Source organism: Heptranchias perlo, chromosome 34 (genome assembly GCF_035084215.1).
Source record: "Heptranchias perlo isolate sHepPer1 chromosome 34, sHepPer1.hap1, whole genome shotgun sequence".
Classification (NCBI taxonomy): Eukaryota; Metazoa; Chordata; class Chondrichthyes; order Hexanchiformes; family Hexanchidae; genus Heptranchias; species Heptranchias perlo.
The window spans coordinates 27,220,772-27,509,129 of NC_090358.1; the positions used below are offsets into that span (position 1 = coordinate 27,220,772).

The 288,358-nt window shown below is 44.7% G+C and overlaps 5 protein-coding genes and 1 long non-coding RNA gene across 13 annotated transcripts; 3 read left to right on the top strand and 3 right to left on the bottom strand.

Moving 5' to 3' along the window:
- Nucleotides 1-8,356: 8,356 nt before the first annotated feature.
- fah (fumarylacetoacetate hydrolase (fumarylacetoacetase)) lies at nucleotides 8,357-68,516 on the bottom strand. Its single transcript, XM_067971182.1, has 14 exons — nucleotides 68,397-68,516; nucleotides 61,827-61,937; nucleotides 57,612-57,733; nucleotides 55,064-55,113; nucleotides 49,255-49,345; nucleotides 43,468-43,565; nucleotides 38,905-38,957; nucleotides 35,346-35,445; nucleotides 31,881-32,011; nucleotides 25,478-25,553; nucleotides 23,768-23,814; nucleotides 22,206-22,307; nucleotides 11,720-11,837; nucleotides 8,357-8,751 (listed from the first exon to the last, which is right to left on the bottom strand). The coding sequence occupies exons 1-14, from the start codon at nucleotides 68,475-68,477 to the stop codon at nucleotides 8,675-8,677; spliced, it is 1,257 nt and encodes a 418-aa protein (XP_067827283.1). The 5' UTR covers nucleotides 68,478-68,516; the 3' UTR covers nucleotides 8,357-8,674.
- A 6,445-nt stretch (nucleotides 68,517-74,961) lies between these two features.
- zfand6 (zinc finger, AN1-type domain 6) lies at nucleotides 74,962-136,729 on the bottom strand. Of its 7 annotated transcripts, none has more exons than XM_067971636.1 (8): nucleotides 136,562-136,729; nucleotides 110,866-111,028; nucleotides 105,634-105,745; nucleotides 96,083-96,178; nucleotides 83,663-83,772; nucleotides 82,031-82,270; nucleotides 81,760-81,876; nucleotides 74,962-78,438 (listed from the first exon to the last, which is right to left on the bottom strand). In XM_067971636.1, exons 2-8 carry the CDS (start codon nucleotides 111,011-111,013, stop codon nucleotides 78,290-78,292), a joined length of 972 nt encoding a protein of 323 aa, XP_067827737.1. In that variant the 5' UTR covers nucleotides 111,014-111,028; nucleotides 136,562-136,729; the 3' UTR covers nucleotides 74,962-78,289. The 7 variants fall into 7 exon arrangements, with proteins under 7 accessions (XP_067827737.1, XP_067827733.1, XP_067827732.1 ...); XM_067971632.1 differs by having other exon boundaries at nucleotides 105,634-105,694; nucleotides 136,562-136,643; XM_067971631.1 differs by lacking the exon at nucleotides 136,562-136,729 and adding an exon at nucleotides 135,111-135,283.
- Nucleotides 136,318-175,170, top strand: LOC137301912 (uncharacterized). The gene is made up of 2 exons (XR_010958391.1): nucleotides 136,318-136,404; nucleotides 172,836-175,170. It is a non-coding gene; the product is annotated as an uncharacterized lncRNA (long non-coding RNA).
- A 4,309-nt stretch (nucleotides 175,171-179,479) lies between these two features.
- On the top strand, nucleotides 179,480-181,644 carry LOC137301643 (bcl-2-related protein A1-like). The gene is made up of 2 exons (XM_067971183.1): nucleotides 179,480-180,091; nucleotides 181,309-181,644. Exons 1-2 carry the CDS (start codon nucleotides 179,669-179,671, stop codon nucleotides 181,420-181,422), a joined length of 537 nt encoding a protein of 178 aa, XP_067827284.1. The 5' UTR covers nucleotides 179,480-179,668; the 3' UTR covers nucleotides 181,423-181,644.
- Nucleotides 181,645-188,678: 7,034 nt separating this feature from the next.
- Nucleotides 188,679-248,628, top strand: mthfs (5,10-methenyltetrahydrofolate synthetase (5-formyltetrahydrofolate cyclo-ligase)). Of its 2 annotated transcripts, XM_067971638.1 has the most exons (4): nucleotides 188,679-188,881; nucleotides 192,965-193,226; nucleotides 246,607-246,693; nucleotides 248,044-248,628. In XM_067971638.1, the coding sequence occupies exons 1-4, from the start codon at nucleotides 188,729-188,731 to the stop codon at nucleotides 248,265-248,267; spliced, it is 726 nt and encodes a 241-aa protein (XP_067827739.1). In that variant the 5' UTR covers nucleotides 188,679-188,728; the 3' UTR covers nucleotides 248,268-248,628. The 2 variants fall into 2 exon arrangements, with proteins under 2 accessions (XP_067827739.1, XP_067827740.1); XM_067971639.1 differs by lacking the exon at nucleotides 246,607-246,693 and having other exon boundaries at nucleotides 188,685-188,881.
- LOC137301914 (complement C1q tumor necrosis factor-related protein 3-like) lies at nucleotides 213,664-226,727 on the bottom strand. Its single transcript, XM_067971640.1, has 4 exons — nucleotides 226,537-226,727; nucleotides 226,370-226,447; nucleotides 219,026-219,119; nucleotides 213,664-215,628 (listed from the first exon to the last, which is right to left on the bottom strand). The coding sequence occupies exons 1-4, from the start codon at nucleotides 226,654-226,656 to the stop codon at nucleotides 215,237-215,239; spliced, it is 684 nt and encodes a 227-aa protein (XP_067827741.1). The 5' UTR covers nucleotides 226,657-226,727; the 3' UTR covers nucleotides 213,664-215,236.
- Nucleotides 248,629-288,358: the final 39,730 nt, after the last annotated feature.

Consider the following 288,358-nt stretch of genomic DNA (forward strand, 5'->3'; position numbering starts at 1 on the left):
CCAGAACTGGACACAATACTCCAGTTGTGGCCGAACCAGTATTTTATAAAGGTTCATCATGACTTCCGGGCTTTTGTACTGTATGGGCTCGATGTTACCAGGGCTGCGGGTTTGCGGCGGGGGGGGCTAGTGGGTAACGCGCCCGGCGAAATCAGTCTGCCCCGTGCGCGATCGCAGCCTAATTGGATTCACTTACCTGGTCTTCCGGGTTCCCCACTGCTGATCTGCGCGTCGGGCGGGCTGCGCATGCGCAGTAAGGTCTGTCAGCTGGAGGAGCTCTATTTAAAGGGGCAGTCCTCCACTGACTGATGCTGCAACAAATAGCAAAAATTACAGCATGGAGCAGCCCAGGGGGAAGGCTGCTCCCAGTTTAATGATGCCTCACTCCAGGTATCATTAGATGGGGTGAGGAGGAGGGGGAGGACAGAGATCTTTCCCCCGGCGGGCGGGAGGAAGTGGCCTGCCTCTGCCACCAGGAAGGCCTGGCTCGAGGTGGCAGAGGAGGTCACCTGCACCACCAACATATCGCCCACCTGCATACAGTGCAGGAGGCGCTGCAATGACCTAAGTAGGTCAGCCGAAGTGAGTACACTTACTCATTCCCCTACACTCCGTCTGCCACATCACCGCCCCCACCCCACATCTCCTTCAGCACTGCCAACACTACTCTGTCACATCACCCCTCATACCTCATCCTCATCTTACCTGCACCTACTCACCTCGCCAGTACTCATCCCGCCACTACCACTCAACCCAATCCTCATACAATCTCATGGCTCTATCTCATACTCACCCACTCGTGCATCTCTTTCATGGCCAGCCTCACTCAACCTGCCACCACCTGTGCTGCAGCCACAGGGCATGCATCACATATGTGCAGTAGGCAGCGTAAGGCAAACGTGTCGTGAGCATGAAGGGGATGCACAAGGGTGTTTGAGGGTTTGTCATGGTTTTTACTTATATTGAATTTCTGACCAACTCACATTACATATTATATTGGCACCACTACTGCCACGTCTTTGCGAATCTTGTCTGGTTTGTGCAATAATGCCCTTTCCTGAGGATCACAATGAAGACCCACAACTGATGCCACCCATTGTGTCACTGCAGAGTGGGTGTAGGTGTATTTGCAGGGCTCTTTTGTGCAGACGGCTGAGAGACGTCGGCGATGTCCCCGGTGGCGCCCTGGAAGGATGCGGAGGAGAAGTTGTTGAGGGCAGTGGTGACTTTGACAGTGACAGCGACAGGTAAGAAGATGGTGCTCGGGCCAGCCGGGAGCAGCTCGGCATGAAAGAGGCTGCAGATGTCCACGACTACATGTCGAGTGACTCTGAGCCTCCGTGCGCACTGCTGCTGAGAGAGGTCCAGGAAGCTGAACCTCGGTCTGTGGACCCTGTGGCGAGGGTAGTGCCCTCTGCGACGCATCTCTCTCTGCGGTTGCCCTCCCTCCTGCTGTGCAGGATGTTTCACAGCACTCTGTTGTGGAGCTCCACGTGTCAGAGGTGGACGGCGTGGCCGGCGAGGCTGGTGAGGCTGGTGATGCTGTTCGCCCTCCGAGGAGGTCATGACTGCAGCTACAGCGGCCCCCATCCAGAAGATGTATATCTGAGGGTGTCCGCAAGGTAGGTTCATGTCTCTGGACCCCGGGGTAAGTGTGCAAGTTGGTGAATTTTCTTGTCAGGAGGAGGGTGGTGGAGGTCAAACTTTGTCCCAAGTGACAGAGTGGCCTCCTGCAATGAGTGAGGGTCTCCCCCCAACCTGTCAAATGGACCTTTGCAGCTGCCACAGGCTGACAGCTGCAACACGTCCATTACAACTGGGAGTGTTTCCCCCAGTGTGGGAAACAGTCCCAGTTGTCTCTAAAATCCCACCCCTCCTCACATATTCCCTTAATCAGGTCTGTTAACGACCTGAAATACCTAAGTAAATATTGTCAAGTGGCACCCGCCGGCTTTAATTGCCTGCGGGAGTCCCACATGTGGGGGCTGCTCATGCACATCGGTGCGTCTGTGGGGAACCCGGAAGTGGGCGGGTTGGAGCCGGGCTCCCGACCCGCTCCGGGATTCCCCGATTTTCGGAGCCCCCCCGCCAGGAACGCACCCTTTTACGGATGCTAAAATGAAGCCCACTGTCTCTATTTATAAAGCCCAGGACCCCGTATGCTTTTTTAACCGCTTTTCCACCCTGCCACCTTCAATGATTTGTGCACATAAACCCCCAGGTCTCTCTGTTCCTCCACCCGTTTTAAAATTGTGCCCTTTAGTTTATATTGCCTCTCCTCATTTTTCGTGCCGAAATGTATCACTTTGCATTTTTCCGTGTTAAACTTCATCTGCCACGTGTCGGCCCATGCCACCAGCCTGTCTATATCCTCTTGAAGTCTATCACTATCCTCCTCACTGTTCACTACACTTTCAAGTTTTGTGTCATCTGCAAATTTGGAAATTGTGCCCTGTACGCCCAAGTCCAAGTCATTGAAATATTTCAAGGAAAGAAGTGGTCCCAGCACCGACCCCTGGGGAACACCACTGTACACCTCCCTCCAGTCTGAAAAACAACCTCTCACCACTACTCTCTGTTTCCTGTCACTTAGCTAATTCTGTATCCATGTTACTATTGTCCCCTTTATTCCATGGGCTGCAATCTTAATAGCAAGGCTACCATGTGGCATTTTATCAAACAATTTTTGAAAATCCATATACACCACATCAACTGCATTGCCCTCTGTTACCTCATCAAAAAACTCTATCAAGTTGGTTAAACACGATTTGCCTTTAACAAATCCATGCTGGCTTTCCCTAATCAATCCACACTCATCCAAGTGACTGTTAATTCTGTCCCAGATTATCGTTTCCAAAAGTTTCCCCACCACTGAGGTTATACTGTATAGTTGCTGGGTTTATCCTTACATCCTTTTTTGAACAAGGGTGTAACATTTGCAATTCTCCAGTCCTCTGGCACCACCCCCGTGTCTACGGATGTTTGGAAGATTATGGCCAGTACCTCCGCTATTTCCATCCTTACTTCCCTCAGCAACCTCGGATGTATTCCATCTGGACCGGGTGACTTATCTACTTTAAGTACAGCCAGCCTTTCTAGTACCTCTTCTTTATCAATTTTTAGCCCATCCAGTACCTTAACTATATCTTCCTTTATCGAAACTCTGGCAGCATCTTCTTCCTTGGTAAAGACAGATGCAAAGTATTTATTTAGTACCTCGGCCATCCCCTCTGCCTCCATGAGTAGATCTCCTTTATGGTCCTTAATCGGCCCCACACCTCCTCTTACTACTCGTTTACTGTTAGCATGTCTGTAGAAGACTTTTGGATTCCCTTTTATGTTGGCCGCCAGTCTATTCTCATACATACTCTCTCTTTGCCCCTCTTATTTCCTTTGTCACTTCCCCTCTGAACTTTCTATATTCTGCCTGGTTCTTACTTGTGTTATCAACCTGATATCTGTCATACGCCCCTTTTTTCTGTTTCGTCTTACTCTCTATCTCCTTTGTCATCCAAGGAGCTCTGGCTTTAGTTGCCCTACCTTTCTCCCACGTTGGAATGTATCTTGTCTGTACCTGAACCATCTCTTTTTTAAAGGCTGTCCACTGTTCAGTTACAGTTTTACCTGCCAATCTTTGAGTCCAATTTACCCGGGTCAGATCGGTTTTCATCCCACTGAAATTGGCCCTCCTCCAATTGAGCATTTTTACTTTAGAGTGGACAGAGTCCTTTTCCATAGCTATTCTAAACCTTATGATACAATGATCGTTGCTCCCGAAATGCTCTCCCACTGACACTTGCTCCACTTGGCCCGCCTCATTCCCTAGAACCAAGTCCAGCAATGCCTCCTTCTTCGTTGGGCCAGAAACGTACTGGTTAAGAAAGTTATCCTGAACACGTTTCAAAAATTCCTCCCCCTCTTTGCCCCTTCTGTTATTATTATCCCAGTCTATATTAGGATAGTTGAAATCCTCCGTTATCACTACTCTATGGCTTTTGCACCTCTCTGTAATTTTCTTGCCAATTTGCTCCTCTATATCCTTCCCACTTGGTGGCCTATAGAATACACCCAGTAGTGTAATGGCACCTCTATTGATCCTTAACTCTAACCAAATAGATTCTGTCCTTGACCCCTCCAAGACATCCTCTCTCTCCAGTACTGTAATATTCTCCTTAATCAATACTGCCACCCCCCCCCCCCCCTCCTTTCTTTCCTTCCCTATCTTTCCCGAACACTTTGTATCCAGGAATATTTAGTACCCAATCCTGCCCTTTTTTGAGCCAGGTCTCCGTTATCGCCACAACATCATATTCCCATGTGGCTATTTGCGTCTGCAGCTCACCAACCTTGTTTACCACACTTCGTGCGTTTATACACATGCACTGTAAACCAGTCTTAGACCTTCTTGTACTCTCTCTTGGTCTCACCCCATCTAATACCTTACTATTTTTTACTCTAGGGCTATCCTTCTCTCCTGATCCTTTGTGCCCCTTGTTTCCCCTTTCCAATGCTACATCCTGGTGGCCATCCCCCTACTAAATTAGTTTATACCCCCCACCCCCCCAACAGCATTAGTGAACCTCCTCACGAGGACATTGGTCCCAGCTCTGTTGAGGTGCAACCTGTCTGGCCTGCACAGGTTCCACCTCCCCCAGAACGGGTCCCAATGCCCCAGGAATCGGAAGCCCTCCCTCCTGCACCATCTCTCCAGCCACGCATTCATCTGCTCTATCCTCCTATTTCTATACTTGCTGGCACGTGGCACTGGGAGTAATCCGGAGATTACTACCTTTGAGGTCCTGCTTGTTAAACTCTTTCCTAACTCCTTAAACTCTGCCTGCAGGACCTCATCCCTCTTTCCACCTATGTAGGGGCTGGAAACCTGCAATCCTTGCGATGCACTCTGGGGAGTGTGCGGTGGAAGGACTCCAGGCTTGGTGGGGCCTCTGGGGCCAGAGTCTTTTCCCAATCCAAACAAGACCAGCAGTGTTGGTGGGAGGGGGGAGGCATGGGTGGGGACCCCAGGACTGGGGGACCTCGCACTCCAGCCTGGGATGGGCCAGGCAGCATTGGGGCAAAAATAATACATATAGTCCCAATTATCGAAGCAATCTTCTATCTTTTCTGTGCAGTAACCATCATTAATAACCAAACAACAATCCATTGTTACATAAAAAATGGGGCAGAATCTGTATTGACCATTTTTGAAAAAGTTTCTAAAAGGTGAGAATGAGATGAGTCACCTCCCCTTGGTGTGAGCACGGCCTAGAACTTTCTTCACCAACGTTTCTTTCAGCTTATCTAAAACGTTATCTAATTCTGTCCCCACTTTAGCCCACAGCGTATTCCCCGGAATGTAGGATAGAGTGGCATGGACATTGCTACGGCTGTTGCAGTCATTTCTTGGTTGCCTGATCCAAAGTCATAACGGAACATGCAAGAAGCCAGCTCCGGCCAGCAACTTTTCTTCAGACATATTGTGACCGCAGGGCCATGACAGTTTGGTTAAGATAGAAAGGACAAACTTTCAATAACAAAACACCTCAGCTGTCTTTAGGGTGGCCCAAAGCCTTGCACAGCCATTGAAGTAGAGTCACTGTTTGTATGTCCAGCAAACAAAACAGGTGGAGTGAACCTTTGGCTTAGTGGTAGCATTCTTAGCTCTGAGCTAGCAGGTGTAGGGTTCAAACCTCACTCCAGACAGTCCTGGTGAGTGGAGACTAGAGCTCCGGCTCCAAATTCTGGGTTGACATCCAGTTGACTTTCTCCTGATGGGTGTGAGTGGCCTCCCCTTATTGACAGGTTATGGGATTCCTAAAGCCCTCCTGCTACTAGGGCTAATCATCCAATTGGTCAGTATAATTTGGTTGCAAAGCTGGTAACAGTTATATAAACTCTAATCAGGATATACCCCCCCAAAAAACAAAACAGCCAATTTGCTCACAGGAAGATCCCACAAACAGTGAATGAATAACCAGATTTTAGTGGTGTTGGTTGAGGGAGACATGCTAATCAAGACACCTCCTCACTCTTCTTCAAACACTATCGCCTCTGACAGGGCAGCACTCCCTTGGCACTGCGCTGAAACATTAGGTTAGATTATGGGCTGAAGTCCAGCAGTGGGACTTTGAACCCACAACATCCCCCCTCAGCAGTGAGTGCACTTCCTACCGAGCCAAGCTGACACTCTTAGGCTCGGGATGTTTTAGCAGCCTTGTTTTCGAAAGGTTGCCGTGTTACAGATTCCTTTATGTGAAAGAAACATCCCGATAAATCATTTAAAAAGCACATGAAAATCAGCTGTGATGGGGCTGAGAGCTGAACCCTGCTAATTTCTCTGTGGCTAAATAAGCAATGTGGTTCTGGGTGTAGATCCCATGATCAATGAATCTCAGCAAAATTTGACTTATTTCCTTTTCAAACTTTGAATTTTGGTAACTTTCTTATTTCTCAAACCACAAAAACAGATTAAAAACTGTACAACAATGCAGCAACTCCAATTCTGGCCTTGAATTCAGACGCAGGGTCTCTAGCTGAAACATTAACCTGTCTCATTCCTTTGCAGATCCCGATGGGCCTGTTGTACATTAACAGCTTTTTCTAGTTTTATTATGTCATTTCTGGTCTACCTCAGGAAGTGTTTCAAAAAAAAATTCCCAGGCAGACTTAAAAAAAAAGTCTCAAGGAGTTGGGAGGCTCCAGTATTTACACAAACCCAAAGAGAAACCTGCAATGGGAAAAATCAAACAAAAATAACACAGCATTCGGTCAATATTCCAACTGGCGAAGTTCACGTCCGAAACTTGGTCAAAATCTAGACTGATTCTCCCAGTGCAGTACAGAGGGAGTGTTGCACTGTCAGTGGTGCCGTCTTTTGGATGAGATGATAAACTTAGGTAATGTCTGCTCTCTCGGGTGGACGTAAAAGATTCCATGGCACTATTGAAAGAAGAGCAGGGGAGTTCTCCCGGTGTCCTGGCCAATATTTATCCCTCAACTAACATGGGATCCAAGGGAAAGTGGCTAGTTGGATCCAAAATTAGCTCAGTGGCAGGAAGCAAAGGGTAATGGTTGACGGGTGTTTTTGCGACTGCAAGGCTGTTTCCAGTGGGGTCCCGCAAGGCTGAGTACTAGGTCCCTTGCTTTTTGTGGTATATATTACTGATTTGGACTTGAATGTGGAGGGCTTCATCAAGAAGTTTGCAGATAATACAAAAATTGGCTGTGTGGTTGATAGTGAGGAGGAAAGCTGTAGTCTGCAGGAAGATATCAATGGACTGGTCAGGTGGGCAGGAAAGTGGCAAATGAAATTCAATCCAGAGAAGCGTGAGGTAATGCATTTGGGGAGGGCAAACAAGGCAAGGGAGTACACAATAAATGGGAGGATACTGAGAGGCGTAGAGGAACAAAGGGACCTCGGAGTGCATGTCCACAGATCCCTGAAGGTAGCAGGACAGGTAGATAAGGTGTTTAAAAAGGCATATGGAATACTTTCCTTTATTAGCCGAGGCATAGAAAATAAGAGCAGGGAGGTTATGCTAGAACTATATAAAACATTGGTTAGGCCACAGCTTGAGTACTGCGTATAGACCTGGTCACCACATTAAAGGAAAGATATGATTGCATTAGAGAGGGTACAGAGGAGATTTACGAGGATGTTGCCAGGACTGGAGAATTTTAGCTATGACAATAGATTGGATAGGCTGGGGATGTTTTCTATGGAACAAAGGAGGCTGAGGGGAGATTTAATTGAGGTATATAAAATTATGACGGGACTAGATAGAGTGGATAGGGAGGACCTATTTCCCTTAGCAGAGGGGTCAGTGACCAGGGAGCATAGATTTAAAGTAATTGGTAGGATTAGAGGGGAGCTGAGGAGAATTTTTTTCACCCAGAGGGTGGTGGGGGTCTGGAACTCACTGCCTGAAAGGGTGGTAGAGGCAGAAACCCTCAACTCATTTAAAAAGTACTGGATGAACACTTGAAGTGTCGTAACCCACAGGGCTACGGACCAAGTGCTGGAAAGTGGGATTAAGCTGGATAGCTCTTTTCCGGCCGGCATAGACACGATGGGCCGAATGGCCTCCTTCTATGCCATAACTTTCTATGACTCTATGATCACTAAAACAGGTTATCTGGTCATTTATTTCATTGCTGATTGTGGGACCTTGCTGTGCGCAAATTGACTGTCGTGTTTCACTACATTACAACAATGACTACACTTCGAAAGTGCTTAATTGGCCGTAAAGCGCTTTGTGACATCCCGAGGTTGTGAAAGGCGCCATATAAATGCAAGTCCTTTCTTTTCTCTTTATTATTTGCTCCCGGCCTGAGCTGCCGGCACATGAGCAGGTCATTGACTTTTTAATGACAACTTTTATTGAAATGTTATGTTTTCACAGCAGTTAATTCTGAAATATTTGTTGAATGTTTCGCTCAGAGTCCAGCAGCAAGTGCCTTACCCACAATACAATTATTAAGGCGTAGTTACGTTTTAAAAGGCAATAAAAGTTCCCACGCTGATTTATGAGATGAACTGTGCTATTGCAGCCTGATTGCTAATTGGACACTCGGGACCGAGGGAACATTCAGTTAAGGTCAGTTACACTGGGTGGTTACTGCTAGAGAAACTTGGTCACATTCCTCATTCCCCATTCAGAGCGTGCTTGGTGCATTACATCTGAATTGCTGGGAGCACTTTTCCAGCACATTCGCCAAAGCCTATTCGATAGCCGTTGCCCTGGCAATAACCTAGAAATTAAAATAAAATTAAATTAACATTGTTTTTTAAATGAGTTAAGTGCAGTTAAAAATCGAGACCTCCTGCAGATTGTAGTTACAGTTAAGCCCACTTATACGCAAGGAGACTTTGCTGAGCAGATGACGCATGCTTCATTCACCATTCTATCTGTTCCCCACCCCGCCCAGCCTACCCTCTCTGGCTCTGCTCTTCTCCCTTGGACACCCAGTGCTGATGCCAGCTGTGAAATTTAGTGTCATTTCTTCCCTCACTCTCCAGTAAGTAGAAGTGGAGCTAACCCATCTGTAGCACGGGTGGAAAAAAGAACCTCTAAAGATGCTGAAAGCACCATAGTTTCAACAGGCTGCTTCGCTCCTGCTCTGCATGATGGGGGTGCCTCACCTGCTTCCTCGTCCTGTATCTCAGCATCAGAAACGGACACTGGCAGCCCGTCAAGCCATAGGAACAGAGCACAGTCACAAGGGAGCCAATCAGCTACTTGTAAATGACTCAGATACAGATGAGCAGCATTGTCTCGTAGTTATAATTGGTTTGGGAATTGCTGATACTCCAATGAGGGAGTGCTCCACCGTCCGAAGTGCCGTCTTTCGGATGAGACGTTAAACCGAGGTCCCATCTCCCCTCTCAGGTGGACGCAAAAGATCCCATGGTACTATTTCGAAAAAGAGAAGGGGAGTTCTCCCCGGTGTCCTGGACAATATTTATCCCTCAACCAACATCACTAAAAACAGATTATCTGGTCATTATCACATTGCTGTTTGTGGGATCTTGCTGTGCTCAAATTGACTGCCTCGTTTCCTACATTACAACAGTGACTACACTTTTAAAAAGTACTTCATTGACTGTAAAGCACTTGGGACGTCCTGAGATTGTAAAAGGCGCTATATAAATGCACAATCTTTCTTTACCAGAGAATTGAAGAGATATGGGATTCACTGCTTCCTCAAATCATGGCAAAATATTACAAACTTAGCATTTTCACCATTTCTAGAAGGCGATAGTGGCCTTTGTACACTATCTGAATCGATAGTGAAGAAATACTTTTGCTCAATTCAAGTGCTAGGTATTTGTTTGCAGATTTGTGGAGTCCAGAAAGGCATTGGGCAGTTCCTAGCAACTGAACGTTGCAGGCACCTGGAATAGGACAAAGGAAATGGTGAGTGCAGATAATGACTAGACTTTGCTCAAGTGTCCCATGACAAAAAAGTCCCCCGAACATTGAGTGTAAGTGTAGCTTGTGAAAACCGCTACTCATCCAAGTGTGTAAGCAAAGCTGAACAAAAAGCAAAATGCTGGAAATCTGAAACAAAAAGAGGAAAAGCTGGGAATGCTCAGCGGGTCGGGCAGTGTCTGAGGAGAGGGTGGACAAGACGTTTCAGGTATGGACCATTGATCACAACTGGAAGATCATAAAGATAAACAGCTTTAAAAAGGAACAGGACAAGGGGAAGGAGAAAAGAAGAGGAAGAAAGACAGAAATTGCATTTATTTAGTGATTTTCACAACCTCAGAACATCCCAAAGCACTTCACAAACAATTAAGTATTTTTGAAGTGTAGTCATTGTTGTAACGCAGGGAAACACAGCAGTCAATTTGCACACAGCAAGATCCCACAATAAGTAATGAGATAAATGATTCTTCCGGACTCAACATTGATTTCAATAACTTCAGACCATAACCACTGCTCCCATTTTTTCGGTCAACTAGTGCTGGTAATGGTTCTGCTGTTGCCATTTTCAGCTCCTCTAAACCCATCTTTTGTTTCTTTACCTGTCCCATTCCCACCCTCCTTGCCTTGCACCATCATCCCTTTCGTCATTTAATCACTCCTGCCCTCCACCCTATCAGAGACCCTCCCTTTTGTTCTTTCCTCCCCATCTCTCCTCCCCCCCCCCCCTTTCCCTGGCTCTGTATTTCTTTAAAAACTGTTTGATCTTCAACATCTTCCGGTTCTGATGAAGGGGCATCGATCTGAAACGTTAACTCTGTTTCTTTCTCCACAGATGCTGCCTGACTTGCTGAGTATTTCCAGCATTTTCGGTTTTTATTATAAATGATATGATCATCTGTTTTAGTGAGGTTGGTTGAGGGATAAATGAACTCCCCTGCTCTTCTTCAAATAGTGCCCTGGGATCTTTTACATCCACCGGGGCATCAGTTCAACATCTCATCCACTCCCTAACCGCTGCACTAAAGTGTCAGCTCAAGTGTGCTCAAGTTTCTGGAGTGGGGTTTGAACCTCACACCTTCTGGTTGAGTGGTGAGAGTGCTTCCACTGAGTCAAGGCTGACCCAGGAAGAACATATTACTACTGCCATTTAACCACCTCCTGTTTTCCACTCAAGCACTCATTCTATTTATTTTCCTGTGTGTGTAATTGTCTTGTTTTTTCCCCTTCCCTGTACTCTGTTCTTTTTAAAATGCTGTTCAACTGTAAGTTCTGATGAAGGATCTACACCCAAAATGTCACCTCCTCCGTCCTCGCCACAGAAGCTGCCTGACCCACTCAGTGTTTCCAGTGTTTTATGTCAGGAAAAACTAGCCAGGATCCTCAAGTTTCTTCCCCCTATTCCAAAGCTTGAATTTTTAATTGAAGAACTTGCTGACTCATATATGGGTGGGAGTTGGGTTCTGGTCTCTTCTCCAGCACTATTTTGGTTGGAATGTGAGACTGGGAGTTAAGATTTGGACCGATGAGAGATGATTGTAATGAATTTGAGTTCCTGTACAGAGACTCACACACTAGGAGGGTGTATCAGGAATTCAGGCACAGAATCCAGCAAGTCTGTAACACACTGACTTACAGCTTGGTAGGAAATGGGCTCGCTCTCTGCACCTGAGACACACCTGCACTGGGTGCACAGCCCCACAGAGGTTGCCCCTGTAGGGACTGCTTACTCAGTTAAAACGTACAAGAACCAATGTCATGTTATCTGATTTGGTTAGAAGTGGCCTCACCAGTCAAGATGACCTCATCACCATCTTGAAGGAATTTGCGTGTCTGTCCATTGCCGAGGTCAATGACTTTCGTTCCCTTCCATGACAGCTCCAGCAGTGAGCCAAAACTCTCTGGGGTCTGTAAAGAATGATCACATATTACACACTCCTTTCAAACTTCAAACCTACACATGAAATGAACTCTCAGCCAAAAACCAGTAATATGATCAAAGGTTAGAAAATATCAATGTTAAAAACTGTGCCCATCACACTTTGACTACGCAGTTGCTTTCATAATCGATAACTGAATTGGATTACTCCCTGTAGGAGTTTTAGGAACATTGGCAAAATTATGTCAATTCTCTATTATTGCTAATGCACCAAACTACTACACATCAGCGCTCCCTCAGCCTGTACCCTAGTTCCGACCTGGTGCTCTATTCTCTTTTAGGCAGGGCGGTTGTTGCTGAAAGCATTGGCTTAAACCCCCAGTTTTGGGGGACACACCATCTCCAGCAGCACTTAGTACAACGTGTTTGCAATTATCAGAATGATAACAGGGCTAAAAGGGTTAAATTATGAGGACAGGTTGCAGAGACGAGGCTTGTACATTGACGACACCCAACTCTACCTCTCTCGACTCCTCCACTGCCTCTGATTTGTCACACTGTTTGTCTGCCATCCTATATTGGATGAGCAGAAATTTCCTCCAACTAAATATTGGGAAGACCAAAGCCATTGTCCTCGGTCCCTGGCACAATCTCCGTTCCCGAGCCACCGACTCCATCCCTCTCCCCGGCCACTGTCTGAGGCTGAACCAGTCCGTTCACAATCTTGCCGTCCTATTTGACCCTGAGATGAGCTTCCGACCACATATCCTCTCCATCACCAAGACCGCCTACTTCCACCTCCGTAACATCATCCGTCTCCATCCCTGCCTCAGCTCATTTGCTGATGAAACCCTCATCCATGCCTTTGTTACTTCTAGACTCGACCATTCCAATGTTCTCCTGGTCGGCCTCCCATCTTGCACCCTCCATAAACTTGAGCTCATCCAAAACTCTGCTGCCTGTATCCTAACTCGCACCAAGTCCCATTCACCAATCACCGCTGTGCTCGCTGACCAACTTTGGCTCCCGATACATAGAGAGAAGCTATTTTCTCTGGTGGGGAGTCCAGAACAAGGGGGCATAACCTTAAAATTAGAGCTAGGCCGTTCAGGATGTCAGGAAGCACTTCTTCACACAAGGGAAATGAAAATCTGGAGCTCTCTCCCCCAAAAACTGTTGAGGCTGGGGGTCAATTGAAAATTTCAAAACTAAGATTGATAGATTTTTGTTAGGCAAGAGTTAGGGATTATGGAACCAAGGTGGGTAGATGGAGTTAAGATACAAATCAGCCAGGATCTAATTGAATGGTGGAACAGGCTCGAGGGGCTGAATGGCCTACTCCTGTTCCTCTGTTCCTTGTTTGCATTGCATGTAGCAAAGTGGGAAAATAGTTGGACTTAAGGTAGTAGGTAAACTCCCAGTGTTTGTTTTAAACCACCACGAGTGTCAGTCACTGTTAAACTGGCGGATTAGCAAATGTGCTGATTTCCATCAGTATTACGGTCAGTCTCTGCTGCAAACTCCGGGAGAAAGTGGGACATCTCCTCAATCCTCTTCCAATAATCAAGATGTGGATTTCCTACAGAAATCCTGCGGAGATCGCGTGCCTGGTCTCCTTCAGGTAAATCGCATCCCACCAGAAACTGCAGTCAGACATAGCTTGTTAAAACTACTGAGACTACAAGGAATCAGCTTGGATTCATTTGAGTCAAAGAATTTTGCAACAAGCGAAATCATGGGAATGGTGGATAAGTTAAACTGTATGAAATGACCATCCAGGACTCAGCTAATGGGATACCACCACTCCCAACAGGAAGTAATGGGTTTTCTATTCTCAAGATAGATTGCTGTGAACTGGAGACCAAAGCACAGAAAAATACTTTCTTTGATATATATATTAATTCTTTGGCAGTGGGCATCGCTGGCAAGGCCGGCATTTATTGCCCGTCCTTAGTTGCCCCTTGAGAAGGTGGTGCTGGGCCTTCTTCTTGAACCACTGCTGTTAGGATTTTGACCCAGCGACGATGAAGGAAGGGAGATATATTTCCAAGTCGGTATGGAGGGGAACTTGGTGATCCCATGCATCTGCTGTCCTTGTCCTTCTAGGTGGAGGAAGTCACAGGTTTGGGAGGTGCTGTCAAAGAAAAATACCCCCAATCTACCATTGAGAGGCACAACTCTACATCTCATTGTATGGGTGCTGGGGCAGGAGGGGAAATGGGGGGAGGGAGTAGACCTCTTTAGAGCAGCATTTACTGGGTGTGCTAGTTACATTTTCTTTCTGTTTTCCAGCTCTGTCATCCAAGCACAAAGAAATACCAAACTCTGAATTCACCTTAGTGAATCTTTCTTTGATCCTCATTGCAGCAGGCTGGGGAGATCACTGATTGACCCAGAGGGACTTTCATGAGGGGGATAGATCTTCCTCCAAGGGTTGGAATGACAATGAGGTGTTTCTGGATCCCTGTTGGTCCTTTCTGAAGGTCTCTGATGGGTAAGCTTTCAGGGCAGTAGGAAGAACCTCAAGATGTGATTGTCCCGGACAGTGAGTAGTTGGGTTGGGGGCATGACAAGTAGCACGTGGAATAGATAGAGGAGACGAGAAGGATTTTCCTAACCCAGGAGTGATATGGATAGATTGCTCCAACTAGTTAGCTTAGTGCAAATGCTGGTTGGATGGAGGAGAATTCCTTTTGTACAGGGTGGTGAGCCTCAGTCTGGCATGCACATCCAGATATCTAAAATGTTTTTGTTCAAAGGGGTAGGACTCCTGGATGTGTGAGGATGGCAGGTGTGAGCATCATGCCCTCTGTTTGGAATAGTTGAGCTCGAATCCAGAGAATCTCCCAAATTCTCTGAGGTTTGAAAGAAGCTCGTTATGTAGAGTCTTTCCATCTTGTACTCTGTGAATGCCTGATGGAGGTCACCAGGGCTCTATGGGCAAGGTGAAGAGGAGGGGAGATAAGACGTCTCCCTGCTTGGTTCTCTAATAGAAGGAGACTGTGAGGCAGTGGAGGCCATTTGTGTGTACAGTGATTGTAGTCTGTGATCTTAATCCATCGCTTAAGTGTGTCACCAAAGCCCATTCTCTTGAGGTAAGGTAGAATTTGCACTACACCTAGTCGAGTGCCATATCTTCACCTATAGAGAGTAGCAGAGCCGATGAGTTGGTGGGTTTCAGTGCTACACCAGATTAAACAGTGGCCTGATGTCACCCCTCACCATGCAGGCCTGCTTAACCTGCACGGACCACCAGGGGAGTAACTCTATCCAGAGGCCAGGATCTTGGCCTAAATCTTAGAGTCAGTATGAAGCGGATATGCCTTCTTCATGCATTAATATAATTGTGGCTGAATCTGGTGCAATGCGAAGCTCCCAGGAGGACTCAGAGCCTGGCACGAGAATGGGGTCATTAGACCAGGCTGGCTCCTTCACAAGGCCTAGATCATGCTCTGTTGGCCGACAAATTTCACTTCTCAACACAACCAGTGTCTCTACCTCTAGTTGAGGCACTACCTCAGCAGCCAACAGCCAATCCCACCCCTGGAGTTTTTCCTCCAATCCCCAACAGATTCCCGCAGACCACAGATTCCCGCAGACCACAGATTCCCGCAGACCACAGATTCCCGCAGACCACAGATTCCCGCAGACCACAGATTCCCACAGACCACAGATTCCCGCAGATTCCCACAGACCACAGATTCCCGCAGACCACAGATTCCCGCAGACCACAGATTCCCACCTTTGCATCACATTCACCTCAACAATAATAAAAAAATAAAGAAAATCTGAAGAAGAGCTGGGAATGTCCTGTTAATTGTTTGATTTATATAAATTAGTGTTAATTGTATCCAGATGGTGGGTATCAATTGGGGACTCTCCTGCATCTTTTTAAAGGAGAGGTTAGCTAGGGTGTGGTGTGTGTGTGTGTAAGGGGAATCTCTGTGAATAAAGTTTGGAAGCAGCTAAAGACCAGGCTCTAGTATTCTGTCCTTCACCACGTGGCTATCTAATTTTAACATGTCCAAGGTCGTTGGTTATTGGAAGAGGTACGATGAGAGGTAAAAAGATGCACATTCAGCATCACTTGCGGCAAAATGTGCAGTGGGACAACTCAAGATCATACACTGCATATCTCCAGCTCCGCAGGTTCCGCCCTCTATACTGCATCACTGTTGTAGGGGCTGCAGCCAGATACACACTCTCCTACACATCTTCTGGTCACCTTGACACAGTCAGAACTCTGACTGCTATCTGGGAGACCAGAAGGACCATGACCAGAAGAAGATCAAGAATAAACTGTCCCAACCCCCAAATCCAAATTGGTTGCAGTGCAAATACAGCCATGCCCAAAACCTTAACGTATCAATTGACCTCTTCAATAAGAATGAAAATCTATTTTGGCTTCACAAAATGTATATAGTGATACACAGGCCTCGAAGTTGGTTTAGGCCAGTTTTCGGGCACCAAGCAGGTGCATTGAACGATCCCTGAAGCAAAAGACAAAGGCACTAGGATTGTGAGAAATTGGTCTTTGGCCCTCAGTGTAATAGTCGCGGTGAGCTGCCAGTGCATGTCGCGCCTCCCAAGGCAGCTCACTGGTGTGGCAGTCTCCAATTTGGGCCACCTGCGATGCCCTACTAAGTCCTGCGGGGGAAGAACATGAGGGGAGTTATTGTGGGCCAACAGCGGCCTGCAGTAATGCTCTGGAGCCGGGGGGGGAGCACTCCTGCTCCTCCCAACTCCACATGAAGGTAAGTATAGAAGTAAATACTTATATTTTTGTTGGGGCCTCAGGTAGATGAATTTCCGGCAGGGGTCCTCAAACACCTGGAATGCCGCCTTCATCAATATGGCAGCAGACGTACCACAGGCGCGGATCCGGCATTGGACACTGCAACCAACATTGGTCCTTTATGGCCCAGTTTTCTGCTGGAAAATGGGTGCAACAAGGACCAATTTCTGCCCCAATAAATCTTAATTAGTCAGATAGGTTTAGAAAACTGGGTCTATTTGAGATGTGTAGACTCCGGGGCGATTTCATAGAATCATAGAATGGTTAAGGCACAGAAGGAGGCCACTCGGCCCATCGAGCCTGCGCTGGTTCTTTGCAAGAGCAATCCAGCTAGTCCCAATCCCCTGCTCTTTCCCCATAGCTCTGCAAATTTTTCTCCTTCAGGTACCTAACCAATTCCTTTTTGAAGGCCACAGTTGACCCTGCTTTCACCACCCCCTCGGGCAGTGCATTCCAGATTATAACCACTCGCTGCGTAAAAAAGATTTTGCTCATGTCGCCTTTGGTTCTTTTGCCAATCACCTTAAACCTGTGTCCTCCGGTTCGCGACCCTTCCACGAGTGGGAACAGTTATTCACTCTGTCTGAACACTTCATGATTTTGAATACCTCTATCAAATCTCCTCTCAAATCTGCTCTAAGGAGAACAATCCCAACTTCTCCAGTCTATCCACATAACTGTGGTCCCTCATCCCTGGAACCATTCCAGTAACGTTTTTCTGCACCCTCTCTAAGGCCTTCACATCCTTCCTGGACTGCAGTGCCCAGAATTGGACACAATACTTCAGTTATGGCCGAACCAGTGTTTTATAAAGGTTCAAAATAACATCCTCATTTTTGTACTGTAAGCCTCCATTTATAAAGCCCCGGATCCCGTATTCTTTCTCAACCTGTCCTCCCACCTTCAATGACCTGTATGCATATACTCCCAGGTCTCTCTGTTTCTGCACCCCCTGTGGAGTTGCACCCTTTAGTTTATATTGCCTCCCCTCGTTCTTCCTACCAAAATGTATCACCTCACACTTCTCTGCGTTAAATTTAATCTGCCAAGAGCCCGCCCATTCCACCAGCCTGTCTGTGACCTCTTGAAGTCTATCACTATCCTCCTCACTGTTCACTACACTTCCGAGTTTTGTGTCATCTGCAAATTTTGAAATTGTGCCCTGTACACCCAAGTCCAAGTCATTAATATATATCAAGGAAAGCAGTGTCCCACCCCTGGGAAACACCACTATATACCTTCCTCCAGTCCGAAAAACAGCTGTTCACCACTACTCTCTGTTTCCTGTCACTTTTTATCCATGCTGCCACTGCCCCTTTTATTCTGTGGGCTTCAATTTTATTGACAAGCCTATAATGTGGCACTTTATCAAACGCCTTTTGGAAGTCCATATAGACCACATCAACTACATTGACCTCATCAACCCTCTCTGTTACCTCATCAAAAAACTCAATCAAGTTAGTCAAACACGACTTGCCTTTAACAAATCCATACTGGCTTTCCTTTATTAATCCACATTTGTCCAAGTGACTATTAATTTTGTCCAGGATTATTGTTTCTAAAAGCTTCCCCACCACCGAGGTTAAACTGACTGGCCTGTAGTTGCTGGGTTTATCCTTAAACCCTTTTTTGAACAAGGGTGTAATATTTGCAATTCTCCAGTCCTCTGGCACCACTCCTGTGTCTAAGGAGGATTGCTGCAATTTCCACCCTTACTTCCCTCAGCACCATGGAAAGGGTTCTGAAAAAATTATTGGAACTAAAAGCTGACAAGTCCCCAGGTCCTGACGGACTTCATCCTAGGGTCTTAAAAGAAGTGGCTGCAGAGATAGTAGATGCATTGGTATTAAGTTTCCAAAATTCCCTAGATTCTGGAAGGGTCCCATCAGATTGGAAAATAACGAATGTAGCTCCTCTATTCAAGAAAAGGAGGGAGACAGAAAGCAGGAAACTACAGGCCAGTTAGCTTAACATCTGTCATAGGGAAAATGCTAGAATCTATTATTAAGGAGGTTATAGCAGGGCACTTAGAAAATCTCAATGCAATCAGGCAGAGTCAACACGGCTTTGTGAAAAGGAAATCGTGTTTGACTAATTTGTTAGAGTTCTTTGAGGAAGTAACAAGCAATGTGGATAAAGGGGATCCTGTGGATGTGGTGGACTTGGATTTCCAGAAGGCTTTTGACAAGGTGCCACATCAAAGGCTACTACACAAAATAAGAGCTCATGGTGTAGGGGGTAACATATTAGCATGGATAAAGGATTGGTTAGCCAATGGGAAACAGAGTAGGAATTAATGGGTCATTTTCAGGTTGGCAAGATGTAATTAGTGGAGTGCCACAGGGATCAGTGCTTGGGCCTCAACTATTTACAATTTATATCAATGACTTGGATGAAGGGACTGAATGTATGGTTGCTAAATTTGCTGATGACACAAAGGTAGGTAGGAAAGTAAGTTGTGAAGAGAACATAAGGAGTCTGTAAAGGGATATAGATAGGTTAAGTGAGTGGGCAAAAATTTGGCAGATGGAGTATAATGTGGGAAAATGTGATCTTGTCCACTTTGGCAGGAGGAATAGAAAAACAGTAGATTATTTAAATGGAGAGAGATTGCAGAACTCTGAGGTACAGAGGGATCTGGGTGTGCTAGTACATGAATCACAAAAAGTTAGTATGCAGGTACAGCAAGTGATTAGGAAGGCAAATGGAATGTTGTCATTTATTGCAAGGGGAATGGAATATAAAAGTAGAGATGTTTTGCTACAGTTGTACAGGGCATTGGTGAGACCACACCTAGAATACTGTGTGCAGTTTTGGTCTCCTTATTTAAGAAAGGACATAATTGCTTTGGAGGCGGTTCAGGGAAGGTTCACTCGACTGATTCCTGGGATGAGGGGATTATGTTATGAGGAGAGGTTGGACAAGTTGGGCCTGTATACAATGGAGTTTAGAAGAATGAGAGGTGATCTTAATGAAACATATAAGATCCTGAGAGGACTAGAAGGGGTAGATGCTGAGGGATGTTTCCCCTTGTGGGAGAGACTAGAACTAGGGGCCACAGTTTAAAAATAAGGGGTCTCCCATTTCAGACAGAGATGAGGAGAATTTTTTTCACTCAGAGGGTCGTGAGTCTGTGGAACTCCCTTCCCCAGAGAGCAGTGGAGGCAGGGTCATTGAATATTTTTAAGGCTGAGTTAGATAGATTCCTGATTAACAAGGGAGTCAAAGGTAGACGGGAAAGTAGGGTTGAGGTCACAATCGGATCAGCCATGACCTTATCAAATGGCAGAGCAGGCTCGAGGGGTCGAATGGCCTCTTAATTCGTATGTTCGTAAGCAACCTAGGATGCATCCCATCCGGACCTGGTGATTTATCTGTTTTAAGTACAGCCAGCCTTTCTAGTACCTCCTCTTTATCAATTTTTAGCCCATCCAGTATCTCAACTACCTCCTCTGTTACTGTGGCTTTGGCCGTTTCTTCTTCCTTGGTACAGACAGATGCAAAGTACTCATTTAGTACCTCAACCATGCCCTCTGCCTCCATGGGTAGATCCCCTTTTTGGTCCCTAATCGGCACCACCCCTCCTCTTACTACCCCTTTACTATTTATATGCCTATAGAAGACTTTTGGATTCCCCTTTATGTTGGCTGCCAGTCTATTCTCATACTCTCTCTCTGGCCCTCTTATTTCTTTTTTCACTTCCCCTCTGTACTTTCGATATTCAGCCTGGTTCTCACTTGTATTATCAACCTGACATTGGTCATACTTCCCTTTTTCTACTTCATCTTATTCACTATCTCTTTCGTCATCCAGGGGCTCTGGCTTTAGTTGCCCTACCTTTCCCCCTCGTGGGAATGTACCTAGGCTGTACCCGAACCATCACTTCTTTAAAGGCCGCCCACTGTTCGATTACAGTTTTGCCTGACAATCTTTGATTCCAATTTACCCGGGCCAGATCTGTTCTCATCCCATTGAAATTGGCTCTCCTCCAATTAAGTATTTTTACTCTAGATTGCTCTGTGTCCTTTTCCATAGCTAATTTAAACCTTATGATACTATGATCACTATTCTCTAAATGTTCCCCCACTGACACTGATTTGATAGAGGTTTATAAAATAGTTAAAGCACTAGATTTTGTTCCTATAATATTTCAATTTGATAGATTGGGGAAGACCAGGAGTCATTGTGTATATAAAAGGGTAGGGCTCGTTTAGATGTTAGGAGGCTCTTTTTACCCCCAGAGGAGAGTAGGCCCATGGAATAAGTTGCCAGCTCATGCGCTGACTCTCTGCAAACCTTCAAAAGAGAACTGGACCAGTTCCTGGCTGGGGTGGAGATCACTTCTGATGAAAGGTAGGTGAAAAAACAGATAATATAACTATGGTCAACGTGATCTCCTGGACTTGTTTTAATTGCCTAAGGAGGTTAGAGAGGAATTTTCTAGATTCTTTCCCCCTAATTTATCTTGGGTTTTTATCAGGATTGTTGTCTCTCCCAGGAGATGACATGGGTGCTGATGGGTAAGGCAGGTCTAATCATGATGGTTCAGGCATCATGACAGTGGGACAGGCTTGATGGACCAGATGGTCTTTTCTTGTCCAGATGTTATATTTACACATCTGTACCAACATGTCCGCCACGTTCTAGGGAAAGGGTTGCTGCAGCACCACCCAGTGGCCAAAATTAGAAACTGCACTAAGGTTTCACAGAAGGGGCTTAAGGTAAGTTGATTGACAGGCACATAACGAACGAGTTACATCGAGTCTACAGCACAGAAACAGGCCATTCGGCCCAAATGGTTTTTGCCAGCATTTATGCTCCAGATGAGCCTCCTCATACCCTCGTCATCTACCCCTATCAGAATACCCTTCTATTCCTTTCTCCCTCATGTGTTTATCTAGCTTCCCCTTAAATTCATCTATGCTATTTGACTCAACTACTCCATGTGGTAGTGCCTTCCAACTTCTAACCACTCTTTGGGTAAAGACGTTTCTCCTGAATTCCCTATTGGATTTATTAGTGACTATCTTATATTTATGATCTCTAGTTTTGGACGCCCCCACTTGTGGGGGCGTCCAAAACTAGAGATCATAAATATAAGATAGTCACTTTACGTCCACCCTATCAAATGCTTTTGTTATCTTAAAGGCATCTATCTTCTAGAGAAAAGAGCCGCAGCCTGTTCAGCCTTTCCTGATAACGAAATCCTCTCAGTTCTGGTGTCATCCTTGTGAATCTTTTTTGTACCTTCTCTAATGCCTCTACATCCTTTTTATAATATGGAGACTAGAACTGTGCACACAGTTCTCCAACATAACATTAGGTCGTGAAGTTAATGAGTCACATAATTTTAGTCTAACAGTGCCACATACAGGACAATACTGTTAGTGATCACGTGCCATTTAAAAAATATAATAGTTATGTATTAAACAGACATATTTAAATGTAAACTCAATTTTAAATACATAGAAATAAATATAATCATAAAAAAAGTTATATAATTATTATTCAAAAGGTGCCAAGTTTGGTCCACAAAGATCCTATTTTCTGTATATTTCACTTCCATCAGGTAATGAAAAGGCAAAATCCAGCTGATACTCACAGGGCCACTGATAGTTCCAGAGGCCAGCAAGTCTCCAGGTCTTACATTGCACCCGTTAACAGTGTGATGAGCCAGCTGTTGCTTCACGGTCCAGTACATGTGCTGAAGAGGGAAGAAAAAGCACAGTGAATGAGAACATAAGAACATAAGAAATAGGAGCAGGAGTAGGCCAATCGGCCCCTCAACGCCTCAATTTTAAAATTCTCATCCTTGTTTTCAAATCCCTCAATGGCCTCGCCTCTCCCTATCTCTGTAACCTCCTCCAGCCCTACAACCCTCCAAGATCTCTGCACTCCATTAATTCTGGTCTCTTGTGCATCCCCGATTTTCTTCGCTCCACCATTGGCGGCCGTGCCCTCAGCTGCCTCGGCCCTAAGCTCTGGAATGAGGGTTTGTTTGTTGAAGAATACATTCATCAACAAATTGTTGGAATTACCATGGAACACTGGGAAACCCCCTGTGCAATATCGGGCCATGAGCTCTGAGGGTTCAGAGTATGGAATGGTTTTGGGTCAGCACTCTCAGTGCAGTGCTTCAAGTAACAGGAGCACAGATAAGGACTTCAGGGGCAGAGAGCAATGCACCTGATACACGGCCTGGTGACTTTCCATTGGATGATAGAACAGAAAATCACGTGGCTGCGAATCGAGCACGCTGAGTCGCTGATACTGCCCGTATCCTATCTCACACCAAGTCCCGTTCACCCATCGCCCCTGTGCTCGTTGACCTACATTGGCTCCCGGTCCAACAATGCCTCAATTTTAAAATTCTCATCCTTGCTTTCAAATCCCTCAATGGCCTCGCCCCTCCCTATCTCTGTAACCTCCTCCAGCCCTACAACCCTCCAAGATCTCTGCACTCCATTAATTCTGGTCTCTTGTGCATCCCCGATTTTATTCGCTCCACCATTGGTGGCCGTGCCCTCAGCTGCCTCGGCCCTAAGCTCTGGAATTCCCTCCCTAAACCTCTCTACCTCTCTCTCCTCCTTTAAGAAGCTCCTTGAAAACTGCCTCTTTGACCAAGTTTTTGGTCACCTGTCCTAATATCTTATGTGGCTCGGTGAAATTTTGTTTGGTAACGCCTTGGGGATGTTTTACTATGTTAAAGGTGCTTTATAAATGCAAGTTGTTGTTGTTCTCCTAGAGCAGAGAAGGTTATGGGAAAATTTAATAGAGGTGTTCAAAATTATGAGGGAATTTGATTTCCACTGGCAGGAGGTCGATAAGCAGAGGACATAAGTTTAAGATAATTGGGAAAAGAACCAGACAGTGGGTTGAGGAGATTATTTTTACGCAGCGAGTTGTTATGATCTGGAATGTACTGCCTGATAGGGTGGAAATGGAAGCAGATTCAATAATAACTTTCAAAAGGGAATTGGATAAATATTTGAAAAGGAAACATGTGCAGGGCCATGAGGAAAGAGATGGGGAGTGGGACTAATTGGACAGCTCTTTCAAAGATGTGGCACAGGCACGATGGGCTGAATGGCCTCCTTCTGTGTTGTAAGATTTAATGATTCTAACAGATATTAGAAAAGGAAAATGATAGGGCACCGATCTCACCTTGAAGTTGGACCGACAGATTGTTGCCTTTTCAGTCATCGCTTCACCTGCCATCAAACACATGGGATGTCAGAGATCAACATTTTAAACAGTCGTGAAATGGCAATAAAAGATACAATGAATCTTGTTCACATTTATTTTTATCTAATTTTTAAACAGAATCTATTACGCCAATGGGCTGGACCCAAAACCCTACTGTATTGACTGCCAGTCCATGAAATATACCCTCCTAAACAATCATCAGTCTCAGTATTATTAGAAGAGAGATAGATTGTTCCATTAAAATGTTTAGTGCTGATTCCCAGAGGCACTGAACATGGAGTCCAGGTTTTACCTGGACCTCCCCTTCCCATCTCAGCAAGAACATCCAATGAAACAAAAGTCTATTTGCTGGTGTGTGAATGCTAAAATATAAATGGCTTCTCAAGAATCATAGAAATTGCAGCACAGAAGGAGGCCATTCAGCCCATCGAGCCCATGCCTGGGATAGCTCTTTAACTGGAACTGTCTACCTTAAACCCATTTCCCTGCCCTTCCCCGTATCCCCTTATATTCCTTCTTTTCAAATATTTATCCGATACCCCTTTAAATGATGTTATAATTCCTGTGGTAAAACATTCCACGTTCATAGAACCCTCTGTGTATGAAAACATTTATTCCAACATCTCCCTCAATTATTCCAGTGATAATCCTGAGACTTTGCTACAATCCCAGCAAAGTTTCGGCAGGATCTAAGGGCTGATTTTACAAATAGTGGAAAGCCCCACTTCATAGAATCATAGAAAGTTACAGCACAGAAGGAGGCCATTCAGCCCATCGTGTCCGTGCCGGCCGAAAAAGTGCGATCCAGCTTAATCCCACTTTCCAGCCCTGTAGGTTATGGAACTTCAGGTGCACATCCAAGTACTTTTTAAATGAGTTGAGGGTTTCTGCCTCTCCCACCCTTTCAGGCAGTGAGTTCCAGACCCCCACCACCCTCTGGGTGAAAAAAATTTTCCTCAGTTCCTGTCTAATCCTTCTACCAATTACTTTAAATCTATGCCCCCTGGTCACTGAGCCCCTTGCTAAGGGAAATAGGTCCTCCCTATCCACTCTATCTAGGCCCCTCATGATTTTATACTCCTCAATTAAATCTCCCCTCAGCCTCCTTTGTTCCAAAGAAAACAACCCCAGCCTATCCAATCTATTCTCATAGCTAAAATTCTCCAGTCCTGGCAACATCCTCGTAAATCTCCTCTGTACCCTCTCTAGTGCAATCACATCTTTCCTGCAATGTGGTGACCAGAACTGTATGCAGTACTCAAGCTGTGGCCTAACTAGTGTTTTATACAGTTCTAGCATAACCTCCCTGCTCTTACATTCTATGCCTCGGCTAATAAAGGGAAGTATTCCATATGCCGCCTTAACCATCTTATCTACCTGTCCTGCTACCTTCAGGGATCTGTGGACTGGTGTGTACCAGAAAACCATGGGCAGTGCACTTGTAATTTCCCGCCAGTAACTCTCATTCATAAAATCAGCCCCCTTGTGTGAAAAGCTAGGGTAGGTTTTCCTTCTGCACTGATCCCCAAATAGCCCCTGAGAAATGGGGTGTAATTACAGAAGGAAAATGGGAGTCAACCATCTTTAAAAAAATACCTTTGTAAATTTTTGCTCTTGAATTAAAGAAGTGTCACACACACACGCTGAAAGTTGCCGTTTGTAACTCACCTTTAATGGAAACAAAGAGGTTGATGTCAAAGGTGTACGGATCATCGCTGCACAGGTACGGCAAGGGCTTGGGATCCTACACAACCGAAAGATCACAGAACGAAGGTTAACCAAAGGCATTCCTGCAATCCAGGCGGCATCAAATGCTTAAAGCTCAATGTTCACTCTTCTAGAATCATTGATATTCACCACAAACCGACCAGACACATTATACACAACTTCAATTTCTGAAATTAGGAAACTAAGCCAGCAGACTTTTCTACTCTGAAATAAAAACAACCCAACCCAGCCGAGAGGCTGTTTCCTCCCCCTTCCTGTGCCTCCCTCATTTCAGCACAACCCCTTAACAGAGCCTGAATTTAAAAATATTTTAATATAGAAAACAGGCCAGCGTCTGTTTTAGATAAGTGACATTAAAATGAAATTCAGTTCGACTTTGAGAAAACAATTAAAATGTCTTAAGCAGATTGAAATATAATGAAACACACGGAACGTTGGACAGTTGAGGTCTCCGTCTGTCCCTGATCGTCATCAGTTAGCCTTCGATTAAAATTCACGTCACAGTACCTATAGCCCCGATTTTAACTCGGGCCATGAATCGGGCGGGCAAGAGGAGTGGGCCAAGCGGGAAATCCCAGGATGTGGCGAGAGTGAGGCCTGGGAAATGTTAACTCCCGGGCCTCGTTTCAATAAGATTAACGGGCTGCCCTGCCGATCATACCGGGAATCACGCCCACTTTAAGCCCACAATTTCCAGCATCATTCCCGAGGACTATTTAAATAGGGGATGCACCTCTTAAAGCAAGGTCGCACTTCCTGAAGACAGAATGGCTTTCCTGACTGCGCACACATTTCTTGTGGGACTAACGAGTCGTAAAGCTGTCCCCAGCTTTTCTGACGCGTCTTTCTGGAGGAGGTCAGGGAAAGGAGGGAGGTACCATTTCCCAACAGGAGTATCCCCAAGGCCATTATTCAGAAGCCTGGACAGAGGTGGCTGTGTGGCAGTCCACCCTGTAGCCGAGCCCTCACAGCTGGAGTCCATGTTAATATGATTTGCAGCTTTGATGGAAGCTCAGGCGGCTGCCATGAGGACTCTGGACTCAAACCTGCTTTGAAGAGACAGACACCCACCTTGGACAGGTTGGTGGATCGATGGATAGGGGCTTCATGGGAGTCGCTCATCTGCTGCAGTCTGCTCATTGCTGGAAGTGCTGAGCCCCAGCCCCACGGGAGTGTCAATGACGCAATGGGAGCAGTACGTGTCGCCTTCTCTTAGGATGTCAGCACATCTGCTCCCTCGCCCCCCACCACCCCCCCTCCCCCCCCCAACCAATACCGCCAACTATGACACCAAGCCGACTGAGCCAGACTGTCCCGGCAACAACCGAGGAGCTGCAATCTACAGCCGGGCCCTCACCGGCTCCCAGAAATCACCAGCCATTAGCACCTCAAAGGTCCCAACGTGCTTCCTCATCATCCCCTTGCTCTTCCATCATCTCCCTCATCTGCTGCACTGCTGCTGTTATTGTGCCACCTCCAAATGCAGGGCCCAGACCTGTTGAGATACCTGAACCTCTGCCTTAGCATCTCACTGTGTTTTTTTTTCATTCGTTCATGGGATGTGGGCGTCGCTGGCGAGGCCGGCATTTATTGCCCATCCCTAATTGCCCTTGAGAAGGTGGTGGTGAGCCGCCTTCTTGAACCGCTGCAGTCCGTGTGGTGAAGGTTCTCCCACAGTGTTATTAGGAAGGGAGTTCCAGGATTTTGACCCAGCGATGATGAAGGAACGGCAATATATTTCCAAGTCGGGATGGTGCGTGACTTGGAGGGGAACGTGCAGGTGGTGTTGTTCCCATGTACCTGCTGCCCTTGTCCTTCTAGGTGGTAGAGGTCGTGGGTTTGGGAGGTGCTGTCAAAGAAGCCTTGGCGAGTTGCTGCAGTGCATCCTGTGGATGGTACACACTGCAGCCACTGTGCGCCGGTGGTGAAGGGAGTGAATGTTTAGAGTGGAGGATGGGGTGCCAATAATAATCCTGGTGGTCCCTTGGCATTTATTGTACCTGTGTTTTATTACACCATTGGGGGCAGTGCCTTCAGCTGCCTGGGCCCTAAGCTCTGGAATTCCCTCCCTAAGCCCCCTCGTCTCTCCACATCTCTCCTCCTTTAAGACCTCTCTTAAAACCTACCTCTTTGACCAAGCCTGTCCTAATATCTCCTTATGTGACTCGGTATAATGCTCTTGTGAGTGCCTTAGGACATTTTACTACGTTAAAGATGCTATGTAAATGCAAGTTAGTGTTGTTGTATTGCTCGGGCGTGGTGAGGCTGCGTAGGGGAGTCATGACCCAGGTCTGTAGGGGGTTTCCCTTGTCCCCCAGGATCCATCCTGCCACGGAGGGTTGAGTATTGGGAGGATGGGAGACTGGGACAGGATGAATGCATCACAACAGCTGCCTGGGTACTTTGCAGAAACTTGCATGGTCCTGTTTCTGTGATCGGACACTAGCTGGACGTCAATGGGGTGGTAGTCTTTTCTATTGATGAGTGCGGCTGTCTGGTGTCCTGATAACAACGTATGCAGTCAATGATACCCTGGACATGAGGGAAGCCAGTCCCTGCTGCAGATCCCCGAGCTCTCTCCTGTTGATTGTTGAGGTCAATGGGGCTGGTGATGAACTGGTTAGCCCTGGGGAGCAGGGCGTCGGTGACCTGCTTAATGCAGACTGGGAAATACAGGAGATGTCCCCCGGAGCAGACTGGAATGAGACAGTGGCGAGGAAGTTAAGAGCTGTGGTAACTTTGAGGGTCACTGGCAGAGCGTAGCCCCCCGGTCCAGCAATCAGGAGGTCCTGTTACAGGAGGCTGCAGAGGCCTGAGACAGCCTGTCTGGAGAAACGCAGCCTCCTGATGCACTGCTCTACAGATAAATCCAAGAGAGTGACACTCGGTCTGTAGACCCTGTGTGCTGGGCATGGCCTCCTACGAGCAGCCTCCCCTCATCCGCAGTCTTCGGATAGGTCCAACTACTGCTTCTCTTCCTCCCGCTGTTCCTCCATTCAAATGAAACTGGCAATAATAGGACCCGTGAGAAGAAAGTGAAGCTTAATGCGGGCGATAAGGCAGAAAAGGTGAGAAAGAAGCGATCTGGAAGCTGGAAACTCTCCTGGCAATCCAAATAGTACAAAGATCGCCTGGTCCAATTACCTGCAGGTGATTTAAATACTGCTTCAGTGGCTGGAAGAGACCAATCCTGAGAGGCTTTACTGGCGGGTTGGGCATTGGGTGGGGATTTCACGTTAAAATGGCGTCAGGATCCTACTTGCGTTAAAGGAACCCGGTTTAAATAGATTCAGGAGGCCCCACCCACCCACCCACCTGTGACAGGCACCTCGACCGTCTCCGGAAAGCGTGCGGTTAAAATGGCGGCGGGCGGCAGCACGTTGGGAAAGCAGCAGTAAGTATTCTACCACCATTTTAACCGCCCCGCCCATCCCATTCCCGTCGGACAGACAGGGTTAAAATCAGGCCTTATGCCTGTGATCTATCACTAACATTGTGTGAATTATAGGGTAAAGTCGGGGCAGAATCCTCGTCGACTGGAAGTTCACACTGAACAGCAACACCAGATTCACAGCGCTCACCGATAGGAAAATCGGGAGCGCTGAGCCCCACGCCAGATTCTCCGGTTCACGTTCCGGTTCACCGAGAGTCTGTGCCCAGAGCCCAGCCTCGAACACCTCTCGCTGTATCCCAGTGTGCCTCTTAGTAGTGTGTTTGGTCAGGAACGGTATACGTGTGCAGAATGCAGAGTCTGATTCTACGTGCTTTGTGCTCTCCTCTCATTTGTTCTGCCTTCAGCAGTGAGTTAATAAAGTCAAGCCCTAATCAGCGTGCTGCAATACAACATGACACTTGTGATGGAACAGATGAAGCTGGGATGAAGGAATACAGAGCTGAGTTAAAAATACAATCACAGTTCTAACTACCACAGATGGTGGCAAAATAAGGGAAAATCTATGTTAAGCCATCTTGATCAGGAAGACACTGATGCGCTATGGAGGCAGCTTGTTGAATCTGATCCCCAGCTCCAATTAAATGAGAACTTTAAATATTTAAATGACAGAGACCATTGCATCTTTTAGGGGAAAAGTGGATAAATATTTAAAGCAGAAGAAGATACAGTGCTATGGGGAGAGAGTGGGGCAGTGGGATTAGTTTGGGGATTGATACAGGGCTATGGGAAGAGAGTGGGGCAGTGGGATTAGTTTGGGGATTGATACAGGGCTATGGGGAGAGAGCGGGGCAGTGGGATTAGTTTGGGATTGATACAGTGCTATGGGGAGAGAGTGGGGCAGTGGGATTAGTTTGGGGATTGATACAGGGCTATGGGGAGAGAGTGGGGCAGTGGGATTAGTTTGGGGATTGATACAGGGCTATGGGGAGAGAGCGGGGCAGTGGGATTAGTTTGGGATTGATACAGGGCTATGGGGAGAGAGTGGGGCAGTGGGATTAGTTTGGGATTGATACAGGGCTATGGGGAGAGCGGGGCAGTGGGATTAGTTTTGGATTGTTCTAACACAGATACGATGGGCCGAAAGGCCTCCTTCAACTGATATGAGGTTATATGGCTCTATGAGTTTGTGTTCCCTCCATCAGCACATTGTCATGTCCTTTCATGGCTCATGGTAAGGACAGTGATTCATTATTTCTCAGATTCCACCAGTATCATGGCCTCTGGGACTTTATACGTAAAACTGCAATACTTAAGCAATCAATGACTTGATGGGACCCAATTTAGGGATTTGTGGGATTTGTCCCATTCATGGGTCTGGATTTTGGATAGAAAATGGCTGGGCCGATAACAGCCAACTGGTGTGACCGTCATATCTGTGCTCCTGTTCACAAATACTAGTGAATAGAACAGTAGGAATGAGTATAAGAGTGACACATGTTGCCAATCCATTTAAACGTGTGGAGATGGGGTTTTAAGCTGAGCTTACATCAAAATAGGCAGCACTTTTAAACCTAAACTGCTTGAAACTACAATAGTGCTCCACAAACAGATCACTTGACAGTTTTCGTTCTAATTTCAAGTCCAGAACCTTGTAATTAAAGCACAGCTTCCTGTTCCAGTACCAGTGGTTCTGATATTATAATAGATGGAAGGTTAAGTGTGTCGTGCCCACGATACACTCACCGTCAGCAGTGCATATTGAGAAATCATGGGTGCATTACCCCCATTGACTGACTCAGTGGGGCAATACAGCAAGTGAAGGGAACCTGCTCTCCACAGACATGAGACTGTCTGCCAGCATTCGTTCTTTGTGACATTTTCAGACCAAGCTGGGGAAGCAATTTAACAGGTCAATTGTCCGACTGTGACCGTCATATCAGTGCTCCCGTTCACAAACACTAGTGAGTAACAGGTGACTGCTCTACACTAAGTGAAGTGCTTTGAGTAATGCCACCTCACTCATACTGGCAGAGCAATAATTATCCGATTAGCGGCATGTTAGCTTCCTACGGGGCTCGAGTCCCACTCTGTCCGTGCATTACACACATGTACAGTGGTCCTCCCAGTTCCTCAGGGAATCTGAATGCGAGGATGTGAATCACCTGGGTTTTGACTCCAGCTCTGATTGGCAGATAAGATGAAAATCTCACTGTCGGATGTGTGAAATAAGTTCAGATTTACTTCACAAAACCAGCTATAGTTTGGAGTCAAATTCTTGGCAGTCTCAGCAACAGATGCTGCAAGGTTGGCTAGTGTGGGCAGTGGAGCCCTGATTCTCCAACTTGTGCTGGCATCAAAGCTTCATTATGTTAACTTGATCTTGTGTCAGCTGTGGCTCAGTTGGTCGCACTCTTGCCCCTAAGTCAGAAGGCTGTGGGTTCAAGTCCCAATCCATGGACATGAGCCCATAGTCCTGGCTGACACTCCCAGTGCAGTACTGAGGGAGTGCTGCACTGTTGGAAGTGCTGTCTTTCAGATGAGATGTTAAACTAAGGCCCCATCTACCCTGTCAAGTGAGTGTAAAAGATCCTGTGGCACTATTCACAGAAAAGCAGGGGAATTCTCCCTGGTGTCCTAGCCAATATTTGACCCTCAATCAACATCAATAAATAGATTATCTGGTCATTTATCTCATTGCTGCATGTGGGATCTTGCTGTGTAGCAATTGGCTGCCATATTTCCTATACAGCAACAGAGACCACACTTCAAAAGTACTTCATTGGCTGTGAGGTGCTTTGGGACATCCTGAGGTTGTGAAAGGTGCTATATAAATGCAAGTCTTTCATTCTAATCAACTAATGACAGCAGATGCTACAGTGTTAATTATTTCACTTTTAAGTTTACATTCACACAAAACATGTCAAGTAACTTTGCCACCTCCCAATTTACCTGTACAGGATTGGCCACTACAAATGGCAGTAGAGCTTCCATTGGTACAACCCATGGTGAAATGGTGGTTCCAAAACTCTTCCCTAGAAACGGTCCCAAGGGAACATATTCCCATTTCTGAATATCTCGAGCTGCAAAAGACCAAAATGATGTAAGGCAGGAGCCTGACATACAGTGCTTGCCAATAATACTGTGCAACCAGTTAATATAGAGTTACTCACAAACACAACTCTATCCTGCATCATGCTTCTTTTGATTGGATAAGTTAAGCTTTAACACTGAAACTTTCACACAGGACATGTACCATCTTAGCAGTGAAGCTGGAGCTTTGCTCATAGCGGAGGTTCCATCATCAGTTGGGACAGGAGTATGATGGGTAAAATGGGCAAAAATCGGGCCGGGTGTGTAATGGGCAATATCGCCCGTATATTTCAGGCTATATCAAGTGTGCCGGAGGACCAGAAAGTGGCCAATGTTGTACCCATTTTTAAGAAGGGGAACAGAGCTAATCCAGGTAATTACAGGCCAGTTACCTTAACATCTGTGGCAGGAAACGTTTTAGAGTCTGTAATGGAGGATGAAATTCCCACGTATCTCAATCAAGAGAAAATAGTTAGGATTAGTTAGGGTTAGCCAGCATGGCTTTCAAAAGAGATGATCTCGCTTGACAAATTGCAGAGAATTCTTTGAGAAGGTAACAGAAATAGTAGATAGGGGAAATGTAGTTTACATGGATTTTGACAAGGTACCACATGGGAGATTACTAGAGATGATTAAGGGGTGTGGAATTAGATGGAGGAGAGAAGACTGGATGAAAATTGGTTCGAAGGGAGAAAACAGAGGATAGGAATTAAGGGCAGTTTTTCAGAGTAGTTGGAAGTGGGTAGCGGTGTCCCACAGAGCTCAGTTCAGGGGCCACTTCTGTTCATTGTGTATATCAATGATTTGGATATAGGCCCAGAGGGAGTGGTTTTCAGATGATACCAAAATAGGAGGAATAATACATTTTTTTTTGTAAGACCAAAGGAAACTGCAGAGGGATATTTGATAAGATGGGGAATGAGCTAAAAATTGCAGATTGAATTCAAAGTCAGTAAGTGTGAGATGATGTATTTTGGTAAAAAAATAACAGCAGTAATGATACTGTGAATGGGAGCAGGCTCGGTCTGTGGAAGAGCAGAGGGATTTGGGGACACAGGTTCACAGGGCATTAGAGGCAGCACCTCATGTTGATAAAGCCATAAAAAAATGAATAGAATTCCAGGTTTTATCACAAGGGGTATAGAATATAAAAGCCAAGAGGTAACGAAGAGCCTACATAAAATCTTATTAAGACCTCAGTTAGAGCACTGTGTGCAGTATTGGGCTCCACACTGTAGGGAGGATATTAAGGTTTTAGAGAGGGTACATCGCAGATTCACTGGGATGCTGCCTGTTACGAGGAAATACAAATACGAAGGAAGACTTGAAAAATTGGACCATTTTGCATTAGAATAACTCAGATTATGGGGCGATGTGATAGAAGTGTTTAAAATGATGAAAGGATGGAATGGGGTAGATAGAAACAGACCGTTTCCAGTAGTTGAGGGTCCAGAGTGAGGGGCCATCGATACACGATTAAATATAAAAGATTTCAAACAGAGAGAACAGGAGAAACTTCATCACACCGAGAGTCGTGAGTCGGTGGAATTCACTTCCCGGGTTAGTGGTTGAGGCAGAAACTATGTCACTATTCAAGGTTAGATTGGATTGGTGGATGAAGGAATGAGTGATGATGGGATATGGGGATGGGTAAATGTGATTATGACTATTTGCTCATGTGGAGGATAAAGGCCGACACGGACTGGTGGGGCCGAATGGCCTGTTTCCGTGTTATAAATTCTGTATATTTCTAGGCAGAACAGGAAGAAGAAAACGATGACCTGTCCTTTCTCTTTCCAGATGTTGACTGACCTGCTGCGTATTTCCAGCATCTTCTGGTTTTATTTTAAGTAGAAGGAACACTCCTCCCTGGTACAGCAACATGAGCAGAGTGAGACAGGAAACTACGCTGGTGGTCGCAATTAGCCGCCAAAATGTTTGCTTTTCAGCAAAGCTCTTTGTTTCACATGGGCAGTGACATTTCCTACGCTAAACTTGACCAGTGAGGTAATGATTAGAAATACATAGAGGGGAGTTTTAAACCCCCCTCCCCCACACGACAGGTGGGAGGGGTCGGGGGGCAGTTAAATCGGCAAATATACGAAACCCGACCCCAACCTATTTCTGGTTTAACCGTGGCGGGTTTGGGGACGGCCGAGTAACCTGCTCTGGAGAGGCAGGTCAGTGATTATAATATGTTAATGAGGCTCTATTGCTGAGATTTTGGCGGCCATTTAAATTTAACGGCTCCGGTCCGTGTTTTCCACACCTCAGGAATCCCGACAACTGAAGGGAGGAGAGAACGGCCGGATCCTGCAGACAAGTGCTTTTGCAGCACTGCTTGTTGGCCAGGAGGAGCAGGAGAGCTTCCCCCCTGGACCCCCAAACAAACCTTCGGCTGGAAGACTCCCCTCCCACCACCAACCCCGCGATGTCTCCCGGTCCCCCCCCCCTCCCGATTGCCGGTCTGAAACCCCCCCCCCCGCCACAGCCTGCAATGTTTCCCAGTTACCGCAGACTGTCCCCAAGGCTCCCCGGCTGCGGCCTCCTGACGCTGGCTTTCCTGCCCAGCAGTCAGCCGGTCAATGTGGTCAGCAGGCTGGCTGAGAAATGGCCTTCCCTGCATTTCCAGGTTTCTCCACCGCTAATACACGCTATTACAGGCTAATACACACAGGCTAATACACGCTATTACAGGCTAATACACACAGGCTAATACACGCTAGTACAGGCTAATACACACAGGCTAATACATGCTATTACAGGCTAATACACACAGGCTAATACACGCTAGTACAGGCTAATACACACTAATACGTGCTAATACAGGCTAATATACGCTAATACAGGCTAATACACGCTAATACAGGCTAATATACGCTAATACAGGCTAATACACGCTAATACAGGCTAATATACGCTAGTACAGGCTAATACACACTAATACGCGCTAATACAGGCTAATATACGCTAATACAGGCTAATACACGCTAATACACAGGCTAATACACACTAATACGCGCTAATACAGGCTAATACACACTAATACGCGCTAATACAGGCTAATATACGCTAATACAGGCTAATACACGCTAGTACAGGCTAATACACGCTAGTACAGGCTAATACACACTAATACGCGCTAATACAGGCTAATATACGCTAATACAGGCTAATACACGCTAATACACAGGCTAATACACACTAATACAAGCTAATAGAGGCTTATACACGCTAATACAAGGTAATACATGCTAATACAGGGTAATACACGCTAATATACGCTAATACACGACCCCGCTCCCTCCCTGTGAATAGTCTTACCGCTCCAGTCATTCATAAGAACCATGCCAAAGATATGCTCATGGGCTCGGGACACTTTGATAGGCTCTCCTAATTTGTTGCCTGGTCCGATGAAGAAGGCCTAGTTTAGGAAGAAAGGTGCAGAAAAAGTTGGCGTATATTTTCTTTCAGATAATTACCAGCCAGAGTTCAACTGAGCTGTATTGATGGCACCGCGCCTATAGATACTGAATGAGAGCGGCAGTTTGTGCTGGCTGGAGCACAGTAAGATTCACTTACCCTCTGACCGTTGAAATCTTTGTTTTAGAAATAAATTCTTAAAATGATTGTCCAGGACACCGGGAGAACGCGAATGGATTTACAAAAGAACTTCCCCGCTCTACTTTGAATAGTTCCTTGGGATCTTTCACGTCACCTGAACAGGTAGACGGGGCCTCGGTTTAACGTCTCATTCGAAAGACGGCACGTCCGGCAGTGCAGCACTCCCTCAGTACTGTGCTGAAGTGTCAGCCTGGATTATGTTCTCAAGTCCCTGGAGTGGGACTTGAACCCACAACCTTCGGACTCTGAGTTCTGCCATCTGAGCCAAGCTGGCACTTTGTGCAAAGCTTACCTGAGTTTGAAGGAGGATAGATAAATCATACGGATCGCAAATATTGTTATAGAATCATAGAATCTTACAGCACAGCAGGAGGTCGGCGGTCCATCGTGCCTGTGCTGGCTCTTTGAAAGACCTATCCAATTAGCCCCACTCCCCTGCTCTTTCCCCATAGTCCTGCAACTTTCTCCCCTTCAAGTGTTTATCCAAATCCCTTTTCAGGCAGTGCATTCTGGATCATAATAACTCGCTGCGTAAAATAAATTCTCCTCATCTCACCTCTGGCTCTTTTGCCAATTACCTTAAATCAGTGTCCTCTGGTCACTGACCCTTCTGTCAGTGGAAATAGTTTCTCCTTATTTACTCTATCAAAACCTTCATGTTTTTGAACACCTCTATTAAATCTCCCCTTAAACTTCTCTGTTCTAATGAGAACAATCCCAGCTTCTCCAGTTTCTCCACATAACTGAAGTCCCTCATCCCTGGCACCATTCTAGTAAATCTCCTTTGCACTCTCTCTGAAGCCTTGACATCTTTCCAAAGTGTGGTGCCCAGAATTGAACACAATATTCCAGCTGGGGCCTAACCAGTGTTTTATAAAGGTTTAGCATAACTTCCTTGCTTTTGTACTCTGTGCCTCTATTAATAAAGCTCAGAATCCCATATGCTTTTTTAACAGCCTTATCAATTTTTCCTGCAACCTTCAAAGATTTGTGATGTGTGCACCCCCAGGTCTCTCTGTTCCTGCACCCCCTTTAAAATTGTCCCATTTAGTTTATATTGCCTCTCCTCATTCTTCCTTCCAAAATGTATCACTTCACACTTCTCTGCATTAAATTTTATCTGCCATGTGTCTGCCCATTTCACCAGTCTGTCTCTGTCCTCCTGAACTCTGTTACTATTCTTCTCATTGTTTACTACTTTTCTGAATTTCGTGTCATCTGCAAACTTTGAAATTCTGCCTCTATACCCAGGTCCAGGCCATTAATTTATATCAAAAAGAGCAGTGGTCCTAATACCGACCCCTGGGGAACACCACTGTATACTTCCCTCTACTACTACTCTCTGCTTGTCCCTTAGCCAATTTCATATCTATGCAGCCACTTTCCCTTTAATCCCATGGGCTTCAATTTAGCTAACAAGTCTTATTATGTGATACTTTATCAAACGCCTTTTGAAAGTCCATATACACAACATCAACCGCACTACCCTCATCAATCCTCTCCGTTACTTCATCAAAGAATTCAATCACAATTTTCCTTTAGCAAATCCTTTCTGGCTTTCATTTATTGGCCCATATTTTTCCAAGTGCCAATTAATTTTGTCCTGGATCATTGTCTCTAAAAGTTTCCCCAGCACCGACGTTAAGCTGACTGGCCTGTAGTTGCCTGGTTTATCCCTCTCTCCTTTTTTGAACAGGGGTGTAACATTTACAATCCTCCAGTCCTCTGGCACCACTCCCATATCTAGGGAGGATTGGAAGATTGTGGCCAGGGCCTCTGCAATTTCCACCCTTTATTCCCTCAGTAACCGAGGATGCATCCCATCCGGACCGGGTGACTTTTCTACTTTGAGCTCTGCCAATCTTTTTAGTACCTGCTCTTTATTTTTATCCTATCCAATTTCTGTATTACCTCCTCCTTTATTGTGAATTGGCAGCGTCCTCTTTATTTAAAGACCGATGCGAAGTATTCATTCAGTACCTCAGCCGTGCCCTCTGCCTCCACAAGAATGATCTCCTTTTTGGTCCCTAATCGGCCCCACCCTTCCTTTGACTACCCTTTTATTATTTTTATATGTTTATAAAAGACTTTAGTGTTCCCTTGTATGTTACCCACTAATCTATTCTCATACATTCTCTTTGCCCGTCTATTTCCTTTTCAATTCCCCCTTCGCTTTATCTCGAATTCTGTCAAATTAGTAAAATGCTGTATCAGCTTTTGAAATATTATATTGTGCACAAGTTTGAAAAGTTGTGTTTTTGTGCGACTTCTCTCCAATAGGGGCCGAGCCAGCGGGGGTCAGGAGGCCACGACTCCCTCGAACGTTTTGAGGTTGGCCAATTGTGTGTGTCAGGACTCGGCCAAAACTGACTGCAAATAATTTACTCGATGAACTTTTGGATTCCCGATCACGGTCGAGTTGCCGTTTTGAGTTTGAGGCGAATGGTTACGTGGCACTGGAGTCCTCACCGTGCTGTGCCAAGGGGAGAACTGAAAAAAGGAAATAAGAGGGGCAAGTCTCCAAACTGAATTGGAACAGCTGCCTGCTCGCAGAAAGCTCGCCGGACCGGGGGGATGGGCGAAAATCTTGAGCGAAGGGCAGAGCACCTGCTCCTCATGGCCCCACAAAAATATTCCAGACAGGTTTGTGAGCGGCCCCCGCCGATCCCTTTAAGAACCGTTGTTCGGGAACTCACCGCATGGTAGGAAAAGTCAGAGTTTCGTGGCGCACTCAGTGCATAGCTCCCCCCTTCCCGTTTCAGGCGGGAATGCCGGGCACCCGTTTACAGGCCTGCTTGACAATCGCATCCGGTGGGCCTTGCGCATCCGAGGAGCAGCCGCTGCTTCCGAACCATTTGCGACTGCTGGATGCCTCGCAAAAGGGGCAGGCAGAGGTTCAAAATCGCTCTCATCGTGGACATGAATTCCTGCTGAATCAGCTCGACCACCATCAGACTCTTAAATACTGAACACTTTGCAACATGCAGCAGGCACATGGGAACACCATCACCTGCACGTTCCCCTCCAAGTCACACACCATCCCGTCTTGGAAATATATCGGCCGTTCCTTCATCGTCGCTGGGTCAAAATCCTGGACCTCCCTCCCTAACAGCACTGTGGGAGAACCTTCGCTACACGGACTGCAGCGGTTCAAGAAGGCGGCTCACCACCACCTTCTCAAGGGCAAATAGGGATGGGCAATAAATGCCAGCCTTGCCAGCGACACCCACATCTCAAAAATGAATTTTTAAAAACGTACCATTTCCAACTCAATGTCCAGAAGTTTGCAAGCTCCAAATACAGGCGGCTTTGCTGTAATAAAAAAGGTTTGCAGCAAACGGTTAAATATTTCCACGGCAACCATTATGCAATGTATTCTTCTTAATTTTAGTTAGAATTTCTAACATCAAACAGCGTAATAATTATTCAGCCATGTTGAGCAAGCTTCTAATAATAAAATTACTAATACTAAAGTACAAACATTATACATTAAATATTTTACTGGGCTCCAATTCAGCCGGGACATGACAGGGCCTCTACAATCATCAGGAGCTGCCTGTGGTCTAATTTTCATGATTAAGCCATTTCAGCGTAAAGTTATGCCTGACGGGAGTGTACACGGGAGGTTGGTGTACAGTCTGATTCCTAGCCCCCTCGATTTTCCATCCATTGGTAGTTGGGTTGGTAGTAGCTGGAGGCATTCCTGGAGGTTTGATCACATGACATTCTGACAATGTGATGCCTGATCATGTGACATCTGATCACATGACTTCTACAAATGTTATTGCATTTACCTTATAAAGGTTGGGCCCCCTATAGTTGAGTATTTTTGCTTGTGATTTCGGGCCAGCAGCTGTTGTGTGAGAGGTTCCAAGAAACAGGAGGCCGCTCGTGAGCAGGTGAAGAGGGGGAAACCGAGGGTGGGGAAGAGGGGAAACCGAGGGTGGGGAAGAGGGGAAACCGAGGGTGGGGAAGAGGGGAAACCGAGGGTGGGGAAGAGGGGAAACCGAGGGTGGGGAAGAGGGGAAACCTGAGGGTGGGGAAGAGGGGAAACCGAGGGTGGGGAAGAGGGGAAACCGAGGGTGGGAAAGAGGGGAAACCGAGGGTGGGGAAGAGGGGAAACCGAGGGTGGGGAAGAGGGGAAACCGAGGGTGGGGAAGAGGGGAAACCGAGGGTGGGGAAGAGGGGAAACCGAGGGTGGGGAAGAGGGGAAACCGAGGAACCCCCCCATTTCAGATCCGCCCATTTAAGAGCCCCTCCACCAATTTTCGACTCCCCAATTCCCGACTCTTCAGCCCCCTCCCGACCACACTCCACGCGGTCCTGGCTCCCTGCGGGTGACCGAGCTGGAGACTTCTCTAACAGCAGCCGGGGGGGGGGGGGGGGGGGGGGGGGGGGGAGAGGAGGAGGAGGGGGGGGGGGGGGGAGAGGAGGAGGAGGAGGGGGGGAGGAGGAGGAGGGGGGAGGAGGAGGAGGGGGGGAGGAGGAGGAGGGGGGGAGGAGGAGGAGGAGGGAGGAGGAGGGGGGAGGGGGGGGGAGGGGGAGGGGGGGAGGGGGAGGGGAGGGGGGGGAGGGGGAGGGGGGGGAGGGGGAGGAGGAGGAGGAGGGGGAGGGGGAGGAGGAGGGGGAGGGAGGAGAGGGAGGGGGAGGAGGAGGGGGAGGAGGAGGGGGAGGGGAGGAGAGGGAGGGGGGGAGGGAGAGGGGGAGGGGAGGAGAGGAGGAGGAGGAGGGGGAGGAGGGGAGGGAGGGAGGGGGAGGAGGGGAGGGAGGGAGGGGGAGGGAGGGAGGGGGGGGAGGGAGGGGGGGGGGGAGGGAGGGGGGGGGGGAGGGAGGGGGGGGGGAGGGAGGTGGGGGGGGAGGGAGGTGGGGGGGGAGGGAGGGGGGGGGGGGGAGGGGAGGGGAGGGTGGAGGAGGGGGGGGGGGGATGGGGGGGGGGGGGAGGGGAGGGTGGAGGAGGGGGAGGGGGGGGGGGGAGGGTGGAGGAGGGGGGGAGGGGTGGAGGAGGGGAGGGGGGGGGGGGAGGGGAGGGTGGAGGAGGGTGGGGGAGGGGGGGCGCACTGCGGCAGGAAATTTAAATGGCTGATCTCCCAGGCTGTTGGAGGCTGTGCTCAGGAGAGGTGTCCTCGATTCTGGAAAACTCCGGGTCATTCCGGGAGGGTAGGGAACCCTATTGGTAGCGGATGATGTGGATAGAAAACTGAGCAGGCCAAACTCCGCTGCATCGGCCTCGACATTGAAACACACTCCTGTCACAGAGAGCAGAGAGCCGGGTATCGGCAGCACCAACTCCTTAAATAACTTGCGTGAAATCAGATTGTGCAGTCTTAATCTCCCTCTGGGTGGTGTGATTTATGGAGAAAACCTCCTCACAAATTGAGAGCCTCGCTCTACGAGGCACAAGAATAATCGGAGTGGGACTGAAAACTGACTGGTTGGATTGAGGTTAAGGCTCATTATTGGAGTTCGAGAGAAGCAGTGGGACTCTGCGTGTAGAAACGTGCTCCATTAACCAAAACCGACAGCCCTCACTTTAATGAGGTGAAAAGACACATGGGCTGGAAGGGGAGGGATTAACGGGTAGATCGGGACTTTGTGCGACAGTGTAAGCCGGTGATAGTGAGTCAGCCGTCCATTTTTACATCTCTCCCCATTTATATTCCCGTTGAAGTCAATGGGAATAAAAATCGAGAGAGAGATGAAACCAGCGGCCGACTCGCCAACACCCTTAACACTGTCGCACAAAGTCCTGATCTATGTGTCCAAACTCTCTGAATTTCAATAAACTCATGCACCATTTCAAAATCCCGGACATCTTAGTAAATATTATCCATGGTAAATGAACAAGCTGGTGAAATTCCTCCTTGTGGGAGATCTTGCACAAACACTAAATGTGATTTAACATCATAGTTTGGTGCGTTACCATTAACAGAGTGTTTTTGCCCTGGTTCTTAAAATTCTTCCTGAGAATAGTCTGTTTTAAGGCACTTTGCCATCAGAGACAGCGTGAAGAACTTTTTAACTCATTAAGGGCTTGGTAAGCACCAATTAACAGAGAATGTGCACATTTCCTAAAGATTGCCATTCAGTGCCTATCATGATGAAGGTGCCTGCTGTAGAGGTGATGTTAAATAGTGAAGAGAGTCAATGGGGCACCAGAGGCTGGAAGGACCAACCCCACCGTGCCAGTTAACACAGCGGAGTAGATATATCAGCAGGTCTCAATACACGGGACAGATTGGATGATGAGGAGGCAGAGTTTCAGTGAGTGCAGCTGCGATGGCTGGCTCCATATATGGCCTGCTCCGTATAAGGCTGGCACTGTTTATGACCGGCTCTGATTATGGCCTGCTCCGTATATGGCCTGCTCTGTATACGGCCTGCTCTGTATACGGCCTGCTCTGTATACGGCCTGCTCTGAATATGGCCTGCCCTGTATTTGGCCTGCTCTGTATACGGCCTGCTCCGTATACGGCCAACTATGTTTTTCACATTTCTCATCTTAATTTTTTTTCTTCAAATCAGACAGCTTCTTCTGGATATCCTCTTGTTTCTCTGGGAGTGTGACCCTGTGGTCTTGATGGACCCTGCCCTGCCCTCTGTTTATCAGTGCACTGCCCATCTGTTCTCCTTACCCTCACACAGACAACCTGCAGATCTTTGTCTATTAAGAATGGTTTCTGCTATTTGTTCTGCAATTCCATTTCAGCCAGAAATGGAGCCCCCCCATAATTTCAGTGACCTACAAAGCACTATCTGTACCAGAGAGGTAGCTGTGTGGCTTGTTAAGCAGCATTGCTGGAGGTACTTTTGATTGGCTGCTCATGGCGTGTTAATTATATACCCACTTTCCAGAAAAGGCACTGAGTAAAGTTATACATCCTGTGTACACAAATAAAGTTATACATCCTGTGTACACACCGAGTAAAGTTATACATCCTGTGTACACACCGAGTAAAGTTATACATCCTGTGTACACACCGAGTAAAGTTATACATCCTGTGTACACACCGAGTAAAGTTATACATCCTGTGTACACGAATAAAGTTATACATCCTGTGTACACACCGAGTAAAGTTATACATCCTGTGTACACACCGAGTAAAGTTATACATCCTGTGTACACACCGAGTAAAGTTATACATCCTGTGTACACACCGAGTAAAGTTATACATCCTGTGTACACGAATAAAGTTATACATCCTGTGTACACACCGAGTAAAGTTATACATCCTGTGTACACACCGAGTAAAGTTATACATCCTGTGTACACACCGAGTAAAGTTATACATCCTGTGTACACACCGAGTAAAGTTATACATCCTGTGTACACGAATAAAGTTATACATCCTGTGTACACACCGAGTAAAGTTATACATCCTGTGTACACACCGAGTAAAGTTATACATCCTGTGTACACACCGAGTAAAGTTATACATCCTGTGTACACACCGAGTAAAGTTATACATCCTGTGTACACGAATAAAGTTATACATCCTGTGTACACACCGAGTAAAGTTATACGTCCTGTGTACACACCGAGTAAAGTTATACATCCTGTGTACACACCGAGTAAAGTTATACATCCTGAGTACACGAATAAAGTTATACGTCCTGTGTACACACCGAGTAAAGTTATACATCCTGTGTACACACCGAGTAAAGTTATACATCCTGAGTACACACCGAGTAAAGTAATACATCCTGAGTACACACCGAGTAAAGTTATACATCCTGTGTACACACCGAGTAAAGTTATACATCCTGTGTACACACCGAGTAAAGTTATACATCCTGTGTACATACCGTGTGCCCTCATACTTACTCTCGTCTGGTCTCATCTGTCCCATGGGTCTTGTGATGGGGGTCCCAGACACAATGACAGACGACGCACGACCATTGTAAGCAACAGGTAAATGCAACCTGGAAGTGTCACACAGAGCAGTCATGGTTCAAACTCTGGCTATCTGCATCGGAAAACTTAATTCTGTGGTCATACATAACAAGAGGAATGGTTCTTGTTCTATTAAGCTGAACTTACCTCAGACGTGTACATGTCCCAAGTAAGATTCACAAGTTAAATATGCATGAGAGAGGCCACTCGGCCCATGTTAGCTCATCTATCCAGAAAGACCCTACAGTCCCCATCAAAGCAACTGTTTCACCTTCACTACGAGGAGCCTGTTCCATGTGTCGATCACTCTCTGTGTGAAGAACTTCCTGATATCAGTCCTGTCTTTTACTTGTTTAAACCTGTGTCCCCATTTCCAATTGTCATGGTTGAGTTTAAGCTACTTTTCCAGATTTACCGTCGCCATAATGTAACCATTTTATAAACCTCCATCGGGACATCTCTCAGTCGCCTCCTTTCAAGGCTGAAAATCCCAAGTTTCCTCAATCTTTTCTTCTACACTAGTGATTACTCCTCTTACACCAGTGATTACTTTTCTTACACTAGTGATCACTCCTCTTACACTAGTGATCACCCCTCCTACTCTAGTGAACACTCCTCTTGCTCTAGAGATCACTTCTCCAATACTAGTGACCACTCTTATATTAGAAATCACTCCGCTACACTAGTGATCACTCCTCATCCTAGAGACCACTCCTCTTACACTGGTGATCACTCTTCCTACACTAGTGATCACTCTTCCTACACTAGTGATCACTCTTCCTACACTAGTGATCACTCTTCCTACACTAGTGATCACTCTGCTACACTAGTGATCACTCCTCATCCTAGAGACCACTCCTCTTACACTGGTGATCACTCTTCCTACACTAGTGATCACTCTGCTACACTAGTGATCTCTCCTCTACACTAGAGATCACACCTCTTATACTAGTGATCACTTCTAATAAAACTATAATAAAAAGGGGAAGGAGCTGATTGGCTGATAGCTGGTGAGCGTTTCTTATTCTGTTGAGTGTTTTTTTTAAGACTTAATTTATTTTTGTTAAGTTTAGTAAACAATCCAATAAATCGAGGTACAGCAGGGCAGCTCACACCCATCAAATGCACAGCCTGTACCATGTGGGAACTCCAGGATGCTTCCCGTATCCTGGACAACCACAGGTGCAGGAAGTGTCGTCAGCTGGAGGAGCTCGAGCTCCGGATTTCAGAGTTTGAGCAGCAGCTGGTGTCACTGCAGTGTATCCGCGAGGCTGAGAGCTACGGGGATAGCATAGGAAAAAATGTTAAAAAGGCAAAATTAAAGGCACTTTATCTGAATGCACACAGCATTCGCAACAAGGTAGATGAATTGAGGGCACAAGTAGAAGTAAATAGGTATGATCTAATTGCTAGTACAGAGACGTGGCTGCAGGGTGACCAAGACTGGGAACTGAATATTCAAGAATATTCGACATTTAGGAAGGACAAGCAAAAAGGAGAAGGAGGTGGGGTAGCACAGTTAATAAGGAATGAGATCAGTACAATTGTGAGAAAGGATCTTGGCTCAGAAGCTCAAGATGTAGAATCAGTTTGGGTGGAGCTAAGAAACAGCAAGGGGCAGAAAACACTGGTGGGAGTTGTTTATAGGCCACCAAACAGTAGTGGTAATGTAGGGCACGGTATAAAGCAGGAAATTAGAAGTGCATGTAACAAGGGTAATACAGTAATCATGGGGGACTTCAATCTGCATATAGATTGGGCAAACCAAATTAGCATTAATACTGTGGAGGACGAATTCCGGGGCTGTATACAAGATGGTTTTCTAGATCAGTATGTTGAGGAACCAACTAGGGAACAGGCTATTTTAGATCTAGTATTGTGCAATGAGAAAGGGTTAATTAATAATCTTGTTGTAAAGGAGCCCTTAGGGAAGAGTGACCATAATAGGATAGAATTCTTCGTTAAGTTTGAAAGTGATGTAGTTCAATCCGAAACTAGGGTCTTAAATCTAAACAAAGGAAACTACGAAGGTATGAGGTGCAAGTTGGCTGTGGTTGATTGGGGAACTACATTAAAAGGTCTGACGTAGATAGGCAATGGCTAGCATTTAAAGAATTAATACATAATTTGCAACAAATATGTATTCCTTTAAGGCACAAAAACCCAACAGGAAAAGTGATCCAATTGTGGCTAACAAGAGAAATTAAAGATAATATTAAGTCAAAGGAAGAGGCATATAAAGTTGCCAGAAAAAGTAGTAAGCCTGGGGATTGGGAGCATTTTAGAATTCAGCAAAGGAGGACCAAGAAATTGATAAAGAGGGAAAATAGAACATGAGAGTAAACCAGCGAGAAACATAAAAACAGACTGTAGAAGCTTCTGTCGGTATGTAAAAAGGAAAAGACTGGCGAAGGCAAATGTGGGTCCCTTACAGGCAGAGACAGGAGAATTTATAATGGGGAATAAGGAAATGGCAGAGAAATTAAACAAATACTTTGTGTCTGTTTTCATGGAAGAAAACACAAAAAACCTCCCAGAAATACTAGAGAACCAAGGGTCTGGCGAGAATGAGGAACTGAAAGAAATTAGTATTAGTAAAAAAAGAGTACGAGAGAAATTAATGGGACTGAAAGTTAATAAATCCCAAGGACCTGATGATCTACATCCCAGGGTTTTGAAAGAGGTGGCTATAGAGATAGTGGATGCATTGGTTATGATCTTCCAAAATTCTATAGATTCTGGAATGGTTCCTGCAGATTGGAGGGTAACAAATGTAACCCCACTATTTAAGAAAGGAGGGAGAGAGAAAACAGGGAACTACAGACCTGTTAGCCTGACATCAGTAGTAGGGAAAATGCTAGAATCTATTATAAAGGATGTGATAACAGGACACTTAGAAAATAATAATAGGATTTGGCAGAGTCAACATGGATTTATGAAAGGGAAATCATGTTTGACAAACCTATTGGAGTTCTTTGAGGATGTAACCAGTAGAATAGATAAGGGGGAACCAGTGGATGTGATGTACTTGGATTTTCAGAAAGCTTTCCATAAGGTCCCACACAGGAGGTTGATGAACAAAGTTAGAGCACATGGAATTGGGGGTAATATACTGGCAGGGATTGAGAATTGGTTAACAGAGAGTAGGAATAAACAGGTCTTTTTCAGGTTGGCAGACTGTGACTAGTGGGGTACTGCAGGGGTCGGTGCATGGGCCCCAGCTATTCACAATCTATATCAATGATTTGGATGAGGGAACCAAATGTAATATTTCCCAAGTTTGCTGATGACACAAAACTAGTTGGGAATGTGAGTTGTGAGGAGGATGCAAAGAGGCTTCAAGGGGATATAGACAGGCTAATTGAGTGGGCAAGAACATGGCAGATGGAATATAATGTGGAAAAATGTGAAGTTATCCACTGGTAGGAAAAACAGAAATGCAGAGTATTTTTTAAATGGTAAGAGATTGGAAAATGTTGCTGTTCAAAGGGACCTTGTACCTGAGTCACTGAAAGCTAACATGCAGGTGCAGCAAGCAATTAGGAAGGCAAATGGTATGTTGGCATTTATTACAAGAGGATTTGAGTACAGGAGTAAAGGTGTCTTACTGCAATTATATAGGCATGATGTGGAGATGCCGGTGATGGACTGGGGTGGACAAATGTAAGGAGTCTTACAACACCAGCTTATAGTCCAACAGCTTTATTTGGAATCACAAGCTTTCGGAGCTTTCCTCCTTCATCAGGTGACGAAGGAGGAAGGAGGAAAGCTCCGAAAGCTTGTGATTCCAAATAAAGCTGTTGGGCTATAACCTGGTGTTGTAAGACTCCTTGCAATTATATAGGGCCTTGGTGAGACCGCACCTGGAGTATTGTGTACAATTTTAGTCTCCTTACCTAAGAAAGGATATACTTGCCATAGAGGGAGTGCAATGAAGGTTCACCAGACTGAATCCTGGGATGCGGGATTGTCGTATGAGGAGAGATTGAGTAGACTAGGCCTGTATAGTTTAGAAGAATGAGAGGTGATCTCATTGAAACATACAAAATTCTTACAGGGCTCGACAGGGTAGATGCAGGGAGGATGTTTCCCCTGGCTGGGGAGTCTAGAACCAGGGGTCACAGTCTCAGAATAAAGGCTAGGCCATTTAGGACTGAGAAGAGGAGAAATTTCTTCACTCAGAGGGTGGTGAATCTTTGGAATTCTCTACCCCAGAGGGCTGTGGAGGCTCAGTCATTGACTAGATTCAAAACAGAGATTGATAGATTTCTAGATATTAAAGGCATCAAGGGATGTGGGGATAGTGCAGGAAAATGGCGTTGAGGTAGACGATCAGCCATGATCTTGTTGAATGGCGGAGCAGGCTCGAGGGGCTGGATGGCCTACTCCTGCTCCTATTTCTTATATTCTTATGTTCTCCTCACCCCTCCTACACTAGTGATCACACCTCTGATACTCATGATCAGCCTTGTGGCTCTTCTCTGAATTGTCTCCAGCGTTTAACCATCAATGACCAGAACTGGACACGCTCAGGGTATGGCCTTGACCACAGCTCTGAACGATTCTCTCACTTGCTCTGACCATGTAGCTCATTCATAAAAACATAATAACTGAGCCACATTATATTCTATCTGATAAACAAGGACACTTTCCCCCTCCCCCACTCCGACTCCCCCTCCCCCACTCCGACTCCGACTCCCCCACTCCGACTCCGACTCCCCCCTCCGACTCCCCCCTCCCCCACTCCCCCCTCCCACTCCCCCCTCCCCCACTCCCCCCTCCCCCACTCCCCCCTCCCCCTCCCCCACTCCGACTCCCCCCTCCCCTGCGCATAAACAGGGTTTCTGCTGTACTTCTGCCAAAGTTGCACTGGCGGAGCAGCTCTGAGGAAGTTCCTGGCCACAGTCATGTGGAGGGGTGGTGGAGGGCGGGGGAGCTAATTTTACATTCTGCTAGAAGAGGAATTTTGGGGCTAGTATCAGCTGGCAGCACGATGGGCTGTTAAATCAACGATGTTTATGGTCAATTCTGTGGGGTTTGTGGTCAATTCTGTGAGATTCACACTGAAAAAAATTGCAAGTCTCATCGACCATGGGGGGCATCACTGGCATAAAGTTAAATTATGAGGTCAGGTCGCATAAACTTGGCTTGTATTCCCTCAAGTACAGAAGATTGAGGGGTGATCTGATCATGGTGTTTAAAATGTTGAAAGGAATCGATAGGGTAGATACGGAGAAACTATTTCCTCTGGTGGGGGAATCAAGAACAAGGGGACATAATCTTAAAATTAGAGCGACGCCATTTAGGAGTGAAATCAGGAAACACTTTTCACACAAACGGTAGAAGAAATCTGGAACTCTGTCCCCCAAAAGGCTGTGGATGCTAGGGAACAATTGGAGCTTTCAAGACTGAGATCGATAGATTTTTGTTGGGTAAGGGTATCGAGATATGGAACAAAGGCAGGTAAATGGAGTTGAGATACAGATCAGCCATGATCGAATTGAATGGCGGAACAGGCCCGAGGGGCTGAATGGCCTCCTGTTCCTACGCAGCGCAAAGTGGAGATTGAGGAGCGCACTGCCCATGATCGTCTGCCTGCCACAGCGGGATAATTAGCCGCGGTGAGCACTCGAAGGTCTGACTTCCGCTGCAGGCACCTCAAACCCGTGGAATCGCAAATTTAGCGTCTAAGCTGAAGATTACAGAGTCGGCACTAACCAGTTGGGCATGAGAGCATTGTCCTTTCCTCGAAACATTACTCCAAAATTCGTGGCATGCTGACGGGACGAATAGAAGTCCGTATAATCCCCTAGATATAAAAAAAAACATAATGCAGAATAACTGGTGATCCTATTGAAATTTAAAACCATTCCTAGTCTCAGGTACTCTTTTATAATAAGCCTTACACAGAGAAAGTGCCTTTATGAACTTGTATCTCTCTGACAGTACAAGCTGCCATGTTAGGAGCAGAAAGTCCAGGAATACCTTTCATACCAAAACGTGTCCCACAGTCTTGGCCCAGAATTTGTTGGGAAATTAACGGTGAGTTTAATGGCGCTCGTCGTTATTAGTGTGTGAATAACCCAGCAATTTGTGGCAAGGAAGAGATGCCCCGTGAGTTGCAAATCGCCACAAATTGCTGGACGATTTGCGCTGCTCCTCCATTAACCTCGCGGAAATCGGCAGCTCGCCCTCAACCTCCCGTGAGTTTCCTGAAGTTGCTGCGTTTGGGCGTTAATTGCCGATTAAACTCGCCGCAGAAAGTTAGGGCCAGCACTTAACAGTGTAATTACCCTTTTAATGAGGAGAGTTATGTGCCTGCAATGCCACTCAAACTCTCCAGCCCAGAAAGAGAACAACTGAAACTGTTGCAGATTTTAAAAATTTAACATTTACAATTTACATTTTTTTTTTCTTATTTTTCCTTTCTGTCCCTTTACTTTCTCTCTCTTAATCTAATCTTTCTTTCCCTCTCTTTATTTCTCTTTCTAGACCTGATTTGATTCTAATTCACCCTATTTCCTTCTCCGTCCTTCTCTATCCTCACATCTCATTGTTTATGGAGTTAGACTGTTGGTCCCGTCATTCACTGAGGTCCCAGATGATCCCCCTTGTCCTCGCCGTTATCAGCTCGCACTTCCGGCAATTTACGCCGCGAGAAATGTTCGAGCTGAAAGATGAGGGAAGAAGTCGAACTCCCGGGGTGTGCTGCGAGGTGTCCCATTCCAGCAAATTCTGGGCCATTGGTTTACTGATGGTTGAGCTAAGATTCCTGGGCAGAGTGAGCACTCCCTCTGCTCGCTGCTCTCTGCTGCCCCCTTGCGTACAACAACTGAAGCAACTTCCAATTGCACGCTCGCTCCCAGGAAAATTGGAGAAAGGGAGAGGCAGCTTACTGGCAATAACTGGGACAAAAGCTACAAAGTACAGCAAGGTTCGACAAGATTAGTCGGGGAAAATATTTGACGTGTTGAGTTTGTAAAGCTAGAGGTATCAACGTGAGGCGGACAAAACCTCACAGATTGACAAGGAGCGCCTTGTGGGTGAGAGCTCTAACTGTCCATCTCGCTGCTGAATGGTCTAACCTTGAAATTCCTCTTCTCGTCTTCAGGAGGTGGATTTCGGGGGGAGGTGAATCTCGGCCCGTCCCGTGGACCTGCCCCTGTCCTAAATCCCAGGCCTGGGGCATGTGCGTACCATGGGTGGGGGCCTGTGCTCTGGGGGACAGGGGTGGAGAGTAGGGACCAAAATGGTGCTCAGTTGGGAGGTGGGGAGGGGGGGGAACAGGAAAACAACCTCAGCGTTGAGGGGCATCTGAGTGGGGGAGGGGCAGTGGCGAGGGACAGGAAAGTGGAGTTGAGGTCGAAGATCAGCCATGATCTGATTGAATGGTGGAGCAGGCCCGAGGGGCCGTATGGCCTACTCCTGCTCCTATTTCTTATATTCTTATTTAATTTTCAGTGTGGGGGGGGGCGAAGCTAAGCCTTCCCTCATATCTCAGAGGGAGGGGCAGAACAAACTGCCCCTTCCACCCACTCAGGACACTACTGGGGGGAGTGCAAGGGGATCCCCAATTCTCCCTAGGGAACGTGGTCTTAGTAGGAGAAGGGGGCATGGGGAGGGATTACAAGCCTCGCAAATGGGACGGTCGGGGTGGGGGGCTTATAAAGAACTCTTTCTGTGCGGTAACCCTTCCAGCTGTGGAGTGGGGCCATTTCCTAGTTGGGGGAGGGGGCGGTTTCATGGAAGGGAAGGGCAAAGGATATGGGGATGGAGAGGAGGAGGGGAGAAGAGAGGAGGAGGGGAGAAGAGAGGAGGAGGGGAGAAGAGAGGAGGAGGGGAGAAGAGAGGGGAGGGGAAGAGGAGCAGGAGGTCAGGGGAATTGGAAAGGAGAGGAGCAAACTGTTGCTCGATGTGGTGTAGCGGGGGAATGGCAGCCAGTGGGAGGGTTGTGGTGCTCAGATTTGGGGAGGGCGATGAGGCAGAAATTTTCAGCATGGGGCAGCAGGGGCCGATACGTGGCTGTGTGGAGTGGGGGGAGACATTATGCTAGGTGTCCAGATAAAGGTTGAGAGTGACTGAGCTGCTTCCCTGTCCATTGATCGAGGATCCACACTGAGAATTCAGGATCACTGAATCCACAGGTCTTGGAACTATCTGGGATTAGATTCTTTGTTATAACGTTGAAGATAGAGTTTTCATGCCAAAAAAAAGCCACCTCAGTTATTGTGGCCGACTCTAGCTGTTAAGGTCAATAGTAATTACGCCGTTACCAGGCAACCATGAGGATGCCGTTCTCTGCTTTTTTACACTTTGTTTTGCCTCTGACATTGGGAGGGATTTTAACCCAACTGCACAGCGGAAACCGGGAGAGGGGGCAGTTAAAATGGAGCAGTGGAATTTACCTTCTCTGCTCCCAGCCCGATCAGCCTGTCATTTAAAATTTCAGGCAGCTAGGACACCCGCCCCAACCAGCGGGGTCCTCTTTAAATAGGCAGGAGGGGCTCAATGATGGCACCGGGGCCTAATCTGCTATTTTAACCTAAGCCAGGGAAGCAGTAATGGCCAAAGCTGCCGAGACCCAGAAGGGGCTCAGTAAGGAGTAACATTTTTTTGAAGTTTTCTTTGCAGGGCAGGAGTGCACCTCTGGGACCCAGAAAGAAACCTTGGCCTCCCCTTCCCCGGGATTCCCCCATTCCCCTCCCTGGGATTCCCCCACTCCCCTCCCCCGGGTTCCCCCCACTCCCCTCCCCCGGGATTCCCCCCACTCCCCTGCCCCGGGTTTCCCCCCACTCCCCTGCCCCGGGTTTCCCCCCACTCCCCTGCCCCGGGATTCCCCCCACTCCCCTGCCCCGGGTTTCCCCCCACTCCCCTCCCCCTGGGTTTCCCCCACTCCCCTGCCCTGGGAATCCCCCCACTCCCCTCCCCCTGGGTTTCCCCCACCTGGAGCAATTACCTTGTGTCAGGGACCGTTTCCATGGGTCCCTGGCTGAGGCCTCCTGCCACCAATCGGGCAGTGGGTTCAGCCAGAAGGCTATGTGTAAATGAGGCCGAGCCTCATATCAATGCCCATGGTCAGTCTGTCGCCCGACACCACCTCCCACCCTCCCACACCACCTCCCACCCTCCCCCACCATGACCCACCCTCTTCCACCCTCCCCCACAACCCCCAACCCTCCCCTACTATCCTCCACCATGACCCACCCTCCTCTGCTGTCCCCCACAACCCCCAACCCTCCCCTACCATTCCCCACCATGACCCACCCTCCTCCGCTCTCCCCCACAACCCCCAACCCTCCCCTACCATTTCCCACCATGACCCACCCTCCTCCGCTCTCCCCCACAACCCCCAACCCTCCCCTACCATCCCCCACCGACGCCGTCCTGTCCCGAGTTAAACCAACCCCGTTAAGGCATTGACTGGAATGAAAGACATTATATTAACCGCTGACCTGGGAATAAAGTGCTGCACTATTTTTTACAACAAGCACAACTTATTAATATTAACGGGTTGACTGTCAGTTGAGCTAATCCCTGCACCCAAATTCCCGGTATACCCTCCCGTTTCACAAAGCTCCGCGCTACATTGTAAAGTCTACTCCATTGTGTCATACCGAACACTTCAACAACTCTTTGGCCTGTAATTAGGCAGAGGGGGGACCAGTGTTCGGAATCTTAGCATATTTGTCTAAAAATTGTCTCTCCATTATTTTAGTGGAGACCAATTTATTTTAAACAGGACACTAACTGCTAAAGTGGAGAGAGATATTTCAGATGAACACATTAATACGTGTTTCTACTCTTTAATCCACAGTGAAATTATGGGCTATCAACTCTTTACAAAGCCCAAACCCATCCAAGGCTCCCATAAGTTCTCCTTGCGTTCCTGCCAATTTTCTGCACTTCCCTCCTCCTCTCTTGGAGACGTTGATCCTCCTTTGTTATCTTGGTCAAGTGGCTATAACTCGTGTGTGAGCCGGGATAGTGATCCTGTCCCCAGCCCGCATGTTTCCAGCGGGGGTCAGTGGATAGCGACCATGAGCAAGAATCCTGGCCAATTCTCCCCTCCCTAACCGAAGCCCAATTGCCGTGTCCCCCAGTTCTGGTCCCACTGGGATCAGTTAACTCTGCATAAAAAGGAGAATTCAACTTCCCAACTTCTCAGTCTATGAGTCAGCTGCTCACTACCCTAATCAGGTGAACTATCGAGGTGCCCCCAACCTCTCTCATATTCCCAGTACAATTTTGTCATCCCACAACTCTACCTTTCAAACTCTGTCTCTGTAACAGAATTTCTTTCTATTTTATCGATACTCCTAAGTATCGATACTCCTCAGTGCTGCTCTGAACTTTCCTCTCCTGTTTCTCTGTAAATACTATGTCCTGAGTTAAGCTACTCTGGAAGGCCAGTCAGAAATGATTAAGGTGAGTTTCGGGTGTAGTTTCTGAGTGTTTGAGTCCCTATCATGCACAGACGTTGTTTGGAGATCCTTGATGTGGGATCCTGGATCAGATCCAAAGGTTGTCCACGATGGGACTGGTGAGATCTGAGGGCCTGGAGGGGTTCTGAGGTTCATCCCTGCCTGTGGGCCTGGACACTAGTAACTCCTCCATTTCAGCCTGGTTGACACTCCCCTTGCCCCTTCCTTTGTTTCTCGTCCTGATGAAATGATCTGGTTTTAGATCTCTGCCTGTTGCTGGAGTGTTGGTGGGTTGACTGTAAGCTTGTTCCTGCTCTTGTTCATTATTTCATGGTTACTGCCAATCAAAGACTCCTGTGGCTTGAGCTGGACTTAGGGGTTTGTCTTGATCCAAGGGCCAGGTTTAACCCCCATTTGGACTCTGGATATCTCTCCCACAGCACTTTTCACTTTATATAATTTACTGCTTCCACTACTCCAGTCTCTGGGATTGTTTGTCCTGTATTTGTCATACGGTTTCCTTTATTACAGTCCTTCTGTTTCTGTATTTTCTGTTGTGTTTGTTACACTCATGAAATCGCTTATAAATAGATTTAAGTGGAGGGAAACATGAGGTGGATAGCTCGTGCAGTGAACATTGATTCACTGTAAACCTTCTAGAGAGAGCTGGACCTGTTTCTGGCTGGGGTGCAGGTCACCTTTTACAAGAGATGGTGACCTGTAATATAACGCAGGGACAATATGATTTCCTGGACTAGTTTCGCTTGCCCAAAGAAATTATCCAGATTTTTTTTAATGCATAATTGGCCTGGGTTTTTACCTGGTTTTTCACCTCTCCCAGGAGATCACATGGTGGGTGGGGAGTGTTTGTATCATGATGCATTAGGCATCACGACTCTATGGGACAGGCTAGATGGACCAGTGGGTCCTTTCCTGCCCAACATTTCCGTACGTTCGAACGTACGTAAATTCAGTCATTACGTAGAATCTACAGCAAAGAAACAGGCCATTTGGCCCATCAGGTCTATGCTGGTGTTTAAACCCCACACGAGCCTCCTCCTAGTCGACTGAATTGAAATGTTATTGTACTGATGGATCCAACCTACCGATTTCAGCAGGGAGATGCATGGTGGCTGAAGACTGTGGGACAAATGCTCTGCAAATAAAGAAAGCAAAACTTGCATTTAATGAAGCAATGAAGAGAGAGTTTGTGGAAACATACAATTGTCCTCAGTGTCATTGCTCTAGGAGTCTGAATCTTTGTGCATTTGTTTCACAAATACCGCCCTATATTCAATTTAAAAGCAATGTTTATAAATAAGAATAATTGGTTGGTGATTGGAGCAACCACCTGCTTTCGAAGGCTGGACCAGTATTTTTCTGGGGCCCATCAGTTCCTTTGGGAACGGTTTCCGAGAAATCCAGGCCTGGATCCCCAAATGGACTTCACTTCCACCAGCCAGGAGGCCGGTTTGCCTCCTTTCACCGAGCTCACCGGCCACTCAGAGGATCCCAGGCCAGGGGCTGAGAAACTCTGGGCCTGGGTGTTCCCTTCCCCCTAGCTACGCCTCCCCCGATGCACGGCCCTGTATTTGGGACGTTCCACCCCAAACAGGCTCTCGAAGAGACTCTCAGCGGAGTCTGGGACCTGCCGTAATCGGCGGGCCTTCCACCGGACTCTCGCCCGACTGACAGCAGGAGTGCTCCCGGAGGATGGTGAATTAATCGGATCCATCCGGGGTCACCTTGAAAGGAAGACTTGACACGAGAGGCTCTGTTTGACATGAAGGCGCCACCATTGCAGATCTTCAAATCAGTGCTCAAGGTCAGCGTTCAGCATTAACCCCATATCAGTTTCTGTATTTGATGTTAGCGACAGTCTGCTTTCCCTCTGCTTTGCCCCCAGGGTTGGCCGATTTCATGGGGCAAAGCAGAGAGAGAAATGACTGAGCCTTTTCTGAGTAACACTGGGTTTCCGCCCCTTTCCTCTTTACATCCATTTCTGGGGGTTTCCCGGGAGGGGGGGTGCCTTTAGTCAGGAACAGGCAACATTGTTGGAATGGAATGGGAATGAGGTGGGAGTGATGCCTCCCGACCTATTTTCCTGTGTCTGCACTTGGCTGTGGTGCCCATAGGAAGTGGACCTTTGTTCTTGTGTCCAGTGCCCAGAGAATGCGGGAGGTGAACAGAAAACTCCTGGCGGCTCCAAATGGTAAGTTCCGTTCTTTTCTGGGCCAAACCTCTTCGAAGGAACGTTCATGCACCATGGTGACATCAGCACCTTTATACTGACCTAAACCTACAAATATGGACGGGTGCAGGTCCTGTCGAGTGGGGCACAGTTTGAAAGCGTCCCATTTATCTTGCACTCAATGGGGAGAGGAGTATCAGCCCCTCAGGCGCTATGTGGTGGGTGAAATCATGGCTTCACCCGTGTACAAACATTACATTCAGGGAGTCGATGAAAGATTGTTTTCTCCAAAACTCTTGCAGATCATGGGGCATGGTGTTAGCCTTCCCAAACCTCCAAGATCCCCTCTGTCTCTGTGCTTCCAATTTCCTGGAATTCCCTCCCTGCCTTCTGAAGTCTCCTAAAGACCCTATTCTTTGACTGTACATTTGCTCCCACCTAACCAGTCTTTCCTGTCTCCCTCCCTGCCCAGATTCCATTTTGTTGTCCACTGCCATGCAAAATGGTCTACAATATCCCTCCGTACATAAGGAGCCATACAAAATCAGAAGTTGTTGTTTCTGTGAACAAACGTTGGGGAAAAAGCCTGAGTTTTAATGGGATCTCATCTCCCAGCACCCTGTTTCTCATCTTCTTTGGACAAGATCCACCTCATCTTGAGATAAAACTTTTTATTTTTGGGCTGTATTTATACACCAATGTACCCAAGAAGATTATTCTTCCATCCTCCGTAAACTTGAGCTTATCCAAAGCTCTGCTGCCCGTATCCTAACTCGCACCAAGTCCTGTTCTCCCATCACCCCTCTGCTCGCTGACCTACATTGGCTCCTGGTCCGGCAACGCCTCAACCTTAAAATTCTCATCCTTGTTTTCAAATCCCTCCATGACCTCCCCCCTCCCTATCTCTGTAACCTCCTCCAGTCCTACAACCCTCCGAGATCTCTGCGCTCCTCCAATTCTGGCCTCTTGCGCATCCCCAATTTTCATCGCTCCACCATTGGCGGCCGTGCCTGCAGCTGCCTCGGCCCTAAGCTCTGGAATTCGCTCCCTAAACCTCTCCGCCTCTCTACCTTGCTCTCCTCCTTTAAGACGCTCCTTAAAACCTATCTCTTTGACCGAGCTTTTGGTCACCTGTCCTAATATCTCCTTACATGGCTCGGAGTCAAATTTTGTCTGATTACGCTCCAGTGAAGGGCCTTGGTATTACTACGTTAAAAGCACTATATAAATGCAAGTTGTTGTTGTTATCGGGATTTATTCTGGGAATGCTCTTTTTTTTTTACTCTACTTGCTGGAGAATAAGATTCAGACCAATCAGTAGAAGTTCCAGTAATGTGCATTTTTTGTCAACAGATACTGTCCAAGCTCCAGGGGCTAGAGGTGACTCGACATTAAATTCAAATATTAGTTTTAACAGCATTAAAACAAAACTATCGTGGTCAGGTCCTTTACCACATTCTTACTTTTTCCTCAGTTCTTTGTTATCCCGCAGCGTCGATTCCTCAGCTGACAGGAGTTGTTGTAGAAAGGCTCGAGCTTCCTTCCAGGCCTCACAGCCCAGGGCCATGTAGGAGTTGAGAGTCGGCTGGAAGACAAACCCGGGCAAATTTTAAAAACCGTCAGTCTCATGACATTGCTGGAACTCGTGCCGCAAATCACGTTATCTTTGCAAGTAACTAATTCAATGGCATTTTCAAAGGCTGACCCAGCGTACAGAAGGCTGGGAGAGGATATTCGATAAAGTCCCTCAGAAGAGACTGTTAGCTAAAGTTGAAGCAAGTATTTCGATTTTCAGAAGGCCTTTGATAAAGTCCCACATAAGAGGTTGGTGTGCAAAATTAAAGCACATGGGATTGGGGATAATATACTGGCATGGATTGAAAATTGGTTAACAGACAGGAAACAGAGAGTAGGAATAAATGGATCTTTTTCCGGGTGGCAGGCAGTGACTAGTGGGGTACCGCAGGGATCGGTGCTTGGGCCCCAGCTATTCACAATATATATCAATGATTTGGATGAGGGAACCAAATGTAATATTTCCAAGTTTGCTGACAACACGAAACTAGGTGAGATCGTGAGTTGTGAGGAGGATGCAAAGAGGCTTCTAGGCGATTTAGACAAGTTGAGTGAGTGGGCAAATACATGGCAGATGCAGTATAATGTGGTTAAATGTGAAGTTATCCACTTCAGAAGGAAAAACAGAAAGGCAGAGTATTATTTAAATGGTGGTAGATTGGGAAATGTTGATGTACAAAGGGACCTGGGTATCCTTGCACACCAGTCACTGAAAGCAAACATGCAGGTGCAGCAAGCAGTTAGGAAGGCAAATGGTATGTTGGCCTTCATTGCAAGAGGATTTGAGTACAGGAGCAGGGATGTCTTACTGCAGTTATACAGGGCACTGGTGAGACCACACCTGGAGTATTGTGTGCAGTTCTGGTCTCCTTACCTAAGAAAGGATATATTTGCCATAGAGGGAGTGCAGCGAAGGTTCACCAGACTGATTCCTGGGATGGCAGGGCTGTCGTATGAGGAGAGATTGGGTCGACTCGGCCTGTATTCACTCGAGTTCAGAAGAATGAGAGGGGATCTCATTGAAACGTATAAAATTCTGACAGGGCTAGACAGACTGGATGCAGGGAGGATGTTTCCCCTGACTGGGGGGTCCAGAACGAGGGGTCACAGTCTCAGGATACGGGGTAGGACATTTAGGACTGAGATGAGGAGAAATTTCTTCACTCGGGGAGGTGAACCTATGGAATTCTCTACCACAGAAGGCTGAGGAGGCCAAGTCACTGAATATATTTAAGAAGGAGCTAGATAGATTTCTAGACACAAAAGGCATCAAGGGGTATGGGGAGAGAGCGGGAATATGGTATTGAGATAGAGAATCAGCCATGATCATATTGAATGGCGGAGCAGGCTCAAAGGGCCGAATGGCCTACTCCTGCTCCTATTTTCTATGTTTGTACGTTTCATGTAATTAAGGGCAAATTATTGACCTGGTTAGGAAATTGGCTGAGCGCCAGGAGACAGAGAGTAGGTATAATGGTCAGGTACTCAATTTGGCAGGATGTGACTGGTGGTATTTTTTTTATTCGTTCTTGGCATGTGGGCGTCGCTGGGCGAGGCCAGCATTTATTGCCCATCCCTAATTGCCCTTGAGAAGGTGGTGGTGAGCCGCCTTCTTGAAGCTCTGCATCCGTGTGGTGAAGGTTCTCCCACAGTGTTGTTAGGAAGGGAGTTCCAGGATTTTGACCCAGCGACGATGAAGGAACGGCGATATATTTCCAAGTCGGGATGGTTTGTGCAGGTGGTGTTGCTCCCATGTGCCTGCTGCTCTTGTCCTTCTAGGTGGTAGAGGTCGTGGGTTTGGGAGATGCTGTTGAAGAAGCCTTGGCGAGTTGCTGCAGTGCATCCTGTGGATGGTACACACTGCAGCCACTGTGCACCGGTGGTGAAAGGAGTGAATGTTTAGGGTGGTGGATAGGGTGCCAATCAAGTAGGCTGCTTTGTCCTGGATGGTGTCGAGCTTCTTGAGTGTTGTTGGAGCTGCACTCATCCAGGCAAGTGGAGAGTATTCCATCACACTCCTGACTTGTGCCTTGTAGATGGTGGAAAGGCTTTGGGGAGTCAGGAGGTGAGATAATTTAGGAGTGAGAGAAAAATAATCTGAGTGTGTTGATTGAATTATTTAACGGACACCTCGGAAAAAATATCACCTACAAAAGACACAAACGCAAGAGTACAAGGCAGATCATAAAATTAAGGTCAGTATATCCCTGTGTCAACCCAAGCCTTACAACTCAGAACACAGCAACTTACTCAATTGTACAAAATGAAAACTTGTGACTCTTTCTTTGTGGGGGATCATCCAGTCATTGAGGTTAATCGATGAAACAATTGAGGACATCTTCCCCAGGCTAAACGTTGAGATCGCCAAGACAGTTTGAAGAGGAATAGGATTGCACATGGCATCAGCCCCAGTACCATGAAGTGAAAAGGTTCTGATGTAATATTAAATAGAACCCCGGGTGTACGCAGAGCTGAGCAAACCACAGAGCTTCGGGGAAGTTTTCAGGAAGATCCAAGGGTGCAGCCAATGAGAGCCAGGCCAAAGCCGAGGACTCAGAAGTCGAACGAGCAGGTTCCCGAGTACGTGCGGTCTGGGTCAACACGAACAACGCTCCAATCACAGCCAGGCTTGGGGGTTGGGGGGGGGGGGTGGGGAGATGGTGTAACAGAGGTCTTTAAAATGATGACAGGGTTTGATAGGGTAGATGTGGAGAAGATGTTTCCACTTGTGGGGGAGTCCAAAATTAGGGGCCTTAAATATAAGATAGTCACTAATAAATTCAATAAAGAATTCAGGAGAAACTTTTTTACTCAGAGAGTGATGAGAATGTGGAACTTGCTACCATAAGGAGTAGTTGAGGCGAATAGCATAGGTGCATTTAGGGGGAAGCCAGATAGGTACATGAGGGAGAAAGGAATAGAAGACTATGTAGATAGGTTGAGATGAAGTAGGGTAGGGAGGATGCTTGTGTGGAGCATAGGCCAGTTGGGCCGAATGGCCTGTTTCTGTGTTGTAAATTCTATGTAATTCTATGTAAATTGGCAAAGAAATATCACATTACAAAGGTGTGCTTCATTGTATAAGTGGGACAGCAAATAATACTTCTAAAGGCTTCTTTGTAGATATAAAATAGAAGGCTGACTGCACTAAAGAGAGGCCTACACCAGAGGGGAAAACAATATTAACTAAAGACAAGATTCATCACTGGAGAAATCAAACAATTAAATCGACAAAGAATACACCAAACTCTGAGCTTTGAATTCCAGTCGGCCTAAACAGACTCAAAGTCACCCCCATCACATTGAAGTTCACAGCTGTTTACTTGTTTTTCTCAATTCTCATTAACTTTTGAAAATTTAAATAAATTATAATTTTCCTAATAAGAATTCCCTATTTGTTAGTCTGTACTGGTCCATACGGGCCGAATGGCCTCCTTCTGTGCTGTAACCACTCTATGATTCTGTGATACTAGGTGATGCTCTAAATAAATGCATGCCAAAGGATTTCACACCTTCTCAGCTGCCGGCCGTGGCTCAATTGGTAAAACTCTCACCTCTGAGTCAGAAAGTCGTTAGTTCGAGACCCACCCCAGAGACCTGAGCACAAAATCTAAGCTGACACTCCAGTGCAGTACTGAGGGAGTGCTGCACTGTCGGAGGTGCCGTCTTTCAGATGAGATGTTAAACTGAGGCCCCGTCTGCCCTCTCATGTGGACGTAAAAGATTCCATGGCACTACTTCGAAGAAGAGCAGGGGAGTTTTCCCCGGAATCCTGGTTATTATTTATCCCTCAACCAACATCACTAAAAAACAGATTAGCACTTTATTGTCAGGTTGCCTTCGTGGGATTTGGCTGCTGTGTTTCCTACATTTCAACAGTGACTACACTTCTAAAGATTGGCTGTAAAGCACTTTGGGACGTCCTGTGGTTGTGAAAGGCACTATATAAATGCAAATCTTTCTTTCAGTGAGGAGCAGCTCGATAATTATCAAGGTTTTAAATGGGCTCAAAGGAACTAGAAATTACTTCACAGCAAGAAAACAGAAAGAGCAGTACTGTTCAGTCCCAGATGGAACTAATTACAGTAACCGGTGCGTGTTACCTGGGCGAATACATGTTGATGTTTGGAAAGAACCGAGCCAGTAAAGAGATGCTTAACAACGTTGAGGTCTAAGATCTGGTCTCCAATGGCAACACCGATTCTGTGGGTAGGCTGGAGAGAGAAAAAGAGAGCACAGGTTAATCAAAATAGAACTAGATAAGTATTTGAAAAGGAAGTATATAAAAATACAGGGAAAGGGCAGAGGAATGGGATTAGAGTAGACAGCTCCAGTTGAAGAGTTAGCACTGGGACAGGCACAATGGGCCGAATGGCCTCTTCCTATATTGTAATTTCTAATATTATACAAATTTCTGCTGTTGAGCATTTCACACATTAGTTTGGAGGCCCCTCAGCCATTCAGTATAAGGGAGCAAAGGGACTTGGATGTTCTTGTACACAAGTCATTTAAAGCTAGTGGAAAGGTACAAAAAGAATTCAAAAAGGCTAATGGAATGTTGGCCTTTATCTCAATGGGGCTGGAATACAAAGGGGAGGAATTGATGCTTCAGTTGTAGAGCTTTGGTCAGACCCCATCTGGAGATACTATGCTCAGTTTTTGGCACAACACCTCAGGAAGGATATATTGGCCTCGGAGGGGGTGCAGCCCAGATTCACCAAAACGATACCGGGGCTAAAAGAGTTAAATTATGAGGACAGGTTGCAGAGACTTGGATTTTATTCCCTCGAGTTTACAAGATAGAGGGTGATCTACTCGAGGAGTTTAAAATGATAAAAGAATTCGATAGGATAGATAAAGAGAAACTATTTCCTTTGATTGGGGGAATGAAGAACGAGGGGACATAATCTTAAAATTCGAGCCAGGCCGTTTAGGAAGAAATCAGGAAGCACTTCTTCACACAAAGAGTAGTGAAAATCTGGAACTCTCTCCCAAAAGGCTGTTGATGCTGGGGGTTAATTGGAGCTTTCAAGCCTGAGATTGATAGATTTTTGTTGGACGAGGGTATCAAGGGATATGGAGTTAAGGTGGTAAATGGAGTTGAGGTAAAAATTAGCCATGAACTAACTGAATGGCGGAACAGGCTCGAGGGGCTGAATGGCCCACTCCTGTTCCTGATGTTCCTAAGGTGATTGATCCCATCCACGGTGTGTGCTGAGTTACTTAATAGCAGCCAGGATGGTCGTGTGGTCCACAATTGAATTAGGAAGGACAGAGGGTGGGAGCCAGAGTTCCTGATCACAATCCAATGAACCCTGTTGCAAAGTGCACATTTGAAGGCCAGATGAGAACAGGATGGCACTGGGCTGGGCTGGGCTGGGCTGCAGTATATCACAGATACGCTGCTATATTCATTAACCAGGTTCACACACAAAATCTGACGAGGTAACAGAGTGACACAGCCAACTGCGGAATTGTGGCCACATCAATGAGCACTTTAGGGGAGTCTTACTAAACAAAAAAACAGGTGGGAGGAGAGGAAGCACTTTAGCAGCTGTCTGAAGTCTCCTAAAAAAAAACAGAAATGACTCAATTCTACCCGACTGTACTCTGTGATTTATATGTTGTGCAATTTTCTGTAGTGCCAAGTAGAGTTGATGAAATGTGGCACACTTTAAAACTGTGCATATGCAAATCACCTTTATGTACAGCTACAATTCGATTAGTTAGTTATGAGCCGTGAAATGCATGATGTAGATTTTCTGCTCAAGTTACGCCAGCTCCCTGGGGAGAATGTGACAGAAATATCTTCGGAGAGCGCTCTGCTGACCCCATGCCCTGCACCGCCAATTCCAGAATGTTCCACCAGAGGTGATGCGGGAAGGCCTGACATACCATGTTGTTATGGCAGTGGGGGAATTAAAAAATGAAAGGGTTGTCTTTCAGTGTGTAATTAATTAATTAATTTGCTCTTGGGATGTGGATGGCACTGGCAAGGCAAGGCAGTGCCAACCCTAGCAGGTCTGACTCAATACCCTCAAATCAACTCATGGACGGCCAATGAACAGTGTTGCTCAAGGACCAAGTTACCAAGAACCAATAAGTAAAGCCTGGTAGGGTCTGACTGTAGGTGTGGGGAGCACGGGTCCTAACTGATAAAAGGCAAATGTAGGACCAATGTCAGGAAGTTGTTTTTTTATACAAACTTGGAATTATACTTCGACATATAAAACCCTGGAACCATTAGAATCTTTCCAGATGGATGAGCCAGGAGAGACCAAATGGCCTTTCTCACCTGTATTGATCTATTTGGATGAGACGTTAAACAGAGGCCCCATCTGCCCTCTCAGGTGGACGTAAAAGATCCCATGGCACTATTCGAAGAAGAGCAGGGAAGTTCTCCCCGGTGTCCTGGCCAAAATTTACCCCTCAACCAACATCACTAAAATACAGATTATCTTGTCATTATCACATTGCTGTTTGTGGGACCTTGCTGTGCTCAAATTGGCTGCCACATTTCCTACATTACAACAGCGACTACACTTCGAAAGTACGTCATCGGCTGTAAAGGGCTTTGGGACGTCCTGAGGTCATGAGAGGCACTGTATAAATGCAAGACTTCCTTTCTATTGATCTGATATTGTGCAGTGTTCTGAGTGGGCGCTTTACAAAGGTTTACAATTGTACCATCATTATTGAGGAAATAATCTATGTATGAAGTGGTACATACTAATCAATGAATAAATTAAGGAAACCAGGACCCGGGGATCGAAGGGCATCATATGATTGAATTACAAAAGTTGTATGAACTCCGACACAGTGTGTCAACACACCACAAGGTATTCCTCTGCATATGAAACAGGAATGAAGCAGACTTTTAAAAAGGCCCTGGACACAGAAGTGATATAAAAGAAACCATTTTATTCTAATAAACCCATAAAATTTTGGATAAACAAAAAACTTCTGTGTTTAGATATTTTGAAAAATGAAGTACTGCATAGCTAACTTCACCACACTATTCTCTGCAAAGAAATGAATAGAGAAAACAATTATAAGCACATACTTCTCTAAGGTTCCTTTATAAGTACGGATGAATCTCTTGTGGTATTGTTCAGAGTGAGTCAGAGCATATGCAGCTTTGTAACAGGAGCCTGTACCATGTAACACACAATAGATTATTATAAACTAGCTGATCTTCTCTGGGGTTGTAATGGTTAGTCTGGTGTCATCTAATCATATTCCTCCTTGATTTACTTCACCTCTCTTTTCAGCCTGTACTGGACAAAAAAAAAGAGATTCTTCACAGAGCCATTTCTGTCACTTGCGCAGATGTGGGACGGTGGGCATTGGTGAGTGGGCATCGAGCACCTTTCATGTAGCCTGATCTGCCTGGCATCCCTCTCCTTCGAAACAGCTCAGATAACGGATTCCTCCCCTTAGCACCATGCCCATCTTGAATGAGACCATGCCAAACATTACAATCTCACTCAGAACCCAGACTGACCATGAGCAACGCCAGAGATCACTCTCTGTGTCATCACCTATTAAAAAAATTAAACAAAAATAAACATTTTCTAGGATTAGAAATTTAGGAGTGCTGCTTCCTTCACCCAAGAGATTGAACAGTTTAGCAGTTAGATTCTATGACTGTGTTAGGTATATTTGGGATGAGTAGCTGTAAATCATTAACATAATTTCTGCAGTCCTCTTTATTTTCAACAATTTGAGACACCCTGTTGACTTTTCTAACAATGATTGCTGATGATGTGGACCTCCTGATAACAATCCAAGGGGATCAATCATAGAACAGTTACAGCACAGAAGGAGGCCATTCGGCCCATCGAGTCCACGCCGGCTCTATGCAAAGCAATCCAGCTAATCCCACTCTCCCGCCTTTTCCCCGTAGCTCTGCAAATTTTTTCCTTTCAAGTACTTATCCAGTTCCCTTTTGAAGGCCATGATTGAATCTGCCTCCACCACCCCCTCGGGCAGTGCATTCCAGATCTTAACCACTCGCTGCGTAAAAAAGTTTTTCCTCATGTCACCTTTGGTTCTTTTGCCAATCACCTTAAATCTATGTCCTCTGGTTCTTGACCCTTCCGCCAATGGCAACAGTTTCTCTCTATCTACTCTGTCTGGACCCTTCATGATTTTGAATACCTCTACCAAATCTCTTCGCAACCGTCTCTGTTCCGAGGAGAACAACCCCAGCTTCTCCAGTCTATCCACGTAACTAATGTCCCTCATCCCTGGAATCATTCTAGTAAATCTCTTCTGCACCCTCTCTAAGGTCTTCACATCTTTCCTAAAGTGCAGTGCCTAGAACTGGACACAATATTCCAGTTGTGGCCGAACCAGTGTTTTATAAAGGTTCATCATGACTTCCTTGCTTTTGTACTCTATGCCTCTATTTATAAAGCCCAGAATCCTGTATGCTTTTTTAACCGCTTTCTCAACCTGCTCTGCCACCTTCAACGATTTGTGCACATATACCCCCAGATCTCTCTGTTCCTGTACCCCTTTTAGAGTTGTGCCCTCTAGTTTATATTGCCTCTCCTCGTTCTTCCTACCGAAGTGTATCACTTCGCATTTTTCTGCATTAAATTTCATCTGCCACGTGTCCGCCCATTCCACCAGCCTGTCTATATCCTTTTGAAGTCTATCACTATCCTCCTCACTGTTCACTACCCTTCCACGTTTTGTGTCATCTGCAAATTTGGAAATTGTGCCCTGTACACCCAGGTCCAAGTCATTAATATATATCAAGAAAAGCAGTGGTCCCAGCACTGACCCCTGGGGAACACCACTGTACACCTCCCTCCAGTCCGAAAAACAACCGTTCACAACTACTCTCTGTTTCCTGTCCCTTGTGTATTCATGTTGCTACTGCCCCCTTTATTCCATGGGCCGCAATCTTGATAAGCCTATCACTTGGAACTTTATCAAATGCCTTTTGAAAGTCCATATCAACCGCATTGCCCTCATCTACCCTCTCTGTTACCTCAACAAAAAACTCTATCAAGTTAGTTAAACACGATTTGCGTTTAACAAATCCGAGCTGGCTTTCCCTAATCAATCCACGCTCGTCCAAGTGATTGTTAATTCTGTCCCGGATTATCGTTTCTAAAAGTTTACCCACCACTGAGGTTAAACTGACTGGCCTATAGTTGCTGGGTTTATCCTTACACCCTTTTTTGAACAAGGGTGTAACATTTGCAATTCTCCAGTCCTCTGGCACCACCCCCGTATCTACAGATGTTTGGAAGATTATGGACAGTACCTCCGCAATTTCCACCCTTACTTCCCTCAGCAACTTATGAGTGGTGACCAGTATCAGTAGTGTCAAAATCCTACTTCACAGCAGCAGGATTGTGAAACTACTGATACTGGTCTCAGACCGATGGCTGTGCAGCGCAATGCAGGGCTGGCAGACACAAGTTAGCCCTGTGTATAGCATGCAAGTGGATTCACTTGATCCATACAATGGGATCTTCCTTTAAATTGCTTTAAATTAAATTTACATTTCTTTAAATAACAAGGGGGATTAAATTACTCCCTCTTGATCACATTGCTATAAGTTTCTGTCTTATAAGCTTCTAGTACGGATTGTGGGTATGAAAAGGGCAGCCTCGCAAAATCCCTGGCCAACTGATAATGTTGCTATTGCACCTTGAGAAGTCAATATCCTGCAACTAGATTTACTTCTCGAAAATAATCACTACAGTCACCCGAGGTGTCTCTTCACATCATATAAGTTATTATACAATGGTAATCAGCAGATATGTATCTTTGTACCTGAGTGCATGCCCTCCCTCTCCACCCCACCAGCCTTACCCTGGCTCAGATCTCTGTGCCACTTCCAGACGTGGCCAATTGGACGACGGTGGCACTGGTAGGGAATCTGCAGAACAGAAGTTCAGGGCTAGATTGGCTCAGCGGTAGCACCCCCGCCTAGGCTAACACTCCAGTGCAGTAATGAGGGAGTGCTGCACTGTCAGAGGTGCCTTCTTTCGGATGAGACATTAAACCGAGGCCCCGTCTGCCCTCTCAGGTGGATACAAAAGATCCCACTGCACTATTTCGAAGAGGAGCAGTGGAGTGCTCCCGTTGTCCTGGCCAACATTTATCCCTCAATCAATGTCACTTAAAAAAATAGATTATCATTTATCTCATTGCTGTTTCTGGGATCTTGCAGTGCACTTCAGAAATATTTCACTGGCTGAAATATCTCACTTTGGGAGGTCCTGAGAATGTGAAAGGCGCTATATAAATGCTCAATAGCTGACGGACACCATGCGCATTGTACATCAGGGAAGTCACTTTTTAAAACATATTTCCAAACAAAAACAAAGCAAACTGATCAGAAAAAAAACCCATCCACTAGGAGCGCACGGGCCCAAGGGGGTTTCTTCCGCCATCTCAGGGTTTTGATGTTTCAATTTTACGGACGAGAGTTTATAAGAACAATCGTTTTATCTCCAGTCCTGCACTGGGTGTTAAAGTTAAAATTGCCCCCGAGCCATTCACAGCCCAGGCGCTAAAGTTTGTCAATTTCAGCCACTTTGCCGCGCTGATTGAAACTGACAGCTCTCCTCGTCACATCTGCTGCTCGTATGAACGATTCTGAAATCCATTCTCGCCCCTTTGCAAGAAATACATTTCGATTCACTTACGTCGTTTGCGGTGGAAAATACACCGAAAGGCAGGTTCTGGATCGGGAAATCCGAGTGTTCTGCTACTTTCACGAAGGACATGGTTAGAGTTGAGAAACGGACCGAATGACCACGGTTCACTTCCTTGTTAAAGTTTAACAGTCACCCGAACCAATGCAAGCATCTGTGCAGCTGCAACGCCCAGTGTGAGGAGATGCTCAGGTTCTCTCCTTGCTCAATCTGTGTGATCTGTGCCGCGTTTAATATTAGTTAGGTTGAAAAGATAAAGAGCGCGACCCAGATCAAATGGTTAAATGGCATTGGAACTCTCCACCGGACTCTAAAGCGTGGAGTTATATTTTTTCTTAATTTTACACTTCTGACATAACGATAGGGTATAAATATTTTAGAGGTGATTTTCTTTTCCATCAGTCCCGCCTGTGGCATTTTTAAAAATATTCATTCTTGGGATATGGGCATCGTTGGCAAGGTCAGCATTTAATGCTCATCCCTAGTTGCCCTGGAGAAGGTGGTGGAGAGCTGCCTTCCTGAACCGTTGGAGTCCATGTGGTGAAGGTGCTGTTGGGTAGGAAGTTCCAGGATTTTGACCCAGCCTCCATGAAGGAGCAGCCATATATTTCCAAGTCAGGATGATGCGTGACTGGGAAGGGAACTTGGAGATGATGGTGTTCCCAAGCGAACTGCTTTGTCCTGGATGGTGTCGAGTTTCTTGAGTGTTGTTGGAGCTGCACTCATCCAGACAAGTGGAGAGTATTCCATCACACTCCTGACTTGTGCCTTGTTGGTGGTGAAGAGGCTTTGGAGAGTCAGGAGGTGAGCCACTCGCCTCTGAATATGCAGCCTCTGACCTGCTGAAGAAGCCATGGCATTTATGTGGCTGGTCCAGTTGAGTTTCTAGTCAATGGTGACCCCCAAGATGTTGATGGTGGGGGATTTGGCGATGGTAATGCCATTGAATGTCTTGTGAAGGTGATTAGATTCTCTCTTGTTGGAGATGGTCATTGCCTGGCACTTGTCTGGTGCAAATGTTACTTGCCACTTATCAGCCCAAGCCTGGATGTTGTCCAGATCTTGCTGCATGCGGGCTCGGACTGCTTCAATATCTGAGGAATTGCTGAACACTGTAATCATCAGCGATGGTTGAAGATGTTTGTGAACTATTGAGCCTTGTCTTTTGCACTCACGTGCTGGGTTCCACCGTCATTGAGGATGGGGATGTTCATGGAGCCTCCTCCTCCCGTTAATTGTCCACCATCATTTGCAACTGGATATGGTAGGACTGCAGAGCTTTGATCTGATTCGTTCATTGTGGGATCGCTTAGCTCTGTCTATAGAACGCTGCTTCCGCTGTTTAGCATGCATATAGTCCTGTGTTGCAACTTCACCAGGTTGGCACCACATTATTAGATACGCCTGGTGCTGCTCCTGGCTTGCTTTTCTATACTCTTCATTGAACCAGGGTTGATCATCTGTCTTGATGGTGATGGAGGAGTGAAGGATATGCCGGGCCACGAGGTTACAGATTGTGGTGGAATACAATTCTGCTGCTGCTGATGGCCCACTGCACCTCATGGAAACCAGTTTTGAGCTGCTATTTCTGTTCTTAATATATCCCACTTAGCACAGTGTTAGTATCACACCAATGGAGGGTATCCTCAGTGTGAAGATGGGAATTGGTCTTCGCAAGGACTGTGCAGTGGTCACTTCTACCAATACTGTCATGGACAGATGCATTTGCGACAGGTATTTTTTTTTTATTCGTTCATGGGATGTGGGTGTCGCTGCAAGGACAGAATTTATTGCCCTTGAGAAAGTGGTGGTGAGCCGCCTTCTTGAACCGCTGCAGTCCGTGCAGTGAAGGTTCTCCCACAGTGCTGTTCGGAAGGGAGTTCCAGGATTTTGACCCAGCGACGATGAAGGAACGGCGATATATTTCCAAGTCGGGATGGTTGTGACTTGGAGGGGAACGTGCAGGTGGTGTTGTTCCCATGTGCCTGCTGCTGTTGTCCTTCTAGGTGGTAGAGGTCGTGGGTTTTCTGGCGCAAATGTTACTTGCCACTTATGAGCCCAAGCCTGGATGTTGTCCAGGTCTTGCTGCATGCGGGCTCGGACTGCTTCATTATCTGAGGGGTTGCGAATGGAATTGAACACTGTGCCAGGCAATGACCATCTCCAACAAGAGAGAATCTAACCACCTTCCCTTGACATTCAACGGCATTACCATCACCGAATCCCCCACCATCAACATCCTGGGGGTCACCATTGACCAGAAACTTAACTGGATCAGCCATATAAATACTGTGGCTACAAGAGCAGGTCAGAGGCTGGGTATTCTGCAGCGAGTGACTCACCTCCTGACTCCCCAAAGCCTTTCCACCATCTACAAGGCACAAGTCAAGAGTGTGATGGAATACTCTCCACTTGCCTGGATGAGTGCAGCCCTCAAGAAACAGCCCACTTGATTGGCACCCCATCCACCACCTTAACCATTCACTCCCTTTACCACATTATATGTTTGCAGTGTCCAACAGCAATGTAGAAGTAAAAGTATTTAGCCTGGTCATAGCCTGTCCATTAGACCCTGCATCCGTGCTCAGAAATTGAATCATTTTCTTCCTTGTAGCCTGTCCGTTGTTTCTCCCAGCTTAAGCACAGATGCAAAGTGCAGGACAACCCATGGAAACCTTCCTTTTGTGTAGTAAAAGGTGCTGACCACAAAAAGCTTTCGGAATTAGTAATCAATTTTTCTGAACTTCACTCGTGCCAGTGGAAGAAAACAGGCACAAGAACAGCGATAGTTTGGTTATATTTAAAAGAGGCACCAACTGACAAAAAAAATGTAGATGGGATTGCACCAAAATAAATAGTAATCAAAAAGAACTTGCATTAAAATAGTCCCTTTCACAACCACAGGAGGTCCCAAAGCACTTTACAACCATTGAAGTAATTTTGGTAGTTACTGTTTTAATGTAGGGAAATACAGCAGCCAAATTGTGCACAGCAAGGTTCCACAAACAGCAATTAAATCTGTTTGCAAACCGATTATCTACACTAGATGTTTTTTATTTTAAAAAATGTTGGTTGAGGGATAAACGTTCGGCAGGACACAAGTAGAAGTTCCCTGTTCTTCGAAATCTCTAAATTTATGTGGCACTGTGGAGATGATCGGGTAATCCTATATACTGCAGACAGGAGAAGGTAATTGTGACACAATGGAAGGGAGATAATCATACTGTGTGGAGAGGAAGGAGGAAGAGATCATAATTCAGTACAACATAGAAAGGATGAAGCATGGAGGGAATGGTCACACTGGGTTGTGGTAAACATCGCGAACCATGTTCCAGATCCCAGCCTATCCACGAGCAATGCCATGAAAGCGCCACTAGCATACACAAAATATTGTAGGGTTAAGATAAATTATTTCATTTGATGGCCATCTTTAATATTCTCACTCAAGATAGCAGCTTCCCTGAAAATATCTTGCTAGATATTAATCACTCAACAGGTAGCAGCATACAAAGTTGTTTTAAAAGACACCCAAATAAATAGCCTATTGGACAGTTGATTTTGTATTAGGTAGACATTTCATTTACTATTTTCCCCATAGCATTCACATTTAGAGAAAGTTCAAAGCACAAGAACATTGCATTAGAAAAGGAGAAAAGGTGGGAAAGAGGAAAGAGAAAAAAAGGGAAGAAAGCAAACAAAAGGGATGAAATGCAAAGAAAAAGATGGCCCTAAATTCTGATCTCAACACACAATTTGCACTGCTTTTTGCTGCCCTGCAACCAAACTATAATGGAATAGAATTCCTCCATTTGATGGAATGCAGAGTGTATCAAGACTATGGCAAATGTCCTTTTATGTCAATCAATGCAGTGTCATGTATAAGGTTGGGAAATTCCAGCTTAAAGGTTTGGCTGCAAATCCTACCTGCCTTAAGTCCTGCCCCACCACCAACTCATTGGCTGACACAGTAGTATCGATAGATACGCCAAAGTTTAAGAGCAACAAATCAAGAATTGGACCTGAACACTCAAAAGGTACACAATCAATGGAAGGTGGTTATAGGAGTAGGGGTCTAGAATATTTAGCTAAAATCATAGGGCTACCCTTGAGGAGTTGTTTCCCATTTTGGTTTCTGCAGATGAAGGATAGAGGGGCTGGAGGAGGTGACCAGAACAATACCTAGCCCAAGAGCTAGGCTCCATGAGTTAGGGCTATTTACAGAAGCAAAGGCTTGGATGTAGTAGTGATTAGAGCTTGGAGAGTTTATTCAAGATGGATAGGGAGGATTTGACTAGAGAACATGAATACAAGATATGTAAGGCAGCACATTAAGATGGCTGGAAGTATTCCTTTTTGCAGACTCAACATCCTCTCGAATAAATCACCTGAACATAGATACTCTAATCTCCTGGTAAAGGCAAAAAACCATCGTTTTCATTTGGGGGGGGGGGGGGAGGGGGGAGGAGGAGGAGAGAGATGTTGCACCACAGCTTGGTCAGGGCGGAACCCATGGTCTTTTCCTACCTGTGTCGTATGCATTCTCCAAAGCCCCTCCTTCGTCATCCAGATGGATGGGACCGCATTCGCCTGGTTCTATTCTTATCTATCCAGTCGTAGCCAGAGAATCCCCTACAATGGCTTCTCTTCCCGCCCCATTACCTCTGGAGTCCAAAGATCTATTCTTGGCCCTCTCCCATTTCACATCTACATGCTGCCCCTCAGCGACATCATCCGAAAACACGTCAGGTTCTACATGTACGCTGACGACACCCAGCTCTACCTCACCACCACTTCCCTCGATCCCTCCACTGTCTTTGATTTGTCACACTGCTTGTCCAACATCCAATACTGGATGAGCAAAAATTTCCTCCAACTAAATATTGGGAAGACTGAAGCCATCGTCTTCGGTCCCTGCCACAAACTCTGTTCACTAGCCACTGACTCCATCCGTCTCCCTGGCCAGTGTCTGAAGCTGAACCAGACCATTTGCAACCTTGCCGTCCTATTTGATCCAGAGATGAGCTTCCGACCACATATCTGCTCCATCACCAAGACCGCCTATTTTCACCTCTAACATCGCCCACCTCCGCCCTGCCTTAGCTGCTCTGCATCTGAAATCCTCATCTATGCCTTTGTTACCTTTAGACTGGACTATTCCAATGCTCTCCTGGCTGGCCTCCCATCTTCCACCCTCCATAAACTTAAGCCCATCCATAATTCTGCTGCCCATATCCTAACTCGCACCAAGTCCCGTTCACCCATCACTCCTGAGCTTGCTGACCTACATTGGCTCCCGGTCCGAGAATACGTTGATTTTAAAATCATCATCCTTGTTTTCAAATAGCTCCATGGCCTCACCCGTCCCTCTCTGTAACCTTCTCCAGCCCTATGACGTTCCGAGATCTCTGCAGTCCTCCAATTCTTGCCTCTAGCGCATCCCCCATTTTAATCGCTCCATCATTGGTGGCCATGCCTTCAGCTGCCTAGGCCCCAAGCACTGGAATTCCCTCCCTTAACCTCTCCACCTTTCTTGCCTCCTTTAAGACGCTCCTTAAAACCTACCTCTTTTTGGTCACCTGTCCTAATATCTCCTGAAGTGGCTTGGTGTCAAATTTTGTTTGATAACACTCCTGTAAAGCCCCTTGGGACATTTTACGACATTAATGGCACTATATAAATGCAAGTTGTTGTTGCATCAAACCAGCTGTACACTTACCCAATTAGCAGCATATATCTGGTATAAGAATACATTACAAGATCCAACTGTAGAATTCCTAACTCCCTGCATCACACAAATAAGGTCAGGCTAATTGTGGGATACAAATCATATGGTAAATAATGATTGTTTAAACTGGCTGCTGAGACGATAACCAGAGGGCACAAATTTAGATGAGCACAAAATTAATTAAAGAGGTTACAAAAACTTTTACAGTGCATGGTTATACCAAATTATCTGCAACAAACCATTCTTGAAGCAGACTCCATAAATTCTCAAAAATAATTTAATAGTTGCTTTAAAAAGAGGATTATATTAAAGGGTATGGAGCAAGCAGGAGCGTGGGATTGGATTAGGTTGCTAAGTTTGCAGAAAGCACTGGGGTAGATTTATGGGGCTGAATGGCCTGGTTTTGTGCTGTAGCATTCTAGAACCTTTGGACCTCAATATGTACTTTGGTTCTATGAAAGATCATACATAAAATCACTCAAGCATGTGCCAATCATATGAGTTCTGTCACATTTGGGAAGAGCATACAGCCATCACTATGATGGCCTAAATATTTAATGGCTTCCTTACTAAAAATCTGATGAGCTCATCACTTCAAAATATACTTTAGTGTTACTGGGCCATCTCCTAACAGTTTTGTTCATAGTAAACAGGTGATTTTCCACAAGGCTATGAAGCAAAAGCTGCGCTCCTATACATGCCAGAAGTGGAATGACATGCCACAGAACTGGCAATTACTCCCTGTCGATGGTATGGTGCACAAGACCATGTGGGATATCATGTATTACTGTCTATTGTAAAAGGCAGTAAATCCACAATGCCAGGCCAATAGCAAGGCTAAAACTAAGAATCAAATTTATTTACAAGTATTATACAGAAGCAGAAAGACACAGCAAGAAACTAGTACAATACTTGACTTACACAATACATAAATGTTTGTAAAGCCCAAAGTCCTTTTAGTTCTTTTCAGTAGCTTTCAACGGAGTATCTGATAGACATTACATGGAACATTGACAATCACACAAAGCCTATTAGTCGCCTCTTGTGCTTGAGGCAATGTCTGACTTGACTGATGTTAAAGCAGGTCCATTTGATAATCAAATTCTTCTTTATGGTCAACTGATATTAACCATTTCTAACTTCTAACTAAATAAGAAGTGAATAGTAGACCCTAGCCATCAGATGGTCCAATTTCCTCTTGATACTCTTAATTTTCTTTGAATAAAGTTCCTTTAATGGCACAGCCATTTAGAGAACAGAGTCTGTAAATTCACACATTTGCCAGCAATTAAAACTACTCCTCTGATTAAAATGTCAACTCCAATTATTGGCAGATACCCATTGTCCTTTAAAAGGGCCAATAATTTGATTAGCTGCTAAAACCAAGCTTCTGTATTCTGTAAGCAGCTGGACTCTGGTTTCCAATTTGAAATCTTATAGGAAGACTGTGACCTTAATAGTAATTTCTAAAATACATTTACCCTGGCTATCTACAGTCATATAAAAATATAATACAGAAATCGTAGAGTCAGATAGTCTCACTTTTGGAAACTGAAAGATTACAAAATACATAATCACACATGCTCACCTTCTAGTTGAAATTGACTGCAGAATAATGATACATTCAGTAATTATGGAAAATGGCTATTTAGGCAATGAGAATTTTTCAAAACTCCAATATAAGATCCATATTCAAATCTAATAATTCCAACTGAAACAAACAATGGTAATTTCCATGAAATGTAATTATCCTTATTTGTGAAAGCACCATCTGATATGTTAGAAAATAAAACTTTAAAAAAATCAAATTAGAATTTAGGAAATTGTTCATTGTTTAAGGGCACTATAAAATAGTTTCAGCTTCACGACACAACAGCGAGTTTAATTTGAGCCTGACCTGGTGTTTCCGTGTCATATCAAGCAGTGTTTAAGATGTGCTCAGGGATGGGAGTCCCGTCAGATCTCAACACTATAAACCAAAATAGAATGGATTTAAAGAAAGTTTTGAGAACGTGAGCGCTTTCAGTGCATTTAAATTTTACCGACTGGGAGTGGAGCTTTGCTCATGAATGCAAGCATGCACACACATAGCTCTCTTCTAGCCATCAAAGCTGGATTTGTAACCAAGCAGTAGAAACAAACGGCTGGAGGCTACAAGTCACCATGGTGGTTTACTGATGAGACCTAATTCCCTGTGGTAGAATTGAAGTGTTAGAATGGCCCAATATTGGATACATTTTCCAGAATATAACAAAATGTACTAGGTCACAAGTACAATGTCCTATAGGTTACCATGATACAAAACACCTATACTTTCACAAACAAATATTTTGGTTCAAAAGGTTTTGCTTTGCTTTAGGGTGGCATGGATTCAATTGTTATTTGTCCCCATCTCATTAGAGTTTATCTGTGGGGATGCTACAATTGGCCTGAGTGTCTGGAGCTTGGGGAGGCTCCTGCTCATTACACTCCAGCTGCAAGTGCACATGTGGATGCAGCATGACAACAGGCTTTGCTGTGATGGCCTCTACACTCAAATAGCTCACCATATCTACTGCTCCAGGATCACTAGGCAACAGGCATAGATACCAGCCAGCCATTGCTGATTATGGGACCATGCTTAAACATGAGTCGGCGTCGCCAGAACCAGGGCAAGAGCAGGGAAAAAACGCGCTTGCTGCTTTCATCATGTTCTCCAAGTTTGTTACTTTGTATACTTCTACTTTGCAATCATTTGAATCACTACCGCAGATCCAAGTCAACACTACCACCTGAAAAAATTACTTAATTGCCATTACTTCCTTACGACATTGCAGGTGTTTGGCTCATAGTTATATTCAGTTCTCTGAAAACAAATGTTATGCAGCCAACTGATCCAGTGCTCGGTCAAGATTTCTATGAATAACACCCAAGAATAAAGGCTACACTTTTGCAATTGCAGTTTTTGCCCCTAATTGTTTGAAGAATCATTAGCACAAACCAGTCACAAAAAAACATACTGTAAAGAGTTAGTGAGGAAAACTGTAGTGCTTAAAGCTGAATCCCTCTATAAGCACAACACAATGAAGAACATTTGGCAAAGGATATCGTTTCTAAGAAACTAACATTACCACTTTAAAATACAATCCTCTTTAAATATTTGTATCAACATGAAATGCATCTCACACGGTTATGCCTAGACGATTCTGGACCGCATTTGCAAAATTTAGTGTCACGAGATGAAAAACTGTATTATATAGTTCCTAGCATATACAAGCTGCAAACCTTACTACCTAGTGAAGTGTACTTGCAAGTAAAAGCAATTAGAAATACTTCAGCTAAATGGATATGGGGAGGGGTTGAGAAGAGAACCTTTTGACCAGAGTCCCATATTTATTTCAAGGCACAGGTAGGAGTTCTCTACTATAGATCTTTTAAAAACAATCAGTAGTTTTCCTTTATAACTTTATTTAATCAAAGTTAAGACAGTGAATAAACTAACATAAATACAGCACAATTACCATCCTGTGTTTCATGTACGCTCAGAGTTAAGCATTACTGTATTTTCTGATTAAAGTTGTAGTCAGCATTGAAGTGCATATAGGCTTTTTCCATTCAGGATACATACTATAAAATCATAAACCGCTTACACTTGTTTAAGTACATAAATAATCAATGAGATGGAGCAGCAAACAAGCTATGGTGCCAACACATGGGGCCTTCTCATGAATGAAATGAAGCAGTGATTAGCATACATTCAGTTACTGATGGGCCCATTTGTGACACTGCCATGTTAGAAAATCGTGCTGCAGAGAAAGGCCACATACACAAAGGAAGAAATGCAAATTTGAAACATGCATGTAACATTGGAAAAGCACAGCCCTCCAATACTTGTTTTTTTTAAAAAAAAGCCCGACACTTAACTAAGATTAAAATGCCTGTAAAATGGACTTGCTCCTAAATATGCAGTAATTTTCCAACCACAGAATATTCAAAGAAAAGTGAAAGAACTTTTCAGTCAGTTCTCAAATTCTATTGTTCGTGGCATGCATGATTTAAAGATCTATGCAAGTGCAATGCTCCAAATTCCCAGAATGAACTACAAAGCTCAGCTTATCCTCTCCGCTGTTTAATTAGGTTCACGTGGTTTAAAAGAAAATTTTTTAATGTAAGTAGCAGTTCAAATCTTCTGGATCTTCTCTCCAACTACAACAGGATTTTCTTTCCTTATTTTCTCAGCAGCGTCAGCTTTGTAATCATAAGGACAACTGTGCTTATCAGAATAACGATGTAATCCACAGAACAGGTTTCCACATCTGCAATCAAATCCTGGAAACAAAAACAGAGTTAGAACATGCATCCACAACTCCAGACTTGAGATGGAAGGGCAAACACTCACATCTAACTCACTGTAACCTGCTTTCAAAATGTTGGTTACTTTGTGTCGGTAATCTTTCTCTCTCCCTCCCCAACTGTGTTCTTCCCCAAGTTTCTTACCAAATATTTAAGAATGACTGAACCTGTATTTATACAGTTGCGCTTGTGTCCTGGGGCACCTCAAATGGTCCACAAGCAGTGAATGACTTCTGAAAGGCAGTCACTTATGTAGGCAAATGCGACAATCAATTTGGGCATAGTAAGATCCCACAAACAAACAAGAAGGTTGACCAAGTGATCTGTTTTCTTGTGGGGTTAGCTGATGGAGGCTTGTTGGCCTGGGCACTGAGTGGACTGTCTGCTCCTTGAATAGTGCCATGGGATCTTTTGCACCCACCTAAACAGGCAGCCAAGGACTTGGTTTTAACACCTCGTCTGAAACATAGCACTGCAATGTAGCAATCCCTCAGTACCGCATCAAATTTTACTGGTCTTTGAGACTATGTCTCCAATTGGCTGACTTACAGCCCTGGGGTTGCAGCAGAAGCCATGCTCATGTGGAGAATATCTCCAAACACTGATTAAAGTAACACTGGAGAGAAACATCACAATGCCAAGAATGCTGCATTGCTTAAAAAGTGGATTGTACACTGGGGTTGTACTCTTAATTGTTGCAGAGCTATCCCCAGCTGTATCTGGCAAAAAGCACACTGAATTCCACCTATTGTACTAGTTTAAAAAAACATAAAAACTGCAACTTTCATATAACAAACAGTTCCAAAGTACTTGGGAAGCAGACTACTGAACAGGATGTGAGAGAATGTTACAGAAAGTGGCCAAAAATGCCATCAAGAGAGGCAGGTTTTGATGTTTTTGAAAGTGGGGATAGAGGTAGAGGGGCTTAGGAAGAGAGCTCCAGAGTGCAGGGAAATGGTGCCCGAAAGTTCTGCCATCGATGACGGGGCAGGGGGGTTGGAAAGAAATTTAGGGCAGTGAACAAAAGATAGAGCAGAGTTGGAAGTCTGGAGGGTAGAAGCTAGAATGTAGGGCCGGAGAGGATTGCAGACATAGGTTGGTATGAAATCATGGAGGGATTTGAAAATGAAAATGTGGACTTTAACTTTGATGCATTAGGGGATGGGAAACCAGAGATCAGCATGGACAGGGTGATACTTGTGCAGGTCAGAATTCTGTCCCTTGTCTACTGAATTAGAGTTTATGTAGGATGGAACTGTGGTGGTTAGCAAGGAAAAAATTGGAGAAATCAAGTATTGGGGTGATGAAGGTTTCCATGACAGTGAGGGCAAAGTAGAAATCTAAGTGGCAATATTACCAGCATGAAAGTAGGTAGCCATGTGGCTGTGGGAATTAATGCTCAGCTCAGGGTGAAACAGAACACCAAGGGCGTGAGTTCAGCCTAAGCAAGCAGCCCGAATGGATGGAATCAGTGCCTGAGGTACAAAGTTATTGGCAGGAGCTGAACCGGATCTTGACATTGAGCTGGAAGGTGGTTCTGGCCAATCAAGTATTTGACGCCAGACAGGCAGCCAGCCAAGGCTGGGGAAGAAAGATTAAATTTAGAGTTAAAGGCATACCTATGGAAACTGATCCCATATTTACAGATGATACTTTTTTAAAAATTCGTTCATGGGATGTGGGCGTCGCTTTTATTGCCCATCCCTAATTGCCCTTCAGAAGGTGGTGGTGAGCCGCCTTCTTGAACCGCTGCAGTCCGTGTGGTGAAGGTTCTCCCACTGCCTCAGGTCTGCATGTAGATAAGAATGTGGCCTTGGGGCACACCAGAGACAACTTTGCAGGAGTAAGGGAAACAGCTGATGATGTACTGTGTTGGGATCAGCAAGAGCTAACAGTGAACCACAGAGGTAGTGAAGGAAGATGAAATGATCAACCACAAAGTCCATGAAAGGAAACGGGGCGACAGTGCATGGTTGCAGTCACAAAGCATATAGTTTAATCAGGGCTCTCAGTTTTGTGGGCCAGAGATGGCTGGGGTGGGGTGGGGAAGAGGGGAACAATCAGCACAAGAGTGGGCTTTATGATATCAGAAGCACTGGGTTGGGGAGAGATAATTGAATGGTAAGAAGGTGTTTGAGGGAGCAGGTGGTGAGTCTCTTGGATGAGAAGTTTGATAAGGGCAGGGGTGCGACAGAGGATGGAGAATGCAGGCAGGGACAGCCATATGGACAGCCTCAATTTTGGAAATGAAATTGATGAACGCTTCTCAATTGATGCTGGAGGCAAGAATGGAAGGGCAAAGCAGGAGGTTAAAGGAGCAATTGGTGGTGAAGAGGAGTTAGGGGTTGTCTTTGTTTTTCTTGATGATGCTGGAGTAGTTAGACAGCCAAAGAGGGAGAGTGAGAGTTAAATAGTTTCATATACTTCAGCACTATTTTTATGCAAGCTTGCAGTATACAAATTCAAACACATTGCTGGTTATCAAATTGTTCTGTAATCTAAATGTTATAATGTGCCAGGCACAGTTATTACACCAATGAAATAAAAACAGAAAATGCTGGAGAAGCTCAGTAAGTGAGGCAGCATCTGTGGAGAAAGAAACAGAGTTAATGTTTCAGGTCGAAGATCTTTTGTCAGAACTGGAAGATGTTAAGAGTTAAAATTTTTGAGCAAGTACAGAGCCAAGGGAAATGGGGGGAGGGAGGGGAGGAACGAACAAAAGGGAAGATCTGTGATCGGTGTACTTGTGTCCTTTACCTATGAACTGGGCCATGGAATGAAAATCAAATGAATCATTGTGAATCCCAAGTTTTTAAATCTCAGGGAAGGCTCAGACCAGTGCCAGAATATCTCTGACCCACCCACTCAGAGAAAGAGGGGTGGAAAAATGTTTGGGGCAGGTGGGGCACACCAGGCTGCTCTAGTACACTGCCGAATGCCAATCACCTCCTTGCCCCACCATCCAAGGAATGGTACATGTCACCGGTAGATCAAAAAAAAATAAGCACATGTCTGAAATGAAAAATTCAAATTAAAATACTAGCAAAGGGTTTGTGTCTTGATCCTAACTCAAGCAGACATAACAGTAAATTAATAGGAAGGTGAATAAAACACAAAAAATGCCAAGTCGTAGAGCGATTATCACCTCTGACCAAATAAATTGCCAGGGCTCACTTGATTATTTAGAGATAACCACTGTATTCCAGGCACTAAGACACACTCAGGCAGTCTCTTGGGGTGCCCGCCTCATACGTACATGCCCTACACCTGAATTCCTTCCCTGCAGACTGTACTGACCTGTAAGTCCCACTTTCTTTCGGCAGGTAAAACAACGATTCTTCTTCTGCTTGGGTTTTTCAGGGGACTTGTCCTGTCTATCAGAAGAAGTCTGTGCAATTTCTTCAGATGTGGAAGCTTGAACAGATAATTGTGAACTCAATTAAACATCAAAAACATGCAAGAGTCAGATGTAGTTTTTCTAAGGGGAAGGGTGGGGGAGAGGAGAGGAAAGGAAGAACCGCCACAGTATTATTTGCACACAGCATATATCCCAAAAAGAAAGTTTTACCTAGATCTGTGTATGCCTCCTCTATTTTTCTCTTAGTCCTCCGTGAAACCTCCTCCAGCGGTATGCAGTCATCTGCCTCACTCTCTGTGCTAGCATCATAGCTGTACCCTGTGTCTGTGTTCTTTGACGAGCTGGAGTAATCTGAACTATCCATGGAACAGTCTTCGCCATTATTCCCCATTAATGATCTGTCACAACGGTCCAGCGTTGCTTTCTCTAACTGTTGATTCCCACCCAAATCTGCCACAAGAATCAGACCATTTGAAATTTCAGGCACTTTTTTGTTTCCAATTCCACTGTACCATTTTAATCTGGCTGGAATTTTTAACTAATGGGCTTTTGCTTTGATTTGCAGGTAGGCGCTAAAATTTTATGTATTGTGGGCAAATTTACAGTAGAAAGTTTAATTTTCAGAAGTTAACCTAAAATTTGTAAACAATTTTTGTTTTATTTAATTCTCCCCTCCTGAAGGTGCCATTTCTTTCTTGGCTACAGTTTCACCGCTGTCCGTGACATTTCCTATTCTTCATGTGTGAGCCTAGGCAATGAGTATCAGCAGGCTATTTAACCACAGATGGCCAAACCTGACTGATCCAGCCTTCCCTTGGTATGCAGATAGGGGACACATTCCCGCAAGGGCAAGTTGATGTTATACAGGAGCAGGAACCCTGGATGATTTTCCTCTCTGTAACTCAGGGGTGGCAAGGCCAATGGTGGTAGCCCAGCTGCTGCAATAAGCTAACACAAGAGCGGGTATCATACCTCAGACCTTCAGGTCTGATTGCTTAGCACTACACCATGCGATGCAGAGTTTTACTTTTAATGTGTTATTAGCTATTAAGTCCTGAATTATGCCACTTTGTTCAACACTGGAGCAGGGGCAAAATCCAATTCACTTCCCAAAATCTAACGATCCGAGGAGCAGTTCCTGAAAAACCCGAGAGGTGATCTGCAGACAGGGAACGGGAAATGGATAGCACTGTCGGCTGGGGTGGGGGCAGGGCAGAAAGAGAAAGAGAGCGGGTTTAAAGGAATTCAAAAATACATTCCTACAGCGTAGTAGAACTGCCCCAAGCTATTTTATTTCAAAATAAAATTGCTCTCAAATTAGATTTAGGGTATTTTATTTGGGCTAAATATAAGAGCACGAGATCTCCAGCACGGTTTCAATTCCTGTCAGATGAGGAGAGAGAGAAAGAGCACGAAGAGTGACGAAAGCGTCGCGAAGGGCAAAGAGTGAAAAAGACAGCGAGCAGAGAGCGAGAGAAAAAAAAAGAAAAAGATTTTAAAAAGGGAGATGGATCGATCTTTAATGAAGCTGAGTAGCACAGAATAGATTTGGACTTGGAGGTGATTAATCGAGATTCTGCCGGATTAAAATTGATTACATGTGCCCCATACACTCGATGTAACTGAGGAACTGGTCGGAAAGGTTAGGCATCCTACACTACAGTATTTACTCCCCATTTACAAGCACCTTCAATCATCCCTCTTTTTACAATGATCAATCATAACATGGCTCCCTCTAACAAGTACCTAATGGACTTGTTGTTATTGTGTGTTCAAACAGATCTCAAGGTGTGCCTTTTGTTTTCAGATGGTCTTTAAAATGATATCTGGAAGGAGAATTACCCTGTAACTCTTTTTTAGGCATTTCTTGGTTATCTTCTGTATGGTCCCCATCACTTTGGGGATTTGTTACTGATTCTTGGGATAGTAGCAGCAACTGGTTGGACACAGATCTGAAAAAGCAAGAAAATGTTAAAAAAAAAAAAAAATTCAGCGGGTGTTAAAGCAGAACTATATAGTTTAGTCTATAATTTGCAAGTACAAGAACACCCTATGAATGCCTCAAATACCAAAGTTTAGCTGTTTAAATCCTCAGTATGACACAGAATTTTCTAGGAGCAGGAAACTATTCAGCTCTCTTTGCCTGCAATGAATTTAATCCCCTCAGGGGCTGATTTTACATAGTCTCATTTTCTGCTTTCTCTTCTACTGTTTTATATTATATTCTGCCATACCCTTTAATATTATCCAATACATTTTTGAAAGCTGTAATCAATTTAGCACTAATCACTTGTGGCAAAGCATTCCACATTCCAGTAGCTTTGTTTGAAAACAGGGTAAATTTTCCCCATTATTGTGCATGAGCAATGCTGAGTTCTCAAGCACAGCTTAGAGGAAAAAGGCAGAGAGACCAGTTACATCAGGTATCCTTCCCCTCTGCGCCATGCCAGAATTCCTGCAGTAGATGCAGCCCAATGTTACAATTTAATGAGACAGAAGAGGATGTTCTGATAACGTCAGCCTCAAAATCCTGATCGTCTAACCACTGGGTGTCCCAACAGACGTGTGTCTGAAGCAACTAGCCAAATTGGCAAGGAACTTCTGTCCTGACAGGTGCAGATCATCTCAGGTATGCTGTGCCTGTCAGGTGCCCCTGCAGGGAATCTACCCTCATTTCTTCTAATCGCCCCCTTTATTTCACTGTTCATCCTGAGATCACAGCTTGCCATCTATTTACCCACCAATGGAAATCATCAAATAATGCCCAAATCAGAATTGTAAATGATTGATAGATGCTTTAAGATTGTTGACCAAAACTATTTCTATAATGAAAGTGCCCAAGTATTAAATATTTAAAGTTCTATATTTCTAGCATTAGTAAAAGTATCTATTGTCCCTGATGATATCTCTCAGATGAAAACCACACTTGCTATATGAGATTTGATGACCTTTTGAACAAGAAAAATAAGGGAATCAAGGGATATGGGGATAGGGCGGGAAAGTGGAGTTGAGGTAGATGATCAGCCATGATCTGATTGAATGGCACAGCAGGCTCGAGGGGCCGTATGGCCTACTCCTGCTCCTATTATGTTCTTATCTATGTTTACAAGTACCACTTTGATCATGTCTCATGAATCCCCCCCCATAATCATCCTATAGATCTACATTGCTCCATGTTCAGGGTGACTATAGTCTTCCTTTAGCGAGGAGCCCAAAAACTGCAGTCTTCAAGATATGGCTTAACTGTAGTTTTGTAGTCATAGCAAACCCTCAATACAAACTCCAAAATCCCATTTGCTGCACTTTTAAAAACCTAAATACCCACTTAAGGATTTATGTATCTGCACGCCCTGAACCATTTGATTGAGAAAGTTATTAAGAATAATTTCAGTTCTTGTTCCCACACATTTTGTAATATTAAACTACACTTGTCACTTACTAGCCTCTCTCTCACACTCTTATCACCGTCAAAACCAATCATCTTGAGGCTTAATATATTTAACACTATCCTTGCCTGTTTAAGTTTTCCTTTAGTTTCACTGCATTTGGCAGTAGCAGTTTGCTACTCTCCCCAGTTTGGTATCAGCAATAATCACTCCTTCACATCTGGACCAGAAAATAAACATAGCTAACCACCTGGAGCAATCCCTGCCAGTTTGAGAACGATCCACTCACAGCAATCCCTTTGCTGTATTCCTTTCAGCCATCTCTATCTGTGCCATTACCTTCCCTTTTATGCCACAGACTCTAATTCTCTCCAATTTCTTATTTGGCAATTGCTCAAAGTGTTTTCTGGAAGTCCATGTAAACTTAAATCTACTACACCTCCCGTTTATACTTTGTTATTCTATCAGGCTAGTCAAACATGACCTCCCTTTCACAAATCCCCGTTGACTATCTCCAATCAGCTCATGTCCTTCTAAGTATTGATTTATTTGATCTCTAATCACTGGTCTGATCTCTTAGAGAGGGTGCAGAAGAGATTTACTAGAATGATTCCAGAGATGAGGGACTTTAGTTACGTGGATAGACTGGAGAAGCTGGGGTTGTTCTCCTTGTAACAGACACGGTTGCGAGCGATTTGATAGAGGTATTCAAAATCATGAAGGGTCTAGACAGAGTAGATAGAGAGAAACTGTTCCCATTGGCGGAAGGATCAAGAACCAGAGGACATAGATTTAAGGTGATTAGCAAAAGAACCAAAAGGTGACATAAGGAAAAACTTTTTTTTTTAAAAAACACAGCAAGTGGTTATGATCTGGAATGCACTGCCTAAGGGGGTGGTGGAGACAGATTCAATCATGGCTTTCAAAAGGGAACTGGCTAAGTACTTGAAAGGAAAACATTTTGCAGGGCTAAAGGGATAGGGCGGGGGAGTGGGACCAGCTGGATTGCTCTTGCATAGAGCCAGCGCAGACTAGATGGGCCAAATGGCCTCCTTCTGTGCTGTAACCTATGATTCTAATCATGCACTACTGATACAAGGCCAACTGGTCAATAGTTGTTTGGCTTACAATGTTGTGAACAGAGGTGTAACATCTGTCAAACTCCAGTTCATCTAATGAATTCTGAAAAGATCATTCTTAATCCCTCACTAAACTATGCATATCATCTGGGAGAAGGTGGAAAAAGACTTACTAGGATGATACCAGAAATGAGGGGTTATACCTATCAGGAAAGATTGAGCAGCTGGGGCTCTTTTCTCTTGAAAAGAGATGATTGAGATGTGACATGACAGAGGTCTTTAAGATTATGAAAGGGTAGAAGTGGAGCTGATGTTTCCACTTGCTGGGGAGACCAGAACTAGGGGCCATAAATAGAAGATAGTCACTAACAAATCCAGTAGGGAATTCAGGAGAAACTTTTTCACTCAGAGTGGTAAGAATGTGGAACTCGCTATCACAAGGAGTAGTTGATGTGACTAGCATAGATGCATTTAAGAGAAGCTAGATAAACACTAGAAGGGAATAGAAGGATATGTTGATAGGGTTAGATGAAGGGTGGGAGGAGGCTAACATGGAGCATAAACACCGGCATGGACCTTTGGGCCATATGGCCTGTTTCTGTGCTGTACATTCTTTGTAATTCTTCATAATCTGGAACTGGACACATTAATTTTTACTGCCCTCAGCTCTTTAAGAACCATTTCTTTATTAATTCTTTTTAGTTGCCCTTCTACTACCTCCATTCCCCTCTGTAAATACTGAAGTAAAATATTCCCTAAGCCACTATTTCCTTATCTACAAAAATCTCACCATGATCATTTTGTGGTTCCACCCCTCCTTAATGATGTGTTTATAAAAACCTCTGCTCAGCTGGCAGAAATGCAGCAGGGTAGGACTTCTGCCCACCTTCACCCTGATCCTGTTCCAAATCCCAGGGACGGGATTATTTGAATATTAGGGGCAGGCATCAACATCATTAACAGCACTAATAAGGACACGTGACCCGGGGAGCCAATAGGATTTTGACGCTGCTCAAGTTTTAAACCTTTCTTCAAAGTTGCTCCCTTGCTGCTCTGCCAATATGCTAAAGGCAGATCGATCGCCATTTGGATACGGCTTTATGGAGCCCTTTTATGACAAATACCATTGGGCATAGAATAGATGCAACTAGGGGAGTTCCGGGAAGCTCAGTAGCCCGCCAGTCCTGCCTCAAAGTGACTTCATGATGCAGGGACTGGGAAGGCAATGCACAACCCCCCCATTAATGGAGCAAGAATGGAGTGGAAACTTTGTATAAAATGGGTTCTGCCCCAAATTGTTTCCCTCCAGCACAGATTATACTAATTCCACATCAAAAACAATTTCTAGGCTCTTGCCGCTGTCTTGTTCAATTCAATTTTTAGATTAAGGCATTTCATGCTTTCAAATTTCTTTTGCTCACTAGCTTAGTCTTATATTTTAAGCCTTTATTTTTAGCCTAATCTGCCTGTTCATCCACTGAAGCACAACCCTAGACACAGCCCCTACCTTTCCTTATTAGTGTGTTCCTAGACTGGGCTGAATCAATTTCACACTTCAAATATTTCCCACTGTTTTACTAGGTTACTCTTCCCTCCCGTTTATCCAGGCTAAATCCTCAGCCATCCATCAGTAGTACGCTCTTCTTCATTCAACTTTGTTTTTGACACTCTCTCCCTCTATTTTAACACTAAAACTATGTGCTGATTATGCATCACACATTTTCCCCCCATACCTACCTTTTGCTGACCTGTTCCTTCAGAACCAAAATCAAGTTTTGCATTTTCCTGGTTATGTACTCATGCAGGAAACAGTCTTGAATGCATTTTATAAATCCCTCCCCATTTACTCCTCTCCCAGACATGTTCTTCAATCTAAGGATATTTAAAGTTCTCCATTGCGGTCCTATTTCTACACACCTCCAGTGTCTGCAAATCCTCGCTTTGATTTCTTTAGAATAAGTTGACAATCTGCAAAAGGCCTCCCAATATTGCAGCAATCACTGAAACTTTTAATTCTTTAACTCACCCCAGGGACTACCTGTACATTACTTTCAATATCTTTGCTTTCTAATGCTGAAACCCCATACAACCAATCCCTTTTTGCATTGTCTATCTCTTCTAAATATTATTACCCGGAATGTTTATTTCCCAGTCATACCCTTGCGGAAGCCAAGTTTCAGTTAAAGCAATGTTTTCCTGTTTTTCCAATTGCAATTGTTTCTCATTCCCCAAGTTTACATGTCTTGCATTAGTCTGCACACGCTTGAGCCCTTTGCACCCATTGCTCCTTCATCGCTATTCTTTTTCTTACTGTTATACTTTGTTTGCTCCTCTTCTATCATCTTTAAGTCTCACTATCTCTCCATCCCAACCCCTTCTAGTTTGTGCCATTTTCCCTCACTTCTACACTTGAAGCCTCCTATTTATATCTTGGTAGCAGCAACATTTTTAGTTTTTGGCTAGCCTTGCCTGTCCCTCCCCCACCAATCGATTAATCCGCTCTGTATTTTTTGAGATATTCTTTAGAATGATGAAGATTGCAAAATTACTACAGCTTCAGATTCTTATTACATAAAGAAAAAAAAAACAGTTGAAGCACCACTGAAGAATGATGCTATAAGGATTGAGGAGCTGTTGTTCGGAGAACAGGTTACTAATTATAAGCGACACCTGTTGGACATGTGGAGCAGTCAATATTTTAAATAAAATTAAAAATTGTCTTAGTAAATTAATCTCTGCTCAAAACTGACTAAAAGAAAAAACACAACTCACTAAGAATTCTACTTAAACGAAGGGTCAAAGGGAACATTTAGATTTGTCCAAAACTTGCTTGATGTTTGAAACATTAATAGTAATAGCTAATAAAGCACTACAACCACCTCCTGCAGCTCCTAATTTATTACCAGATTTAAAATATTGGGAGAACGTTAGTCATCGAAGAACCACAATTGTGGCCAAAGAACAATAAAATAGGCAAATGTAGTTTCTCTGAAAAATGGCAAATTCTGTACCATCAGCTAAGCCAGAAATAATAAAGATTCAATAGTTACGGTAGACTACAATGCTTAAATAAATATTCTCCAAATCTTAGAAAAGTCAAGAAAATTTTTTTAAGCTGAAAAGGCAGACTAAGGAAAAAGGGGAACCAATGGATGCAGTATATTTGGATTTCCAAAAGGCATTCGATAAGGTGCTACATAAAAGATTACTGCACAAGAGCTCATGGTGTTGGGAGTAATATACTGGCATGGATAGAGGATTGGCTAACTAACAGAAAACAAGGGTCAGGATAAAAGGGTCATTTTCAAAATGGCAATCTGTAACTAGTGGGGTGCCGCAGCCTCAACTATTTACAATATATATCAATGACTTGGATGAAGGAACAGAGTGTCTTGTGGCCAAATTTGCTGCTGATACAAAGATAGGTGGAAAAGCAAGTTGCGATGAGGACACAAAGTGTCTGCAAAGAGATATTGACAGGTTAAGCAAATGGGCAAAAATTTGGCAGATGGAATATAATGTGGGAAAATGTGAAATCATCCACTTTGGGAGGAAAAATAAAAAGGCAAAATATTATTTGAATGGAGAAATACTACAAAATGCTGTGGTACAGGAGGATCTGGGTGTCCTTGTATATGAAACACAAAAAGTCAACATACAGGTGCAGCAGGTGATCCGGAAGGCAAACGGAATATTGGCCTTTATTTGTAGGGGGATGGAGTATAAAAGCAGGGAAGTCATGCTACAACTGTACAGGGTGCTAGTGAGACCACACCTGGAGTACTGTGTACAATTCTGGTGCTTTTATTTAAGGAAGGACATACTTGCATTGGAGGCAGTTCAGAAAAAGTTCACTAGGTTGATTCCAGGTATGGAAGGGTTGTCTTATGAGAAAACATTGAACAGGTTGGGTCTATACTCATTGGAGTTTAGAAGAATGAGAGGAGATTGTATTGAAACATACAAGGTTCTGAGGGGACTCGATAGGGTAGATGCTGAGAGGATGTTACCCCTCATGGGGAATCTAAAACTAGGGGGCATAGTCTCAGAATAAGGGATCGCCCGTTTAAGATGGAAATGAGGAGGAATTTCTTCTCCCAGAGGGTCGTGAATCTTTGGAATTCTTTACCCCAAAAAGCTGTGGAGGCTGAGTCATTGAATACATTCAAGGTTGAGTTTGACAAATTTTTGATCAGCAAAGGAGTCAAAGGATATGGGAAAAGGGCGGGAAAGTGGAGTTGAGGTAAAAATCAGATCAGCCATGATCTCATTGAATGGTGGAGCAGGCTCGAGGAACCGAATGGTCTACTCCTGCTCCTATCTCTTATGGAAAATAATTTCAACCTCCCTATATTTTCCTTAAAAGTGATGAGCAATGTTTAATGTTGGAAAGGTTGTGATAGAAACCTATTGTATGGGAACCAAGTCCAACAGAATTCTGAATTTTATTCTAATCCTGTATATCTACACTTCCTTGGCTTGTTTAGTTCCCTAACTACCCCAAAGCTTTTGTGAGATAATACTATGTCTTTGTCGTGTGTGTATATGAAAACATGCGAAGGAAGTGTCGCCAGCTGGAGGAGCTCGAGCGCCGGATTTCGGAGCTCGAGCAGCAGCTGGCATGACTGCAGTGTATCCGTGAGGCTGAGAGTTTCATGGATAGCACGTTTCAGGAGGTGGCCACCCTGCGGCTTAAGAGTGTGCAGGCAGAGAGGGAATGGGTGACTGCCAGACACACAAGGAGGACCAGGCAGGTAGTGCAGGAGTCCCGAGTGCATCTCACTCTCTAAGCGGTACTGGTGAGGGCCAAGTCCACAGCACCATGGTGGCTCAGCTGTACAGGAGGAGAAGGGTCAGGAGAGCAATAGTGATAGAGGATTCAATACTTGGGGAACAGACAGGAGTTTCTGCGGTTGCAGACGAGAGTCCAGGATGGTACATTGCCTCCCTGCTGCCAGGGTCAAGGATGTCAGAGTGGCTGCAGAACATTCTGAAGAGGTAGGGTGAACAACCAGAGGTCATGGTCCATATAATTATAAACGACAAAGGTAGAAAGAGGGATGAGTCCTGCAAGAATTTAGGGAGTTAGGAAAGAGATTACTAAACAGGACCTCAAAAAGGTAGTAATCACTGGATCACACGCTAGCGAGCATGGAAATAGGAGGATAGAGCAGATGAATGCGTGGCTGGAGAGATGGTGCAGGAGGGAGGGCTTTAGATTCCTGAGGCATTGGGACCAGTTCTGGGGGAAGTGGGACCTCTACAGGCCAGATGGGTTGCACCTCAACAGAGCAACATGCTTGCGGGGAGCTTCGCTAGTGTTGTGGGGAGGGCTTAAAACTAATTTGGCAGGGGGATGGGCACCAGGATGTAGCACTGGAAAGGAGAAACAACGTGCACAAAGGATTGGGAGAGACAGATAGCACTAGAGTAAGAAATAGTACGGTATTAGATGGGATCAGACTAAGAATACGAGTAGGTCCAAGATAGGTTTACAGTGCATGTGTGTAAACGCACGAAGCGTAGTAAACAAGGTGGGAGAGCTGCAGGCGCAATTAGCCATGTGGGAATTTGATGATGTGGTGATAACAGAGACCTGGATCAAAAAAGGGTGGGATTGGGTACTAAATATTCCTGGATACAAGGTGTTCAGGAAAGAAAGGGAAGGAAAGAAAGGAGGGGTGTGGTGGCAGTATTGATTAAGGAGAACATTGCAGTGCTGGAGAGAGAGGATGTCCGAGAGGGGTCAAGGACAGAATCTATTTGGTTACAGTTAAGAAACAATAAAGGTGCCATTACGCTACTGGGTGTATTCTATAGGCCACCACTAGTGGGAAGGATAGAGAGGAGAAAATTTGCAAGAAAATTACAGAGATGTGCAAGAACCATAAAGTAGTGATAATGGGGGATTTCAACTATCCTAGTATAGACTGGGATAATAGTGTAAGGGGCAGAGGGGGAGGAATTTTTGAAGTGTGTTCGGGAGAACTTTCTTGACCAGTACATTTCCAGCCCAACAGGGAAGGAGGCATTGCTGGATCAGGTTCTAGGGAATGAGGTGGGCCAAGTATCAGTGGGGGAACAATTTAGGGAACAATGATCATATTATCATAAGATTTAGATTAGCTATGGATAAGGACAAGGACCACTCTAAAATAAAAATACTTAATTGGAGGAGGGCCAATTTCAGTGGGATAAGAACAGATCTGGCCAGGGTAAATTGGAATCAAAGATTGGCAGGCAAAACTGTAATTGAACAGTGGGCGGCCTTTAAGGAGGAGATGGTTTGGGTACAGTATAGTACATTCCCACGAGGGAGAAAGGTAGGGCAATTAAAGCCAGAGCTCCCTGGATGACAAAAGAGAGGAAGATGAAGCAGAAAAAAGGGGAGTATGACAGATGTCAGGTTGATAATACAAGTGAGAACCAGGTTGAATATAGAAAGTTCAGAGGGGAAGTGATAAAGGAAATAAGAGGAGCAAAGAGAGAGTACGAGAATAGACTGACGGCAAACATAAAAGGAAATCCAAAAGTCTTCTATATGTATGTAAACAGTAAACGGGTAATAAGGAGGGGTGGGAGCGATTAGGGACCAAAAAGGAGATCTAGCTTGGAGGCAGAGGGTGTGGCTGAGATACTAAATGAGTACTTTGCATCTGTCTTTACCAAGGAAGAAGATGCTGCCAAAGTCATGGTAAAAAATGGAGGGTACATTGCCTACTGGATGGGCTAAAAATTGATAAGAGGAGGTACTAGAAAGGCTAGCTGTGCTTAAAGTAGATAAGTCACCTGGTTCAGATGGGATGCATCCTAGGTTGCTGAGGGAAGTAAGGATGGAAATTGCGGAGCTATTGGTCATAATCTTCCAATCCTCCTTAGATACGGGGGTGGTGCCAGAGGACTGGAGAATTGCAAAGGTTACACTCTTGTTCAAAAAAGGGTGTAATGATAAACCCAGCAACCACAATCCAGTCAGTTTAACCTCGGTAGTGGGGAAACTTTTAGAAATGATAATCTGGGAAAAAATTAATAGTCACTTGGACAAGTGTGGATTAATTAAGGAAAGCCAGCATGGATTTGTTAAAGGCAAATCGTGTTTAACTAACTCGATTGAATTTTTTGGTGAGGTAACAGAAAGGGTAGATGAGGGCAATGAAGTTGATGTGGTGTATATGGACTTCCAAAAGGTGTTTGATAAAGTGCCTAATAGGCTTGTCATCAAAGTTGAAGCCCATGGAATAAAAGGGGCAGTGGCAGCATGGATACAAAATTGGCTAAGTAACAGTAAACAGAGAGTAGTGGTGAATGGTTGTTTTTTGGGAGCGAGGTATACAGTGGTGTTCCCCGGGGGTCGGTACTAGAACCACTGCTTTTCTTGATATATATTAATGACTTGGGTGTACAGGACACAATTTCAAAATTTGCAGATGACACAGAACTTGGAAGGGTAGCGAACAGTGAAGAGGACAGCGATAGACTTCAAGAGGACCTAGACAGGCTGGTGGAATGGGCGGACACACAGCAGATGAAATTTAATGCAGAGAAGTGTGAAGTGATACATTTTGGTAGGAAGAACGAGGAGAGGCAATATAAACTAAATGGTACAATTCTAAAATGGGTGCAGGAACAGAGATCTGGGGGTATATGTGCACAAATCGTTGAAGGTGGCAGGTCAGGTTGAGAAAGCGGTTAAGAATGCATATGGGATCTTGGGCTTCATAAATAGAGCCATAGAATAAAAGCAAAGAGGTTACGATGAACCTTTATAAAACACTGGTTCGACCACAACTGGAGTATTGTGTCCAGTTCTGGGCACCGCACTTTAGGAAGAATGTGAAGGTCTTAGAGAGGGTGCAGAAGAGATTTACTGGAATGATTCCAGGGATAGGGGACTTCAGTTACGTGGATAAACAGGAGAAGCTGGGTTCGTTCTCCTTAGAGCAGAGATGTTTGAGGGGAGATTTGATAGAGGTATTCAAAATCTGAAGGGTCTAGACAGAGTAGAGAGAGCAAAACTGGGAACCAGAGGACACAGATTTAAAGGTGATTGGCAAAAGAACCAAAGGTGACATGAGGAAAAACTTTTTTACACATTGAGTGGTTATGATCTGGAATGCACTGCCTGAGGGGGTGGTGGAGGCAGATTCAATCGTGGCTTTCAAAAGGAAACTGGATAAGTACTTGAAGGGAAAAAATTTGCAGCACTATGGGGATAGGGCAGGGGAGTGGGACTAGCTGGATTGCTCTTGCAGAGAGCTGGCACAGACTCAATGGGCCGAATGGCCTCCTTCCATGCTGTAACCTATGATTCTATTTAAACCCGAAAATATCTGATGGTCATTTTCAATCCTTGCTATATTTAAGTTTTTTAACATTAGTATTTAAAGTTTGTAACACAAAACTAGATTTTTAAGTGTTTCTTTTTAGGTGACCGTTTAATATTAAAAAGTTCAGCTTATGTTTGTAAAAATGACAATTATTTATACTGTTCATAGATAAATAAATTGCGTATAATAACTTTCCCCCTCCCACGATTCCCCCATTTTCATATGTCACTTCCAGACACAAAATAAAAGACAATACTATATTCAAATCTGACACCCACAAACAGAAACCAAGTGGATCATAGTTCCAATTCATTGATGTAAGGAATCTTACAACACCAGATTATAGTCCAACAGTTTTATTTGAAAATCACAAGCTTTTGGAGCTCCGAAAGCTTGTGATTTTCAAATAAAACTGTTGGACCAAAACCTGGTGTTGTAAGATTCCTTACATTTGTCCACCCCAGTCCATCACCAGCATCTCCACATCATGACCAATTCATTGAGACATTGTTTCCCGTAACTATACCAAAATATTTCCTGAATAAACTTTATTAAAGTAATTGTTTCATCAATTTCTTCTATTGTGCACGCTAATGAGATGTTACAAAAAGCCCTCCTTTTATTATTCAATAATTAACCTAACCAAGCAACCTGGGTAGGCTCATCAATTCCAAAGGATAAACATTTCTCAACTTGCAAATAGATTTCTCTTCAGTTGTTTAACAGCTAGGTCAATGCCCTGATATACTGAATGTACCAAGCGCTTTACTTTTCTTGTACTTTGTCCTCTAAATTATAGTCGCAAGTTACAGAAAAAAATATTTATCTCCATTGCATAAATTTTGAATTCTTGCGCCTGTTTTAAACAGATATACATTTAATTATATGGGCCTGTAACTAGTGAAGATCTGCTGTAAGGAGTTTTCTTTGGGGAAATATTCTTACCGTAGGGTAAGAATGCTATTGAAGGTTCTTTCACACATTAGCTGTTTAATACATACAGAAGACTGTTTTAAAATTGTAAAAAGGTCAAGAATCATCTGTTTAAAGATTACTAAAATTCATTTAATGAAGTCATACATTTCATATGAAGGGTTATTGCAAGGGAAGTAACCAAGACTGCATAAATCCCATTAGAAAAAATAGAAGTTAATTGGAGATCCAAAAATGTGACACTGACAATTATCTTCATAAAAAATTGCTTTAAGATGGGCTTATCACTAGTACAGTTCTACTGTTAAAAGCTCACTAATAATCACTGAGGTTAACTTCTTACTGCGAAGATCAACATACACCTTAATGGAGAAAAGCTGAGCCATTCACAAAGTGTTCTAATGCCATAAATTGGTTTCACTCTACACATAATACTCATTTATACCCCGAATCTTATGTTACAGTTTCTAACTTCCTAACATTTTCCTTAATCCTCATTTAATTTTTTCCCTTTCTATTCCCTTTTCTTTTTCTTACCTCTTCCTTCCCTTTCTTCCCTCTCTTTTAATAGATCTTCCCTTCTTCTCTTTTTGCTTTCTTCCCCTTTTCCCTCTTCCCATTATTGGTTGTGGACTGAAGGTTGAGTAAACATACAACAATTCATACATTCCTTCTCCATTTATTACCATACTATATTAACTATATTTTAAAATCAGATTGACAAGAAAAATGCAACAGCAAAAAATACAAATACCTTACTCCGTATTACAAGTTACAGTAGCTCTTAGTTATAAATAGTTATTTGATAATGAGCTAAAAAAGTGTTCTATAACTGGGATTTTCATAAGAGTAGGATCCCTTTAATTTTCATTATTTGCAATGTACTTTTTTTGGAGACTGCGAGTGGGCAAGAATAACTATCGATTGTAGAATTCCCAACTTTGTAAAAATCCATATTAAAGATTGTATTTTAGTGATTGCTATGAGGTCAGATTGACCTGCAGTGTCATTGGCTGCATTCCATCGTCTCTAGGATACAGCAACCAATATCAGTGGCCCCAAAGCAACATCCGGAGGTACTAACCTATGAACATGTTGGCAGAAAATGCTTTGCTCTGCTGTTTTAGTAGATGTGACAAATCAAACACCTCCAGTAAAATAGAGTAAAGAATTTCAAACAAACGTGTTAAAACATTTGTATCCTAGTACCCCATGGATCGAACTTCAGGGCCTTACCTAAGAAAGGATATACTTGCCATAGAGGGAGTGCAGCAAAGGTTCATCAGACTGATTCCTGGGATGGCAGGACTGTCGTATGAGGAGAGATTGGGTCGACTCGGCCTGTATTCACTCGAGTTTAGAAGAATGAGAGGGGATCTCATTGAAACATATAAAATTCTGACAGGGCTAGACAGACTGGATGCAGGGAGGATGTTTCCCCTGGCTTGGGGGGGGTCCAGAACGAGGGGTCACAGTCTCAGGATACGGGGTAGGACATTTAGGACTGAGATGAGGAGAAAGTTCTTCACTCAGAGGATGGTGAACCTGTGGAATTCTCTACCACAGAAGGCTGTGGAGGCCAAGTCACTGAATATTTTTAAGAAGGAGATAGATAGATTTCTAGACACAAAAGGCATCAAGGGACATGGGAAGAGAGCGGGAATATGGTATTGAGATAGAGGATCAGCCATGATCATACTGAATGGCGGAGCAGGCTCGATGGGCCGAATGGCCTACTCCTGCTCCTATTTTCTCTGTTTAATTTGATGAGAACTACAGATCTAAGGAAACACCAAAAAACCCAAGATATTAACTAATGGAAAACATCTGAAAACAAAATAATTGACTAGCTTAAAGTGGTTTTATAAAGGGGCAAAAACATGTACCTGTTATTGTACCGCTTTAATTGGTTTTTACTTTTGACCGTCCTGCACCCAAAGAAGATGAGGAATGGAAATGTGTGAATATGGAGCAATTGTGATGGAACCGACAGACATGGGAGCATTAACAAGTGGTGGGTGGGGTAGGAGGAGAAGCTGTACTCCCAATCACTTAAAGGTAAAGCTCCAACCCAGCAGCATACTTTTGTAATTGAGAGCCAACAGGCTTCCTTGTTAAAATCCTTATTCAGCTGCAGGATGGAACAAAGCAGGAGGCTCCATGAATTCAAGAACAGAAGCTAGGAATGAAAGCAATTGCTATAGCAGCATTGCTAATTTCAGTCATGTGGTTAACTTCAGACGTTTATGACTGGGTATTACTTATGGCACATTGCTACTTTGTAAAAGGTATTGCCCAAGATTTCCTTTACCATCAGATTTAAAGGTTCCAACCCCTTTACGTATTTGCTATTTCAAGATCACATAGGAATAAGGGACCTGGACTCAAAACTGTGCAAAGCATCCTCTGGACAAAAACATTACTGGTTTCTATTTGCCCAATTCTTTCCCATACCATATGTCTACAACATTTTCATTTATGCTGAACTGAACATTTTTAATATTCCTCTCTCTTGCATTCAAACCTTAGGAGTACTGTACAGCATTACTATGCTTTCTTAACCGTCATTCCCATATTGGCACTGTCTTAGATCCAATGGTACCAAGTCATACTTGGGTACTTCAATTGTTCAACTGACTTTTACCTCAACTTACCTGATCAGCAGTTAAGCTACGTTTTTAAAAAAGAAATTCATTCTTGGGATATGGGAGTCACTGGCAAGGCCAGTATTTATTGCCCATCCCTAGTTTCCTTTGAGAAGATGGTGGTGATCCGCCTTCTTGAACAGCAGCAGTCCGTGTGGTGAAGGTGCTCCCATAGTGCTCTCAGATAGGGAGTTTCAGGATTTTGACCCAGCGACAATGAAGGAACAGCAATATATGTCCAAATCAGGGTGGTGCGAGACTTGGAGGTGATTGTGCTCCCACGCGCCTGATGTCTTTGTCCTTCTCGGGGGTAGGGGTCGCGGGTTTTGGAGGTGCTGTCGAAGAAGCCTTGGTGAGTACCTGCAGTGCATCCTGTAGATACTACACACTGCAGCCACAATCGAGGAGTGGATGTTTGAGGTGGTGGATGGGCTGCGGTTTTGTCCTGGATGGTGCCAAGTATCTTGAGCGTTGTTCCAGCTGCACACATCCAGGCAAGTGGAGTATTCCATCGCGCTGCTTACTTGTGCCTAGTCGGTGGCGGGGAGGCTTTGGGGAGTCAGGTGAGCCACAGAACACCCAGCCTCGGACCTGCTCTAGTAGTCACGGCATTTACGTGGCTGGTCCAGTTCAGTTTCTGGTCAATGGTGACCCCCAGAACGTTGATGGTGGGGGATTCGGCGATGGTATTGCCATCGAATGTCATGGGGAGGTGGTTAGACTCTTTTGTTGCAGATGGTCATTGCCTGGCACTTGTGGTGCAAATGTTACTTGCCTCTTATCAGCTCAAGCTTGGATGTTGTCCAGATCTTGCTGCACGCGGGCAGAGGCTGCTTCATTATCTGAAGAATTGTGAATGGAGCTGAACACTGCAATCATCAGCTCCATTTCTGCTCTTATGATGGAGGGAAGGTCATTGATGAAGCACCTGCAGGTGTTTGGGCCTACGACGCTGCCCTGAGGAACTCCTGCAGTGATGCCATGGGGTTGAGATGATTGGCCTCCAAAAACCAACCATCTTCCTTTGTTCCAGGCACAACTCCAGCCACTGGAGATTTTTCCCCAATTCCCACTGACTTTAGTTTTACAAGAGCTCCTTGGAGCCGCGTTGTGTCAAATGTTGCCTTGAGGTCAAGGGCAGTTACTCTGGCCTCACCTCTGGAATTCAGCTCTTTTGTCCATGTTTGGACAAAGACTGTAATGAGGTCAGGAGCTGAGTGGTCCTGGCGGAACCCAAACTGAGCATCTGTGAGCAGGTTATTGGTGAGTAAGTGCCGCTTGATGCTCCTTCCATTGCTTTGCTGATAGGACAATAATTGGCCGTTGGATTTGTACTGCTTTTTGTGGACAGGACAAAGATATCTCTGGATTACTGCCAGTGCCAGGTACTAGAGAGTATAGGAATAGTAGGATAAGACAGGTTAATGCGTGGCTGGAGAAATGGTCAGGAGGGAGGGCTTCACATTCCTGGGGCATTGTGACCAGTTCTGGGGCAGGAGGAATCTGTTCAAGATGGACGGGTTGCACCTCAACAGAGCTGGGACCAATGTCCTCGGTTAACTAGTGCTATGGGGGAGGATTTAAACAAATTTGGCAGGGGCATGGGCACCAGGATGAAACATTAGAAAGGAGAAACAAGGTGCAGAGAAGATTGAGACACAAATAGCACTGGAGTAAAGAATAGTACAGAAATAGGAGGGATCAAAGAGGGAGCAAATGCTAGGCAGTATAAGATGAGTTTGGAGTGCATGTGCATAAATGCACGCAGCGTGGTGAATAAGGTTGGTGAGCTGCAGGCACAAGTCGCTACATAGGACTGATATAGTGGCAACAGAGATCTGGCTCAAAGAAGGGGAGGATTGGGCAATTTTCCACATTGTCGGGTAGATGCCAGTGTTGTAGCTGTACTGGAACAGCTTGGCTAGAGGCATGGCTGGTTCTGGAGCACAAGTCTTTGGCACAACAGCCCAGATGTTGTCGGGACCCCTAGCCTTTGCTGTGTCCAGTGCACTCAGCAGGTGGAGTGAATTGAATTGGCTGAAGACTGGCTTCCGTGATGGTGTGGATATCAGGAGGAGGCTGGAGAAGGATCATTCACTCGGCACTTCTGGCTGAAAGTGGTTGTGAACGCTTCAGCCTTCTCTTTTACACTCACGTGCTGGGTTCCGCCATCATTAAGGATCGGGATGTTCAAGGAACCTCCTCCTCCTGTTAGTTGCTTAAGTGTCCACCATTATTCACGACTGGATGCGCCAGGACTAAAGCTTTGATCTGACCCGTTGGTTGTGGGATTACTTAGCTCAGTCTATAGCATACTGCTTCCGCTGTTTAGCATCGCATGTAGTCCTGTATTGTAGATTCATTAGTTTGGCACCTCATTTTCAGGTACGCCTGGTGCCGTTCCTGGCATGCTCCTCTATGCTCTGCATGGAACCAGGCTTGATGGTGATGGAGGAGTGAGGGGTATGCAGGGCCATGAGGTTACAGATTGTGGTGGAACACAATTCTGCTGCTGCTGATCGCTCAACGTCTCATGGATGCCCAGTTTTGAGCTGCTAGATCTGTTTTTAAATCAATCCCTTTTATCATGGTGGTAGTGTCACATGACACAATGAAGGGTGGCCTCAGTGTGAAGACAGGACTTTGTCTCCACAAGGACTGTGCGGTGGTCTCTCCTAACAATACTGTCATGGACAGATTCATCTGCAGGTAGATTGGCGAGGACGAGGTCAAGTGTTGGTTCTCTCACTATCTGCCGCAAGACCAGTCTGGCAACTATATCCTTCAGGACTCTGCCAGCTTGGTCAGCGGTGGTATTACCAAGCCACTCTCGACGATTGACATTGAAGTCCCCCACCCAGAATACATTCTGTGCCCTTACAACCCTCAGTGCTTTCTCCAAGTGGCATTCAACATGGAGGAGTGCTGATCCATCAGCTGAGGGAGGGCAGTGGGTGGTAACCGGCAGGACATTTCCTTGCCCATGTTTGACCTGAAGCCATAGGGTCCAGAATCAATGTTGACTACTCACAGGGCCACTCCTACCTGATTGGATACCACTGCGCCCCCACCTCTGGTGGGTCTGTCCTGCTGGTGGGACAGGAGATACCCAGGGACGGTGATGGAGGAGTCTGGGACATTTGCTGATAAATACAGTTTTTTGAGAGTATAACTATGTCAGGCTGTTGCTCCACTAGTCTGTAGGACAGCTCTACCAACTTTGGCACCAGTCCCCAGATGTTAGTGAAGCCAGGGTCGACTGGGCTGGGTGTGCCTTCGCCGTGTCCGAATCCAATGGCTAGTTCAAAGCAGCGGTCCATCCAGTTTTTTTGTTCTTATCCATTTCTTTTTAGTGGTTTGATCAACAGCATAGCTTGCTAGGCCATTTCAGAGGTCATTTAAGAGTCAACCACATTGGTGTGGGACTGGAGTCACATATAAGCAGGTTTCCTTCCCTAAAAAGGACATTTGTGAACCAGTTAGGTTTTTACAACAATCCAACAGCTTCATGGTCACTTTTACTGACATCAGCTTTTTATTCCAGATTTATTTAGTTTTTAAAAAACTGAATTCAAATTCACAAACTTCCGTGGTTGGATTTGAACTCACATTAACAGGTACAGCAAGCAATTAGGAAGGCAAATGGAATGTTGGCCTTTATTGCAAGGGGGTTGGAGTACAAGAGCAAGGAAGTCTTGCTGCAATTGTACAGGGGATTTGGTGAGACCACACCTGGAGTACGGTGTACAGTTTTGATCTCCTTACCTTTGGAAGGATATACTTGCCTTAGAGATGGTACAATGAAGGTTCACCAGATTAATTCCTGGGATGAGAGGTTGTCCTATGAGGAGAGATTGAGTAGAATGGGCCTATACTCTCTGGAGTTTAGAAGAATGAGAGGTGATCTCAATGAAACATAAGATTCTGAGGGGGCTTGACAGGGTAAATGCTGAGAGGCTGTTTCCTGTAGCTGGAGAGTCTAGAACCAGGTGGCAGAGTCTCGGGATAAGGGATCGGCCATTTAGGACCGAAATGAGAAGAAATTTCTTCACTTAGAGGGTTGTGAATCTTTGAAATTCTCTACCCCAGAGGGCTGTGGATGCTCAGTCGTAGTGTATTCAAGACTGAGATCAATAGATTTTGGGACTCTAAGGGAACCAAGGGATATGGGGATCGAACAGGAAAGTGAATTTGAGGTCGAAGATCAGCCATGATCTTACTGAATGGCAGAGCAGGCTCGAGGGGCCGTGTGGCCTACTCCTGCTCCTATTTCTTATGTTCATATCTCTGGATTATTAATCCAGGCGTCTGGATTACTAGTCCAGTAACATAACCAATTGTTCCACTCGAACAGATTTGTAAATGAGAAAGGAAACATCTCAGGATTTATAACTTGAGAACATTTGCCAGAACAATATTTCCTACCAAAGGTTTAGCAGCAAAAGACATGAATCCTTTCTATTCGTAATAAATTTTAGAAGCATAGCCTGTTACGGCAGCGTTGAAGCAGAGGTAAAACCTGGGAAAAGAACATGTACACAGCAGTCTGGCTACTCGATGTCTGCAAGAACATACCGCACGAAAGTCAGAAGAACATCTTCAGTTTGCCTTACTGGACAGCAAAGGCTGAACAAACTTTCCACTTATTAAATCTTCAGAGATTCTCTGTTTACATTTTCTTGCTGCAATTTGCAGCTCCAGGGCCAACTTTTATCATTTAAAAGAATCTGAATTTTGCCCAAGATACCCCAATATCCTTTGAACAGCATGGATACTGGGTTGCTAAAGGTTGCTTTCCATTGAAGGTGGTGGCTGGGGAAAGCAATGCTCTTGTTTTTCTTCGTTATTCTCAGTCAATTCCCCTAGTTGGGCAGGAAGTGCTATATTTTGTTATTTTTACACCCAATTGTTAGTGGGTATTGTATTAAAGTCAAAAACATTTTCACATTAAACTTTAAAACTGAAATTGAAAATAAAGATTGCATCGACAATAGCATAAAACAGAACAGATCTCTCTCCATTCCACTTTTGTTCAAGATAATTTCATATGAGGTTTCAAATAGCAATTTTTCAAAAAAACAATTTGTACAAATTCCAATATTAAGGGCTATTTTTAAAAAAATCTAAAATCCACTAAATGAGTCTGCAGAAGAAATAGCTGTCCCATCATTTGCGACAAATCATTTTTAAACTTAGAGCCATGTTATTTGTGCACTATTGAGGGTTCTAATCTAATTAACAGTCAGTGTTCAAAAACACAATTCAGATGCAAAAATGCTTCAAACTGCACAAGAATTCCAGAGTCTATCACTTATCAGGCTGTATTACCCCAATAACTTAGCACTTGCTTAACCACTTCTGTCATCCAGACTGAGAATAATTTGACTTTATTACTGCATAACATTTTGCAAGAATAATGTGAATAAATATTATTCACAAAGCAGTCATCAAATTGGTAGTTGTGTATATATCTATCTTTAAACAGATGAAATTTACAGTTGCAAACCACTACACAAAAGTTTGCAGGATATGAGAGTCTGGGCAGTGACTCGTCCCAATCTTGTTGTCAGCCATCAATACATGCCAGCACGAGTGAGTAGATTGCAATGGGGCAGAAATTTCCCCCCCTCCTGCTTTCTAGCTTGGGGAGACAGGAGAGCAATAGTACCCTTCCCTGTGTCCTGGTTGAGATCAGCTAATTCTATGCAGAATATGGATCAGAGCCAAGGCCTCACTATCAGACCACCAAGTGCTTTTACTCACTTAGGACATGGAGTTGTTTTTTAAAAAATTACCTTAAGTTAGACAAGAAGGAAATTAACAAAATGTCACAAGAAAATGAACTGATTCAGAGATTCCATAAACTTCATAGAGTGCACACCATTTAAAGCTAAATTCTTCAACAGGCAATACAGTTGCTCAGTTTTATCTACGTGGGTTAATTTTGTTAAAAACCTTAATTTAAGATTTAGTAACTAGGTTATATTTAACTTGTGTATACTGCAATACCCCACTCGACAAAAGCAGAATTCTTTACCTAAAGAGATTTGCACATTAAGTTAAAAAGCTTTCAGGAAGGTTTTTTTTAGGGATGAGGATGGGGCAGAATTAAAGGGTAAAAAGCACAAAACTATTGAATTTAGAGAAGCTACGAAAATAAAAGTAGTCATAATTCTTTGGAAAGAGATAGACTCCTATTCCCAGGGTAAAGGCAACATATGGAAATTAGAACAAAACATTGCTCCTGGAAAAGATTTTCAGGCAAAAGCATGTAGCACCAACATTCCATCAGTAGGGCTGATGCTCTGCCACTGATGAAGGAGCAGAGGGAGGGGAGGCAACAGAGAAGTGAAGGGCACAACCCCCAAGGCTGGAGGTAGTTGTAAAGGTATAGCATAAGGCATTGTAAATAAAGGCAATGATTTGATTTTGCTGCACTGGATGACAGGGTGCCAGAAGTTATGGGAACAGTGGCAATGCGTGAGCAGGACTTGGTGTGGGACAGAATGCAGGCTGTGGAATTTTGGACAAGTTAGGAGGTGGCGGAGAGTGAAGTTCAGGAGGACGGTGAACAGGACACTGGAAAAACTGAGCTTTAAAAAAAGATAACCAAAACACACATTAGGGTTTCAGTGGCAGTGAGGGGGAGGTAGGGCAGAAGCATGCAATGTTAGAGGTGGAAACAAGTGGTCTCGATGAATGGAATGAGGTTTGCCTGAGCAAATGCTGGGGAGCGGAATGGAGTCAGGGGGAAAGTTGTGGAGAGGTCAGGTTGAAGGCCCCATATGTATGTGTGGGATTATCCATGTCCTAGGGTGAATCTGGAGAGGGGGAGATAGAAAACTGCTCAACGTGGTCAAGCTAGATCTGACCATACATAAGTAGCCAGTCATTTTCAGATTGGAGGATGTTGGTGAGAATTATACCCACTCAAAGGGCAGGGAGAGAGAGAGAGAATGGCTTGGAGGGATGAGGGGATTAAAGACAGAACCAAAGGAGCTGTTGAGTAACAGCATTGTGGTGAGCAGAGAATCAGATATAGAAAAACATGGGTCGACTATTCAGCCGTTCTGGATAAGGGGCTGGCATACAGATGTTGCATCCCGTGATCTAATGCAAAAGTATCTAAAATATCTGCCCTACTCAACAGTACAAGAACAGAACAGGACCAATAGAAACCAGTAAGTATACACATCTCCCTTTGTAAGAGTCAGGTAACTAATCACTTACTAACTTTTAGAATAAACTGACTTAATACGATTGTTAACAAGCACACTTGCTAATTATGAAAATTTACTAATATAGTTTACTGCATAAATACATACTTGATTTTCATATTTTTGATTAGGTGAAAAACATAGTTCAGTTCCTGACATTCCTTATTGTGACAAACAGTGCCTAGAGTTTCACATAAATTACCCAGTAGCTAAGTTGCTCAATTACCTTGATTGGCCAGATGTGGAGGAGGAGGAGAATGATGATGGTACTTCTCGGGGGTTCCCTTCTGTGCATTGAACAGGATACACTTCTGTTAAACTGCTCAAATTGGCAGATGCTGTACAAGAACAGATAAATAAATTATACTGTGCAGACCTCTTCACATGCAGTATTGTGAAGGAGGTTAATATAGTGTTGCTATTATAATAGCGTCTACTCTTCATACTCGTGATCCCGGTAATCATGAATAAGGGCAGCCGGATGGTTAAATGGTTAGTGTCAGCCTCGGCTCAGTGGCAGCACTCTTGCCTCCGAGCCACAAGGTCGTGGGTTCAAGTCCCACTCGACACTTGAGCACATAATCTAGGCTGACACTTCAGTGCAGTACTGAGGGAGTGCTGCACTGTCTGAGGTGCTGTCTTTCAGATGAGATGTTAAACCGTGGCTTTGCCTGCCCTCTCAGGTGGATGTAAAAGATCCCGTGGCACTACTCAAAAGATAGCAGGGGAGCTCTCCCTGGTGTCCTGGTCAATATTTATCCCTGAACCAACATCATTATCTCATTGCTGCTTGTGGGATCTTGCTGTGCGCATATTGGCTGCCGTGTTTCCTACATTACAACAGTGACTACACTTCATAAGTATTTAATTGGCTGTAAAGCACTTTAGGACATCCTGAAGTTGTGAAAGGTGCTATATAAATTCAAGTTCTTTTTGTTTAAATATACTGATTCTTACTAGTGAGCAAATATATTTTAGAGTAAAGCTAGTGCTAGCTCAGTTAAAAGTGTGTAAATTTCATTACAGAAACACTAATTTTTTTGAAAGCATGCACTTTAAAGTCAGTTGCTGCAATGAAGAATGAACATTTGATGGGATTGGACAGCACAGATGTAGGTACATACTTTCCAACTTCTATTCGGGGAGTTACCAAACTCAATCATGTAGTCAAGAGAAAATACTGAGCAGATGTCACATATTTCACCACAGGAAGCAAGAGAGGCTGGTGGGGAATGGAAGGACCCAAAGTTGGTGTCTTTACACACATCTTCCAATGGCCAGCGACACTGCCAAAAGGCCCACCTGAGAGTCACTCAGCCTCTGGCAAAAAGGCAGAACAAACAGCAACCAATTCTCAAACTGGATGGATCTTTGTCAATTGGTTTTCTTTCTATAATAATAGATTGCTTCACGTAATTTTCTGATTAAACCACAAAAATGGAGTTGTTGAATCCTTTTATATGCTATTGGCCAACCAATTTATTTTTTTAGTAAAGCTAAGAACTAGGGAGATTTAAAAAAAACAAACAGCAAAAAAGGTTAAAAGCTGGAAGTGGTAGTGAAAGTTATAAAAGGATGTTTAATATTACTGCTGGGGATTTGGAAGGCGGCCTAAGAACGCTGCGCTCCCAAATTTATCTTCCGAGTCACACCATTGGTCTCCCTTGAGAACCTGCAAAGTGTTTTCCAAGGTACCCTTAAACTTGAAGACTGCCAGAGCAAATGCATGTCACTGTTGGTAGTGCAGTTGGGATAATAGTGGATTCAAAAGGAGATAAAAGCTCACAGAATTTGTTAATTCAACTACTTTTGCAACCATTGCATAATTTATGGTCAGTGCGTGGTGTATTTTTTGACTGATAATAAAGACGAGTTCTACAGATGTCTCCAGACATCCATCGCATTGGCACCCCAATGGGACCTGCTTTTCCTATTGGGAGACTTTCATGTTGAAGTAGGAGCTAGCAGATCAGACTTGGCTAAGGCCACTGTAGTCTTTGGCCAAGGACAACGAAATGGCAACGGTGAGCGTCTTGTTGACGTCTGTGCTGCCCACGGTCTCAAGATATGGGGTGCCATCTTTCCCAGAAGACATCCACAGATACACATGGTGCAGCAACAACGGAACTACCTAAACAGGAAATAGATCTCATTATCACAAACACTTGTTGGCATGTAGCTAATAATGTCCGGGTCTTCGTAAGCGTGGCAATTCAGACCACTGTCCTTGTGGCTGATGTAGCTCAAATTGAAGAAAACTTCTGATCTCCCCAGAGGCTCAGCAATCAAACAGTTTGATATCGAGAAGCTCAAGTCACCATCAGTAAAATATAATTTTACCGCTTCCAATTCCTGGCAAAGCCTACAGGTGATGTAGAGACAAATTGGGCCATGTTTAGAGGTCAGCTCAGCAGCACTGCACAAACCGTCCCGGGAGGTAGATACTCTAGGCGATCCAAATGAATCAGTGATGAGATGCCCGACCTGTTTGAGCGTTGTAAAAAGGCAAAATTCAACCAGGTTCCACAGCTCAGGGAGCTAAGACGACAGAAAAAGAGACTAGGAGGCCTACCTAACATGACTAAGAGGCAGAAACAGCAGCACAGCGACAACCAAGTCATATGTTATAGTGAAGAGACTCTGGGGGAAAAAAAAAGACACCCAGCCCTCAAGTGGCCCCATAGCAGCCACCAACAGAGACCAATTGCAATGACCATCTAAAGCCAAGGTGGGAGTACATCCATGAGCTGCTCACATCCACACCCAGAGTACCACTATCAGGAGCTCAACGATAGAGCCAAAAATGCAAGAATTGGCACAATATCGAGAAAGACCCCACACTTAAGATTAAAGAAGCCGTAGCCAAATTGAAGAATGGAAAAGCATCCGGCATGTGGGATCACTCTAGAACGCCTGCAAAACTTTGATGAAGCTGCTATCAATTGCCTGCACTAGCTATTTACACAAGTATGGACTGATGAAACTATTCCCCCATCAGTGGTGTCAAGGATCCTTGTGTATTTTTACAAAGGCAAGGGATCCTAAACAGACTGCAGCAACTACAGTGGTATTACCCGAACAGTAACTAAAGTATTCGCTTTGGTGATACTTGCTCGTATCAAGAACCCTCAGAGACCAATGCCACAAACAGGTTGGCTTCAGACAATAGGTTCACCATTGAACAGATATTTACCACGGAAGGGGACAGCCAAACAAAGCGAATACAATGAGCCGCTACATGTTGCCTACAGTGACTCGAAAAAAGCTTTTGATTCAATGAATGGAGAACGCCTATGGCTCCTGTTACAATCTCTAGGTATCCCTACCAAAATTATATGCGAGCTATATGCCCACACAAGCAGCTGGGTCCATACTAACAGCAGCCTTCTGAGCAACGAATTTAATACCAGAGTGCGACAGGGTTATGCTCTCATCCCAACCTTATTCTTGCCAGGTGCTGCCTACATCATGTAGTCAACAACAGAAGAGAGTGGATGTGGGATCGGCCTGTGCGATGACTACATGGACAGATCTGGACATTGCCAATGACAGTGGCCTTGATTGAAACTGTGGACACTCTCATCGAAGCCCTACAAATGTGCGATCAAGAGGCATCTAACCTTGGTTTTCAGGATAGCTGGAATAAGATGAAAGTGCAATCAATAGGATGCAATATCATTCCAGCTACCTTCATAATAGATGACAATCCATCCAAGAGAGTGGAATCAGTGACACAATTCACTTACTTAGGTGGCTTGATTTCCTCCATTGGGAACATTTTCCCGACTGCTGTCGGCGAATTGCACTTGTGAGCTCCGCAATGAACTCTCTCCACATACGGGATATCGAACATAAGTTGCAATCTCAAAGTACAGCTCTACAATGTATTAGTTCTATCCATATTTAAATATGACTCAAACACGGGTACACATCAAAGTAACGAACAGGCGAACTGATGAATTTGATTCTAGATCACTTAAGCCTCAGGACAAAATCTTAAATAAAGACTGTACACATCTTGACTAACCAACCACCGCAGTCCTGTTTGGATGATCGTTACCAACTCCTCTGGTATGGACACCTCTTGCCACCTAGTCTGACCCTGCCAGAGCATTCACCACCACGGAAGAGGTAACTGGGCATACCCAGAACAATATGGGATGACAATATTAAAATGCTCCTTACGAGCATGGGGCTTACTGCCGATGAGGCACAAGTGAGAGCCCTGAACCGTAACGGTTGGAAAAAGCTGGTAGCTGCAACGTCCTCTTATGGATAAGCCTCTAGACGATGACGATGACACACGGTGATTTGGTACTTTGTAATGATGAACATACAAGCAGCCCTACTTAAGTACTGCAAACCAAAGAGAACAGAGATTTTAAAAAGTGAAATTATTTTTTAATGTTAATATCAAAACACAACCTCCATTATGTAACATTATATAAAGCATGCATTTATGTTTCGATAAGCAGGACACCAAGTACACACATTTCGGACTTCTTGTTTAAAGCAACTCGAAGCAAAAGTATGTAGACTCAAAGATGAGGAGAAAGGGAAAAAAAATTACCCCACCTTTCACTCCCAGAACATTTTTCTCCTTCGTCTTTCTCCCCCTCCCCACACACTCTCCTGAAAGCAGTGACTTATGATGGGGGATGGGGAATTCCATAGTTCACCTGTACCTGTCCAAGTGACCATTTTTTACTTAATAGCCTGGACAGTCAGCCTGTGTCAGCAGGCAATGCAACAAGGCAATCAATGTCGTAAATTTCAACTGGGGAGCTGGAATTAATTTATAAACCATCACCTGAATATAGATTAAACATTTGAAATTACTCTGTTATAGTTCCAATTTCATGAGTAAAGAGGCTGGGGCTATCATTTTCTGCTGGCAATGATATATTATGTTCTACGAGACTACATTGTTGGGAGCGTGTTACAGCCTGTGCCAAATCAGACAGCAACAAATTGTGAAAGCAAAACTTTAAATTATCTGAGCCCATTCACTTTTTAAAATGCATAAAAGGAAACAAATACCAAATTAAATTTGAAAGCATAGAAGGTACACGACTTGAGCATTAACTGAGCAGAAGCAAATCGCTCCCCAAGAGGAGAACTTTCGGAATGATCAAATAAAATCACTCGCTGCCTTGTGACTCAAATTAAAGATTCACACGACCATTTGGTGCCAGGGAACATCACAGCTCTTATATACAGGAAATCAATAGTCAGCACCTCTGGAGGACATTGGATTCTGTGATAAAGTGGGATTAGTTTTCAAACTTGAGACAAAACCTCTCCCTCAGCCCAGTGTAGCTTTAAGCAAGAAGACTGCAGTGATTCTGGTGGAGCTGTACCTCATAAGCAATTAAAAAATGAATTCAGTGCAGATTGCTTGAAAAAAACATTAACTTCAATTACATGCTACATTTTTGTTTAGCAAGATGATATTTACCAGGACTGATTCTGCCATTATTGTTTTGCCTTTGAAGAAAATCCTTATAACAAACAGAACACATGCCATTCGTTCGCGGGTTCCCATAAAATCCACAGCCAGTGGTACACAGCATAGGCACTTGAGTCTGATTGGTTTCTTGAGCCATGTTCCTCCAACAGACCTTGCAAAAGAAAGTTAGAAACCGTTAAGAGTCACGGCCACTAGATATGACAGATACAAAGTCAGAAACTACTGCTGTTGTAGGTTGCACTGACCTCAGTACAGACAGGAAAGTGGAAAGAAAATTAGAAAAAAAAGCAACTCTCAAATCAGTGTTCGCAGAACATACATCAGCGCTATACAATTACAATTTTCTTTTCCTTCCCAAGGCCTTAACTCCTTGCGGGAGTAAAGCACCCTCCAATACCTTACACAAGCAGCCATTAGTGGGCAAGCAAGGTTCAACAGCAAATGCCTGTAGGCCATTCAATTCATGGGGTGGAAGGCATTAAAGCCAAGTCCAGTTCTGTACTTAACTGATACATGCAGGGGTAATTAATGATCAGGAGCAGGAATTCTGATTTTACACACTCCAACCCTGGGGCACTGAAGCAAATTGCAAAATTGGCTGAGAGCAGCTAATTTAGTGTTGTCCAATACATTAGTCACTAGACATGTAGCTAACTGGAAATGCAGTTGTGGCTAATTGCATTTCTGATTAGTAAAAAATAAGTAACAGACACTGTCATGGGCATGTGATCTCAAAACTCATTCGCATGGCGTATGCATGTGTATTTTAGTCTGAGTGTTTGCGGGTAAAAATGGAGACACGGAACGTAGAGTGTGTATGTTTTTTAAAAAATTGTTGAGTGCTTTACTTCCTTGGTAACTGAATGGTGGTAGATGTTTGCTGAGTAAATACACACGTGAAGTACATTGTGTGAGTGTATGTAAAGTATCTAAAATTAGTGCATGTGGCTAAAACGGTGTCCCTACAGCCACACCTGTGGCTAGTCAGCAATTTCTATTGGACAACACTGAGCTAACCCATCACAGAAAGGGAACCAAACTTTTGGCCCTTTCTGCCCCATAAGGCTCAGCTATTCTGAATAGGGCTGTATCATCAGGAACCAGAAATTGAATTCTTGCTTTAAATTCACTATTACTTCTCTAAAACATACATTTAAAAATAAATCCACTTTTCTCATTAAAATAAGCACAATTGAGTCAGTGCAACATAGATGAAAGGGTAAAGAGAATAGTTACATAGCAGCCAAGGCATTTGGCATCACATAAGAGCTTTTGGAGTGGGGGGAATGGAAGAGTAAAGAAAGATAGTTGATCACCAGAAAATAAGCTACATGCTGTCATGGTAAGTTATTAATTTACTAATGAAGCTTCATTTATAAATATCAAAAAGATAGTACAGAACAAAAAGGGAGAATTCAATGACCAAAAACAACATGTTTTTCAGTCACTGGGCATCATTTCCACTGTCAGAGTTTACACTGTTGGGAGGTTTGAGATTTATGGTAGCAAACAGTAGACAAAAGCATTCATTTGTCTCCTACCTATAAAAGTTATAAGTGACTACACCAGTTGTTCAGTCATTCATTCAGTAGCAAATAGTACAACTAGCACATGTGTGTAGACTAGCAACTGAACAAATCAGACATCTTGCCACAGTTTCAATACCAACATAGCTTATTGATGTCAGTTAGCTTGTTCTGCTTTTCTAGATTTTAAAGCTGGAAAATTGCAAATTCTAGCCTCCTACAGAGAGTTTGAAGTTTCTTTTTTGGCTCTTGAAAAACTTCAAATAAGCAACTCTGAGTAATAGACTGTACTACACTTGAATCCTCAGTGCCAACTTAATTTCAAAAAGAAATAATTGTGAAACTAACACATTTGTGACTAGGCCACAAATAATTATGACTATCCAGTTAGCCTAACTCATCACAATGGAAATCTCTCAGGAATTCATACAGCAAGCTTTATTTTTAGTGCACAGGAAATAACACCATTACAAAGATGTTACACATCTTACTGGAAAATGCTGCTTCACAAAGCTCAAATAATCCAAGTTTAGTATCAGATTTTGCCGCAGCGGGGTATTTCCTGGCATGCGCCACTAGTTAGACTTTTTCTGCACTGCTCAGCTTGAAAATTATTTGACTTAAGGTGCTAGAAGTGCGAGCTGATAACGGTGCGGCAAGGACAATGGGGCATCTGGGACCTTAGTGAACGGCAGGAGAGATTTAAGGGTTGAGCAAGAAATAGAGGAATGTCTGAGAAGGAGGGTGAATTAATTAAATCAGGTACAGAAAGTAAAATAAGAGGGAAAGAATGATTGGATTGAGAAAAACAAAGGAAAAGAAAGAACATTTTTTAATTTAAAATTTTTTAAATCTCAAAAAACAATTTACTATATGCAGGAATGAGAATCAACAGTTTAAATAGCTCCCTTTCTGGGCTGGAGAAGTTGACTGGCACTGCATTAACAATTATCACGTCATTAAAAGGGTATTTACTCTTAAGTATGATCTCTAACTTTCTGCGGCAAGCTTAATTCGAGTTTAATGTGCAAATCCAGCAAGTTCTTAAAATAACAGGGAAGTTGAGGGCGAGCTGCCATTTTGCAAGGTGGAGCGGCACAAATCGTCCAGCAACTTGCGGCCGTTCACAATTCACAGGGTATCTCTTCCTCACCTCAAGTTCTTGGACGATTTACAACTTAACGGCAAGTACCATTAAAGTCGCCGTTATTTTGTCAGCAGATTCTGGGCCAATTAATTTCAGACAAGTTGTTGACAGCATTTTTAAAAATAAAAATAAAACCAGAAACAAGCAGTGGGGCATTAAATGCTGACTTATTTTACAATTTTAAGAGAGATCATTTAACTTAAAAGAGCCGAAGTAGTTAGAGGACTACAGACATGATTCCACCTGCTACACACAAGCCATGTAAATATAAGCAGCATCTTTCCCCTTCCTCCATGAGGATGCAATAAAATACATTCCTTTCAAGTATACTAGCAGGTTAGTTGTATACCAAAAAGAACTTGGTTGCTGCTAACATGGAAGTTCAGAGCAGGAATTCAAAAGGAAGGGATGCAACTAAAACAGTTTTAACACAAAATTACTAAAATAAGAAAAAAAATAAAACAAGGGAAAAGATTGTGTAGAAGTGAGATAAGGAATTAAAAAAAAAAAAATCTATATTAACAAAAAGGTAGAGAAAGATTCAATAAAGTTAGGTTGGGATGTGAGTCTCTTAACTCACTGATATAAAAAGATATAGGATGATATTTCAGTTGATTAAAAAAACACCAAAATTAGTCCAATTTCTAAAAAGGTGAAGATTTCCATTACAAAAACTTACAGGAATGTTCAGTCACAAGTCCAGAGAAAACATGTTAAAATAAATCTGAGATTTTACTGGATTGTATTTTAAGAACCTCTGGTTAAATTAATTCATTTCAAAACTGTGCAGAACTAGCTTCCAGGCAGGGACCCAAAATTATATGATTCTCTCAGTTAAATAATAGCCAAGCATGGTTTCAGATATTCTAATCAGTGTAGTTTCACACACAAACAGTGTCCTCAATGGAAAGTGTTATTTAACTAGCTCTTCCCACTGTTGAATCAGCTTCTTTTACAGTCCATCATGGATTTTTATCAATATTCATCTCAAAGCTTGGTAAACTATTTCAGCACATATACATATGCAGCTTGCAAAGTATTTCAGCACACACATACAGCTTCCATGAGTTTTATTTATCCAGGAACTCTAGTTTAAAATGGCTTGTGCCTAATTAACTCCTGCTTTGTCAAGTTAAAACTTGTTTTCTTGAAGTCAGCAGGGAAATACTGGCGAGATACCCAAGTAGCCAGTCAACGAGATTTTAGAAAAAAAGCTACTTGCCATTCAAGTAACTATAAAATGTTGCACATTCACTACAACTGAATGGGGTCTGTAAAAAAAAAATCACATTTACATTCAGGTGTCCTGGTTAACTGTGCTCCCAGGTTCAAGCTTATTCTCCACTTTTAAAAGTAAAAATACTATTGTACTGGCAACAAAACAAAAATACTCCATTCATCGTTCAACTCTTAACCGGTTCAGGGAAATTCAAGTTTTCAGCCAGCTGAGTGCCAGAATACTATAGATTGGCTCAGTCACATTACCTAGTTGGTTCAATCTGACACACTGGCCCAGAATTTGCAGGGGCGGGGCATCTCGCAGTGTGCCCCTGTAGTTAGACTTTTTCCTTCGTCCTTCAATCGAAATTTTTTTGCACTGCAAGTGCGAGCTGGTAACGGCGCAATGAGAGCAATGGGGCATCAGGGAGCTTGGTGAACGATGGGACCAACAGTCTATCTCCTTAACCAACGAGACTTAAGGATTGAGAATGAAACGGAGGAACGATGGAGAAGGAAATAGGGTGAATTAGTGTCAAATCAGGTACAGAAAGAAGTGAAATAAAGATTGGATTGAGAGAAAATAGATAAAGGAAAAGTAAGAATTTCTTTTTTAAAAATTTGAATTTTGAAATATTAAAAACAATTTACTACTTATAGGAATAAGACTCCACAGTTTTAATTGTTCCCTTTCTGGGTCGAGAGATTGAGTGGCATTGCAGGAACATAAATCTAGTCAGTGAAAAGGTACTTACACTGTTTAGTACTAGCCCTAACTTCCTGCAGTGCAAATCGTCCAGCGCCTTATGGGATTTGCAATTCATGTGTATCTCTTCCTTGCCACAAGTTGCTGGACAATTCACACATTAATGATGGCGTGCACATTAAACGCGCCGTTATTTTGGCAGTAAATTCTGGCCCAATAAATCTCTGGGAATGGCTACTGGAAGAGCACTTTTATCCCTGGTGCTGTCAGCCAGATTGTGATCATCCACAGCAACATAAAAAGGTTCTAATTAAAATTTCTAAAACTTTTCAAACACATACATGCAACAGCAATGCCATTTGCAAATCCGAAATTCATATTTTTACTTCAACCTAACCATTTCCTGACCCTACTTCAACAAACAAGTGCATCTTTTCTTAGGAAAATAGTTTTTTTTTTAAATTTGAAAAAAAATATTTTAGCCCATGTAAATAAGAAACCCCGACAGGTTTCCGCTAAGTCCAGTGCAGTAGTAAGTACAAATTTATATAAATACAAACCTGGAAGACTAAGTTATTTGTTCTTTTTTTAAAAAAGAAATAACTCTCTTTTAATTAGAAAAAAAGTTAGGGAAAAAAAGTGCTCTTGGCCTTCCAAACGGGCCAGTCAAAGTCACCATGGCTTGACCGAGTTTCTGTAACTACATGTGAATAAAGAACAGATGCAGTAGACTCGGCCAGTATTAGTCACTACTGGTACCTAACCCAGCAGAATCCAAATGTCACCAAGCTGCAATCTAAGGGTAAACTTAATAATGAGTTGAAAAAAGTACAAGAACAGATTTTTTTTTAAAAAGTGTGATCATTTACAAACAAAACAAAGGTCTATTATACATTTAACATAGAAGCAATCAATTCATATAACATCGTAAAAAAATCCTTTCGGATTCAAAATAATTAAAGCCTTAGTCTGAATGGTTGGAGTTTAGACTAGGCTTTTACACATCTATCAGAAACATCCCAAAGTACTTCACCACAATGAATTGCTTTTGAAGTGTAGTACCTACTGCTAGGTTAAGTTAATACAATTAATACTTTAAAATCGGCCAACGGTTGCCATAACTGAGGAAAGCTGCTTCAAATTAAGCTCAGGCCACCTACTAAATCACCATGAAATAGTACAATGTTAAATATACTCAAAAGAAATAGGAGAAAATAAGTTACTCAGTTTACTGAAGGTTGCAAGTATGCTGGATTAATTCAGAGTAGACTGTAGCAGGATTTCATCCTTGGACTGCAAGCCTGAACATCTTCTGCCAAGCAACTAGTCAATTAAAAAAAAATTCAAAAAACCGATTCCCAGCATATACCTCAATTTCTTGATTTTTGCATTATTTGTACCCCTGACTGGATGCCGCTTTCCCCCTCCCCCGGGTTTAATACTTATTGTTTTGTAAGCACAAGATTAGCTGTCAGTCAATGTGATGTCATTTCAGCAAGCCCCACCCACTGCAACACCTTACCCAATGTGGGTAAAAACTGAGTGAAAGTACCAGAAATGCAGCTGATTAATTAAATAGGCTACACCTGACAATTTTCTGAAGACTGTTTTACTTCACCCAGAGGAAGGGTCACTACAGCCACAAAACTGTTTCAAAAGCCATCTTGCTTATGCACTTTGCCATGGCTGTGGAGGGCAATAATACTGCCTCTCATGTCTACGCAGCTTGGTTTGGAGTTGGCATAAATGCAAAAGTGGCCAAGTAACTCAAGATGCGAGACTCCCTTTAGGGAGGCACCTCACGGGATTTTGAATTCGCAAGTGCAATATAACTCCATTGTAAAACAACAGGGCTGAAGTTTCCACTCTGCCTTCTCTGAACATTGGCCAGAGGCAGAAGGCGAAAGATAAAACAAGATCAATCAGCAGCAACCTTTACCAAAAAGAACTATGGAGCAAAACCGTTAGATATACACAGCCGTCTGCCAGCCCTCCTACTTGCAGCACACATTACCCTGGGAAGCCATGCAGGGAATAAAATACATACAAGTTTATCTTAAAAAAAATTACATGATTGCTATCCTAATGTAACCCCTCCTGAACTCTACCATGTCTAATCACTTCCTTGTATCCTTCACCACACTCATCCCCCTAATTTTTCCAATCACGCTTCCTTCCACTTCTGCCCCAACTCACTTACAATTGCATTTTCAAGCGGCCAACTGCCGAGCCTTTGGTCCTCTATTCATCACTATATTTGTCAATCTGCTCAACTAATCCCTTATCTCCACAGGAAAACCATTACTTTCTCCCAGGCCGGTCATTCCCCCGCTATGGCCTCCATTTCCTCCTGGTATGGCTCCCTCAATTCCAAGGGGCATAGATTTGAGCATATCTTGCGCACAACTGGTTTAGCCATCCATCACCAGATGTGGCTATACCACATCAGGCGCCATCAGGTCTCACTCTCCTCTGCCAAAACCACCCATTACTCCAGGATCACCCTGGAGATTAAAGACAATCCTCGGCTTCTTTTCTGCACTACCGACAGTCTCCTTAAACCCCTTTCCCCGCCCCCTCCAAACCTCACCAACAATGTGCAAGAAGTGCATCGACGGTTTTGTCACTAAGATTGCGGCTATCCGTTCAGCTGCTTCTCTTGTTTCCACCCTTCTTCCTTGCCCAAACAAAACCTCCCCCCAGGTCCCCCCTTGCCCTGAACTCGTGTCTTTCTCTAGTGCCTCCCTCCCCTCATGCCCTCTGAGTTCATCTTGTTCGTGAAACCTACCATCTGCTCTCTATATCGCACATTATTGAAATCGGTTTCTCACTAGAGGGAAGTGTGGTGTTCAAGGGATAGTCATGTAGCCAGTGGACAGCTGCGCAGTTAGGCACTTTGAAATGGAAAGTGTTTGGAATTTTAAAATGGTATTTTTAGCACTTCAGGGTTATAATTGGTTTGTTCATGCAGTAACTAGGCTAATGGAACCAGAATAATGAATAACGAAGTAAAACAGCTTCTGGAGACCAGAAGAGCAAACAGAATACAGATGTTGTACTGTACTAATTGTGTCTTTAGCAGACTACTAGAAGGATAGCACATGTAGCAGTTTCTGACCACACCTAACTGAATCCTCAAGATTTAGTTATTATGCTTGTACATTAAAAATTACATTGTGATTTGATCACATTTATTAAGATTGGAACTTAGAGTCAAAGGGACTGGATTTTAAACGTATTTAAAACTAAATGTTATTAACAAACCTCTGAACTGACCCTTCAAGGCTCACTATCTTGATTTAACAGTAAACGAGGATGATGGGGCTGCCTAACACCACCAATCTGTAACCTAACCTGGGTTCCTAGGCAGTGCTTCCTACAAGGGACAATAGGAGAGGCTCACTACCAATGATGCTGCCAACCCAGACGCTTCAGAATGAAAAAGGATGGCTGGGCAATATTTTACCTCAACCATTTACAAACAGATTTCATTAAAGTCTCACAGCAGTATGAGGAAAAGTTTGTTCGCTCTCATCACAAAAACTATGGGGCAATTTTAACTGACAGGATCGGGTGCAACACTGGTTTCACATGAAGTCAATGGAGAATACTATTGGGCAGGTCGTAAAACCGGCATTCCACCCATCCCGTGGGTTTCCCGCCCGGCGAATTAGGTTAAAATCACCCCCTATATTATAAACCTCAAATTATTAAGGACAAGAACAGTTGAAGCTGCACCACACCAATGTATTATAATTATCAATGTATGTTTGTTTTTGTGCAATTTGCACGTATTTTATAAAAACTTTAACACATTTGGAAACACTGCAAGTTTGTAACTCTTTCTAGGTAATCGGACCGTTATAAATAAAGCAACAGAAAATATTTTGCCTGTATTTAGCTCTTTTTTCCACTGCCTCATTTGTCCATGCAAATTTGTACTAAGTTATTTCATGCACCATCAGTGAACTATTCCAGGCATTTTTCCTCATAGAATATACCAAGTTTTACAACTTCAATCTATTCATCCACAACTTTATTAAACTCAACAAAATGTTTCTACACAAATTTTGTTCATAACAAACTGGATTTAATTCTTTATATTGACACATTGCTTTGATGTGTCACCCTTCGAACTAGTTCTTTTGGCACACTCATTCTAGCACATATTCTTACTGCAATCAAAGGGCACTTTGAATGAAAGAAGAACAAACTTGCACATGTAAACCTTTTAAAACCTTAGGACATCCCAAAGTGCTTTACAGGCAATAAAGTACTTTTGAAGTGTAGTCACTTATGTAGGAAAGGCAGCTGCCAATTTGTAAACAGCAAGGACCCACAAACAGCAATGAGATAATCAAATAATCTGTTTCAGTGATGTTGATTGATGGATTAATATTTACCAGGACTCCCCTGCTCTTCGAATAGTACCTTGGGATCTTTTACGTCCACCTGAGGGGGCAGACGGGGCCTCAGTTTAACATCTCATCCAAAGATGGCACCTCCGACAGTGCAGTGCACTCAGTATTGCGCTCAAATGTCAAGCTTGGTCACAAAAGACGAGTCATGGCAAAAATGATCAGAAGATGAAACTTTTGATGCCTAAACGGGAGCTAGGTAACTCAACGGGTGTAATATAAATGTGTCAGTCTTTCAAAAAACATTATCTATCGCACTTGACCTGCACACTGCTATTAATACTGGTCATGGAAAATTCAACACATGCCATCACTCTCACCCCTCACCAAAAGCAGAAGGAGTGTAACTAGTTTAGAAAGAGAGAAAAAATGTTAAAAAGGTCACAGGCCAACTCTGCAAAATACTGCATCCATGAAACGGGACAAAGTTTTGTTCTTTAGATTGGCACCTACAGGAAAACTTGTATTTGATCAATAAAAGTTAAAACAAATGCAATCGCTGTTTCCAATGTTTCAGTTAGTATTTGATTAGGCTGAGCCTGTTTTCTTTCACACTGCAGCGCAAGTGCCACAAGATTTTTTTTGCATGTGGTTAATTCTCTCTTCATTCTGTAAATGTCGACTCTTCCTGGGGTTATCTGGTCACTAAGGCCCTCCCACCTCAGCCAAGGGGCATTTGTCACATCTGAGCCTTCAGATTGTGTCTTCAGAGAGTATGCTGAACCAGGCAACAGTAAGGTGAAGGAAATACTGTTGGTTATAGGTCTGCCACTTTTGTGGGAGCAATTTCAAGTAAAATGGCACTAAATTAAAGCGTACTGGCTACATTGCCACTTGCCCTAAAGTAGCACCAGTACACCAAATAAGTCTAGTGATAAGACTGAATTGCTACTCCACTTTTGGCACTGAGCACTTCCAACACTGGCACAGCACTGGTTATATGTTCTATTAATGTGCCTCAACACCAATTGCACCAGTATAACAGTTCCACTTTTCAGACCATCCATCCTTATGGTCTGAGGGCATTTACCAATTATGCATAGTTTTTTGCCATGCAATCACACTTATAGGAACTGGGTTGAGATTATGCAGTCATTTCATTTCAGATCTTTATCCCAGTAGTCTGCACTCAATTAATGTTCTAAACCCACTGTGCCATCCATGCTTCAGAGTACTTTTTAATGCTACTCGCTGAAATAATTAAAAAAGGAAGCAACTGTTTTCACCGTGCTGCTATCTGCCTCCGACAAATGATTATTCCCAACAACGAATGCCTGTTCTCAGGCTTCTATTACTGTAGTGTGACCAACCACCGGGAAGTGCAAAAGATTTACTTAGCTTGTGCCTGCGCATAATATCTTACACTTTAAATTAAGATCAAAGCCTAGATGGGATTGGTATCACACTATGGGAAATCCTAATCCATGCCTACCAGTCTGCAGTGCAGTGCATGGATATTCTTTGAAAATACAAACCACAACCATGGAAGTTAGATCGCCTGAAATTTCTATGCCTGAACAACAAGCTTGCAGCTTTTTCTCCCCAACATAAAATGATACAGCACAGAAGGCGGCCATTCGGCCCATGCCAGCACTTTGAAAGAGCTATCCAATTAGTCCCACTCTTTCCCCATAACCCTGGAAATTTTTCCCCTTCATATATTCATGCAATTCCCTTTTGAAAGTTACTCTTGAATCTGCTTCCACCACCCTTTCAAGCAGTGCATTCCAGATCATAACTTGCTGTGTAAAAAAAAATCTCATCTGAGATACATATTTCTAGATTGGCGTAAAAGTTTGCATTAGTTCATGCTCTTCAAACATTTCATATTATTCTGTACTTGTGTCCAACTAATTTATCAAACCTGTAATCACTGAGAATGAATAATGTAATTAAAACTTAAATCAAGGATGCTGTAAAGCAGTGGTTTTTGAACTTCTCAAGGTGCAACGTTAAAGGATTATTATTCGTCAGCTGTACTACTAGTGGGAAATTTAAACAATACTGCTCGTGTTTTTACAAAATTCCACGCATACTCTTCAAGTGCAATTACTCCAAATATCCAGCTTCTAGTACATTTATGTCCATCACACCTCAAAGAACCACACTTGAAAATCAACATCATGCTTGCAACCTAATTGTGTCAAATGTTTTCATAAAATATAAATGAATCATAACATATAGAAAACACCAAACACCACAGGAAAAACAGGTACAAAATCTACTAATAGGGAACTACTGAGGATGTAGGATAACAAATTAGGAACAGTTAGCAAAGATAACCAATAAAAGAGGGGAGAGGCCGAGCCAAAGAAATTGCTCCAAATTTATTAAAAATACTTTCAGCCTCCACCTTGATTTCTCAAGAGAACATAAGAAATAGGAGCAGGAGTAGGCCAATCGGCCCCTCGAGCCTGCTCCGCCATTCAATAAGATCATGGCTGATCTGATCCTAACCTCAAATCTAAATTCATGTCCAATTTCGTGCTCGCTCCCCGTAACCCCTAATTCCCTTTACTTCTGGGAAACTGTCTATTTCTGTTTTAAATTTATTTAATGATGTAGCTTCCTGGGGCAGCAAATTCCACAGACCTACTACCCTCTGAGTGAAGAAGTTTCTCCTCATCTCTGTTTTGAAAGAGCAGCCCCTTATTCTAAGATTATGCCCCCTAGTTCTAGTTTCACCCATCCTTGGGAACATCCTTACCACATCCACCCGATCAAGCCCCTTCACAATCATACGTTTCAATAAGATCGTCTCTCATTCTTCTGAACTCCAATGAGTAGAGTCCCAATCTACTCAACCTCTCCTCATATGTCCGCCCCCTCATCCTCGGGATTAACCGAGTGAACCTTCTTTGTATTGCCTCGAGAGCAAGTATGTCTTTTCTTAAGTATGGAGACCAAAACTGTATGCAGTATTCCAGGTGCGGTCTCACCAATACCTTATATAACTGCAGCAATACCTCCCTGTTTTTATATTCTATCCCCCGAGCAATAAACGCCAACATTCCGTTGGCCTTCTTGATCACTTGCTGCACCTGCATACTAACTTTTTGATTTTCTTGCACTAGGACCCCCAGATCCCTTTGTACTGCAGTACTTTCCAGTCTCTTGCCATCAAGATAATAACTTGCTCTCTGATTTTTCCTGCCAAAGTGCATAACCTCACATTTTCCAATATTGTATTGCATCTGCCAAATCTCTGCCCACTCACTCAGCCTGTCTATAATCCCCTTGTAGGTTTTTTATGTCCTCCTCACTCTCTACTTTCCCTCCCATCTTTGTATCATCTGCAAACTTTGATATGTTACACTCGGTCCCCTCCTCCAAATCGTTAATATAGATTGTAAAAAGTTGGGGACCCAGCACCGATCCCTGCGGAACACCACTGGCTACTGGTTGCCAGTCCGAGAATGAACCATTTATCCCAACTCTCTGCTTCCTGTTAGATAACCAATCCTCCACCCATGCCAGAATATTACCCCCAATCCAGTGATTCTTTATCTTGAGCAATAATCTTTTATGTGGCACTTTGTCGAATGCCTTCTGGAAGTCTAAATACACTACGTCCACTGGTTCCCCTTTATCCACCCTGTACATTATGTCCTCAAAGAACTCAAGCAAATTTGTCAGACATGACTTCCCCTTCGTAAAGCCATGCTGACTTTGTCCTATTAAATTATGTTTATCCAAATGTTCCGCTAATGTCTCCTTAATAATAGACTCCAAAATTTTACGCACCACAGATGTTAGGCTAACTGGTCTATAATTTCCAGCCTTCTGCCTACTACCCTTTTTAAATAGGGGTGTTACATTAGCAGTTTTCCAATCTGCCGGGACCTTTGCAGAGTCCAGAGAATTTTGGAAAATTATTACCAAAGCATCCACAATCCCTACTGCCACTTCCTTCAAGACCCCAGGATGTAAGCCATCAGGTCCAGGGGATTTATCCACCTTGAGTCCCATTAATTTACTAAGTACCAATTCCTTAGTGATTTTAATCGTATTTAGCTCCTCCACTAGAGCCCCCTGTTTGTCCAGTGTTGGGATATTCTTAGTGTCCTCTACCGTAAAGACAAACAAAATATTTGTTCAGCATTTTTGCCATCTCCATGTTTCCCACCATTAATTTCCCGGTCTCATCCTCTAAGGGACCTATGTTTGCCTTAGCCACCCTTTTTCTTTTTATATAACTATAGAAACTATCTGTTTTTATATTTTTTGCTAATTTATTTTCATAATCTATCTTCCCTTTCTTAATCAATCCTTTAGTTACTTTTTGCTGTCTTCTGAAGAATTCCCAATCTTCTATCCTCCCACTAAGTTTGGCTACCATATATGTCCTTGTTTTTAGTCGGATACTATCCTTAATTTCTTTACTTAGCCACGGATGGCTGTCATTTCTTTTACACCCTTTTTTCCTCAGTGGAATATATTTTTTTGAAAGTTGCAAAATAACTCCTTAAATGAACACCACTGCTCATGTACCGTCTTACCCTTTAATCTATTTTCCCAGTCCACTTTAATCAATTCCGCTCTCATACCATCATAGTCTCCTTTATTCAAGCTCAGTATGCTATAAATATGGTTTGCAACATAATAAATGCACAAGACAAAAAAAAAAGTACAAAATTTACATAATACGTTTTCCTTCAGAGGCCCGCGCCTAAGAGAACCCAGAATGTTAAGTTAATGGGATCCCCAGAGCCAATACTCTCAGCAGAAACTCAACAAAGTGGCAAGCTGTAGACCAGCGAGGAGTTGTGCTTACAACACCTAGATTTTTAAAAATAAAAAGTTATTGTGGCAAGCGTGGCCATTCAAAGAGGGTGCCAGAAATTGCCACCTCCTCCTCCACTCTTGTGTATCAATAGGAAATTACAGCAGGTTGCAGGAAAACCATTTTTAGGAGTGGTAAAAATAACCAGAATTAAACATCAAAAACCCATAAACTCCAACTTTTTTTTTGAGGTAACTTTGAAAGCAAAAAAAATTAGGCAATATCTACTAGGCAAATCTAATTTGATTAACAGAAATATAACTGAGCAAAATTATGTGTCACAAAGCCAGCTGGTATAAGAACAACCATTAGACCAAAAGCACCTATCCCCTTCTCAGAACCTCATCTATTCACTTCCTCATCATATACCTCAATCTCTTATTTCTCCAAATATGCATCTCATCTCTCGAACCCATTTATACTGTTAGCTTCACTTCCCTGATATTCCACAGCTCTATTACCTTTTGGAATAGGCTCAGTAAAGTAGGGCACACATCCGATCCAGCTGTCACCTCCTATTCTACAGCATTGCTAACAGATGATCATTTGGGTTTTTATTTTATTAGCTAAACAGTAGATTTAATTGGTGGATATCAACCTTATGAGACATTCTCTTATCCAACAACCAATGCCATGTTCCTGAACGGTTGCTGTTTGAATTTATATATATATTTTTTTAAACTTCAGGTTTTTATTTCCTCTCAGCCCGAGGCAGTGAATGGTTTACCAAAGTCACAACAATCTGTATTTGGCTCCAGTAAAAATAAAATTGTGCAATTTCATTTTGTTAGTAACAGATTAAAAGAGTTACGGTGTCAGCTGTGTCTCAGCGGTAGCACTTTCACCTCTGAGTCAGAAGGTTGTGGGTTCAAGTCCCATTCCGGCGACTTGAGCACAAAATCTAGGCTGACACTCCAGTGCAGTACTGATGGCGTGCTGCACTGTCAGAGGTGCAGTCTTTCAGATGAGATGTTAAACAGAGGCCTGACTGCCCCCTCAGGTGGACATAAAATATCCCATAGCACTATTACAAAGAGCAAGGGAGATCTCCCCAGTGTCTTGGCCAATATTTATCCCTCAACCAACATCATTAAAACAGATCTGGTCATTATCACATTGCTGTTTGTGGGACCTTGCTGAAATTGGCTGCCGCATTTCCTACATTACATCAGTGACTACACTTCAAAAGCACTTCATTGGCTGTAAAGTGCTTTGAGACGTCCTGAGGTCTTGACAGGCGCTATATAAATGCAAGTTCTTTCTTAAGGGTTGGATTTGGAGTTTGTCATTTACCTACTTATTCACTTTTTAAAAAAGCTTTTTTTTTTATAAAAGATTTTATTGGTTAAACAATAAAAAGGTAGCAAATCCCAAAATCGAGTTCCTTCAACTGTTCACAAATACTTAGCACCGGCGCACAGTGGCTGCAGTGTGTACCATCCACAGGATGCACTGCAGCAACTCACCAAGACTTCTTTGACAGCACCTCCCAAACCCGCGACCTCTACCACCTAGAAGGGCAAGGGGAGCAGGCACATGAGAACAACACCACCTGCAAGTTCCCCTCCAAGTCACACACCATCCCAACTTGGAAATATATTGCTGTTCCTTCATCGTCGTTGGGTCAAAATCCTGGAACTCCCTACCTAACAGCACTGTGGGAACACCTTCACCACACGGACTGCAGCGGTTTAAGGCGGCGGCTCACCACCACCTTCTCAAGGGCAATTAGGGATGGGCAATAAACGATGGCCTTGCCAGTGACCCCCACATCCAATGAACGAATAGAAAAAGCTAAGGATGTGTCAGTTTGATCATAGTTGTAATTTTTTTGACTATAATGTTAAAGTGATACCCATCACACAGGCCAAGCCCTCAGCTAACAATAATAAACACGCAGCTCTTGTGCATAGAGCTCAATTCATGTCACATGTGGGCATGGGCAATGGTAACAGTGCCATGGTGTCAACAATTTGTATTTATATAGTACCTTTAACGTAGTAAAAACGTCCCAAGGCACTTCACAGGAGCTTTATCAGACAAAATTTGACACCGAGCCACAGAGATATTAGGACAGGTGACCAAAAGCTTGGTCAAAGAGTTTTTGGGAGCAAGGTTTTAAGGAGCAACTCAAAGGAGGAGAGGTTTAGTGACAGGGTGTTAGAATATCTGGGGGACTTCAGAGTCTTTCTTGCTGAACTAAGGGCCTACCTCACCCACATTACTGAGATGCACCCATTGATCCTCGCATTATCTCGTGATCTTGTCAATATGTGAAAAAATAAATTGTGAGGGACTGAAATATGTGGCAATTTCCAGTAATCAACTGAAAAATACAACACTTCTATATAATACACAATTACGTTATTCCCCACACCCAACTTAAAACATTACAAGCCACGGTTATCATAGAATCATACAGCACAGAAGGCGGCCATTCGGCCCATCGTGCCTGCTCTCTGACAGAGCTACCAATTAGTTCCACTCCCCTGCTCTTTCCGCATAGCCCTGCAAATTTTTCCTTTTTAAAATAGAGATCCAATTCTGATTTGAAAGTTATAGAACCTGCTTCCACCGCCCTTTCGGACAATGTATTCCAGATCATTATAACTCGCTGCGTTGAAAAAAATTCTCATCCTTTTGGCTTTTTTTGCAGATTATTTTAAATCTGTGTCCTCTGATTACTGACCCTCCTGCCAGTGGAAAGTTTCTCCCTATCCACTCCATCAAAACCCTTCATAGTTTTGAACACCTCTATTAAATCTCTCCTTAACCTTCTCTGCTCTAAGGAGAACAATCCCAGCTTCTCTAGTCTCTCCACATAACTGAAGTCCCTCATCCCTGGTAACATCCTAGTAAATCTCTTCTGCACCCTCCCCAAGGCCTTGACATCCTTTCTAAAGCGTGGTGCTCAGAATTGGACACAATACCATAGCTGAGGTCTAACCAGTGATTTATACTTACATAAGTTCCACATTGTGCCCATCTTCCTGGCTAATTTACCAAAGCAAATCTGTTAAAAATATGATATTGGGTAGAAAACCTATTCCACTGGTCCTACGTGAAATGAGTTTGGGCAGTCTTGACCCACAGCAAAAAAACTGCCCTTTAACTGACACTAATCTGGAACTTTCAATCAGACCAAGTTGGGAAATGGAATAATGTCACTGGTGCAGTGAAGCTTGTATCACAGGCTGCTGTTATGGCAATTTGTTGAGGCAGAGTCAAGGAAGTTTCAAATTTTATCAAAATTGTTCACTGACTGTTACTCAGTGATATCATTTAAAAGTTAATCAGGATTAATCAAGGTCCCCATTTCATGGAATAAAAAAAAATGAGCTTTGGAACAAGTTATCAGAGAAGGCTTTTTGGGGATAAAGGATTAAAAAGCATGGTGAGAAGGTGGAGTTGAGATCAACCAAATAGGGACAGGGCTTGTTGGTCCAAATAACCTTTGTGTTCCTAAAATCATGCTCCTATGTGCTATAGCGGACACTCCGAAATGAGAAAGTGTTCCATTTCCCATTTTCACGAGCATAACAAAGTCATTTAAAAGAACGAAAACATGAAGCAGCAACAAAAAACATTCTTGTTATGCAGACTTTTTACCTACATGACAGCAACTGCATTTCAAAGTAATTCATTGTGTGAAGAAACACTGAACATTTCTGAATCATGATACGCTGTACATATGCAAATCATATCTCTCCCTCACCCTAAGGCGGGGCAGGTGGAAGGACTATCAGTGGGAGAGCATTTTGGTGGTAGTGATCACAATTCAGTTAGCTTTAGCATAGTTATGGAAAAGGACAAAGACAGAGCGGGAGTTAAAGTTCTCAATTGGGGAAAGGCCAATTTTATTATGATGTGGAGATGCCGGTAATGGACTGGGGTGGACAAATGTAAGGAGTCATACAACACCAGGTTATAGTCCAACAGTTTTATTTGAAATCACAAGCTTTCGGAGCTCTCCTCCTTCATCAGATGAGTTAGCTTTACTAAGCTAAGAAGTAATTTAGCAAAAGTGGACTGGAAACAGCTACTTGAAGGTAAATCAATATCATTCAAGGGGGAGATTCAAGAGGTACAGAGTAAAGATGTTCCCACAAAGAAAAAGGGTGGAGCTGCCAAATCCAGGGCCCCCTGGATGTCAAGCAGCGTACAGGGTAAGATAGGGCAGAAAAGGAAAGCTTATGTCAGATACCGAGAACTCAATACTACAGAAAGCCTAGAGGAGTATAAAAGGTGCAGGGGTGAAATTAAAAAGGAAATTAGGAAAGCAAAGAGAGGGCATGAAAAAATATTGGCAAATAAAATTAAGGAAAACCCAATAATGTTTTATAAATACATTAAGAGCAAGAGGATAACTAAGGAAGGAGTAGGGCCTATTAGAGATCAAAAAGGTACCCTATGTGTGGAAGCAGAAGATGTTGATATGGTTCTTAATGAATACTTTGCATCCTTCTTCACAAAAGAGAGGGACAATGCAGACATTGTAGTTAAGGAGGAGTGTGAAATATTGGATGGGATAAACTTAGTGAGAAAGTATTAAGGGGATTAGCATCTTTGAAAGTAGATAAATCACCAGGGCCAGATGAAATGTATCCCAGGATGTTAAAAGAAGCAAGGGAGCAAAAAGCAGAGACTCTAACCATCATTTTCCAATCCTCATTGGATACAGGCAGGGTGCCGGGGGATTGGAGGACTGCTAATGTTGTGCCATTGTTTAAAAAGGGAGCAAGGGATAGACCGAGTAATTACAGGCCAGTCAGTCTAACCTCGGTGGTGGGCAAATTATTGGAATTAATTCTGAGGGACAGGATAAACAGTCACTTAGAGAGGCACGGAGTAATCAAGGACAGTCAAACATAGATTTGTTAAGGGAAGGTCGTGTCTGAATAACTTGATTGAATTTTTTGAGGCGGTAACAAGGAGGGTCGATGAGGGTAGTACATTTGATGTCGTCTACGTGGATTTTAGGAAGGCTTTTGATGAGGTCCCACATGGCAGTCTCGTCAAAAAAGTACAAGCCCATGGGACCCAAGGGAGAGTGGCAAGTTGGATCCAAAATTGGCTCAATGGCAGGAAGGAAAAAGTAACGGTTGACAGATGTTTTTGGGACTGAAAGGCTATTTCTAGTGGGGTTCCGCAAGGCTCAGTACTAGGTCTCTTGCTTTTTGTGATATATATTAATGATTTGGACTTAAACGAAAGGGGCACGATTAAGAAGTTTGCAGATGATACAAAAATTGGCCATGTGGTTGATAGTGAGGAGGGATGTTGTAGATTGCAGGAAGGTATCAATGGTCAGGTGGGCAGAAAAGTGGCAAATGGAATTCAATCCGGAGGGAGATGTGTGAGGTAATGCATACGGGGAGGGCAAACAAGGCAAGGGAGTACACAATAAAAGGGAGGATACTGAAAGGTGTAGAGGAAGTGAGGGACCTTGGAGTGCTTGTCCACAGATCCCTGAAGGTAGCAGGACAGGTAGATAAGGTGGTTAAGGCGGCATATGGAATACTTTCCTTTATTAGATGAGGCATAGAATATAAGAGCAGGGAGGTTATGCTGGAACTGTATAAAACACTGGTTAGGCCACAGATCGAGAGCTGCGTACAGATCGAGAGCTGCGTACAGATCGAGAGCTGCGTACAGATCGAGAGCTGCGTACAGATCGAGAGCTGCGTACAGATCGAGAGCTGCGTACAGATCGAGAGCTGCGTACAGTTCTGGTCACCACATTACAAGAAGGATGTAATTGCACTAGAGAGGGTACAGAGGAGATTTAAGAGGATGTTGCCAGGACTGGAGAATTTTAGCTATGAGGAAAGGTTGGATAGGCGGGGGTTGTTTTCTTTGGAAGAGGAGGCTGAGGGGTGATTTAATTGAGATGTACAAAATTATGAGGGGCCTAGATAGAGTGGATAGGAAGGACCTATTTCCCTTAGCAGCGAGGTCAATAACCAGGGGGCATTGATTTAAAGTGATTAGTAGAAGGATTAGAGGGGAGCTGAGGAAAAATGTTTTCACCCAGAGGGTGGCGGTGGTCTGGAACTCACTGCCTGAAAGGGTGATAGAGGCAGAAACCCTCAATTTATTTAAAAAGTATCTGGATGTGCACCTGAAGTGCTGTGACCCTAGAAGGCTACGGACCAAGTGCTGGAAAGTGGGATTAGGCTGGGTGGCTCATTTTCGGCCGACGCAGAAATGGTGGGCTGAATGGCCTCCTTCCGTGCCAGAAATTTTCTATGATTCTCTCTACCTATCTCAGCCCAAACACAACATTCGAGGCCAATTTCAAAACCAATCATCAAACCTTCGAGCAAACAGGATGTTGCATCACTGCTCTTTAACTTTTAAGTTATGGTTTTTCACATCCTGAATCACAACTGGTTACCAATGTTCACCCATGAATGTACAAACCATTGTATGCATATAAACAGATCACATGACCACATCTTATCCACCACCATTCAACTAGATCAATTTAAGCCAAATTATGCAACTGAGCTTCAGTTAAATTCATGAATCATCACTTTTTACAGTTAATTATTTACAGCTACACCACCAGGAAATCTCATAAGGCTATAAATCAAAAGGCAAGGTAAGAACACATCAGCACCACAATACTTCCTTTTCTCCTGAAGGGACTGAGTTCAAGTTTAAGCTGGGGAGGGGGTTGGGAGACTGACCAGGAGAGCATTGGAATAGTCGAGTCTGGAGGTAACAATGACATGGATGGAGGTTTCAGCAGCAGGTGAGCCATGACAGGAGCAGAGATCATAGAATCATAGGATGGTTACAGCACAGAAGGAGGCTATTCGGACTATCAAGCCTGTGCCTGCTCTTTGTAAGGGCAATCCAGTTAGTCCCATTCCCTGTAGCCATGCAAATATTTTCCCTTCAAGTATTTATGCAATTCCTTTTTGAAAGCCACGACTGAATCTGCCTCCACCACCCTTTCAGGCAGCGCATTCCAGATTATAACTACTCACTGTGTAAAAAAGATTTTCCTCATGTCGCCTTTGGTTGTTTTGCCAATCACCTTAAATCTGTGTCCTCTGGTTCACAACCCTTCCACCAATGGGAAGTTTCTCTATTTTCTTTATCTAAACCCTTCATGATTTTGAAGACTTCTATCAAAACTCCTCTTAACAATCTCTGCTTTAAAAGGAGAGCAACCCCAGCTTCTCCAGTCTATCCACATAACTGAAGTCCCTCATCCCTGGAACCATTCTAGTAAATCTTTTCTGCACCCTCTCTAAGGCCTTCACATCCTTCCTAAAGTGCGGTGCCCAGAATTGGACACAATACTCCAGTTGTGGCCGAACCAGTGTTCTATAAAGGTTCTACATAACTTCCTTGCTTTTGTACTCTATGCCTCTATTTATAAAGCCCACGATCCTGTATGCTTTTTTTTTAAAAAAATGCTCTCTCAACCTGTCTTGCCACCTTCAAAGATTTGTGCACATATATCCCCAGGTCTCTCTGTTCCTGCACCCCCTTTAGAATTGTACCATTTAGTTTGTATTGCCTCTCCTCGTTCTTCCTGCCAAAACGTATCACTTCCCGCTTCTCTGCGTTAAACTTCATCTGCCCATTCCACCAGCCTGTCTATGTCCCCTTGAAGTCTATTACTATCCTCCTCACTGTTTACTACACTAAAGTTTTGTGTCATCTGCATTAATATATATCAAGAAAAGCAGTGGTCCTAATTCCGACCCGAGGAACATCATTGCACACCTTCCTCCAATCCAAAATACAATCGATGAGCGAAATTAGAGGTGGAAGTAGGCGGTCTTGGTGATTGAGGATTACGGGGTTGGAAAATCAGCTCAGGGTCAAATAGGTCGCCAAGGTTGCGATCAGAATGGTGCAGCCACAGACAGCGGCCAGGGAGGGGGATGGAGTCTGTGGCTACGGAACGGAGTTTGTGGCGGGGATGGAAGACAATCGCTTCGGTTTTCCCAATATTTAATTGAGGGAAATTTCTGCTCGTCCAATAACAGAGAAGTTGCGTGAGAAATCAGAGGTAGTGGAGGGGTCGAGAGAGGTGGTGGTGAGGTAGTGGTGGATGTCATCAGCACACATGGAATCTGACGTGTTTTTGGATGATGTTGCCGAGGGGCAGCATGTAGCTGAGAAATAGGAGGGCCAAGGATAGATCCTTGGGGGACTTCTTTTTTTATTCGTTCATGGGATGCAGGCGTCGCTGGCAAGGCCAGCATTTATTGCCCATCCCTAACTGCCCTTGAGAAGGTGGTGGTGAGCTGCCTTCTTGAACCGCTGCAGTCAGTCTCCTGAAGGTTCTCCCACAGTGCTGTTAGGTAGGGAGTTCCAGGATTTTGACCCAGCGACGATGAAGGAACGGCGAGATATTTCCAAGTCAGGATGGTGTGTGACTTGGAGGGGAACGTGCGGGTGGTGTTGTTCCCATGTGCCTGCTGCTCGTCCTTCTAGGTGGTAGAGGTCGCGGGGTTTGGGCGGTGCTGTCGAAGAAGTCTTGCTGCAGTACATCCTGTGGATGGTACACACTGCAGCCACAGTGCGCCAGTGGTGAAGGGAGTGAATGTTTAGAGTGGTGGATGGGCTGCCAATCAAGCGGGCTGCTTTGTCCTGGATGGTGTCGAGCTTCTTGAGTGTTGTTGGAGCTGCACTCATCCAGGCAAGTGGAGAGTATTTCATCACTCACCTGACTTGTACCTTGTAGATGGTGGAAAGGCTTTGGGGAGTTAGGAGGTGACTCACTCGCCACAGAATACCCAGCCTCTGACCTGCTCTTGTAGCCACAGCATTTATATGGCTGGTCCACTTAAGTTTCTGGTCAATGGTGACCCCCAGGATGTCAAGGGGAGGTGGTTAGACTCTCTCTTGTTGGAGATGGTCATTGCCTGGCACGAATGTTACTTGCCACTTATCAGCCCAAGCCTGGATGTTGTACAGGTCTTGCTGCATGCGGGCACGGACTGCTTCATTATTTGAGGAGTTGCAAATGGAACTGAACACTGTGCAATCATCAGCGAACATCCCCATTTCTGACCTTACGATGGAGGGAAGGTCATTGATGAAGCAGCTGAAGATGGTTGGGCCGAGGACACTGACCTGAGGAACTCCTGCAGCAACGTCCTGGGGTTGAGATGATTGGCCTCCAACAACCACTGCCGTCTTCCTTTGTGCTAGGTATGACTCCAGCCATTGGAGAGTTTTCCTCCTGATTTCCATTGACTTCAATTTTACTAGGGCTCTTTGGTGCCACACTCGGTCAAATGCTGCTTCGATGTCAAGGGCAGTCACTCTCACTTCACTTCTGGAATTCAGCTCTTTTGTCCATGTTTGGACCAAGGCTGTAATGAGGTCTGGAGCCAAGTGGTGCTGGCAAAGCCCAAACTGAGCATCGGTGAGCAGGTTATTGGTGAGTAAGTGCCGCTTGATAGCACTGTTGACAACACCTTCCATCACTTTGCTGATGATTGAGAGTAGACTGATGGGGCGGTAATTGGCCAGATTGGATTTGTCCTGCTTTTTGTGGACAGGACATACCTGGGCAATTTTCCATATTGTCAGGTAGATGCCAGTGTTGTAGCTGTACTGGAACAGCTTGGCTAGAGTCGCAGCTAGTTCTGGAGCACAAGTCTTCAGCACTACAGCTGGGATGTTGTCGGGGCCCATAGCCTTTGTTTTATCCAATGCACTCAGCAGTTTCTTGATATAACGTGGAGTGAATTGAACTGGCTGAAGACTGGCTTCTGTGACTGTGGGGATATCGGGAGGAGGCCGAGATGGATCATCTACTCGGCACTTCTGGCTGAATATGGTTGCAAACGCTTCAGCCTTGTCTTTTGCACTCACGTGAGTGACTAGAGGTCATGGTGCGGGAGCGGGAAGAAAAGCCATTACAGAAGATCCTCATCTGCCCCCTGGTTCTTTTGAATCAATTCTCTTAAATCTGTCCCCTCTGGTTACCGACCCACCCTACAGCAGCATATCCTTACTTACCCTATCAAAACAGTTCATAATTTTGAACATATCAATTAACCTTCTCTGCTCTAAGAAGAACAACCCCGTAACCACCTTAATCCATGCGGCTCTATGCCAGACTATCCTGTCCATCCTTTTATGCTTTTATTAATTGTAAGTCGCTTTTATGATTTTGGGAGAAATAATGACAATTAAGTAACAAAATATACTTGAAACAGAAGAGAAAGTCAAAACTAATGTATGGAACTAAAATAATTAATGGCAATCTAAAGCTATTTTAGAAAAAGAGCTAAATCAGCTGGCTATTATGGAAAGTTAGATTCTTTAAAAATCTAATACAAATTGTACAGTAGCTAATGTACAAGACGATTCATTTGTGCTGCTCACAGCAAATTTCACACATTCAACACAGCCAAGCCTTACACCTTCAGTATCTGTGATATTAAAGCCACTGTACCTGCTTCCCCCAGAACTACTTTATCCTTTTTGTTTTAAAAACCATCCGGATATCTTTAGTTACAATGAACTAATGGCAAAGCTGTGGGGTTTTTTGGGCGCTTTGCATGACATCATCTCCATAAGCATGTTCCACATTTCATCGGAACCATAAGGTGGAGCGTCGGCAGGGAAAAGGCCCCGCCCCCCCACGCGCGTGCTCGTGAGAACCACGCGGGATCCCCGCCCCCTCCCGGGCGCGCGCTCTGGAGACCAGGCGGAGCCCCGCCCCCTCCCATGCGCGCGCTCTGGAGACCAGGCGGAGCCCCGCCCCCTTCCAGGGCGCGCGCTCTCAGGGACCAGGCGGAGCCCCGCCCCCTTCCCGGGCGCGCGCTCTCAGGGACCAGGCGGAGCCCCGCCCCCTTCCCGGGCGCGCGCTCTCAGGGACCAGGCGGAGCCCCGCCCCCTTCCAGGGCGCGCGCTCTCAGGGACCAGGCGGAGCCCCGCCCCCTTCCAGGGCGCGCGCTCTCAGGGACCAGGCGGAGCCCCGCCCCCTTCCAGGGCGCGCGCTCTCAGGGACCAGGCGGAGCCCCGCCCCCTTCCAGGGCGCGCGCTCTCAGGGACCAGGCGGAGCCCCGCCCCCTTCCAGGGCGCGCGCTCTCAGGGACCAGGCGGAGCCCCGCCCCCACTCAGGTTACCACACCGAGTCCCTCATAGATCAAATCGAGCCCCGCCCTCACAAAAAGGACCGGGTGGATCCCGCCCCCCCCCGAGGCCGAGCCCCGCCCGGCCGCCCACTCTGGATCTTGATCGGAACAGAACGAACCGGAAATTCCGTGAGGTAAACCAGGGGCCCCGCACCACAGGCTGACCGTCAGCGGTCAGGTCTTGGCTTGCCGGACGAGGAAATAAATCACCACCCGGGGCTTTCCTCGCCTACCCTTTACCCCCGCCCGCCCGCCCGCATTGAGCCCGAAGCCCGTGGACACCCTAAGGCCTGTTCCCGAGGACCATTACCCACACAGCCCTCCTCCCGCGCAACCTAACCCGCCAGCAGGAAATCCCGCCCAGCGACGCTCTCATTGGCCATTGCCCGCCCACAGCGCTGTCAATCAAAGCCGTCAACGGGCGAACGTCACGTTCCTAATGGTTCGAGAAGCCGTCAATCAAACGCGCGTCGATCCCACCCTCCCCGTAACCACGCCCCCTCCCCCCCATTGCCGGCACTTCCTCTAGCGAGTTAGGCTGAGTGGAGGGTGCGAGGCCTGGCTGACAGGAACCGAGAATAAAAAATAAAACAACCGCAAACAAAAAAGGTAGGGGAGAAAAAATAAATAAATCAATCCCTTCAGCGACAGGGGCCCCGGAGAGGCGGCAGCCCACGGGGCCCGGTACATCCCCACAAAACACCACTTTATGCAGCCGAGACTGACCGGGAAGAACCCGCCCGAAAGCCGGCGGCGACCTACCTACCTCTGTAAATAAAATAACAGGGAGGGGGAAAGGGGGGGGAAGGGGGAAGAAAAAAAAAACAAAAAGGGAAAAGAGCGAGCGGCCTTGTGTCCGCGCCGGCCCGGCCCGCCCGCTCTCCCGGCCCCTGTTTACACCGACAGAGCCGCCCGCTCCGGCCTGCCCCTGACGTCACACACGCCAGCCGCAGCTCCCATTGGCTGCCGGGGGCGCAGGTGACGCGGTTACCGCCGCACGAGGAGCCTGGGCGCCTGTCAATCAAAGGTGCGGCTGGCCCGGGGAGATCCCTGCACCCTGCACCCAAAAAGAACACAAAATCATCGCCTCCTGCAACCCAGCTGTTTAAAGTCTGCGACGTTTTTTTCTCTCTCTCTCTCTCTCTCTCTCCCGTTGCTGGTCAGAGTCCACTGCATTGTCCATCATCAAATGCCAGTCCCTGGATTAGAATGTACTTTATTTGGATGAACTTGAATTCGACAAGCAAAAAAAAAAGGCAGAAATCTGAAATAAAATGTTGGAAACACTCAGCAGGTCAGGCCGCACCTGATGAGGGAGAAACCGATTTAACGTTGAATTCATCTGTTTTGTTAAGATACCAACTAATTCTGGGCGAGCTAGCATATGAATGCCTTTAGTGACTGATCTCACTGGACAATATGTCATAAATGTCCATCATAACTGTTACCTTGAAAGGGTCAGCTTTCTACTCGATTTTTCACGATTAAAGAAGTGACTTTAAGTGCAGTAACGCATATATTTTCTAAAAAAAAGTGTACATCCAAAAATTCTTTCTCTTATATAGTAGTCAACACTCCAGGATTGTCCTGGAGTCTCCAGCAATGAAAGATTAATCTGCTGGACACCACTGCGAGCAACCTAGGAGAAAAATCATTTTTCTAAAAATTGTTTTTTTCCATTTTCTTTGAACACTTTTGTTTATAGTTAATTATTAGTTAGAAAAGAATTGAAGATGGGAGAAAGGCTGTTTGACTGGGTGGGGCAGTTGGAGGTGAGAGGTCAAGTGATGAAACTTCCAGGAATACGTACAACCAGAGTAAGTAACCCTATGAGGAATCAGTGTTGGATATAATTGGACCGGGGTGTGCAGATTTTTTATTTATTCGTTCATGGGATGTGGGCGTCGCTGGCAAGGTCAGCATTTTTTGTCCATCCCTAATTGCCCTTGAGAAAATGTAATTCAATTCCCATTTAAAAGTCATAAGTTGGGTCCTTATTTTTATATAGTGCTTTGACTTTATTTTGATATAATTTGGGAAGCAAAGTAGAGGTGGTTGGAGTGCATGGGATTCCACTGCCAGGGGGCTGTAATTACAGTGTGATAAGAGTTTCCCGTCAAACTGACGGATGAGTCTGAGTTGTTATGGAAGAAGAGCCCAATCCTGGATGCAGATATATGGCCGCACATATTGCATTGGAAGCCAGATGAGGGGTGTAGATGAGTTACCTTGCGTGTCAGGCGCTTGACAGCCAGATCTTGCAGCCTCAAATTAATTCAACCCAACCTGGCAGATGTGCTGTCATTGTGGTCTGTCGGTGGCTGTGCTTACCCCAATGTTGGGGTTAATACCTCAGGATTTCACGGTGGCCTTTAGTGTGTCTTTATAACTTTTCATCTGCCCACCTTTACTGTGATATCTGGACTGCAGCTCGCCGTAGAAGACGGCTTTGGGAATTCCATGATCAAACGATGTGTTTAGACCAATAGAACTGGTCTCGCTTTTCCAGTGATATTGCAGTGCTCGAAGACATCAGTGTTGGGCCGCCTGTCCTCCCACTTGATGCCAGCGATACGTGGCAGATGGCGGAAATGGCCAAGTCACTTATTGTGACGGCGGTAGCAGATCCACAACTCTGGTGCATATAGTAGGGTGGGGAGGACAACAGCTTGGTATAGAGTGACTTTTGTCGTTAGACTAACCCCTCATTCCTGCCAGAGTCTCCACTCGAGTTTGCCAAAGGCGGAGCTGGCGCTGCCAATCCGGTGAGTGACATCATCGCGAATTATGATATTTTGCGAGGGAATGCTACCGAGAACTTGCGTTGCAGTTCTTAACCACCAGGAAGAGGGACAACAATGAGGGTGATTAAGGACCATAATGCAAAGTGGCTCAGAATAGGCTCTATTTCAAAACCACGCTGCTTTGCATTGTGGGTAGTGTATTCATAAAGATAGAAAGACTTGCATTCATGTAGTGCTTTTTGCAACCTCAGGACATCCCAAAGCGCTTCACAACCAGTGAAGTACTTTTGATGCGTGGTCACAGTTGTAGGAAATGCTGTATGGATTTGGAGTTTGCTGGACCCTGGCCTGATCCCTTCCATTCCCATCGCTTCTTAGGCAGTGCTGTCTGCTGCTTCACATTGTCCAGGCTTTTTCAGTACATTGCCCACTGGTCTTTGGGATGCTACACCATCCTCAACTCATTACTGGCCCTCTTTGTCAGACCCCACCTTGCATGCTCTCATCTTTAAGCTGCTTCATGGGCCTACTTTCTCCTCACCCCACAATCTCTCCAGAAGTTATCAAGACAGAGGTATGAAAAACGGGAGGAGAAAAGAAGCAGAATAGAGAAAGCGAGAGAACAGAATAGAGTCAGCAGGAAAGGGATAGAAAGAGCAGTGGGGATAACAAGAGAGACAGAAGCAGGGAGAGCAGGACAGAGAAAGAGTAGAAGAGAGGGAGGAATAAAAATTAAAGGAGAAACAGTGGAGAGAATCAGAAAAGGACAGGGAAACAAACTAGAAAAAGAGAATGAACTAGAAAAAGAGAGAACAAACTGAAAAGGTGAGAGAAAGTGAGACAGCGAACCAAAAAACAAGAGTTAAAAGGAAGAGAGGATTACTCAAAACAAGAGAAAGAAAGAAGAAAGAGTGAATGGGAGGAAGAAACATAGGAAGAAGCACAGAGAAGGAAAAGGAAGTAGGAAGAGAAAAACAGAAGGGAAGAAAGAGAGTGAAGGGAATAAGAACAAGAAAAATGGAGACGGGGAGAAAAGAAGGAGAAAGTAGGAAAAAGAGAGACCCGGGAAGGATGAGAGCGATACACACAAAGGAAGGAGAGAGATGTAGACTCACAAGGGAAGGTGAGAGATATAGAAAGGAAGGTGAGAGTGACAGATGGGAAGATAGTGAGAGAAAGGAAGGAGATGAAACAGACAGAAAGGAAGGAGGCGTGAGAAGGTTAGAAAGTAAAAAGATAACTAAAGGTATGAGAGAAATAAAAGTGAAGGAGAAAAGCGAGGTAGAAACGAGTTAAGAAAAGATTTTTTCAGCCTTTACGATATTAATATAGTTAGAGGCATGAGAGATCTTTTTGTTGAGTTGGTTGTAAAAAAAAAAGTTTTGGGAATTACTGAATTAGAGTTTTTTGATTATTTTCAAGATTGATGTGTGAGTAAGCCATGAGCAAATGAGGGCGTAAAAATACAAAAACAAATTATAATTTTGCTCCAGAATGTCAAGATTTTGCTCCATTTAAATTAGGTGTGCCCATCCCTGAAAGGTATCACTGTTAGTTGACGTGAGCTACCACTGAGTGTGCACTGTGCACAGTTTCCCAGAACGATAAAGTGGATTCTCTCACTACAATTGGAAAGGTCGATCTTCTGATGTAAAAGAATTTATGAATTTTTTTGAGTTTTCCAAATGATTTGTAAAACAAGCTGTAAGCAACAAAACAACATTTGTTATCAATCCATAAATTTCTAGTTCAGTGGGTGAGAGAAAGATGCTTCTTACTCAGAAAATTAGACCAGTGAGAAAAGGGGCTTTAGCATTACCTGTGCTTTATTTTGCTTGAATTCAAAAAACAATTATTATTTACATACAGATACTTAGAATTTATAAAAGAATTAATGTCAATACATTTTTTTCCAGTTTTTATTCATGTTGTAAAATGATTCCTGAGTTTTTTTTCCAAACAAGAATCAAACTGGTATTTTATTCTGAAAGCTTCAGGTTAAAAAAAATCTTTCACAAAGAGGGGAAGGAATTTTTGAAGTGTGTTCAGGATAACTTTCTTGACCAGTACATTCCCGGCCCAACAAGGAAGGAGGCATTGCTGGACTTGGTTCTAGGGAATGATGTGGGCCAAGTGGAGCAAGTGTCAGTGGGGGAACAATTAGGCAACAGCAATCATATTATCATAAGGTTTAGAATAGCTATGGAAAAGGACTCGGACCACTCTAAAATAAAAATATTCAATTAGAGGAGGGCCAATTTCAGTGGGATGAGAACAGATCTGGCCTGGGTAAATTGGAATCAAAGATTGGCAGGCAAAACTGTAATTGAACAGTGGGCGGCCTTTAAGGAGGAGATGGTTCGTGTATACTCTAGGTACATTCCCACGAGGGAGAAAGGTAGGGCAACTAAAGCCAGAGCTCCCTGGATAACAAAAGAGATAACGAGTAAGATGAAACAGAAAAAAGGGGCGTATGACGGATGTCAGGTTGATAACACAAGTAAGAACCAGGCAGAATATAGAACGTTCAGAGGGGAAGTGACAAAGGAAATAAGAGGGGCAAAGAGAGAGAGTGAGAATAGACTGGCGGCCAACATAAAAGGGAATCCAAAAGTCTTCTACAGGCATGTAAACAGTGAATGGGTAGTAAAAGGAGGGGTGGGGCCGATCAGGGACCAAAAAGGAGATCTGCTCATGGAGGCAGAGGGGATGGCCGAGGTACTAAATGAGTACTTTGCGTCTGTCTTTACCAAGGAAGAAGATGCTGCCAGAGTAAAGGAAGATATAGTTGAGATACTGGATGGGCTAAAAATTGATAAAGAAGAGGTACTAGAAAGGCTAGCTGTACTTAAAGTAGATAAGTCACCCGGTCCGGATGGGATGCATCCTCGGTAGCTGATGGAAGTAAGGGTGGAAATTGCGGAGGTACTGGCCATAATCTTCCAAACATCTGTAGATACGGGGGTGGTGCCAGAGGACTGGAGAATTGCAAATGTTACACCCTTGTTCAAAAAAGGGAGTAAGGATAAACCCAGCAACTATAGGCCAGTCAGTTTAACCTCAGTGGTGGGGAAACTTTTAGAAACGATAATCCGGGTCAGAATTAGCAGTCACTTGGACGAGTGTGGATTGATTAGGGAAAGCCAGTATGGATTTGTTAAAGGCAAATCGTGTTTAATTAACTTGATAAGAGTTTTTTGATGAGGTAACAGAGAGGGTAGATGTGGGCAATGCAGTTGATGTGGTGTATATGGACTTTCAAAAGGCGTTTAAGTGCCGTATGGTAGGCTTGTCATCAAGATTGAAGCCCATGGAATAAAGGGGGCAGTAGCAACATGGATACAGAATTGGCTAAGGGACAGGAAACAGAGAGTAGTGGTGAACGGTTGTTTTTCGGACTGGAGGGAGGTGTACAGTGGTGTTCCCCAGGGGTCAGTGCTGTGACCACTGCTTTTCTTGATATATATTAATGACTTGGACTTGGGTATACAGGGCATAATTTCAAAATTTGCAGATGACAAAAACTTGGAAGGGTAGTGAACAGTGAGGAGGATAGTGATAGACTTCGGGAGGATATAGACAGGCTGGTGGCATGGGTGCACACGTGGCAGATGAAATTTAACACAGAGAAATGCAAAGTGATACATTTCGTTAGGAAGAATGAGGAGAGGCAATATAAACTAGAGGGCACAATTCTAAAAGGGGTACAGGAACATAGATCTGGGGATATATGTGCACAAATCGTTGAAGGTGGCAGGGCAGGTTGAGAAAGTGGTTAAAAAAGCATATGGGATCTTGGGCTTTATAAATAGAGGCATAGAGTACAAAAGTAAGGATGTCATGATGAGCCTTTATAAAACACTGGTTCAGCAGCAACTGGAGTATTGTGTCCAGTTCTGGGCACCGCACTTCAGGAAAGATGTGAAGGCCTTTGAGAGGGTGCAGAGGAGATTTACTAGAATGATTCCAGGGATCAGGGACTTCAGTTACTTGCATAGACTGGAGAAGCTGGGGCTTTTCTCCTTGGAACAGAGAAGTTTGCGAGGAGATTTGATAGAGGTATTTAAAAATCATGAAGGGTCTAGAGAGAGTAGATAGAGAGAAACTGTTCCCATTGGCAGAAGGGTGAAGAACCAGAGGACATAGATTTAAGGTGATTGGCAAAAGAACCAAAGGTGACATGAGTAAAAACCTTTTTACACAGCGAGTGGTTAAGATCTGGAATGCACTGCCTGAGGGGGTGGTGGAGGCAGATTCAATCAAGGCTTTCAAAATAGAATCGGATAAGTACTTGAAAAAATTTGCAGGGCTACGGGGATAGGGCAGGGAAGTGGGACTAGATGGATTGCTCTTGCATAGAGCCGATGCGGACTCGATGGGCCGAATGGCCTCCTTCCGTGCTGTAACCATTCTATGATTCTATGAGATTGCTTTGTGTTGCAAATTTTGAGTCTGCCTTAGATATCCTGTCAAGTTGAACAGTGCTGGTCACTCCCTTAAGTGGTCTGAACATCTTGGGCTGGATTTTGCAGTAATAGTAATGGTGAGGCTACCAGCACTCACCGTTAGTCAAATGCAAATCGGTCAGCAACTTCCAGCAACCGCACCTGTGCAGTTAAACGCAGAAATCTGGAAGTTGCTGTTCGAGATGCGATGCTCCTCCAAAAGCTGTGCGAAAACGGCATCTCGCTGTCTGAACGGCGTGAAGTTCCTGCACTTACCTGATAGATACAGGCTAAACTCGCCGAAAAATGTTGTCAAGTCATTTCAAGCCTATTAATGGCGTGGTAATTCTTAATTAGTGCCAAACAACCTCTCTGGCACTGAAACTAACTTTTACAAGTGTGGAGTCTCATTCCTTCAGTTTCTAATTGTTGTTGGACATTTCTTTTAAAAATGTAAATACTTTTATTTACTTTTTCTTTCTGTCTCTTTTATCTCTGTCTCTTAATTCAGTCTTTCTTACCCTCTCTTTATTTTGCTTTCTGTACCTGATTTGACATTGAATTCACTATTCTAACTTACACTTCCTGGTTCAGACTCGGTGCTGTTATTAATGATGCTTCAATCTGATAGGGTTAAGGAGAGACACGGCTGCTGTTCACACAGGTCCCAGATGCCCTGTAGAGGGCGCCGCGCTGACCAGTTCTCTGATTTACATGAACTTGCCATGGAAAACCCCATAGAAAGTCTATGGGCAAGTACAAGTTCAGTGAACGGTGGGCGCTGTTCGTTCGTCGCTCACTGCAAAATCTGAACCCGTATGTTCAGGAATGTGCCCATACTGCCCAATATCCAGTTATACAGTAGTAACCTGGGCTTCTAACAACTGTACCTTCTTGTGATTGGAACTGGATGGCGTATCTTTTTCATGTTCCCTGAACTGCATTTCTCCAATTTCTCAGTAGGCAACTGAAAACTTTTTGGTGAGATGAGGTCAGACAAAAATCATTAAACTGCTTTATTATACAGACAGCAAGTGAACATAAGGAATGACAGTTATAATCACAACTCACTCACTTCACTTAATATTAACCCTTCCTCATCAATGCCACACTATCCCACATTAATTAGCCATACTAACTTTTCCCAGTCAGGTTTTTGGTCTTGACAGGATCTGAGTTAACGATGAGGTGGTTTTCCCTTGCTAAGCGAGGCCTCCTACCTAGACCTGACTGATATCATATGTGCCCCTTTGTTCTTTATTTTCCTGTGTTCACAGAAAATGGGAGAGCTGTTCCGCCTGACTGTTTCCCTGTTCAGTGATTCACCATTAGGCCTGTCGATCAAACCAGCTAGCTTCCTCCCAGGAGTATATTCTGAACATACCCTGCTGGGTACCCAAGGATACCTTCTCCAGTGGTTGGTCCCAATTGTAATCTGAAGGGAGATAAATTACTTATTGCCTGGACATTGTGGAAAAGAGTCAGGATATTTGGCTCAATAACACATCAATCCCCTCCTTCTCTCACTGGCTGCAGCACACGCCTGTAAGGAGAATTCTAAATCTGTACAAACCTTCATTAATTTAAAACACACCACTTAAACATAACTTATTTTGAAATCTTTTCTGTACTGTTGGAGGCGCCATCTTTCAGATGAGATGTTAAACCGAGGCCCAGCCTGCCCTCGGGTGGATGTAAAAGATCCCATGGCACTATTCAAAGAAGAGCAGGGGAGTTCTCCCCGGTGTCCTGGCCGATAGTTATCCCTCAACCAATATCACTAAAACAGATTATCTGATCATTATCACATTGCTGTTTATGGGACCTGCTGTGTGCAAATTGGCTGCTGCTTTTCCTACATTACAACATTGACTACACTTCAAAAGTACTTCATTGGCTGTAAAGCGCTTTGGGACGTCCTGAGGTCATGAAAGCTGTTATGGAAAAGCAAGTCTTTCTTTTCTTTTTCTAGGAAAATGGTCAAAAAAATCCCAAAACATGACATTTACTTTCTTATTGAGGTCCTATTAATTAATTCAGCTATGTGGGTAAGAGCAAAATAGGGGGAGGAAATTTTGGACCCTTTTTTGAGCAAAATATTTCTGACAAAAATATATCAACTCCCATCGCAATGCTGCCAAACTCCAGAATCCCCACCCCAGATCTGCCGAACTCCAGGATTACCCCCTCCCAATGCTGCCAAATCCTCGCACCCTTTCTCATGCTTCCAAACCCTCTGATCCTTTCCCTCCACCAGTGCAGCTAAGTGGCACAGCCTTGAGATTCTGTAGAGTTCCCCGTTGTAACTTGGGTTAGGCCAGGTCTCCGCTGTTTCCCTGGGGATTTACGGTGGGGGAATCCCCAGAATGTTAGGGCCAAACTATCTATCTTCAGCCTAGTATATCTTACCTACATTCTTGCTGTATTTTCTGGGCTTTAATAAAGGGTAGAAATGAAATGAAACATATATGTAAAGGAACATATAATAATCAAAGCCACTGATTTACGGTATTCGTGGACAGAATCGTGGAATTCAGTACCAAAAATACTGGCAGAAATCCCAGATTTTTACATTAGCCTGACATTAGACCAGCTCATGAATTGCTTATTATTTATAGTCTATGGGGAAACAGAAAACTAGCTGATTAGCATCTTAGTTACCTATGTCTCAGAGCCTTTTTTTTTAAACTTGCATGAATACACAATACATTAAAACACCATATTTAAAGGTAATTCTTATCTTTAAAAAAAACCTTTTGGTGGAAAAATAGTCAAAAGAACACAAATCCTGACCCTTGTATTTGCCTAATTAGACCACAGGAAGTACTTGAGCAGTACTCTTAAATGGACAGGCCATTAACAGCTACACGTGATCCAGAGCCCAAAGTATGGAGCCAGGAGAGGTGGTCCATGTAGGGGTTAGTGACATAAGGAGAAATCATAGAGAGGTGTACAAAAACGTATGTCCGAATCACCTCGAAACTTAACAATAGGGTTTGTAAAGAGATGTTCTGAGGGGTAGGTCTGATTGAGTTTACTCAAAGTATAGAATGTAAATAAATGCTGGACAACTGGTGTTGTAACAATAACAATGTCATTTTCTGAGGGAACAGGTTATTTTCAGAATAAATGGAATGGTTTAGAAAAGTCGAATTGTACCTTAACAAAGCAGGAACGTCGAGACTAAAGAGGAACGTAGAGGCAACCACCGCTAAACATTTAAATTAGATGGTGGGTGGAATGCGGCAGGGCAGGATCCTAAATGAGACTAATATAATGTTGGAGGATAGCCAGCAGATCAGTGGGACTTCTCTGCTCAGGGAAAAGAGGAAGAAAAAAATGCATTTATATAGTGCCATGAATAACCTCAGGACGTCCCAAAGTGCTTCGCAGCCAATGAAGTACTTTTTGAAGTGTAGTCACTGTTGTAATGTAGGGAAAAGCAGCAGCCAATTTGTGCACAGCAAGATCCCACAAACAGCAATGTGATACTGACCAGGTAATTTGTTTTTGGTGCTTGAGGAATAAATGTTGGCCAAGACATCAGGAGAACTCCCCTGCTCTTCACATAATGCGCTGGGATCTTTTATGCCCACCTGAGAGGGCAGATGGGGCCTCGGTTTAACGTCACATCCAAAAGAAGACGCCTCCGTCAGTGTAGCACTCCCTTAGTACTGCACTGGAGTGTCAGCCTGGATTATGAATGCATGGGCCCAATATTAGGAGGGAGGCGGGTTGGCAGCGAGGGGTCGACTGGGCGCGTGGGTAACTTACCTTGGCTTCCGGGTTTCGCGCTGGAAAGCTGCGCAGCGGGCGGACTGCGCACCCGCATCATAGGCTGTCAGCTGGAGGAGCCCTATTTAAAGGGGCAGTCCTCCACTGACTGATGCTGCAGAAAATAGGCAAAATTACAGCATGGAGCAGCTCAGGGGGAAGGCTGCTCCCACCAGGTCTTACTGGATGGGGTGAGGAGGAGGAGGAGGGAGATCTTCCACCCGGCGGATGGGAGGAAGTGGCCTGCCTCTGTCACCACGAAGGCCTGGCTCGAAGTGGCAGACGAGGTCACCTGCACCACCAACATATCATGCACCTGCATACAGTGCAAGAGGCGCTTCATTGACCTAATCAGGTCAGCCGAAGTGAGTACTCTTACTCATTCCCCTACACTCCATTTGCCATTTCACTGCCCCCACCCCACGTCTCCTTCTGCACTGCCAACACTACTTTATCACATCAGTCCTCACACCCACTGAACCCTCATCCTCATCTCACCTGCACTTCCTCACCTCCTCAGTACTCATCCCACCACTACCACTCAACCCAATCCTTATACAATCTCATGGCTCTGTCTCATACCCTCTCATGCATCTCTTTCACCGTCAGCCTCACCCAACCTGCCTATACCTGTGCTATAGCCACAGGGCATGCATCACATATTTGTAGTAGGAAGCGTAAAGCAAACGTGTCGTGAGCATGAAGGGGATGCACAAGGGTGTTTGAGGGTTTGTCATGGTTTTTACTTATATTTGATTTCCGATCAACTCATATTACATATTACATTGTCACTACTACTGCCACATCTTGGCCATTCTTGACTGGCTTGTGCAATAAGGCCCCTTCATGAAGTTCTCCATGAACACCCTTGATGCCACCCATTGTGTCACCCTACAGTGGGTGTATGTATAGTTGCACGACTACTTTGTGCAGGTGCCTGTTGCGCAGCACTGTGTTGTGTAGCTCCACGCGGCGGAGGTGGACGGCATGCCTGGCGAGGCTGGTGATGTTGCTCGTCCTCCAATGGAGTAATGAATGCAGCTATGGAACCCCCCCCCCCCCATCCTGACGGTGTGAGTGTGAGGGGGTCTGCAAAGTAGTTAAATGTGTTTGGACAGCAGAGGTTAGGGTATGGTGTAACAATTTTGAGTGTGAGACAACAGTGTGGAATACAGAATTCTCAGGAAGGATAGAATTGATAGGAAAGGAGGGGTTGTCGATCTCTATGCCAAAGACACCTGGGATGTAAAGGGAGTAGATCCTGTAGGAAGGGGAGAAAATGTCTGGTGGAGGTTTTCAAATGCAAAGACTAAAATAACACTTGGGGTTTTTGATTGACCATCAGCTCCTAATAAATGTAAACAATTTTACAACACCAAGTTATAGTCCAGCAATTTTATTTTAAATTCACAAGCTTTCGGAGGCTTCCTCCTTCCTCAGGTGAACGAAATGAAATCCTCGAAATGAAATCGCATTTATAATTCACAGAACAATGCTTGGTGATTACAGACAGTTTTTTCAACTGCCCGTTGCCAAGGCAATCAGTGTGCAGACAGACAGGTGTTACCTGCAAGGTCTCAGAATATACAAATCACCAAAAAAAAACAACAAACAAAAAAAAACAGAGATAGAGAGGTAGAAACATAGATTACAGACAGTTTTTTCAACTGCCCTTGGCAACGGGCAGTTGAAAAAACTGTCTGTAATCACCAAGCATTGTTCTGTGAATTATAAATGCGATTTCATTTCGAGGATTTCATTTCGTTCACCTGAGGAAGGAGGAAGCCTCCGAAAGCTTGTGAATTTAAAATAAAATTGCTGGACTATAACTTGGTGTTGTAAAATTGTTTACAATTGTCAACCCCAGTCCATCACCGGCATCTCCACATCACAGCTCCTAATAAGAGGGAGGAACTGAATACTTTCTGAAGAGATAAGGAGGATATGTGAAAACAAGAAGGCTATATGAATGGGGGATTTCAGTCAACCAAGTATAAACCAGGAAGTGGTCTAGAATCAGACTTGGAAAATGTAATACATGATATCTTCATGACCCAATGTGTCAGAGAAGCCACAAGAGAAAACTTTCAGCCCAATTTGGTAATGGTAGGTGACCCCGAAAGGTTACCGAAAATGGAAGTTGGGCACTTTTGGTAGAAAGTGACCACCACATGATTGAACAACAACAACTTGCATTTATATAGCGCCTTTAACATAGTAAAGCGTCCCAAGGTGCTTCACAGGAGCGATTTTCAAACAAAATTTGATACCAAGCCACATAAGCAGATATTAGGACAGGTGACCAAAAGCTTGGTCAAAGAGGTAGTTTTTAAGGAGTGTCTTAAAGGAGGAGAGCGAGGTAGACAGACGGAGAGGTTTATGGAGGGAATTCCAGAGCTTAGGGCCTAGGCAACTGAAGGTACAGCCACCAGCGGTGGAGCAATTAAAATTGGGGATGCGCATGAGGCCAGAATTGGATGAGCACAGAGATCTCGGAGGGTTGTAAGGCTGGAGGAGGTTACAGAGATAGGGAGGGGCGAGGCCATGAAGGGATTTGAAAACAAGGATGAGAATTTTAAAATCGAGGCTTTGCCGGACCGGGAGCCAATATAGGTCAGTGAGCACAGGGGTGATGAGAGAACGGGACTTGGTGTATGTTAGGATACAGACTGCAGAGTTTTGGATAAGCTCAAGTTTATGGAGGGTGGAACATAGGAACAGGAGTAGGCCATTCAGCCCCTCGTGCCTGATCTAACTCCATATACCCGCCTTTGGCCCATATCCCTTAATACCTTTGGTTGCCAAAAAGCTATCTGTCTCAGATTTAAATTTAGCAATTGAGCTAGTATCAATTGCTGTTTGCGGAAGAGAGTTCCAAACTTCTACAACCCTTTGTGTGTAGAAATGTTTTCTAATCTCGCTCCTGAAAGGTCTGGCTCTAATTTTTAGACTGTGCCCCCTACTCCTAAAATGTCCAACCAGCGGAAATAGTTTCTCTCTCTCCACCCTATCTGTTCCCCTTAATATCTTATAAACTTCGATCGGATCACCCCATAACCTTCGAAACTCTAGAGAATACAACCCCAATTTGTGTAATCTCTCCTCGTAACTTAACCCTTGAAGTCCGGATATCATTCTAGTAAACCTATGCTGCACTCCCTCCAAGGCCAATATGTCCTTCCGAAGGTGCGGTGCCCAGAACTGCTCACAGTACTCCAGGTGCGGTCTAACCAGGGTTTTGTATAGCTGCAGCATAACTTCTGCCCCCTTGTACTCTAGTCCTCTAGAGATAAAGGCCAACATTCCATTTGCCTTCTTGATTATTTTCTGCACCTGTTCATGACACTTCAATGATCTATGTACCTGAACCCCTAAGTCCCTTTGGACATCCACTGTTTTTAACTTTTTACCATTTAGAAAGTACCCTGTTCTATCCTTTTTTGATCCAAAGTGGATGACCTCACATTTGTCTGCATTGAATTCCATTTGCCACAGTTTTGCCCATTCACCTAATCGATCAATATCGCTTTGTAATTTTATGTTTTCATCTACACTGCTTACAATGCCACTCTTTGCAGGTCTTTGTGTCATCGGCAAACTTAGATATGAGACTTTCTATGCCTTCATCTAAGTCGTTAATAAATATTGTGAATAATTGAGGCCCCAAGACAGATCCCTGCGGGACTCCACTAGTCACATCCTGCCAATGTGAGTACCTTCCCATTATCCCTACTCTCTGTCGCCTTTCGCTCAGCCAACTTCCTAACCAAGTCCGTACTTTTCCCTCGATTCCATGGGCTTCTATCCTTCCATCCTGCAAGATGGGAGGCCAGCCAGGAGAGCATTGGAATAGTCGAGTCTAGTGGTAACAAAGGCATGGATGAGGGTTTCAGCAGCAGATGAGCTGAGGCAGGGCCGGAGATGGGTGATGTTACAGAGGTGGAAGTAGGCGGTCTTGGTGATGGAGTGGATATGTGGTCGGAAGCTCATCTAAGGGTCAATTAGGACGCTACGGTTGCGAATGATCTGGTTCAGCCTCAGACAATGGCCAGGGAGAGGGATAAAATCGGTGCCTAGGGAACGGAGTTTGCAGCGGGGACCAAAGACAATGGCTTCGGAGGAAATTTTTGCTCATCGTCAAACAAGCAGTGTGACAAATGGGAGACAGTGGAGGGATCAAGAGAGGTAATGGTGAGGTAGAGCTGGGTGTCATCAGCGTACATTTGGAATCTGAGGTTGTGTTTTTGGATGATGTCGCCAAGGGGTGTTGTGTAGATGACAAATAGGAGGGGGCCCAGGATAGATCCTTGGGGGACTCCAGCAGTAACAGTACGGGAGCGGGAAGAGAACCATTGCAGGTGATTCTCTGGCTATGACTGGATAGATAAGAATGGAACCGGGCGAGCACGGTCCCACTCAGCTGGACGACGGAAAAGAGGTGTTGGAGGAGGATGGTGTGGTCAACCGTGTCAAAGGCTCCAGACAGGTGGAGAAGGATGAGGAGGGATAGTTTACCACGGTCACAGTCACAGAGGATGTCATTTGTGACTTTGATAAAGGCCGTTTCAGTAATGTGGCCGTTTCAGTACTGTTCTGTTCGATATGATTTGGGATTCAACACTGCCATGGTCCAGCACTCGGATACAATGCTAAGAAGGCAAACTACAAAGTGGAAAGCTTATGTCGGTTGACTGGGGGAATTATTTACTAACAACTCAGTAGAGGACCTTAAATGGCCAATACTGAGAAAAATGCATCACACATATGTAGCTAAAATTAAATTGTAAATTGAAATAGCATGACCTGCATGGCTCATTGAGAAAATCAGAAGTGAAATGAGGAAGAAAAATTAATGCCAAAAAGTTTGCAGGAAGAAGGAGGTGGGGGAGCGGGCTCTGGGTAGATGACAGAGATTTCAGAAGCACGTCAAATGCGTGATTTAAAGGAACTGGAAATGAATAAAGCTGCAGATGTTAAACTTAACAGCAAGAAATTCCTCCAGTACTAGAACAGCAAGAGGGCAGTGGGGGAAAAGTAAGAACCTTAAGTGATGCCAATGGAGCTGAAAATATTTGTAATACTCAATGAAAGCTTTTTTGGAGTAGTCATTACCGAAGACTTCAGCAACTACCTCCCCCCCTCCCCCACCTGTGATGAAAATTAAGGACCTCATCATCAACAAGATGGAGGTTCTAGGCAGGCTTAAAGGGCTCAAAATGAACAAATCCCCTATCCCAAGCGATTAAGGGAGATATTTGTGAAGAGCTAGCAATCATCATGAGACAGTCAGTGAATTGGGGGAGGTCCCATTAATGTAGAAACAAGCTAACATAGTACCCATGGACAAGAAAGGGGACAAATCTCAACCAAGCAACTACAGACCCATCTGTGTAACATCACAATACCTGGTAAAATAATGGAATCGATCATCAGGAGTGAACCTACTTAGGCTCTGCATGAGGATAATTTAATAAATAACAGCCAACATGGCTGGAGAAGGGGAAAATCCTGCCTGACTAAACTTGTCTTTAATGAGGAAGTGGTTAGTGGTAAACCTTATTACATGGTGTGCTCCAAAAATCCTGCTACTGAAACTGACAGATGTGTGAATTTAGAGTAAAACCTGTGGGTGGATAAGGAAGCGGCTGAAGGAAAGAAAGCTTGTTTGGGGAATTATGTTACCGAGTGGAATGCCCCAAGGAACGGTGCTGGAACTTCTACTGTTCCTGATCATCTGTTCCTGATCTACGCTAATGAAACCAATGCAAACTGGTGAAGTTCACAGATGATACTAAGCAAGAAGAGCTGTCGAGATGGATGAAGCACGCAGGGACCTACAATGGGAGTTAGATAAAATCTGCAACTGGGCAAGTCAGTAGCAGATGAAATTCAATCCAGACAAATACAAGGTATTACAAAATGGTGAGAAAAACGTATGTCACGAGTATAGCATGGACGGGGTAGATATAGCTCAAGGTGCAGGAGAAAAGGATCTGGGTTATAGTAATTTTGTCATATAGCATAATAATGTGGGGCAACTATACAAACACAAATAGAATGTTGAATTATAATGCTAGGTCAGTTGAGTCTAAACCAGAAGATGTGCTAAAAAAGGGTAAACCTGCAAAAAAGGGTAAACCTGTGCAGGTGTACCAAGGTACACCTGCACAGAGCTGAGCTGAGCTTCCGACCCCATAACCTTTCCACCACAAAGACAGTCTACTTTCACCTTCATAAGTGTGTTTCCAACCCAAACAAGGAAGGAAACAATGCTGGGTTTAGTTCTGGGCAATGAAGTGGGACAGGTGGAGCATGTTTCAGTGGGGGAGCATTTGGGGAGCAGCGATCATAATATCATTAGGTTTAGAATAGTTATAGAAAAGGACAAGGAACAATCAAATGTGAAAATACTTAACTGGAGGAGAGATAATTTCAGTGAGTTAAAAAGGGATCTTGCCCTGGTGGATTGGAATCAAAAATTGGAAGGAAAAACAGTAATTGAACAACGGGAGGCCTTCAAGAAGGAGATGGTTCGGGAACAGAGTAGACACATTCCTATAAGTGGGAAAGGAAGGGTATCCAAAGCTAGAGCTTCCTGGATGACAAAAGATAGAGAGATGAAAATGAAACAGAGAAAGGAGGCTTATGACGAATGTAAGTTTCATAACACAGTAGAGAGCTAGGCTGAATACAGAAAGTACAGAGGAGATCTAAAAAGGGAATAAGAGGGGCAAACAGAGATTATGAGAATAGATTGGCGGCTAATGTAAAAGGGAACCCAAAAGTCTTTTATAAACATATAAATAGCAAAAGGAAGGGTAGGACTGATTAGGGACAAAAAAGATCTTTTTGTGGAGGCAGAGGGCATGGCTGAGGTACTAAATGAATCCTTCGCATCCGTCTTCACTAGAGAAGAGGATACTGCCAGTGTAGCAGTAAAGGAGAAGGAAGTAGTGATATTGGAGAGGATGAAAATAGATAAAGAGTAGGTACTTAAAAGATTGGCAGTACTCAAAAGAAGAAAAGTCACCCGGTCTGGATGGGATGCATCTTAGGTGACTGAGGGAAGTAAGGGTGGAAATTGCAGTGGCTCTGGCCACAATCTTCCAATCCTCCTTAGATATGGGGACGGTGCCAGAGGACTGGAGGATTGCAAATGTTACACCCCTGTTCAAAAAAGGGAAGAGGGATGAACCCAACAATTAAAGGCCAGTCAGCCTAACATTGGTGATGGGAAAACCTTTAGAGACAATAATCCAGGACAAATTTGGAAAAGTATGGGCTAATAAATGAAAGTCAGCATGGATTTGTTAAAGGAAAATTATGTTTGACTAACTTGATTGAGTTCTTTGATGAATTAACTAAGAGGGTTGATGAGGGAAGAGTGGTTGATATTGCGTGTATGGACTTTCAAAAGGCATTTGATAAAGTACCACATAATAGACTTGTTAGCAAAATTAACACCCATAGGATTAAAGGGACAGTGGCAGTGTTGATACAAAATTGACTAAGGGACAGAAAGCAGAGAATAGTGGTGAATGGTTGTTTTTTAGACTGGAGGCAAGTATACAGTGGTGTTCAGGGGTCAGTATTAGGACCACTGCTCTTTTTGATATATATTAATCTCCTGGACTTGGGTATAGGGGGTATAATTTCAAAGTTTACAGATGACAGTAAACTCGGAAATGTAGTAAACAATGAGGAGGAAAGTATCAGACTTCAGGAGGACATAAACAAACTGGTGAAGTGGGCAGACACATATCAGATGAAATTTAATGCAGAGAAGTGTGAAGTGATGCATCTTGGTAGGAAGAATGAGGAGAAGCAATATAAACTAAATGGTACATTTTAAAAGGGGGTGCAGGAACAGAGACCTGGGGATCCACATACACAAATCTTTGAAGGTGGCAGGACAAGTTGAGAACGCTGTTAAAAGAACATAAGAATTGGGGGCAGGAGTAGGCCATACGGCCCCTCGAGCCTGCTCCGCCATTCAATCAGATCATGGCTGATCCCCAACCTCAACTCCACTTTCCTGCCCGATCCCCATATCCCTTGATTCCCCCAGAGTCCAAAAATTTATCTATCTCAATCTTGAATAAACTTAACGAGTATTCACTATGGTAGGAAGAATAGAAAAACAGAATATTTTTTAAATGGTGAGAAACTTAAATGTTGGTGTCCAGAGAGACTTAGGTGTCCTGGTACAAGAAACACAAAAAGTTAGCATGCAGGTACAGCAAGCAATTAGGAAGGCAAATGGCATGTTGGCCTTTATTGCAAAGGGGTTAGAGTACAAGAGTAAGGAAGTCTTACTACAATTGTACAGGGCTTTGGTGAGACCTCAGCATCGACAACCCTCTGGGGTAGAGAATTTCTAAGATTCAACTCTGAGTGAAGAAATTCCTCCTCATCTCAGTCTTAAATGGCTGACCCCTTATCCTGCGACTATGCCCTCTAGTACTAGATTTTCCAGCCAAGGAAAACAACCTCTCAGCCTCTACCCTGTCAAGCCCCCTCAGAATCTTATATGTTTCAATGAGATTACCTCTCATTCTTCTAAACTCCAGAGAGTATAGGCCCATTCTACTCAATCTTCATAGGACAACTTTCTCATCCCAGGAATTAATCTAGTGAACCTTTATTGCACCGCTTCTAAGGCAAGTATATCCTTCCTTAGATAAGGAGACCAAAACTGTACACAGTACTCCAGGTGAGGTCTCACCAAAGCCCTGTACAACTGTAGTAAGACTTCCTTACTCTTATACTCCAACTCCCTTGCAATAAAGGCAACCATGCCATTTGCCTTCCTAATTGCTTGCTGTACCCGCATGTTAACTTTTTGTGTTTCTTTGTATCAGGTCACCCAAATCTCTCTGGACACCAACATTTAATAGTTTCTCACCATTTAAAAAATATTCTGTTTTTCTATTCTTCCTACTAAAATGAATAACCTCACATTTCCCCACATTATACTCCATCTGCCACCTTCTTGCCCACTCACTTAACCTGTTTATATCCCTTTGCAGACTCTTTGTGTCCTCCTCACTGCTTACATTCCCACCTAGCTTTGTATCGTCAGCAAACTTGGATGCACTACACTCAGTCCCTTCTTCCAAGTCATTAATATAGATTGTAAATAGCTGAGGCCCAAGCACTGATCCTTGCGGCACCCCACTAGTTACAGCCTGCCAATGTGAAAATGACCCGTTTATCCTTAATCTCTGTTTTCTGTCCGTTAACCAATCCTCTATCCATGCTAACCCTAACCGCCAACCCCATGAGCACTTATCTTGCGTAACAACCTTTTATGTGGCACCTTATCGAATGGCTTTTGAAAATCCAAATATACTACATCCACTGGTTCCCCTTTAACTACCCTGCCAGTTACATCCTCAAAAAACTCTAATAAATTTGTCAAACACGATTTCCCTTTCATAAAACCATATTGACTCTGCCTAATCATATTATGATGTTCTAAGTGCCCTGTTACCACTTCCTTAATAATGGATTCCAGCATTTTCCCGACGACTGATGTCAGGCTAACTGGCCTGTCGTTCCCTGTTTTCTCTCTCCCTCCTTTCTTGAATAGCGGGGTTACATTTGCTACCTTCCAATCCACTGGGACCGTTCTAGAATCTAGGGAATTTTGGAAGATCACAACCAATGCATCCACTATCTCTGCAGTCACCTCTTTTAGAACCCTAGGTTGTAGGCCATCAGGTCCAGGGGACTTATCGGCTTTTAGTCCCATTAATTTCTCAAGTAATTTTTCTCTACTGATAATAATTACTTTAAGTTTCTCATTCTCATTAGCCCCTTGGTTCCTCACTATTTCTGGTATGCTTTTTGTGTCTTCTACTGTGAAGACAGATACAAAATATTTTTTATCGCATCTGTCTTTCCCTGATTTCCCATTATAATTTCTCCTGTCTCAGCCTCTAGGGGACCAACATTTACTTTTGCTACTCTCTTCCTTTTTACATACTTGTAGAAGCTCTTACAATCTATTTTTATATTTCTTGCTAGTTTACTTTCATATTCTATTTGCTCTTTTTTTATCAATTTTTTGGTTGTCCTTTGCTGGATTCTAAAACTCTCCCAATTCTCAGGCTTACTACTCTTCTTGGCATCATTATAGGCTTCTTCTGTTAATCTAATACTGTCCTTAACTTCTTTAGTTAGCCACAGGTGGATGACTTTTCCCATGGAGTTTTTATTTCTCAATGGAATGTATATTTGTTGAGAATATTGAAATATTTCTTTAAATGTTTGCCATTGCTTTTCAACCGTCACACCCTTTAATTTAATTTCCCAATCTACCTTAGCCAACTCGCCCCTCATACCTATATAATTGGCTTTATTTAAGTTTAAGACTCTAGTTTTGGACTTAAGTATGCCACTCTCAAACTCAATGTGAAAGTTATCATATTATGATCGCTCTTCCCCAGAGGATCCTTTACTGTGAGATTACTAATTAATCCTGCCTCATTACACAATACAAGTTCTAAAATAGCCTGTTCCCTGGTTGGTTCCATGATGTATTGCTCTAGGAAATCATCTCAAATGCATTCCATGAACTCGTCCTCCAAACTACCTTTGCCCAATCTATATGAAGATTAAAGTCCCCCATGATTATTGCATTACCCTTGTTACAAGCTCCTATTATTTCCTGATTAATACTCTGTCCTATGGTGTAGCTACTACTAAGGGGTCTATAAACTACTCCCACCAGTGTTTTCTGCCCCTTGTTATTTCTTATTTCCACCCATAATGATTCTACTTCCCGATCTTCCGAGCCAAGATCCTTTCTCACCACTGTCCTTTATCATCCTTTATTATTAGGGCTACAACCCCTCCTTTTCCACTCTGCCTGTCTTTTCTAAACGTCATGTAATCTGGAATATTTAGTTCCCAATCTTGGTCACTTTGCAACCATGTCTCTGTAATGGCTATTAGGTCAAACCCATTTATCTCTATTTGTGCAACTAATTCATCTATCTTGATACGAATGCTCCGTGCATTCAGATAAAGAATTTTTAATTTTGACTCTTTAACCATTTTTTCCTGCTTTGACCTTACTTGTTGATGCTCTATTATAGGTAAACTCTCTGTCCCTTCCTGCCACACTCTGCTTATCTTTACCCAAATCACTACGCTGCTCTGTTGCCTTGACTTTTCTCATTAGATTTCTAAATTTCCCCTCACCTGAACCCTCCCGCCCCTTTTTAGTTTAAAGCCCTATCTACAGCCCTAGTTATTCGATTCGCCAGGACACTGGTCCCAGCCCAGTTTAATTGGAGCCCATCCCAACGGAACAGCTCTCTCTTTCCCCAGTACTAGTGCCAGTGCCCCATAAATCGAAACTCCTGTCTCCCACACCACTCTTTGAGCGATGTTTAACTCTCTGATTGGTTTGTCCCTATGCCAATTTGCACGTGGCTCAGGTAGTAATCCAGAGATTATTACCTTTGAGGTTCTGCTTATTAATTTGGACCCCAGCTCCTCAAACTGTCTCAGCAGAACTCCATTCTTAGTTCTACCTATGTCGTTGGTTCCTATGTGGACCACGACAACTGGATGCTCCCCCTCAATGATCCAAGTTCTTTTCCAGCCACGAGGGGATGTCCTTAACTCTGGCATCGGGTAGGCAACACAGCCTTCGGGACTCTCGGTCGCGGCTGCAGAGAACAGTGTTTATCCCCCTGAATATACTATCCCCTACCGCTACCACATTCCTCTTTACCCCCCCCCCCCCCCCACTTGAATGGCCCCCTGTACCACAGTGCTGTGGTCAGTTTGCCCATCCTCCCTGAAGTCTTTGCTCTCATCCATACAGGTAGCAAGTACCTCATATCTATTGGACAAGATCAAGGGCTGAGGCTCCTCCATCACTACATCCTGGGTCCCCATACCTGCCTAACTCGCAGTCACACCCTTCTGTCCCTGAGCACTGAACGAATATAAACTACTGCCTAACCTTAGGGGTGCAACTGCCTCCTGGATCAAAGTGTTCAGGTAACTCTCCTCCACCTGGATGCATCGTAATGTCGGCAGCTCGGACTCCAGCTCAACAACTCTGAGCCGAAGTTCCTCGAGCTGCAGACACTTACTGCAGATGTGGTTGCCGGGGATCACGCTGGTCTCCACCAACTCCCACATGCTGCAGTTACCACACAACACCTGCCCTGCCATCGCTTGTCGAACCAGAATTTATTTACTTTATTAGAGTTTTTAATCTCTCACAATTCTTAGTTTTATTAACTAATTAATTGAAGTAGTTTAAGTTATTAATTTAAGCTCTTAGTTAAACCCCTGCCTTAACTTAGAGAGGAAAAAAAACAGTAATACTCACCAACCAATCACCTACCTGCTGTCCTGAGAAGTCACTCTTTCAATTTCTGCCTGTGGTGAGTTGACTCCAACTGTGTCCCAATCTCACTCTCACTCTACTCTCGGGCTTTATCACCTCTCACTCTCACTCTACTCTGAGGCTTTATCACCTCTCACTCTCACTCTACTCTCGGGCTTTATCACCTCTCACTCTCCCTCTACTCTCGGGCTTTATCACCTCTCACTCTCACTCTACTCTCGGGCTTTATCACCTCCCTCTCTCACTCTACTCTCGGGCTTTATCACCTCTCACTCTCACTCTACTCTCGGGCTTTATCACCTCCCTCTCTCACTCTACTCTCGGGCTTTATCACCTCTCACTCTCACTCTACTCTCGGGCTTTATCACCTCTCACTCTCACTCTACTCTCGGGCTTTATCACCTCCCACTCTCATTCTACTCTCGGGCTTTATCACCTCTCACTCTCACTCGACTCTCGGGCTTTATCACCTCTCACTCTCACTCTACTCTCGGGCTTTATCACCTCTCACTCTCACTCTACTCTCGGGCTTTATCACCTCTCACTCTCACTCTACTCTCGGGCTTTATCACCTCTCACTCTCACTCTACTCTCGGGCTTTATCACCTCTCACTCTCACTCTACTCTCGGGCTTTATCACCTCTCACTCTCGCTCTATTCTCGGGTCTTCTGCCAGCCAATCACCTAACTGTATAAGGATTTATTAATGGAGACATAGAGAACAAAAGCAAGGAAGTTATGCCAAACCTTTATAAAACACTGGTTAGGCCTCAGCTGGAGTATTGTGTTCAATTCTGGACACCACACTTTAGGAAAGATGTCAAAACCTTAGAAAGGATGTAGAAGAGATTTACTAGAATGGTACCAGGGTTGAGGGACTTCAGTTATGTGGAGAGACTGGAGAAGCTGGGGTTGTTCACCATAGAACAGAGACGGTTAAGAGGAGATTTGATAGAGATGTTCAAGATGTTTGATAGAGTAAATAAGGAGAAACTGTTTCCAGTGGCAGAAGGATCAGTAACCAGAGGACACAGATTTAAGGTGATCGGCAAAAGAGCCAGATGCGAGATGAGGAAACACTTTTTTATGCAGCTAGTTGTTATGATCTGGAATGCGCTGCCTGAAAGGGCGGTGGAAGCAGATTCAATAGTAACTTGCAAAAGGGAATTGGATAAAAATTTGAAGGGATAAAATTTACAGGGTCACGGGGAAAGACCAGGGGAGTGGAACAAATTGGATAGCTCTTACAAATGGCCTCCTCCTGTGCTGTACCTACTATGATATTATTATACTATGATAACAACGTCCATTTCTACCCCTGCCTTAGCCCATCCGCTGCTTAAACCTCCAGACTAGACTAGACTATTCCAATGCTCTGCTCCTATCCTCCAGCCTCCATAAACTTCAGCTCATCCAAAACTCTGCTGCCTGTATCCTATCCTGCTCCAAGTTCAGTTCACTCATCACTCCCATCCTTGCCGACCTAGATTGGCACTTCAAATTTAAAATTCTCATCCTTGTGTTTGAATCATGGCGTCGACCCTATCTCTGTGACCTCCTCCAGCCCTACGATGCTCAGAAAACTCTGTGTTGCTCGAACTCTGGCCTTTTGTTTATCACCTATTTCCTTCACCCCAAAATTGGTGGACTACTGTGACAAGGCAAATTGTGATAAACAACAGAGCGGAGGAATTCTTTGAAGTTACATCTGAACTGAATTCTCTCCTCACTAAACTGACAATAGCAGCTCAAGAGACGAGGAGCAGATTTACAAAGGTCTTCATTTTGAAAGTGCTTGCGTTTGGGGGGAAAAGTTGATTAACAGCCAATTGAAAGACCTGCAGTCATGATCTCTTAAAGGGAAAGGGAAAGTCCAGGGCTGAGATGTCCAAACTACAGCCTGTAGGCCACATGTGGCTCAGGAGCCTTGGCAAATTGGCCCATGAAGCCTGGGGATCTCAGTCGGCCAGAATTTGCTGGAGCTGGATTTTTTTTTAATCACCATTCAGCTTGAGAAACATTTGCGCCGCAAATTGCTGGAAATGCGAATTGATAACGGGGCAAATGGGACCTTGGTGAACGACGGGACCAACAATCTATCCCCTTAACCAGTGAAATTTAATGATAGAGAAATAGAGTGAATTAGAGTCAAATTAATTACAGAAAGAGAGAAATAAAGAGAGGGAAAGAAAAATGGGATTAAGAAAAAAAAAATTAAATTAAAAATTTAAAAACCTTTAGGAGCAATTTACTACCTTCAGGAATGAGAATCCACAGTTTCGATTGTTTCCTTTCAGGGCCTCTGAGGTTGAAGTGGCATTGCAGAACCATAAATCTCATCATTAAAAGGGTCCTTTTGTCATTAAATACAAGGCCTAACTTTCTGCAGCAAGTTGAATTCGTATTTACGGTTCAAATCCAGCAATTTCTTGAAACCTCCGGGGAGGTTGAGGGCGAGCTCTGGTTTTTGCGAGGCTAACAGTGGAGTGGTGCAAATCGTCCAGCAATTTGTGGCGATTTTCAACTCACAGCGTATCTCTTCCTCGCCAAAGATTGCTGGGTGTTTTTACACACTAATAACAGTCAGCACGTGAACTCGCCGTTATTTTGGCAGCAAATTCTGGGCCATTGTTATTTTTATTTAAATGTTTTATTTGCTGCTTCGTCCTGTTTGAATTTCATGGGACTGAAAATTTGGAAAGGGCTGTCCTTAGTGCAGTTGTCTCATTAGTGGGTAAATCCCAAACCAGAACGTCAAGATCTATTAGTATCAACACCCTGAGATTTGTGCAAATTAAGGGGAACATTTTATACATGGCCCATTAAACAACAAGCGGTTAAAAAAGCATACGGGATCCTGGGCTTTATAAATAGAGTCATAGAGTACAAAAGTAGAGAAGTCATGATGAACCTTTATAAAACACTGGTTCGGCCACAACTGCAATTGTATCCAGTTCTGGGCACCACACTTTAGGAAAGATGTGAAGGCCTTAGAGAGGGTGTAGAAGTGATTTACTAGAACAATTTCAGGGATGAGAGTCTTCCTCAGGCATATAAATAGTAAACGGGTAGTAAGAGGAGGGGTGGGGCCGATTAGGGACCATAAAGGAGATCTATTCATGGAGGCAGAGGGGATAGTTGAGGTACTAAATGAGTACTTTACATTTGTCTTTACCAAGGAAGAAGATGCTGCCAGAGTCTCAGTAAAGGAAGATATAGTTGAGATACTGGATGGGCTAAAAATTGATAAAGAAGAGCTACTTGAAAGGCTAGCTGTACTTAAAGTAGATAAGCCACCCGGTCCGGATGGGATGCATCCTAGCTTGCTGAGAGAAGGGTGGAAATTGCGGAGGTACTGGCCATAAGTACTTGAAAGGAAAATTCACTAGATTCTGGAAAGGTCCCAGCGGATTGGAAAACCACAAACGTAACACCCGTATTCAAGAAGGGAGTGAGACAGAAAGCAGGTAACTATAGTCCAGTTAGCCTAACATCTATCATTGGGAAAATGCTAGAATCCATTATTAAGGAAGTAGTAGCAGGACATTTGGAGACTCATAATACAATCAAGGAGAGTCAACATGGTTTTATGAAGGGAAAATCGTGTCTGACAAATTTATTAGAGTTCTTTGAGGAAGTAACAGGCAGGGTGGACAAAGGGGAACCAATGGATGCAGTATATTTGGATTTCCAAAAGGCATTTGATAAGGTGCCACATAAAAGATTACTGCACAAGATAAGAGCTCATGGTGTTGGGTGTAATATACTGGCATGGATAGAGGATTGGCTAACAAACAGAAAACAAAGAGTCGGGATAAAAGGGTCATTTTCAAAATGGCAATCTGTAACTAGTGGGATGTTGCAGGGCTCAGTGCTGGGACCTCAACTATTTACAATATATATCAATGACTTGGATGAAGGAACAGAGTGTCTTGTGGCCAGATTTGCTGATGATACAAAGATAGGTGGAAAAGCAAGTTGCGATGAGGACACAAAGGGACTGATTTTAGCAGGCCTGCGGGTTTCCGGCGGGTTGGGTTTCGGGTGCGTGGCCTCCGCGCCCGGTGAAATTAGTGGGTTGCCCGCGCGATCGTAGCAGGCAATCCACTAATTGGAGCCACTTACCTGCTCCTCCGGGGTCCGTGCTGCTGGTCTGCGCATCGGGCAGGCTGCGCATGTGCAGTACGATCTGTCAGCTGGATGCTCTCTAGTTAAAGGGGCAGTCCTCCACTGACAGATGCTGCAACCAATAGAACAAATTACAGCATGGAGCAGCCCAGGGGGAAGGCTGCTCCCAGTTTAATGATGCCTCACCCCAGGTATCATCAGATGGGGTGAGGAGGAGGGGGAGGACAGAGATATTCCACCTGGCGGGCGGGAGGAAGCGGCCTGCCTCTGCCACCAAGAAGGCCTGGCTCGAGGTGGCAGAGGGGGTCACCTGCGCCACCAAAATATCGCCCACCTGCATACAGTGCAGGAGGCGCTCCAATGACCGCAGTAGGTCAGCCACAGTGAGAACACGTAGTCTTTCCCCTACACTCCGTCTGCCACAACACTGCCCCCACCCCACATCTCCTTCGGCACCGCCAACACTACTCTGTCACATCACCCCCTCATACCCACTCAAACCCCATCCTCATCTTACCTGCACCTACTCACCGCCACTAACACGCAATCCAATCCTCATACAATCTCATGGCTCTATCCCATACTCACCCTCTCGTGCATCTCCCTCACGGCCAGCCTCACTCAACCTGCCACCACCTGTGCTGCAGCCACAGGGCATGCATCACATATGTGCAGTAGGCAGCGTAAGGCAAACGTGTCGTGAGCATGAAGGGGATGCACAAGGATGTCTGAGAGTTTGTCATGGGTGTTACCTATATTGAATTTCAGAGCAACAAACATCACACATTATATTGGCATCACCACTGCCATGTCTCCGCGAATCCTGTCTGTTGTGTCCAATAATGCCCGCTCCTGGGTATCACTATGAGGACCCACCACTGATGCCACCCATTGTGTTACTGCAGAGTAGGTGCAGGTGTATTTGCAGGGCTCTTCCGCGCAGACGACTGAGAGACATCGGCGGTGTACCCGGCTGCACCCTGGAAGGATGCGGAGGAGAAGTTGTGGAGGACAGTGGTGACTTTGGCAGCGACAGGTAAGCAGATGGTGCTGGGGCCAGCCAGGAGCAGCTCGGCATGAAAGAGCCTGCAGATCTCCACGACTACATGTCGAGTGAATCTGCGCCTCCGTGTGCACTGCTGCTCGGAGAGGTCCGGGGAGCTGCGCCTCGGTCTGTGGACCCTGTGGCGAGGGTAGTGCCCTCTGCGACGCATCTCTCTCTGCGGTTGCCCTCCCTCCTGCTGTGCAGGTGGGCGTGCAACAGCACCGTGTTGGGGGGCTCCACGTCTCTGCGGCGGACGGCGTGGACTGCGAGGCTGCTGGGGCTGGTCATGCTGTTCGTCCTCCGAGGGTGTCCACGCACCACCCATCTGGCAGGTGTTGGTCTAAGGGGTTGTGCAGGGTAGATGGGTGGTTCCTCGGACTGGGGCTGCGGTTTCGCATCGGTCTGTCCTCTGGCTTGGCGGGGGGTGGTGGGGGGCAGGGGTTGCCCTATGTGACGCGGTGGCCTCCTGCGTGGGTGAGGGCTCTCCCCCCCCCCCCCCGGTGGAGTGCACCTTGGCAGCTGCCACAGGCTGCTGGCTGCAACACGCCTGGTTGGAGGGAGACTGTTTCCCCCAGTGTGTAAAACACTCTGCGTTGAAGGTAAAATCCCACACTTCCTGTTTTGACAGCTGATTCAGCTCATTTAATGACCTCAACAAGCAAGGTAAGTACACTCAAGTGGAACCCTGCTGGCTTTAATTGCCTGCGGGATTCCCACCAGCGGGGGCCGCACACGCAGCCCCCGCTGGTGGGAACCCGGAAGTGGTCGGGATCTTGGCGCGATCCGGTCACGTGATTGGATATCGGGATTTTCGGGGCCCCCCCGCTGGAAACCCATCGGAAACCTGACGGTAAAATCGAGCCCAAAGTGTCTGCAAAGGGATATTGACAGGTTAAGCGAATGGGCAAAAATTTGGCAGATGGAATATAATGTGGGAAAATGTGAAATCATCCACTTTGGGAGGAAAAATAAAAAAGCAAAATATTATTTGAATGGAGAAATACTACAAAATGCTGCGGTACAGAGGGATCTGGGTGTCCTCGTACATGAAACACAAAAAGTCAACATACAGGTGCAGCAGGTAATCTGGAAGGCAAATGGAATATCGGCCTTTATTTCTAGGGGATGGAGTATAAAAGCAGGGAAGTCATGCTCCAACTGTACAGGGTGCTGGTGAGACCACACCTGGAATACTGCATACAGTTCTGGTGCCCTTATTTAAGGAAGGATATACTTGCATTGGAGGCAGTTCAGAGAAGGTTCACTAGGTTGATTCCGGGTATGGAAGGGTTGTCTTATGAGGAAAGATTGAACGGGTTGGGTCCATACTCATTGGAGTTTGGAAGAATGAGAGGAGATCTTATTGAAACCTACAAGATCCTGAGGGGACTCGATAGGGTAGATGCTGAGAGGACGTTACCCCTCATGGGGGAATCTAAAACTCGGGGCATAGTCTCAGAATAAGGGGTCGCCCATTTAAGACAGAAATGAGGAGGAATTTCTTCTCCCAGAGGGTCATGAATCTTTGGACTTCTTTACCCCAAAAAGCTGTGGAGGCTGAGTCATTGAATACATTCAAGACTGAGTTAGACAAATTTTTGATCAGCAAGGGTGTCAAAGGATATGGGGAAAAGGCAGGAAAGTGGAGTTGAAGTAAAAATCAGATCAGCTATGATCTCATTAAATGGCGGAGCAGGCTTGAGAGGCCGAATGGCCTACTCCTGCTCCTATCTCTTATGGTCTTATGAAAAAATTTGCAGAGCTATGGGGATAGGGCGGGGGAGTGGGACTAGTTGGATTACTCTTGCAAAGAGCTGGCATGGACTCGATAGGCTGAATGGCCTCCTTCCCTGCTGTGACCTTTCTATGATTCTAATCTTCCAAACACCCGTAGATATGGGGGTGGTGCCAGAGTTGCCAGTATTACAAATGTTACACCCTTGTTCAAAAAAAGTATAAGGATAAACCCAGCAACTATAGGCCAGTCAGTTTAACCTCGGTGGTGGGGAAACTTTTAGAAACGATAATCCGGGACAGAATTAACAGTCACTTGGACGACCGTGGATTGATTAGGGAAAGCCAGCACGGATTTGTTGAAGGCAAATCGTGTTTAACTAACTTGATAGAGTTTTTTGATGAGGTAACAGAGAGGGTAGATGTGGGCAATGCAGTTGATGTGGTGTATATGGACTTTCAAAAGGCATTTGATGAAGTACTACATGCTAGGCTTGTCATCAAAATTGCAGCCCATGGAATAAAGGGGGCAGTGGCAACATGGATACAGAATTGGCTAAGTGATAGGAAACAGAGAGTAGTGGTGAACGGTTGTTTTTTGGAATGGAGGGAGGTGTACAGTGGTGTTCCCCAGGGGTTGGTGCTGGGACGACTGCTTTTCTTGATTATATATTAATGACTAGACTTGGGTATACAGGGCACAATTCCCAAATTTGCAGATGACACAAACTTGGAAGAGTAGTGAACAGTGAGGGGGATAGTGATAAACTTCAGGAGGATATAGACAGGCTGATGGCATGGGCGGACACGTGGCAGATGAAATTTAACGCAGAAAAATGCGAAGTGATACATTTCGGTAGCAAGAACGAGGAGAGGCAATATAAACTAGAGGGCACAACTCTAAAAGAGAGATCTGGGGGTATATGTGCACAAATCGTTGAAGGTGGCAGGGCAGGTTGAGAAAGCGGTTAAAAAAGCATATGGGATCCTGGGCTTTATAAATAGAGGCATAGAGTACAAAAATAAGGAAGTCATGATGAATCTTTATAAAACACTGGTTGAGCCACAACTGGAGTATTGTATCCAGTTCTGGGCACCGCACTTTAGGAAAGATATGAAGGCCTAAGAGAGGGTGCAGAAGAGATTTACTAGAATGATTCCAGGGATGAGGGACTTTAGTTACTTGGATAGACTGGAGAAGCTGGGGTTGTTCTCCTTGGAACAAAGAAGTTTGCGAGGAGATTTGATAGAGATATTCAAAATCATGGAGGGTCTAGACAGAGTAGATAGAGAGAAACTGTTCCCATTGGCGGAAGGGTCAAGAACCATTGTGCTTAGATTTAAGGTGATTGGCAAAAGAACCAAACGTGACATGGGGAAAAACTTTTTTACGCAGCGAGTGGTTAGGATCTGGAATGCACTGCCCGATGGGGTGGTGGAGGCAGATTCATTCATGGCCTTCAAAGGGGAACTGAATAAGTACTTGAAAGCAAAAATTTGCAGGGCAACCGGGATAAGATGTGTGAGTGGGACTAGCTGGAAAGCACTTGCACTGAGCCGGCAAGGACTCGATGGGCCGAATGGCCTCCTTCCGTGCTGTAACCTTTCTATGATTCTAACTCACGAAGACAAAAAGCCTTTTTATAGCGACCAAAATACCCACCATAAATTTCTTTGATGCTTTAGTAAAAATGTTAATTGTATTGCTAGCCTGGAGACACCATCGAAGTCGGGTCTCCCTTCCTTTTACACTGCTTCGGTGAGACCGCAATAACATCTCACCGTGGCTCCATAGTAAACAGCAGGAACACGGCTTCAAACCAGCGCGACAACCCCGGGAGACTACGCTACAAGCCGATAGATATTTAATAACTGCCACCAGTTAGAAAAGGTGCCTGTGGTTTCTGGCTTTTACCGGACACATACTCGCAGCAAGTCAAGGACCCGACTCCCCTCTTGCATCACTGACCAACGAAATGTCCGATTTCTGGCACCTTGTTAGTCCTGGGCACTGGTCTGCGACCGACCCGAAGGACACAGGTTTCACTCAGCCTCATCTTCTCAAAGCCGCAACGTGCTTGCCCGGATTATGAGGCTGAGTCATTTCACAGGCTCGTTTATTTTAACATTTATTTTGTGACATTTTAATCCTACTTACGGTAAATGGTTCTGTACGGGAATGTAGTGTGAGTGGGCCGGGGAGTCTCATGCTGTGGGAGGTGTTTGGGTTCTGACCTTTTCATCGATCCCATAAATAGTTCAGTACTTAAAACCTGAAAGATGATCATATTCTTGTACCTAAGCACTTTATTTCTTTTTTTCATACAATTAATCTTTTTCTTAAAACATTCTTCACTTATACATGAACCAATTGGGAAAACCAATATGTGATGGATAATGAAAACTGGAAATGGTCATTCTTGCTGATATTTGAAAGAAAAAAAACTTGCGTTTATACAGTGTCTTTGACGTCCTTAGAGCATCCCAAAGTGTTTCACAACCAATGAGCTATTTTAAGAGTAGTCACTGTTGTAATGTAAAGAAATTACATTTCTTAAGTTAAAAGCAGCAAGGGAGGAAATAGCGGAGGCTCTGACCATCATTTTCCGATCCTCCCTGACTACAGGCATGGTGCCTGAGGATTGGAGGACTGCTAACATTGTACCGTTGTTTAAAAAGGGAGAAAAAGGGATAGACCGAGTAATTATAGGCCAGTCAGTCTAACGTCGGTGATGGGCAAATTACTGGAATCAATTCTGAGGGACAGTATAAACCGTCATTTATAAAGGCACGGATTAATCAAGGACAGTCAATCATGGATTTGTTAAGGGAAGGTTGTTTCTGACTAACTTGATTGAATTTTTTGAGGCGGTAACAAGGAGAGTCGATGAGGGTAACGCATTTGATGTAGTCTACATGGATTTTAGCAAGGCTTTTGACAAGGTCCCACATGGCAGACTGGTCAAAAAAGTACAAACCCATGGGATCCAAGGGAAAGTGGTCAATTAGATCCAAAATTGGCTCAGTGGCAGGAAGCAAAGGGTAATGGTCGACGGGTGTTTTTGTGACTGGAAGGTTGTTTCCAGTGGGTTCTGCAGGGCTCAGTACTAGGTCCCTTGCTTTTTGTGGTATATAGCAATGATTTAGACTTAAATATAGGGGGCATGATTAAGAAGTTTGCAGACGATACAAAAATTGTCCGTGTGGTTGATAGTGAGGAGGAAAGCTGTGGACTGCAGGAAGATATCAATGGACTGCTCAGGTGGGCAGAAAAGTGGCAAATGGAATTCAATCTGGAGAAGTGTGAGATAATGCATTTGGGGAGGTCAAACAAGGCAAGGGAGTACACAATAAATGGGAGGATACTGAAAGGTGTAGAGGAAGAGAGGGACCTTAGAATGCATGTCCACAGATCCCTGAAGGTGGCAGGACAGGTAGACAAGGTGGTTAAGAAGGTATAGGGGATACTTTCCTTTATTAGCCAAGGCATAGAATATAAGAGCAGGGAGGTTATGCTAGAACTGTATAAAACACTAGTTAGGCCACAGCTTGAGTACTGTGTACAGTTCTGGTCACTACATTACAGGAAAGATGTGATTGCACTAGAGAGGGTACAGACAAGATTTATGAGGATGTTGCCAGGACTGGAGAATTTTAGCTATGAGGAAAGATTGGATAGGCTGGGGTTGTTTCCTTTGGAACAAAGGAGGCTGAGGGGAGTTTTAATTGAGGTATATAAAATTATGAGGGGCCTAGATAGAGTGGATAGGAAGGACCTATTTCCCTTAGCAGACAGGTCAATAACCAGGGGGCATAGATTTAAAGTAATTGGTAGAAGGATTAGAGGGGAGCTGAGGAAAAGTTTTTTCACTCAGAGGGTTGTGGGGATCTGGAACTCACTGCCTGAAAGGGTGGTAGAGGCAGAAACCCTCATCGCATTTAAAAAGTACTTGGATATACACTTGAACTGCCGTAACCTACAAGTGCTGGAAAGTGGGATTAGGCTGGATAGCTCTATTTCAACCGGCACAGTCACGATGGGCTGAATGGCCTCCTTCTGGGCCATAAATTTTCTATGTTTCTAAATGTGGAAGCCAATTTGTGCACAGCAAAAGTCCTACAAACAGCAATGAGATAAATGACCAGATAATCCGTTTTGGTGGTGTTGGTCGAAGGGTCAATATTAGACAAGACACTGTGAGATTTCCCATGTTCTTCTTCATAAAGTGCCATCCGAACAGACATTTCGTGCGACAAAGCAGCATTTGAGTGCTGGCCTAGATTTTGTGTTCAGGTACCTGCAATGGGGTTTGTAGACATTTCACAGCATAAATAGAATGGACCACCTCTTAGATTTAAATACAACTGTGGCCACCTTTGTTGTTTACAATCATTTACTGTACCACATATCCCACATAAAATAAAACAACACACCCTTGTAGTGAGACCATTTTTTGCTGATTACAAGCGGTGAAAAACAGCGAGAAGCTTGATGATATTTGCTGCCGCTGTGGTCTCATTAAAAAACAAGTCAGTTTGGGTGGTATGGCAACAGCATTGTATTGTTGGTTCAACATGCCATGCCACTGAATGGGAGGGTGCCCAAGCACTAACTCTCAAATATGGCTTCATAATGATGGAACGCAAACCTTCCCACTTGGAGAAAAAATATTGTGGACACATCATACTCCACACCACCGTGAGCTTCCCAACAATAACTCAAGACTGGCATTGGGCAAGGCCTGGTAGAAGGTCATTTGACCACCTCCTTGTTAAGAGAGTAGGGTGGGAAGAGTCCTAAAGAGAAAAGAATAAATCGAAACATGTGGTAAGATATGTTTTATATCTATCGTACATATAGGAAAGGTGACAGCTATGGCTCAGTGGGTAGCACTCTTACCTCTGAGTCAGAAGGTTGTGGGTTCATGTCCCATTCCAGGGGCATGAGCACATAACCCAGGCTGACACTCCAGTGCAGTACTGAGGGAGTTCCGCACTGCCAGAGGTGCTGTCCTTTGGATGAGATGTAAACTGAGGCCCCGTCTGCCCTCTCAGATGTACATAAAGGATCCCATGGCATTATTTGGAAGACGAGCAGTCCTGGTCAACATTTATCCCACAACTAACATGACTAAAACAGATGATCGGTTGGATACAAAATTGGCTTGACGACAGAAGACAGAGGGTGGTTGTAGAGGGTTGTTTTTCAAACTGGATGCCTGTGTCCAGCGGTGTGTCTCAGGGATCGGTGCTGGGTCCGCTGTTATTTGTTATTTATATTAATGATTTGGATGAGAATTTAGGAGGCATGGTTAGTAAGTTTGCAGATGACACCAAGATTGGTGGCATTGTGGACAGTGAAGAAGGTTATCTAGGATTGCAACGGGATCTTGATAAATTGGGCCAGTGGGCCGATGAATGGCAGATGGAGTTTAATTTAGATAAATGTGAGGTGATGCATTTTGGTAGATCGAATCGGGCCAGGACCTACTCCGTTAATGGTAGGGCGTTGGGGAGAGTTATAGAACAAAGAGATCTAGGAGTACAGGTTCATAGCTCCTTGAAAGTGGAGTCACAGGTGGATAGAGTGGTGAAGAAGGCATTCAGCATGCTTGGTTTCATTGGTCAGAACATTGAATGCAGGAGTTGGGATGTCTTGTTGAAGTTGTACAGGGCATTGGTGAGGCCACACTTGGAGTACTGTGTACAGTTCTGGTCACCCTATTATAGAAAGGATATTATTAAACTAGAAAGAGTGCAGAAAAGATTTACTAGGATGCTACCGGGACTTGATGGTTTGACTTACAGGGAGAGGTTAGACAGACTGGGACTTTTTTCCCTGGAGAGTAGGAGGTTAAGGGGTGATCTTATAGAAGTCTATAAAATAATGAGGGGCATAGATAAGGTAGATAGTCAAAATCTTTTCCCAAAGGTATGGGAGTCTATAACGAGGGGGCATAGATTTAAGGTGAGAGGGGAGAGATACAAAAGGGTCCAGAGGGGCAATTTTTTCACTCAAAGGGTGGTGAGTGTCTGGAACGAGCTGCCAGAGGCAGTAGTAGAGGCGGGTACAATTTTGTCTTTTAAAAAGCATTTGGACAGTTACATGAGTAAGATGGGTATAGAGGGATATGGGCCAAGTGCAGGCAATTGGGACTAGCTTAGTGGTATAAACTGGGCGACATGGACATGTTGGGCCGAAGGGCCTGTTTCCATGTTGTAACTTCTATGATTCTATGATTCTATGATTATCACATTGCTGTTTGTGGGATCTTGCTGTCCATAAATTGGTTGCCGTGTGACTGCACTTCAAAAAGTACTTCATTGGCTGTAAAGCACTTTGGGACCTCCTGCGTTCCTGAAAGGTGCTATATAAATGCAAGTCTTTCTATATAAAATATTTATTTTTGAATATATCTTCTGTGAATGCAGAATTTATACTAAATAATATCGAAATCGGGGTGCGGCGGAAATAATCAGAAGCTACATTTTGAACATTTCGGTGGTCAAGTGATCTTTTGTGACAGTGGTTTTCAAAGTACAGGTGGGTGGCAGAACATTAATCACTGGGTCGCTCCCCAACTCCGGTTTGGAGTGACCCATTGATGGTTGACTCCAAATCTCTCCCAGCAGCAAGAGGGAACAAAGAGTGTTTCAAAATAGTTTTGCTTTTCCAGGACTCCAGCAGACGGTATGAAATTAGTCTCCTATAACTTTTCAAATTATGATTTGCATAAACATGTTTTATCAGGAGGGGTTGGTGTGAGCTGTGAGCATGTGTTATTCTGTTCTTTCAGTCCTACCACCACCCCCCACCCCCCCCTCCAGTGTGGTCGTTTGCGAAGTGCCGGTTCGGTAAGATGGCGGAGGTTAAGCAGCACGAGGGCCTGCACTCCCAGCGAGGCCGAGTCCCACGTCAAGCTCACCATGAAGAGCTGCCCCGACATGTCGAGTATCAACCAGGACGCGCTCTTCCTCACCGCCAAAGCCACGGTGAGTGGTGCCAGGCGGGGTTTAGGCCCGGTATCACGGGGAAAGGAGTCGGGGGGGCGGCTTAACCATCAAACTTTAATCCTCAAAAATGGATTGTCTTGTAATAAGAAAAAGAAGTTCGGAAACACAGTTATCAAACCCATCTACATCTGAAAATGAAAAAACACGTGTATGTACATTGTCTGCAACAGAAAGTTCAAGTAATGACGGACTTCTGCCATGTCGACCTCGTCTGAACCACCTACTAAGAAGAAAACCAAATCGTGGACGAGGTACTTGAGGTTTTTCGAAATATGGTTTCATCAATTGTACTAAGGCAAACCAAGATCCAAAGCCCCAGTGTGTTATTTGTAGCGAGGTGCTTGCAAACGAGATTTTAAAACTGTCAAAATTAAAAAGACATTTAGAAACCAAAACATGGGGGACATGTTGATAACCCTTTTGAATATTTTCAAAGGAAGCAACGGGAATTAAAGTTATCAGCGCGAGTTGTTAATCGGTCAGCTACTCTGAATGATAAGGCACAACTGGCGTCATATTTGGTCGCATACCGTGTGGAAAAAGAGAAAACTTATTCTTCAGCATCTCTGGATATGGTGCGCACAATCTTCGACGAGAAGTCTGCTGAAAAATTGAGAAGCATTCCTCTCAGTGATAACACAATGTCTCGGTGAATATGTTCTATTGCAGAGCATTTAGAAGCCAAGCTTATTACTCGGTTACAGTCAGCCGGGGATTTTGCAATCCAACTTGACGAGAGTACTGATATTTCAAATTGTGCAACACTGTTAGTTTATGTGAGATATGTCGGGCAAGATGACGTTATGGAAGGTTTGCTGTGTGGTCTAACTTTACCAACAGATACAACAGGAGCACAGATATTCGAAGCACTGCATGACTGTGTAGTTGGAAAATACAAATTGGACTGTGCTAATTGCAAAGGAGTTACAAGTGATGGTGCAGCAAATATGACAGGTAGAAATAGTGGAGTTGTGAGAAGAATACCTGAGGCAGCTGGGAATGATGTTGTTTGGAATCACCGTTTCATTCATCGCAAAGCTTTGGCGTCCAAGGGTATTTCCCCTGATCTTATGGCCGTACTGAAGGAAGTAGTGAAAATTGTTAATTTCATTAAAGAAAGCTCACTGAACTGCAGGATTTTTGAAGTTTTATGTTCAAAATGGGAGTGGAGCGTACTCATTTACTGTTTCACACTGAATTACGATGGCTGTCATGGGGCAGGATGCTTACAAGGGTGTACAACCTCAGGAAAGAGATGCACATTTTTTGGGTAGAGAAACAGTCTAATTTGGCAAATTTGTTTTACAATGACAGTTGGTTAATTAAATTGTCATATCTGGCTGGCATTTTCTCAATTTTAAACTAACTGAATTTGAAGTTACAAGGAAAAGGCAATGATTTGTTTCAACATTGTGAAGAGATACAAACATTCCAAAAGTCATTAGAACTGTGGCAAGCACGACTGAAAAGTAATCGCCCGAGCCATTCCATGTTCCCAATATTGTTACGACACATTGAGGAGGACAGCATCAATGAAGATAAAGGGAATGAAATGAAATGTGTCACACAGTTCCATCTCGCTGCTCTGTCTGACCATTTTAGTCGCTACTTCCCTGCAGAGGGGTTTGAAAATTTGAAAGAAAAGCGTTGGTTTTGCTTTTGAAAATCCTGAATCAATAATGAAGCTAAACTTGAGCAGGAAAATGAGCTGGTGCGACTCACCTGTAATAGCACACTGGAAACACGCTGCAAGCCATTCGGTTTGTCATCTTTTTGGATCAGCGCTTTCAAAGAATACCCCCTGTTAAGATAGATCAGTGTTCTGTTGTTGCTGCCGTTCACAGCAACCTACATGTGCAAACTTGGATTTTCGACTTTGACAAGGTTAAAAACAAGATAAAGGAACTGACTCAACAGCGCACTTGATTTGCGTGTAGCGCTTTCATCCTGTGATCCAGATTGGAATGAGATCATGAACAACAGACCCACCCATCACATTAAGTAAATGAAACTCAACCTGATATTTTCTTTACTGTATTTATATTGTATTTAAAATGTTTTTCAAGTAACTTCGATGTCTAATTTTACTTGTTACTTGAAGTAAAGAGGTTAAAGCTACCATGTTTTTTTTATTCGTTCATGGGATGTGGGCGTCGCTGGGCGAGGCCAGCATTTATTGCCAATCCCTAATTGCCCTTGAGAAGGTGGTGGTGAGTCGCCCTCTTGAGTCGCTGCAGTCCGCGTGGTGAAGGTTCTCCCACAGTGGTGTTAGGAACGGAGTTCCAGGATTTTGACCCAGCGACGATGAAGGAACGACGATATATTTCCAAGTCGGGATGGTGTGTGACTTGGAGGGGAACGTGCAGGTGGTGTTGTTCCCATGTGCCTGCTGCTCTTGTCCTTCAAGGTGGTAGAGGTCGTGGGTTTGGGGTGCTGTCGAAGAAGCCTTGGCGAGTTGCTGCAGTGCATCCTGTGGTGAAGGGAGTGAATGTTTAGGGTGGTGGATGGGGTGCCAATCAAGCGGGCTGCTTTGTTCTGGATGGTGTCAAGCTTCTTGAGTGTTGTTGGAGCTGCACTCATCCAGGCAAGTGGAGAGTATTCCATCACACTCCTGACTTGTGCCTTGTAGATGGTGGAAAGGCTTTGGGGAGTCAGGAAGTGAGTCACTCTGACCTGCTCTTGTAGTCACAGTATTTATGTGGCTGGTCCAGTTAAGTTTCTGGTCAATGGTGACCCCCAGGATGTTGATGGTGGGGGATTCGGCGATGGTAATGCCGTTGAATGTCAAGGGGAGGTGGTTAGACTCTCTCTTGTTGGAGATGGTCATTGCCTGGCACTTGTCTGGCGCGAATGTTACTTGCCACTTATCAGCCCGAGCCTGGATGTTGTCCAGGTCTTGCTGCATGCAGGCACGGACTGCTTCATTATCTGAGGGGTTGCAAATGGAACTGAACACTGTGCAATCATCAGTTAACATCCCCATTTCTGACCTTCTGATGGAGGTAAGGTCATTGATAAGAACATAAGAAATTGGAGCAGGAGTAGGCCAATCGGCCACTCGAGCCTGCTCCGCCATTCAATAAGATCATGGCTGATCTGATCCCAACCACAAATCTAAAGAACACAAGAAGTCGGAGCAGGACCCGGCCACATAGCCCCTGGGCCCTCTCCGCCACCCACAGGGCATTGACCGATCCGAACTCAGCTTCATGTCCAATTTCCTGCCCGCTCCCCATAACCCCTAATTCCCTTTACTTCTAGGAAACTGTCTATTTCTGTTTTAAATTTATCTAATGATGTAGCTTCCACAGCTTCCTGGGGCAGCAAATTCCACAGACCTACCACCCTCTGAGTGAAGAAGTTTCTCCTCATCTCAGTTTTGAAAGAGCAGCCCCTTATTCTAAGATTATGCCCCCTAGTTCTAGTTTCACCCATCTTTGGGAACATCCTTACTGCATCCACCCGATCAAGACCCTTCACAATCTTATATGTTTCAATAAGATCGCCTCTCATTCTTCTGAACTCCAATGATTAGAGTCCCAATCTACTCAACCTCTCCTCATATGTCCGCCCCCTCATCCCCGGGATTAACCGAGTGAACCTTCTTTGTACTGCCTCGAGAGCAAGTATGTCTTTTCTTAAGTATGGAGACCAAAACTGTATGCAGTATTCCAGGTGCGGTCTCACCAATACCTTATATAACTGCAGCAATACCTCCTTGTTTTTATATTCTATCCCCCTAGCAATAAAAGCCAACATTCCGTTGGCTTTCTTGATCACCTGCTGCACCTGCATACCAACTTTTTGATTTTCTTGCACTAGGACCCCCAGATCCCTTTGTACTGCAGTACTTTCCAGTCTCTCGCCATTAAGAAAATAACTTGCTCTCTGATTTTTCCTGCCAAAGTGCATAACCTCACATTTTCCAATATTATATTGCATCTGCCAAATCTCCGCCCACTCACCCAGCCTGTCTATATCCCCTTGCAGGTTTTTTATGTCCTCCTCACTCTCTACTTTCCCTCCAATCTTTGTATCATCTGCAAATTTTGATATGTTGCACTCGGTCCCCTCCTCCAAATCGTTAATATAGATTGTAAAGAGTTGGGGACCCAGCACCGACCCCTGTGGAACACCACTGGTTACTGGTTGCCAGTCCGAAAATGAACCATTTATCCCAACTCTCTGCTTCCTGTTTGATAACCAATCCTCCACCCATGCCAGAATATTACCCCCAATCCCGTGATTTTTTATCTTAAGTAATAATCTTTTATGTGGCACCTTGTCGAATGCCTTCTGGAAGTCTAAATACACTACGTCCACTGGTTCCCCTTTATCCACCCTATACGTTATATCCTCGAAGAACTCAAGCAAATTTGTCAGACATGACTTCCCCTTCATAAAGCCATGCTGACTTTGTCCTATTAAATTATGCTTATCTAAATGTTCCGTTACTGTCTCCTTAATAATAGACTCCAAAATTTTACCCACCACAGATGTTAAGCTAACTGGCCTATAATTTCCAGCCTTCTGCCTACTACCCTTTTTAAATAACGGTGTTACATTAGCAGTTTTCCAATCTGCCGGGACCTCTCCTGAGTCCAGGGAATTTTGGAAAACTATCACCAAAGCATCCACAATCCCTACTGCCACTTCCCTCAAGACCCTAGGATGGAAGCCATCAGGTCCAGGGGATTTATCCGCCTTGAGTCCCATTATTTTACTGAGTACCATCTCTTGAGTGATTTTAATCGTATTTAGCTCCTCCCCCCCGAGAGTCCCCTGTTTGTCCAGTGTTGGGATATTCTTAGTGTCCTCTACTGTAAAGACTGAAACAAAATATTTGTTCAGCATTTTTGCCATCTCCATGTTTCCCACCATTAATTTCCCGGTCTCATCCTCTAAGGGACCTATGTTTGCCTTAGCCACCCTTTTTCTTTTTATATAACTATAGAAACTCTTGCTATCTGTTTTTATATTTTTTGCTAATTTCTTTTCATAATCTAACTTCCCTTTCTTAATCAATCCTTTAGTTACTTTTTGCTGTCTTTTGAAGAATTCCCAATCTTCTATCCTCCCACTAAGTTTGGCTACCTTATATGTCCTTGTTTTTAGTCGGATACTATCCTTGATTTCTTTACTTAGCCACGGGTGGCTGTCATTTCTTTTACTCCCTTTTTTCCTCAGTGGAATATATTTATTTTGAAAGTTGTAAAATAACTCCCTAAATGAACACCACTGCTCATGTACCGTCTTACCCTTTAATCTATTTTCCCAGTCCACTTTAATCAATTCCGCTCTCATACCATCATAGTCTCCTTTATTCAAGCTCAGTACGCCTGTTTGAGAATCAACCTTCTCACCCTCTAATTGGATATGGAATTCAACCATGTTGTGGTCGCTCGTTCCAAGGGGATCCTTAACTAGGACATTATTAATTAATCCTGACTCATTACACAGGACCAGGTCCAAGGTTGCCTGCCCCCTTGTAGGATCAGTTACATACTGCTCAAGAAATCCATCCCTGATGCACTCAATGAACTCGTCCTCAAGGCTGCTCTGCCCAATTTGATTTGTCCAGTTAATATGATAATTAAAATCCCCCATAATTATGGCTGTTCCCTTATTACATGCCCCGACTATCTCCTGATTAATACTTCTTCCAGCAGAGTTGCAACTATTAGGAGGCCTATATACTACGCCCACTAATGTTTTTTTTCCCTTATTATTCCTTATCTCCACCCAAACTGTTTCATTATCTTGATGCTTTGTCCCAATATAATTTCTCTGTATTACAGTGATTCCTTCCTTTATTAACATAGCCACCCCACCTCCCCTTCCTTCCTGCCTGTCCTTCCTGATTGTTAAATACCCTGGCATATTTAATTCCCAGTCGTTGTCACCCTGCAGCCATGTTTCTGTAATGGCCACAAGATCATACCCATACGTAGTTATTTGTGCCGTTAACTCGTCCATTTTATTACGAATGCTACGTGCATTCAGATAAAGAACTTTCAAATCTGTTTTGTGACGCTTAGTTCCTGCTTTTTCCTTTTTTAACACTTTACCTATTACTCCATACCTTCTGTCCCTTCCTGTTACGCTTTCCTCTCTCTCCCTGCTCAGATGAAGCAGATGAAGATGGTTGGGCCTAGGACACTGCCCTGAGGAACTCCTTTATTATGATTAGTCTTTATTGTGATTTTATGAAAATTCTAGTCAGAAAATATTATTGTTTTGGGTCCCTGGGATAAGTGTTTTTCCTCCAGTGGGTGAGGGGAAAAAAGTTTGAAAAACATTGTTGTACCAGGCCTAGAGAGCGAAAGTTTCCTGCAGAACTATTTCCACTTTCCATTTGAGGTGGTGCAGACTGAGATTTGGGGTATTCCGGAGATACGTCTTCAGTTTCAACAATACGCTTTGCAAAAACAAAGTGGGCGGTCGCACGACATGAACAGGCGTATCATGGTGGAAATTTCCAGTATATTGAAGGCATGCTTCCTCTTTCGGTTTTGGTGAGGTCACTGGGGTTTCTGAAACTCGCGATTATGAATTGTATAAAGTGCGAAGCTTTACACAGATTAAACAAAAAGGTCGCGAAGGACTGGGACGCATCATGGGCCATAAAAATCCAGACTCCGAGGCATTCCTCTACTTCTTAACGAAGGATTATTTAGGGTTTGCACTGGAAGGATCCCAGTCAGGACCAGCAACGGACAGCGTGGCTGAAACTCTGCGCAGGACTGGTTCCTCCTTACAGACACACGAGCAGGAATTCGAGCTATTCATCAACAATCTCAACGTGGGCTCGATAGAGGAGGCGAAGCGAGCGATCCCCATTCTAACCAGGGAGATCTACTCAGATGGGACTGATAACTGGGGCAGACTTGTGACTTTGTACGCGTTTTGTGGCGTGTTAGTCAGACACTTGAGAAGGAAAGGCATTCCAGAGGGAGAACTGATTGAGGACATAGCTCAATGCATGGCCCACCACACATGGACTCACAAAGCTGCGTGGATCAAGGAGAATGGTGGCTGGGTAAGAGATATTATTTAAACTTAGTCAAAAGCTAACATGTCAGGTCACTTTTATTTAAATTCTTTTCAAGGCAAGAACATTTATGGACGAACCAACCTGTGCACAGTGCAGACCTTCATTGCTCTGCTTGTGATGAGTCTCTGTGCAGTCATATGGCAGCACCAAATTAAGCCAACACATGCACAGAGCTAACATACATTGCCCAAGGTAATGGGCAAAAAACTCTTGCCAACTTTCTCCTTTTGGTCCTCACTGGGGTATGGTTCTATCATCACTGGGCACCCTCCACTAGCTCACCCGAGCAGCCAAGTGATTCCTTGATAGTGAGTGTTGACGGGCTAATTGACCATTTGGCATAATAGACGTGTGCGATTGTGGCTTCAACAGATGGTCCACACATCTGCATGTCCAGCAAGAGTCACTAAATAGTGATCAGGAGCGGTAACTTAAATGATTCTTCCCCCCCTCCCAACTCAGGGATGCTGCAGTTTTCCTGAGCATCTCTTCCTGCAGAGAAATGTGACAACTTCAGATCAGATCCTTCACTCGATGGTGCTGTTGATGCAACACACAACTAACTGCCCTTATTACAAGTTATTTAAAGGGCACTGTGCTGGAAACAGGAACAGCAGAAAATTACTGGAGCCTCGCAGGATATCGGTGGGTACCTCTCAGTGATGGTACTTACCCGTAGTTACCCTTTTTCCTTACACATCTCCCTCAATGATTATTTTTTAGTTCAAAATGGAATTATAAGGGAATTAAGAACATATTATACAGTATGCACATTGTAATTTCTTGTTGCCTCTGTCACTGTGTGCTGTTCACATTCACCATTGAATGTAGAGAAGCAATTCACAATTGTGCACAAGACATGATGAGTGGGGAAAATTTTTACAATTTAGTGCTCCCGACATAGAGCTACACCCAGCGGGAGCAGATATCGGGAACATGGCCATGGAAGTCACACACAATATTCACAGCCTACATGATTTTCCATCCAATAAAGTAATGTTTGGAAATTCCCGGCCTGCGAATCGGGCGTGCATTGACCTCCTTGCCCAAACTCCCAACATGCACTCCCATCACGTGAAACTGCACCAGGAGCACTCAGTTATAAAACTGACCCCACTGTGTATATATAATAATGTCCTGAAAATATGTAGAATCCATAACTGTACTGCATTTATTCATTAAATTTATGTTTTTTTTTATAGGAAAAAGGGTTTGTGGAATTTTTCCGGCAGAAAAGCCCCCGATTTTCTTATGCAAAGATGGCCATTGTCACTGGGATTGTTGCTGCATTTTCCTTTGTGATTTACCAGCACTGAAAACAAAGAAGTGAACACTACACATCGGAAGCCAGGCCAACCCGTCAACATTGTGCCCTGAAGGGTGAACCTGGTACTGGACTTGCTCTAATTGCTTTTTTGTGAAGCCTGTTGAATCCCAGAACATGTAAAAAGTTGAACCACAGTAAACACTGATTTACATTATAGTAAATAGAATGTATTTAACTAAATTCTTCAATAAAAAAGAAAGACTTGCATTTATTTAGCTTCTTTCACAATCTGTCCCAAAGCACTTTACAGCCAATGAAGTACTTTTGAAGTGTAGTCACTGTTGTAATGTAGGAAATGCAGCAGCCAATTGATGCACAGCAAGATCCCACAAACAGAAATGTGATAATGACTAGATAATCTGTTTTAGCGATGTTGGTTGTGGGATAAATATTGGTCAGGGGGAACTCCACTGCTCATCTTCGAAATAGTGCCATGGGATCTTTTACATCCACAAAAGGATAGATGGACTGTCAGTTTAATGTCTCATCTGAAAGATAGCACCTACCGACAGTGCAGCACTCCCTCAGTACTACATTGGAGTGTCAGCTTAGACTTTGTGCTTCAGCTTCTGGAGCAGAACTTGAACCCACAACCTTCGAACTCAAAGGCAAGAGTGCCAGCACTGAGCCGCAGCTGGATCTTAAAGTCAATGACCTAAAAGGAATTCTGCATCATTGAATGCAATTAATTATGGCAAAAACAAAAAGAAAATCAGAGCACAATTTCTACTATAAAGCACCCAATAAGGACAATGCCAGCTAATTTATTACTGCTTTAATGTCGCATTCCCATGTGCAGCATTAAGTGTAGTAATGTTTTGTCTGTCTCTACTGAAAATTAAGTAACATTTTGCAATTAAAGTCTTAAGTATTTAGTAGTTGAGATTTGATCTTTACTGAAACAAAGAACCTGGGTTATACTTTCTGTGTTGCAAACACAGTCATTCTGAAATTGCACTTTGCGTATGGATGGAATATGGGGATCAGCCATTTTGGACCAGGCAGATCTGTAAAAAACTGCATCTTTTGAGTACCTTTAACATTTTTGTCTATCTTTACACCATCAGTAATTAAATACCGTCAAAATCAAGCTTAAATTTACTCAATAAAAACCCTGTAAGATTAACAAAGCCAGGGCACCAAAGGTGGGCTAATAATGCTTGATCCAGCACCAACGTGAACATAAGAACATAAGAAATAGGAGCAGGAGTAGGCCAATCGGCCCCTCGAGCCTGCTCCGCCATTCAATAAGATCATGGCTGATCTGATCCTAACCTCAAATCTAAATTCATGTCCAATTTCCTGCCCGCTCCCCGTAACCCCTAATTCCCTTTACTTCTAGGAAACTGTCTATTTCTGCTTTGAATTTATTTAATGATGTAGCTTCCACAGCTTCCTGGGGCAGCAAATTCCACAGACCTACCACCCTCTGAGTGAAGAAGTTTCTCCTCATCTCAGTTTTGAAGAAGCAGCCCCTTATTCTAAGATTATGCCCCCTAGTTCTAGTTTCACCCATCCTTGGGAACATCCTCACCGCATCCACCCAATCAAGCCCCTTCACAATCTTATATGTTTCAATAAGATCGCCTCTCACTCTTCTGAACTCCAATGAGTAGAGTCCCAATCTACTCACCCTCTCCTCATACGTCCGCCCCCTCATCCCCGGGATTAACCGAGTGAACCTTCTTTGTACTGCCTCGAGAGCAAGTATGTCTTTTCTTAAGTATGGAGACCAAAACTGTATGCAGTATTCCAGGTGCGGTCTCACCAATACCTTATATAACTGCAGCAATACCTCCCTGTTTTTTATATTCTAACCCCCTAGCAATAAATGCCAACATTCCGTTGGCCTTCTTGATCACCTGTTGCACCTGTATACTAACTTTTTGATTTTCTTGCACTAGGACCCCCAGATCCCTTTGTACTGCAGTACTTTCCAGTCTCTTGCCATTAAGATAATAACTTGCTCTCTGGTTTTTCCTGCCAAAGTGCATAACCTCACATTTTCCAATATTGTATTGCATCTGCCAAATCTCCGCCCACTCACCCAGCCTGTCTATATCCCCCTGCATGTTTTTTATGTCCTCCTCACTCTCTACTTTCCCTCCCATCTTTGTATCATCTGCAAACTTTGATATGTTACACTCGGTCCCCTCCTCCAAATCGTTAATATAGATTGTAAAGAGTTGGGGACCCAGCACCGATCCCTGCGGAACACCACTGGCTATTGGTTGCCAGTCCGAGAATGAACCATTTATCCCAACTCTCTGCTTCCTGTTAGATAACCAATCCTCCACCCATGCCAGAATATTACCCCCAATCCAGTGATTCTTTATCTTGAGCAATAATCTCTTATGTGGCACCTTGTCGAATGCCTTCTGGAAGTCTAAATACACTACGTCCACTGGTTCCCCTTTATCCACCCTGTACGTTATGTCCTCAAAGAACTCAAGCAAATTTGTCAGACATGACTTCCCCTTCGTAAAGCTATGTTGACTTTGTCCTATTAAATTATGTTTATCCATATGTTCTGCTACTGTCTCCCTAATAATAGATTCCAAAATTTTACCCACCACAGATGTTAGGCTAACTGGTCTATACTTTCCAGCCTTCTGCCTACTACCCTTTTTAAATAAGGGTGTTACATTAGCAGTTTTCCAATCTGCCGGGACCTTTGCCGAGTCCAGAGAATTTTGGAAAATTATTACCAAAGCACCCACAATCCCCACTGCAACTTCCCTCAAGACCATAGGATGTAATCCATCAGGTCCAGGGGATTTATCCGCCTTGAGTCCCATTAATTTACTAAGTACCACTTCCTTAGTGATTTTAATCGTATTTAGCTCCTCCCCCCCAGAGCCCCCTGTTTGTCCAGTGTTGGGATATTCTTAGTGTCCTATACCATAAAGACTGAAACAAAATATTTGTTCAGCATTTTTGCCATCTCCATGTTTCCCACCATTAATTTCCCAGTCTCATCCTCTAAGGGACCTACGTTTGCCTTAGCCACCCTTTTTCTTTTTATATAACGATAGAAACTCTTGCTATCTGTTTTTATATTTTTTGCTAATTTATTTTCATAATCTGTCTTCCCTTTCTTAATCAATCCTTTAGTTACTTTTTGCTGTCTTTTGAAGACTTCCCAATCTTCTATCCTCCCACTAAGTTTGGCTACCATATATGTCCTTGTTTTTAGTCGGATACTATCCTTAATTTCTTTACTTAGCCACGGATGGCTGTCATTTCTTTTACACCCCGACAGATGACAGAGGGTGGTTGTAGAGGGTAGTTTTTCAAACTGGAGGCCTGTGACCAGCGGTGTGCCTCGGATCGGTGCTGGGTCCGCTGTTATTTGTTATTTATATTAATGATTTGGATGAGAATTTAGGAGGCATGGTTAGTAAGTTTGCAGATGAAACCAAGATTGGTGGCATTGTGGACAGTGAAGAAGGTTATCTAGGATTGCAACGGGATCTTGATAAATTGGGCCAGTGGGCCGATGAATGGCAGATGGAGTTTAATTTAGATAAATGTGAGGTGATGCATTTTGGTAGATCGAATCAGGCCAGGACCTACTCCGTTAATGGTAGGGCGTTGGGGAGAGTTATAGAACAAAGAGATCTAGGAGTACAGGTTCATAGCTCCTTGAAAGTGGAGTCACAGGTGGATAGGGTGGTGAAGAAGGCATTCAGCATGCTTGGTTTCTTTGGTCAGAACATTGAATACAGGAGTTGGGATGTCTTGTTGAAGTTGTACAAGACATTAGTAAGGCCACACTTGGAGTACTGTGTACAGTTCTGGTCACCCTATTATAGAAAGGATATTATTCAACTAGAAAGAGTGCAGAAAAGATTTACTAGGATGCTACCGGGACTTGATGGTTTGACTTATAGGGAGAGGTTGGATAGACTGAGACTTTTTTCCCTGGAGAGTAGGAGGTTTAGGGGTGATCTTATAGAAGTCTATAAAATAATGAGGGGCATAGATAAGGTAGATAGTCAAAATCTTTTCCCAAAGGTAGGGGAGTCTATAACGAGGGGGCATAGATTTAAGGTGAGAGAGGAGAGATACAAAAGGGTCCAGAGGGGCAATTTTTTCACTCAAAGAGTGGTGAGTGTCTGGAACGAGCTGCCAGAGGCAGTAGTAGAGGCGGGTACAATTTTGTCTTTTAAAAAGCATTTGGACAGTTACATGGGTAAGATGGGTATAGAGGGATATGGGCCAAGTGCAGGCAATTGGGACTAGCTTAGTGGTATAAACTGGGCGACATGGACATGTTGGGCCGAAGGGCCTGTTTCCATGTTGTAAACTTCTATGATTCTATGATTCCTCAGTGGAATATATTTGTTTTGAAAGTTGTAAAATAAGCAGCGTTAGAAATAAAGTTGGGGAACGAGATGCTGACTAGAGTGGGACACTGTCATACACTTGACCGAAACTTGGCTTTAGCCAAGGCAAGACTGGGAACTAAATATTCCCGACTGTAAAATTTTCAGGAGAGATAGAGAAGGAAAAAGTATGTTGAATAATTAATTGAAGGCATAATTAGAAATGATAGTTCTTATTGAATATTCTGCTCAGATGGAGTCTGGGTTGAGTTATGAAATAATAAGGGATCTGTTACCATATTAGGAGTACATTATCGGGCTAGTTTTACAAGAGGAGGCACTGATCCTTGTGTCACCCCACGAGTTACAAACTGTCAACCTGAAAATGACCCATTTATTCCTACTCTGTTTTCTGTCCGTTAACCAATCCTCAATCCACCCTAATATATTACCCCAAATCTCATGAGCCCTAATCTTGTGTAACAACCTCTTGTATGGCACCTTATCGATTGCCTTTTGAAAATCCAAATATACTACACCTCCCTTATCTACCCTGCTAGTTACACCCTTAAAAAACTCTAATAGATTTGTCAAATGCGATTTCCTTTCATAAAACCGTGTTGACTCTGCCTAATCATATTATGATTTTATAAGTGCCTGTTACTACGTCCTTAATAATAAATTCTAGCATTTTCCCTACTATTGATGTCAGGCTAACTGGCCTATAGTTCCCTGTTTTCTCTCTCCTTACTTTCTTGAATAGCGGGGTTACATTTGCTACCTTCCAATCCACAGGAACCGTTCTAGAATCTAGGAAATTTTGGAAGATCAAAACCAGTGCATCCACTTCTCTGCAGCCTCCTCTTTTAAAATCCTAGGATGTAGGCCATCAAGTCCAGGGGATTTGTGAGGGAGTGGTTGGGATTTGAACAACATACGGCCATTGTTAGTGGAACCTTGCATTTGGAAACCCCAAAGCTGGTTTCCTGCCCCGACTCGGTGGTCCCTATTAACCACGTGTGAGTCCCCCGAGAAAGAATAGGATAGATGATTCGGCCCCCAGTGGATGATTTGGGTGGTGTCTTGGAGTCATTGTTGGGGTTACCCCTAGCCCACCCTACCTCACGCCATCCAGCCTGTGCCAAGTAATGTGTTGAGCCAGAGCCATTTGAATCCTGCCTTCAACAAGCCTCATTCTTAGAATCATAGAATCTTACAGCACAGCAGGAGGTTCTATGATTCTTCAACGAGGCCATTCGGCTCATCATGCCTCTGCCGGCTCTTTGAAAGAGCTATCCAATTAGTCCCACTCCCCTGCTATTTCCCCACAGCCCTGCAAATTTTTCCTTTTCAAGTATATATCCAATTTTGAAAGTTACGATTGAATCTGCTTCCACCATCCTTTCAGGCCGTGCATTCCAGATTATAACAACTCGCCGTGTAAAAAAAATTCTCATCATCTTCTCCCTGATTCTTTTGCCAATTATCTTAAATCTGCATCCTCTGTTTATCGACCCTCCTGCCAGTTTCTCCCTATCTACTCCACAAAACCCTTCATAATTTTGAACGCCTCTATTAAATCTCCCCTTAACCTTCTCTGCTCTAAGGAAAACAATTCCAGCTTCTTTAGTCGTTCCACATAACTGCAGTCCCTCATCCCTGTACCATTCTAATAAATCTTCTCTGCACTCATCCATGGCTTTTTTTTCCTCAGGGGACTTAAGTTTGTCCAAGTGCCGTGGCTCTGTCTTGGTTTCACTAGTGATGTGGTCGGACTAATCTTGCTTATGGTGATGGTAGGGACTCAGGCCAGTGAAGGGTTAAGGCTCAGGTTAGGATACCAGGAATAAAGTATTTAGGGTTAACCCGAAAGTTAGAGTTACGTTTAGGGCTTAAGTCAGCACTCGATTTAGAGTTAGGGTTAGTGCTATGGCTCTGGTTAGGGTTGGAACAGCAGTAAGTGAAAACCCCTTCCTGGTCTGGTCTACATGTGACTCCAGTCCCACACTATGTGATTGACTCTTAATGCCCTCAGGGCAATAAATACTGCCTTGCTGGGATAGCCCACATCCCAAGAAGAAATTTTTTAAAAAATTAATAAAATGTTCAGTGGTAACAGCAGAAATTTTTATGTAATCTGGAAAATACCCATAGATGGTTATTTATTGATCTAATGTTTTATTATGGTTAGAGTTAGGATTAGGGTAGGATAGGGCACGTTTAGAGTAAGACTAGGGTAGGTGCAGAGAAGGGTTGGGGATAGATAAGGTGAGCGTTAAGAGTAGGATTAGAGTTGGGGTTACATTAGGGTAGGGTTAGAGTAGAATTAAGGTAGGTTTAGAGTAGAAGAAGAGTAGGGTAAGGGTAGGGTTAGAATAGTAAACAATTTCACAACACCAAGTTATAGTCCAGCAATTTTATTTTAATTTCACAAGCTTTCGGAGGCTTCCTCCTTCCTCAGGTGAATTTTGTGGAATTCACCTGAGGAAGGAGGAAGCAAAATTCACCTGAGGAAGGAGGAAGCCTCCGAAAGCTTGTGAAATTTAAATAAAATTGCTGGACTATAACTTGGTGTTGTGAAATTGTTTACAATTGTCAACCCCAGTCCATCACCGGCATCTCCACATCAGGGTTAGAATAGGGTTAGGGTAGTATTAAGAGTCAGGTGAGAGTTGAGTTAGAGTTAAGAGTAGAGTTAGAGTAAAGTTAGGGTAGGGTTAGAGTAGAGTTAAAAGTAGTTAGGGTAGGGTTAGAGTAGAGTTAGAGTAAAGTTAGGGTAGGGTTAGAGTAGAGTTAAAAGTAGTTAGGGTAGGGTTAGAGTAAGGTTAGAGTAGAGTTAAGAATAGACTCAGGTCTATGTTTGCAGCACCTCTATTGATCACAGATTAGCCGCGGGTTCAGGGGGCGGGGCCGCGGGGTCAAGGTGCACTCGGGGCCCCGCAGGCAGTTGGCGCGCCCCCGACTCTGATGGAGGCCGGGGCCGCGCCGCTCGCTCTCTCCTCGGGGACCATGGCCGCGCTGCAGGCCGCCAAGAAGGCGCTGCGCCTGGACATGAAGCGGAGGGTCGCGGCGCTGAGCGACACCGAGAAACGGAGACAGACGGAGGTCGTGAGCCGGCGGGTGAGTGACAGCACAGCGCGGCCTACCCACCGCCACAGCCTGCCGCTCGGGTAGGCCACCCACCCGGCCTGTGCGCCCGTCAGTAGCGGGGCCGCGGCGGGTTTCGCCTATTGGCCTCGTCACATCGAATCATCAAATGGGCCCCGCCCCTGTCCAGGCCCCTCCCCTTCCAGACCACGCCCCCTTCAAGGCCCCTCCCTTTACAGACCAGACCACGCCCCTCCCAGACCACGCCCCCTTCCAGGCCCCTCCCCTCCCAGACCACGCCCCATTCAAGGCCCCTCCCATTTCCAGACCACGCCCCCTCCCAGGTCCCTCCCCCTCAGTAAATCAGGAAAGGAACCTGCAGGAGAGACACTGAGTGAGTGGAAGTTGGGCTCAAGAAATAAGTGAGGAAAAGAGTCCTTGACAAGAGATGGCATTGGGCGTTCGGAGACAGGAAGGCAGAAAGAGTGGAAGATAAACGGGGAAACGGAAAGAATTAGAGAGGGAGCGAGGCTGAGAGACAGTTGCAGGAAGGGTGCAATTTAAACAAATGTTCTTATCCAAGATTAGCATCATGGAGGATAACAGGCTACAGTAGAGGAGACATCAGTATAACGGTCTCGAACTGAACGGCTCTCTTACTTCAGCACAATTACTGCACTCTGGAACTTTGGCCGTGGCTGTGCACAGTGTTCTGACCTGTCGCTTAAAAATGGTCAGAAAATCAGAGTGCGCCCTGATTTATCTACACGCTGCCCCTCAGCGACATCATCCGAAAACATGACGTCAGATTCCACACGTACTCTGACGACACCTAGCTCTACCTCACCACCACCTTTCTCAACCCCTCCGCTGTCTCTGATTTGTCACCCTGGTTGTCTGTTTCCCTACCTCTCTCCTTTAAGTCCTCCTTGAAACCTACATCTTTGACTAAACCTGTCCTAATATCTCCTTATATGGCTCGGTCTCAAATTTTGTGTGATAACGCTCCTGTGAAGCACCTTGGGACATTTTACTACATTAAAGGTGCTATATAAATGCAAGTTGTTGTTGTTTATTTGTGATACGTACTACTGGCAGGCGAATAAAATGCCCTTTGAATCTGTGAACACAACCGTAAGCAATAAAATAATTGGAACCATCTTGTTTGAAGAGTTGCACTTTCTAATATTTGCTAGACGCTCAGATTTCACAATTGGCTCTCAACTTATTTCGTTTGTTTTAGCCCAGAATTTAGATATTTTGTAAATTATTAGAATCTGACACAGGGAATGAGAAACTAACCATGTCAATATGAAATGCTCACTATATCTATGGACCAGCATAATGCATTGTGTGTCTGCACAATACACCTTACTGGCTTTAAGCGGTGATGAACCTGTGTTTGAGGTATCATTCCTCAATTCGAATCGTTCTCATTCAGATAATGCATTGGGCACCAGTATGCAGCACAGTAGAACAAATTGGCATGCAGTGTTTTGAATATGGAGCAGGGGGATCCAGCTCTCTCATCCAGCCCTGCTTGTTATTTAGAAAGAAGAAAGAAAAATTACATTTTTTTAGCGTCTTTCATGAGCTCAGGACTTTACAGCCAATTAAGTGTTTGTTTTGAAGTGTAGTCACTGTTGTAATGTAGGAAATGCAGCAGCCAATTTGCGCACAGCAAGGTCCCACAAACAGCAACGTGATAATGACCAGATAATCTGTTTTTTAGTAATGTTGGTTGAGGGATAAATATCGGCCAGGACACCGGGGAGAACTCCCCTGCTCTTTGAATAATGCCATGGCATCTTTTACATCCATCTGAAAGGGCAGACGGGGCCTCGGTTTAACATTTCATCCGAAGGACGTCATCTCCGACAGTGCGGCACTCCCTCAGTACTGCACTGGAGTGTCGGCCTGAAATATGTGCTCAAGTCTCTGGAGTGGGACAGGAATCCACAACCTTCTGATTCAGAGGCGAGAGTGATAGCACATTTTGAAGTAGGGGCTGAAATAGCATCATCATTTACTGTCACTCACGGTCCTCCCCGTACTCTCAATTCTCGCAGGTTTTGTGCCCGCCTGGCCCTTTGAAGCTCACTGACCAGCCTGTGTTCAGTATAATCACATGCTGCATTACACTGGGTACAACGTGCATGGCTGAACACTCGGGTCAGTCTCTCTCTCTCTCTCTCTCTCCTCCCATTGGCTGAAGTTCATTTCTCTCCTCCAAGTGGTTGCATTCTGTGCCCTACTCCCCTGAAGTTGGTACAAAAGATGACGGCAAATTCATGCCCATACCGTCAGCGAGACATACTACCCAGAGTATGAAAATTATTAAAATGGTGGTACTCAAAGATTTGCCTCAATCTGCAGGTCATTATCAGGAATGGAAATCTTAGTTTTTTTCTTATCAGCTGATGAGCATCTTCCCAACTTCCTTCTTTATCGGTATGTCCAGTTTGCCTCCCATGCCAATGTTCTCTTTCAGGCAAGGAGAGGCATGCCATGATCATTTCTCCAATTACTGTTCTAAGTTTTGCCAGCTGCAACCCTAAGTTCCTCTCCCGAGTGCTTCTGCTCCCAGGGCCAGACCTCTCTCCTCCTTCCTCTCCCCCCCCCCCCCCAGATATCTCCCAAGTCTAGATCCCTCCATATGGCTTCCAGACTGCATTCCCAGACTCACCAGCATTATCAAACCCAAGGCCCATACTCTAGCGCCTTCAAGTACTCCCCACCCTCTCAGTGGTCTTGGACCCCGGCCCTCCAAAGATCTCCCAGTCCCAAATACTACCCTTCCTGCATTCTACCAGTCCCAACAGCCTAAGCACTCCAAAAGCACAGCACACCCCTCCTGAGTCTCCCAGCCCCACATCCACCAGGACAGTTCCCAGGTCCTCCAGAGCTCATAGTCCTCCTGAGTGCTTCTGGCCCACAGAACTCTGAATGCTCCCAGACTGCAGTACTCCAAACTATCTCCTCCCACCATCCAAGTGCTCACAGACCCCGACCTTGTCATCTCCACTGTCTCTCATTTGTCACACTGCTTGTCCGATGAGCAAAAATTTCCTCCAACTAAATATTGGGAAAACCAGAACCATTGTCTTTGGTCCCCGCTGCAGACTCCGTTCCCTAGCCACCGACTCCATCCCTCTCCCTGGCCACTGTTTGAGGCTGAACCAGACCGTTCTCAACCTTAGCGTCCTCTTTGACTCTGAGATGCGCTTCCGGCCACATATCCGCTCCAACACCAAGACCGCCTACTTCCACCTCTGTAACATCGCCCGTCTCCACCACTGCCTCAGCTGATCTGCTGCTGAAACCCTCATCCATGCTTTTGTTACCTCTAGACTCGACTTTCCTGGCCGGCCTCCCATCTTCCACCCTCCATAAACTTGAGCTCATCCAAAACTCTGCTGCCTGTATCCTAACTCGCACCAAGTCCCGTTCTCCCATCACCCCTTGAGCGCTGACCTACTTTGGCTTCCGGTCCGGGAACACCTTGATTTTAAAATTCTCATCCTTGTTTTCAAATCCCTCCATGGTCTCGCCCCTCCCTATCTCTGTAACCTCCTCCAGCCCTTCAACCCTCCGAGATCGCTGCGCTCCTCCAATTCTGGCCTCTTGCCCAGTTCCGATTTCCATTGCTCCACCATTGGCGGCCGTGCCTTCAGCTGCCTTGGCCTTAAGCTCTGGAATTCCCTCCCTAAACCTCTCCGCCTCTCTACCTCTCTCCTCCTTTAAGACGCTCTTTAAAATCTACCTCTTTAACCAAACTTCTGGCCACTTGTCCTAATATCTCCTTATGTGGCTTGGTGTCAGATTTTGTTTGATAATCGCTCCTGTGAAGCGCCCTGGGGTGTTTTACGACGTTAAGGGTGCTATATCAATGAAAGTAGTTGTTGTTGCTGAAAGTCATTATTGAATCTGCTTCCACCGCCCTTTCAGGCAGTGCATTCCAGATCATAACAACTCGCTGTTAAAAGAATTTCTCCTCGTCTCACCTCTGGCTCTTGTGCCAATTACCTTACCCAATCACTTGTTTTATTTAATTAAAATCTTTTATGTGCCTTTTCTATATGACTCCTACTGACCACATTTGTAATTTTCTTTCAGCTAATAGCTCACCCCAAGTACCAGAATTGCCAAAGAATTGCTGTCTTTTTGAGCATGTCTGATGAAATCCAAACAGAAGACATCATAAAAGATGTTTTCCAGCGTGGAAAAGAGTGCTTCATTCCACGATACAAGTCTCGAAGCAACCACATGGACATGGTGAAGCTTGGATCAGCTGAAGAAATCCACCATCTTCCTCTGACGTCTTGGAATATTCACCAGCCCGCTGAAGATGATTCTCGAGAAGAGGCTTTAGCCTCAGGTTGGTAGTGAGTCTGGTAAATCTGAGTGTTGATATTTATAGGGCTAGCACTTTAAAATGTTCGTAACCTCGGCGTCCTATTTGACCCTGAGCGAAGTTTCCTATCCCATATCATCTCCATCAAATAGACCGTCTACTTCCACCTCCGCAACATTGCCCGTCTCCACCCCTGCCTCAGCCCATCTGCTGCTGCAACCCTCATCTGTGCTTTTGTTACCTCTAGACTCGACCATTCCAATGCTCTCTTGGCCGCCTCCCACCTTGCACTCTCCATAAACTCGAGCTCATCCAAAACTCTGCTGCCCGTATCCTAACTCGCACCAAGTCCCGTTCTCCCATCACCCCTGTGCTCGCTGATCAGTGCCTCAATTTTAAAATTCTCTTCCATGTTTTCAAATCCCTCCTTGGCCTCGCCCCTCCCTATCTCTCTAACCTCCTCCAGCCCAGCATACCTCCAAGATCTCTGCATTCCTCCAACTCAGGCCTCAGTACGTGAGTTCCGGTGCTAAAACTTTTAGCCTAAAAGTACGTGAGTTCCCCCAGTGACAGGCTCACTTACCTCATCAGCCGTGGAAAAATGTGGCTTTATAAAAAGCAGTGGAAATTTATTTTAAACAAAATATGTTGTCAAACTTGACAAGTAACTTATGGTTTTTAACTTTTGGCCCTTTTGGAAATTTACCTGGAAACTTGCGGTGTGTTTCAAGGCAGTAACTTGAACCTCAGCCTTGTTCTGATCACCTCAGCTCAGTTACATTTACACCAAGCGTAGGAAGAGGCTACATGTGGCTTGACTTTTGGCTGCTTCTGAAAATTGGTTAATTGTAAACTGCTTTAGTGTGCAGCCATTATTACTACCTCATCATCCTAATAATCATAAACATTAATATATTAAAATGTATTAATTTTGAGCATATTTACAATATCCTCCTTCCACTGGGAGGGAAGGGTGGATGGCAATCCAGGCTCCTCAGTGACCTGGGTTATCGATGCTGCTTTGTGTTTAGAAACATAGGAACAGGAGTAGGCTATTTAGCCCCTCAAGCAAGTTCTGCCATTCAATGAGATCTGTGACCTAACTCCATATACCCACCTTAGGCCCATATCCGTCAATAACTTTGGTTAACAAAAATCTATCAATCTAGCTTTAAAATTAACAATTGAGCAAGTGTCAACTGCTGTTTGTGGAAGAGAGTTCCAAACTTCTATCACCCTTTGTGTGTAGAAGTGTTTCCTGACTTCACTCCTGAAAGTCCTGGCTCTAATTTTTAGGCTCTGTCCCCGAGTCCTAGACTCCCCAACCAGCGGAAATAGTTTCTCTCCATCTACCCTATCAGCTCCCCTTAATATCGTGAAAACTTCGATCAAATCACCTCTTAATCTTCTAAATTCCAGGGAATACAACTCTAATTTGTGTAATCTCGCCTCGTAATTTAACCCTTGGAGTCCAGCTCTCATTCTAGTAAATCTACGCTGCACTCCCTCCAAGGCCAGTATATCCTTCCTAAGGTGTGGTGCCCAGAACTGAACACAGTACTCCAGGTGTGGTCTAACCAGGGCTTTGTATAGCTGTAGCATAACTTCTACCCCCTTGTATTCTAGTCCTCTAGATATAAAGGCCAGCATTCCATTAGCCTTTTTGATTATTTTCTGTACCTGTCCATGACATTTTAATGATCTATGTACATGGACCCCTAAGTCTCTTTGGACCTCCACTGTTTCGACCTTTTCACCATTTAGAAAGTACTCTGATCTATCCTTATTAGGTCCAAAGTGGATGACCTCACACTTGCCTACATTGCCACAGTTTTGCCCATTCACTTAATCTGTTAATATCGCTCAATAATTTAATGCTTCCATCTACACTGCTTACAATGCTGTCTATCTTTGTGTCATCAGCAAACTTGGATATGTGGCTCTCTATCCCATCATCTAAATCGTTAATAAATACAGTGAATAGATGAGGCCCCATCACAGATCCCTGTGAGACACCACTAGTCACATCCTGCCAATTTGAGTACCTGCCCATTATCCCATTATCCCTACTTTCTGTCTCCTGCCACTCAGCCAATTTCCTAACCAGGTCAATAATTTGCCCTCAGTTCCATGAGCTTCAACTTTAGCTAACAGTCTCTTATGAGGAACTTTATCGAATGCCTCCTGGAAGTCCATACAAACAACATCCATAGACATTCCCCTGTCCACTACTTTAGTCACTGCTTCAAAAAATTCAATCAGGTTCGCCAGGCACGACCTACACTTTACAAATCCATGCTGGCTCCCTCTGATCAGCTGAAAATTGTCAAGGTGTTCAGTCACTCTATCCTTAATTATAGACCCTAGTAATTACCGACAACAGATGTTAGGCTAACTGGTCTATAATTCCCCGGTTTCCCTCTCTCTCCTTTCCTAAATAGTGGAGTGACATGTGCAATTTTCCAATCTAAAGGAACTGTTCCTGAATCGAGAGAACTTTGGAAGATTATAGTTAGGGCTTCTGCAATGTTCTCATCTACTTCCTTTAAAACTCTGGGTTGGAAACCATCTGGTCCTGGGGATTTGTCACTATTTAGTGCCATTATTTCCTTTATTACTGTTAATTTGCTTACATTAATTATGGTGAGTCCTCATCCCTGATTCAAAATTAGTTTCCTTGGGGTGTTTGGCATGCTATCCTTTTCCTCTACTGTAAATACTGACGCAAAGTAATTATTTAACATGACCACCATTTCCTTAAGTTCATTAACAATATCACCATTATTAGTTTCTATGGTACCACGTTGCTCTTGACCACCCTCTTTTCCTAATATAATTGTAAATATTTTTGTGTTGATTTTGATATCCCTTGCAAGTTTCTTTTCATACTCCCTTTTTGTAGCTCTTACTATCTGTTCTGTCACCCTTTAATGCTCTTTGTATCTCTCCCTGTGCAGTTTTTTGCAGTTTTGTATGCTTTTTCTTTTAGTTTTATATTGTCCCTTACCTCTTTTGTCATCCATTGCTGTTTTTTTTTGGCAAGTGGAGCTTTTGCCCCTTAGGGGTATAAACCGGTTCTGTATCAGGTTCAATTCTTTTTTGAACACCTCCCACTGATCTTTTGTCATTTTACCCAGTTTACTGTGGACAGTCTCTGTCTCATCCCGTGGAAGTCGGCCTTACCTAAATTTAGAATCTCAGTAGCTGATACGGGTTTCTCCCTTTCAAGCACAACATTGAACTCGATCATATTATGATCGCTATTAGATAAATGTTCACACACCGTTAGGCTGTTAACTAAATCTGGCTCATTACTCGTTATTAAATTTAACATGGCCTGTTCCCTTGTTGGTTCGAGGACAGAGGAAGGTATTTTTTGTAACTCTGTAATCCCCTTCCAAGATGAGTGCCCTGTTTGTGTGTGATGTTTGCTTTTGTGGTCTGACTGGACTCGGGACAAAACTGAACAACTGACCAGCCTAAGTGTTCACTGAAACTAAGTCTGCACCTCTAACCACACAGCGAGACATTTGTTCAACCTCTATGCCTTTAGTTTGCTTTTAACGCTGTTAGAAGGCTCTGTGATAGGTAGACACTATCTTGATTGAAGTCTGCTTTTTTTCTGGAATCATTAAATGGCCAAATTCCATAAAACCTCTATGTGCATATTTTTCATCCTTAAAAGTACTGGCTGAAGAGAGTTAATGGCAATGTGAATGATCGAAGTCTAAAGGAAGGTGAAATCTACAACTCTGGGTCAGAGGGGAGCCACACATTGGCCTTCTATGTGTCAGCTGAAATGGGAAATAAATTTAATATTGCACAGAGACTGAAAGGTGCCAATTTATTTGTTCATTTCTGGCCGAGTGACAGTGAAATTGAAGAAGGAGGCTGTCCATAGATTGCCTGAGGAACAGGCTCTATGAAAATACACTGCTGCTATCAGTTTACTTTCTTCATAATTGCTTTTTAAATACATTCCAGCTGTATTCTCATGGACAAAATAAAAAAAATTGTATCTATCTCTCTGCCTCTGTCCCACTCTCCAATTCTTTCCGTGTCTCTCTCTTTGTTTTTCTCTTTATCTTTCAATTTGTTTCATAGGATCAGAATGTTCCAGCACAGAATCAGGCCTTTCGGCCCATCATGCCGATGCTGGTGTTTTCCTTCATGTGAGCCAATAGTCTAATCTCACTCTCCTGCTTGCTCCCCATGCCCTTTAATATCCCACCTAGTCTAATCCCATGCTCCCACTCACTCACCATGCCCTTTAATACTGCACCTAGTCTAATCCCACTCTCCTGATCACTCCCCATATTCGTTAATATTCCAACTAGTCTAATCCCACTTTCCTGCTTCCTTCCCATACCCTATAATAGTCGCCTTTTTAAAACAACTGTCCACTTCCCCTTTAAAAAAATATGGACTCTGTTTCAATAGTGGTTTGTAGCAGAGCGTTCCACATTCTACTCACCCTCTGTATTTACTTTATCATAGCCCTTCATAATCTAAAGATCTCTATCAGGTCTGCCATCCTGACTTGGAAATATATCGCTGTTCCTTCATCGTTGCTGGGTCAAAATCCTGGAACTCCCTACCTAACAGCACTGTGGGAGAACCTTCACCACAGGGACTGCAGCAGTTCAAGAAGGCGGCTGACCACCACCTTCTCGAGGACAATTAGGGATGGGCAATAAATGCCGGCCTTGCCAGCAATGCCCACATCCCATGAATGAATAAGAAAAAATGTCAGCGTATAATGTTCCCAGCTCTAGTGAAAAAAGTCCTAACATCTTAAGTGTCTCTTCAAGACTGTAATCCCTCATCCTTGGTAACACGCTTTAGAATCTACAATACAGCTTTTCCATTGCTTTTTTATCCTTACTCTAAAGAGGTGCTCAAAACTGCACATAATACTTTAAATAAGGCTGAACTAAAGTCTTGTACAAATTCCACATTGTCCGCTTGCTTTTCTGTGTTCTATGGATCAAAACCAACCATTCCATTTTCCCTATGGCCTTATCTTACAGCCTTATCTTCTTGCATTGTCACCTTAAACAGCCTGTGTATCTGCACACCAAGGTCTCTCTGCTCCACTAGTGGATTTAAAGGGCAACGGGCAAAGGGCGGGGGAGTGGGACTAGCTGGATTGCTCTTGCAGAGAGCCAGCACGGACTCGATGGGCCGATTGGCCTCCTTCCGTGCTGTAACCATTTTATGATTCTATGACTCTATGATAAAATCTTGGGCCAGAAATCGCTCCGAGCTGCGAGGCAACGCTCACCGCAGCTCCTGCGAATTTCATTAACGAAATTACTTACTGCGGGCTCTGTGGCGTCCAATTGCTTGAGTTTGAACTTTAAACAAATTGTGCGCTATCAACACAGCCTCTGAGCAGCGTGAGTTGCCGCGCAGCTGGAAACATCTGTGAGAAGAAGACACGCCCACAAAACCTGTCAGGAAGAGAAATCCCACCCACAGATTCAGGCTGCATTGCTCAAGCAGACGAGCAGACTTCATTCATTTAAAGTTAGTGTTCTGGATATCATTGTAAATAAAAGTTTTAATTTTTTTAATAAAAAGACAAAGAAATAAATGAATTAAATAAAAGAGACAGAAGGGAAAAGAAACAAAAAAAATTTAATTTTTTAATTTTAATTTTTTTGTTAATGACCAAAATCTATTAAAATAAGGAGTAATATGAGACTCCACATTTTTAAAAGTTAATTTTTAGTTAATTGGCAGTCATTAAGACTAGCCACACTGTTAAAACTTAGTTTAGACCTGGTATTTTTAAGTGTATCTGTTTGGGGTGTAATTAGTTACTTTCCAGCTGGGCAGATGAGCAAGTTTGTGATTTTTCAGTGATTTCTCTGATTGCAGCGTGCGATGTCCCTTTAAATCGAAGCTGTCAAATCACCGGCGAACCAGTAGGAGCAAGTTCACGATTTCCGCGTTTCACTGCGCGTGTGCGAACCCGGGAACTTGCTCCTTCGATTCACCACCGACAACGGAGAGCGCTGCTGAGCTCCTCCGTTACTTCAGGAGCGATTTGTGTCCCCTTATCTTTTAAAATGTATTTCTGTTCTCTGGTCTTGCTTCCTAAATGTATTACTTCACTTTTATCCACACTGAACTGTGTCTGCCAGACCTCCTGGCCTATCAAGGCCCTCCTGCAGCCTTTCACAGTCCTCATCACAATTTACCTCGCCCCCAATTTAGTTTTGTCAGAAAATTTCAAAATTGTTCCTTTTAATTCTTCAGTCCAGATTGTTTATGTATAATCATAAATAAGAGCAGTGGCAGCACAGATCCCCGTGGGGCACCAATCAACACAATCTTTCAGTCTGCAAAACTTCCTTTTATACCTAATCTGTATGTTTATCTGTCTCTCAGTGCCTCTCATACGTTCTCATGTATCAGTCGTGACTCAGAGGTTGAACTCGCCTCTGAGTCAAAAGGTTGTGGGTTCAGGTCCCACTCCAGAGACTTGAGCACAAAATGCAGGCTGACGCTCCAGCGCAGTACTGAGGGAGTGCCGCACTGTCAGAGGTGCCGCCTTTTGAATGATGTGTTATTCCGAGGCCCTGTCTGCCCTCTCGGTGGACGTAAAAGATCCCATGGCACTATTTGAAGAGTGGAGTTCTCCCCAGTTCTCCTGGCCAATATTTATCCATCAACCAACATCACCAAATCAGATTATCTGTTCATTCATAGAATCATAGAATGGTTACAGCCGGAAGGAGGCCGTTCAGCCCGTCGAGTCTGTACTGGCTTTCTGCAAGAGCAATCCAGCTAGTCCCACTCCCCCGCCCTATCCCCGTAGCCCTGCAAATTTTTTCCCTTCAAATACTTATCCAGTTCCCTTTTGAAAGCCACGATTGAATCTGCTTCCACCACCCCCTCGGGCAGTGCATTCCGGATCATAACCACAGGCTGTGTAAAAAAGTTTTTCCTCATGTCGCCTTTGGTTCTTTTGCCAGTCACTTTAAACCTATGTCCTCTGGTTCTGCACCCTCTCTAAGGCCTTTACATCCGTCCTAAAATGCAGTGCCCAGAACTGGACACAATGCTCCATTTGTGGCCGAACCACTGTTTTATAAAGGTTCATCATAACTTCCTTGCTTCTGTACTCTATACCTCTGTTTATAAAGCCCAGGATCCCGTATGCTTTTTTAACCGCTTTCTCAACCTACCCTGCCACCTTCAAAGATTTGTGAACATATACCCTCCGATCTCTCTGTTCCTGTACCCCTTTTAGACTTGTACCCTTTAGCTTATATTGTCTCTCCTCATTCTTCCCACCAAAATGTATCACTTCGTACTTTTCTGCATTAAATTTCATCTGCCACATGTCCGCCCATGCCACCAGCCTGTCTATATCCTCTTGAAGTCTATCACTATCCTCCTCACTGTTCACTACCCTTCCAAGTTTTATGTCATCTGCAAATTTTGAAATTGTGCCCTGTACACCCAAGTCCAAGTCATTAATATATATCAAGAAAAACAGTGGTCCCAGCACTGACCCCAGGGGAACACCCCTGTACACCTCCCTCCAGTCCGAAAAACAACCGTTCACCACTACTCTCAGTTTCCTGTCATTTAGCATTGAGTGCTAATAAACAGCATTATCACATTGCTGTTTGTGGGATTTTGCTGTGCACAAATTGGCTGTCGCGTTTCCTACATTACAACAGTGACTACACTTCAGAAAATACTTCATTGGCTGTAAAGCACTTGGGGACGTCCTGAGGCCGTGAAAGGCGTATGGAAATGCAAATCTTTTTTTTCTTGTCACCTTCGTCTCTCATTCACCAATTCCATTTCTTACTCTTTTGCTGTTCCTCTTTCTGTAATCTCTTTGTCTCCTACTCTCTCTCTCTGTATGCCAATGTTTCTTTCTCGATTAACTCAACTTTTAACTTTTTTTTTAAAGATCAGGGCACACGGTGGGATGGTGGTAAGCCTGAGGGTGGTTACTGGGATGTAGCCGACGGGCTGCGTTATCACCCGTGAAGCCACAGTGTTGAGCTTCTTTAACCAGACTTTACTTTTTCATTCTCACCGTGTTGCAGTTCCAGATAAACCCAACTTCACAGATTTTTTTATTTTGAGTCCCCTTTTCAATTTAAAAAAATTTTTTGAAAACAAGTTCTAACTGGGGACTAAAATTGTATAGACTTGGCTTGTATTCCCTTGAGTATAAAAGATCAAGGGGTGATCTAATTGAGGTGTTTAAGATGATTAAAGGATTTGATAGGGTAGATCGAGAGAAACTATTTCCTCTGGTGGGAGAGTCCAGAACAAGGGGACACAACCTTAAAAGTAGAGCTAGGCCGTTCAAGGGTGATGTCAGGAAGCACTTCTTCACACAAATGGTAGTGGAAATCTGGAATTCTGTCCCCCAGAAAGCTGTTGAGGCTGGGGGTTAATTGAAAATTTCAAAACTGAGATTGTTAGATTTTGTTAGGCAAGGGTATTAATGGATATGGAACCAAGGTGGGTAAATGGAGTTAAGGTACAGATCAGCCATCATCTAATTGAATGGCGGAACAGGCTTGAGGGGCTGAATGGCGAACCCCTGTTCCTATGTTCCTAAACTGTTTAGAAAACAACACTGTTAAAGAATTTCTCTGCGTCCATCTCAATGTAAATAATGTTTTCAAACATCAGATTGTCTACTGATTCAGAGTGCTCACAAATCTTTTCCCCCATCACGAAGCAGCACAAGTTCATTTGCTGGCAGTGCTTAAAACTATCTGTGGAACATTTCAGTTACTTGACTGCTGTATTATGCCGGTGCTCGCCCAAATCCACTTTGCATTGCAACCTCATACTTCAATCTTAACAATTGCATCCTATGGCCGTCTTGGGCAGATCAGCCAGTAAGAAAGAAAGAAAGAAGGACTTACATTTATATAGCACCTTTCACGACCTCAGGATGTCCCAAAGCGCTTTACAGCCAATGACGTACTTTTGAAGTGTAGTCACTGTTGTAATGTAGGAAACGCTGCATTCAGTTTGTGCACAGCAAGATCCCACAAACAGCAATGTGATAATGACCAGAAAATCTGTTTTAGTGATGTTGGTTGAGGAGTAAATATTGGCCAGGACACCGGGGAGAACTCCCCTGCTCTTCTTAGAAATAGTGCCGTGGGATCTTTTATGTCCCACGTAAGAGGGTAGATGGGGCCTCAGTTTAACGTTTCATCCGAAGGACAGCACCTCCAACAATGCAGCACTCCCTCAGTACTACACTGGAGTGTCAGCCTAGATTTTGAGTAGTTCACATAAGCACTCTCTCTGCTGCAGTAATACCCTGGTGAATAACTCCAGGAGGTCCATTTGTTTTCAATTACAGGCTCGAGGGGCTGAATGGCCTACTCCTATTACTATGATCCAAGTCTTCACAATGCTGGAGAGGCATTAATGAGATTAATGGAAGCAGTCTGTTTAACTCGGACTGAAGGCACAGAACTTGAGGACACAGCTTTAAAATGAAGATATCTCGAGTGGACTCCCAGTGAAAGCAGCCAGGGCTGAATTGAGCAATTCCTTTAGGGAAGAGCTGGTTGAACATCTGGTTGGGAACAGGACTGACGAAGGGAGAAGAATTGACTCAGAAGCTCAAATACTTTGAGAGCTGAAGGACCTTCCTCTCATTTCAGCTGAGCACCTCTTTTTTTTTAATAACGAGAGGCTTTATATAGAGTCTTATCGCAGTGATTGTTATTGTACAAGCAAATGTGGCATGAATTCTGCACTGGCAGTGTCCCACAAATAGCAACGAGATGCGGGGTACAGATACACCTCACCCTAAAGACAAAAAAAGATTTGAGCACGTAAGTCTAGATTTTCCGGTTGACATTAGTTTAACTCTGATGGTAACCCATTGTAACTCATATATTATTAAATTAAATTATTTTACAATGAATGTCAGGCGAGTTCATCAGCTTTTTGATAGAATTGGTTGTCCGTGGGACTCTCTGCTCTTCTCTAATAGTGTCAATGGGACCTTTAGAGCCCACCTGAACAGAAAGTCAGGGCCTCAGTTTAAAGTCTCATACGACGGTCAGCACAGCTGACAATGCAACCCTGCCTCAGCGCTGCACTGCAGTGTCAGCCTAGATCATCTGATTGGTGTTGATTTAGCAGCGGTGATGACCCGTTTAAAATTATTGGGTAACCTTCAAAGTTAAACTAACATCAATCGGAAAATCTCGGCTTGTGTGCTCAAGTCCAGGTCAAGTCCTTTCCTGTCTTTAGGCTGATGTGGCTCTTTGACAGAGATGGTACAGTTGATAGGAGTAGATGATTTAAGCACTCTCTCTGCGGCAGTATTACCCTAGTGAATAACTCGGGGAGGTCCATTTGTTTTCAATTACATTTTGTGAGGTCTTTCATTTTCCTTAACGTAAAGCTATAGGAGAGTATATTATACTTTAATGGAGAAGGCAGCTCAGTGTCTGAGGTAACTGATGGCAAAAACACCAATTTATAGAATTGCTGTAACTCTGCTATGTTAAAATTGGATGGCCTGGAGGTGAAGGATAGAATACCAGAGCTTGGTCTTCAGTTGCTTCCAAGCCTTTATTCACAGAGTTTCCTCTTGCACACGCGAGCTAAGCTCTCCTATAAAAAGGATACTAGAGAGTCCCCAATCGATACCCACCACCTGAATACAATTAACCCCAACTGATACAAATCATACAATTAACAAGCAAGACCATTTGTGGACACACTTTTTCCCACTGCAGAATAATTATCAAACTGAAGAATTGCCAAGGATGTGAAGGCCTAAGAGAGGGTGCAGAGGAGATTTACCAGAATGATACCAGGGATGAGAAACTTCAGTTATGTGGAGAGACTGGAGAAGCTGAGAAGGTTAAGGGGTGATTTAATAGAGGTGTTCAAAATTATATGGGGTTTAAGATAATTGACAAAAGAGCCAGATGCAGCGAGTTGTTATGATCTGAAAGGGCGGTGGAAGCAGATGCAAGAGTAACTTTCAAAAGGGAATTGGATGTATACTTGAAAAGGAAATATATTTGCAGGGCTCTGAAGAACGAGTGGGGGAGTGGGATTAATTGGATAGCTCTTTCAAAGAGCCGGCACAGGCACGTTGGACCGAATGGCCTCCTTCTGTGCTGAAAGATTCTGTGATTACAAAGGATCAGTGAATTAAAGTGGGGGATGGATGAATGAAAGAGGGACAATTTTCAATCCACTTTATGCTCCCCTCATGGTTTGTAAAATGTTTCTTTTTAATAATATACGTGCCCCAGGATTCCCCTGATGTCTCAGGTCAGTAACGCACTGTGACTGGAAGGTGTGAGTGAGAGGCCAGTGGTGAATTGATGAAACCCTCCCTAATACCCTGCCTGACACTGGGTTTTCACTGGGTCTGTACTCGGTCCTTCTCTACACCAGCCCTCTTTACAGCATGGATTCCCTCTTTTAATAAGTTTGCCGCTCTGCCTGCTTTCTTATCTTTCCCTCCTGAATACATGATATCCTGTTTATTTTCCATTCTTGTCTGGTTTGCAGCCAGGTTTCTGTTAATGTGACAAAGGCTGGATACGAACATAAGAAATAGGAGCAGGAGTAGGCCATACAGCCCCTCGATCCTGCTCCACCATTCAGTCAGATCATGGCTGATCTTCAACCTCAACTCCACTTTCCCGATCCCCATATCCCTTGATTCCCCTAGAGTCCAAAAATGTATCTATCTCAGCCTTGAATATACTCAACGACTCAGCATCCACAGCCCTCTGGGGTAGAGAATACCAAAGATTCACAACCCACTTCCTGTAAAGTAATTGCTTGTCAGCTTTGGCTCAGTGGGTAGCACTCTCGCCTCTCAATTCGAAGGTTGTGGGTTGAAGTCCCACTCTAGGGACTTGAGCACATAATCTAGGCTAACACTTCAGAACAGTACTCCCTCACTCGGAGCTGCCGTTTTTCAGATGAGACGTTAAACCAAGACCCCATCTGCCCTCTCAGGTGGAATTAAAAGATCCCATGGCACTATTTCGAAGAAGAGCAGGGGAGTTCTCCCCGGTGTCCTGGCCGATATTTATCCCTCAACCAATACCACTTAAAACAGATTATCTGGTCATTATCACATTGCTGTTAGTGGGAGCTTGCTGTGCGCAAATTGGCTGCTGCGTTTCCTACATTACAACAGTGACTACACTTCAAAATACTTCATTGTCTGTAAAGCACTTTGGGTTGTCCTGAGGTTGTGAAAGTCGCTATTTAAATGCAAGTCTTTCTTTTAGTTCCCCCTGTTTATTTCAAGAATTGGCCCTGCCAAGGAGAACAGGGAGCCCCCTCGGGGTGGGAACGAGCAAACCGAAGAGCAAGCATATAGAGTCTGAACTGGAGGGGCTGCTTCAGAGCCAGCTGCGGACACTCTGATGACTAGTGGTGCTGGCGAGAGAGAATGTGGAGGATGGGGTCTCTGGAGATATGGAGGTTCCTCTATACCCTGTAGGGAAGAAGAGGAGACACCGCTCCCTGGAAGTGGAGGACTAGCAGCCCCAAAGGCCAAAGGGCGTACCTCAGTGGACTGAAAACGAGCGCCTCCACCTGGCACCGTGGTCCCCTCGGTTGACCCTGGGTGTTCTCCGACTTCTCTGGTGGGGAAAGGGGGTGAGGGGACATTTCCACCTCCACACCCCGCTGGGATACCTGTACGTTGAGGATCCTCCAGCGGTGGTGATGTCGTTTCTTACGCCAAATGCACAGCCTGAGTTACGACAGGCAGCTCTTCTCCATCATCCCGCAGGGAGTCTCTGCCTCTCCGCCTCGGCTGCCTGTCTTGAACCGGGATGGAGGTCTTGACCTTGGTCGCTTCCGGCAGGGGGGGTCTCTCCCGACCGAGGTGGCAGCGATACAGACGGAGACGCTCCTCCGCAATCCCCAACCGCACGCTCGCTTCAGGTGGCGCACAGCTAGCAGAGAGAAGAGCCCTGGCTCTGCAGGTAACCAGAGTAGGGAGGGTATCGCCAGAGGCGTTAACTGCCCGGGTGTCCTGGCATTACATCTGGCCTGGCCATCCAGGAATCGAAATCCACACCAGCCCTGAGTCTGGTGAGTTTATCAGGAGGTTCAAGCGCGTGGAGCAGTTTCATCCGATTTCAACTCCGCTCGGACGGAGCTGCTCATCGAGACCCTGAAAGCCCTCTTGAGGAGTGAGACCCCAAAACCCCCTCGGGGAGCGAGACCCCCCCCCAAACCCCCCTCGGGAACCTGTGCCTCATAACGATCCTGCTCTCAGATATTCCCTCCGTACTGTTCCATTCTGAGTGGAGGGATTTCCCGTAGTCCCTGCTGATGCACACTCTCCACTTCCTCCTGGATACACAAGGGACCTGGGGAGGAGAGTGTTGCATGGCGCTGTGGCTTCACGTATCTATTTGGTCCATTTTACCGACTCCCAGGACACACGTCCATACTCCCCTCTTGTTTGATCGCCCAGTACGCAGACGGCTGAGCAGATCGGAGGGTCTCCTGATGGGTCGACGCCTGGGCCTGGCAAAAACTGTCATCCACAGGTCCAGGGTGCGGAGGATCACCCGCGGAGGGGTGGGGGGGGGGGGGAAGGCGGCGGTGGGGTCGGGGGGGACGGTGGGTTGGGTTGCTCCGACTGTTCTCAGCTCTTCTGAAGCCTAGTCCCACTGCTGATCTGCTACTCTCCCTCTGTTCCTAGCCCACTCCATTACCAGCCCGCCCTGTGATGTGCTCCCAGCTCAATCTTAAACTGGGTGTTGCTAATTTTGTGAGCATCCTTGTTTTAAGGTTGATTTTCATTTTTTTGTATTCTCAGGACAGGGGCGTCTTCGGCACGGCCGCGTTTATTGATGATCCCTAGTTGCCCCGAGAAAATGGTGTTGGGCCTTCTTCAGTACAAATTGTTTGTCTGGCTGAGTGGGCTGCTTTGCTCGGCTATTTCAGGGGGCTACCTTTTTTATTCGTTCATGGGATGTGGGCGTCGCTGGTGAGGCCAGCATTTATTGCCCATCCCTAATTGCCCCTTGAGAAGGTGGTGGTGAGCCGCCTTCTTGAACCGCTGCAGTCCGTGTGGTGACGGTTCTCCCACTGTGCTGTTAGGAAGGGAGTCCCAGGATTTTGACCCATTGACGATGAAGGAACGGCGATATATTTCCAAGTCGGGATCGTGTGTGACTTGGAGGGGAACGTGCAGGTGGTGTTGTTCCCCATGTGCCTGCTGCCCTTGTCCTTCTAGGTGGTAGAGGTCGTGGGTTTTGGAGGTGCTGTCAAAGAAGCCTTGGCGAGTTGCTGCAGTGCATCCTGTGGATGGTACACACTGCAGCCACTGTGCGCCGGTGGTGAAGGGAGTGAATATTTAGGGTGGTGGATGGGGTGCCAATCAAGCGGGCTGCTTTGTCCTGGATGGTGTTGAGCTTCTTGAGTATTGTTGGAGCTGCACTCATCCAGGCAAGTGGTGAGTATTCCATCACACTCCTGACTTGTGCCTTGTAGATGGTGGAAAGGCTTTGGGGAGTCAGGAGGTGAGTCACTCACCGCAGAATACCCAGCCTCTGACCTGCTCTTGTAGCCACAGTATTTAACTGTGTCCAGTTAAGTTCCTGGTCAATGGTGACCCCCAGGATGTTGATAGTGAGGGATACCTAAGAGAGAAACACCTAGAGGGTAATTTTAACTTTGGGTGATGGTGTAAAACGAGTGATATTGAATTGACCATTCACGATGCGTCTTGCCGATTTTCCCTCCCATTGACTACACAGTTTTGTAGGCCAAAGTGGACAGAGGTGACAGGGTCCCTACCCTGAGGGGTGTTGGTGAACCAGTTGGGTTCTTTAACTGAATTCAGCTTCACAACTTGCAGAGATGAGTTTTGGACCCCTGCCTTTGTAGTTCCATAATCACGACACTATACCATACCCTGACATTGTCATATTCTAGTTACAAAATAGACTGCTATCATTGTATGTTCTTCAGCATTAGAAATCACCAACCCAAAACATTCACCCACATAATTTATAATTTTATAAATATGTTTTTGTTAAAGTTTATTTTGCCTCTGCTTTGGTACATTATAATTACTTTGAATTCTTTCGATCTGTCGCAGCCATTGGAATTAATTCATTTCCCCCAGCAGATGGCAGTGTATTACAAATTTTAGCGGCTTGCTGAGGTGGAGTTTGTGGAGTTCGTGTTACTCTGGCAGAGTCAATACTGCATTATCCATCAGAAAATTTAAAGAAAGAGCAATTGACAACAATGCACAGTGAAGTACTACATACTCATATCAATCAGTTCCTCAAAGGACATCTTGCTGCATTCCAAGAAGACAATGTAAACTTCAGCTAATGGTGGAACATTAGAATTTGGAACTAATTAGAACATTTAATTTTAGGGGTTGAAACCTGTCACATACCAGGGAGATGTGGAAGTTGAATTCCGTACTCCACTCGAGAGTCTTATGGTATTTTCACATATTGGTGCAGGTTTCACTCACTGGCCGGGAATTTCCTTGGAGCTGCTGTTGAATTTCCTCTGTCGCTGTAACTTTACCAGGGTTTCCGTCGCACTTCCGACAAAGTGGAGGAGCGGGGGCGGCTCTGAGGAAATTCCCGGCCAGTACAAACGCTCCATGGCACTTCACAAGGGCGTCAGTCAGTGAGCCGGGAAATAGATGGAAAGACCCGCATTTATACATGCTCCTTTCACAACATCCCAAAGCATTTTACAGCCAATGAGGTACTTTTGAAGTGTAGTAACAGTTGTAATGTAGGAAATGCAGCAGCTAATTTGAGCACAGCAAGATCCCACAAACGGTGATGAGATAATGACCAGATTATCTGTTTTTAGTGATGGTGGTTGAGGGATAAATATTGGCCAGGACACCAGGGAAATCTCACCTGCTCTTCTTTGAATAGTGCCATGGGATCCTTTACATCCACCTGAGAGAGCAGGCGGGGCCTCAGTTTAATATCTCATCTGAAAGTCAGCACCTCCGACAGTGTAGCACTCTCTTAGTACTGCACTGGGAGCATTGGCTTGGATTATGGACGCATGTTTCTGGAGTGCGACTTAAACCCACAACGTTCTGACTTAGAGGCAAGAGTGCTGCCCACTGAGCCACAGCTGACACTTGTTGACTAGATTGACTTGTTAATCTAGTTGACTAAATTAGGAGAGAGTTGGGGGAGGTGACTATAGAGGGAGATTTTGAGGAGGCTTATGAAGGTGGGGAGAGATGTTGTATGATGGTGGGGGGAGGGTTTTGAAGAGAGAGAGAGGCACAGAGAGCGAGGGGGGAGAGAAAGACAATACAGGGCACAGTTATACTGAGAAAAAGACGAATGTGTCTAATAATCCAAGCCAGGTGAAGTAATAAGGCAGATACAGGTCCCAGCGGATTGGAGATGGGCGGAAGAGAAAATCCAGGAACAAGCAGACCGAGGAAAGCCAAGGAAACTTGCAAATGGCAGGGACGGCATCTGGGAATCTCCCATTTGTGAGTCAGTCAATGAGTTGGGCACATAACTACAGGCTTTGCTAAATAACACTCCACATGGCTAGCACATAGACCTTTCATGTCATTACTGCCATTAATTTAGCCTGTTAAAATTATAACCAATTTAATGTAGTAATACTTGTTCAAGGATCTGGAGTACTAGTTGTTCAAGAGTAGTCTGGGATCTGGAGTACTAATTGTTCAGGGATAGTCTGGGATCTGGAGTACTAGTTGTTCAAGAGTAGTCTGGGATCTGGAGTACTAATTGTTCAAGGATAGTCTGGGATCTGGAGTACTAGTTGTTCAGGGATAGTCTGGGATCTGGAGTACTAATTGTTCAAGGATAGTCTGGGATCTGGAGTACTAATTGTTCAAGGATAGTCTGGGATCTGGAGTACAATTCCTGATGTTTAAGATCCCACTGTAGCATCACTGTGACTGCAGTTCACCCAATGCTGTAATGCAGAAAATTTACTAAAGCAATTTGTTGCATGCCTGCCACAACTTAAAATTATTACTCACCTCACTGATAGTGAAAGATACAAACCTCACATATCAAACTATCCAGCTATTCATCCATCCTTCACTCTATCCAATTAAAGTTTTAAGAATGATTTTCATTTTTGTTAAATTCTCATATCTCAGCGTTCGAAGATGTCATACCTGAAATTGTGGCTTCAAAGATGTCACATCTTCAAAGTGTCACATGTTGTAGGGCAAAAAATGGTAACTAGCTCAAATAACCACTGATCTGTTAAGTTACCCATCGAATGTCCAACTGACTAATGGTAAATGAGCCAAAAGTATCAAAAAGTACAATTGAGGAATGAGTGACCATCAGAGAAATGAGATCCCTTGGGCTGGACATTTCACATGGGCTTTTGGAGCTGAGATTTCCACTTGCTGTGTGTGAGAGATGCACTGTGGGAGATGTAGTTTTCACTCTGTTCCTGTGGAACTACAATACCCAAAGTGGACTGTGATAGGCAGGCAGGAAATCGACAAATAACTGTGAGGAGCATGCAGTTTAAAAAAAACTATCAAAGATAAAAAAAACGTTTTGTTTTATGCAGTTTAAGCAATTAAATAAAACTTCTTTGCTAGCAGTTTTGTTTGGGATGAGGTTTTTTATGTCCGTGCGGAGGACTGATGTTTGGGCCAGAGGGGGATGTTTAGATGCTGATCCTAGTCATTGTGGAGTCAGTCAGGACCATTTCATCAAAAGAGTCCATACCCATCCTTAAAAATACCAATCCCTTTCCCAATCGGATTTTTATCCAGCTCTTTTTTTAAAAGGAATTACCTGAGCCTTAGCTGATTTTGCTGTGAATCTATACTCATATCCAGTGTGTGCGGAAAAAAGTTTCTTCTAATCTTTAGTTTAATTTGAGACAGATTAGAGATCCATCCTGTTTTGGGTCACGAGAATCTCTATTTTATACATTTTTTTTGTCGGATGTTGTAGCTATATCACTACTGTAGCAATTTAAAAATGTCTTCTCTATTGCTTTGTGGCCACTTCAAAGTGGGGTGACTCATCTTGCTTATGTTCAAGATACAAGGTCCACTTAGATGAGAAAGAAAGAAAGACATTGCAAAGCACTTTACATCCAGTGAAGTACTTCTGATGTGTCATCAGGATTGATCACTAGTCACCTACACATATGGCGTTTGGCCTCACAATCGACCCAACTTGGAAAAAGATGCTCTCCGATTGTGGCAGTTTTGCTGTTCTTGATGTTAAGTTTGGGTTTGGAAACCCTGCTGATTATTGCAAGTAAGGCAAGAAAGGAGTCACACAGTGGTGTGGTAGTGGGGAAGAAAGAGTTAGAGTAAGAAACAGTGTGAACCTTGATTTAAGCACAGTGAGCATGGAGCAAGGAGGAGGAATATCCGAATGCGGTATCTGCAGTTTGGCAGGGTGGAGAGAGGAAAGTTCTGGCATGCATTGACTGCAGTTCTACCGATAAAAGAGGAGATGGGAAAAGTTGCGAGAGAGAGAGAGAGAGAGGGTAAGTGAGCATTCAGAGGCCAAAAGTAAAATCGGGATTAACTATCGGGCAACAAGTTCTTTCTTGTATCCAGCCCTGGAGTGTAAGAGACATAAACAAAGCTATCATAAGAACATAAGAAATAGGAGCAGGAGTAGGCCATACGGCCCCTCGAGCCTACTCCACCATTCAATAAGATCATGGCTGATCTTCGACCTCAATTCCACTTTCCTGCCCGATCCCCATATCCCTTGATTCTCTTAGTGTCCAAAAATCTATCGATCTCAGTCTTGAATATACTCAATGACTGAGCATCCACAGCCCTCTGGGGTGGAGAATTCCAAAGATTCACAACCCTCTGAGTGAAGAAATTTCTCCTCATCTCAGTCCTGAGACTGTGCCCCCTAGTTCTAGACTCTCCAGCCAGGGGAAACAGCCTCTCAGTATCTACCCTGTCAAGCCCTCTCAGAATTTTATACGTTTCAATGAGATCACCTCTCATTCTTCTAAACTCCAGAGAATCCTTTTCAGCTTCTGCAAACATATGCGCCTCAGGCCTTGATCTCCCCTCCCCAGCTGCCACCTCTGGCTTAGCCCAGAGATGCTTATCGTCGACTCCAAATTCACCTTCCTCTCCCACCACCGATCTGTCACCAAGACCGATTCCTTTGGCACTGCAACATCACCCACCTTGGCCCCCTACCTGCCCCCCTCCACTGCTGAAACTGTAATCCATGCTTTCACCTTGTGTCAGCACTTTTCTAACGCTCCTTGCTGGCCTACCCACTTCGACCATTTGTAAAGTACAAGGGATACATATTGATCAACCAATTGCCTCATCTACACTAAGGTTTGCATCGCTCTCCCCACCCTGTCTCCCTATTTCCCCCTCCTCTTTCTTATGCCCAACCCTCATTTTCCCCCTCCTCTTCCTCCCCCCTTCTCCCTTGCCCCCTCTCGTTTCCTTCTCTCCCCCTTTGACTTAAAACGTGTACTTGTTCTCGATTCCTGGTGTGCAACACTACAGGAGATCCATTGATGTAATATAAAGTCCTGTGGCAATAATTGGAGCAGATTTCTGACCAACGCAGCCCACACATGTGCGGCCCAGCAGGGAGTCACTGGATAGTAATCAGTAGCTGCATCCCTGGCTGATTTTCCCCTCACTAATCCAGGGACATGAAGCCTCCTACCCTTCAATCCAGCTGAGACCAGCTAACTCGGCTCAGGTTGGTGATGGAATCAGGCCCTTTCCTGCTCTGTGTATGGGGCTCATTACCACACCAGGTGAGGTCTGGCCTAACTTAGCACAGGCCGAGGATAAACCTGGACCTTTCCTGCTCTGTGTATGGGGCTCATTACCACACCAGGTGAGGTCTGGCCTAACTTAGCACAGACCGAGGATAAACCTGGACCTTTCCTGCTCTGTGTATGGGGCTCATTACTACACTGGGTGAGGTCAGGTCTAATTCAGCATAGACTGGGGATAAACATGGGCCCACCCTACTCGGTCTGGGTTAGGGGTCGCCAACCATCCTGGATTGTCCTGGAGTCTCCAGGAATTAAAGATTAATCTCCTGGACACTGATGTGAAAAGCCCAGGAGAAAACAACATAGAGGCATTAAAATATATTTTTCATCTTACTTGAAAACTTTTGTTTATTAGTTACAAAAATATCAGGGATGAGAAAAAAGGTTGTTTTACTGGATGGGGTGGTTGGAGGTGGGAGGTCATGTGATGAAACCTCCAGGAATACGTCCAAACAGAGTTGGCAACCCTAGTCTGGGTCAGTACCACACCATTTACCCACTGACCCATTGGGGCAGGTTTTGCTGATATATTTTTATTTGAGTTAATTAAAGAACGTTTCACTTTACTCTGATGCCTCCATGGTATACTTTTAATCAACTATTGCCTGAATTCAGACACCGAAATAATGAAGCAGTCAGAGACAGAAAGGAGCAGTAAGCTGTAAGCTTTATTGAAAGATCTGATGCATACAAGTGCCTGGACTGAATATAAATTGATTCGCCCCCCGGTTTGTTTGGCGTTCATTGTCCCCCCTGTACCTACAGGGGTGAGAATCATTTCACAAACTCTGAAGCCCAGGCTTGGGCCTGTAAATGGTAGAACTGCACATAATGAAAGCTGTTTTCTACATTTAAAAACGGAGCCAATAGCATGTTGTTGTGTCCATCTTGTTCACAGCTTTTGTTTTTTGATACTGAGAGCGAACGTGGGTTTGTCATAAAGTCTACCAGTGCAGCGTCAGTTCTCTGACCCGCACTCCCTTCATGCACCTCCTGGGAGCATTGAATTTACCCTTAAATGTCCCGTACTTCCCAAATATCCATCCCCCTCTTAAACACCTCGATTGATGTATCTTTGCGTTCTGGAGCTGGACGTTTACATTCTCACACCTCGTTGGGTGAAGACGTTTTTCCTGCATTCGCTTTAACTGACTTAGTTTGCATTCTAAGATTCGCTGCCCGAATTCTGGATTCCCCCGCTCGAGAGGAGAGTCATTCCCTGTCCACCCTGTCAGTTCCCTTCATTACTTTGAACATCTCCATCCAATCACTCCTTAACCCCCTCATCTCCAGGGAGCAATAGTTTCTCATCGTGGCTCAGTGTCCCTTCATCGCCTTCCATCCTGGTGAATTATTGCTGCTGTTTCCCCAAGGCCAGTGATCATCTCCGTAAGGTGGGACGCCCAAAACTAAACGCAATTTAATTAAACTTTCATCAGGTGTTGATAAAATTTGAATTAAAGGCAGTCATTGGTCATTCTGGCTTTGATAATGATGTGTGATTGTCTGGCATATTTTGCTTCTCTGCTCTTGGTCTCTCTGTTTCACTCAATCTCTGCCTATCTTTCTTAATCTCTCCCTGTCACTTTTTCAGCCTCCCTTACTTATTCTCCTTCCTCTGTCTCTGTCTGTCTCTCTCTCTCTCTCTCCATCTGACTGTCTCTCTTTCTCTCTCTCTCCCTTGGTGCAATGGTCCCTCCCTCTCTTCCCATCTCTTATTCTGTCTCTCTCACAGTCTTCCTCTTAGTCTCGTGGTTTCTCTCTTTGTCTCCCTCACTTGGTCGTTTTCCCTTTCTCAGTCTCTATCTCTTGGTCCCTCCCTCTCTCTCCATGTTTCTTACTCAGTAATTATCCACTAACTGGATCAGTTGCTGAAGCACATTCTGTAACAGCGCAGATTTTAAGCAATTTTTTAAAAATGCACAGTCTCTTCTGAAACCAGCCGCGATTCCCAGAGACAAAAAAAGGATAGATTTTCCTCTTTAGTGCCGGGGCATATGAGCTTGGCAGGACAAAAGCCCTTATCCTAAAATTGGGCACAAGTTGCTGAGTTCAATGGATAGAAAATATTGAGCAGTTTGTGCCTGATTGTGATAATGGCTCCTGCCCCGCCACTCCCCGCCACGCCCCACCCCGCCAAGCTCTCGCACCCCGCCAAGCTCTCATGCCCCAGCACTGAAGAGAAAAACCTACCCCAGACCTTTCCAGCTCACGAATTAGTATTAACGAGTCAGCCGAAATCCCTGGAAGCTGACTGATCCAGCGCGGCTCCAGAGATTCCCGTAAGCAAGCTTGACCCACACTTGCTCTCCCTTGTGGAGTTCCAGGATCATGTTCTTGGTCGAGAGCTGGGAACTGTTTGATGCCAGCACACTGTGGAGCACAGCGACTTCTGTCCCGTTCTTCATCAGGGCCACGTCTGTCTGCAGCCCTCTGCCCGGCAGCGAGGAGTAACTGAAAAAATACAGGCCGCACAAGGGGCTTGTGAACTTCCCGCTCTTGTCACTGTACCCATTGCCACAATTCACATTGATCACATCATAAATAATGGGATTCTCGGGAGTCAGCACGTGTTTCATTGTGGAACGCTGCACATCGAACACCACATCCGAGTCTGACAAATAGAAAGTGTAGATTTATTAACACGTTAACAATAGAAGTAATTTCATAGTTTTTTTTCCAAATTGAAAAATTACATAAAAAGCCAAGATAAAAGTGCAAGGCAGCACCCAACTTGAAAATAGGGCCAGAGAAAATCCGCTAAAATAGAAAGCAGCGGTAGTCAGTAAATTGTAAAGGGGAAGGGAAACCGAGGGAGGGGAGTCCTGCAGTGTCGGGGTGAAATGATTCAGTGTCGGGGTGAAGTGATTCAGTGTCGGGGTGAAATGTCTCAGTGTCGGGGTGAGGTGTCTCGGCATTGGGGTGCGGTGTCTCGGTATTGGGGTGAGGTGTGTCAGTGTTGGGGTGAGGTGTCTCAGTATTGGGGTGAGGTGTCTCGGTGTTGGGGTGAGGTGTGTCAGTGTTGGGGTGAGGTGTCTCGGTATTGAGGTGAGGTGTCTCGGTATTGAGGTGAGGTGTCTCGGTGTCGGGGTGAGGTGTCTCGGTATTGAGGTGAGGTGTCTCGGTGTTGGGGTGAGGTGTCTCGGTGTTGGGGTGAGGTGTTTCGGTGTTGGGGTGAGGAGTGTTGGGGTGAGGTGTCTCGGTGTTGGGGTGAGGTGTCTCAGTGTTGGGGTGAGGTGTCTCGGTGTCGGGGTGAGGTGTCTTGGTGTTGGGGTGAGGTGTCTCGGTGTCAGGGTGAGGTGTCTCGGTATTGAGGTGAGGTGTCTCGGTGTCGGGGTGAGGTGTCTCGGTGTCGGGGTGAGGTGTCTCGGTGTTGGGATGAGGTGTCTCGGTGTTGGGATGAGGTGTCTCGGTGTCGGGGTGAGGAGTGTTGGGGTGAGGTGTCTCGGTATTGAGGTGAGGTGTCTCAGTGTTGGGATGAGGTGTCTCGGTGTTGGGGTGAGGTGTTTCGGTGTTGGGGTGAGGTGTCTCTGTGTTGGGGTGAGGTGTTTCGGTGTCGGGGTGAGGTGTCTCGGTGTCGGGGTGAGGTGTCTCGGTGTCGGGGTGAGGTGTCTCGGTGTCGGGATGAGGTGTCTCGGTGTCGGGGTGAGGTGTCTCGGTGTCGGGGTGAGGTGTCTCGGTGTCGGGGTGAGGTGTCTCGGTGTCGGGGTGAGGTGTCTCGGTGTCGGGGTGAGGTGTCTCGGTGTCGGGGTGAGGTGTCTCGGTGTTGGGGTGAGGTGTTTCGGTGTTGGGGTGAGGTGTCTCTGTGTTGGGGTGAGGTGTTTCGGTGTCGGGGTGAGGTGTCTCGGTGTCGGGGTGAGGTGTCTCGGTGTTGGGGTGAGGTGTCTCGGTGTTGGGGTGAGGTGTCTCGGTGTCGGGTTGAGGTGTCTCAGTGTTGGGGTGAGGTGTCTCGGTGTTGGGGTGAGGTGTCTCGGTGGGTGAGGTGTCTCGGTGTTGGGGTGAGGTGTCTCGGTATCGGGGTGAGGTGTCTCGGTGTTGGGGTGAGGTGTCTCGGTGTCGGGATGAGGTGTCTCAGTGTTGGGGTGAGGTGTCTCGGTGTCGGGGTGAGGTGTCTCGGTGTCGGGGTGAGGTGTCTCGGTGTCGGGATGAGATGTCTCTGTGTCGGGGTGAGGTGTCTCGGTGTTGGGGTGAGGTGTCTCGGTGTCGGGGTGAGGTGTCTCGGTGTCGGGGTGAGGTGTCTCGGTGTCGGGGTGAGGTGTCTCGGTGTCGGGGTGAGGTGTCTCGGTGTCGGGGTGAGGTGTCTCGGTGTCGGGGTGAGGTGTCTCGGTGTCGGGGTGAGGTGTCTCGGTGTCGGGGTGAGGTGTCTCTGTGTCGGGGTGAGGTGTCTCGGTGTTGGGGTGAGGTGTCTCGGTGTCGGGGTGAGGTGTCTCGGTGTCGGGATGAGGTGTCTCTGTGTCGGGGTGAGGTGTCTGGGTGTTGGGGTGAGGTGTCTGGGTGTTGGGGTGAGGTGTCTCGGTGTTGGGGTGAGGTGTCTCGGTGTTGGGATGAGGTGTCTCTGTGTCGGGGTGAGGTGTCTCGGTGTTGGGGTGAGGTGTCTCGGTGTTGGGGTGAGGTGTCTCGGTGTCGGGGTGAGGTGTCTCGGTGTTGGGATGAGGTGTCTCTGTGTCGGGGTGAGGTGTCTCTGTGTTGGGGTGAGGTGTCTGGGTGTTGGGGTGAGGTGTCTCGGTGTCGGGGTGAGGTGTCTCGGTGTCGGGGTGAGGTGTCTCGGTGTCGGGGTGAGGTGTCTCTGTGTTGGGGTGAGGTGTCTCGGTGTTGGGGTGAGGTGTCTCGGTGTCGGGGTGAGGTGTCTCGGTGTCGGGGTGAGGTGTCTCGGTGTCGGGGTGAGGTGTCTCGGTGTCGGGGTGAGGTGTCTCGGTGTTGGGGTGAGGTGTCTCGGTGTCGGGGTGAGGTGTCTCAGTGTCGGGGTGAGGTGTCTCTGTGTCGGGGTGAGGTGTCTCGGTGTTGGGGTGAGGTGTTGCACAGTAATGTTAGGGTAAGCCATTTCCGAACGGTTTTTCTTCTTTGAGGGTTGAGATGTCTTTCAGTCTTTCCAAAGCTTTCACAATTTTTTCCCTCTACTCTGAAGTTCTGAATGGAGGAAATGTTTTTTTTTCTTCTCGTTTGCCTCCCCCAATCTCTCCTGAAGATGCTGCACCTTAACTGAGGTACAGATGCATGGGCACCAGTACCATTCCCCCTACCCTTACTGGGGTGTTAGTGCTGGGGAATGGGTCAGTTCCTATTTCAGGCACCCCCCAGGATCAGCATCAAGCACTTCCCGATCAGGCACAGCACAGCCCGAGGCAGAGTAAATCTCCCCCCACTCTGCTATAACAAAATGCCTCAGCCCCAACCTCAGAACACCACCCTCTACTTACCCCAGTGTTAAATTTCTTTTCACTTTTCCCACCAGCCGTCCTTGGCTCTGCCTGATTGACGTTGCCAGTTTTGTGCTGGATGCTCAGTCTGCAAGGAACTGGATCGAGACTGGCCGAAATCATTTCATAGCCAGTAGGCAGAGGAGACTATCATCCCATCTGTCTGGGTTGGGTTTAAACCCATGTGCCAGTGGTGAAAGGCCAGTGTCTGACCCATTGCACCATCTAATTCCCTAATCAGGTGGGTGTGGATATTCAACTGTAGGAGGGTGTGACAACAGGCCCTGAACCTGCTCTCTCCCAACTTCTGCACCTTCCAGTAGGAGTCAGTGGATAGCGATCGGAGGCGGGGACCCTGGCTGATTACCCCTCTCCCCAACCTAGAGGTCCTGAGGCCAATTTTAGCATATAAGTTGCCATTGCCTTCAGGTCTGTATAGACGAGCCACTCAGGGAATTCAGGGCAAGGGGCAATACTTAATACCCCTACGCACCATCCCTTTGCTTCCTAACGTTTTTAGTTGGAACAGTTGTCACAGGCTGTCGTCTCTCTACCTGGTAAAATCCTGCTTCTGGAAGTGTTGTCTTGACTCACCTTTGCACCCAACAAAAGCAGCTCCCAGTCTCGCTTCTGCCTCCATGATCAATCTCAGCGGGTTTCTTTGTCCCATTTCTTCATCAACTGCACCCTAGAACCAAATGAAAAATTGGACTATAACATTCAGTTCGTTCAGGCATGGTCTCTGACACCACACTTGGCCCTTACCAATGGGTCAGGGTTTGCGAGATCTGAACACTGGCAGGCTTTACACAAAAGAATATGAGAGAATAGGAGGAATGAAAGGGCATTCACACATCATGTATGATCGACCCAACACGATCCACTCATTAAATCTTTCAGACACAATCTATTGTGGACTCCCCCATTCATCGGCTTCCCCACACTATTAACCATCTACCCTATAATGGACTGTACCAACTTCTCCAGTCCAAAGGGGCCTATGGTCCTTTTATATTTCAAGAAGAGAAATTGAACACAAAATGACTATGATCAGTGCTCCTGAGAAGATTTATCTCTTGTTCTTCCTGCACTCCAAATACCCCATCCTGCACTCCAAATACCCCATCCTGCACTCCAAATACCCCGTCCTGCACTCCAAATACCCCATCCTGCACTCCAAATACCCCGTCCTGCACTCCAAATACCCCATCCTGCACTCCAAATACCCCATCCTGCACTCCAAATACCCCATCCTGCACTCCAAATACCCCGTCCTGCACTCCAAATACCCCATCCTGCACTCCAAATACCCCATCCTGCACTCCAAATACCCCATCCTGCACTCCAAATACCCCATCCTGCATTCCAAATACCCCATCCTGCACTCCAAATACCCCATCCTGCACTCCAAATACCCCATTTGCACTCCAAATACCCCATCCTGCACTCCAAATACCCCATCCTGCATTCCAAATACCCCATCCTGCACTCCAAATACCCCATCTTACACTCCAAATACCCCATCCTGCACTCCAAATACCCCATCCTGCATTCCAAATACCCCATCCTGCATTCCAAATACCCCATCTTACACTCCAATTACCCCATCCTGCATTCCAAATACCCCATCCTGCACTCCAAATACCCCATCCTGCACTCCAAATACCCCATCCTGCACTCCAAATACCCCATCCTGCACTCCAAATACCCCATCCTGCACTCCAAATACCCCATCCTGCACTCCAAATACCCCATCCTGCATTCCAAATACCCCAACCTGCATTCCAAATACCCCATCCTACACTCCAAATACCCCATCCTGCACTCCAAATACCCCATCCTGCATTCCAAATACCCCATCCTGCACTCCAAATACCCCATCCTGCACTCCAAATACCCTATCCTGCACTCCAAATACCCCATCCTGCGCTCCAAATACCCCATCCTGCATTCCAAATACCCCATCTTACACTCCAAATACCCCATCCTGCATTCCAAATACCCCATCCTGCGCTCCAAATACCCCATCCTGCATTCCAAATACCCCATCCTGCGCTCCAAATACCCCATCCTGCACTCCAAATACCCCATCCTGCATTCCAAATACCCCATCCTGCGCTCCAAATACCCCATCCTGCACTCCAAATACCCCATCCTGCATTCCAAATACCCCATCCTGCACTCCAAATACCCCATCCTGCACTCCAAATACCCCATCCTGCACTCCAAATACCCCATCCTGCATTCCAAATACCCCATCCTGCACTCCAAATACCCCATCCTGCACTCCAAATACCCCATCCTGCATTCCAAATACCCCATCCTACACTCCAAATACCCCATCCTGCGCTCCAAATACCCCATCCTGCATTCAAAATACCCCATCTTACACTCCAAATACCCCATCCTGCATTCCAAATACCCCATCCTGCGCTCCAAATACCCCATCCTGCATTCCAAATACCCCATCCTGCGCTCCAAATACCCCATCCTGCACTCCAAATACCCCATCCTGCATTCCAAATACCCCATCCTGCGCTCCAAATACCCCATCCTGCATTCCAAATACCCCATCTTACACTCCAAATACCCCATCCTGCATTCCAAATACCCCATCCTGCATTCCAAATACCCCATCCTACACTCCAAATACCCCATCCTGCACTCCAAATACCCCATCCTGCATTCCAAATACCCTATCTTACACTCCAAATATCCCATCCTGCACTCCAAGTACCCCATCCTGCACTCCAAATACCCCATCCTGCACTCCAAATACCCCATCCTGCATTCCAAATACCCCATCTTACACTCCAAATACCCCATCCTGCATTCCAAATACCCCATCCTGCACTCCAAATACCCCATCCTGCACTCCAAATACCCCATCCTGCACTCGAAATACCCCATCCTGCACTCCAAATACCCCATCCTGCATTCCAAATACCCTATCTTACACTCCAAATACCCCATCCTGCATTCCAAATACCCTATCTTACACTCCAAATATCCCATCCTGCACTCCAAATACCCCATCCTGCACTCCAAATACCCCATCCTGCATTCCAAATACCCCATCCTGCACTCCAAATACCCCATCCTGCACTCCAAATACCCCATCCTGCACTCCAAATACCCCATCCTGCACTCCAAATACCCCATCCTGCATTCCAAATACCCTATCTTGCACTCCAAATACCCCATCCTGCATTCCAAATACCCCATCCTACACTCCAAATACCCCATCCTGCATTCCAAATACCCCATCTTACACTCCAAATACCCCATCCTGCATTCCAAATACCCCATCCTGCATTCCAAATACCCCATCCTGCACTCCAAATACCCCATCCTGCACTCCAAATACCCCATCCTGCACTCCAAATACCCCATCCTGCATTCCAAATACCCTATCTTACACTCCAAATACCCCATCCTGCACTCCAAATACCCCATCCTGCATTCCAAATACCCCATCCTGCACTCCAAATACCCCATCCTGCACTCCAAATACCCTATCCTGCATTCCAAATACCCCATCTTACACTCCAAATACCCTATCTTACACTCCAAATACCCCATCCTGCACTCCAAATACCCCATCCTGCACTCCAAATACCCTATCTTACACTCCAAATACCCCATCCTGCATTCCAAATACCCCATCCTGCATTCCAAATACCCCATCCTGCGCTCCAAATACCCCATCCTGCATTCCAAATACCCCATCTTACACTCCAAATACCCCATCCTGCATTCCAAATACCCCATCCTGCACTCCAAATACCCCATCCTGCATTCCAAATACCCCATCTTACACTCCAAATACCCCATCCTGCATTCCAAATACCCCATCCTGCACTCCAAATACCCCATCCTGCACTCCAAATACCCCATCCTGCACTCCAAATACCCCATCCTGCACTCCAAATACCCCATCCTGCATTCCAAATACCCCATCCTACACTCCAAATACCCCATCTTAGTCTCCAAATACCCTATCTTACACTCCAAATACCCCATCCTGCACTCCAAATACCCCATCCTGCATTCCAAATACCCCATCCTGCGCTCCAATTACCCCATCCTGCGCTGCAATTACCCCATCCTGCACTCCAAATACCCTATCTTACACTCCAAATACCCCATCCTACACTCCAAATACCCCATCTTACACTCCAAATACCCTATCTTACACTCCAAATACCCCATCCTGCACTCCAAATACCCCATCCTGCACTCCAAATACCCCATCCTGCATTCCAAATACCCCATCCTGCATTCCAAATACCCCATCCTGCGCTCCAAATACCCCATCCTACACTCCAAATACCCCATCCTACACTCCAAATACCCCATCCTGCACTCCAAATACCCCATCCTGCACTCCAAATACCCCATCCTACACTCCAAATACCCCATCCTACACTCCAATTACCCTATCTTACACTACAAATACCCCATCCTGCACTCCAAATACCCCATCCTGCACTCCAAATACCCCATCCTACACTCCAAATACCCCATCCTACACTCCAAATACCCCATCCTACACTACAAATACCCCATCCTGCATTCCAAATACCCCATCCTGCATTCCAAATACCCCATCCTTCCTGCATCTTCACCATGTTGAAAGCAAGACTCATATCATCTCTAACTCATTCTTTCCTGGAACCTCAAACCTTGTGTTATTCCTAACTTCCCTTGGTCTTCCTTTTCCTCCAACAGGTTTTTAAAACCCAAAGTTAATCTCATGTAATCAGTACTTCTTCAGTTAAAGCATTTTCTCTCTCACTCTCTCCAACCTTTCGTTGTGTCCTGAACTAGGGATTGTTGTCCATCAGCTGGGATTCTCAATTAAATAAAAAGGTCCAAGCTGCTTTAACACGGAGGCTGTCCATCCCGTTTCATATCCTGAGGAAAAGTTCTGTAAATTATCTCCTATCCACCCAAAGATAAATCAAACAAAATCCCAGGCTATTATAATTTAACCAACTGTCCTACACAGTGGGCCAGAATTTGCTGCATCAGTGTATCTAATGCAGGAAGAATGCACAGAAAAATCAGGCAGGCTGTGTTAAGATCATCCGATCCTCCCTGCCCGATTTTCCTATAAGCCCTCCGCTCATGCGAAGCTTTACACTCAAGCGCTAAAGAGAAACATCTGCCCCATCATGTTCCACGCAGCATTTGATCACCTCTTTCTGTAGGTAATCTTCCAACTTTCAATCCCGTTCCTAACCAGATATTCACCCAGCTGTTTCATACAGATATTAATTAACAAAAAATAATAACCACCTTACCAGTACTGCTCCACCTACCTACTACTGGGTGGGGAAAGAAATTCCTTTTCTTTCTTAAAGCTTGTTAATGTTATTTCCTCAAACCTTATTAATATATAAAATTACTTCTTAGCCTTTCACCCAGATATTTCTGCCTTGCTTCTGTGACTAATTATGCAAAACTTTTATGCTGGAGGAGATTACAGGGCTAGAAAGGGGTGAGGCCATGAAGGGATTTAAACACAAGGATGAGAATTTTCAATTGGAGGCATCGGGGGATTAGGAGCAAAGTAGGCCAGCAAGGACAGGATTGGTAGGTGAGTGGAACTTGATACGAGTTAGGATATGAGCTGCCGAGTTTTGGATGAGCTGAAGTTTACAGAGCTTGGAGGATGGGAGGCCAGCCAGGAGTGCACTGGAATAATCGAGTCTGGAGGTGACAAAGGCGTAGCTGAGGGTTTCAGCAGCAGATGAGCTGAGGCAGGGACAGAGGAGGGCGATATTACAGAGGTGGAAGAAAGCGGTCTTTGTGATGGAGAGGATGTGGGGTCGGAAGCTCAGATTAGGGTTGAATAGGAAGCCACAGTTGCGAACAGTCTGGTTTAACCTGAGACAGTGGCCAGGGAAGGGGATGGAATTAGTGGCAAGGGTATGGAGTTTGTGGCAGGGGCCAAAGATGACTTCAATCGTCCCAGTGTTTAACTGAAGGAAACTGCAGCTCATCAAAGACTGGATGTCGGACAAGCACGTTCAAGGACTCTGGAAAGGAAAGTGAGATTGGAGATGGGACGGTAGTTTGCAAGGACATAGGGGTCGAGGGTGGGTTTTTGAGGAGGGGGCTGATGACAGCAGTTTTGAAAGAGACAGGCACATTACCTGAGGAGAGGGAACCATTTACAATGTCACCTAGCATGAGGGCCACAATGGGGAATTGGTGGTGGGCAGTTTAGTGGGAATGGGGTAAAGGGAGCAGGAGGTGAGTATTGGCTGATCTGTATCTTAACTCCATCTACCCACCTTACTTCCGTAACCCTTGATACCTTTGCCTAACAAAAATCTATCGATCTCAGATATTCAGGCCATTCAGCGGTGATGTCAGGAAGCACTCCTTCACACAAAGTCCTGGTTATACCACATCTGGAGTATTGTGTACAGTTCTGGGCACCGCACCTTAGAAAGGATATATATTGGCCTAGGAAGGAGTGCAACGCAGATTCACCAGAATGTTACCAAGGCTCCAAGGGTTAGATTTTGAGGCTAGATTACATAAACTAGGCTTGTATTCCCTGGAATATAGAAGGTTAAGGGGTGATTTGATTGAGGTTTTTAAGATTTTGAAAGGAATTGATAAGGTAGATGGAGAAACTTTTTCCGCTGGTGGGGGAGTCTAGGACAAGTGGACTTAATCTTAAAATCAGAGCCAGGCCATTGAGGAGACAAGTTAGGAAACATTTCTTCATACAAAGGGTGATAGAAGTGTGGAACTCTGTCCCACAAAAAGCAGTAGATACTAGCTCAATTAATAATTTTATATCTGAGATCGATAGACTTTTGCTAACTGAGGGTATTAAGGGATATGGAGCCAAGGCGGGTGGATGGAGTTAGGATACAGATCAGCCATGATCTTATTGAATGGCAGAACAGGCTTGAGGGGCTGAATGGCCCACTCTTGTTCCTATGTACCCATTATCCCTACTCTCTGTCTCCTACCTCCTAACCAATTCCCTATCCATGTCAATAGGTTGCCTCCAATTCCATGGGCTCTCATTTTTGTTAAGTCACTTGTGTGGAACCTTATTGAATGCTTCCAGGAAGTCCTTCTATATAACATCCATAGATACTCCGTTATCTTCCACGTTAGTTACCTCCTCAAAAAAATCAACTAGGTTCGTTAGACATGGCGTATTCTTTACAAATCCATGCTGGCTCTCTCTGATCAGTTCATGTTTGTCCAAGTGCTCAGTCACTCTGTCCCTAATAACAGATTCTAGTAACTTCCCCACAACAGACGTTGGACTAATAGGTCTATAATTTCCTGGTTTCTCTCTCCCACCAAGTGATGTTCATTCCATTAGTTTTAATGGATAGAAAATCACATGAGGGCACTTGTGGGAGAAAGGAAGAGAACGACAGAAAAAAATGGGTGACACAGAAGAGAAAGACGGAAAGGGAGATGGACAGAGGGAGAGGGAGACAGAGAAGGAGGGAGGCACAAAGGGATAGAGAGATAGATACAGAGAGGGAGAGAAAGGGACATAGACACACTGAGGAGAGACGGATAGAAAGAAATTGAGAGAGATGGAGAGAAAGCAAAAGAAAGGAGAGAGAGACACACAGCAAGAGGGTGAGGCAAAAAAAAACACTGAGGTACAGAAAGAGGGAGTGAAAACAGAGGGAGAGACAGAGGGGCAAAGAGAGACCAAGAGGGAAAGGTGAGAAATGGAGCAAGAGAATGTGACAGACAGGGAGGGAGAAAAAAAGAGACACACAGTCAGAGGCAAAGAAAGAAAAACAGAGCGAAAGAAACATTTGGTGCAAGACAAAAGGAGAACAACAACAGCTTGCATTTATATAGCGCCTTTAACGTAGTAAAACGTCCCAACAAAAGAAATATGAGAAAGACAGACACATACAATTAATTTTCTATCCTTACCAGCAAATCTTCCAGAACATTCTCCAAAGTGCTAGTCTGACAGATACAGTGAAGCAGGATCAAACACAGCAAATTCCTCTGAAATAAAATAAAACAAACTCCTTTAAATGAGACAGAATGAACCGTATGTGTAAAACATTGACACAGTTATTGCAGCTCGCACTTACCATTCCAAAGGAACCCATTTCTCGCGTCTTCGGGATAACACCTGCCTTCTCTCCAACTCTTCTTTCTGAACTTGCCGTTGTTGACCCTCTGCTTGCTCTCCAGTCTCTGTCTTTCTGCATCTCACTGTTTACTTATAGTGTCAGAAAGGCGGAGGGTCCAATTCTGACAAGACCCTGCCCCTTCCTTCAAATTAAAAAAAACACAATCTACCTAGCAGCAAACCACAGCCCAGAGTCATTCAAGGCTTTGATAAACACACGAGTGTGAAAACCAGAAAGTGTCATGCAAGGCCAACAAATTCCGACACCTCGAGGTGCTGTCTCCAATGGCAACCAAGGGCCATTCAGTCATCCGGAGAGGAGGTGAGTCATTTTCATCTCACACATGTACAAACACATCATTGTATCATAATCACCCTCGTCCTGAGTCCTCTGATAGTTGATCCTTCTCTCAATGCCAGCCTCCAATTACTCTCTGTCACAACCATTCATGTCCCTTGTTATTTTTTTGATACTACCGTGGTCTTTGCTCCTCTGAATTCTCTTCACTTGTTCCTCTAAGTTCCAAATACCTCATCCCACATACTCTTCCTCCTCTATGCAGCCTCACTGTGCTGAAATTTAGGCTCGTCACACCATTTTTCCGTGCTGTAACCTTTCTATGATCCTATCTCCTACTCTAACCTATTCTTTTCCAGGACCTCCTTACCTCCTACAGTCCACAGCCTTTCAAAACCCAAACTTTGTGTCTCCAAATCTGTACTTCCTGATTTACCTCATCTTCTTTCCTACTCTTTTCAGTCTTCATGAGGTTCAATTTTTTCCATGCTGTTTTCTTAATGTATGGACTAGCCCATTCATCTCTAATTTCTCTGTGCTCTGTTTTAGTTATGAGCATACATCGGAATTTGATATGAATGCATTGTGCAGTTCAGCATAGTGGAATCAGATCAACATGTATCTCCTCATGAATAAAGCCTCTCATCCCTGATATCATCTTAAAGAAAGAAAGACTTGCATTGAGGTAGCACCTTTCATGATTTCAGGATGTTCTAAAATGCTTTATAATCATTACTTTTCAAATGAAGTCACTGTTGTAATGTAGGAAACGTGGCAACCAGTTTGTGCACAGCAAGGTCCCACAAACAGCAATGTGATAATGACCAGATAATCTGTTTTTAGTGATGTTGGTTGAGGGATAAATATTGGCCAAGACACCGGGGAGAACTCCGTTGCTCTTCTTCGAAATAGTGTCATGGGGTCTATTATGTCCACCTGAGAGGGCAGATGGGACCTCGGTTTATCGTCTCATCCAAAAGACGGATCTTAGTGAATCTCTTCTATATCCTCTCTATGGCCTTGACATCCTTCCTAAAATAAGGTGCCAAAACTGGATACAATATTACAGCAGGAGAAGAACCAATAATTTGTACAAATTTAGCTTTACCCCTTTGCTTTTGAACTCCATACCCCTATTTATAAAATATGGGATTCCATTTGCTTTTATTTCCTGTAGCTTTATCAAATTGTTCTCCCACTTTTAAAGATTTATGTATCTGAATCCCTAAACCTCTGCTTCTTTACTTCTTTACATTTCATTTGATATCTATTTACCACATCTAACCTATGTCCTCCGGAAGTCACTTACAATCCTCTCCACAGCTAACCATACTCCCTATTTTTGTGGCATCTGCAAATTGTGATATTGTGTTCTCTGCACCCAAACCCAGATTAGTTATATTGAGAAGAGTAATGGTCCCAGCACTGACACATGGGGGACACCAGGGTTTATATCCTTCCAGTCCAGAAACATCCATTAAACATGACACTGGCAAATAAAATTAAGGAAAACCCAAAAATGTTTTATAAATACACAAAGAGCAAGAGGATAACTAAGAAAAGAGTAGGGCCTATTACAGACCAAAAAGGTAACCTGTGTGTGGAGGCGGAAGATGTAGGTATAGTTCTTAATGAATACTTTGCGTCCATCTTCACAAAAGAGGGGGACGATGCAGAGATTGTAGTTAAGGAGGAGGAGTGCAAAATATTGGATGGGATAAATATAGTGAGAGAGGAAGTTTTAAGCGGTTTAGCATCTTTGAAAGTAGATAAATCGCCAGGCCCGGATGAAATGTATCCCAGGCTGTTAAGAGAAACAAGGGAGGAATTAGCAGATGCTCTGACCATCATTTTCCAATCCTCCCTGGCTACAGGTGTGGTGCCGGAGGATTGGAGGACTGCTAACGTTGTACCGTTGTTTAAAAAGGGAGCAAAGGACAGACCGAGTAATTACAGGCCAGTCAGTCTAACCTTAGTGGTGGGCAAATTATTGGAATCAATTCTGAGGGACAGCCTAAATCGTCATTTCGAAAGGCACGGGTTAATCAAGGACAGTCAGCATGGATTTGTTAAGAGAAGGTCGTGTCTGGCTAACTTGATTGAATTTTTTGAGCAGGTAACAAGGAGGGTTGATGAGGGCAACGCGTTTGATGTAGTTTACATGGATTTTAGCAAGGCTTTTGACAAGGTCCCATATGGTAGAGTGGTCAAAAAAATAAAAGCCCATGGGATCCAAGGGAAAGTGGCCAGTTGGATCCAAAATTGGCTCAGTGGCAGGAAGCAAAGGGTAATGGTTGACAGGTGCTTTTGCGACTGGAAGGCTGTTTCCAGTGGGGTCCTGCAAGGCTCAGTACTAGGTTCCTTGCTTTTTGTGGTATGTATTAATGATTTGGACTTGAATGTTGGGGGCTTGATCAAGAAGTTTACAGATGATACAAAAATTGGCCATGTGGTTGATAGTGAAGAGGAAAGCTGTAGACTGCAGGAAGATATCAATGGACTGGTCAGGTGGGCAGAAAAGTGGCAAATGGAATTCAATCCAGAGAAGTGTGATGTAGTGCATTTGGGGAGGGCAAACAAGGCAAGGGAGTATACAATAAATGGGAGGATACTGAGAGGTGTAGAGGAAGAGAGGAACCTTGGAGTGCATGTCCACAGATCCCTGAAGGTAGCAGGACAGGTAGGTAAGGTGGTTAAAAAGGCATACGGGATACTTTCCTTTATTAGCCGAGGCATAAAACATAAGAGCAGAGAGGTTATGCTAGAACTGTATAAAACATTGGTTAGGCCACAGCTTGAGTACTGTGTACAGTTCTGGTCACCACATTACAGGAAAGATGTGATTGCACTAGAGAGGGTACAGAGGAGATTTACAAGGATGTTGCCAGGGCTGGAGAATTTTATCTATGAGGAAGATTGGATAGGCTAGGATTGTTTTCATTGGAACAAAGGAGGCTGAGGGGAGATTTAATTGAGGTGTATAAAATTATGACGGGACTAGATAGTGTGGATAGGAAGGACCTATTTCCCTTAGTAGAGTGGTCAGTGACCAGCTGGCATAGATTCAAAGTGATTGGTAGAAGGATTAGACGGGAGCTGAGGAGAATTTTTTTTCACCCAGAGGGTGGTGGGGGTCTGGAACTCACTGCCTGAAAGGGTGGTAGAGGCAAAAGCCCTCAACTCATTTAAAAAGTACTTGGATGTGCACCTGAAGTGCTGTAACCTACAGGGCTATGGAGCAAGTGCCGGAAAGTGGGTTTAAACTGGATAGCTCTTTTTTGGCCGGCACGGACACGATGGGCCGAATGGCCTCCTTCTGTTTCGTAACTTTTTATGGTTCTATGATGACACTGATTTCTGTCCTGTAACTAACATTATATCCATGCTTCTATATTAATACCATGTGCCTTAATTTTATCAGTAATCCTCCTATGTCAGTCATGGCTCAGTGGGTAGCACTCTCGTCTGAGTCAGAAGGTTGTTGGTTCAATTCCCACTCCAGCGATTTGAGCATCTAATCTCGGCTAACACTCCCAAGCCAGTACTGGCCTTTTGGAGGTGCCGTCTTTAAGATGAGACTTTAAACAGAGGCCCCATCTGTCCTTTCACGTGGACGTAAAAGATCCCATGGCACTATTTCGAAGAAGAGGGGAGTTCTCCCTGTTGTCCTGGCTAATATTCATCCCTCAACCAACATGACTAAAACAGATTATCTGATCATTATCACATTGTTGTTTGTGGGAGCTTGCTGTGTGCAAATTGGCTGCTGCGTTTCCTACATTACAACAGTGACTACAATTCAAAAAGTACTTCATTAGCTGTAAAGTGCTATTGGGACATCGTGAGGTCGTGAAAGGCACTATATAAATGCAGTTCTTCCTTTCTATGTGGCACCTTATCAAATGTTGTTTGAAAATCCATTTTCACAACATCCACTGCATTTCCTTTGTCAATATAGTTCCTCATTTAACTCTTAAATTTGTCAGACACAACTTGCCTTATACAAATGTGTCATGACTGTCCTTAATTATCCAATGTTAATAGCCCTATTGTTCTTGCATCTTTGCAATTGCCTTTCCACTGTTTGGCAGTCTATAATATACTCCCATTAGAGTACTCGTTCCCATCTTAATCCTTAACTCTAACCAAATAGATTCAGCTTTTGTATCATCCCCTATATTATCCCTATGTCCCAGTTCTGTAATGGAATCTTAGATTAACAGTGCCACCTCTCCTCCAACTGCTCCCCAAGGCTGAACTCATCCTTATGTTCTACGATATAATGAAACCTTTGATTAACTCTGCCAAATGGCATTTCGAGGCTGAACTCCACACTGTCTTGCTGTTTTTCTCTCTACTCAGACTATCTCTCACCAGTAAGCTCAAATTTATACTATCTTCATTTACACAGTATCCTAACTGGCAAAGGAGAAAACAGCCAATCTGAGAACAGCTAATCGCATCACTTGTGCAATCGATTAATTAACTAATTACCGACTCAAACCAGCCCACAGAGAATACACAAGTAAATAAGTTTAAACAGCTCCTAGTATTGAACTGCAAAAATGAAGTAAATTAAACGAACATCAAAATATAGTAAAATAAATAAGTAAAAACTTCAGTATTTATGGCCCAATCACTCCTTGAAGTTAGGCTTTGTATTCTCTTGGCCTTTCATACTTTATTAGCCTCTTGCTTTCTAGACCCAATATTAATCTCACTTCTTACTTGCCTCTCTTAGAAAGGCTTTATATAGTGCTTTATATCTTTTTTATTCATTCTCAGGATGTGAGTGTTGCTGGCAGAGCCAGCATTTATTGCCTATCCCTAGTTGCCCTTGAGAAGTTGGTGGTTCTGGAGGAACCAAACTGAGCATTGGTGAACAGGGTATTGGTGAGTAAGTGCCACTGGATAGCACTATTGATGACTCCTTCCATCACTTTGCTGATGATTGCAAACATCACAGCTGAGCTCAGTCTGGTCCTCATCTGATATCTGCACACATGTGCACGATCCAGCAGATGTCACTGGATAGGGGTGGCTCAGTGGGTAGCACACTCGTCTCTGGGTCGGATAATTGTCGGTTCAAATCTCACTGCAGACGCTTGTGCCCATAATCTAGGCTGACTCTCCAGTGTAGTGCTGAGGGAGTGCTGCACTGTCAGAGGTGCTGTCTTTTGGCTGAGACATTAAACCAAGGCTCTATCTGCCCTCTGAGGTGGGTGACAAAGATCCCATGGCACTATTTCATAGACAAGCAGTTTCCCCAGTGTCCTGGTGAATATTTATCCCTCCAGCAAGATCACTAAAACAGATTATCTGGTCATTGTCCCATTGCTGTTTGTGGGACCTTGCTGTGTGCAAATTGGCAGCCATGTTTCTAACAACAGTGATTACACTTCAAAAGTACTTATTTGGCTGTAAAGCACTTCGGGACATCCTGAGGTTGTGATTTATAAATGCAAGTTATGTTTTTCGAGTGATCAGAAGCAGGAACCTCAGCTGAATTTTCCCCTCCCAGACCGGTGGGCGGCGAGGATAACCATAGCTGCCACTTGCACCTGCCCTCGACACAGACCAGGATAGAACATGGGATCAGGCTGTGCTGTGTGCCTCAGTGCTGCATTTGAGGAGGTCTAACTTTAAGCTAAATACATTCATGTCTGGTTCCATGCCCAAGTGGCTCTGACAGGACAGGTTGAAAAAGTGGTTAAAAAACCTTTCGGGATCCTGGGCTTTATAAATAGAGGCATAGAGTACAAAAGTAGGGAAGTCATGATGAACCTTTATAAAACACTGGTTCAGCCGCAACTAGAGTATTGTGTCCAGTTCTGGACATCGCACTTCAGGAAAGATGTGAAGGCCTTAGAGGGGGTGCAGAAGAGGTTTACTAGAATGATTCCGGGGATGAGGGACTTTAGTTACGTGGATAGACTGGAGAAACTGGGGTTGTTCTCCTTGGAACAGAGATGGTTGCGAGGAGATTTGATAGAGGTATTCAAAATCATGAAGGGTCTAGATAGAGTAGGTTGAGAGAAACTGTTCCCATTGGCGGAAGGGTCAAGAACTAGAGGACATAGATTTAAGGTGATTGGCAAAAGAACCAAAGGTGACATGAGGAAAAACTTTACACAGTGAGGATCTGGAATGCACTGCCCGAGGGGGTGGTGGAGGCAGATTCAATCATGGCCTTCAAAAGGGAACTGGATAAGTACTTGAAAGGAAAAAATTTGCAGGGCTACGGGGATAGGGCGGGGGAGTGGGACTAACTGGATTGCTCTTGCATAGAACCGGCGCGGACTCGATGGGCCGAATGGCCTCCTTCCATCCTGTAACCATTCTATGATTCTATGACTGCCACTCTCACCAGTTGACCTCAACATTTTGGTTTTTCACACCTAAGGTGTACTTTTAGATTGCGAGATTCAGCATCACAGGCTGCCAGAACCCCGGCTTGCAAACCTCCACTTGCCTCTTCACAGAGAACTGCAGCAGCAAACCACAGGAACTGCCTCTCTATCTGAAGACTCACACTCAGACTTAGTGTTGTGAACAATGAACAAACACCAATACATTGTGAAAGATAGACTGAACTATTAACTGTTGGATATTTCAGACTAACTATTTCAGTATTGTGGTGGAATTTATCAACCTTTTATGCACAGCAAGATGGGGGGTAATAGAGCAGGGAATTCAGGCACCACTGTCAGCATCATACACTCCCGGGTTAGGGTCAGATACAGAGTAAAGCTGTCTATCAGGACCCCCAAATCAGATATAGCATGGGTTAGAAACAGAGTAAAGCTTGTTCTACACTGTCCCATCAAACATTCCTAGGTCAGGACCAGATACAGAGTAAAGCTGTCTATCAGGCATCTGCCCTTGGCACAGACTGGAATGGAAATGGGATCATGCTGTGCTGTGTGCCTTAAGGCTGCATTTGAGGAGGTTGAAGTTTAAACTAAATACATTCATGTCTGGTTCCACGCTCTGACTTTCAGTCTCACCAGTTACTCAGGGCAGTGTCCTAGGCCCAACCATCTTCAGCTGCTTCATCAATCACCTTCTCTTCATTATAAAGTCAGAAGTGGGGATGTTCGCTGATGATTGCACAGTGTTCAATTCCATTCGCAACCCCTCAAGACTTGGACAACATCCAGGCTTGGGCTGGTAAGTGGCAAGTAACATTCGTGCCAGACAAGTGCCAAGCAATGACCATCTCCAACAAGAGAGAGTCTAACCTCCTCCTCTTGACATTCAACTACATTACCATCGCCGAATCCCCCACCATCAACATTGACCAGAAACTTAACTGGAACCAGCCACATAAATACTGTGGCTACAAGAGCAGGTCAGAGGCTGGGTATTCTGTGGCGAGTGACTCACCTCCTGACTCCCCAAAGCCTCTCCACCATCTACAAGGCACAAGTCAGGAGTGTGATGGAATACTCACCACTTGCCTGGCTGAGTGCAGCTCCAACAACACTCAAGGAGCTCGACACCATCCAGGACAAAGCAGCCAACTTGATTTGCACCCCATCCACCACCCTAAACATTCACTCCCTTCACCACCGGCGCACAGTGGCTGCAGTGTGTACCATCCACAGGATGCACTGCAGCAACTCGCCAAGGCTTCTTCGACAGCACCTCCCAAACCCACGATCTCTACCACCTAGAAGGACAAGAGCAGCAGGCACATGGGAACAACACCACCTGCACGTTCCCCTCCAAGTCACACACCATCCCGAATTTCGCCGTTCCTTCATCGTCGCTGGGTCAAAATCCTGGAACTCCCTTCCTAACAGCACTGTGGGAGAACCTTCACCACACGGACTGCAGCGGTTCAAGAAGGCGGCTCACCACCACCTTCTCAAGGGCAATTAGGGATGGGCAATAAATGCTGGCCTCGCCAGCGACGCCCACATCCCGTGAACAAATAAAAAAAAGTTGAACTCAACATTTTGGTTTTTCACACCTAAGGTGTACGTTTAGATTGCGAGATTGAACATCACAGGCTGCCAGAGCCCCGGCTTGCAAACCTCCACTTGCCTCTTCACAGAGAATTATAGAATCATAGAAAGTTACAGCACAGAAGGAGGTCATTCGGCCCATCATGTCCGTGCCGGCCGAGATAAAGCTATCCAGCTTAATCCCACTTCCCAGGTTACAGTACTTCAAGTACTCTGCACATCCAAGCACTTTTTAAATGAGTTGAGGGTTTCTGCCTCTACCACCCTTTCAGGCAGTGAGTTCCAGACCTGCACTACCCTCTGGGTGAAAAAACTTCTCCTCAGCTCCCGTCTAATCCTTCTACCAATTATTTTAAATCTATGCCCCCTGGTCACTGACCCCTCTGCTAATGAAATAGGTCCTTCCTATCCACTCTATCTAAGCCCATCATAATTTTATATACCTCAATTAAATCTCCCCCTCAGCCTCCTTTGTTCCACAGAAAACAACTTCAGCCTATCCAATCTTTTCTCATAGCTAAAATTCTCCAGCCCTGGCAACATCCACATAAATCGTCTCTGTACCCTCTCTAGTGCAATCACATCTTTCCTGTAATGTGGTGACCAGAACTGTTGTTGAGGGAAGTAAGGGTGGAAATTGCAGAGGTGTTGGCCATAATCTTCCAATTCTCCTTAGATACGGGGGTGGTGCCAGAGGGCTGGAGAATTGCAAATTTTACAGCTTCGTCCAAACAAGGGTTTAAGGATAAACCCAGCAACTACAGGCCAGTCAGTTTAACTCCTTGCTGGTGGGGAAGCTTTTAGAAACAATAATCCGGGACAAAATTGATAGTCACTTGGTCAAGTGTGGATTAATAAAGGAAAGCCAGCATGGATTTGTTAAAGGTAAATTGTGTTGAATGAACTTGATTGAGTTTATTGGTGAGATAACAGAGGGTCGATGAGGGCAATGCGGTTGATGTTGTATATATGGACTTTCAAAAGGTGTTTGATAAAGTGCCACATAATAGGCTTGTCAGCAAAATTGAAGCCCATGGAATAAAAGGGGCAGTGGCAGCATGGATACGAAATTGGCCAAGTGACAGGAAACAGAATGTAGTGGAGAATGGTTGTTTTTTTGGGCTGGAGGAAGGTGTACAGTGGTGTTCCCCAAGGGTCAGTACTGGGACCACTACTTTTTTGGATATATATTGATGACTTGGACTTGGGTGTACAGGACACAATTTCAAAATTTGCTGATGACACAAAACTTGGAAGTGTAGTAAACAGTGAAAAGGACTTGAAGAGGTCATTGAGAGGCTGTTGAAATGTGCAGACACGTGGCAGATGAAATTTAATGCAGAGAAGTGCAAAGTGATACATTTTGGCCAGGAATAATGAGGAGAGGCAATATAAACTAAATGGTACAATTCTAAAGGGGGTGCAGGAACTGAGGAACCTGAGGGTATATGTGCACAAATCTTTGAAGGTAGCAGGACAGGTTGAGAAAGTGGTTAAAAAAGCATACGGGATCCTGGGTTTTATAAATAGAGGCATAGAGTACAAAAGCAAAGAAGTTGAGTTGAACCTTTATAAAACACTGGTTCGACCACAGCTGGAGTATTGTGTCCAATTCTGTGCACTGCAGTCTAGGAAAGATGTGAAGGCCTTAGACAGGGCGTTGAAAAGATTTACCAGAATGGTTCCCGAGATGAGGGACCTCAGTTACGTGGTTAGACTGGAGAAGCTGGGGTTGTTCTCCTTAGAGCAGAGAAGGTTAAGAGGAGATTTGATAGAAGTGTTCAAAATCATGAAGGGTTTAGATAAAGTAAATAAAGAGAAACTGTTCTCATTGGTGGAAGGGTTGAGAACCAGAGGATACTGATTTAAGGTGATTGGCAAAAGAACCAAAGGCGACATGAGGAAAAACTTTTTTACATTGTGAGTAGTTATGACCTGGAATGCGCTGCCTGAAAGCGCAGTGGAAGCAGATTCAATCATGGCTTTGAAAAAGGAATTGGATAAATATTTGAAGGCGAAAAGTTTGCAGGGCTACGGGAAAAGAGCGGGGCAATGGGACTAACTGATTGCTCTTACAAAGAGCCGGCATGGACTCGATGGGCCAAATGGCTGTGCTGTAACCATTCTATGATTTGATGATTCTGTGAAGGATTAAGTCACACTCAGACTCAAGTCATGCTGTGCTGTGTGCCTCAGTGCTGCATTTGAGGGGGTCTAACTTTAAACTAAATACATTCATGTCTGGTTCCGTACCCAAGTGGCCCCGATTGCCACTCTCACTCTTGACCGCAACATTTTGGTTTTTCACACCTAAGGTGTACTTTTAGATTGCGAAATTGAGCATCACAGGCTGCCTGAGCCCCGGCTTGCAAACCTCCACTTGCCTCTTCACAGAGAACTGCAGCAGCAAACCACAGGAACTGCCTCTCTATCTGAAGACTCACACTCAGACTTAGTGTTGTGAACAACGAACAAACACCAATTTCAGTATTGTGGTGGAATTTATCAACCTTTTATGCACAGCAAGGTGGGGGGTAATAGAGCAGGGAATTCAGGCACCACTGTCAGCATCATACACTCCCGGGTTAGGGTCAGATACAGAGTAAAGCTGTCTATCAGGACCCCCAAATCAGATATAGCATAGGTTAGAAACAGAGTAAAGCCCGTTCTATGCTGTCCCATCAAACATTCCTAGGTCAGGACCAGATACACAGTAAAGCTGTCCATCAGGCACCTCCAGATCAAGTACAGAATAGGTTAGATGCAGATTAGATTCTGTGCAGGCCCATCAAATACTCCCAGGGCAACAACAACTTGCATTTATACAGAGCCTTTAACATAGTAAAACTTCCCAAGGTGCTTCACAGGAGCCATTATCAAACAAAATTTGACACTGAACCACATAAGGAGTTATTAGGACTGGTGACAAAAAGCTTAATCAAAGAGGTAGGTTTTAAGTAGTGTCTTAAAGGGGGAGAGAGAGACGGGGAAATTTAGGGAGGGAATCCCAGAGCTTAGGGCCTAGGCAGTTGTAGGACATCTGCCAATGGTGGAGTGATGAAAATCGGGGATTTCGCAAGAGGCCAGAATTGGAGGAGCGCAGTGATCTCGGAGGGTTGTAGGGCTGGAGGAGGTTACAGAGATAGGGAGGGGTGAGGCCATGGAGGGATTTGAAAATGAGGATGAGAATTTTAAAATCAAGGCATTGCTGGACTGGGAGCCAAGGTAGGTTAGCGAACACAGGGGATGGGTGAACGGGACTTGGTATGAGTTAGGATATTGGCAGAAAAGTTTTGGATGAGCTCAAGTTTACAGAAGGTGTAAGGTGGGAGGCCAGCCAGCAGATCATTGGAATAGTCGAGTCTAGATGTAGCAAAAGGCACGGATGAGGGTTCCAGCAGCAGATGAGCTGAGGCGGGGTGGAGACGCGTGATAATACGGATGTGGGAGTAGGCGGTCTTCGTGATGGAAAGGATGAGTGGTCAGAAGCTCAACTCAGGGTCAACTAGGAAACCAAGGTTGCGAATGGACTGGTTCAGCCTCAGACAGTGGCCAGGGAGAGGGATGGAGTCGGTGGCTAGGGAACGGAGTTTGTGGCGGGGACCGAAGACAATGGCTTCGGTCTTCCCAATACTTAATTGGAGGAAATTTCTGCTCATCCAGTATTGGATAAATAAGAGGCAGTGGAGGGGTCGAGAGAGGTGGCGGTGAGGTAGAGCTGGGTGTCATCAGCGCACATATGGAACCTGTACAGGTACAGCACAGGTTAGATACAGAGTAAAGTTCCCTCTTCAACTGCCCCATCAAACAGGCACAGATCTGAAGATTATTTTCCCTTTTACCTGGTTTGTACTGCACATAAAGTGGCTGACACAGAGATGCACATGAGCTGTACAGTACCAGACGGGAGTGAATTGTTCCCTTTTACTTGCAATGTACTGTATGTGGACAGGGGCTTCAGGAAATAGAAACACCAAATCTCTCACCACTGTATCTATATATTAAAAATCTTATGTGTACACGCACTTGCTCTCAACAAAACTTTATTTATGTTAAGTTTTTATCACACATTTGTGTGACTTTTTTCTATTATAAATTCTTATGTTCACATCTATAATGGAAGCTGCCTATGTAAACTTGTCACACTGTAATTACACCCTCTCACCAGTGATGATGCTGTAACACCTCAGTTTTGTAGCTACCAGCTCCTCAGCCTGGAGTGCGGAGAAACCCCTTTGCTCCAAACAACTCTACTTCCTGATTCCCAAATTGCCCTGAGTTTTGCTATTTAACTACATAGAATAATAGAATGGTTACAGCACAGAAGGAGGCCATTCGGCCCATCAAGCCTGTGCTGACTCTTTGTAAGAGCAAACCAGTTCGTCCCATTCTTCCGCTCTTTCCCCGTAGCCCTGCAAATTTTTTCCTTTCAAATATTTATCTAAGTCCTTTCAGAAAGCCACAGTTGAATTTGCTTCCACCACCCTTTCAGGTAGTGCATTCCAGATCACAACCACTCGCTGTGTAAAGAAGTTTTTCCTCATGTCGCCTTTGGTTCTTTTCCCAATCACCTTAAATCTGTGTCCTCTGGTTCTTAACCCCATCTGCCAATGGAAAACAGTTTCTCTTCATTTACTTTATCTAAACCCTTCATGATTTTGAACACCTCCATCAAATCTCCTCTTAACCTTCTCTGCTCTAAGGAGAACAACCCCAGCTTCTCCAGTCTATCCACGTAACTGAAGTCCTTCATCCCTGGAACCATTCCAGTAAATCTTTTCTGCACCGTCTCTAAGGCCTTCACATCCTTCCTAATGTGCAGTGCCCAGAATTGGATACAGTACTCCAATTGTGGCCGAACCAGTCTTTTATAAAGGTTAATCATAACTTCCTTGCTTTTGTACTCTATGCCTCTATTTCTAAAGCCCAGGATCCCATATGCTTTTTTAATCACTTTCTCAATGTGTCCTGCCACCTTCAGATATTTGTGCACATATACCCCCAGGTCTCTCTGTTCCTGCACCCCCTTTAGAATTGTATCATTTAGTTTATATTGCCTCTCCTCGTTCTTCCTGCCAAAATGTATCACTTTGCACTTCTCTTAAATTTCATCTGCCATGTGTCTACCCATTCCACCAGCTTGTCTGTGTCCTCTTGAAGTCTATCACTATCCTCCTCACTGTTTCCTACACTTCCAAGTTTTGTGTCATCAGCAAATTTTGAAATTGTGCCCTGTACACCCAAGTCCAAGTCATTAATATATATCAAGAAAAGCAGTGGTCCCAGCACTGACCCCTGGGGAACATCACTGTACACCTCCCTCCAGTCCGAAAAACAACCGTTCACCACTACTCTCTGCTCCCTGTCACTTAGCCAATTTCATATCCATGCTGCCATTGCCCCTTTTATTCCATGGGCTTCAATTTTGCTGACAAGCCTATTGTGTGGCACTTTATCAAACACCTTTTGAAAGTCCATATACACCACATCAACTGCATTGCCCTCATCAACTCTCTCTGTTACCTCATCAAAAAATTCAATCAAGTTAGTTAAACACGATTTTCCTTTAACAAATCCGTGCTCACTTTCCTTTATTAATTCACACATAAATAATAACATTACATCACAGTATTACATAAGAATAAGGACAGAATGCATAACTTTAAAATGGGAACTTATTTACATCTGTATGCCTTGACCCTCTAACCCACTTTGCCTGAAGACTGCACTTGGCCTTGATTGAATGTCGTAGAAGATCTACTAGTGTATTATAAAAAATCTTATGCAATTTCCATTATAAATACTGGCAGAAAAATGGTTACTCAAAAATGGCGCCAATGGGAAGTAATGTTTGTTGGACAGGATCCTGTGACCATCATATTTAAACCTTGTGAATCAAAAGTTGGGGGCGGGGAAGATACTTGACAGGCATTTTAAAAGCTGCCTTCTTGCTGTCTGCCTGAGTGAAGCTACAAAATGATACCTCTTCCACCGAAGGCAACGGGAGAGAGAATTGCACTGCAGGCCATTTAATGAGAGAGAGGGTAACTGCTCTGAAGGGAGACTCATGTTCTTCAATTGGAAGCGTCTGCCAATTCATGACTGATGGCATTTATTATGTGATAAGGGAGAAGTCTTTGAAAACACGATGAATGAAAGCTGCTATCTGTCTGTGGTTCAGAGAAAAGAAAGAGCATCTGTTCAAGAGTATGTGCTGAAATAGTTCTTTGTTGCAGATCAGTTTCATTAGAACAGAATCATTACGTGTGGGAGTCAGAGGGGAGATGGAGAGGCGCATGGGTCTAGTATGTACACAATTAAACCAACTCTGCAGGGAAACACCACAAATGCCTAACGCACCCATAAGTGTTTTATTTTGCATCAAGCAAATAGATCCCTTTTCCTGATTTTCATTTAACACTTGTCGTAGTGAGTTGACTACAGGAAAGAAAAAAGAAAGATCTTGCATTTATATAGCGTCGTTCACTACCTCAGGATGTTCCAAAGCACTTCACAGCTAATGAAGTACTTTTGAAGTGTAGTCACTGTTGTAATGTAGGAAACGCAGCAGCCAATTTGCGCACAGCAAGGTCCCACAAACAGCAATGTGATAGTGACCAGATAATCTGTTTTTAGTGATGTTGGTTGAGGGATAAATATTGGCCAGGACACCGGGGAGAACTCCCCTGCGCTTCAAAATAGTGCATTTGGATCTTTTACATCCACCTGAGAGGGCAGACGGGGCCTTGGCTTAACATCTCATCTGAAAGACATTGCCTCCGATGGTGCAGCACTCCCTCAGTACTGTACTGGAGTACCAGCTTGAATTTAGTGCTCAAACAAGTGCTTTTTTTTGTTCTCAGAAATCTAGCACAGAGACAACCAGTGAGTGGCATCTGGTGGCAAAGCTGCAGGAAACCAATCTGTACATTCTGTTATAAGCACTACCCATCACATGTGTCTTAGGGTGCAGTGTTGTACAAGGCAACTCAACAAGGGTTTGGGTGATGTTTCAAATTATTAGAACAAAACTTGAGCAGTTTATTAACACAATTCCAGCCAGGCATCTGGTTGATACAGTCTGCAACTTGTGTTATTTGTTTTAGGGGCCCTGTACTGTGTGTTTGTGTGCAACACTTCACTAGATGTGGCTCATTTTATGACCTGTTTGATCTGTTATGGGGCCTCGAGAGAGATTTCTGTTTTGATCTTGCGACTAGATCCATTTCAATTCAAAGCGAATTCTTGCCGGGGTGCTGACTGAGTCAGATGGGACATGAATTCTACGGTATAGTGTGTATACATTCACTCAGGTTAGTCAGGTTTTATTCTACAGAATTTCCTTTTTTGGTTCTTAGTTTCTAATCTACAACTGACCTCGATATTGGCTGACAAAAATAAGCTGGATTTCATTCAACAACATGTCTCAAATTATTATACAAAGTTGTCAGAACAGGCTTGAGGGGCTAAACGGCCTACTCCTGCCCCTATGTTCCTATAAATTCTATTTATACTTGAATTGGATAATTTGTACTAAATTTGATCCCTCAAGGTTTATATGGAAGTTTTTCCTGAGACAGGACATGCGTTAGGGGCATCAAATAGCGAAAGAAAGACAGACTTGCATTTCTATAGCGCCTTTCACGACCTCAGGGTGTCCCAAAGCGCTTTACAGCCAATGAGGCAAAGAAGTCCTTTTGAAGTGTAGTCACTGTTGTAATGTAGGAAACATGACAGCCAATTTGTGCACAGCAAGGTCCCACAAACAGCAATATGATAATGACTGGATAATCTGTTTTAGTGATGTTGGTTGAGGGATAAATATTAGCTAGGATACTGGGGAGAACTCCCCTGCTCTTCATCGAAATAGTACCATATCCACCTGAGAGGGCAGACGGGGCCTCAGTTTAACATCTCATCCGAAAGACGGCACCTCTGACAGTGCAGCACTCCCTCAGAGCTTCACTGGGAGTGTCAGCCTAGATTTTGTGCTGAAGTGTCTGGAGTGGGACTTGAACCCACGACTTATCTGACTCTCAGGCGACGGGTGCTACCCACTGAGCCAAGGCTGACACCTAGTCAATAGCAGGCTTGTACAGATCTAAAAGAAGATGGGAATAGGTAGTGTTTTGTGCTCATATTTACAGCATTAGTAGTAACTGCACCTGTGGCCCTGCACTGAAGGTACATCCAACAAGGACTTGGTGCCACTTTTCTAAATGTTGCTACATGTGAATATTCAATGATCTCATTCTGATAGTATGACATTGCTCATTTCTCCGTCTCCCTGTAGTTGTATCTCTGCTTGTTCATCTGTTTTGAATCCCAGGGCACGCAGTAGGATGGACAGACGAGATGTATTTGGTTGGAGATGGATACTGAAGCCAGCTATGGGGCTGCAATGACATGTGTGAGTGGGAGAGAAACCAGGCACCAGGAGGGGCTCGGGCCAGGGGAGAGTGGCAAGTGATGGGAGGGAGTGAAGTGCAGGGTGTGGGAGGGAGGGAGTGGGGAGCAGGGTGTGAGAGGGAGGGAGTGAGGTGCAGGGTGTGAGAGGGAGGGAGTGGGGAGCAGGGTGTGAGAGGGAGGGAGTGAGGTGCAGGGTGTGAGAGGGAGGGAGTGGGGAGGATGGTGTGAGAGGGAGGGAGTGGGGAGCAGGGTGTGGGAGGGAGGGAGTGGGGAGGAGGGTGTGAGAGGGAGGGAGTGGGGAGGAGGGTGTGAGAGGGAGGGAGTGGGGAGCAGGGTGTGAGAGGGAGGGAGTGGGGAGCAGGGTGTGAGAGGGAGGGAGTGGGGAGCTGGGTGTGGATGGAGTGGGGAGCAGGGTGTGAGAGGGAGGGAGTGGGGAGGAGGGTGTGGGAGGGAGGGAGTGGGGAGCAGGGTGTGAGAGGGAGGGAGTGGGGAGGAGGGTGTGAGAGGGAGGGAGTGGGGAGGAGGGTGTGAGAGGGAGGGAGTGGGGAGGAGGGTGTGAGAGGGAGGGAGTGGGGAGCAGGGTGTGGATGGAGTGGGGAGCAGGGTGTGAGAGGGAGGGAGTGGGGAGGAGGGTGTGGGAGGGAGGGAGTGGGGAGCAGGGTGTGAGAGGGAGGGAGTGGGGAGGAGGGTGTGAGAGGGAGGGAGTGGGGAGGAGGGTGTGAGAGGGAGGGAGTGGGGAGCAGGGTGTGAGAGGGAGGGAGTGGGGAGGAGGGTGTGGGAGGGAGGGAGTGGGGAGGAGGGTGTGGGAGGGAGGGAGTGGGGAGCAGGGTGTGGGAGGGAGGGAGTGGGGAGCAGGGTGTGAGAGGGAGGGAGTGGGGAGCAGGGTGTGAGAGGGAGGGAGTGGGGAGGAGGGTGTGAGAGGGAGGGAGTGGGGAGCTGGGTGTGGGAGGGAGGGAGTGGGGAGGAGGGTGTGAGAGGGAGGGAGTGGGGAGCAGGGTGTGGGAGGGAGGGAGTGGGGAGCAGGGTGTGGGAGGGAGGGAGTGGGGAGCAGGGTGTGAGAGGGAGGGAGTGGGGAGCAGGGTGTGAGAGGGAGGGAGTGGGGAGCAGGGTGTGGGAGGGAGGGAGTGGGGAGCAGGGTGTGGGAGGGAGGGAGTGGGGAGCAGGGTGTGGGAGGGAGGGAGTGGGGAGCAGGGTGTGGGAGGGAGGGAGTGGGGAGCAGGGTGTGAGAGGGAGGGAGTGGGGAGCAGGGTGTGAGAGGGAGGGAGTGGGGAGCAGGGTGTGGGAGGGAGGGAGTGGGTAGGAGGGTGTGAGAGGGAGGGAGTGGGGAGCAGGGTGTGAGAGGGAGGGAGTGGGGAGCAGGGTGTGGGAGGGAGGGAGTGGGGAGGAGGGTGTGAGAGGGAGGGAGTGGGGAGCTGGGTGTGAGAGGGAGGGAGTGGGGAGCAGGGTGTGGGAGGGAGGGAGTGGGGAGGAGGGTGTGAGAGGGAGGGAGTGGGGAGCAGGGTGTGAGAGGGAGGGAGTGGGGAGCAGGGTGTGGGAGGGAGGGAGTGGGGAGGAGGGTGTGAGAGGGAGGGAGTGGGGAGCAGGGTGTGAGAGGGAGGGAGTGGGGAGCAGGGTGTGGGAGGGAGGGAGTGGGGAGGAGGGTGTGAGAGGGAGGGAGTGGGGAGCTGGGTGTGGATGGAGTGGGGAGCAGGGTGTGGGAGGGAGGGAGTGGGGAGGAGGGTGTGAGAGGGAGGGAGTGGGGAGGAGGGTGTGAGAGGGAGGGAGTGGGGAGCAGGGTGTGGGAGGGAGGGAGTGGGGAGGAGGGTGTGGGAGGGAGGGAGTGGGGAGGAGGGTGTGAGAGGGAGGGAGTGGGGGGGAGGGAGGGAGTGGGGAGCAGGGTGTGAGAGGGAGGGAGTGGGGAGGAGGGTGTGAGAGGGAGGGAGTGGGGGGGAGGGAGGGAGTGGGGAGCAGGGTGTGAGAGGGAGGGAGTGGGGAGGAGGGTGTGAGAGGGAGGGAGTGGGGAGCAGGGTGTGGGAGGGAGGGAGTGGGGAGCAGGGTGTGAGAGGGAGGGAGTGGGGAGCTGGGTGTGGATGGAGTGGGGAGCAGGGTGTGGGAGGGAGGGAGTGGGGAGGAGGGTGTGAGAGGGAGGGAGTGGGGAGGAGGGTGTGAGAGGGAGGGAGTGGGGAGCAGGGTGTGGGAGGGAGGGAGTGGGGAGGAGGGTGTGGGAGGGAGGGAGTGGGGAGGAGGGTGTGAGAGGGAGGGAGTGGGGGGGAGGGAGGGAGTGGGGAGCAGGGTGTGAGAGGGAGGGAGTGGGGAGGAGGGTGTGAGAGGGAGGGAGTGGGGGGGAGGGAGGGAGTGGGGAGCAGGGTGTGAGAGGGAGGGAGTGGGGGGGAGGGAGGGAGTGGGGAGCAGGGTGTGAGAGGGAGGGAGTGGGGAGGATGGTGTGGGAGGGAGGGAGTGGGGAGCTGGGTGTGGATGGAGTGGGGAGCAGGGTGTGGGAGGGAGGGAGTGGGGAGGAGGGTGTGAGAGGGAGGGAGTGGGGAGCTGGGTGTGGATGGAGTGGGGAGCAGGGTGTGGGAGGGAGGGAGTGGGGGGGAGGGAGGGAGTGGGGAGCAGGGTGTGAGAGGGAGGGAGTGGGGAGGAGGGTGTGAGAGGGAGGGAGTGGGGAGCAGGGTGTGAGAGGGAGGGAGTGGGGAGGAGGGTGTGAGAGGGAGGAGTGGAGTGGGATATCTCGGTAAGATTATACACTATGTATCGCTAACAATTATATGTTATATATAATGATGTGACAGGCTGTAATTTCATTGTAAGGTGCAGTGAAAGTACTGTAACTGCACTGTATTTGTATTGTTATTTATTGCATTGTATTTTACTATAATTTGATTGTAACGGTGCTCAGGATTACCGCTGACTCCAGTATCTCCCTTCGCCCCATCATTAGTGGCCGTGCTTTCAGCCGCCTAGGTCCCACACTCTGGAATTCCCTCCCTACACCCCTCTGACTCCCACCTCCCTCCTCTTTTAAGAGCCTCCCTAAAACCCACCTCTTTGACCAAGCTTTTAGGCGCCCCTCCCAACCTCTCCTTCCTTGGCTGGGACTCCATTTTATCTTTATGCCTCTGTGAAGCAGCTTTGGGTGATTTATCTACATCTATAAATACAGGCTGCTGTTGTTATTATCAGTGCTATTTGAGACACTGAGGATATTTTACCCCTTGTCACTTTGCATCTGAATGGAATACTTTCTCCCACCCGACGGATATGTGCTAGATACAAGAGTTTTAATTATATAGATAGAATATTCAGTTAGCAGAAAATTGTTTAGCCCACCTACATGACAAAGAGGAAAATAATTGTTTGAATTTATTCCAAGTTGCATTATTATACATGGAACTTCCGTTTGTGCAGCACCTTCACTGTAACAAAAATACCAGAGGAGCAATGGACACCAAGCCTAATGGTAATTAAGAAGGAATAATGGAGAGATACAGTCCGCACCGCTTGTAGCGAGTACGTTCGTGCGAACGCCATTTTCCCACTATACACAAAGGCTGGTCCAATGGGGTAGCGCTAATCCCGCAATCTATGATATATCAAGAATATTCCTTCCGTGTAGCGACCTTTTGCTCAGTTGTTTCCAGCTCCACCCTGACCCGCAGCTTTATTTAAAGTGCAGTCAGTGCTTAGTGCAAACTGTAACCTCCGCACCACTTAGAGGGGATTAGAAGGGCTTTCATACATGAAGCTAATTGAACATTAAACAGTGTTGTTTACTTATGTTTGTTCTTACATTGATTGCACCTTAATGAGGTGTGAACTAGTGAGTGAGCACAGCTGTCACTGCCCGAAATAAAGGGAGCACTTAAGATGCTATAACTGGCAACTTTGAAATTGCGTTAATGCAAATGGTTAATGGTTATCGCTTTTTGGCCAATGTAAGCGACCGCCCAGTTTGAACGTGGTGGGGACTGTAGTGCACATTGGAAAATGCTTGTAAATGTCAGGCTTCTAAGTTGACACAAGCATTTTTAAATTAGCACATTTCTTTCACCAAAAATATGAAACTCTGATTGTCCTGAGGCTCTTTTGCTTCGCAATTAGACTCCATAGTCCCAACGGGACTACAGCACCCCCTTAGCAGCAGAATAGTCCAATGTGAGGATACGCTAAAATGTGACAACCAAAGTATGATGGTAAAAATGTGACACAGAGCAAGTGCGCGCTAGGTGCCAGACTTGTGATATAAGTAAATATATATTTATATGTAAAGCAGATCTCCAGTGCCATTGCTCACAGAAATCATGAGATGTTTTGTAAGTTCAGGAGTGTTACACCATGTAACGCTCGATGCATTGAGAGTGTAAAAAAAAGTGTATTTAAGCCATACAGAGAAAGACAGAAATAATTGGCGAGTGGCAGACAAGGAGAGGTAGGTACAGGAATAGAGAGATTTCTATTTTTAGTTTAGTCCATGAGCAATACCATGGGAGCTCAACTAGTATCTTATATAAATTATATTATATGCATTTCTAGGTTTTAGATTACAGTTTTAACACGTTAACCCGAAATTTAAAGGTTTATAACCTCATTTGAACCGTTTTATTGATATTTTGAAGCACCCATTATTTTGTATTCAGAATAAACTACACAGACTTAATAATAACAGAGATTGGACAGCTGCCCAAACAGCACTTGAAAGAGAAAGATAGGTTAATGTTTGGGTATAATCCTTTACTGCAAACTCTTTCCTGATTTTTGGCGTTTGCAGTTTTTGCAGTAATGAGCCTAACTTTATTTCCCTTTCAAACAGGAGGCCTTGATCTGATCCTGATGCCTGGCCTGGGGTTCGACAAGCACGGTAACAGACTGGGAAGAGGGAAGGGTTACTACGACACTTACCTGGAGCGCTGCCTGCAGCACCCGAAGGGGAGACCTTTCACCATCGCCCTGGCCTTCAAGGAGCAGATCTGTGAACTGGTCCCAGTGACTGAAAATGACAAGCAAATTGATGAGATATTGTACGAGGTCCCGTAGGTGGGTTCATCCGAAGCACAGAGGATTGGAACTGGCATTTCTTCTAAATAAAGGACATCAATTATCTATGAGCATCGAAAAGAATAATACGCCAGTCTCTTTTTGAAGACGAAAATAATTTATTTTTAACATAAAGGAATTTGATTTTTTTTGATAATTATCTGCTCTGGTAAATATTAATGACAAATAAAAAATGACAATAAACAGATGTTGCACCTTGGATTGCTTCAGAAAGCAGGCAAAAGATCGGTATTGACAATTTCTATACTTTTATGCAATGAAGATATTGTAATCCATCTTTAATTCACTTCATAACTGAATAAAAAAGACTGAGTCTTGTTTGGGCATCCTTCACACACTACAGGAACTTGTCCAATTATTTTTTGGTTCTGGGGAAATCACATACTTGAGCAGACTCTGAAATTTTACATCATGACATTGTCAGTCTGGTCTCGGCCTCTACCCCATGGGACCCCTGTTTCTGCACCATATAAAACCCCAGATCAATACGATGATAAGCCAGTTCTTTTAAGATCTCAGAGTGCAGTACCGAGCTGGATGCGTGCTGTACAACTGCTCTAACCTAAGGCTAGGTCCCAGAAACTGCTTACAACACTGTCGTAGCATTTGGATATCAAGACGAGGCCATGAAAAACCAGTTAAACATGACAGGTTGTGGCTTGGGTGATATTTAAAGAATAGGCGTCACCTGAGTTAATGAGTCCTGGAGGAACAGCGACCTGGGCAGTAAACCTAGCGTTGGTCTCTGTCATACTCTGGTGCACCCTCATCACCCTCCCCCTCCTCATCCCCATTCTCCTCCATCTCCTCTTTAGCAGTTGTGCCAAGGGTAGATGGTAGCCAAAACCATGCTGGGACTAATGGGATTTAAAACTGAGGTGGGACTAATAGGAAGCTGACTGAGATGAGTGTAAAGGCAACTAAAACTGAGGTGGAACTAAGAGGAATTCACACTGAGCTCGGAATAATGGGAACTAAAACTGAAGTGGGACTAATAGGAACAGGAGTAGGCCATTCAGCCCCTCAAGCCTGTTCCACCATTCAACGAGATCATGGCTGATCTGTATCCCAAATCCATCCACCCGCCTTGGCTCCATATCCCTTAATACCCTTGGCTAGCAAGAATCTATCAATCTCAGATTTAAATTTATTAATTGAGCTAGTATCTATTGCTTTTTGTGGGAGAGTTCCACACTTCTATCACCCTTTTTGTGAAGAAGTGTTTCCTAACTTCTCTCCTGAGTGGCCTGGCTCTGATTTTAAGGTTATAACCCCTTGTCCTAGACTCCCCCACCAGCGGAAAAAGTTTCTCTCTATCTTATCAATTCCTTTTAAAATCCTAAAAATCTCAATCAAATCACCCCTTAACTTTCTATATTCCAAGGAATACAAGCCTAGTTTATGTAATCTCTCCTCATAATCTAACCCCTGGAGCCCTGGTAACATTCTGGTGAATCTGCGCTGCAATCCTTCCAAGGCCAGTATATCCTTTCTAAGCTGCGGTGCCCTAAGCTGTAAGTACTCACATGTGGTCTAACCAGGCCTTTAGCTGTAGCAAAACTTCCTCCCCTTTATATTCTAGCCCTCTAGTTATAAAGACGAACATTCCATTAGCCTTTTTGATTATTTTTTGTACCTGATTACTACATTTTAGTGATTTGTGTACACGGACCCCTAAATCTCTTTGGACCTCCACTGTTCCTAACTTTTCACATTTATTAAATACTCAGATCGATCCTTTTTGGTCCAAAATGGATGACCTCACACTTATCTGCTTTGAAATCAATGCCACAGTTTTGCCCACTCACTGAATCTATCAATGCCTCTTTGTAATTTTATGCTCCCGTTTACGCTACTTAACATGTCACCAACCTTTATGTCATCATCAAACTTGGATATATCGCTCTCTATTGTGTTATCTAAGTCATTAATAAATATGGTGAATAGTTGAGGCCCCAGCACAGATTCTTGTGGGACTGTACTCCAATTGGCAGGGTGTGACTAGTGGTGTCTCTCAGGGATCTGTAATGGGACCTCAGCTTTTCACTATATTTATAAATGATTTAGATGAAGGAATAGAGAGCCAAGAATTTTGCTGATGACACCAAGTTAGGTGGCACAGTATATATAGTGTAGAGGGGACCAGAAAGTTGCAAAGGGACATTAATAGATTAAATGAGTGGGTAAAATTGCGGCAGATTGAGTTCAATGTGGGGAAATGTGAGGTCATCCACTTTGGACTTAAGAAAGATAGATCAGAGTAATTTCTAAATGGCAAGAAGCTAGGAACTGTGGAGGAGCAGAGAGATTTAGAGGTCCAATTGCAGAAATCTAGTGGACAGGTACAAAAAATAATTAAAAAGGCTAATGGAATGTTGGCCTTTATCTCAAGGGGGCTGGAATACAGAGGGGTGGAAGTTATGTTACAGTTATATAAAGCTCTGGTTAGACCCACTTATTCACTTCCTTCCAATTCGAGCACATACCCATTATCCCTACTTTCTGCCTTCTACCGCCTGACCAATCTCCTAACCAGGTCAATAATTTGCCTTTAGTTCCACGGGCTTTAGTTTTAGCTGACAGTCTCTTATGTGGAACCTTATTGAATGCCTTCTGGAAGTCCATATAAATTACATCCATAGACATTGCCCTCTCTACTACTTTAGTTACTTCCTCAAAAAATTCAATTAGGTTCGTTACACATGACCTACTCTTTACAAATCCATGTTGGCTCTCTCTTAATCAGCTCAAATTTCTCTAAGTGCTCAGTGACCCTGTCTTTAATTTTAGATTTCAATAACATCCCCACAACAAATGTAAGACCAACAGGTCTATAATTTCCTGGTTTCTCTCACCTTCCTTAAATAATGGAGTTACATTTGAAATTTTTCAATCTAAAGGGGCAATTCCTGAATTGAGAGAGCTTTGGAAGATTATGGCTAAAACATCTGCAATTTCCTCACCTACTTCCTTTAAAACCCTGGAGGGAAACCATCAGGTCCTGGGGATTTGTCAGTCTTTAGTGCCATTATTTTATCTAATACTGTTTTCTTGCTTACGTTATCTTTAGTGAGTTCCAGTCCTTGATTCATTAATCGTTTCCCTGGAATGTCAGGTATATAATCCTCTTCCTCTACTGTGAAGACTGTCACAATGTAATTATTCAATGAGTCTACTATTTCCTTATTTCCATTTGCAATATTACCAGAATCTGTATTTAAAGGGCCCACATTACTCTTGACTGCCCCCTTCTAATATAATTGTAAAAACTTTTTGTGTGAACCTTGATATCCCTCGCAAGTTTCTTTTTGTATTCCATTTTTGCAACTCTTACTATCTTTTTTGTCTTCCTTTGCTGTTCTTTATATAACTCCTCGTCCCCTGGATCTACACTATTCTTTGCACTTTTGTACGTTCTTTCCTTTAGTTTTGTTATCGCTCACCTCTTTTGTTGACCATGGCTGCATTATTTGGTAATAGAGCTCTTGCCCTTTAGGGGTATATATTAGTCCTATATTAAGCTGATTTCTTTTTTGAACACCTCCCACTGTCATTTGTAGTTTTACCCGATAACAGTTTTGACTAGTTTGCTGTCGTCAGTTTCTGTCTCATCACATTAAAGTACCAAATTCTAGAATCTTAATAATTGTGTTAAGTTTCTCCTTTTCAAACCTAACATTGAATTTGATGATGATATGATCACTGTTAGTTAATAATCTAATAGTAAGGGAACATTTCTGTAAGTCTGGCTCATTACTCATTACTAACTGTAGTCTGGCCTGCCCTCTTATTGGTTCTAGAACATATTGCTCCAGAAAACTATCTTGAATGCACTCAAGAAATTCACTACCTTTCTGACTTGAGCTACTCTGCTCTTCCCAATCTATATGAAAATTAAAGTCTCCCATTAAAACAACTCTGCTTTTGCTACAAGCCTCCCTAATCTCTGAATTAATACATTGTTCCACTTCATTGCTGCTATCAGGAGGCCGGTGGACAACTCCCATTACACTATGAAGTCCTCTCTTATTCCTCAATTCAAATCATAGTCTCCTCTGATTGCTTTCCCTTGCCTATATCCTCTCTCACTAATGTTGTAATAGTATCTTTAATCAATAAGGCTACCCCTCCTCCTCTTCCAGTTTCCCTATCCTTTCTAAAGACCATATAACCTGGAACATTTACTAATCATGACCAGCTTGCAACCATATCATACCCTCTAAGCTGTGTTTGAGCCACTAATTCACTCAATTTATTTCTTATACTCTATATAAAACTCTTATTTGGACAAGAGACCCTAACCTATCCTTCTGCCCTGATGCTGTCTTTCTCACACCACTTAATTTAACACATTTCTTATTTGTCACTCCTGCTGTAACTACTGTAGTTATTTTAGTATTCCCTTTACCTGGAGTATCTTTATTACTGTTTGTGACCTGATATTTGCTCTTATCCCTTTTTAAAATCTGTAAACTATCATTTTTACTATTATTTCTGACTGAGACCTCTCCCCAATTTATTAGTTTGAAGTCCTTTTTACCACCCTATTTATCCTTTCCGCTAGGCCTTGGTCCCAGCCCGGTTCAGGTGCAGCCCGTCCCAACGGTACAGCTCCCTCCTGTACCTGTACTGGTTCCGGTGTCCCATGAAATGGAACCACTCCTTCCCACACCACTCCTTTAGCCACATGTTCACCTTTCTAAAGAACATAAGAACATAAGAAATAGGAGCAGGCGTAGGCCATACGGCCCCTCGAGCCTGCTCCGCCATTCAATAAGATCATGGCTGATCGTCGACCTCAGCTCCACTTTCCCGCCTGATCCCCATATCACTTGATTCCTCTAGAGTCCAAAAATCTATCGATCTCAGCCTTGAATAATCGCAACGACTGAGCATCCACAGCCCGCTGGGGTAGAGAATTCCAAAGATTCACCACCCTCTGTGTGAAGAAATTCCTCCTCATCTCAGTCTTAAATGGCCGACCCCTTATCCTGAGACTATGCCCCCTAGTTCCAGACTCCCCAGCCAGGGGAAACAACTTCTCTGTATCTACCCTGTCAAGCCCCCTCAGAATCTTATATATTTCAATGAGATCACCTCTCATTCTTCTAAACTCCAGGCCCATTTTACTCAATCTCTCCTCATAGGACAACCCTCTCATCCAGGAATTAATCCAGTGAACCTTGTTGCACCACCTCCAAGGCAAGTATATCCTTCCTTCGATAAGGAGACCAAAACTGTACACAGTACTCCAGGTGAGGTCTCACCAAAGCCCTGCACAATTGTCGCAAGATTTCCTTGCTCTTGTACTCCAACCCCCTTGCAATAAAGGCCAACATTCCATTTGCCTTCCTAATTGCTTGCTGTACCTGCATGCTAACTTTCTGTGTTTCTTGTACGAGGACAACCAGATCCTTCTGAACACCAACATTTAATAGTTTCTCACCATTAAAAAAATGTTTTTTCTATTCCTCCTATTAAAGTGAAAACCTCACATTTCCCCATATTATACTCCATTTGCCACCTGCTTCATCACTCACTTAACCTGTCTATATCCCTTTGCAGACTCTTTGGGGGAAAAATTCGATAGGGGCCGTTTTTGGGTGCAGGTAGTGTGATGTGCCATTACTCCACACCCAATGACCCCTGCGCAGTTTCGGCCGGCCCGAGGACTTACCTGCAATCAGCGTTCCATTCTGGGTCTTGAACGTGGAATCAATGTAATTCACACTTTCCACCACCAGGGGAGATCAATCTCTTAAAGGGAGGATGTTTCTTAGAAATCTCTTAAAGGTAGCTGGTACCTGTTATATGCTTTAAAAAAGTAGTCTACTGTCTGCACGGAGTCTGAACGAAGATCAGACATCGCACATGTAAAACACAGATGCAGGTCCCATCCTTATGTTTACACACATGATGAGTTATGTTAAAACATTGAATAGAGGTTGCGCACTACTAAATCCCACATCCTCCAATCTGCACGTCAGACCTCACCAATCTGCCGATCTGAGTTTGTACCAGGCCTGCGAGAGTGTGTGCACCAAGGTTCTCTGCTGATGCACTAGAGACCTTGGTGCAAGAAGTGAACAGAAGGAGGGACGTCCTATATCCTCAGGGGGGGAACAAAGTCAATGCCAGGCGCACAGTATCATGAACACGGATGCAGCGCAGGAAGAAATTCAATGCTTTGACATGAGTGGCCAAGGTGAGTGAGGTCAACCATCAAGTGGCGTCTCCTACCAACTGCACCACACACTACAGCCCCCATCACCCACATACCAACAAACTCTTTCCATCAGTACTCAACTCTTCCCATCAGATGCTTCCTCTCACCCTTACACATTACCACTGTTTCAAGCCGCCCACCCACAACTCACAGGCCACACACACTGGCAGCGATTCAACCATGACAGGCACATCACCCAGACACATGTCCCGCTTTCTTGCAGGAGAAGGTGGCGCATATCAGGAGGCAGCAAGTGGCCGTGGCATTTAGCCCCTTGAGCCTGTTCCACCATTCAATGAGATCATGGTGACCTGTGACCTAATTCCATATACCCGCCTTAGCCCCATATCCCTTAATACCCTTGGTTCACAGAAATCTATCAATCTCAGATTTAACTTTCACAAGTGAGCTAGCATCAACTGCCATCTGCAGAAGAGCGTTCCAAACGTCTCCCACCCTTTGCGTGTAGAAGCATTTCCTAACTTCACTCCTGCACGTCCTGCCTCTAAATGTTAGGCTATGTCCCCGCGTCCTAGTATTGAAGTCTAGGAGTTCTCCAAAAACAGTTACAAATGTCTCAGCAGCCAGAAGCAATAATCCAGCCACTAACCTGTAAATCCTGCATGGTCCCTTTAAATAGCGCTGGTGGGGGGTCCTCCAGGCACTCTAAGACACGTTCAGATGGTCGGGGTTAAGACTGTGCGTTGAGATGAGCGTTAAGTCCCAAAATGGTGCCTATCACTTTAAATCACCATTGCACACTGATTGAAGCCATTTTCTCCCTACTTTACATGATTCTAGCGTTCGTTATCTGCACCTGCACTAACTCCTACACCATGATGGCGTCCGGCGCACATCACGCTGGAAACATGCACGCGCATCCAAGATGCCATCTTGGCTATCAGAGAAGCCGTGTAGCACTGAAACAATGGGCGCTAAACGGCCCAATTTAGCACGCTTTGTATTCTCCTCACAGCTTACTTTCCCACCTAGCTTTGTTTCGTCAGCAAACTTGGATACATTACACTCGGTCCCTTCATCCTAAGTCATTAATATAGATTGTAAATAGCTGAGGCCCAAGCACTGATCCTTGTGGCACCCCACTAGTTACAGCCTGCCAACCTGAGAATGACCCATTTATCCCTACTCTCTGTTTTCTGTCCGTTAACCAATCCTCTATCCATGCTAATATATTACCCCAACCCCAGGAGCCCTTATCTTGCATAACAACCTTTTATGTGGCACCTTATCGAATTTGTTTGTCCCTATGGCAATTAGTACGTGACTCAGGTAATAATCCTGAGATTACCACCCTTGAGGTCCTGCATTTTAATTTAGATCCTAACTCCTGATACTCCCACAGCAGGACCTCCTCCCTTTTCTTCCCTTTGTCACTGGAGCCGACATGGACTACAACAACTGGATCATCCCCCTCCCTTTCCAAATTCCTTAACAGCCGCGTGGAGATATCCCTTACCCTGACACGTGGTAGGCAACACACCCTGCGGGACTCTCGATCGTGCCTGCAGAGGAACTGAAAGTGAGCTGGGACAAATAGGATCTAAAACTGAGCTGGGACTAATTTTTTCCCGGCTTGGGCATCTCCAGAATAGCCTTCGGGTTCTTCCAAATGGTAAATTCAATGCTAATGATTGGTGCTACTCTAGGACACATGGAGGCTCCACTGTGGTACTCATCATTCGAGCAACTCTGGGTGTAAGTGGAGACCCAGAATAATTGATTTCTATTGGAGGAGAAGGAATCCACTAGGTCCCACAAGGAAAGGAATCTCTGGGCTTTGTTGTAACCCTTCGAGTGCTGGCAGGCTCTGTGGGGCAGGCTGTTTCTGAATGTTCACCTCACACACATCGTGACACCAAAACAAACACTAATAAAAATGTTGAATGGATCTCAGTTACACATCTAACCTCGGCAAAGCTGGAGTGGGTTATTTGTCATCAAAACCCCTTGACTGACCCAACGTCTGTAAAATTCTCCTAGACAGCCAGCATTTTTCGTATTGCATGGATATTTCATGCTATTATATTTTGATATTACATCATCCTTTATATAATCTAACTGAAGGAACATTATAAAATCCCCTGATCCAGAAACACAGTGGAGAATTGATGAAGAATTTGCAGAGAACGCAACAGAAATTACAAACATAAAAAATGAGGGTCAGAGAAAGACCGGTCCATCGAGCTCGTCCAAATCGGACATGTTGCAACTGAGCATCATGACCCCCAGTGCTCCCCACCCACCAGCAGCCATGTAATCCCTTGGGAGAGGTAAAGCAATCACCTAATCTACGAATGGTTTCCTTGATGTACAGGAGACTACACAGTGTTCAGTGAATACAGTGTACATTGAGTGATCAGTGAATGTATTGAGGAAATGCAATGAAATCACAGTCTCACTGAGCAGAAATGTTTGGGGCCCTGGACGGTGGTGTGAGAGGAGGTGAATGGGCAGGTGTTGCATCTCCTGCGATCACATGGAAAGGTACCGAGGGAAGGAGAGAAGGTGTTTGTGGCGATGGAAGGGTGAACTGAGAGTGTCACAGAGGGAACGGTCTCTTCCGAATGATGAAAGGGGAGTGGAGGGGAAGAAGTGCTTGCTGGTGGGATCATGTTGGAAATGGTGGAAGGTGATTGGTTGAATGCGATGGTTGGTGGGGTGGGAGGTGATTGGTTGAATGCGATGGTTGGTGGCGTGGGAGGTGATTGGTTGAATGTGATGGTTGGTGGGGTGGGAGGTGATTGGTTGAATGCGATGGTTGGTGGCGTGGGAGGTGATTGGTTGAATGTGATGGTTGGTGGGGTGGGAGGTGATTGGTTGAATGTGGTGGTTGGTGGGGTGGACGGGCAACCCCAACGCTAGTCCTGGGATGGGGTGAGGATGGAAGTCCAAGAAATAGGATGGATTCAGTCCATGGTCCTGTCCACCACATAACGACATAAGAAGTAGGAGCAGGAGTAGGCGATATGGCCCCTTGATCCTGCTCCGCCATTTAATAAGATCATGGCTGATCTTTAAACTCAATTCCACTTTCCCGCATGATCCCCATATCCCTTGATTCCCTTAGAGTCCAAAAATCTATCAATCTCAGTCTTGAATATACTCAATGACTGAGCATCCACAGCCGTCTGGGGTAGACAATTCCAAAGATTCACAACCCTCTGATTGAAGAAATTCCTCCTCATCTCAGTCCTAAATGTCCGACCCCTTATCCTGAGACTATGTCCCCTAGTTCTAGACTCTCCAGCCAGGGGAAACATCCTCCCAGCATCAACCCTGTAAAGCCCTCTTAGAGCTGTTGTTATATATTTCAATGAGATCACCTCTCATTCTTCTAAACTCCAGACAGTATGGGTCCAATCTACTCAATCTCTCTTCATAGGACAACCCTCTCATCCCAGGAATCAATCTAGTGAACCTTTGTTGCACCGCCTCTATGGCAAGTATATCCTTCCTTAGGTAAGGAGACCAAAACTGCACACAGTACTCCAGGTGAGGTCTCACCAAAGCCCTGTATGATTTCAGCAAGACTTCCTTACTCTTATACTCTAATCCCCTTGCAATAAAGGCCAACATACCATTTGACTTCCTAATTGCTTGCTGTACCTGCATATTAACTTTCTGTGTTTCATGTACAAGGACACCTAAATCCCTCTGAACACCAACATTTAATGGTTTCTCACCATTGAAAAGATATTCAGTTTTTCCATTTTTCCTACCAAAGTGGATATCCTCACATTTCCCCACATTATATTCCATCTACCACCTTTTTGCCAACTCACTTAACCTTATCCTGAGAGTATGTCCCCCAGTTCTAGACTCTCCAGCCAGGGGAAACATCCTCTCAGCATCTACCCTGTAAACTACCTTGCAGACTCTTTGCGTCCTCCTCACAGCTCACTTTCCCACCTAGCATTGTATTGTCGGCAAACTTGGATACATTACACTCAGCCCCTTCATCTAAGTCATTAATATACACTATAAATAGTTGAGGCCCAAGCACCGATCCCTGCAGCACTCCAATAGTTACAACCTGCCAACCCGAAAATGACCCATTTATTCCTACTCTCTGTTTTCTGTCCGTTAACCAATCCTCAATCCATGCTAATATATTACCCCAATCCCATGAGCCCTGATCTCGTGTAATAACCTCTTATGTGGCACCTTATAGAATGTCATTTGAAAATCCAAATATACTACATCCACTGATTCCCCTTTATCTACCCTGCTAGTTACATTCTCAAAAAACTGTAATAGATTTGTCAAACATGATTTCCCTTTCATGTTAACTCTACCTAATCATATTATGATTTTCTAAGTGCCCTGTTACTACATCCCTAATAATGGATTCGAGCATTTTCCCTACTATTGATGTCAGGCTAACTGGCCTGTAGTTCCCTGTTTTCTCTCTCCCTCCTTTCTTGAATAGCAGAGTTACATTTACTACCTTCCAATCCATGGGGACCATTCTAGAATCTAGAGAATTTTGGAAGATCAAAACCAATGCATCCACTATCTCTGCAGCCACCTCTTTTAAAACCCTAGGATGTAGGCCATCAGGTCCAGGGGATTTGTTGGCTTTTAGTCCATTAATTTGTCTGAAATTTTTCTTTACTAATCTTAATTACTTTAAGTTCCTCACTCTCATTAGACCCTTGGTTCCCCATTATTTTTGGGATATGTTTTTTTTGTCTTGTACTGTGAAGACAGATATAAAATATTTGTTTAATGTCTCTGCCATTTCCTTATTCCCCATTATAATTTCTCCTGTCTCAGCCTCTAAGTAACCCACGTTTACTATCGCTCATCTTTTCCTTTTTACATACTCGTAGAAGCTCTTACAATCTGTCTTTATATTTCTTGCTAGTTTAATCTCATATTCAATTTTCTCCCTCTTTAGCCTGGTGGAGGGGAGTCTGCGGCTGAGGAAACAGAAGGTAAATGGGGTTTCCGCCGAACTTGTGGTGAAGTTTTGGTGGTGGATTGGGAGCAGCTCTGAGGAAGTTTCTGGCCTCAGTTTTTATTTAAGCAAATGACCTTTGTTAGGCCTAATGTATACAATATGGTTAATATTGTATATACTCTTGAATATTGTAAAATTATGGTCAATTTCTGAAGAGTTAAATATTGCCGTTAATTCAACACAGTGCAGAGACTGCACCTCACAGTTGGACAATAACATCAGAACTTCATCACCTTGTCACTCATTGTATTGTCTGAATAAACAAATATAAATCTGAGAACAAGTTCATAGCTACCAATTATCTTTCAATACAACAACTTGCATTTATATAGTGCCTTCAACATAGGAATACGTCCCAAATCACTTCACTGGAGATTAATCAGACAAAAAATGACACAGAGTCAAAGAAGGAGATATTAGGAGGGGCGACTAAAGGCTTGGTTCCAATTGTGTCCTCCACACAGTTAAAGCAGCTACTCATCTGTCTGGCTGTTCCGGGGAATAGAGCAAGTCATTTTGCAACCCCAGTGCCAATGTTACCTTGGTGTTCTCCGTGCATTTCTGCGAAGGAGCAACATTGCAAAGCTGTGCGAACTGCATTTAAATAGCAGTGATGCAGCACTAACAAGATGGCGGATTCCTTTTATGATATGGGAAAAAGCCACTTTTATCATAGGTGTCAGCCGCGGCTCAGAGGGTAGCACTGTGGATTCAAACTCTTCTCCAGAGACTTGAGCACAAAATCTAGGATGACACTCTAGTGCAGTGCTGAGGGAGTGTTACACTGTCGGAGGTGCCGTCCTTTGGATGAGACGTTTAACCGAGGCTCTGTCTTGTCCTCTTAGGTGGACATAAAAGATCCCGTGGCACTATTTGAGGAACAATGGCCAATATTTATCCCTCAACCAACATCACTAACATCTTTCTCTCTTTATCTAAAATGTGTCAGCAACACTTGTGAAATTATCTATAACTCACAAACACCAGGTAGGTTAATAGTTGCACTAACAGGAATTCTACAGCTACAACCTTACTCAATGGATCAAAGAGTCCTGCAATGTAATTCCTGCAATCCTGCAGTAGTTTATTTTCTTCTGGCTACTTTAGTTATTCATTCTGAAATTTGTGGTGCATTGCTGCTCATTAAACATAGTTAAATATGTCGGTTATCATGAGATCTATTTTCAACTTTTGATTCTGGAAATGTTATTTTGGATTTATTAATGCAATAATCTTCCATGTGAGTTCTCCCATGGTTTCATTTAGGAGAAATGTTTCACCACTTTGGTATTTAATGATTAGCACTGGAAGTCTGCCTGCTGATTGCCTGATTCTGATAAGGTCAGCTTTACAATTCTCAAGTGCCTGAAAAGCCACAATTGTGTCACCCGACATTGTTAAACCAGCACAGTTCTGCTTATCCCATGTTTCAACGTTTTCTTTGAGACAAAGGGAGACAACACTTTCAGTGCCAAGCACCAGTATTCCTGAAATGAAATTATTAATAAGGTCAATGCTGGTTCCATAACTCCCCATTTTGGCCGGTTCTGACGGATACCCTGTGTTTTGTTCGTCCATTTGTTTTATTACATTTCTTTTCAGTGTATTGGAACATTTATTTCTTTCTCTATCTATCTCAAATATACATGGGAGTCGATCCTTTTATTCATCATTGAAGTGACTTCATATGAGTGAGGCTACCCTACAATTATCAAATAAACGGTCTGTTAGAGGAGAGGCATTTTCTTAGCAATCCAACACTCCCAGATAATAAATAATCTGCCTTACGTTACTTTCCATACTTCCTGCATGATTGGAGGTACAAAACACAATTGGGGATGAATTTCCGCTGCGGTTTCTCACTCAACCATCATTACTTTGGCTGAAGAGCTTCAGCAACTCTGGGAAGATGGTGTAAATGTGTTTACAGCATTGTTCCGGGGTTTCCACACATCTTCTGCCAAAGTTATGGTGGATGAGCGAGAGAACACTCCTAAAATTATCTCCCAATATTCTGAACAAAATAAATTCAAATTCTAATATCCTTCAGAGAGAGAAACCAGCCCCGATTTTAACCTAACCTGCCTGGTTATGGAGAGTGAAATCAGGTGACCCTGACCCGAATCGGGGCTATCGATTCTGCCCTTACCTCCAATTATTAAATTATATTGTTCTATTGAAGCTAGAGGGTGGGTTTTTATCGTGAGGACCATCTGGGCATGGACGTGATTGCCCCAGATTAGTGTGCGGTTACTTAGACGCGAACAGAGGATGACTGGTGATAAACCCATGTCTTTCTACTCGATAGCAGTACTCACAAATGTATAATAAAGAAAAAAAGAAAGAACTTGCATTTATATAGCGCCTTTCATGACCTCAAGACGTCCCAAGGCACAAGAGTAGTCATTGTTGAATTGTAAGATCCAACTCCTTGTTACATGAAAGATATCCCACATTAATGGGATGTGCCATCACTTCCTTCTTTTGTGTTTGAGCCTGCGATCCATGCTAGGGAGGAATACTTTCTCACAAAAATATTTAGTACATATGCAACAGAACAATGCTGACATTGAATAGGGGATATCCACCCTGGAAAATCAAGAATGGTGGGAGATTGTCTATAATGTGGGACAGCACTCCTGGGTGAGAATAATGCCTATGCTAATTGTTCTCATTTGTATCATTTGAAAAATCTTGTGGAACTGTCGCGATGATCTAAGCTTCTCGAAACGTCAATGTTTGATGTCTTTAATGAATTAATGTACTTCTAGCTAGTGTAATTCAGTTTTGGGGTTGTGATCAGATTTAAAATGAGTGTTCATTTTTTTAACACTTGCTTGAGGAGGAACTGAAGGATTATGGACTTTTAATACTTTTTTAAAAAGAAGATGAAAAAAATGGACTTGGAACCCTTGATTACTTGGCAAAAGACCACAGAACTGTCAACTTGAGCAAAATCAGACTGCTGGGACTTTAGGCCATTGACCTGACCTGCAAAGGATCATGGATGTGTTTACTAAAAGACTGGCCTTGGTAAACTTCAAGACCTGAGTAACTGATAAGAAGAAACAATGCTAACAGTTGCAGAGAAAGGGAAGCAAGGCATGCGGATCATAAGAGATTCTTTAGTGTTAGAGTTTGAAAACCCACCTATGAAATGATGATCAACATCAGATTTTGAAGAAAAAAACATATAAAACAGCCCATAGTGCAAGGGTTTTCAAGAGAACAGCAAGCAATGTCAGGACAAGACGGCATAGGAGAGGAACCTTCTTTTTCTCTCAAGAACAAAGGACTTTATCAATTCTTTGTCTTTAGTTGTACTTGCTAATAAAAAGGTTGTATGAGAGGCTAGTGCTTTCTTTCTGGTAAAAACTGTTGTGTCTGTATGTCAAATTAAATTCTTAAAGTTAGAAAATAACTAGTGTATTGCTTGATCTTTGTTTTCTGAACAAGAGAGAAAACAAATCAGAGAGAGCAGATAGGGCCTCAGTTTAACATCTCATCTGAAAGATGGCACCTATGACAGTGCAGCACTCCCTCAGTACTGTACTGGAGTGTCAGCCTAGATTATGTGCTCAAGTCTGAACCAACAACCTTCTGACTCAGGGGCGCGAGTGCAACCACTGAGCCACTGCTGACACCTGCTAACACTAACTTCCAAGGGTGTGAGCAGCAGAAAGCTGCACGGCAAAGGAACTCCATCTAATATCTGTGTTTAAAGTAGAACTATTGTACCCTAATAGTGGGTTGATTTTGGGATTGTAAAACATCTATAATGGAAAGAGAGGGCTACAAGCTGACATGAAACAAGACCTAAATGATGGGATGAGCAGAATCAGCTGATGGATCTCCTGTTATCTAGATTGACAATTTGCCTGTTCTGAAAAAAGGCAGATATTCCAATATTGCATAAAGGGGATAATGGGGTTATTCACCAGCAATTATGGATTGTTCAAAATGTAACTGCTGGACTGTGAGGCTGAATTAATAATATTAACTGTGATGGAGAACGTTGAGTGATTCGTTGAGGGCAGGTTAGTCCGAGTTGTGAGATACAGTCACTCAATGAACACGTTTAAAGGAACTAAAGGGGAAGTTGGACGAATTTCTTTACACAGAGGGTATATGGAATGTGGAATTCTCTGCAACAAGTCAAAGCAGAGTCCACTTAAAAGGTGATTAGATAGTTGCTTGAAAAAGAGGAATATTAAATATTAAAGGAAAGAGGGATAAAGGGATATGGGAACTGGGCGGGTACATGGGATTAGGATACTGCTCATGTGGAGGATAGATACCAACATGGACTGGATGGGCCTGTTTCCGTGTTGTAATTTCTATGTAATTCTATACAAAACATTCTATGTGGAAGCAGTGTAGACGTTTGGAGCCGAATGCCCTATTTCTGTGCTGGAACGTTCTATGATTCTATGCAAACACTATTAGGCTTCAAAAAATCCATTTATTGAACATTACATTTTGAGTGAAGCCATTGAACTAGAAATTATTTTTCATGGAATGCAGTTTTAGTTGTTAATGCAGCAGCACGTACATTTTAAATTCACATTTTTACTGCTGTTGCCAACTGGACCCACTTCACCTGTTGACGTGCTTTGAAGTTTCCGAAGAGGTGAGAATGAGCAATATAATTGGAAGTTCATTCGATCCCTCCATGTCTCTCTAATTACAGGAGGATGAAATGGAATATTAATGATCCTCGGTCTTTGGAGGGAGCTGCCAGTTTTAATAAATGCAAGTGGCAGTCTCGGGTGGCCGACTGGCTCCCCTGCACTGTCTCCTGGGGGCAAGGGTTGATTACCCTGCTCATGTTGCTAAGTCTAGCAGGCGGCATTGGCTTGGCAATACTGGCAGAACAAAGAGCGCAGTTTGTTTGGTAACGGTATCTTGCTGAGCACATGACGTTGTCAAGGCTCGATGGAAAATATATCGATATCTCATCCTGAACGTTAATGGAAGATAGAAAACATGGAGAAAAATATTTTGATGAAACTGATTTTGTATAGCATTTCTGTACACGCTTACTGGGTGTTCACATTGGAAGTTCACACTGACTGGGTGTTCACATTGGGAGTTCACACTGACTGGGTGTTCACATTGGGAGTTCACACTGACTGGGTGTTCACATTGGGAGTTCACACTGACTGGGTGTTCACATTGGGAGTTCACACTGACTGGGTGTTCACATTGGGAGTTCACACTGACTGGGTGTCCATATTGGAAGTTCACACTGACTGGGTGTTCACATTGGGAGTTCACACTGACTGGGTGTTCACATTGGGAGTTCACACTGACTGGGTGTTCACATTGGGAGTTCACACTGACTGGGTGTTCACATTGGAAGTTCACACTGACTGGGTGTCCATATTGGAAGTTCACACTGACTGGGTGTTCACATTGGGAGTTCACACTGACTGGGTGTTCACATTGGGAGTTCACACTGACTGGGTGTTCACATTGGGAGTTCACACTGACTGGGTGTTCACATTGGGAGTTCACACTGACTGGGTGTTCACATTGGGAGTTCACACTGACTGGGTGTTCACATTAGGAGTTCACACTGACTGGGTGTCCATATTGGAAGTTCACACTGACTGGGTGTTCACATTGGGAGTTCACACTTACTGGGAGCTCACACTTAATGTACACTGTCAGCTGGGGCTGACTCAGGGTGATTGGCATTCTAGCTAGCACAAATTCAGAAGGGTTTTGCTAATGCACGGAGTAAGGGAGCATGGAGTAGCAACTATCGACTGAGTCTGGTTTTGACAGAAGTCTATAATTGGGGATTTGGTGAGTGAGGGGATTCGGTGCACAAAGGGTGAGGTGCATTTGATTAGTCAGCAGAGAGGAGAGGAGTGTACCGAGAGTAAAAAGGAATGTGGTTGTAGGAGGCGACAGTATAGTAAGAGGGATAGATACTGTTCTCTGCAGCCAAGAGTGAGACTCCCGAAGGCTGTGTTGCCTACCCGGTGCCAGGGTTAACGACATCTCCTCAGGGCTGGAGAGGAACTTGGAGTGGGAGGGGGAGGATCCAGTTGTTGTGGTCCACGGAGGTACCAATGACATAGGGAGGACTAAGAAAGAGGTTCTGCTGAGGGAGTTTGAGCAGCTAGGGACTAAATTAAAAGGCAGAACCACAAAGGTGATAATCTTTGAATTATTACCTGAGCCACGAGCAAATTGGCACAGGGTAAATCAGATCAGAAAGATAAATGCGTGGCTCAAAAATTGGTGCGGGAGAAGTGGGTTTCGATTCATGGGGCACTGGCACCAGTACTGGGGAAAGAGGGAGCTGTTCTGTTGGGACGGGCTTCACCTGAACCATGCTGGGACCAGTGTTCTGGCAAACCGAATGACTAGGGCGGTAGAGAAGGCTTTAAATTAAATAGGGGGGGGGGAGGGATCAGGCGGGGCAAAGTTTAGATTGATAAAGAGAAAAGACAAGGAAGTAATATAGGAAAGTGATGGGGATAATGATAAAGAGAGTGGGTCAGGAAGGGACAGAGCGTACAAACATAAGAGTGCACTAGCAAATGGGGCCAGGGTAGGAAAGAATGGTAAAAAGACAAAATTAAAGGTTCTTTATCTGAATGCGTGCAGCATTCGTAATAAGATAGATGAATTGACGGCACAAATAGAAACAAATGGGTATGATCTCGTGACCATTACAGAGACGTGGTTGCAAGGTGACCAAGTTTGGGAGCTAAATATTCAGGGTTGTTTAACATTTCAAAAGGATAGGAAAAAAGGTAAAGGTGGTGGGGTAGCTCTGTTAATAAAGGATGAAATTGGTATAATAGTGAGAAATGATCTTGGCTCAGAAGATGTCGAATCAATTTGGGTGGAGGTAAGAAATAGCAAGGGAAAGAAATCACTGGTGGGAGTAGTATATAGGCCCCCTAACAGTAGCTACACTGTAGAGCAAAATATTAATCAGGAATTAAGGGGGGCTTGTAAAAAAGGTAATGCAATAATCATGGCGATTTTAACTTTCACATAGATTGGACAAATCAAATTGGCAAAGGTAGCCCTGAGGAGGAGATCATAGAGTGTATTAGGGACTGATCCTTAGATCAATACGTCAGGGAATGAACCAGGGAACAGGCCATTTTGGATCTGGTAATGAGTAACAAAACAGGATTAATTAATGATCTCAAAGTAAAGGACCCCTTGGGAAGCAGTGATCATAATATTCACAATATTTATTAATGACTTAGATGAAGGCATAGAAAGTCTCATATCTAAGTTTGCCGATGACACAAAGATTGGTGGCATTGTAAGCAGTGTAGATGAAAACATAAAATTACAAAGCGATATTGATAGATTAGGTGAATGGGCAAAATTGTGGCAAATGGAATTCAATGTAGACAAATGTGAGGTTATCCACTTTGGATCAAAAAAGGATAGAACAGGGTACTTTCTAAATGGTAAAAAGTTAAAAACAGTAGATGTCCAAAGGGACTTAGGGGTTCAGGTACATAGATCATTGAAGTGTCATGAACAGGTGCAGAAAATAATCAAGAAGGCAAATGGAATGTTGGCCTTTATATCTAGAGGACTAGAGTTCAAGGGGGCAGAAGTTATGCTGCAGCTATACAAAACCCTGGTTAGACCGCACCTGGAGTACTCTGAGCAGTTCTGGGCACCGCACCTTCGGAAGGACATATTGGCCTTGGAGGGAGTGCAGCGTAGGTTTACTAGAATGATACCCGGACTTCAAGGGTTAAGTTATGAGGAGAGATTACACAAATTGGGGTTGTATTCTCTGGAGTTTCGAAGGTTAAGGGGTGATCTGATTGAAGTTTATAAGATATTAAGGGGAACAGATAGGGTGGATAGAGAGAAACTATTTCCGCTGGTTGGGGATTTTAGGAGTAGGGGGCAGAGTCTAAAAATTAGAGCCAGACCTTTCAGGAGTGAGATTAGAAAACATTTCTACACACAAAGGGTTGTAGAAGTTTGGAACTCTCTTCTGCAAACGGCAATTGATACTAGCTCAATTGCTAAATTTAAATCTGAGATAGATAGCTTTTTGGCAACCAAAGGTATTAAGGGATATGGGCCAAAGGCAGGTATATGGAGTTGATCTTATCAAATGGCGGAGCAGGTTCAAGGGGCTGAATGGCCTACTCCTGTTCCTATGTTCCTATGTTCCTATAACATGATAGAATTTCGCATCCAGTTTGAGAGCGAGGATCTTGAGTCTGAAACTACTGCATTAAACTTAAATAAGGGTAATTAGAAGGGAATGAGGACGGAATTGGCTAAAGTGGACTGGGTAAACAGATTAGATGGAATAATGGAACATATTCAGTGGCAAACATTTAAAAAGATACTTTATGACTCGCAACAAAAATGTATCCCTGTGAGGAGGAAAGACTCCACAAAAAGGGTGAACCAACCATGGCTAACTAAGGAAGTCAAAGATGGTATCAGGTTAAAAGAAAAAGCATACAACTTGGCAAAGATTACTGGTAAGCCCGAAGATTGGGAAAACTTTAAAAAACAGCAAAGTGTGACTGAAAGAATAATAAAGAGGGAGAAAATAAATTATGAGAGTAAACTAGCAAGAAATATAAAAACTGACAGTAAAAGCTTCTACAAGTATATAAAAAGGAAGAGGGTAGCTAAAGTAAACATTGGTCCCTTAGAGGATGAGACTTGGGAAATAATAATGGATAACAAGTAAATGGCAGAGGAATTGAACAGATATTTTGTATCACAGTAGAAGACACTAATAATATACCAATAATAGTAGATAATCAAGGGGCAGAGAGGAGGGAGGAACTACAAACAATCGCTATCACTAGAGAAAAAGCACTGGGTAAACTAATGGGTCTAAAGGCTGACAAGTCCCCTGGACCTGATGGCTTGCATCCGAGGGTCTTAAAGGAAGTGGCTACAGAGATAATGGATGCATTAGTTGTAATCTTCCAGAATTCACTAGATTCTGGAAAGGTCCCAGCGGATTGGAAAACCGCAAACGTAAAACCCCTATTCAAGAAGGGAGAGAGACAGAAAGCAGGTAACTATAGACCAGTTAGCCTAACATCTGTCATTGGGAAAATGCTAGAATCCATTATTAAGGAAGTAGTAGCAGGATATTTGGAGACATATAATACAATCAAGGAGAGTCAACATGGTTTTATGAAGGGGAAATCGTGTCTGACAAATTTATTAGAGTTCTTTGAGGAAGTAACGGGCAGGGTGGATAAAGGGGAACCAATGGATGTGGTATATTTGGATTTCCAAAAGGCATTTGATAAGGTGCCACATAAAAAATTACTGCACAAGATAAGAGCTCATGGTGTTGGGTGTAATATGCTGGCATGGATAGAGGATTGGCTAACTAACAGAAAACAAAGAGCTGGGATAAAAGGGTCATTTTCAAAATGGCAATCTGTAACTAGTGGGGTGCCGCAGGGATCAGTGCTGGGACCTCAACTATTTACAATATATATCAATGACTTGGATGAAGGAACAGAGTGTCTTGTGGCCAAATTTGCTGATGATACAGAGATAGGTGGAAAAGCAAGTTGCGATGAGGACACAAAGGGTTCAATTTTCAGATGGCCGAGCGGGTGCGTTCGTGGCGGGGGATTCCTAAAATTGGGGAATTCCGGAGCGGGTCCGGAGCATGGCTCCAACCCGCCCACTTCCAGGTTCCCTAATGACGCGAATCGGTGCGCGTGCAAGCTGGCGGGATGACAGTTTAGATAGTTAGCGAGGTACTTGAGATCATTGACAGACCTCATTGGGAAGAGATTTTAGCAGGGATGTGATTTTGGACTCTCCTCAGCTTGTTTCCCATGCTGTGGGAAACACTTCCTGTTATTGCAGATGTGTTTCAGTCAGCAGCCATTGGGAGATGCAGAGGATTCCTTGACAGTTGGGGGGAATACCTCATTCATTGCAGCAGGGCACTCTGTCACCTCAGACAAAGTTTTGCCTTCCATACCGTTGTCACCACGCTCAAAATTGTTACACCATACCCTAAACTCTGCTGTCCAAACGCATTTACCTACTTTGCAGACCCCCTCACACTCACACCGTCAGGATCGGGGGGGGGCACCATGGCTGCATTCATCACTCCATTGGAGGACGAGCAACATCACCAGCCTCGCCAGGCACGCCATCCACCACCGCCGCGTGGAGCTACACAACACAGTGCTGCGCAACAGGCACCTGCACAAAGTAGTTGTGCAACTACACAAACACCCACTGTAGGGTGACCCAATGGGTGGCATCAAGGGTGTTCATGGAGAACTTCATGAAGGGGCCTTATTGCACAAGCCAGTCAAGAATGGGCAAGATGTGACATTAGTGGTGACAATATAATATGTAATGTCAGTTGATCAGAAATCAAATATAAGTAAAAACCATGACAAACCCTCAAACACCCTTGTGCATCCCCTTCATGCTCACGACGCTGCCTACTGCACATATGTGATGCATGCCCTGTGGCTGCAGCACAGGTAGTGGCAGGTGGGGTGAGGCTGACCATGAAAGAGATGCATCAGGGAGTGAGCATGAGACAGAGCCATGAGATTGTATGAGGATTGGGTTGAGTGGTAGTGGTGGAATGAGTACTGGGGAGGTGAGGAAGTGCAGGTAAGATGAGGATGAGGGTTCAGTGGGAGTGAGGAGTGATGTGATAGAGTAGTGTTGGCAGTGCTGAAGGAGGTGTGGGGTGGGGGCAGTGATGTGGCAGACGGAGTGTAGGTGAATGAGTAAGAGTACTCACTTCGGCTGACCTGGTTAGGTCATTGAAGCGTCTCCTGCACTGTATGCAGGTGCGTGATATGTTGGTGGTGCTGGTGACCTCCTCTGCCACCTCGAGCCAGACCTTCGTGGTGGCAAAGGCAGGCCGCTTCCTCCCATCTGCCCAGGAGAAGATCTCTGTCCTCCTCCTCCTCCTCCTCCTTCTCACCCCATCCAGTAAGACCTGGAGAGAGGCATCATTAAACCTGGGAGCAGCCTTCCCCCTGGGCTGCTCCATGCTGTAATTTTGCCTATTTCCTACAGCATCAGTCAGTGGAGGACTGCCCTTTAAATAGGGCTCCTCCAGCTGACAGCCTATGATGCGGGTGCGCAGTCCGCCCGCTGCGCAGCTTTCCAGCGCAAAACCCGGAAGCAAAGGTAAGTGGCTTCAATTTACCTACGATCATGTGCCAAACCCACCGATTTCACTGGGCGCGTTACCCACGCGCCCAGTCGACCCCCCACTGCCAACCCATCTCCCTCCTAATATCGGGCCCAAAGTGTCTGCAAAGGGATATTGACAGGTTAAGTGAATGGGCAAAAATTTGGCAGATGGAATATAATGTGGGAAAATGTGAAGTCATCCACTTTGTGAGGAAAAATAAAGCAAAATATTATTTGAATGGAGAAAGACTACAAAATGCTGCGGTACAGAGGGATCTGGGTGTCCTCATACATGAAACACAAAAAGTCAACATACAGGTGCAGCAGGTGATCCGGAAGGCAAACGGAATATTGACCTTTATTTCTAGGGGGATGGAGTATAAAAGCAGGGAAGTCATGCTACAACTGTACAGGGTGCTGGTGAGACCACACCTGGAGTACTGCGTACAGCTCTGGTGCCCTTATTTAAGGAAGGATATACTTGCATTGGAGGCAGTTCAGAGAAGGTTCACTAGGTTGATTCCGGGTATGGAAGGGTTGTCTTATGAGGAAAGATTGAACAGGTTGGGTCTATACTCATTGGAATTTGGAAGAATGAGAGGAGATCTTATTGAAACATACAAGGTTCTGAGGGGATTCGATAGGGTAGATGCTGAGAGGATGTTACCCCTCATGGGGGAATCTAAAACTAGGGGGCATAGTCTCAGAATAAGGAGTCGCCCATTTAAGATGGAAATGAGGAGGAATTTCTTCTCCCAGATGGTCGTGAATCTTTGGAATTCTTTACTCCGAAAAGCTGTGGAGGCTGAGTCATTGAATACATTCAAGGCTGAGTTAGACAAATTTTTGATCAGCAAGGGAATCAAAGGATATGGGGAAAGGGCGGGAAAGTGGAGTTACGGTAATAATCAGATCAGCCATGATCTCATTAAATGGCAGAGCAGGCTCGAGGGGCCGAATGGCTCTATCTCTTATGGTCTTGTGGGAATTCACGCTTACCGGGAGTTCACGCTTACTGGAAGTCCACTGATTTACATTTGCAGGAGAAAATTGTGTATGAAGGGAGAATAATCCTATATCTCTCCAGAGAGACAAGTCCATTCTTACTGATACCTCCCAGTCACGATTTGTTACTGGCAGAATTTCATGGGAGCAGTTCTACTTAGAACCCCTCCTCGGGGGACTGCCTCTAGGCAACAGTTTTAAAGCATAAAACCTGGTAACAGAAGGAGATGAGTGTTGCCTTTATATTAAATTCTCAACCACAGCCCCGACTGGCAGGTGTGCTGGAATAAAAGTGGGGCCCCGCTCGTGCCTCCCACAGCTTCGAGCAGCAACTGAGGGGTCGTTTATCCCCCGCAATCAGAGGCTCGCGGACTGAGGAAGATCTGTGGACAGAAGGTGAAAGTCACCATCAATCTTTTACACAGCCAAGGCAGGGTTGCCGACTCTGGTTTGAAGTATTCCCAGAGGTTTCATCACATGACCTCCCTCCTCCAACTACCCCGCCCAGTAAAAGAGCCTTTTTTAAAATCTCCAAATATTTTTATAAATAATAAATCATGTAAAGTAGGGAGAAAATGGCTTCAATCAGTGTGCAAAGCTGATTTAAAGTGATAGACACCATTTTGCCACTTAACGCTCAAAGGACAGTCTTAACCCCCGACCATCTGAACATGTCTTAGAGTGCCTGGAGGACCCCCCACCAGTGCTATTTAAAGGGACCAGGCAGGAATTACAGGTTTGTGGCTGGATTATTGCTTCTGGCTGCCGAGACATTTGTATCTGCTTTTGGAGGTCTCCTATACTTGAATACCGAGATGCAGGGACATTTCCTAACATTTAGAGCCAGGACGTGCAGGAGTGAAGTTAGGAAATGCTTCTACACGCAAAAGGTGAGAGACGTTTGGAACACTCTTCTGCAGACGGCAGTTGATGCTAGCTCACTTGTGAAAGTTAAATATGAGATTGATAGATTTCTGTGAACCAAGGGTATTAAGGGTATGGGGCTAAGGCGGGTATATGGAGTTAGGTCACAGGTCCACCATGATCTCACTGAATGTTGGAACAGGCTCGAGGGGCTGAATGCCACTGCCACTTGCTGCTTCCTGATATATGCCACCTTCTCCTGCAAGAAAGCAGGACGTGTGTCTGGGTGATATGCCTGTCATGGTTGAATAGCCAGTGTGTATGGCCTGTGAGTTGTGGGTGGGTGGCTTGAAACAGTGGTAATGTGTAAGGGTGAGAGGAAGCATCTGGTTGGAAGAGTTGAGTACTGATGGAAAGAGTTTATTGGTGTGTGGGTGATGGGGGTGTAGTGCGTGGTGCAGTTGGTAGGAGACGCCACTTGACCGTTGGCCTCACTCACCTTGACCACTCATGTCAAAGCATTGAACTTCTTCCTGCACTGCATCCATGTTCATGATGCTGTGCGCCTGGCATTGACTTTGTCCCCCGCTGCCTCCCACTGCCTTTTGAGTATATGTCTGGAGGGCCTCTTGCCCCCACCCCCAACCCCCGCCCATGGATATAGGATGTCCCTCCTTCTGTCCACCTCTTGCACCCAAGGTCTCTAGTGCATCAGCAGAGAACCTTGGTGCATGCACCCTCGCAGGCCTGGTACAAACTCAGATCGGCAGATTGGTGAGGACTGGCGTGCAGATTGGAGGATGTGGGATTTAGTGGTGCGCAACTTTTATTCAATGTTTTAACATAACTCATCAGTGTGTAAACATAAGGATGGGACCTGCATCTGTGTTTTACGTGTGCGATGTCTGATCTCCGTTCAGACTCTGTGCAGACAGCAGACTATTATTTTCAGCAATTAACAGGTACCAGCTACCTTTAAGAGATTTCTAAGAAACATCCTCCCTTTAAGAGATTGAGCTCCCCCTAGTGGTGCAAATTGCAAATTGCATTGATTCCACATGCAAGGCCCAGAACGGAACGCTGAGTGCGGGTGAGTCCTCCTGCCGGCCGAAACTTGCGTCCTGCCTGCGCAGGGGTCATTGGACACGGGGTGATAGCACATCACGCTACCCACGACCAAAAACGGCCCTTATCCAATATGTTCCCCTGTTATCTGGTCATTATTTTCATTGCTGTTTGTTCGATCTTGCTGTGCGCAATTCGTCTGCCGTGTTTCCCAACATCACAACAGTGACTAAACTTCAAAAGTACTTCATTGGCTTAATGCACTTTGGGATGTCCTGAGGTTGTGAAAGGTGCTATATAAATGCAAGCTCTTTCTCCTGTACAAATGACTGAAACCCTCAGGCTGCCCAGCCGCCCAGAGCCAAGGTTCACTCAGCCACCGACTGTGAGTTCAGTGAGGCTGACGGAGTGTCGCTCGGCTGGAGGATGAGCAGCCAGAATGGTTGAGGGGACGGAGGGATTGGTTTGTGAGGAATGATTATGCACATTGGGCACGTTCTCACTGGAATTGAGGAGGTCGAGAGGTGATATGATTGTTATTTTTCGGATTCTAAAGGGACTGGACAATGTCGACCATTACAAGCTGTTTCACCTTGTCCAGAACAGTAGAACCAGAGGACACGGCCTGGGCTTGAAGAGGGAAATTCAGAACTAATCAGTGAGCGAGTGGTCAATCTAAGGAACAGGCTCCCTAGGGAGACGGTGGAATCAGAAAGTGCTAATTCATTCAAATGCAAATTGGACATATATTTTTTGGAAAATAACATTTTGTGATAAGTATATGGGTAATTTGAGACCTGACATGTGGTAAGTGTAACATGCTAGGGTGGAGCAGGGGGCTTGTGGCCTATGGTTCCTAAAGCTCTCCTCCACTGGGGTTTTCCTCGTCTGTTCTGGACTAATTGCAAGCGATTGATTACCACGATTAGTCAACAACTCCATTATCATTGTCTCATGCGATTACCAGGATGGTAGAAGGCGAACTAGATGGACCGCGGTAACTTTGGCAGAAGAGTGACAGAAACCTAATTTACCCGTCTACCCCGGGTCTCGGCTGATCGGGAAACTCCCCCCAGGAAATTCCCGGCACCTATGTTTCAACAGTAATTTCTGCTATTTGAAACCATGTGCAAAATTCTATCTGTAAAGGCCAGTATTAGTTGGAAATAGGCTGGTTTCCAGTCTCACTGCTGACAGGTAGTCTGGGCTCTGGTGCACAGTTCTAACAGTTAGCTTCTAATCTGGTCTGTCCCTGCTCAGGTGCTCTGTGGAGAAATGATTAAAATAGGTCCTAAGGTCAACACGAGGTGAATAACTGTGTTGTTGGACGTTTCTCTACATTGACAGGTGCCTGGATCCTCTCATTGTTTTCTGAACAATCTCTCCAGGTTACCTCAAGGTCAGGAAAAAAACAATTGGGTTTTAATCATCTTTTCTATACTTTTTTTTAAGTGTTCAGTTGCATTTTATACAAAGTATGTCATTGGAATGTGACGATGGCAGTGTGTCGCCTGGAATGTGATATCGGGAGTGTGACACTAGCATGTGACACGAGGAGTGTGACACCTGGAATGTGACACGAGGGGTGTGACACCTGAAATGTGACACCAGGAGTGTGACACCTGGAATGTGACACGAGGGGTGTAATACCTGGAATGTGACACGAAGAGTGTGACACCTGAAACATGACACCAGGAGTGTGACACCTGGAATGTGACACTGGGAGTGTGACACTAGCATGTGACATCAGGAGTGTGACATCTAAAATGTAACACCAGGAGTGTGACACCTGGAATGTGACACTGGGAGTGTGATACTAGCATGTGACATCAGGAGTGTGACACCTGGAATGTGATGCTGGGAGTGTGATACTAGCATGTGACATCAGGAGTGTGACATCTGAAATGTGACACGAGGGGTGTGACACCTGGAATGTGACACGAGGGGTGTGACACCTGAAATGTGACACAAAGAGTGTGATACCTGAAATGTGACACCAGGAGTGTGACACCTGAAATGTGACGCTGGGAGTGTGTTATTTGGAGTGTTATGAACATTGTCAAACTCTTACAAAAAATAGATAAGTGCAGTTAACGTGAACTGGGAAATAATCAGATGATTAGCATGTGACAAGAGCCATTTTAGGGCCAGGCCTTTTTACATTTGATCAGTGCTCACAGGTAGCTGCTGATCAGTGTGGATAGGAGGCAGGGGTAAGTTTTAACTGCAATGTTCAGGGGAGGCAATTATGGTGGGGAGGAGGTAATCGCGGTGGGGGCAGGGGAAGCATTCATTGGTTGGGGAGTGCAGACGGGCTGGCAGAGTGTGTCAAGAACAATGCTCCTCCTGGACCCACAAAAATCTTTGAAAAACCAGAAACTTGCCTGGTTTTGGAGCAGCCTGTAGCGTCCCCTTAAGGACCACTGGGTGGAGCACTCAACGCCTGGCACCAACAGGTGGAACATGCCTAGCACGTGCTCTGCCCATTGGTACCACAAATGGGAATGGGGGCCTATGTATGCCATGGAACCCCGATCACCGTATTAGAATTAGGCTCCTGCCTGAAACAGGCGAGTGCCTGGGCCACCCATGTGGAAGCCCTCGGGGGGGGAATGGCAGCGGGCGAGAACGGGGCGAGAACTGGGTGGTAATTGTATCCCCACGATTTCAGGGGCGCCGCTGCCCATTCCTGCCACGTGTATGGTGTTAAAATCGACCCCCACCCCCAACCGCCCTGGTGTGTTTCATTTGACAAGAATTTGTCAATTGCAGACATGACTTTAAACCAAAAATATTTGTTAAACATGGCAGCAGTATTGACCGGCCTGATTAATGACCTGCCCAGCTATGATTCTCAAAGCTCTATTCCACAGTGTAATTCATTGCACATCCCCACACATCTGCCTATCTTAGAGCCACACTTTCCATGGTCATTAGCATTACTACCACTGCTAATCAGGCCGTCCTACTATTTAAATTTGCTGAACAAACTGCACCAGAAATAAAATTCATCGATCGAGATTTTATTCTCGATGTGTTGCCACTGTTGCTCAGTGCATGGCGCTAATGTTTTTCAACTGCATGCAGACACCAGCATGAATTTTAATCTCCTTCATCAGTCGCGGTGCAGGGTTTCTGTGCGCTGGAGGGGAAAGATTACAGCATCACAAGTAAAGGGACATTTTCCAGCGGCACTCGGGGCGATGCGTTGGCATGAAGTCTGCCTGCTAACGATCGGAGATTCCCTCCAGACTGGAATGTCTCTCCCGCTGTGTTTGACGCTAACAATGATCTTCTCAGCTTTGTCCCAATATCGTTGATTAGCTTTAAAGCTCTTTCCCATTCAGCTGGTCTACACATGAGGCCCTGCTCAGGGCAAGGGGCCACCTAATATTACCTGCTTAGTGTGGACAGATACAGCCAGTATAGGAATATACAAACACGAGGAGGCCATTCAGCCCCTCTGGCCTGTTCCGACATTCAATTAGACCATGGCTGATCTGCACCTCAACTCTATTTTCCTGCTTTGGTTTCATATTCCTTGATACCGTTATCTGAAAAAAATCTATCAACCTCAGTCTTGAAAGCTACAATTGTCCTCCAGCATCAGAGCCTTTTGGGGGGAGAGAGGTCCAGATTTCCACTAACCTTTGTATGAAAAAGTGCTTCCCAATTTCGCTTCTGAATGACATAAAAACATAAGAACCTAAGAAATAGGAGCAGGAGTAGGCCATATGGCCCCTCAAGCTTGCTCTGCCATTTAATAAGATCATGACTGATCCGATTGTGACCTCAACCCTACTTTCCCGTCTACCTACTATAACCTTTGACTCCCTCGTTAATCAGGAATCTATCTAACTCAGCCTTAAAAATATTCAATGACCCTGCCTCCACCGCTCTCTGGGGAAGGGAGTTCCACAGACTCACGACCCTCTGAGAGAAAAAATTTCTCCTCATGTCTGTCTTTACTGGGAGACCCCTTATTTTTAAACTGTGGCCCCTAGTTGTGTCTCTTCAACAAGGGGAAACATCCTCTCAGCATCTACCCCTTCTAGTCCCCTCAGGATCTTACATGTTTCAACAAGATCACCTCTCATTCTTCTAAACTCAAGTGCCCTACCTAGCACATGAATCACAAAAAGTTAGTATGCAGGTACAGCAAGTGATTAGGAAGGCAAATGGAATGTTGTCATTTATTGCAAGGGGAATGGAATATAAAAGTAGAGATGTTTTGCTACAGTTGTACAGGGCATTGGTGAAACCACATCTAGCCAAACTGTTCCAGTACAATTACAACACTGGTATCTACCCGACAATGTGGAAAATTGCCCAGGTATGTCCAGTCCACAAAAAGCAGGACAAATCCAATCCGGCCAATTACCACCCCATCAGTCTACTCTCAATCATCAGCAAAGTGATGGAAGGTGTCGTCGACAGTGCCGTCAAGCGGCACTTACTCACCAATAACCTGCTCACTGATGCTCAGTTTGGGTTCTGCCAGGACCACTCGGCTCCAAACCTCATTACAGCCTTGGTCCAAACATGGACAAAGGAGCTGAATTCCAGAGGTGAGGTAAGAGTGACTGCCCTTGACATCAAGGCAGTATTTGACCGAGTATGGCACCAAGGAGCCCTAGTAAAATTGGGAATGAGGGGGAAAACTCTCCAATGGCTGGAGTCATACCTAGCACAAAGGAAGATGGTAGTGGTTGTTGGAGGCCAATCATCTCAGCTCCAGGACATTGCTGCAGGAGTTCCTCAGGGCAGTGTCCTCGGCCCAACCATCTTCAGCTGCTTCATCAATGACCTTCCCTCCATCATAAGGTCAGAAATGGGAATGTTCACTGATGATTGCACAGTGTTCAGTTCCATTCGCAACCCCTCAGATAATGAAGCTGTCCGTGCCTGCATGCAGCAAAACCTGGACAACATCCAGGCTTGGGCTGATAAGTGGCAAGTAACATTCGCGCCAGACAAGTGCCAGGCAATGGCCATCTCCAACAAGAGAGAGTCTAACCACCTCCGCATGACATTCAACAGCATTACCATTGCTGAATCCCCCACCATCAACATCTTGGGGGTCACCATTGACCAGAAAATTAACTGGACCAGCCATAGATCATTGAAGTGTCATGAACAGGTGCAGAAAATAATCAAGAAGGCAAATGGAATGTTGGCCTTTATATCTAGAGGACTAGAGTACAAGGGGGCAGAAGTTATGCTGCAGCTATACAAAACCCTGGTTAGACCACACCTGGAGTACTGTGAGTAGTTCTGGGCACCGCACCTTCGGAAGGACATATTGGCCTTGGAGGGAGTGCAGTGTAGGTTTACTAGAATGATACCTGGACTTCAAGGGTTAAGTTACGAGGAGAGATTACACAAATTGGGGTTGTATTCTCTAGAGTTTCGAAGGTTAAGGGGTGATCTGATCGAAGTTTATAAGATATTAAGGGGAACAGATTGTGTGGAGAGAGAGAAACTATTTCCGCTGGTTGGGGATTTTAGGAGTAGGGGGCACAGTCTAAAAATTAGAGCCAGACCTTTCAGGAGCGAGATTAGAAAACATTTCTACACACAAAGGGTTGTAGAAGTTTGGAAGTCTGTTCTGCAAACGGCAATTGATACTAGCTCAATTGCTAAATTTAAATCTGAGATAGATAGCTTTTTGGCAACCAAAGGTATTAAGGGATATGGGCCAAAGGCAGGTATATGGAGTTAGATCACAGATCAGCCATGATCTTATCAAATGGCAGAGCAGCCACAAGGAGCTGAATGGCCTACTCCTGTTCCTATGTTCCTATAAGAGCAGGTCAGAGGCTGGGTATTCTGCGGCAAGTGACTCACCTCCTGACTCCCCAAAGCCTTTCCACCATCTACAAGGCACAAGTCAGGAGTCTGATGGAATACTCTTCACTTGCCTGGATGAGTGCAGCTCCAACAGCACTCAAGAAGCTTGACACCATCCAGGACAAAGCAGCCTGCTTGACTGGCACCCCATCCACCACCCTAAACATTCACTCCCTTCACCACCGGCACACTGTGGCTGCACTGCAGCAACTCGCCAAGACTTCTTTGACAGCACCTCCCAAACCCGCGACCTCTACCACCTAGAAGGACAAGGGCAGCAGGCACATGGGAACAACACCACCTGCACGTTCCCCTCCAAGTCACACACCATCCCGACTTGGAAATATATCGCCGTTCCTTCATCGTCGCTGGGTCAAAATCCTGGAACTCCCTTCCTAACAGCACTGGGAGAACCTTCACCACACGGACTGCAGCGGTTCAAGAAGGCGGCTCACCACGACCTTCTGAAGGGCAATTAGGGATGGGCAATAAATGCTGGCCTCGCCAGCGACGCCCACATCCCATGAACGAATAAAAAAAAATACAGGCCCAACTTGTTCAGCCTCTCCTCATAAGTTAACCCCCTCATCCCAGGAATCAGTCGAGTGAACCTTCTCTGAACCGCCTCCAAAGGAATTATGTCCTTTCTTAAATAAGGAGACCAAAATTGCACACAGTATTCTAGGTGTGGTCTCACCAATGCCCTGTTCAACTGTAGCAAAACATCTCTACTTTTATATTCCATTCCCCTTGCAATAAATGACAACATTCCATTTGCCTTCCTAATCACTTGCTGTACCTGCATACTAATTTTTTGTGATTCATGTACTAGGACACCCAGATCCCTCTGTCCCTCAGAGTTCTGCAATCTCTCTCCATTTAAATAATATACTGCTTTTCTATTCCTCCTGCCAAAGTGGACAAGTTCACATTTCCCCACATTATACTCCATCTGCTAAATTTTTGCTCACTCACTTAACCTATCTATATCCATTTGCAGACTCCTTATGTCCTCTTCACAACTTACTTTCCTACCCACCTTTATGTCATCAGCAAATTTAGCAACCATACATTCAGTCCCTTCATCCAAATCATTGATATAAATTGTAAATAGTTGAGGCCCAAGCACTGATCCCTGTGGCACTCCACTCGTTACATCTTGCCAACCTGAAAATGACACATTTATGCCTACTCTCTGTTTCCTGTTAGCTTACCAATCCTTTATCCATGATAATATGTTACCCCCTACACCATGAGCTCTTATTTTGTGTAGTAGCCTTTGATGTGGCACCTTGTCAAAAGCCTTCTGGAAATCCAAGTCCACCACATCCACAGGATCCCCTTTATCCACGTTGCTTGTTACTTCCTCAAAGAACTCTAACAAATTAGTCAAACATGATTTCCCTTTCACAAAGCCGTGTTGACTCTGCCTGATTGTATTGAGATTTTCTAAGTGCCCTGCTATAACCTCCTTAATAATAAATTCTAGCATTTTCCCTATGACAGATGTTAAGCTAACTGGCCTGTAGTTTCCTGCTTTCTGTCTCCCTCCTTTCTTGAATAGAGGAGCTACATTTGCTATTTTCCAAACTGATGGGACCCTTCCAGAATCTAGGGAATTTTGGAAAATTAATACCAATGCATCTACTATCTCTGCAGCCTCTTCTTTTAAGACCTAGGATGAAGTCCGTCAGGACCTGGGGGCTTGTCAGCTTTTAGTTCTAATAATTTTTTCAGAACCCTTTCCCTGGTGATTGTAAATGTTTTAAGTTCCTCCCTCCTTTTCACCTCTTGATTCACAATTATTTCTGGCATGTTATTTGTATCCTCTACAGTGAAGACGGACGCAAAATATCTGTTCAATTCATCCGCCATTTTCTTATTCTCCATTATTAATTCCCCAGACTCACTCTCTAGAAGACCAATGCTCACTTTACTTATTATTTTCCTTTTTACCTACCTGTAGAAACTCTTACTATCTCCTTTTATATTTCTAGCTAGATTTCTCTCGTACTCTAATTTCTCCCTCCTTATTATTCTTTTAGTCATTCTTTTCTGTTTTTTATATTCTGTCCAATCTTCTGACCTGCCACTAATCTTCGTGGAAGTGTATGCTTTTTCTTTCAATTTGATACTATCTTTAACTTCCTTAGTTAGCCACGGATGGTACGTCTTTCCCCGAGAGTCTTTCTTTCTCACTGGAATGTATCTTTGCTGAGTGTTATTGCCATAATTCAATCAGATCATGGCTGATCTTCGACCTCAACTCCACTTTCCTGCCAGATCCCCATATCACTTGATTCCCATAGAGTCCAAAAATCTATCTATCTCAGTCTTGAATAAAGTCAATGACTCAGCATCCACAGCCCTCTGGGGTAGAGAATTCCCAAGATTCACAACCTTCAGAGTGAAGCAATTCCTCCTCATTTCAGTCCTAAATGACTGACCCCTTATCCTGAGACTATGCCCCCTAGTTCTAGACTCTCCAGCCACGGGAAACAGCCTCTCAGCATCTACCCTGTCAAGCCCTCTCAGAATCTTATATGTTTCAATGTGATCACCTCTCATTCTTCTAAACTACAGAGAATATAGGCCCATTCTACTCAATCTCTCCTCATAGGACAATTCTCTCATCCCAGGAATCAATCTAGTGAACCTTCGTTGCTCTGCCTCTAAGGCAAGTAGATCCTTCCTTAGGTAAGGAGACCAAAGCTGTACACAGTACTCCAGATGTGGTCTCACCAAAGTCCTGTACAATTGCAGCAAGACTTCCTTACTCTTCTACTCCAACCCCCTTGCAATAAAGGCCAACATGCCATTTGCCTTCCTAATTGCTTGCTGTAGCTGCATGTTAACTTTCTGTGTTTCGTCTACAAGGACACCCAAATCCCTCTGAACACCAACATCCAATAGTTTCTCATCATTTAAAAAAATTCTATTTCTATTCTTCTTGCCAAAGTGAATAACCTCACATTTCCCCACATTATACTCCATCGGCCACCTTCTTGACCACTCACTTAACCTGTCTATATCCCTTTGCAGTCCCTTTGTGTCCTCCTCACAGCTTACTTTCCCACTTAGCTTTGTATCCTTAGCAAACTTGGATACATTACAATCAGTCCCTTCATCAAAGTCATTAATACAGATTGAAAATAGCTGAGGCCCAAGCACTGATCCTTGCAGCACCCCGCTAGTTACAGCCTGTCAACCTGAGAATGACCCGCTTATCCCTACTCTCTGTTTTCTGTCCATTAACCAATCCTCTATCCATGCTAATATATTACCCCCAACCTCACGAGCTCTTGTCTTGTGTAACAACCTTTTGTGTGGCATCTTATTGAATGCCTTTTGAAAATCCAAATATACTACATCCACTGGTTCCCCTTTATCTACCCTGCTAGTTACATCCTCAAAAAACTCTAATAGATTTGTCAAACACGATTTCCCTTTCATAAAACCATGTTGACTTTGCCTAATCATATTATAATTTCCTAAATGGCCCGTCACCACATCCTCAATAATGGATTCCAGCATTTTCCTAGTTCTGATTTTAAGATTATGTCCCCTCATTCTTGATTCCCCCACCAGAGGAAATAGTTTCTCTGTATCTACCCTATCAAATCCTTTTAAACATTTTAAACACCTCGATCAGATCACCCCTCAATCTCCTATACTCGAGGGAATACAAGTCAAGTTTATGCAACCAGTCCTCTTAATTTAACCCACTAAGCTCTGGTATCATTCTAGTGAATCTGCGCTGCACCCCCTCCAAGGCCAGTATATCCTTCCTGATGTGCGGTGCCCAAAACTGAATGCAGTATCTCCAGATGGGGTCTAACCAAAGCTCTGTGCAACTGAAGCATCACTTCCTCCCCTTTGTATTCCAGCCCCCTTGAGAAAAAGGCCAACATTCCATTAGCCCTTTTGATTGCTTCTGGTACCTGAATACTAGTTTTTAATGATTTGTGTACTTGGATTCCTAAATCTCTTCGCTGCTCTACAGTTCCTAGTTTCTCATCGTCTAGACTCTGTGTAATGCTGAAGGTAATAATCTGTGTAATCACTGCAAGTTAATTGAGAAATGACCAGCATTTGATGATTGAAGTGATCAGGTCCCAGCCACAGGAATGCTGGTGCTACAGGAGTGGGGACAGATCGAGCGCAGGGTGAAATGTCAGTCAAAAGCACAGCTGAGCAGAAGAGATCCGAGGAATAGATGGCAGATCTGAAGAAAGCAGCTAATTAAGACCAATGTGCCTTGAATGTCTAGTAGCATCCACAAGAAGCCAAGGTACAAAGTTTGTCTTCAGAACCTGTAAGTCATTTTGTACTGGGCCTAAGGTTAACCTGCCCAGTACTGCCCGAGAGGAGCAGAGCGCTGAACTGTGCCTCCTTTTCCACCCAGTCACTCGGAATAGATGATCAATCTAGCCTTTTACTCACCAGGCTAGCTTACACAGCAGCCAGGGAGAAAAAGGAATGGGAATTATACACTCATGGAAAGATGCTGAGGGGTGCAGAAGAACAGAGACATAAGGAGAACATAAGAAATAGGAGCAGGAGTAGGCCATACGGCCCCTCGATCCTGCTCCGCCATTCAATAAGATCATGGCTGATCTTTGGCCTCAACTCCACTTTCCTGCCCAATCCCCCTATCCCTTGATTCCCCGAGAGTCCAGAAATCTATCTTTCTCAGCCTTGAATATATTCAATGGCTGAGTATCCCTAGCCCTCTGCGGTAGAGAATTCCAAAGATTCACAACCCCCTGAGTGAAGAAATTCCTCCTCATCTCAGTCTTAAATGGCCGACCCTGCGACAATGCCCCCTAGTTCTAGACTTGCCAGCCAGGGGAAAAAAATCTCTCAGCATCTACCCTGTCAAGTCCCCTCAGAATCTTATATGTTTCATTGAGATCACCTCTCTTTCTTCTAAACTCCAGAGAGTCTCGGCCCATTCTGCTTAATCTTTCCTCATAGGACCACTCACTCATCCCAGACCATAGGATTCAAATAGATAATTCCCTTAAAAGTGTCGGTGTGGGTAGATAAAGCCATAAAAAAGGTCAATGGGATTTTGAGTTTTATAAATAGAGGTACAGATTATAAGAGTAAAGAGGGTGTAAATTTGCACAGGCAATGGCCAGGCTACAGAATCCTGTGAGCAGGATTGGGCACCTCATTTTAGACAGGACATTAAAGCCATAGAGAGCGTTCAGTGTAGATTCACCAGGCTGATGCCAGGAATTGGAAACTCTGGCCAATACGTTCAGCCGTACAGTGTCCTTTTCTCAGGCACTAACTAGACTAGTAAGGCCCCAATATGGCAGGCAGGAAGTGTGCGCACAGTTCTGGCTGGAAGTGCATCATCCGCCATATTGCGAAAGGACAATAAATCGGTGTGCAATGCCCATGCCTGAAACAGGCGTTAGGCCCTTTACATGCCCAAATAAGGGGCCTAACGCCTGTTTGAGAACCCCACTGCAAGATTAGTTTGCCCTGAGGTAGTTGGTGCCATTCTCTGTATAACCCATCTTCTGTATAATGAATTATCTGTATAACCCATTCTCTATATAATCAATTATCTGTATAACCCATCCTCTGTATAATCAATTATCTGTATAACCCATCTTCTGTATAATGAATTATCTGTATAACCCATTCTCTATATAATCAATTATCTGTATAACCCATCTTCTGTATAATGAATTATCTGTATAACCCATTCTCTATATAATCAATTATCTGTATAACCCATCCTCTGTATAATCAATTATCTGTATAACCCATTCTCTATATAATCAATTATCTGTATAACCCATTCTCTATATAATCAATTATCTGTATAACCCATTCTCTATATAATCAATTATCTGCATACTCCATTCTCTATATAATCAATTATCTGTATAACCCATTGTCCGTATAACCCATTCTCTATATGATCAATTATCTGTACAATAAATTCTCTGTATAATACTGTCTTATGCTGGACAATGTAACAATGTACAAAACAGTTGAAACCTTCAATTTTTTCAGAATCCTTTTCCTTGTGGTGCTTTTGTTGGGAACTTTCTGTTGCTGACACGTTGAACAGCGTGAAGTTTGAGTGCTTTGTTTTGTGAGAGGTGTACAGTTGAGGCGGGTTATGGGAGAGTGAGAAGTTTTGCAGCATGGCTTTTATCAGCCATTTCTGAAGTGGATTAAATGACAACAGGACATCAATGGTGCACATTTCACATTGGTTTATCAGTTTCACAATGACAGAGGGTTATTGGTGTACAGTTACTGCCACGCTGTGGAAAGTGAGGCTTCCCTCAGGAATTATGGAAGTCAATTTGTATTATTGATTGGTCCAATCTACACTGTTTTTGAAGATTTAGAGTTAATAAGAAACTGCTGAACAAGAAATCAAATGGGGATTGACCATCGCTCCAATTATATTTGCTGCTGGTGTCAGTGAAGGTGACCTCATTGCTATTTTCCAGACACCAACAGAACAATTGTGCACATCAGTCAACACTGTCCCAATTAATCTCTCACACCACAATTACATGTCACAGTGGTCAGCTTTCTAAAGACTCTCTGGCAGCAGCAGAGACCAAAGATATTGATGAATTATCCAATATATTTGGATGCTTCCACTGCATTCAGCCAGAGGGTGCATCAACTGCAATGCCTACATCGACTATATCCTTCCACAGTATCCGTCCATTTTATCCATTCACTACATCCATCCAATGTATCCATCCACTGTGTCCATCCACTGCACCCAATCACTATATCCACCCACTGCATCCATGCACTATATCCATCCACTGCACCCAATCACTATATCCACCCACTGCATCCAATCACTATATCCATCCACTGCACCCAATCACTATATCCACCCACTGCATCCATGCACTATATCCATCCACTGCACCCAATCACTATATCCACCCACTGCATCCAATCACTATATCCATCCACTGCACCCAATCACTATATCCACCCACTGCATCCAATCACTATATCCATCCACTGCATCCAATCACTATATCCATCCACTGCATCCAATCACTATATCCACTCACTGCATCCAATCACTATATCCACTCACTGCATCCAATCACTATATCCATCCACTGCATCCAATCACTATATCCACTCACTGCATCCAATCACTATATCCACTGACTGCATCCACTCACTGCATCCATCATTGTATCCATCCCTTTAGTCTACCCATTGTATCAATTGGGAATATTTATGACCATTGTAATTGTAGAGATTACCATGCTGTGAAAGTTGTATGTTGTGAATGGTTATATAACAGCAGTAATATCATCGCAGGAAATGTGCCAATTAGCCACACAGCTTCAAATCTTCATTTATGTGTTTATGGAATAACTGGGTTGGTGCTGAAAGAGACTTTAACCTTTGGACTTCAGTATCCTGAGTTTTAGAATTAATATCTTGTGCTGGGGGCTATGGCCCGAAGCCATGGCTGATGACACCAGTTTGTTCCAATGCCAAAGATACAGTGAAACTCACACTATCGCAAGGATAGTCCAGGATATATGGGGTCTCAGTTCAGTTTACAACCAATTAAGATAGGCCTACAGCAGCATTATAGGTCAAAATGTTCCCATTTTAGGACCCACGCCAAACAGTAATTCTGTTTTTAAAATGCAACTCAGATTCATACAAAAGGGATCATTTTGCAAGTCCCTGGAGCCTTGTCTGCCAGCAGCCACATCGCAAATTCGGCCGCATGATGCCTCGCTGGAAAATCGTAGACAGTGAAATGTTCGACAATGTGGTGTTGGTGGGCGGGGCTTGTAAAGTGACCCTCACGTTACATTTCATTTCAGCGATGTTGTTGGCCGAGGAGAACAACAATCCTAGAAACTGCTGTCGCTGATATTAATGTCCAAACATTTAAGGCATTTGTTTAACATTCCGCTGTTTGCCAATATAACAGAGACACTAGTCTGATTATTTCAACGGGTTAATGCTGCTGTTAAAATGGTGGATGGAAGAAAATGCAATCTGTTCAGTGTGTTGGCTTCACCTTTCAAATTGAAATGATGTTCTTTGTAAAAGTCACATCCTTAAATCAGTTCTGTTTCGTCATGAGATTAAGATTCTTAAGTACGTCCAGTGTTTGCCAATTGTACCTGTCCCCTTCCTGCACAGTTACAGGTCATGTAGAAAAATGAAAATATCTCTCTACAACCATTCTTTCTTTCTTGTAAAATAGCATATTTAAATGATAGGGTCTGATATTCCGGGTGGGGAGGGAGGGTGGAAATGTGTCGTGATCCTGGTGGAATGGCCGCAGTTTGGGGCAGAAACCGGACCTGTTCGTTTTCCTCCCCGTTTATGCCGTGTCATTGTCTTCGGCCCCCACCACAAACTCCATACTCTTAACACTGATTCCATCCCCCTCCCCATACATGTCTCAGCTGGAACCAACCTGTTCACATTCTCCGCATCCTATTCGACCCTGAGCTGAATTTCTGACCCCGTACCCGCTCCATTACAAAGGCTGCCTGCTTCCACCTCTGTAACATCATCCTCACCACAGCCCCTGCCTTAACGTGTCTGCTGCCGGTACCCTCATCCATACCTCGGTCACCCCCAGAATCTCCTGGCCGGTCTCCCATCCTCCACAAACTTCAACTCACCCGAACTCTGCAGCTCATATCCCTTCCTGCACCAAGTCCCGCTCATCCAGCACCCCATCCTTGCTGATCTACATTGGCTCCTTGTTTTCCAATGCCTCTAATTTAAAATTCTCATCCTTGTGTTCAATCCCTCCATGGTCTCGCCCCTCCCTATCTCTGTAACCTCCTCCAACCCTACAACCCCCCCCCCCCCGAGAACTCTCCGTTCCTTCGATTCTGACTTCTTGTGCATCACCAC

Bases quoted from the DNA above. Each gene is read 5' to 3' on its own strand.
- zfand6 (XM_067971636.1), bottom strand. From the start codon at position 111,013: ATGGCTCAAGAAACCAATCAGACTCAAGTGCCTATGCTGTGTACCACT. The intron at 82,271-83,662 runs GTAATTCTCCTT...TTCTTGTGGCAG, and splicing joins GCCTAAAAAAGAGTTACAGG to ATTTGGGTGGGAATCAACAG. The intron at 78,439-81,759 runs GTCAGTACAGTC...TTTTGTTTCCAG, and splicing joins AAAGAAAGTGGGACTTACAG to GATTTGATTGCAGATGTGGA.
- fah (XM_067971182.1), bottom strand. From the start codon at position 68,477: ATGTCCTTCGTGAAAGTAGCAGAACACTCGGATTTCCCGATCCAGAAC. The intron at 55,114-57,611 runs GTAAGAATGTGG...CTTTATTTGCAG, and splicing joins AACAAAGAACTGAGGAAAAA to AGCATTTGTCCCACAGTCTT. The intron at 22,308-23,767 runs GTGAGATCGGTG...TTCCCTCTTCAG, and splicing joins TCTGTCGGTCCAACTTCAAG to CACATGTACTGGACCGTGAA.
- LOC137301914 (XM_067971640.1), bottom strand. From the start codon at position 226,656: ATGCAGAAAGACAGAGACTGGAGAGCAAGCAGAGGGTCAACAACGGCA. The intron at 226,448-226,536 runs GTAAGTGCGAGC...ATTTTATTTCAG, and splicing joins AAATGGGTTCCTTTGGAATG to AGGAATTTGCTGTGTTTGAT. The intron at 215,629-219,025 runs GTGAGTCAAGAC...TCTATTTGTCAG, and splicing joins TGCTTTTGTTGGGTGCAAAG to ACTCGGATGTGGTGTTCGAT.
- LOC137301643 (XM_067971183.1), top strand. From the start codon at position 179,669: ATGGGCCATAAAAATCCAGACTCCGAGGCATTCCTCTACTTCTTAACG. The intron at 180,092-181,308 runs GTAAGAGATATT...TTTTTTTTATAG, and splicing joins TCAAGGAGAATGGTGGCTGG to GAAAAAGGGTTTGTGGAATT.
- mthfs (XM_067971638.1), top strand. From the start codon at position 188,729: ATGGAGGCCGGGGCCGCGCCGCTCGCTCTCTCCTCGGGGACCATGGCC. The intron at 188,882-192,964 runs GTGAGTGACAGC...ATTTTCTTTCAG, and splicing joins CGGAGGTCGTGAGCCGGCGG to CTAATAGCTCACCCCAAGTA. The intron at 246,694-248,043 runs GTAATTAAGAAG...CCTTTCAAACAG, and splicing joins AATGGACACCAAGCCTAATG to GAGGCCTTGATCTGATCCTG.